General features: G+C 43.7%; 1 protein-coding gene and 1 long non-coding RNA gene across 7 annotated transcripts; one reads left to right on the forward strand and one right to left on the reverse strand.

The window, feature by feature from the left end:
- The first annotated feature begins 27,150 nt into the window (after positions 1-27,150).
- LOC125331426 (contactin-3-like) lies at positions 27,151-123,739 on the forward strand. Of its 2 annotated transcripts, XM_048315387.1 has the most exons (22): positions 27,151-27,282; positions 29,815-29,896; positions 51,877-52,013; positions 75,124-75,219; positions 86,937-87,140; positions 87,437-87,539; positions 88,515-88,699; positions 96,458-96,594; positions 98,733-98,862; positions 99,992-100,142; positions 107,978-108,105; positions 109,462-109,637; positions 112,207-112,324; positions 113,454-113,612; positions 113,699-113,848; positions 114,700-114,770; positions 115,617-115,851; positions 115,995-116,110; positions 116,741-116,927; positions 120,037-120,149; positions 121,072-121,240; positions 121,791-123,739. In XM_048315387.1, exons 3-22 carry the CDS (start codon positions 51,956-51,958, stop codon positions 121,892-121,894), a joined length of 2,790 nt encoding a protein of 929 aa, XP_048171344.1. In that variant the 5' UTR covers positions 27,151-27,282; positions 29,815-29,896; positions 51,877-51,955; the 3' UTR covers positions 121,895-123,739. The 2 variants fall into 2 exon arrangements, with proteins under 2 accessions (XP_048171344.1, XP_048171343.1); XM_048315386.1 differs by lacking the exon at positions 29,815-29,896.
- On the reverse strand, positions 111,526-234,114 carry LOC125331427. Of its 5 annotated transcripts, none has more exons than XR_007206055.1 (8): positions 233,971-234,114; positions 134,536-134,639; positions 127,550-127,645; positions 126,271-126,392; positions 125,870-126,068; positions 124,450-124,506; positions 121,750-121,908; positions 111,526-121,284 (listed from the first exon to the last, which is right to left on the reverse strand). It is a non-coding gene; the product is annotated as an uncharacterized LOC125331427 (long non-coding RNA). The 5 variants fall into 5 exon arrangements; XR_007206053.1 differs by lacking the exon at positions 233,971-234,114 and adding an exon at positions 225,420-225,496; XR_007206054.1 differs by lacking the exon at positions 233,971-234,114 and adding an exon at positions 225,341-225,491 and having other exon boundaries at positions 121,754-121,908.
- Between the last annotated feature and the right edge of the window lie 54,244 nt (positions 234,115-288,358).

Here is a 288,358-nt window from a genome sequence, read left to right on the forward strand (position 1 = left end):
CTTATGAAATGCTGCTGTCCCATCCCACATTGTATTGATCCCAACGCTGCCATGGAAAGCTCTTCACTGTTTTAGTGGTGACACTGGCCCTGGAGGGCTGAGCTGGTGCTCACATGCTGGGCCTTCTCCACCTGCAGCTCAATATTCCAAGAGAATTTGCTTAACAGGAATGTGATCTTTGCTGCCAGAGCAATGCAGAGCTGAAAGGTCCCAGACAGCCCTGCGGAAAGGTCCCTGAATGCGGCCAGGCAGGGGAGAAGAAAAGATATATTCTTCCCTTTCATCCTGAACTTTCCAAGAGGCAGTCAAGCCGAAGTCGAAGCTTTCCACCAGCTCCAGATAATTCATGGCATGAAGGAGGAAAGCGAGATATAACATCTATTTCTTGCTGAATATATTGCTGATGAGCGGTGGCTGAAAAGCTCCAATGCACAATTACAGGGACAGAGTCCTGGAGCCAACTGTAATTAAAGTTCTTTTGACATTACAGTAAATCCTTAGTGGTGGGATCTTATTATTCCAGCCTCCTTTGCCTGGCATGCCTGCAATGCCCACTGGGAATGGGAGAAACCCTCCCTGGAAACTCTCCTGTCTACTCTTCTTTTCTGTAATTAGCCTGAGCCAACAATGCTCACAAAAATCTGTTTGAGCCACTCGATGGATGCTCAGCTCTGCCTGGAGTCCTTTATACACAGGAGATAATCACCCAGAACGTAAATACAGCTACACCTCACCCTGCTGAGCCCTTGCCTCCATTTGGGCACCTCAAAGCTGTGCCCATGGCTGTGTCCATCGGGATAAATGTGGTCATCCTGATGCCTCAGGTTTTAACTTTTATACTTTCAAATCCTGCACTGCCTGGTGTGTAACTCTGAAGTTTCTTGTAGCCTGTCCACTTCTGCTCTCTCGTGGTAGGCAGACATAACAAAGCCTCTCCAGGCCTGCTCTCCAGGGACACCAAGACTGTCCTAGACCCAAAAAGTATAAACCAAAAGCCTCTAAAGGCGGGAGGAAACTTGGGGAAACTACATCATTAATTGAAGCTTTAATTGGAGAATTAACCCTGATATGTAAATGAACCAAACCTATAAAAGTGTGAAGAACTCGTGACCTGGGGTCCACCTTGGGGTCCCTCTTGGCAGTGGCCTCTGGCTGCCCAGGGTACCTTTGAAAGCCTTTCAAATAAACACCTGCCTTATTCCCTTACTCCTGTCTAGCCTCTGTTTCTAGGAGGCCCCTGAGGCATCAACCCTCCCAGTGTGTCCATGAGTTGCCCTCAACAGAGGGCTTCTCCTTGAGCTGCAGAGAGAACCAGCCATGTGTTCTTTGATCAAAGCCAGAAATTTACAGTACTATTAAGAAGGGTGTAATTCCTCCTCTCTAAGTTTCACTTATGCTTAAAATCTGCTGGAAATCTGTGTTTGTGGACATTGCCCAGCCCCACCAGTGCTGTAGCACTTAAAGCTCCTGGTGTGCGCAATATCCTGGGGATTCAGCTGCTTTTGGGGATTTTTTTAGGTGTAAACCGAGGAGAGAAACCCATGAACCTCATTCACTCAGGTAAGAAATGTAGAAATGCAGTCCAGAAAGAGGATCCCACATATAAATAATCACAGGTATGACATTTTCAGTGCTCTCTTCCCTGTGATATCTATTTACCTTGCGATAAATCTTGGTTCTTAAATATTAATGCTGTAAACACTGAAGATCTGCAATATCTCCAAAAGCAAGATGCCCAGTGACATTCAGACGTCACTCTCCCTTCCAGACATGTATTTGACGTATTTGTTTCTCACTATTAAAGCATTTACAAAAATAAGCAAGTAAATATATGTGAAAAAACCCCACGTATTAAGATTAAAAACCATTTAAAAAAACAGAGAATTCAAAAGCAGGAAGGGAGGAAGGAATAGAAAGCAGCTCAAAGTTGCTGGTAATACATTTAGAAACCTTTTTACTTTTGAAGGAAGTTCTCAACTTGTGCCATCATCAGCAGAGTTCAAAATAAGCATCACACCTGGGGCCATGTGGTAAACAAGGGCAAACAGTGTGGGGAATTAGGGTTAATTATCTCTGTTTGAGTAATTGAGATGGCATTTATTTGTATTGCTTTAATTCTTGGATCACCCTTATCCATACAATGTTCTTTGGGATATGTACAATATACACCATCTGTTCTATGGGATATAGACAATGCTTCTATGGAATTAGGAATTTATCCGAAGGTTTCCTGTAATGTCTGGAAGTGCTGTCCCTGATGGGGCAGTTTGTTCTCTAGATTGTTCTAGACCTGGACAAAAAAAAGATCTCAACCTTCTCTTTTGGTTTACTTTTTTGGTTTGGTTTTTCTTCTGGAAGAACATAAAATTGTGCAATCTGTGAAATTATCCTTGAACTTTTGTTTTGTTCAGTTGAGGTCCATTAAAAACAAAAAAAAAGAGATTCAATTAATGGCTGCAGAATAATTCATTTAAATGCAGACAAGCCAAGAATCTCCTGATGAAGGAAAATAAAAGTCAGATTACTGAAGGAACAGGCCGTGCAGGAAGATACAAGTGTGTTAATGCTGTTGCCAACCATCCAACAGCTCATTTTGTGCCTTTTGCTGGGAACAAAACCCTCCAAAGGCGAATCAAAAGGCTGGTGTAGGAGACAATCATCTCATAATTCCCTCCACAGGCCCAGCTAATGGCTGGTGATGACTGCGTGCATTCCCACAGTGCTGAGGGTGTTCCTGTGGGATCCAACACCCCAAACCCCAGCCCCTCTTCCTGGGAACTCAGTGCAGCTCCAAACCCCAAACTCTGATTTGCTGAGCTGGCAAGAGGGATGTCATTTACCAAAAAATCCCTCAGAACCAGCCCCGTGGCTGATGGGCGCTGCTGGGAGTCAGCTCAGGAACAAACAGATGAAGGTATTTGGTGTCACTGACGCATTGGATGGGATTCTGTGAGGCCTAAATGCTGTTACCACTTTGTCATGACGGTATTTCTCTGGAGAAATATAAATAAAGAGGACAATCTGTGATATTTAGCCTGCCAGAGAAAGAGGAATGACTTAGTTAATAAGTAATGTTGGTTATTTCTGAATGTTGTAAGATTATTAAAAATTAAAGCGTCAACAAGATGCTAAAACCATATGTTTTCAATATGCTGTGTCTGAAAACTTTTCAGGGACTGGATGCTTCTAAGTAGATGAAAATCCAGTCATTCTGAGCTCCTCCATGAAGTGAAGACCCTTGAAATGGAAAAAGGCTACCAGCAGGGATGGGTTTCCCAGACAGATTTGGAAGGGAGCAAAAATGGTTCAAATATCTAAATTTCACCAGATTTTTCTGGCCAGCCGTAACCTAATGAGCACGAACAGCTGCACTGATAGGCAAGAACAAATGTACTCTGAAAAACTTCACTTCAATGGGCTCATTTTGGTGGCTAAATGATGAATCTGATAAGAAAAGCATGTGCTCATCCCTTGCTTAAAACTTTGCATTTTTAAAATTAAAGTGTGGCATCATCTTCACACAGGAGCTCTTGTCCTCCCCTCTCCTTTTTTACAAAGCTGTTCTTTAAGTTACTCTCTCTTGCACCATCAGAGTGGAGGCAATGAAATATGTCACAGCCCAACAGGTCCTAACAGAAGCTCTTTTGCCCCACAAAACACGTTAATTACTGAGGAAACTTTCTTTTTATAAAAAAAAATTTAAAAAACCCTTTATTTTATGAAGAGGAGGAGCAGAGGCTCAGAAACCCCTTGATGTTGTCAGAGCTCAATCCCACTGAATGGACCCTACAGACTTCTCTAATTATTCACAAAACATTGGCAGCAGATGTCCACAAAATAAATTATCTGCTGTCTGACAAGAACTACTTCTGGCAGGCAGTACAGCAGGTAAATAAAACGAGAGGTTGGGAACATGAATAAAACATGAACAGAACAGCTTCAGGCATTTTGTTCCTCGTGAATTCAGGAGCACCAGTTGAATCCACGGAGGTGCAGAAGGCAGGGGAGGGCCACCACATGAGAAGGGGTTGGAGGAAAGGCTCTTAACGAGCATTTCCTTTTGTTAGTGGCAGCATCGCTGTGCCAAGTCACAAAAAGCACTTCAGGGCAGCACTTTGCAGCATCTACCACGGGAGACAGAGAATCTGGGCTTGCAGCAGTAGCCTGAGCCCTGGAAGTGCCCTGGGCCACCACCTAGGATTCATATATTTAGCAAAAGTTGCTAAATTTTGCTATTCTGCCGTTGGCAAGGACATCCTTATCTAATTTAGCCTTAGTTTGATAATCCAATGAGAAATATTTAATGTCTTGCCCTTCCTACTAGGAGTGTGCACAACGCTTTCCTAGTGAAGGCAGGAGGTTCTACACCATTGAAATCAGGAAAAAATACCCCTACAACAAGGCTGAACATTGCAATGAGTAAATATGCAAATAGATTTGCTCTTCAAGAGGCAAAATTTAGGTGTTAATCCAGTCAGCCTCATGTTGGCTCATCTCGTTCTGAGATCACCTTTTGTGTGTGGTATCATTTCAGGCAGGTTCACATAGATTCAAACCAAAGAAAATAACAATTATTTGAGAGGAAGGGGCTTCCCAAAGACTTTATATTGACTTAAAGTTTGCTACTCTGTATTCTTTCATTGACTAATAAAAAATTTATAGGGCTTTAGGAGCAGGCATTGTCCTTCATCCATATCAAAATTTCCCTGTGCTGCACAAAATGTGCTGGTTTGTTGTTTTGAAGAGAAAGACCCCATAAAGTGAGGATTTCTAAATATAAAGAAATATGAATGAATCATTTTGCCTTATGGAAAAGGTTGCCACATAAGAGAGAGAGAGAAAGATGAGAGGACAGAGTAATTTGAAAATTGTGATTAAAAGAAATGTATGGGCAGGTAGGTAACTCCATAAATAATGGACCAGATTTATTCACAGTGGGTTCATTAAAAGCAGTGATAAATTAGTGCCAAGCAGAACTCTGCTTCTTTGCAGTGCTTGTGACCTATTCAGTGGAACCATTGTAGTTACTAATTCATACAAGATTATACATAATTGGGATGCCCAATTATTACAGCTGAGTTTCAAAGTGACAGTGTTCCCTTTCCTTCAGGGATCTGTAATTTATTCCATTACCTTGAACCTGCGTTCCACAATCTGCCAAAATAAAATTTGCAAACGTTCTGCTAAATCCTGCTATCTTTGGTTCATACTCTATGTGTGAGGGAAACATGTTGAGAGGATTAAAAATATGGGAAAGAATTACCATTTTAATACATTTGACTTGCCCACCAAGAGACAATAGAAGGTTTTCAGCCTCAGTAAATCCACTTTAATACATGTAAAGGGTTCATAAAAAATTACTCTATCCCATTGTCTTCATGAAAGCTGTAGCTGGTCTGTGCTAGAAAGGCCAGGATTCGTTTACCACAGGGATCTGAAGGTTTTATTTTGTTTTGCACGGACAGCTCCCCTTACCATGTTTTATTCCACTCAAATACTTCCTTGCCGCATTAATTCAGGTGAAATCTTTTATATAAACTGCCAGCAGAAGTATCAACACTTTCAAGAGTGTGGCTGACACCACGTTTCTCTGCACTTTGAAATTTCCAACGTAGAATTTGGCTAATGGCTCTGCTTTCCTCGTGTCAACTCGAAAAGCTGCTGAGATATTAAGATAATAAGTGTTTGAAGAAAAAGATCTGTTCATACAGAATCAATAGAGCATTGCCAGGAGAAACCTGAAGCTCTAAAAAGGAGGTTTCCTAGAAAAAAGTGTTTTCCAGGGAAGAATGGTTTGTACATGTTTGATTCTTTCTGATTGTTGCTGTCTCATTGCTTTTGTTCATGTGGCACTCAACCCTGCCTGCTTCAAAGCAGGAATCCCCCTCAGGAACATCTTCCAGCAGCAGAAAGTGGAAAAATGACTTGCTAGGATCTCCAGTCTGCGTTACAGAGATTGGATGAGAGGGAGATGTGTGAGCAGCATCTCAGCAATGCAAATCATGGGAGAAGAGCTGGGGAGGGGTTGGGCTTTGGGGGACTTTTGGGTGTGCTGGAGCATTTTGGGGAGAGGTGTGAGAGCTCTGGGGTTTTACAGCTTGATTAAAGGGCAGGGATGATGATGATGATGGCGGATGATGGTGATTATGATGACGATGGTTGTGATGATGACGATGATGATTTGGTCAGCTTGCTGGAACTCAGAGGAGAAAGTGCTTTTTCTTATAGCTTTAGTGCCTGGGAAATGCCCTTGGGCACGTGGTGTGGTTCTTGGAGTGCCCTCTGCTGAGCCTGGACTTTGATGACCTTAAGGGTCACCTCCCATCCAGGACATTCTGTGATTTCTGTGATTTACTTGCCGTGGAACAATGCAGACGTTATTTTGTGGGTGTTCAGATGGTGTGAACTATAGAATGTGCACGAAAGTACATTTACAGCTTTTTCCGGGGTTTGAGGAGGATATCAATATCTGTAAGATGTGACAGCATTACCTTCTGTTGCTACAGCAAACAGTTCATCACCAGCCTCCAAAAAAGGGGGATAAATTGGATTCTTTCCTAGGCACTCCTGCAGAGTTTTTCCCATGGGGTCAGCAAGCCTTTAAGCACACACGTGATTCAGTAAGTGGTGCTGTCGTAACCCTGTGTGCCTCCCCATAAAGCCAAAACACCTGGACTGTAAGCCCAGCCCAAAGCCCAGCCCAAAGACAGGGTCTGAGCTGCTGCACATTCCGTGGAACTGAGGGGTTGTTGCTGCCTCGCTGCTTCCTCTGAATTCAGTTTGCAAGGCAATGAATTGGAACAAAGCCAGAGACATCCCTGAATGTCAGAAATGGGATCTTTGAAGTGATTCTGGATGCACAGCCACCTAGGGAAGTCCAGTCCCTCTTCAAAGTCACGATGCAAGTATTGTAATGCAGATTACATCGATTTGCTACCAGTGGCTGACAGCTCACAGGAGTCTTTTCAAGATTCTCCACAGCACCCATGCAATAAAGAGCTCTCTGCATGAAAAGGAAGGTGTATTTTCATGCAGATGACAGCTCGTAAAAATAGTACCAATGTTATCATATATGTAAGGCAAAATTCAGTTTTGTGTAGCGGACTTTATGGCTGTGTCAGGGTTCAGCTTACAGCACAAAGAGAACTTGCATCTGGCACTTGAGGACATGGCTTAATGGTGGTGCTGGTTGATGGTCGGACTTGATGACCTTAAAGGTCTTTTCCAACCTGAATGATTCTCTGATGCTATGATTTAAGCACATAAGAAATGCTGCTGGCTCAAACACCTGTTGATTATTTGTTTTGTAATTAATGTACTGCAGAGAGGCAACAGAAACGCTGACTTGCAATATCCCCACAGCAAGTTTGCTGTGGTTCTGAACTCTCCTTGGGCAGGACCGGTGTGCAGGTATTTGATGAATGAGAGTAGACAAGATTCTACAATAAATACCTGAAATACCAAAGCAGTGACTACTGAAGCATAAAAGGAGTGCTGCACCAGGCCATAATTCAAAGCAGCATTCCATTTACAAATGGAATAAGAGTAATAGAAAAGATTAACTTTCATGGGAATTACAGTTTGGGTGTGTGGAAGTGCCTGTTTTTATGAAGTGCAGTTTCTTACAGGCTTTATGTTGCTGCATCAAAGCTGCCAGAGTGGTTTGAGACTGCAGCTCCGTTCAGTGCTGTTGTGTCACTGTTATCAGTGCTCCCAAGGACTGTGTCCCACTGGGACCGGGTTTTTGCAAAGATCTCTGTGTGTGTTTAAAGCCTGACCACAATACAAGCACTGGAAACTGCGGTGTGTGCTCTTTTATTTTTATTTGCATGTAAAGGCACCTGCAAGCCCTTGAGATTACACCTGAATTATAGCTGGATGCACAGATTTGCAGAGTGGAGGAATGTTCTCCAAAGTCTGCTTCTGTACAGAGGAGGTGGAAGTGTTTTAGATGCATCCAGCACCATAAAATACGCTCTGGCCTCTGCAGCTCCTCATTATGTGAGGCCAAAGGGATGCAATGTGCAGCCTCCCAGTGTGATTCAGTGCTGGGAAGAACTGCCTGAGTGGCAAAAGGTGCTTTATTGTCTGGAGCTACAGATACAAGTTCAAAGGGTGCTTACCACTAGCATCCTCTTTTAGGATCTTTCTTCTTACAATGGATAGAAACGGATTTATGAGTTTAAGAAATTGGCCAGCAATTGCTGCAGAGAATAAACCTTGTGTCTTCTGAGTCACAGAATGGTTTGGGTTGGAGAAGACCTAAAAGATCGTCTTGTCCCACCCCCTGCCATGGACAGGGACACCTTTCACTATCCCAGGCTGCTCCAAGCCCTGTCCAACCTGGCCTTGGACACTTCCAGGGATCCAGGGGCAGCCCCAGCTGCTCTGGGCACCCTGTGCCAGGGCCTGCCCACCCTCACAGGGAACAATTTCTTCCTGATACCTAGTCCAAACTCACCATCCTTCATCTTAAGGCCATTTTCCCTTGTCCTATCACTTCATGCCCTTGTGAAATGTCCAGCTCCAGCCTGGACAACAGTCCCTGGGCAACAACAATCCTGCAGTTCCTGTGGTTTGCCTCCTTCCTGATGAAACCTCCCAGCCTAATAACCCTATTTAAAACAAATAAACAAACAAACTAAACACACGAACCTCAACAAAAAGGAACCTGAACCAAAACATAGGCAGCAAAGAAATCTCATTGCTCAAATGATGTTCACTCAAAAATAAAATAAAAAATCAAATGTGGTTATGCAGGGGAAAGGAAAAAAGCAAAATCATTGCTCTGCTTCTTCTTCCTCTTCAGGAACTTCTGCTCAGTGTCTGAGTCCCACAGAGTTGTTTAAAACACCTGTCCTTTAAAAGTTGCTGTCACATCTCTGACAGCTCTAATTCTTTCGAGTGTGCTCAAGGCCTTTCAAAGCTGGAGCAGAACACGATGAGAATTCTCCTTTGCAGATCCCGGAGCAGAAGGCCTGGCTGGCCCAGCTGTAATTGCTGCCCCGGATTTCAGCTGGCCCTCTGTGGCATTATTCACACGACAGCTTTATTGCATCCTGAGCTCTGATTGTGAGCTGCCAGCGGTGCCGAGGCAGAGCAGTGACATCCCCGAGCTGAGCGTGGAGCAGCTGTCACGGGGAGACAAATGCCACGGACGCTTTGAACGCCTGGCCGGGGACACGCGGGGATGTCACAGGCGTGCCTGGCGCTGAAGTGGCAGCACTGGCAAGGTGGGAGCTGGGGTTTCTCTGTGGAGGTTTAAGCAGCTGTTGGCAGGAGGAGGGGTAGGGCTGTGACGGGAATGCAGGGAATAAAAGGCAGGCCCAGGAGGAAGAGCTCTGCTTAAGTTGTCACCTGTGGCAGTGGGCACTGTCAGCCCTTGCCAGCGATGGGACCGTTGTGCCTTATACCATGTAAGGAGCACGAACATTAGCAGTGCTATGTGCTGAAATAGCTTGGTATCTCCTCACATTTTCAAACTGTTTTGTACAGCTCTGCTCTTTTTCACATAGCAAGAATCACAGAATCCCAGAATGGTTTGGGTTGGAAGGGACCCTAAAGATCATCTCATTCCACCCCCTGCCATGGGCAGGGACAACTTCCACCATCCCAGGCTGCTCCAAGCCCCGTCCAGCCTGGCCTTGGACACTTCCAGGGATCCAGGGGCAGCCACAGCTTCTCAGGGAAAAGATGCCTTTGACTATCCAAACTTCTCTATTTTTTGATGCATCTGCTTTTTTTTTTTTAATTGCATGTAAAACTGATAATTGGGATTTGGCTTAACTCCACTAAAAAGAGTGAGCACAGAAAGAAAATTCCCGTGGACAACTTCAGGCTCTATTCCACATGGAAGGCTTTCTTCAATGTTTGCTCCTTTTTTTCAACAGGCATTCTCTTTTTTCCCCAAATAACTTGTGAGATAATGACCTGGAGAACAATTTTCAACCTTCTGAGTGACAAAGGCATTAAAACAAAACTGGGTTCTCCAGCCTAATTGAATGGAGGAATTAATTTTCCTCTATATTTTGCTACCATTTTGCTCCACTGCAAATTATTCCACGTACTCCAGGTAAGCTCTGTGTTTTCCAAATACACAGTTCTGAGCTGATAAGGCTTGGAATACTGCAGCCTCCAGATGTGCTACTGTGTGCTGAGCACTTGCATGACTTAAAATCCAAACTGGAAGCCCTTAACATGATGGACCACCTCTAAAAATTCTAATTGAGCTGCTCACTGTAATAGATTGGGAGAAATGAGGTAAAACGTTATCACTAATCTTCATGCTAACTGCATTAAATCTCAGGGTATATTTATAAAGGCAAGGGAGGGTATTAGCAAAAAGATTTATCCAACAGTGAAGGGTTTTTTCCCCATTAGCCAACTTCTAAGTTTCAAAGTTCTTGCAGTTTAATTGGGGATAATTGGGGATTGGAATTTAGGAGAAATAATTATAAACATGACTACACAGGCAATGTGCTGCTATTTAGCACAAAATACAACAACTTTTTGGGGCTGGTAATCGAACCAACACAATGGGAGAAAATTCGAGTAAAATTAACTTTCACTGGAAAATGGGAAAACGATAATAAGGAAATTTTGAACAAGCTGTCAGAGGTTTCACCTGAATGCCATTGAGAGGAGCATAAATAAATGGAACAAGAACAGAGAGACAGCTAAAACCAAGTGGCCTTATAGAAGGTTAGGGGTTTTTTTTTCTCAAGGAAAAGAAAGAATTTAATGTCTGAAGTCAAAGTTAGACTCAATCAATACATTCAGGGCTCTTGAGAAATTTTGAAAATAGTTTCCTACTTGTAGTGATTTAGGTCGGTCAGGCATATAAAAAGATTGAATCGGTTGTGAGAAATCAATGCCCTCCCCTCAACATCCCCCCCACAAGATTCCCACTGAAATGAAAACTTGCCAATTACAATGGGAGTTTTGATAAGGCCAGTAGGAGAAGCATGTTACAGACTCGAAGAAATAGCATGTGAAATGTAATATCTGTTATTCTTTGTGTCATTAGGGTGTGAGACAGAGGCCTGCTGAACATCTTAGCTTAAAACTCCAGCCTCTGTCTCCCGTGGCAGATTAGGGGTGGTGATGCAAAGCAAATAAGCAGAGTTTACACCTGCATGGGATAATCATTCCCCATCTTCCAGGGATGTCTGCAGACATCTGCTTCCCCATCCAGCAGGTAACTGAGATGCTCTTTCCTTGCAGCCTTTGGAACCCCCCGTCAGAATTCCCTTGGGCAAAATGTGACAGGAATTACTACAATAGATAAAATAATAGATAATGGATGATTTTCCTTCACCATTTAACACCAGGATCACTGGTTTGTTATCCTTGCACCACAATGGTCAGTCCTGTGTCATGCCAAGCACACAGGTACTGGTGAGGCCCTGTCTCCACCAGTTAATAGGGCAGATCCACTGGTGTGGGGAGCTGCTGTTGGCTGTACAATTCCTGAGGCTTTAAACTGCAGAACAGGGCTGGTCTTGTCCCCTGGGCTGAATTTCCTGAAGGTGTGAATTGGGTGTGCTCCTGTGGGGACATTTTCCAGTTTATTTTCATCTGAGAGGAACCAGTTGGTGCAATGTGAGAGTGTTCCAGAAGTGATGGAAATCATGGATGATGGGGGATTTAATTTGGTGAGTGCAGAAGGGAGGTCCTGGCTTACAGAGCAGAAAGCACCAGGTGCAAACATGGAATGCAGGTCACCATAACACTGCACTGCCCTTTCCCAGCCCTCTCTCCCTTTTCCATACCTCCTTCTTTCCAACTTAGATGTTTCAGTTTGACCAGCATCCTTCCGTGACTTGCTGCTCTGGCCACTTGCCAAAATACCTCTCAGAGGGATCTGAAGAGCAACCAAGCCCTTGGAGATGAACTTACCAAACCTCAACATAAGCAGAGGTAGAGAGGACCCCAAAAACGCCGGGTTGCCATGGCCTCGTGCAAGCACCCAGTGATTCCTCCTAAAGGCAAAGCCCGTTCCCTCTTCTCTTGCCTTCCAAGAGCAATGTTTGAGGGGAAAGCCAAGCAGCTGTGCTTACAGGATCTCCCAGAGATCCCTAAAAGCTGATAATCAGGTTTGACAGTCATGTCATAATTGTTAACAATGGTACTGGAGACATGCCAACAGCCTCACATTCTGCTGCTGCTTCTCTGGCTGAGAGGAATTGCTCCATGAGTGCGAGTCTGCAAACCAAATTTGATATCAAGGGAGCTTCATACAGAGGAAACATAAAGCACTGGATTGTGTTGTTGCCAGATTACACAGCAGCCTCAGAGGGCAAAGTAATGAAAGAGAAGAGGCTGCAGTGACACCACATTAATATTTGGTATTTCTGCTCCCTGTGGATTCACACTTGTGTTATTAAAGCCTTTAGGAGCCCGATGGAAGAGCCTGGGGTGCAGGTTTGGCAGCGGGTGTTGGGCATGCTCTGCTAGGAGAGCCAGCAGTGATGGATTCACATTGGCTGGAGATATTTCAACCCACGAAAGGCAGTGCTGTTCTCTGCTCCTATACACTGCGCCGAGAAAAGTTTCCAAAAGTGTGATTTGGAGCTCCTTGTACTCCCCTCCTGCACAGCCATCTGTCCTGGTTAACATGCACCCAATAATGTACCTGTCAGAATAAATCACAGCAAGTGATACTTCTCCATGTGGGTGTCACGAATTTCAGAGCTCAAGGTTCTGGGATTGTTTCAGGCCGATGGAGGGGACCAGCTCCTTGTGAAATTTGTTGACCCTCAGACAGCTATAACTCTTAGCAACCTTCACTGTGAAAGGAATCAAAATACAAATCAACACCATAAAAAGTGACACCTGAGAACGATGTCCTTTCTGCCCGTGTTTGTAATTCCTTCTCAATGGCTCTATTAGGACTCATATCAGCAAACCCATGCAGATCTCTGTGCGAGCTGTTAATGATTATAGACTGTTGTTTACCTTATCAGGGAGGCTGTCAATAGGCCTAGTTAATGAACTTTTTTTTTCTTGTCATGGGAATTTTATTTAACAGTTTATTAACTCCCAATCCAATTCACTAGAGGTCTCAGCAGAATTCTAGAAGATATATTATGCATATGCTCATGCTTTCTTCTCTATTTAGACAATTTCTGGTCCAGAATTATTACATCAATTTCCCAGCACTGCAGATACAACTCTGACCACTCCAATTATCTGTCTGCTCCACAGTATAGCAGCCGTAACTTTGAGCCATCATAAAGAAGTTTATTAATTTAGCTCCACTGAGTGCCAACCATTTCACTGCAGTGCAACAGAAAGCGACCAGCCCACGGAAGAAACCTTGCCCTGTCTCTTGGCATTTCTAAAAGGACTTTGCAAAATTTGCAAGGATGAACAGTGGCTCCAGTGCAGAATCTGCATGGAAGCTTCCCTAAATCCCTGCAGGAACAAATGAGTACTTCAGGTGAGAAGCTGCTATTTTTTGAGCCTCAGAAGTCAGGTTTGCTGGGGACTGCAGCAGCACTGAGGCTCTTTTTTTCCCCCTAATTTCCAAGGGCTGGAGTTTGTTTGTTTACTCTTATTGGTTTGTGCTGCTTCCCCTTGAGTGAGCTTTTGCTGGTAACTCTGAGAGCAATCGCTGAATATAAACCTCCAACTTCACTCCTAACCATATTCTTCCCAGGATTACTCACAATCTTAATATCCTGAGCATCAGATCCACCTGACCTTCAAGCAAAATTAGGTTGAATTTCAACTGACCATTGTGCCCTGGGGCTGTACAGTCACCTGGGATGTCCAACAGCCTGGCAGGAAGGAGCAAAGCTGCAGAAAAAAAGAGATGTTCAGAATAGATAAAGCTGCAATCTAATGGCCGGTGTATCATGGAGGAGTCATCTGCAGAGCACCTGGGGATCACAGAGCTAGTCCAGGTCTGATATGGGGAAGGAAGGGGAGAAGAAGCCCCTCAACTGGATAAATTTAAGTACCCACCCATGAATGCAAGGAGTGAGGGAGGGACAGCTCTCATAGGGTCATCAGGCAGGGACAGCCTGGGTTTGTAACACCTGGTTGTGTGTAACCTCCAGTATGATCGTCACTCTGCATCCTTCCCATGACAGGAAAACTCACGGGGATTTCCTCAGCCAGAAGATGGGATGCAAAGGGATTGCTTAGCCTGCAGGAAGAATGGTACTTTTTGATGTTTGGAATAGATTCTGTCCTTCCCAAGGTACTGAAGCAAAACAAAATTCTCTGAGCTCATGGCAAGTCCAGGTGCTGCAGCAGACGCAGCCACTGAAGCTGAGCACGTTTCGCAGGTGAAGTTCTGCTGTCTCTTTGAAAATGTTACTTGTCATGGGCGTTATGGTACAATTACAGCCATCTCCTGTCAGCTCGAATTGCTGCTGGTCAAATACCTGTAACCCCAAACTCAGAGCCTGTCTGAATTACAGAAGACAGCTGCCAAAACTGGCAGCTTAAATACCATCACTCCATCGGCTGGGCACCAGCCAAGGGTAAATGCCAAGGAAATGCTGCTGCAGGGCCAGGCAGGAACACTACAGCCAGGGCAGAGCTGTGGGGATCTGTGGGCCTCCTGAATTCATCCCAGTATGGGGAACTTGGACTAACTGGGAGCAGGTTTGGTTTCCTTTACTGCTTTGAGAAGTCATGCACAAACCCTTGACAGTCAGGGGAACCCAGGAACAAAACCTCTGATTAGGTTTTCTGCTGAATGGGAGGAGGAGAAAAAAAGGCAATTCCTTTTTGCAGTGCTCCCGAAACAGCCAAAAGTGACCTTGCAGAGTGCTGTTGCTGCCCAGGGTAAGGGCCACACTCCACTTCACAGGAATATCAAACATGTTTGGCAGTCAGAAGGTCTTTTTCTGAACAGAGGATGAACTGTTGCACTTCACGGGCGGTTACTAGTGCAGATGTCTGGGGTTATGAAAGTGCACAGATAAATTCCTGATCTTTAGGAAAGGCAAAATGGAGAATGGAGGAAAATAGAGCTTTTCTCAAGTGTAATAAGGAACCAATGTGCAGCAACTGTTTGAAAACTGCTTCAAAGCCACTTAAGTCAATGAGTGATTTCCCTCTCATTCCAGTAAGCTTTTAATCAAGCCAATAAAGGGAAGACAGAAACAGACTGATGGAAATTAGAGAGGTGTAATCAAAACACGTGTATCCATTTGGAAATGGGACATAAAATGGACTTTTTTCCTTTACACCATGTTTAATGCTCATGTTTCTGAAGATATTTATTTAGAAAAACAATCAGATTCTCACTGGCAGAGAACATAATAATCTAATAAGTTTTGCAGACTTATATGGAATGGTAACTATAAAAGATGCCACATATAAATTAAGGTTCAAAAGGTGAGACAGAAACGGAATATTAAATAACAGCACCTTTCCCTAAGTTGAGTTAACTGTTCCAGCAAAATTTATTGCCAATCTGGCTACAACATCTGCAGAACTAAAGGAATTGTTAGAGAAAAATGAAACTTGTCTTTCTGCCAAAGTTTGGAGAGGCTTAAACAGAAATTAATATCCATAAGAAATCCTGGAACATTTTTGAAAAATTATCTGTCTGGCAATTCCTGCTGCTTTTCAGAGAAATAAAAGCATTTTAAAAGGCATCTTTCACAGTGCAGCTCAAACTTGCTCCACAGAAACGATGGTGCTTTGATACAACTGCTTTCAAACGCCGTTCCTGTGGTAAGGTAAATTCATGCTAATCACTCTTATTTCTGTCAAAACAAATCTGATGCATTCTCTGCAGAAACAGACACCAGGCTCTCGTATCCCCACAAAACGTGGCACGTGTTGATGCTGAATAGAAGGGGCATGGATGATAATGCAGGAGCCCATCCGTATGAGCAGGTTCAAGGTGACACTGCAGGGTAGTGCTCTCCTCTGGGTCATAAATCATCTCTCTGGAGCAGCACTGCCAGAGCAGCTGAGATGGTCTGCAAAGGCCCAAGAACTAATCAACAGTTGCCCATTTTTGTCCATAAAATATCCAGCTGCTTATAGTTAAACATGCTAATGGCTCTTCCTTTCAAATTCTGGAATCCTCCAGTTCCTTTTAATTACTAGATTGTAAGAGAGAAATGGCACGAAGAATTCGGTCATTTGATGACACCGCTGCTTCTCTTTTATCACTGAAATCTGATGCCTACAGCCTCTACTATTTGTGATAATAGACCATGGAAAAGAAGATAATCTATACTGTTAAAATGTTAAATCTGAATTCCCTCTCCTCTCAGGGCACCTCACAGAGAACTGGGCTCTGTGGGCTGTTCCTCCTTAGCAGGAGGCATTCACTGGATTACCAAGCAACACTACACTTGCTGAGGCAGATTCCCAAATTCCTGGCCCGGGGTGCAATGCCAGCACTGCCTGCACTGTTGGAAGAGCTGGGTTTAAAATGGCAAGGCCCAGAGAAAACAACATCAGTTACAGCAGAGCAGCCTTCGGTACAAACTGAGATCCCAGTGCTGGGCAAGGGTAGGGGCTGAGATGCTGAATTCATGACCTAGAAAAATAAATTTTGATTAACCAGTAATTGGTGAAGAACCAGAAACCAGGATTAAATCAACTCGTGGATGGCAAAAGTTACAGCATTTGGATAGCATGAACTTCTCCAACATCCGGAGCACTCTTCACTCCTGCTCAATCAAACTGGGAGAAATTCTTTCACAGCATTTAAGGATCGTCAGGACTGTGAACAATGATTTCTGTTCATAATGCTTTGGTTGTTATGACACCTTCTGGCTGTGGATTTCAGCTAATTAGCAGTAATTATCCACAGCATCCTTAGCTCTGGTAAAGGTACCCCCATCCCATTACCCAAAAGCACTTCAGCACAGTGCAAGTTCAAGTTCCCTTGTGTCCACAAGGATCAATGTCTTCGGATCTTTTCTTGCCAACACAGCATCAGGGACAGATCCAAGGTGCTTCTTGGTTCTGGGATTTCAAACTTGCACAGTCCTCATGTGTAAATAAGTCCCTCATGCATATTTGATTGCTGCCTTTGGTGGCAATATCCTGCCTTTAATGTATGTGCACATTGTGCAGTTGCTGTGGGAACTGTAACTTTGAGGTTTCACAATTCAAACAAAAAATAGAAAGAATGTATTTATAGCCTTTATTTATTTGGCTTATGAATCAACACGTTAATATTGATGCAATGGAAGAAGAAAGGAAAATAAACTTCTAAACAGAAAGCGCAACATCAAACACTGATCTGTTTATTCTTCTCCTCTGCAAAGTTCCCATAACAGCAGAATCACAGCAGCAGAAGGGGAAAGAATTATAAACCAAGGGCCGGACAAAAGAGGAGAGAGCAAGCTGCAGAGAGATGAGCAGCTGAATGGAGTTCTTAGAGATCAAGCTTTACCAGCCACAGATGACTCCATGCCTGAAGATGCTGTGACACATCCCAGGATTTGCCATCTCCAGGTGTTTCCCCAGGAGCCTCGAAGCTCACCCAAGGCCCAGGCCAGTGCCCCAGGCTGCTCAGGCAATCACAGCACCGGTTTCCACATTCATCTCTGGGGTCTGGGTGGTCACAAAATGTGGGATCTAGGTTTGCTTGTAGATTTAGGCTTATCTGAGCTCCCTCGAGGGGTTTGTGCCCCGAGGAGCTGCCCCAGCAGCTGTGTCACAGCCCAGCACTGCCCTCACTGACCGTGGGAGTGGGACTGGTGTTGGTTCAATTGCAGCTTCACCACAGGGCGAGTTCAAATCACAGATGTGTTATGAAGAAAACAGAAAAGTCACCTCACAGGTGACTTTTACTGGCAGTGAGATGCTCCAGTGGCCAAGACAGAGGAGTAAAGCACCGTGGTTAATTTACTGAGCCAGGGAATTTCAGGGGACGATCCCGCTTGACCCCTCTCTCCCTCTCAGGGCCAGGGCACTTCCATCTCAGATGTCCTTTACCTGCATTCCCACCACAGGAGTTATGGCCACAGAAAATGCCTGATATCAACAAAATGTGGAAGGAAGGGAAAAATCTTTCCACTCTCGCTTCACAGAGGGCTGGGATTGCACCAGAGAGAAGGAGCTGGGCAGAGGAACGGGGAAGCAGCTCTGGTGTGAGGATAAAGCGGAATGATTATCCATGAGATCCTGATTGACCCACATGTAACCAAGGGCTGTCAAGCCCTGGGCACTCTGGCTAATTGTTGTAACCAATTAATAAGCTGGAATTCACTTAGTGAAGCCCCAATTGCCCCATGCAGCTCATGGCAGGAACAAGGAGTGAACTTGGCTGCAACAGCTGCCTGAAGGTCGAGAGTTTGGTGTTCGCAGGCTCGGCCGTGGAGAAGATCATGGACACAGAACTGGGTTTTTTTCTCTGAGATACTCCTGTGATATATAAAAAAAATACTCTGCTTTCCACTGATCCAGCAAAGACACACAGTAGGTTCTTAACTTAGAACATAAAGGGATTTTTTTTTTTTTTTTTTTTTTTTTTTTGGTCCAGGAAAAGGTCTGCCATGAAGCTAAGTATGTTTGGAACACACAGCAGTTCAAAGCAACAGTCATGCCTGAGACACTGATATTTACTTCTATTGTGACAGAGTTCAGCACAGAGAAGTTGGCAGAAAGAATTGTGTTGTAAGCACAAGTCCATCCTCTGCCTTCCTGCGTGATTACAGCTCATTTTGGCCGTGTACTTTTCTCTGGCAATGAAGCACTTAATAGCAGCCTGAGATTTCTGAAGGCTGACCCTGTGGTATTTGTACCCACCTCACTTCCAGATGCAGGTCCTTGTGAATAAAGCCACTTCGAGGGACATTAGAACTTAATTCTGTGATTAATGATTTGGATTCTGCTGGTAAACAAACTCTTCCCACTGCAGAGGGACAATGCTGGAGCCAAAGAAAGGGGCAAGACTACACTGGCCCCATCATCTGCTGATTATTACGTTTTCTGGGATGTAATTATTTTTTTTCTTCTCTGATCCATGTGGCCTGGTATCCATTTCATCTGTAGTCTGTAACTACATTTTACAAAAGGTGAAAAATGAGGGACCTGATAGGTTCCTACAGGCTGGAAGAAAAGCGTGGAGCTGACTCCCCGTGCGGGGCTGTTCCCCACAGCTATTTTAGATATGAACATTATTGCCACTGTGCTGAATGGATTTCATATTGTGGCATAAATCTGTCAATTAGGATTGCAATTAGCATCCGTGACTAATCCTGCCCATGCTGGGAAGTTGCAGCATGCGAGTTCCTCACCAAAGGGGATGGTTTTGTTTCTTTGTTATTCCACTTTAATGCCAGCTGACAACTTCAGCAGTGGGGAAAGGACATAAAATTGTGAGTTTGCTTTTAAATGGGAGGTGAAGGGTTGGTTAGAAGGGTTTCAGCAGAGGGTGAGGTCTTGATTCTCCTGTATTATATGAAATATTATATTCAACTTCACATTATGCATCAACTCCTACAGCTTTCTTTTAAAATGAATGCTCCAAAGTTGCTCTGAACTTTGTAAAGGACTTTGTCGCACAGCTTTGTTCTCATGGTCTCTGATAGCACAGCTCCTTAAAGTATGATAAAAATGAAGTTATTCTGAACTGTGTAAACACACCCTCCACACCATCATATTCTTCTATGGCAAAGCCTTTTAATGCTCTCTTAACAGTGTAAACAGATTTTTTTATTAAAAAATGATACCTGTAAGCAATTAATGTGCTAAGATTTAACGATGAAAATAATCCAGCCTTCAAATGTGACTAAAGCATAATTAAAAAAGCCCCAAGGAACAACAAAAAGTTGCTCTGGGCGCTGTGTTTTGGTACAACATCGGGAAACAAGCGACTTCTTTCTCTTTCTTCATTATTTTCTTTATGCCAGTAGAGGGCACAACTGTTTAAATCACATTTATTTCAGACACAGTGGGCCATAATAAAGGCAATTAAAAAATTCATAGGAAAAAAACCCCATCTATTTCCAATAATGAACATTTTGTGGCATTTTCCTGTATTATCCAGGCACTGCTAATAGCAAAAAGAATGTTATTTAAATGATTTTTGCATTCCAGAACAGCAAGAGTGTTTGAGTGTTTCTGTAGAGTTCACAATCAAAAAGCAAAATTTTGGGCAATGGGATTAAGGGAAGGAAAGATAATGAGATGGAAGTGCATGAATAGAATAAAACCAGTGTTAATTGAAATCCAAACCCCATTAATTTGCTGCTTTTAAATAATAGGAATTGGAAGGTTTGTGACTTTTTAATCAAATTTTGTATAAAATTTCTCTGCAAAAACACTTCTGCAATGGGAAACAAAATCTAGGGGTAATTTTTCATTGTATTATTCCATCTGACATCCATGCAAAGGGAATTAGAGAGGCTTGGGATAAACCATGGGCTTGAAGATGACAAAACAACAGTTCTACTTTTCATGCATAGCTTAGGATCCTTTCATCCCAGAGTTTATTTCTGGAAAGGCTTTGAAAAATCCTCAAGTCAACAGATTAATAGCTTACCTGGAATTGTAAAGGAAAAATTAATTAACAGAAAGAGAATCCAGTGGGACAAAGTTTAATAAAACACAGGGAAAACAGCAACTCATTTTCTTCCACTTTCTGGCCAATGTCTTCAAAATTTTGGAGCCAGCTCCGTGCAGGGTTTCAGTGAGTAGAAAATCTGATACTGGATTGATTCTAATGCTGAAATTAGAGATGTTATCTTCCAGCCAACCAGCACTCTGCTGTAAAGGAAAGTTTGGCAGAATTACTGAAGAACGTGGAAAATTGCCAGCCATGGATGGAATTGGTGTTCGGGAGAGGGGCACAAGAAGGATCCACAGCAGGGACTGGGAAAATAATATATCCTATTATCAGCTTGAATGCTCTTAGAATCTTCCTTTTATTTTAACATTCTCCAAGTATTTTAAAGTCTGCTTTCAATATGTTAAGGTTCACAAGTGCCCCCACGCTGAGCTGCAGGAACATTCTGGCTGGAGGTCACTGACATGCTGTTTTCCTTATTTTTCCTGCTCCAAGACATTTGCACAGGGTCGTTTGTATTCATTACTGATGCACACTGTTCCCATCAGGGTATTTATAGATCTCAAAATTATTAATATTTGATTTAGGGAAGTATCCTTAACCTGGACAGGAATTAAGGCCTGTGTTTTCATGGAGACAAATGTAAATAGTGGCTGAAATCCTTCACCAAATCCAAGCTTCCGGGGCCCTTTTTGCCTTGTTTATCTCTCAGGTAGGCTGGTTTTCATTTTGTTTCTTTCCAGGTCACTGTTATTTATGCTCCTTGTTTTATCTGGCTGCATCTGATCCTGCTGGCAAAGGATTAAATGCATTTACCTTCTCTTCCCCTCAGACATGTTTGGGTTGCCTGAGCTAACTCATGAATGAAACTGCATAATGCTGAAGCCTGAACCTACTTTATTATATTAACATTTAAAGTGTCAGATGATTTTTAAAGTTCCACACACAGAATTACTCCTTGGCTGCATGGAAGGTGCTGTGTAAGAAACAGCTGAAGGCTGAAGGGATGAAGAGAGTTCCTGATGTTTGGGTGTTGGCTGCCATGAATTCCCCAGCTAGAGAGAAAAGCTTTGGGAAAGACTAAAATCCTGCATCACATTTGCAAGCAAATATTGCCCCATTATAGAAATCACTTCAAAAATATGGGTTAAACTCTTTTGAGTAGAGTGAAAAATCCCTGTGAGTCTAAGAAGGGAAGGAGGAATAGCTGCTGTTTCCTCCTCTCCTCCTCAGCATGATGGTGCCAGTGATCACATTTCAGAGCACTCTTAAGGAGTATTTCTTTGCTGGTCGAATATTTCCTAACCACATTTTACTGGCAATGGCTGCCTATGCTTTGCTTTCTGCCTTCACCCCCTGAACAGCAAATTCACAGTCATTTTTTCGATTCATTTATCCTCTGTGGGTTGACCTCCTCAAAAGTCAGTTTGAGCCCAGGAGAGGAGTAATTTCTCCTCCAGAGAGAGCTTCCTGCCCTGTGAGAGCTCCTCAGTACTCTAAACAAAATATCTCATTTCTTTAATAAACTAAGCTGAGCTTTTGATAGAATTAAAACCTCTCATTTAAAAATGTTCCACATGTAGCAAACTTGAATAGTACATCAGGCAATTTGTTGGAACAAAGGATGACAGGGGTGGTGGGAATATAATTTTGTGTTTAATTGTATTTGATTAGGAAAGTTACACAGCCCATCATTCAGCTTCCAGGGCAGCCATAAAATCTCTTTGCCTTCCACTGAATTGCTGGCCAGGCCTCCGGGCATCAGGCTGGTTCCTGCTCAACACTTCAGCTCAAGGTTGCCAGTTATTAGGTAATGATAAGAACTGATCCCTTGCATTTTAATGGATGTGACAAAATCAGGCAGCAGTACTGCAAAAATAACTTGAAATATAGGGGAGTGATCGTATTTTAATGCCTGGTAGCTGCAGATGTTCAAATTACTGTAATACTATTAAAATGAGCAGCTATTAATACACAAATATTTCAGTGACACACAAAAGCAGAGTCAAAAAAAATCCCCCTGAAATCATGACAAAACTAAAATTGCCTGTTTATTGGAATTAGCCTTCAATCACTTCTTTCTAATGGGCAAAAGGCTGCACATCTGACAGCACCCCTCTCATTGCTCTCCCTCCCAGACTTCATAGATTGCTTTTATGCCTCCATCTACCTATACGCGAAATCATTTCCCCATTTTAATTTTCCTTCTCTGTGATTTCAAGATATTGTATATCAGTTTGCACTCGCTGGGCACTTAACCTTCCTATTACCATTTTCTTTCTGTGCGACGCTCTCCAGCACAATTGCACATAATCCACTTTCTTTTATGGGTTTTGGAATAGTCGCTGCGGCCTGCTGCAGGTCCTGCCTGCATTAAGGACATTTGCATCCACAGAACACCAGTGCTGGGGTTATTACAGAGGTGCAAACCCTTAATGCAGGCTCTGTGTCGGGGCAAAGCGAGGTTTCTAGTGCTGCACTTTAATCCAGCCACAGAATTCCTTTCCTTCCTACAGACAGGGCCTCTCACTAGCCTCCCCCTGCCCGCCCTTCCCTCCTCCTGCTCCCAACACCAGTTGCACTCTCCATTTATAAGCACGAGCAGCAGCTCATGGAGGCAATGAAATGGGAATTTCAAAATGCTTGGTGATTTAATCAATTGGGTTTGATGCCAAAAGAAGTGTTACCATTGACTGCAGGGAAATTGGACCAGAGCTGTGCTGGCTGCTACTGAGAAGAGAATTATTTTAAGACAAAGGCTCCCAGGCCTGTGGAGAGCAGGATTATCCAACATGGGGACAAAATACAGCACGAGGAGCGTGGCTGATGTTGGGGTCAGTGTTGGTGACCATGGATGAGGCATGGGAGTAACTGCAGCTTTTCCTGTGGCACCACCACACCAAGGAATGTCCCCGTGCTTTGGGGAACTGGCTTGGCTTGTACATACATTGATACAGCTATTCCAGAAAACCCAAACAAGTTCTTACAGCTGACCTCGATCTTGAGAGAAATGCACAATCTCTTAACTGGGCCTGCAGATCAAGGCCTCAGATTAGTTGGTATCAGTGTCAGCTTAAGGAGGGAAGCGTCTCTTAAAAATCACAAAGATTAAATTTACATTAAGCACTTATCTTTAAATAAGAATCCCCTAAGTATAACCGGAAGGAGTCAATTTCCTACCCAAAGCATTCTATATTTTGTCCATATTATTTTTGCCATTGACACTATTATGCCTGAAAGTGTGATTGGAAAAGGTGGGCTGCTGTAACTTTTACACCTAGAAAGACAGAAAACTAAATTTTCAACTGTTTCTTAATTTACTTTTAATATTCTACTTTCTAGTGGCTGTTTCAGTTAATTGAGAAGAAACTGATAGTGATTGTCAATGTTAAGACCAGACTAATGGTCCATTGAGCCCCATTGACAAGGCCCCACTTTGGCAATGTCCCAGAGGGTGTTTTACAAAACAAGTTCAGCTTAAGCTTGAGGTGAGTTACCTGGTATTTCTGCCAGTGGTAAGAGAAACTCTCCGAAAGCTAAAGCAGCTGAGAGATTTTTTTTCTGGAGGAATTTACGGCATATCTAAGACTGTGGTGGCTAAATTCCTACCTAAAACTTGAAAAACGAGGTTTGTCAAAGCAGGGCACAAAAGTTATGCGGGCAATCCATCTGGTTAAAAGGTGAACATGGAAAAATTGCTTGGCAGTGGATATAGCAACTCTGGCAGAGAGCAGTGAGGGGGTGCAGTTCATAGGAGCAAGTTGGTAATTGTGGTCTACACCAGCTGCCATCAGGATGGACAGGGTTAAGCCGAGTCTTCAAAACAAATTAAGTTTAAATATGATCTTCATGTACCTGCTTACCCCTGTGCTCATAAATTAAAGCCTGGGGTTTTTCCCACTTTGATTCTTAGGAAGCATTAATTAGACAGCACTCAAGTAGAAGCGTTGCTGTTCTTCACATATCATTTCAGAGACCTGTCGACAGTGATGTCTGAATGACAAGTGGAAATGAAAAAAAATCATTAGCTGGAAGGAGCATGAGACTGGCAATTAAGTTGTTATTATTGAATGTGAACATTGCAGTGGGTTCCGAAGCCCCAGATGGCAGAAGGGAAGCACAGGCTCAGGGACTGTGTGAAAACATTCCAGGTAACCTCAGAGAATTCACTGTCTGCAAATTGCTTCCCTCCAGTAAGTACATGGTGATACTGCAGCTTTGCTGTGTTTTCTGAAATGAATACAGGAAAAGCACTTACGAACCCACTATTTCTGCATGCCCGGGTTGCTGGAAAATAGGTGAGAGGAAGAGTGGGTTTTGTCCTTTTTAACTTGTCATCTCCAAGATTAGAGTCTTTCAACCTCACAATCTCATAAAGTGCCTCTCTGACAAACTTAAAATAAAAGCATCTTTTATGTGGCCTAACTTGATACCTATGATAGGAATCTGAAGTCCTTGACTTAACTGAAATTGAAAAAATGTATTAGTTGGCCAAAGGAGTCCAAAGATCGGGCTGGGCTGGAGGTGACAAAAGACACCAAGGAAGGCAAGCTGCAGGATGCATTTTCAAAATTTGAACAGCCTCTGTGGTCGGTCAAGCATAAAAATACAGGCCATCCTTCTCATGCTGGCCTCGCACAGCTACAGCTGATATTTCCATGTGGAGAGCTGTGCCACAGCTCCCTGACCTTGTCAGCTCTCATGAGCCCAAGCGAGTCTGGGTGTTGTGAATACGTGACCAGCAGAGCTCTGAGGAAGCCAAATCTGTATTCGGGGTTTGCTCCTGGGCCTGTGCTCAGTCTCTGCCCCACAGAGGAGTTCACAGCCACCACCATCCTACTTGAGCTGGAGCTTGCTGTGGAACTAAGGCTTGACCCCAGTCCAAGCTAAGGCTTTGTGCAATAAAAACTGAAAGTTAATATTATCTTCTAGGCAAAAGCCCAAAGTGGAGTTTCAGAGATATGGTGGAGTTACCATACTGTGCTACATCAGCTCCAAACAGGCTGAGTGCACCTTCCTGCTCCGTGCCAGGGCTGAGCTGAACCTCACTGGTACAAATCTCAGTGCTCAGTTCATGGGAACTCATTAAATCCCTGTAATTCTATCATCCCTACAAGTCCTATTTGATCACACTCTGCCAATTAAAAATGCATCTTGTTTTCCCGAGATAATTTATTTTTTGACATCCCTTCCTCAGACCAGTGCCACATTTCATTACAGAAGTGGTTACACTTCAGTGCTGGACATTCCTTAATTACGGACTCACACATGCATGGAAAACTAAGGACATCTCTTCAGGTCAGGGCTCCTACACTGAGTCTGGGTCAACAGATGCTGTGTCAAGTCTCTACTATCCCCAGAGGAGATGTCATTGTTTCTCAGCTGGCACATTTCAATAATTCATGACAAAACTGGACAGAAAGGGAAATGGAGGTGGCAGTGACTTAAATCTTACTCGCTGAAGAAGCAAACAGTTTTCCTCATGTCCTTCCTCCTTATGCCATGAGCACAAAGTATCACCACCCTTTCCAAAATTCCTCTGTGTACAAGAGGACAGCCATCAAGTCCTTTCTCCTTTCTGGCGAGGTCCCAGCAAAGGAAGAACCTGGAGCTGTTGGAGCAAGACCAGAGGATGCAGCAGGATGATCAGAGGGATGGAGCAGCTCTGCTGGGAGGAAAGGCTGGGAGAGCTGGGATTGTTCAGCCTGGAGAGGAGAAGCTCTGGGGTGACCTCACTGTGGCCTTCCAGGGCCTGAAGGAGCTGCAGGAAAGATGGAGAGAGACTTGAGACAAGGGATGGAGTGACAGGACAAGGGAATGGCTTCAAACTGATAGAGGGCAGGGTTAGATGGGATATTGGGAAGGAATTCTTCCCAGTTAGGGTGGGGAGGCCCTGGCACAGGGTGCCCAGAGCAGCTGGGGCTGCTCCTGGATCCCTGGCAGTGTCCAAGGCCAGGTTGGACTGGGCTTGGAGCAGCCTGGGATAGTGGAAGGTGTCCCTGTCCATGGCAGGTGTGACACTGGATGAATTTTAAGGTCCCTTTCCACGCAGGCGATTCTGTGGTGCTGATTGACTCTCTTACATCAACACTCCACTGTGGCTCTGAAATCAAAATCATCCTTGGCAAAATTCGGCTTCAACTGAGGCACAGGGAGCTAATGCACACTTCTAATAACACACACTTCACTGTGTTTTGGGATGCTGAAATGATAATAGAGGTTTCAGGAATCTTAGTACTACCTGCTAAAAAAAAAAAAAAAGGGACTTAAAGGAATTCTGCTCAGTCTTAATTACATCACACAGCTCTGATGCTGTGATCAGCCAGAGCCAGATCCAATAAAACCTCCATCCGGCTCCTGCACAGCGACCTACGTGAACCTGACTCTTTCCCTGGGCTTCCAGCCCAGAAACGAGATGGAGTTTTTATTTAAGCCATAACGCCTCAACTTTCCGCAGCAGCCCCGGGAGCGCATCCACCCTCCGCAGGTGGGTCCAGCGGGGCTCCCGGGGGAACCGCCGCCGCCGCCGGCGGAGCATCCCCGGCGCCAGCAGGGCCTGCTGTGCCCGGAGAGGCTGTGCCGGGCTGGGCTGGGCGGGGCTGTACAGCCCCGGGGCGGTGAGGAGCGGTGAGGAGCGGTGGGCGGGAGATCGCGCCGGGCCCGCCCCGCCGCCGGGAGCGAGGCCAGTGCCGCTCCAGAAGAGGCGCCGGGAGCCGCAGGACTACGGCGCTGGCTCCGCGGGGAAGGGCAGCGCTGCGGCGGCTGGAACGGCTCGGTTGCAGGTGGGCAACTTCGGGGAACAAAGTTGGGCAGCGGCAAAGGGGAGCGCTGAGCCCCCCGCATCTCTCGGGAGGGACGGAGCGCTGGAGCCGGGCTGGGGGAGGGCACCGGGGACACGGAGACGGCTCCGGGCGGGTGGCGGCGGTGCCGCGGCAGAGTCCCTGCCGGGCTCGGGGGATGCAGCTCCAAGCACGGGCGCTCGGTACGTGCCGCTGCCCGCCTGCGTGATCCTCGCTGATGGCATTTGCGAGGCTCCTCGCTTGCCTGCACGGAGCTGTTGTTTCCCCCCAGACCGCCCGTCCCCGGGGCGAGGGCTCCCCCGGGGGCTGGGGATGCGCCCCGGGTTCGGCGGCGCCGGAGCGTGCGGCTGCGGACGGCTGAGCGTTTGCACGGGGTCTGGGCTTTTCCACCCCCAGAATTGTTCTAAGTGAGACTGGAGTTGCTCAAGTTCTAAAGCTGGGCGGCTCTGCCTTTAGCTTTTAATTAAGTGCTGATTGTCTCAAATGCGAGAAGGCGCGTACGGGAGCTCGCCCCCAGCTCCAGTGTCGGTGGGGATCTGGCGTGTTGGTTTAAAACAACCCCCGCACCACGCCGGTGAAGCCTTGTTGAAAAGCTTTTTCCTTTTCCTCTCGAATGATAATATCGCTCTTTCTGCACGTCCCTCGCGGCCGCTCAGGTTTGACCAAATCCTGGCGAACGCGGAACTTTCCCTCAGCCCGGGGAGAGCAGACCGAGCTGGCCGCGAAGTTTCAGCGGTGCCTCGGTGTCTGGCACAGCCGCTGCCTCCGCTCTCCGCAGCCGCCTCTGCAGAGTTCGCCTGCTCTGCTGTTCATCCTCTAACCACCGATCTGCCTTCCCTCTTGCAACTTTATTTTCATGGTTCACACCTTGCTGGGTGCGAGCTGCTGATGTCCCCAGTATTGTGATGTGTGACCTTGTTGCCTAGCCAGCGTGGTGCCTGGCTGTGATTGACCTAAATCCAAGCACCATTTTGTTGAATGTGTCGGAAGGAGATCAGCCCGTTCCTGATGGGAAACGATCCAGCAATAGCCTTGGGTGGGAACTGGTTAGTCAGGATTACCTTACTGGTGCCGCTGACACACGCACAGAATCAATACTGATTTTTAGCTGTCCTCAAAGTGCTTGTTTTACGGAAAGAATGTCAGTGTTTTTATTGTGGGTGCAAAAAGAAAAACCAAGACCTTATGAAGGACAAGAAACTCTCCAAAGTATTGACTGCTGTATTTTGCGAGAGAAACTTGAACTGTAGCTTAAGCTGCATGCCACGCTTGTTCAGTGATGTATTTTTAAAATGTGTATGGGAAGTTTTGAACAAAATACTAAAATCAGGAATGGAAGTGCTGAACTTGCAGACACTGGAAGTGTGTTGATACCCCATGTGGAATTGTTCCAGAAAGTTGTTTATTATGCAAGAGACTTTCCATAGTAATCTGGCAAATGCATTTGTGAAAGCATTTGAGGGAAATGCTTTGGTGAAGGTGTTTAGTTCTTGCCAAAATGCTGCCGAGTTGGTGTTGGGGCTGCAGAGTGCTGGGAGCTCCGTCCTGCCACGCTGGCTCTTCCCTGTTTCTCAGGGCTCCCACAGCATGCACGGTACTTCTGCTGTTCTCCCTTACTTTTGGCGCTGCCTTGCACTGCAGGGGATGAGCTGCAGGCTTGGAGCTGGAAGCAGTGGTGTTTTCTGGGAATAAAGCAGTGGGAGCTGCTGCTCGGAGCACAGGATCTGCAAGCTGGCAATGGCAGTGGCTATGGGGTTTTCCCCGAGTGGGTTTTGTGGATGGCACCTCAGTGAGTAGAACAGGTAGAGGTTGTCTAGCTGATCTGAAACTTGGTTTTTTTCTGTGTTAAGGAAGTTAAACCACTGGAATTTTTGTGGTCTGGAGCTGCTGTGGGGTGGTGGCAAGCTCTGGTTCGTGACTCCTGTAGCCCTGGCACTCACTCAGCTCCAGTGCTGGTGACCTAAGTTGGGGTCCTGTCCAGAAATCCGAGCGTGCATCCAGCTGGCTGTGCACCCTGCAAATCCTCGAGCTGGATGTGATATATGGACCTACCTAAACAACGTGTTCTTTAAATTCCTGAAGATCACGTCACCGTAGCTAAGGAGCGATGCCGTATTTTCCTGTCACTTTCCTATTATGCTTCTCTTGGAGTTTCCACCCACAAACAAATGCTTCCAGCCACTTGTGCAGGGGCGGTGGTTTTGGTTGGTTGTTTTTTCTGAGCAAGCCTCGCTGTCTTTGATGTTGTTTATGTTTATGTTCTTGTGGTGTTTCTTGTGGGAATTTTCCCATTGCAATACCACAAGAACATCTTAATGTTGTTGTGATACAGCAACAGGAGGTTTCTGCAAACAGATTCAATCTTTTTACTGTTCTTCCTGGAAGAGGCTGAGTCTTACAAGTGACATAAGCCAGTGGTTTTATATGTATGGAAGTGATTATCAGGATTTACTTTGATACCAGAAGACACAGATTAACAGCAGTCTGCAAACAAGATTTTTTGTGTATTTACAGCGGTGTGAGGCTGTGTCTGAGGAGCCAGCAAGCCTGCAGGGAGAGGGAAGTTATTAGTGATGAGGAATGACTGGGACTGGAGGTGAGTATCCCTCCTGACTTTGGATGACTTGAGAAATAATTACAAGCCTGGTCTTGGTTTACTAGAAAATCAAGGAAAATGGGAAGTTTGTTCATCTGTAATTTTTGTGTGTATCAGTTTTCATCCTCCTTGGGGCTCAGCTTGGGGCTAGGTCAGTCTTGTGCTATCAAATACAGAACCTCCCAGTTCATATTTGGAAACCAGGGAACACTGGATTAGAGTCCCCTGGGATGCATGCACGCATTGAGGTTGAACACTACTGAAGGTGCAAGTGATGAGAAATGATTTTTTCAAGGGACTTGTATGATGAAAGCGTTGCTTGAGCTCATGTTGTGCATGGGTGATGTCAAGATGACTTGAATGGCAACATACTCTGAAATCAACTCTTTGAAGAAGCTTAGGAACTTAATGTTTTGGTTTTTCAAAATGTGCCACAGAAACTGGCTCTGGAAATGCACTTGCCTTGGTGCTCTCTTGCTGCTGTCCTTAAAATTTATCTGCAGTGACAGCAATTCTTTTCTCAGGTATTTTTGTTTATTTTGTTTTGTAACTCTACAGCTGAAGTTTCCCTCTTTCAACCAAACCAGGGATAGTTCAGTCAGTGATTATCCCACTGAAAAACAACTGGAGTGCAGAAGAATGAAATTGGAAGAGCTGTAGTTCTCTCCTGTGCCAACATCTCCACCTTTGATTTAGTGAAGCTATTTAGAATTGTAGCCCAAACTTTTGAGTGGAGATTTGATGATCCACATTTTATAGGATGCGTAGAAAAATGAGCTACAGGAAAAAATTAAATAATTATCAGTGATACCTTGTAATGTGCCTCAGCCAGGAAAGGATTAGGTAAAGGCTGCAGGTTTGCATAAGCTGAGAAGTGCTTTTCTGATTCAGTGCTCAAAAAGCCACACAGAAGTTCTCTTGTCCACTGAGACAGATGAAAACCAGATCAAAGTTGATGGCCTTTTAAACAAAAGTGTATCCAGGAGAGCACTTTTGAGGTAATAAAAGTGGGAAGGGGGGAAAAAAAGCTTTGACTACAGTCAGCTGAAATTTACTATATATAGATTTATTGTTTTAATGTGCTGTCTAATACAAAGAAAAGACTTAATACAAAGTGAGGGGAAGTGGCAGGAGTTCAAAAATCTTATGGATTCTTAGTCTTGTATTTGAAGACTAAAGGTGGTGGGCAGCTGATGAAATAATGGAGCTAGTTGGTATTTTCTTAGTGTAAAGTTAAAATCTGCATGTTGAAATTTGGTCTGAGAAAATACCAGTTGAAATGTGGGTCATAGTGTTTATATATGGCATTGGCTTTATTTTGAAGGAGCAGTTAGTCTTGTACCCCTGAAGTTCCACTTTTTAGATGTAATAAAGTATAATAATATTCCTTAAAACAAGTAATACATTTGGCGGAGCTGATGTGGGAATTTTTCCTAAATTAAAACATCCAGATATCTTTCTCTTGAAAAATATGTGTTGAGCAAGATAAAGAGTAATAAACTGGCAAAGGTGTTGCATTTCAGCTGAGGGAAGCAGCAGTGGGAGCTACTGAAGTTGTGTTTAGCCCTGGACAATGCCACCTGCAGCTCGTGCTCTTCTGGAGAAACTCATTTAATGCAAACAGCCAGGATTTGAAAGCTGGACATGTGTTTTGGTGTTTTCTTAATCCTGGTTGCACACAGGAGGAACTTTATCTGTGTGCTTAAACTTTATCATGAAGTGCTTAAAGCTGGGAGTGCGGAGCTGCCAGGGTGGGGACCCCCAGAAAATGAGTTGTGGGCTGTAAAAGGCTTTGGAGTGAGTGGTAATAGGAAGAGAAAAACGGGGATGACCAGACTTGGCTGGGAGGGTTCTCTTTGTCAGCCAGTTCTTGGTTGCTGGAAAATCCAAATCGTGCATTTCGGAGCTGCAGTTTGAGGGGGAAGACAGACATGATGGCAAGGAGCGAATGAATAGGTGTGAGCAGGAAGGAGCTTAAAAAATCCTTTTGCAAGTGAAATCTGACTTAAAAGACAGCACCACCAACCTCCCTGAGATCCTGGGGAGCCGTGTGCTCCCTGATACGCTGCAATTCCACCAGCTGAGGGTGGAGCAGGGCTGCTGCACTGCCCCTCACCAGGTGTGTGAGCACCTGCCTCTGCTTTGCTGATCCCAGCTTCTTTGCAGAAGGAGTCCAGAATGGCTAAACTGCTTCAGCTGTTACAGATTAGTCCCTCCACACCGGGTTTAAATGAAGAAAACTAAATAAAGCAGTTTTTAACCGTAGTAAGTGACTTGAGTAGTGCTAGGGAAGCTGTGGAGTCTGAACCTGTTCTGCTGGAGCGAGGGATGATGGACACAGCACTGGAAGAGGCACAGGTATGGGCAGGTCTCCTGCTTATTCCTATAGATCCATTCCTATATCCTGTTCCTTTGGTTTTGAGCTATATGGTTGAGGAAAGACACACTTGTACATTCAGCTTTAACAGAGAAGCGAGAAATCCTGAATTTTACTGTAGTTTCAAAGGAGTGGTTTGAGCCTCGTTGAAATTTTATGGTTAAATCCAGATTTCTTTGCCACTAACACTATAAGTAGTAATGAGCTACCCTGGTATTAACTATTCTAAAAATGCTCCTCCCACTATTCCTGTTTTTTGTGTACTGACTCATTAAAAAAAAAATCCTACTGCCTTTCTAGCACTGCTGAAATCACAGTGCCATGTTCCTGATGTGGGAAGCATATTTCACTTGAATAGGCCTTGACAATTCTGAGGAGTAGTACTGCTCAACATGTTCAGGCCTTTTGTGAAATCTAAAATATAATAAATTACAGCTGTTTGGAGCTGTAAACCTCTCGTTGGAGTAAACTGGTGGGGAAAATCAACTGGCTTTCCACAGTCTGGCTTAATGTGAAGCATGTCCAGCATCACTTTTGCTTGTGCTGAGGTCAGGACAGTAATTTCCAGTGTACTCCAGTACTTGACTACATAAGGAGCAATTCCTGTCTAATCCAATTCAGGGTGGATCAGTAAATGATAAATTCTGTTTAGCTTGCAAGCATACAGATTTTCATAGTTCATTTGCAGAAGGATCACGCGTCTCTGCATTTGAAGACATTCCATTTGTTGAAGTTGGCATCTCTTCACGTTCCTGGTAAAATGTGCAAGATGAAAAATACTGTTTTAATGACATATTGCTGTGAGGCGTTTCGTAGGGAGAAACCAGGAAATTCAACCGGTTTGGTTGATGCAGAAACCACCGTTTATTTCCCTGGATATTGCAAAATGTTTTGATTTTATCCTCTCTTCCTAAAGCTCATTGCAGTCACCTGGGTGTGTCTGTCCTGCCTGTCCATCTGTCCTGCTACTTGAGGATAGTTGGTTTCTAAACCCACGAAAACAGGGTCTGGTTTTGCCAGAGTGAGTGGGGGAGATACTTGATTTTTAAGAGATGCTGGAGCAGGTAGGAGCCCTTGGTGGTCCTGGGTGGAGCAGCTTTTACATCAAAAGCTCCTGACTAAAATATCAGCGGTTTCCTGCAATGACTTTTTCTTCGTTTAACAGGAAATTTTTGGTGCCTGCTGCTTCAAGTGTGGTGCAGGTTGTTGTGTGGGCAAAGCAGAGTGGGAGGAAAGCTCTCTGCAGCACCCTGGGTTATTTATTTAACGTCTCAGCCCAGTGTGTTGGTTGGTGTAAGATGTAAATGGCAATAAAAAGAAAAGGCTGTTATGTGCATGTTTGCTTTCCCAGGGTCATTTATAAAGCAGGGGGTAAGTGGTAGCATTGCTGCCAGGTCACTGCTTGACCACCAGGCCCTCTTTACCTCTGAAGTTTGTGTGCTCAAGGATCAGGCTGCTGGACAATGAAACAGTAACAATGACACGTGTTTGTTTCACTTTTTAAAAACAAATGCTCTAAAGAAACAGGGTGAAGAGCCATTAGTATCTACACTGACATGGGTGCATTCCTTTCCATTGTTAAGATCAGTAGAAGACCCAAAATTTCCTTAATCAGTCCTTCATCTGCACAGTTTGGGCATTGAAGTGCATGTTTTTAGCAGTGTGCACCTTCTCTGGATAAAGATTTATTGATGTTACAGAGCTGTTGTGTTTGTGTGTGTGTGTCAGTGGTGTATGAAAAACAGCTGTCTGCACGTTGAGCTTTCTACCCCACAGAAAATGTTTTGTTGTCTTAGACTCAAGATCTCACCATTGATCCTAAAAGAAGGAAGATGTGCTTATGTTTACTTGCCCAAATGTCTCCTTGCTAAAAGTGCTGGAAGTTGGCTGACTAAATTCATGCTGTAAACTTCAGTTTCGTGTGTCAGAGCTGAGTTCCAGTTTACCTGGACCTGTCTTAGCCCAGGGCTGCTGCTCACAGCCCCCAGGAGCTCTGTGCCATCGCTGCCTGGCTGCAGGGGAAATGCACTTGAATGGGTTTTTTTCCTTCTTGACAAGATGAGGAGCAGCAGCTGCTCATGTGTAACCCTTTCCCATTCTTGGGCACTGGCTTGTCTGTTTTCTACTCTTGACTAAACAGGAGTTAGCTTTTGTCTTGGAAGGAGCTAAATTAATCTAAACCAGAGTTATTTTCCTCTTCTGCCCGGTTTTTGAGGGGCTGCATTCTCCCACAGCACTATTCCTCCTCTCATTGATTATCTCGCATCTTTCCTGGTCGAAAAATCCTGTTGAAATTATAGTGGAAAAAGCAATGAAGCCTTACAGAGGACTGGCAAACTATTTGTAGAATCAAATACAGTTCTTGAAGTGGTTGCATACACATGGTAGTTTTCCTTTTAGTTGTGGAGCTTAATCTGTTTATAGATCTTGCAGTTTTTCAATTTCTCACTGTAATTTTTGTAGCTATTTGATTCTGAATCTCACATTGACTATTTTTGTTATTGTATTGCTGAAGAAAATAAAAATTGCTGTGGCCCTGGCAAAGAGCTGTGTTTCTAATGCTTTAAAAGCTGTAGTTTATAGTCTCCTTGAGCATCTCTTTTCCTTGATAAGCTTAAAATGTAAACAGAAGAGGTGTTATATCTCAGAGTGCTGCTCTTCTGCGACTGTTTAATGAAGGATAAGTAGAGTTTCATCCACTCTTCTCCAGGAATAAGAGATTGTGGATTTTGCTTGGCACTTTGTTCTGTAGCAGGTTCTTCCCCCCCACATAAATGTGGTTCACACACTAAAATCCAGAGATGAGAAGGTTCCAGTATTTCATCAGGTGCACTTGGAGACTGGAAAGTTGTTCTGCAGATCTGTCCTCCTACAAAACAGCTGGAATAAGTTGAACCTTGATGAAGAAACACATCATCCTCTTCAGAAGCACAGCCCTCGGAGCCCCCGGCTGGAGAGGGGAGTGGTGCCAGCCCCTGTGGTGTTTGCTGAGCCCTGAGCTGGGTGTTTGACACCACTGGAAGTGGTGATGGCGGCATTTGGGTCCTCTCCAGAAGGCACTGAGATGAAAGAAAGGATTTTTCTGAGCTTTTTTCAAATTTTCTTCAGCAACTGCCAAGAGGACTGGAGTGTCTCTCTCCTGTTTGTTATTCATTCAATTCCCAGCTCCGATGGAACTTAAATCAAGCCTGCTGTAAGCCCTTAAGGCTTTGACCTTGTCCCTATCATGCCCATGATACCCTTGAGTAGGCCCATTGTGGGTGGATGGGTTTATTTTCAGATGGAGAATCTGAACAGCTCTCAGTGGGTCTGTTTGGTGACTGGAATGGCTGTTGTTTATACTCCTCTCTAAAGCTCTTCTGCTTCAGAAGTACCACAAAGCAGCTTCTTCGTAGTCAGGCTCCACTTAGAGATGTGAAATAATCTCTGGCTCAGAAGCTGGGCTCACTGTGCCACTCCCCAAGTCATGCAAGGGAAACATCGAGGAAAACAAACATGGAACATCTCCACTACTAAACTGTACGTGACTTTTCCTGGACAGATGGTTTTTTGGGAGGGGACTTGGGTTTTTTTTTTTTGCTTCTTTCCCCAGTAAGAGGGCAGAATGACTCATGAAGTGCCTGTCCCAAGTGTAAGTTAACCTGAGCACTGTTTGCTGTAACTTGCTGAATGTTCTCCAGGGTTCAGAAAGTTGCATAAGCTCCTTATCTGGAGTTAAGCAGCTTAAGGAAGTTGCAAAGCTCCACCGCCTCATGTTGAGCTGTTTTAACACCGCCCTCTCTTCCCCCAGCATCTGAACATCCTGATGTTACAGATTTTGATAACCTGTGTAGCTAACTGCTCGCGCCTCTGGGCCACCCTGAAAGAACAAAAGGCTCCCAGACCTTTGCATAGCTATGGATATAAAATAAAAACACAGCAGTAAAAGATGTGAAAGTGATAGAAAATAGTGGTAAGGTTTGGGATTAAACCTGAAGTTTTCTCCACTCTGTGCTTGTTCTGAGACGGACTCTTGATTACTTAATGCAGAATAGGCATCAGTTCTGATCTGGGTCTTTGAATCCCTTTAATTCCTCACCTGGTACCTGCTAACTTTTTGGGAACTTAGGGTGTTGTTACAGTAGGTGTTTCCAGCCTGAAAAAAAATCGCATGTAAGTCTTAAACTTAGAAATCCCTAATGACACAGATGTACTCCATTGGTGTCCGAGGACGTTCTCTGTCCAGCAGATAATAGTCTAGAGTGACATTTTTTAGAGAACCAGACTTGGAGTTTTTATCTGGACCATACAACAACATCCAGGATGTAAAAATGACAATTTTTTTGCCTGCAGGTAGCCTAGCAAAATAAGGAGAGAAGGAAAATAGCCTCCTCTGTCCTGATGTTCCTTTACAATATTGTAACAAAGGCCATATTCTCCCAGCTCCTGGCTCCCTGTAGCAGGGAGAGAGGAATCAGCAGTTCCTCTGTATTTTCAGAAAAATGTTGAAGTGCATTATTCCCCAGAATAAGCACTGCAGACAGTTAAGTGCCTGTAGTTCTAATGCAAATTTCTTTTCATTCTAGATTGGTAAAGATCCACATTTTTCCTTTCCAAAAGGCTCAGCAGCTTGTCCAATAAGCCTAATTAAAGGTGTTAATGGACATTCCATTCTCGGATTGATTTATTCCTGTGCTTCCTGGGAAATAGCATTGCAAAGTGATTTGAACTGGTTAAGTGGCACCTGTGAAAAGGGGCTGAGATACAAGCAAGGATGGCAGCAGAGAGCTGATGTGGTTTTCTTACTTTCACAAAAGAAATGTTAATGTTGCACTGATGGAAAACCCATTTACTCTTTACTTTTGTGAAGTTTAACTGGTAATGAACTTAAAGAGAATCCCAGAATGGTTTGGGCTGGAAAGGGCCTTAAAGCTCATCCAGTGCCACCCCTGCCATGGGCAGGGACAACTTCCACCATCCCAGGCTGCTCCAAGCCCCAATGTCCAGCCTGGCCTTGGGCACTGCCAGGGATCCAGGGGCAGCCCCAGCTGCTCTGGGCACCCTGTGCCAGGGCCTCTTTCCAGATGCAGGAAACTGAAGTTTTGGGCACACTTGTTACTTGTAATTTATCTGGTTCCTTGCAAATCCTCCTGAGGGATGCATTATTCTTATAAATTCCATGTATTCTCTCTGCATTGTGTGGAGGATTTCTAAAACATCAGGCCCTTTGTTTCACTGGGATATGTTTTACATACCTGGGGCTTTTCTGGCTAAAAGGGGTTGGTACTTCTAGAAACAAAATCCCAGCAAGGCTTTATCATCAATTGGCAAAGCTCTGTGATTGTGTTCTTCCTCTCCATCATGTCCAGTATTTGGAGATCCATTTAATATTACAGGAAAGTGAAAGAAGTCTTGAAAGTCTCCTTTAATATTAGGCTCTGAAAAATCCTGCTTCCCAGGTTCATTGTGGTCAGGTGAATTTAATGGTCTGCTCAGTCAAGAAAAAAAGGCTCCAAAAGCCTTTGTAGAATTAAAATTCCTTTTTATTAGTCAAAAACACGCATTGCAGGCACAGCTTTGAGTACTCTTGTGCAAGGTTTTTTCGTGGATGTTTATGCTTGGTTTTTGCATTGAAGGCACCACTTCAAGCCAGGCAGAGTGTGTTCTTTAAGGCTCTGTTTCAGCACAAAGCTTTTCACCTTCACTCTGCTGTACAGTGAAGGATGCAGAGGTGTCCCAAATATTTTAGCAGCTGCATCATCTTTTGGGCCATGTGTAACAGATGTGACTACTCAAGTTTTGTGTTCAGCTTAGGATAACTTTTTCCTGTGAGGAAGGTAAGAACCCATCCAGTAGGTGTGTTGACACACAAATATCCAGTCTTCAGAGAGGATCTTTCCTCCTGATGACTCTCCAGAGAAATGAAATGCAGAGGATGTGGAGTTTTGTGGGAGGATCTGGAAAGAGTTAAGGATGCTGCCCTAGATCTGAGGGGTTAGGAAGAAGTATTAGGTAGGACTGTGCTTCAGCACAGAAAAATACAGATTTAGTGGTGGATTGGATTTGTGTAGCACATCTCTAGGCTCTGTTTATAAAGGACCTCTGGTGTCTTCTGGCCTCTTCCTTCCTTTCCTGGCTCAAAACACAGGACTGTTGTTAAACCATATAAACAGTTTTCGCTCTGTGCTTTAAATCAAGGTGGTAGTGGATCTTGCTAAAGGGAGTAAAGCAGCTTTGTGTGCCTGTAGCCCACTGAAGAAGGGCTGAGCTCTCTGGTTCAGTGGGTTTATTGGTTTTTAAAGAATTATGAATTTAGTTTGAGGTCATTTCTGGAAAAGCACTTTCTCTTGGTCTGCAGTACGCGATTAATGGTGAGCGCAATGCCGAGTGCATTAAGACATGAAGTGAACCTTGGAGATCTGAAAGAAAAACAGCATCTTCTCAGGCCTGGGGCTTGTTGCTGCTTTCCTGTTAGACATGGTGCAAAAGAATTGTTACTTTTGAGGGAAAGTGATATTTGGGAAGTGGAGATTTTTGGTTAGTAAAGCTCGCAGTGTAGGTTTTGTGGAGATGGACTTCAAACTCGCTTTGGTGCCATGAATAACCTCACAAGAATATCATCATCATTGTTATTATTATTATGAAATAAAGCTCTTGAACCTCAAAAATCAAATTTGTGTTCGTTTCTCCATCCCCCTCCATGGGCTCTCTGCATCACCTTTCTGCACATTTGTTTTCCTGCCAGGGCTTTTTGGCTCTTGTTACTCTTTAATACTTTACAAACCAGTTAACCTCTCTGCCCATCTTCTTTTCCTTCCATGTTTTTCAGGCCTTTGTCAGACAGAGATTTCCTAATTTGAATTTCGTTCCTAAGTCAAGAAACTGATTTTTTTTTTTTTTTTTTTTTAGTACTTTAGATACTCTTAGGTTCATCACCACTGAATGTTATCTCAGTGCAGCTCTCTGCTCCTTCCACTTTTGTTTGGGTTTTGGGTTTGGTTTTTTTTTTTTAAAACCAAACTTACCCAGCAAAGCCAGTGCATCGCAACTAACCTTGTACTGATATTTAAAGAGATCTTGTTAAGTAATTTAAATACTTGGTTGGGTTTTTTTCTCCCTGAAAGTGAGGCCTCATTACGTGGGGAGGATGAAAGAGATGTTCCACAGTTGTTTGGCTGAAAAATCTGGTTCTTTCTTTACTGCTTGTGGTGGATCAGCCATATTTGCATTCGTTAATCTTGGGATAGACTGTAACATTCATCTTTTAGTGTCAGTGGAAGAAAACTCAGTGGAATTTAACCTCTTAATTTCTGCTTTTTCCAAATTATGGTCTTATGCTGAGACTTGGTGTCCTGGAGATACAAGGAACAAAGATACCCAAATAATAATTAGAAAATCGAGATTGCACAAAACTGAGATTAACTTCCCTTTCCTTTCCATCCCAGGGATCTGGGTACTGTCCTCCTCCAGCAGTGAGTTAATGAAGCAAACATGTATCTAAACTGATGCTGGAATTAAGTGGATTAATGAAGGGGAGCAGGGATGTGGGGAGCCGAACAGAGAGAAAGTGAGGAGCGGAAAGAGGTGGCGAAGTGTTCATTAAAATGAAAATAATAATTTTAAAAAATTATGGTGTTCTGTGGTATTCATAATAACCATAAAGTGGTTTGATTCTCTTGCTCTCCTGTCATGTGCAAGCCACACTCATCCACTGAACATCTCTGATGGTTTTCTCATGGTCTCCAGTGGGCTTTGTTCTGCCTCCTGGCTGGGTGGTTTTTCTCTCAGAGTCTCATTTTTTGATTAGTATCTGTGCTGCTGGTTTGAAATTTGGCTGAAATGCAGTATTTTAAGTTTTCAGGCAATGTCTCATAGTTTCCTTTGTAAAAAGGAAAAGAGACTTTTCCATAAAAATATTTGAGCATTTTACTGCTATTCATAGGAGAGGAAACTCTCTCAGGCTGAAGAACTTTTTCAAGTGAAACTTCACAGACATCAATGCAGATTAAGCTGCCTTGGTCTCAAGTAAGAAGTAGAGGGGGGGAAAAAAGTGCTGAAGTGGGTTCAGCTCTAACCATTCAGCTGTAACTTTGAGCTTTTCTTTCCTTTCACATCAGTGCTCTGTGCTGTAGGGGATTATTTTCCTGCATGTGACTTGGAGGGAGATAATCACAGACAGGATAGATTAAGGGTACCTGTGGCCATATCTCCCAAAGCTCAGTTCCTTGCTGAAATTGGTGAATACTTCTATCAAGCTCCTCCATTCCCAGGTTATATATATATATATATATTTGAAAAGAATAAGAAGAGGCTGAGTGAAGCTGTATACAAAATGTAAATTTCACATTTTTACCTGTATTCCTCTTATTTGCTTCCCCACTTGAAGCATCTATCCCATTTTTGTCTCTTGGTTTATTACTTCTTGGGAAGTAATTGTTCTTTTGGGGTTGCAGAGAGATAAAACATCTCCTTACCTGTTGCATGTTGGGCTGTAAACAAATGGGATGCTGGAGCATCAATTTTATGTCAGGTTTGGTCTGGGAAGTTTCAGTGATATTGGTCAAGAGGAAACAAATGTATAATGTAATAATAAAATACCAAATTCACACCATGTGTAAGTGTACCAGAGGAGCCATGTAGAGGACAATCATCAGCCTTTGAGTCCTGTAATACATTTATTTGTTTGAGTTTTTGATGGATTAGACTCTCTAATGTTAAAAACCTCAAATAAAACCAACCCAGCCATCAGACCTGTGCAGGGTAGCGGGGAAAGGCTGTCCTGTCTCGCTCCAAGTAAATTGGCCAGAAAAGTCTGCATTAAAATGCATTATTAAAGAGTTTAAAATCTGCAATCTTAGAGCCTTTCTCCATTTAAAAGCCAGGTTGAGACCAGGCCTTTGTGGGAAGCCCCAGTGCCGTGGTGGCGTTTGGGTGGGAGAGGTGCAGGTTCTCATCCTCACATCTGTTAGGAATTATTTAATTTCCACTGGAAACAAAGAAGTAACTGTACTGCTTGTTCTGGAAAATTCCTGCCTAGTGCAATGCACAGGTCATGTTTTAAGGCTGGATTGGGTATTTTAAAGGTGTGGTTGTGTATGGGGGTTTCTTCCTGTATTGAGTTGGGCATAGGACAAAAATACCATTTAAATTGAATACATTTTCTTGTAGGCACTTGAGCATTAATGAGTCCTGGAAGGAGGAAAGAGAGGGTGAGAAAGAAGAGATTTTTCTGCAGTTGTCTATTATACATAATTAGACTGCTACAAATACATATATATATTTATGTCTCTGTAAATACCTGTGTATGTATGTGTAGGTAGCAACACCTTTTACTGTTTCACCTCAAAAGTCTCTTGGGTTTTTCAAGCCTAAAGTGTACTGACTGTTTTAATTTGTCAGCTCTAAAGGTATTCAGCGCAGAATGATTTTTCTCGTATGTTGCAGTTTAAATTGTCAGTGTGAGGGAGGTTTAGTGGGTTGGAAATGTTGTTTCTGTCTGCTCTGATTGAGTTTCTGAGTCTCTCCTGTAGTGAGAGGGACCAGGCAGGCGGGAGTGCTCATTTTGATGAGGATTTTTGGGACTAAGAGCAATAATATTTGTTATAGAGAGCTCTGAAATTCAAAGTAACTTCTTCCTTAGGAGAAGTTAAACACAGGGTGCTGCTGATGTAAATTTTGGTGCATTTGGATGTGGAGAGTATTTTTGTGTTGAGTTTTACATTCTTTTAAGTTGAAGAGTAATATTGTCAGCACTTTTTAAGTGGATTGACTGCACTGCTGTTTGTGGCATATAATGGGCTGCCTGTGGTTGGTTTTTTTGTTGTTTCACTTTTAATTTGTTTTAAATCTTCATGTTGGGAGGGAGTTGAGGAGACGCTTCAGATTTGTGTTGGATTTTTTGGTTCTGTTCATTTAGGTGCTTGTTGGCCTGTTGTCACACTGTGGCACTTTGCTCCCTGGATGCTTCAGTTCAGCATCTGCCTGAATTTCACTTCCTGGGGTTTGAAGCCCATCTGAGGGGTAGGATCTTGCTGTCCTATGCTGTGATTTTGAGTAGAGATATGAGGGAGAACGGCACATTCTGAAATGTTTGAGGTAGATGGTTTTACTGTGGGCTGTAGCATCGTTGGAAATTCAGCAGCCTCTAAATTTTTGATGAAGAGGGAACTGCTGACAAATTGCTGTAGGTGACCCTTGGAGCCAGGGCAGCCAGCATGGATCAGCATTCCTGGGGCTCCGTGCAGCGATCCATGCGGGCCGTGGATGTTAATTCCGGCTGGGGCACGGCGAGAGGCACGGATCAACTTTGTTCTGGCAAGGAATATCAAAGTGGAATTATGTATGCAATGGAAAGGGATGAGTTTTTATTGGGGCGACCATGCAGGATGAAAGAGGCTTTTGAAGTTGTGATTTGTAGTGGATGGCACCAAAAGTGCTCTGAAAGAAATGCTGTTATTGGTGCCTCACCAGGGACTGTGTGTGTGGAGAAAGGCTCCGGACATGGCAATGAGAAATGGATCATAAAATATCCTGGGCAGATCCCAGCAGGGTAGGGGAGGATTCTGCCCCTGTGCTCAGGTGAGACCCCACCTGCAGAGCTGCCCCAGCCCTGGGGCCCAGCACAGGGAGGACCTGGAGCTGCTGGAGAGAGCCCAGAGGAGGCACCAGGATGAGCAGAGGGATGGAGAGGAAGGAAAGGCTGGGAGAGCTGGGATTGTTCAGCCTGGAGAGGAGAAGCTCTGGGGTGACCTCATTGTGGCCTTGCTCCTGAAGGAGCTACAAGAAAGATGGAGAGAGACTATTGACAAGGGATGGAGTGACAGGACAAGGGGGATGGCTTCACACTGCCAGAGGGCAGGGTTAGATGGGATATTGGGAAGGAATTGTTCCCTGTGAGGGTGGGCAGGCCCTGGCACAGGGTGCCCAGAGCAGCTGGGGCTGCCCCTGGATCCCTGGCAGTGCCCAAGGCCAGGCTGGACATTGGGGCTTGGAGCAGCCTGGGACAGTGGAAGGTGTCCTTGCCCATGGCAGGGGTGGCACTGGACGAGCTTTAAGATCCCTTCCAACCCAAACCACTCTGATTCCAGTGGTCACCCTTCTTTTCACGGATTAAATACTGACTTGGCAGCAGCAGCTTCTCCATCTCAAGGCTTCCTGTGCTCCTGGCAGTGAGTCCTGGCGGCCCAGGAGAGTTTGTAACACAAATGCAGATGTTGGAGTCATTCCTCTTATGGAAATATAAATCAGGTCTCACCCTTTCCCCCCACTGTGGCTGCACAAGCCAGAGTTCACCCAACTTCATATTTGATTTTTTTTTTTCCCCCCCAACAGCTCTGATTTATTTCGCATAATTCTCAAGCCCTACATTATTTTGAAGTGATTTGTGACATGCTGTCATGTGGGTTCACAGAATTCCTGACCTCTAAAAGTACCTGTCTTGGAAAGCCTGGTTGAAGGTGATGACCCACCTGTGTTATCAAAAGGGTGTCTGGAGTTGGTAGGTTACAGGGGGAGAGCCTCAGGCATGCAAATTGTAGGAACAGGGGCCTGAAAATAACAGAGGAAATACTTGATTTGTGATAGGTCTGGAAAAAAAAAAAATTCTTCAAGTTGATTATTGGCTTGAAATATTGTAATTCCAAGAAAGAAGGAATTAGTGGGCAGAGCACAGGTCGTGTCATCAAGGGTGCATTGCAGTTTTAACATTCTTGTGTTAATCAGCAGGGGTTTAATTGCACGAGGTTGTTTAGCTGTCATGTACCATGGGTTGGGAAGGCATTTAATAATACTGAGGTACAGAGAAATGTATCTGTACAAATGGAAATACTTAAAGTAGCAGCTGAAGTTGGCTTTTGGCAGTGACTGGTGAATAGGAATATCTACTTTTCAATGTTATTAACACTTGCAGGGAATCTCAAACTTTTCTCTGTGCTAAATACACAGAATTCTGGGTTACCACAGGTGAAGAATTCTTCCCAAGACACGGCAGCCTGAAAGTATTTGGTTTTTAACATCCTTCTCTCCTGTATGTTTGGGAAGTACAGTTTTGGCACTGCATGAAGGTTTTGCTTGGAGCCTGGCAGTGACTTTGGTGTTAACCAGGCCACGCAAAGTCTGTGTGCAGATGAGACAAGGCAGATTTCCACAGAAATTCGATGTGTGGATGTTTCACTAAGTAATGTAGAAAAGGGCAATATGATTCTGATTTGATTTAATTTAATAGCTGCATTTTGAATTTGAAAAATTAACCTGCTCTGTCAGTGGAACACCTTCAGTGCACCAACACCAAAAACGGTTTCCAGTGGCAGGAACTAAACATGTCACAGGATTTGAGTCACTGTGGTGGGAATTGGCCTTTTAGTGAATGTTGGATGTGGAGTTGCTGTTGCTTCAAAGACTTACTAATTTTAAATTGTGTCTCATGACTGATTACATGGTGATAGTTTCAAGAGAGTCTGGTAAACATTTCCCAGTAAACTTCGGGAAGAATGCAGAGCTGGTTCTTTGTGAAGTGTTCCCATGGGCATCCCAGGATTGATTGAGCTGAGCTGTCTCCACAGGTGTTGGAAAGTAAAAACCTCTGGCAAGATGTAAAGAGGCTCTCAAGTGGTTGATGCACAGAGTTGTGGAAGGTGATGGTCTTAAAAGAGAGCAGGATTGCTGAGGACTTTAAGATAAACGTCATTCCTCGGTTATTTTCTCTTTGCAACTATGATGCTTTTGTTGAGATGGAATAACTCTCTGGATATAGGCTTGATGCCATGAAGATTTTTTGCCTTTTCTTTTATACCCCTGTTATACCTTTTTTACAACTTCTATATTCTTAGTGCTTTTTCCCTTACATTCTTGGACTTGTTTGTCAAGCTAAGAGACAAAACATTTTAGAAGCTTCGTAGCTGGGGATCAGTGTGCCCCAGACCCCAAAGTCCCCTCCAGAGCACATTCTGTAAACTAAGATAGAACCATCCAGGGGAAGGCTCCTTGGGGAGGGGGGGCTCACTCGAGCCTCTCATTGGGGAATCTTTGATAGATGTGCTAATTAGTAACACCTATAATGTTGTACCAGATCTTTTGGGGTGGGCATTTTGCGGTGTGCATTTCGATGCATGTGACTGGACGTGTGCACCTAAGGATCCTTAAAATAAATACCAAGGTAAAATCCCTTTTCCCCTTCTAACCGTGTATGACTCTTGATTTTAAGACCAGGAAAAGGCATCAGGCTAAGCTGAGCTAAAGGTTTTTTAGTGGTTGTAGCTCTGAGATGGCAGAACTGCAGATACAGAGTTCAGAAAACCCTGCTGGTGGGTTCAGGGGTTGGAATGTCGTGAGGAATGAGACACAAAAAGCAGAGATGCTCTGTGACACCCAGAGTGGAGAGATGAGAATGTGGAGAGACTGGGCATTCAGTCACTACAAATATTCTTTGCTGCAGTGGGAGAAGGAGGGACTGAAATAAGTGCAGGGCCAGGGAGGATGTTCTGCAGAGCAGAACCACCTGTGTGATCCATGTTCCAGGGAGGTTTGGATCAAGTGCAGAGGATGGATGGGCTGGGCAGGCAGGGGACCATGGCTGAGAGTCGACAGATGCAGCCAGACAGGAGAAGCTGTAATAAAACTCTCCACAGAACAGTTGCTGCTTCTTCCATATTAAGCTGTTGTAAATTAATTTTGTATAAAATGATGCTTTTAACTAGGCCTCTGCTAATGGCACACTGGAGAGAACTTTAATCCTGCTCAGTGCTTGGGAATGGAGAAGTTTCTGTGAAAGTTCCTTGCTGGTTTTTGTGCTCGCAGCCCAGCTGGGTCAGGAGGATTTGTCTCCTGTCAGTGCCCCTGCAGGGACAGGAGGCTGACGAAGAGCCACAGGCACCTCACAGGGGCTACCTGGGAAGCAGCTTCCTAATGAGTGGTGCTGCCATGGAGCCAGGATCTAATGAGATCCCAAAGGAGTTGGAGCAATCACATTTTTCCTTGGAGCACCATTTTAAACTTATCTTAGGAACAAGCCCCAGCATTGCTTAGCAGGTTTTTTAACTCTGTCCTTTGTCTTGCTGCTGTAGCTTTTAACTGGTCAATCCTTTTTTATTGACTGCCTTTCAGGTGTAGTAGATGCATTCGTGTTCCTTTCCAAAGTGTGCTGCCATTGCTGCCTCTGTGCTGGTCAATACTGCCTCTGTGTTTTGTTTCCCAAAGCCTTTCTAATCTCTAACATGAGATTACTCTGATATTTTACTCTCTAGACCTGCTTGGTATATGATGTCAAACTGAATTAACTCTCTCCTTCAACTGACAAAAATCCCTTCTAAATTCTCTTCTTAAACTGGCACCATCTCTGCTTCAGTGCAACAAATAACAAATACCAGTTTGATTTTAATAATTAGTGGTCAGCTCTGGCATTGGACAAGCCTAGCCTTGCCTGGATATTTGCAGATACTTCCAGCACTTTTGAGTTGGATTTATCTCAACACAGATCCAGGTAAACTGGGCTGTGTTGGTATTGCAGCAAAATGTGGAGATTACCTGGTATTAGGGAAAAGAGTGGCCTGATAAATCAGGTGCAAATGGAGAACTACCACAGGGCTTTAGTTATTTTTCTTTTGGATTTTCAAAAGCCTGTGTTTGTGACATTTTTCTAATCTTTTTTTTATTGAACACGGAGAGGGAAGTGTGGAGTTTCCATGCAAGGCTGGAATATTTTCATCATGGCACTGGTGCCTTTCAGGTTTGGACTGTAGGAGGCAGAGGCTTGGTTCAGTGATGGGGAAGATTGAACTGTTCATCTCTTTCCTCATTGAAACCAAGTGGATTGGGGGATTTTGCACAACTGCTGATTTCATTTTGAGGGAAATCAGAAGTGGGTATTGCTCCCTCCCTCCCTAAAAAATAAAATGGGCTATTTGAGCTTGTGGAGTGTTCAGCACCTCATCTTTTCATGCTGCCATGTGGAGATGACTGTACCATTAACCAGGATGTAAATCTCATGATTTATCCAGATGAAGCCCTGGCACAGGGTGCCCAGAGAAGCTGGGGCTGCCTTGGAAGTGTCCAAGGTCAGGATGGACATTGGGGCTTGGAGCAGCCTGGGACAGTGGAAGGTGTCCCTGCCCATGGCAGGGGTGGCACTGGATGGGCTTTAAGATCTCTTCCAACCCAAATCATTCCATGATTTTATGAGATTTTAATAATTCCCTCCCTTAGCAAAGATCTGCTGACCTCTAGTGTCAGGACATCACTTGATTTTCTGTGCTGTAGTTTGTGATCGAGACAGAAAAATAAGTTCTGGGTCTCCATAGCTCTCCTGAGTTCCAGGAATTTCTGATTAATTTACACTCGATGACTCCACAAATTCCTCCACCTCAAACTCCAAGTTTAAAATGAACTTGCCAGCCAGCTCTGACAAGTTCCAGTTCTATATATAGAAATAAAAATCCCACCTCTAGGGAACTGCTGCTTTTTATGTTTGACTCTGCATAGTAAGAATTAAGGTCACTGAATGAAATTACTGACTCTTGAACCTTTCCCAAACTTTTTATTTCTTTCAGACATTCCTTGTTTTATTTCTTTCAGACATCACTTGCCATGTTACATGATCTGACAGTTCATAGGTCGTGGAAGGCTAATTTTGTAGGAAGGGAAAGGAAGCTGAATTTTTTTTTTTTTGTCTGTGCTCCCATCCTACTTAAATTTGTTTGTCTGGTAATTGGTTTGGGGTTTTTTTCTTCTGGATAACTGGTTGTTTCCTTCAAAAAAATTGTTGGAGCAACTCATGAGAATTGACTTTCAGAGAAAAGTTAAATAAATATATAATAAAGAAATGAAATCTGTTCATTTTTCCTGGTTTTTTTGCACCACTTCACAGCTTTGCTTTTTTACTGCCTTGAAATAACTTTGGCCTCTGAAAACAGAGCACTACCTAGTAATAGGAAGCTTTCTGATTTAAAAAGTAGATTTCTATTTCTTTCTGCGTATTCTCTGGCTATTACTTTGTTTCTTTAAAATCTTTTCCAACCACAGCAGGTGCTGTTTTTCTTTATTCTTTCTGGCCTTTATGTACAAAGTGCTGAATTTTGGGGGAACCAGTTTAGGTCCTTTTATTTCCAAAAGCCCCCAAGTGGTGCTGTGGATCTGCCCCTTTGCTTTACTTTACAGAGTAAAGGGGGACATAAATTGACTTTTAACATTGAGTCATTTTATTATAATTCATATTTTAATATTAATATTTTAATATTAAATTAAAAATTAATTTGTAAGCTGGGACATTTTGGAAACAAAAGCCAGAGGCAAAGGGCTGGGACCTGAAAATCACCTGGGGTTATGTCAGAGCTGTGAAGGTGACAGAGAGGCTCGGTGTTGTCCTTGGGTTTGGATCCCTGCACTGGCAGTGGATTTCTCTGATGCAGGTTATTTCCACAGGAGAAATAATTGGCATATGTATATTATAAAAGGCAACTCACTGCAGCCTTTCCAATGTGATGTTTTGGGGTTTTTAACCTCTGAAGAGGATCTAACTTTCAGATCCTTGCAATAAGAAGGAAAAGGTCACAGTGGAGCTGAGCTGCTGTGGTGTTCAATATTTGATTTTTTTTTTTGGTTTTTTTGGAGCAGTTTCCAAGCCAGAAGCTTTCTGCAGTGGCAAGCATTGACCAAGGGCCTATGAACAGCCTGAGCCCACCAACTTGGCCAGGGGCAGCTCTGCTTCATAGCCCTTCATGTACCTCTCTGCAGAGGAAAACTGCTTTGGGGTTGTTTCCTTTGTGGGGAAGCAGTGAACTGAGGAGAAGCTTCAGTGAGTTCATACTTTGGGTCTACATCTGGGTTTGCATCTTTTAAAGAACGGATATTACTGATTGTAAGGGTACATTTATCTGGCTCAGAGCTGTAAATTTGAGCACTCCTAAGTGTGATGCTTTTAAAATGAAACAGGGGTATTCAGGAATAGATCCTAGGGTAGCAAAACCTCACAGAACGCAGGGAAAATGAAGTGTTTAAAGTAATTTAAATCTTACAAGGTTAGCTGGTGGCTACTGTTTTCTCTTTAGGTATTAAAATTTATTAAGATACAATGCAGCCAGAGGTTGGGGATGTATTTTTATGATTTTATACTCACAAAGCTTTCCTGTTCTTTTTTTTTTTTTTTTTTTTTAGCTTCTACCAAAGCAGTTTTTGTCTGGCCTGAAATGGATCTGTTATGTTCTGCTTTGCCCAGAGCACTTAGAGAACAAAACCAAATTAATTTAGCTTCTCCATATTTTATTTTTTTTTTCCCCTTGCAAGACTGCAAGAAAGCTGACACACAAGAGTGACCTAGTTTGGTATTCCTGCTTCACCTCCTCCCCTCTCCCCTTCCTGCCCTTCTGGCTGCTCTGGGCAAACGCTGCAGCTGTGGGATCCCTGGATTCCATGGGCTGGGATGGTGGTGGTGGTGCTCCAGCAGGATTCAGCTCTGCAGCCCCAAGCTGGAGTGTCTGGGACCTGCCTCTGGCTGTCTGTGGGTGGCCTTTCTTTGGGAAGGCTGTGCAGGTGCCCCTTGGAAACACAGGGAGAGGAATGGCCAACTCCCAAGTTTTCAGCTTCAACAAGAAGTTTTTTTGTTGTTTGGTTTATTTTTGGTTGTTTTGGTTTGCCTTTTTTGTGGTTTTTTTTTTTTGTTTTTTTTTTTTTTGTTTGTTTTTTTTTTGTTTTTTTTTGTTTTTTTTTTTTTTTTTTTGTTTTTTTTTTTTTTTTTTGTTTTGTTTTGTTTTTTTTTTTTTTGTTGGTTTGGTTTGGTTTTGTTCTGCTGGTTTTGGGTTTCTTTGGGTTTGCTTTGCCAAGGGAAAAAAAGCAAAACCAAAAACTAAACAGAAAACGAGAAAATTAAAGTTCTCTAGAACTGGAGATCTGCTGCAGAACAGGTTCCTCCCCGGCTTGGTGAGACTTGACTTTTTTTTTCTGGCTCAAGGAAAAGTTCGGACAATGCTCTCCGGCACGGGGTGTGACCCTCGGGGTGTCCTGCGCAGGGCTAAGGGTTGGACTTACAATCTTTGTGGGTCCATTCCAACTCAGGATATTCTGTGATTCTGTGAAGAATTACACTGTTGCCAAAGCACTGTTTTGGGGTTTTTAACATGCAAAATTAACAGAATTTCTTGTACTTCCATCGCTCCTTTTGGAAGCCAGTAACATTTTAGTTGCATATCACGAACATTTTTCGATCTGAGATCTGTGAGAACTGGGTGAGGCTCCTAAAACTGTTGTGCCCTGGGGTGGGATATTCCCCTTCCCATTTTAGGTGCCTGAGAATTGCTGTATCCCTGCAGTGAGCCTTCCTCTGTGCCAGCTTTGCTGGCAGCAGGTTCCTGCTGGGGGATCAATAGCTATTACTTGATAGAGATGTGAGGGGTTGGATTTGCTTATTTTCTGGTTTAGAAGCACGTGGGAAAAATGGGAAAGCAGGAACCTCAATGTTACGAGGGAGAGGATGCCACTGCCAGCACTGTGTGGATGTGACAGTGGGTCCCACGTGAGCCAGGGATAGCAGGATGAGGAAAAAATAATCTTCTTGTGGCGAAGGGTGATGTGTTTTGGAGGAGAGTAAATTCTCCTAGCAAATCGCAGGCTGGGGATATATCAGAGACACACTCTGTTTGAATTCGTTTTCTGGGGAGCTTAGCTGGAAATTCAAACACTCGATCTACAGCAATATTAAACCCTTAATTCTAATGTTAAAAAAAAAAAAAAAAAGGCAGTTCACATGGAAACATCAAGTTCAGAGAGCTCAGATTTGGCTCCTCAGAATGAATAGCTGCTTTCTTGACCTTAATGTTGCTGTGCACTGATCTGTAGGCTTATTCCAGAGGGAATCATTTAGTCTGAGCTGTGTCCTGCTTATCTCCCCTTCCTCTGAAGAAAGAGGATGCTGTGGAAGTGGCATCTGGAAAATAAGAAGACCACAGTTGTCCTACAGCTAAAGAAAAAGTATTGTGAAGCTTCTTTAGGGAAAAAATACGACTAAAATAATGTCATACCCAGGTTAGTAGGCCTTGGCACAGGGTTTATCACCTGGCCAGTGACAAAGGTAGAAGTGGCAGTAAATGGGTTTATTGCTTGTCATTGCACCTGGTGCAGAAGTCCAGAGAGGAATTAAAAACTAAAAAAGCCATCAGTGAGCACATCACACTCAAGTGCATCAAAAAAAGGATGGGTTGTACATGGCTTGTACATGTACAAATCAGTTCCTGGTTTGTGTTGTTGCCAGCATGGTTTGGACAAGGCAAGTGCAGCACAAGCTGTTCCTCACAGATGTGTTCAGCTGCTGAACTGTGTATGGCTGCACCTCATGCACTCTCTTCCCTTAAATCCACTGTATCTCACAAATAAATCAGTGCTGGAGCTTGGTGGGAAGTGGGAACTGCAAAATCAACTTACCTGTCAGCTCTGCTCCTGCTGGAGAATAAAATTTCCAGCACCTTACATACATGAAAAAATGTGAAATATGAGTGCACCCTTCTGTTGGGGATTAAGTCCTGTTAAAAAGAGGAACATGAAAGGATCTGTCAGCTTTGTATTTATTTAAAAGTGCATTAACAAGGAAGCCAGTTCTTAAGGACCGTCAAGGGATTCAGTTTTATGTCTGTTCTTTTAACAGGTTAAACCTTGCCACCTGAAAGACTTAAACACACCGTTCCCCTGAGACACCCAGAACTCCTGAAATCAGGCAACTGAAGATGCTGCTGCTGCTGTGGAAGCAGCTGATCCTGGTGTCATTTGTTGGCTGCCTTGCAGGTAACAATAATCTCTGACTTCTTTTAGAACTGTGCATAAGTTCCCAGATTCACAATTTCAACTGCACTTGAGGAGGAGAACCCAGAGGCTTTGAAATGCGGAAGTTCTGTAGAGTTTAGAAACAAAGCATACAATAGATGTGTTAAATAATGCAAGATATTAGAAGAGAGTGAATTAAAAGAACCTTTGCTACGCAGGGATGTGCCTTCCAAGCAAGCAGAAAATACTTGAATGCATGAAGGATGCTCTTGGTAGCAGTGCACTGTAGATGTGCTGATTGAAGAGCTGCAATACGTGTTTGTCTTTAACTGGACACTTCAGATTCTTGCTGAGGCTGATTGCTGCAGCTTTTCTCAAAACTCTGCTTTAGAATGGGGTCTGTGCCTGAGGAGCAGCACTGTGTCATTGCTGAATTGGTGCAGAGGGTTGCTTTTCTTGCTGTGCCAGACAGCTCTCAGTGTTTGGAGCTGCTGTTGAGGTCTCCTCTCTGCTGCCACATCAGCTCTGCAGAGTCATTTTTCTTCACCTGATCGAGCTCAGTGCTCGCTCACAGGAGCACAAGTCTCTGCCTTTCCTTGGTGATCTCTGTGCTCAGCTTGTTCTGCTGCAGCATCCCCAGTGATGCCAGGTGTGTGAGGGGAGGGGAGAGGCTCCTGTCCTGTCCTCAGCGCTTGGCTCTGGTGAATTCTGTGCCCCTTGGCATTGCCAGGCCTGCCAAGAGCAGGGTGGTGCCCAAATCCGCCCTGTGCATCCTCCTCAGAATGGGGAGGAGGGCAGTGCCTGTACTTCAGCTGAAGCATGAAAACCAAATGGTTTATCCCCAGGGTCTGCTGTGGATAGAAGAGTTTGCTTTCCAAGAACTCCACTGCAGGGGGGGATGGAGGGAAATGCTGCGGCTGCCCTGGGCAGTTCCCTGGCTGTGATTCCCTCCTGATCCTGTGCTGTGCCAGCCTCTCCTTCCATCTCCTTCCTCCCATGACCAGTGCTTGTGTCCTGGCTGTCCTCAGGAGGGTTGGAATCCTGCACGCAGCTCCAAGGTAGATGGCTTTAGCTTTTAATGGAGACTCAGAAGGCTGGGATTTGCTTTTGGCTTAGTCAAGAACTTTAAAGAAAGGGAAGTGACATTGTTAAACCAATCTGTGTCCATCCTGCCAGCCCTTCTTTGCACCTGTTTCAGGTCACTCCCTGCAGCTGGGTGCTTGCCAAGTGTCAGTTTAGTGGCCATGGGGAGTTGGTAGATTGGAGGACCAGCAAGAAGTGAAGTGAAAAGCTCTCTTTCCTATTTCCAAAAGCTGGTGTGGTGGGGCAGGACTGCTCAGGAGCCTTGAAGCACCCACCATGGAGGTACAGCCCTGATTTAGTGTGGTTGAATTGCTGTCACTGGGGATGCTGTGTAGAGTCCCAGTCAGCACTTGCAGAGAGAGAGTTGGAACCAGATGCAATTTTCTGAACAGCAGGGGCTGAGCTTTTCCAGCTGCCTGACCCTCAACGCTCTGCAGAAGGGCTCAATCCTGACATAAAAATCTAATATTTGGAGCCTGGGCATGTGTTCAATGCTAACATCACCTGTTTGCTTCAATTGCATGAATATCTTTAGTGGACCTTTGGAACAGCAGGCTGCTAAAATCCACTGGGGAATCCTGGAGCTGAATTGATTTCAAAACAGATTTTAGTAAGAGCACGCTGTAAATGTAAAAACAAGTTGTCAAACCGTTTGGAGAATGTTATTTTAACCTCTTATTAAGATAGATCAGCAGGTATTCTGCTTCCCCATAGAAAACCATTTTTCTTGTGCTTTGCCTATAAGCAAAAAGACAGTTCTTGTAAGACCTGTCTGCAGTTCAGTGTTATGAAATAACATCATAGCTGCAGAAAAGGAGATGATGCTGATCTTGGCTTATAAACCCTGACATTCTCTGTCTTTGCAGATAATGTATTTCAAACCAGGCCCCTTATTGCAGTGTCCTATATTGAATTGCTTTTCCTTTATCTGATGTGAATCTTCGTAGTTCATCAAAGAGGGGAATGTGGGGGGATCTAATGAACAAAACCAGTGGCCCTTGGGTTTTTGTTTGCTGAGGTATGATTACATATGTATGACTAATGATCCCATGGTCTTTTTGTCCATTTACCTTGGAGAGCAAAAAGGTGATTACTGAGCATTAAATATACATATGTGGGGTTTCAAAATGTCTGCCTTGTTAGGAGAGGAACTTCAAAACACACACTTTAGCATTATTATGTTTAAATTACTCTGAAGAGCAACTTCAAAGATAAAAATGAGTAAAATATGCAAAACAACATCAGCAGTGAAGGTGCCAAACTAAGCTGTGGTGAAGTGATGGATTAATTCCAGGTGTAACTTCTGGCAGCTTCTGATTCTTGTAGGGCCTTCACCCCTCCTGAGTGCCCTGATGGCACTTGGTCCTTTGGGGAAGGGGGGTGGCAATTCCTGACTGGGATGTGTGAGGATGAATCCAGTGAACATCTGAGAAAACCGAGGTGAAGCCCCATCAGATGAGTGTGTAAAAACCTCCCTGCTGTTTGTGAGGCAGCTGCATTTTCTGACCACTCTTGGAAATTTTGGCTTCGTTCTCCTGCTCCACTGGAGAGGAGGAGAAGGCTCCTGGGGAGCCCCAGCTGGCACAAAGTGCAGTGCCTGGGCTGCTCCAGCCCTGCCGAGCACAGGCACCGCTTTCTTCACTTGCTCATAATGCTCTGCTGTTTGCTGCTGCTAAAACCAACCACTGTCTCCTCCCCAGGAAGGTGTGGTTTCAAAGGTTCTCCTGAGAATTAATAGGAAAAACAACTTTTGGAGGATGGTTGAAGGGGAAGGAAAGCTGTGAATAAAGAGAGAGTTCAAAGAATTGAAACAAGGAGGACTCTGTGTGAATGTATAAAATTTTTCTCCTTCAGGAGATGAAAAGGCACATTTCAAACATCATGTCCAGGTCCTAAAATTCTGACTCCTTGCCACCACAAACAGTGTATCCTAGCACTGTCTTTGCTGCACTTTATTTAAATATGGAAAACAAAAATAACTATTAAATTTTTTTCCTCCAGCCATTGCAAGCCTTGGCCAAAAAAAAAAAACAAACCAAAAAACAACAAAGCCACAAACAAAAAACACAGCCAAAGCACCAGTGTGATAGACAGAAACTAGTTGGACATTGAAGCCTGGTTCCTGTTCTATCACTTTATGCTAAAATTTGCCAATCGGGAGGTTTTTCTTCTAATTCCTTATTCAGTAGTCCGCTTGAGTTTAAAACTAGATCATATTATATGTATTTCTTTATGTCAATTCAGGTGGTTTTATTGCTTTCATTTTCATTTTTTCATTTCATTTTCTCAGTCTAATACAGAAATAAACTGTTAAGCCCTCAGGCACAGTAATGTCATGTATCAGATTCACAATTCTCCTCTTTTTTAGTATCAAGTTTAGGAGACTTATGAAATTGGAAAGCATGATTCTTTCTTTATTTTCCAAAGAGCATGAAAACAAACCTTCTGTTTTCTTACTGCTCTGCTGTTGTGATTAAATCATGCCACAAGGAAAGCAGAAATATCCTCTTCGGATTTAGTCTTTGGTGAGTGTCTGTGTGGTTAAAAGTCCATTTGTAGGAAAAAAATAAATAGCATCATTTACTACTCTTGTTCAAATTCAGTTTTCATTAAGAGTTCCAGCCTTCAGACTGAGCCAGCCTGGCTCTTGATGCATAATGCTTTTGCATATTAATAGTAATCTCCTTTTTGTGCATTATACATGTCCAGCCATCATGTTCAAGTGCAGCTATGCCAATAGTGACTGTCAGAATTGTTTAGCTGGGACAGCTTGTGCAACACTACCAGGACTCCTGGCATAGGCAGAAAATTTGGGTTGAGTTAGTTACAAAATGAGAAACCGGTCTTAAGAGTTTCTGCTTTGTTTCTGAAGTGTTTGGTGCCCAGTTACCTTGGGGAGTAAAAAGGTGATTATTGAGCATTAAATATATAAATATATATATATATATGGAGTTTCAAAATGTCTGCCTTATGAGGAGAGGAATTTCAAAACACACTTCAGCGTTATTATGTTTAAATTACTCTGAAGAGCAACTTCAAAGATAAAAATGAGGAAAGCATGCAAAACAACAGGAGCGGTGCAAGGGTAGAACTCCTCTGTGAGCTGTGGTGAAGTGATGGATTAATTCCAGATGTAACTTCTGGCAGCTTCTGATTGTTGTAGGGCCTTCACCCCTCCTGAGTGCCCTGATGGCACTTGGTCCTTTGGGGAACTGGAGTAGCAATTCCTGTCTGGAGCTTCAGGACCTGGTAAGAGGGAGCAAAATGGGTGCTGTAAATATGGAAGGACACCGTATTCGATTTCCCTTTGCACTGAACCCCGATGTAATCCCGAGCCAACTCCATTGGGATGGACACAGCTCACAGGACACAGCTCAGTGTCCAGGCTCAGGAAGGGAGGAATTCGTCCTGCTGTGGGTGTGTTTGGGCTGAGAGCTGACAGATGGTGGGAGCTTAGTGCAGACCCAGCTTCACCTCTTGCTGTGTCCCAGGGTAAATCTTGCCTTCCTCTGCAGCTCTTTCAGTCCTCCTGCAGCAGCTTTGGGCACTCATGAGTGAGAAGGTGACCACAGTTTTAATCTATTCACTTGGAATTAGGTGAGGGGGGGGAAAAACAGTCTCCTCCATGAGGACCTGTTCTCTGGTTAGCTAAATATAAACATGGGGCAGTCCAAAGCCCATGAAAAGACCTTCATTGACATCCCAGCCTTTCTCCAAGTTCATGGATTTCCAGGAGTCTGGATGTCCATGGTGTGCATGCTCTTATCAGGTACAATGTTTAATTCCATAGGTGCAGAAAATGCTGTGATACTCGTATTCGTTTTGGAGAGAGACCTTTGATAGCTTTTGAAGAGTCTCCTTGCTTTCTGCTTTATCTTTCAAGCTCCTCTTGAAAAGCAGCTCCCTTGTGCTGCAGATACTGTCTAACCTTAAAGCTGAATCCTCACCTTCAGACAATTAATGCTTCATTTCAACAAGACAAATGCTGCCTTTATCTTCATTAATTAAGCTTATTGCAGGTTTGATGGCATTTGAATGGAGAAATTTTGGCTAGTGGCAATTCTGATTTTTACATAAATTACCAAGAAGGAATTTCCAAGCGGTTTATCTGCAATAAAATTTTGTTACTGCAAATGTTACTGAGCATGAAGGCTGTACATTTGTACTTACTTACATTTGTTCTTCTGCCTACTGCAGTTTAAAGTGCAATACAATAGAGCAAGTAATTCCAATATATTTCCTATAAAAGGTTGTAGGGCTTGGATACATTGGATAGTAATCCCTACTGGAATATTTACTCCAATCCACAAGCTGAATATTTATTTAATAGGAGTTGGGATAACTTCCAGTGCCTTAGGGCTTCTGTTTGCTGAATTTCTTGGTTGATAGATCATTGCTTGGTATTTTGTTTATGGGTACTTATTTGCTGCGTTACTTTGGCCTTTTGTCCCAGACACCTTGGAAAAAGTGACTTCTGAAGATTCCCAGCTTTCCCTGATTTCCCTTAGTATGAAGCCTGCCTGCCTCATGACAAGGACAGGGCAGGAGCCTCTCCTCAGGTGTCTTTTGGGCTTTAGTGTGGGCCAACACTGTCAAAGTTTCAGAAAAAGTGAGGTCCTGGAAGTTGTTGCAAGACCGTTGGCTTCCATCCCTTCCAGCCCTTTACTTGGGAATCTCAGGACACTGGGGAGTTAAAAAAATCAGATTAAAGAGGCTGTGACTGACAGCTGAAAAACAGGGAAGGTACACTGGGTTGAAATCTAAAGCTGGAATAATTTGGCAGATGTTCAGGAAAACAGCAGAACTGAGAATAATTCAGTTTGTATTTAAAAAAAAAAGCTCTTCAGTAGAAACTGTTCTGATTTTTGTTGTTGTTTTTAATGATGATGTTCAAAATGAATGCTTTAGGTTTTTAATTTTTGGTGATTTTAAATATGCGGCTGCCAGTGCCTTGGATAAAAGCTGTGTTTGTGCTGTAATTAACCTCTGAGTTTTTTTGTGTAACAGCAAATGTGTTAATAGTAGCCTTTAGCTTTTCCAATACGGGATGTACGTATTGGCAGTGAGATTTCAGGGATCAGTGTTTGTCAGGGATTAGAACACAATTTACACCCTGTTTTTTCAGTAACAAAATAACACAGCATTGTAAAGTATAAAGCTTAACCTCAACCATATTTACTATACGTGTTTGAAAACCTAAGCGAATAAAAGCTCATTTATATTCTTGTCTGATTAGCACAATCAGAACTTATTGATGCTAAAACGAGCCAAATTTCCATAACTATAAACAGAATATTAAAATACAGTTGACTAGCAGAGCATGATGTTTTTCTCCTCCTTGGATGGAACATGGAGTTATGACTTTCTTGGTGACTTTTTAGGAGTCTTTTAAGAAAGTCAGAGGCATTTCAAAGCCAGGCCTTTGGACAGGGAAGCAGAACTTTTCCTAGGCAAGTGTTTGCTGCCTTGGTGTAGAAGGCACAAGATGGCACATAAATGTGTTTGTGCTTGGCTGTCCTTTATTTCTGCATAGTTGGGGGTCAGATGTTCAGGAACTGAGTGGAGAAACATTTGAGCCTAGAGACCACTTTATTTGAAGCAGCCACTACGAGTATTTGTAGTATTTTACTCAGCGTAGGGGACCAGAAGGCCTTAGTGAAGAAGGGGGGGTGTGGAGTGACCTTGTGCAGTGATACAAATCAAGGAATTCCATACTGAAGCCAACCGGGTGTTTCCCTGTGGTGTAAAATGAGAATGGTTTGGGTTGGAAGAGACCTTAAAGATCGTTTAGTCCCACCTCCTGTCACAGGCAGGGACACAGAAACATGGAACAGCACAATTCCAGGCGTTCTGAGGAGACCCGGCTTTGATTGTGGTGGCTGTGAGCTTGTGCACGTGCCACAGGTTTCCATCTAAATTGCCTGGGAAAAGCCTCATGGCACTTTGGAAATTTTTGTGTGATCCCCAGGGTCTGGGTGAAAAGAGCCCCAAAACTGAGACTTGCCACATTGTCCTAAATACAAAACAGGGTTTGTTCCTATCTCTCAAAAGTGTCATTTTGGTAAAAAGTAACGTGTGAGGAATTAGTATCGCTTTTGTTCAGCAGAGACAGCGGAGTATGTCAGGATCCTGTTTGAAATTAGCAGAAGATTTTGCGACTCCAGAGCTGCCACTCCACCCTCACAGACTGTGCCTCCAGTGAGCTGCAAAGTCACACCTTGCACCTGCTTTGCAAAATAATTTGGTGCAACTCGAGGTGCTCTGCATGCAGCAAGAAGCAAAGGGAAACACAGCGTTCCCTTGCCTTTGGCAGTTGTGGTGCAATGAGAACTTGAAAATGGTTTAAACCTGAATTAAAAATAGCTTTATTTGCATAGTCAAGGGTAATTAGTGTGCATTTTATCCTGATTCCTTGTGCAGCTGTTTATGACTCTGAAAGCAATAAAGAAAATCCTCAGATAGTTTGATGTTTGATTCGGTTAAGGCTTCTGCTGTACCTCAGAGGTGGCACATAAAGATCTCACTGTTGGTAAACACCTGAATGGCAGATTTTGATACTGGAGATAATGGGCATAGCTTGGAAGAGATAAGGTGCAAATAAGAATTCCTTTTCCACACTGTGCTGCATGTTCAAGAAAAGTTTTTAGCTCGTTCATTCCAGATCATATCCAGTCTTTATATTGCCAGAGATCATCCTCTGGTAGACACTTTGTGAATTGGGAATTTTAAGGTTTCATGCTATTTCTCATTTTTAAGTTTTCTGTGTAGGGAGGTTATATGGCTCTGTATTCAGTGAGTCAGGGCAGCTCAGGGGGTGTGGAGTGGAAGGAAAGACATTCTCCCTAACGTTTTTCAAAATGAGAAGAAACATTTATCCTGTATCAACAACTTGAAAATAGGACAGGTTCATTCCTTTCCACGATGTTTTGTGCTGGCTGGGAAGCGATTCCAGCAGGCAGCGATAAGAGACAGTGTTTTCTGAGATAAACTACTGACAGTAATGGTGCCTGGACTTTCTGGGGAGAGGGGGTGTGTGACAGTTCCTTCTGCCTGCAGAATTTGTAAGAATTGCCTTTGATTGCAGCTGTAGAAAAACCCTAAACCTGAATTTGCTTACTAGCCTATGTAAAACTTTACTGTAGGCCATAGACTGTAGTTAAAAGTAAGACAATTACAGGGCTGAATCTATTTTTTTATACATAATTTATATAGAAAATCTAAAGGTTCATTTCCAGTTTCAGATCTCCATCTACATTGCTGCAGAGGGGACAAATTTCAGCTTTTACAAGAGTTTGCCAAGTGAGTGACAGTAGTGAGCAACATATTGGAAAATATTACTTCTAATTCATTTTTTAAAGTTTTTTGAATCTTAATATGAAGTATTGTATTCTGTAAAGAGATTCTGACGAGAAAATGAAATTACATAAAAGCAGAGAGGAAATGAGGGAGAAAAAGCAGTTGTTTCAGATCATAACCTCATTGGTTGGGGTGACAGTTTCAATTCCATCTGAGCTCTCTCCAGTTCCCATCCTTTTTATGTTGGATTAAGTAACAGTTTTTGTCTTCTTATTCCCATAGCAACCTTATCTCTCTTTATTTTCTTGATGTAAATCTGCTTGTCTCTTACTATCTTTCAAAGCTTGTGCATGAATAGCTTGTGAAGGAGAGGCGTGTGGCAAGGAGAGAGCAGAGACTTTCTGGCATAGAATATAAGGGAAAGAATATTTTGAAGCAAGAAATAGAGAGCTAAAAAAATACTTTTTTTTCCTCCCAAAGCTATTTATGACGTAGTTTTTCTGTGTAGTTTCTTCACGAGGTCTGAAACTTAAGTGCTGTTTTAGGATGTTGCATGAGCTTAACTCCTCCAAAAAGTTTAGGCCAACCTACATGCTCATCCAAAAATACAGATGTAATGATCTGTAGCATTATGGTTTCTATAACTTGGGAAAAACACTGCTTTGAGCTGAGGTGAGTCTTGCCTTGCCATGATTTTGCTCTTCACGGAGCTTGGAATCTCTTAGAAGGCTGAGTTTTGGGCAGGAGCTGTGCTGGCTCCCAGCTTTGTGTCCAGCCCTTCTCCCTGTTGGTCCATGGTGCAGAACTGGGAGAATCCTGGTCCTTGAGCCGTCAGTATCCCAGGGATCACAGCACAAAACCTGTTCATACAAGAGGCTGCGCGCCCTCAGTGAGGGGCAGCTGCTGGTTGGCTCAAGGCATTCAATGAGATTGAAAAAAGCAGCTGCTGCTTTATCTCTCTGCGTCTTTTTTCATATGAAATACTTCAGTTGATTTGACTTGATTAATGTAAGACGTTTCTGAAGTACAAGGGACACAATGGATGCCAGTGTGATTTTATATCTTTATATTTTTAGGTGTTATGCCTAAATTCTGAAATATTTTTAACCAGAGCCTTATGAAGTGCTGGCTTCATTTCTGTAAAAAGTATTTATAAATAACTAAAAATTTTGGCATTTCCTGCACAGCTCCCCTCACCTGGTAAAGCTCTAAACTAAAAATACTTTAATTCTTTTTTGTGTGTGCTTGGTTTCTATGTTTAAGAAAAGTAATGATGTTCCTTAGGATTTTTGCGTTGCAGGACTATTCTTAAAACTCTGGAATATGGATTATTTGGGAAAACCAAGCTTATATTCACTGAAAAATCAAAGCAAGTCCTTGCTAAGGAAAGTATTTCAGGCCTTGATTTGTTTGTCAGAATTACCCTAATGGGGTCTTGTTAGCCCATTTAACATGCGACTGATAATATTAAGATAATACTTAAAAATGTTTACATTACATTAATACCCCATTAAGGGCCTGATCTAAAGCCCATTGAAGTTAATAGGAATGTTCAGTAGGAATTGAATGCTTTGATCTTTCAGCTGTAGTTTTGCAACTCAATAAAAGAAAAAATCAAACATGAAAATTGTTCCAGTCAACAGAAACATATCTGTGCTGTGTCCTACCCCACCCTTCATGGCTCATAAAGCCACTGGGTGTGGAGCCTCCTCAATAAATAAAGAAATAAAGATTTAGAAATAAAGATTTAGAAAGCCAATTTGGAATGTGTCTTACAGCACCAAGTTGTGCTGTAGAAAAAAAGGGCATTGCTAAAAGGCGTTTGATGAGGACTTGAGATAAAGGAAAGCTTGGCTGGGTGGCTGAGAGAATTTGACTTCATCACGTAGTAGATGTAGGTTTGTTTTGCTTTTTTTTTTTTTTTTTTTTTTTGGAGATGTAGAGTGCCCTGGCATGGTTTTAGGCAATATTATCTTATTGAAGGTGTTGTTCTTCGAATAATGCAGAGCAGATGTCCTTTCTTTTGAGGTCACCTGAAAGACATGTAGTGGTGGATTTAGGGATGTGGTTCAGTGGGACTCAGCAGTGCTGGGGAATGGCTGGACTCTATGATCTTGGAGGTCTTTTCCAACCTAAGTGCTCCTGTCATTCTGTAACAAGCACAGGTGTCTTGTGATGTACAGAGTTACTCTGATATTGTGGATTTATAAATACACAGTAAACTTTGACTGAATTAACCCATGGCTGCAGCCCAATAAATATGGAGAGATTGCAAATAACAGTTTAAATGTCTTCCCTGGGTATCACCTTACTTTAAATACACTTTTTCAGAGCTCCAGTTTGCCGCCAACATGCGTATTTTGCTTTCTGATGTTTATTGCAGAGCAAAGTAGGCGTCTTAAAACTGAAGCAATGGAACTTAGAGAGCTGCTCCTATTACACTGCATTGCTTGTGTCTATTCTTGTATTGATTATGTATTTATGTCTTGTTCCTCATACAGAGTGGCACTGAGTAGTTACAGAGAGCACAGGCTGGGAGTTGTGGGGAGTCTCATTTAATAACCAAGGAAATTCTCTGTACTTACGAGAAGAGATGCAGTACCTGATTTTATTTTCCTGTTATTGCCTCTCTCAGCCCTGCGCAGCGAGACGTCTTCTCTCTTTTTTTATGAAACTGTATTTTTTCAGCCCATGACTTTTTATTAAATCGTAGTTAACGATACACTTTTGAGGATTACATCACCCTGCAAGGAGCAATTTGGCTTAGGCTGGGGATCAGTCTGCACATGGAGCGTCTGTCATGTAACAGTTCTGCTCAGATACCAACAAAAAGATTTGAGGTCCCCCTGTGTTTTGGGGGGTTTTCTCCTTACATACATGTCTCAATCTATTAAACTCTCCTCAGCAACACTGGGATTGTATTTGTTTCTATAAATGCAGTAGCAGAACTCAGGTATTTCTCCGGAGTTGCTTTTTTTTCCCACTCCTGCAGCCTCTGTTGTTGAATGGTCTGATGCTGAATTTATTAATCTATGCTGTTGCTTGCTCAGGTGTAATCTCTTGTTCAGCCACATTTATTCATCCACTGAAGGATGTGCACATTGGTCCATCATGGCATATTAAAGGTTTGCCTCCTCCTGCCACAGCTGTCATCTCTTTGACCCCTCAGTAAACTAACAGTCTTCCACAATAATTTTGCTTTCATTCAAGTGTAATGCCGTTACTGCGGAGGCAGACAGAATGCAATTCTCTAAAGATCTTGTCTCATTCCCTTCTCTTCCAGGGAGGTTAATGTGCTCAGATGATCCCTGTGTTTTCTTTTTGCTCTCTTGCTTGCAAGAAGAGCAAAAAAAAAAAAAAATAGAGTGCTCCTGGATAATCTGTTTGGACTGGCTTTTGGGGATGGACTGGGAAGATGAACTCACCGGTTGGGTAGAAGCTCTCCTTACCACTTGTGTTTCAAATGCCTTCAGTTGTTTTCTTAGCACTTTTTATTTCTACAGCTTTTTTACAAAAATGTTATACAGATGGTTTTCTGAAATGGAAATAACCGAATCAAAACCTCTTTACCCAAAACGAGCTAAGCCAGGTTTAAATACTAATGATGTGTGGCAATCAACTTAAGTGTGAACCAGTGTTCTGTCCACAGCCATTTGTCATTCACAAGTGGTACCATTTCAGAAAACCCCCAGCCACCCCCTCAGCTTGCTGGGAATGTCTGCAGTGCCAGTGCTTTGTGGACTGTGGTTACAGTGATTCCTGGTTTTGGGAATGAGGGCTGAGAGAGGATGGTCAGAAATGAGCCTGGGGACATCGATTCCAGCCCCAGCAGGAATCATGTCCCTGAGTGCAGGTTCCTTTGATGAACTCACTGTCATTGTCCCATCTAATGACTTGGAATTGCATTGATTGCCTCCACTGTACGTATTGCTATTTTACCCACTAATTAAGTTAAAAAATCAAATGAGCCAGTGATTTATTGGGTGTTGAGGCTGGTTCTGCACTGCCACAGCTTCTCATATGCTGGCTGAACTCTTGTGTGTGATTTGACAGAGGCTTCCCTGGGTATCAAATGAGTGTGTGATATGATGCTTTTGATTTTTAATAATCTGATATTAACAGTAGTATTTTGCGTTTCCTTATGTTGTTAACACTCCTTTGCATTCAGCTGGTTTTGAGCCTCTGATTTCTTACTGCATCTCTCTTCCTGATTTTATTTCAGATTCTTTTCAGAAGATTTTTTTATGCTGCTTTGGCTAGCAAAATGTAGCATTCTTCTCCTTAGTATTTTGTAATTTCAGCTCTTAATAACACATGCTGCTCTTACTTACTCTTTCATCTTTTTGTGTAACTCTTTTTTGCTTCCATTTAAAAGTAACTTTGACATCTCTTTAAGCCAATTGCATCTTATCCATCCCTTATTTTTCTCCTATCTTTCCTGATGGGGATTCAGTGGAATTACTGTCTTATTTCTTCAAGAAACCTTTTTTCCTCATAATAAATCTTTCTTTAGTGGAAAAAAAAAAAAGCCAAAAACCCAAAACCAAAAAACACAGCAACTTGTCTTGTGATTGCAGGTCGGAGCTTTGTTTCTAAACTTGTGGGACCTAAACGTCCTTCCAGACTCTAGTATTTACTGACTCCCTGGCAAGGGTAGAATTGGTTTCTCACATCCCAGTGTCTGGAGAGGCTGGGAAAGGGCTCCCAGCTGAAAGCCAGGCACGTGGGCACAGCGTGGTCCTTGTGTGCCACACACCCTGAGTGCCATTGATCTGTCGCTGTTGACGGTGACCAAGTGGATCCAAGATAGTGAGTTCTTAGCACAAATCATTGCTTTGTGTAATGAATTTAATTTATTCCGAGTCATGCTTGCAAAGGTCTTGTGCTCTTTTCTCCAGACACTATCAGATCCCAATTCAGTCTGAGCCAGGCCAAATGCAATTTTGTCAACTCTTTACCCCTTTGTTTAATTGTGTAACGATTATTGTGCCTGCCTTCATAAAGCAAAACATGGGATTTGTTATCTGCATGGGGATTATACTGATTGGGTTTTAAATGTCTCTCTATTACATCTGGGTCAGAGCAGTGATTAATATTGAAAGAGAGGTTTTGTAACCAGGCTGAAGCTCTAGCACACGTCCTGAAAAGGCTGTTGTGGTTTTAGAGAGGCTGTGAGGGGCAGAAGTGGATGTGTGAGAGCACAAATGGAACTTGGGCTTGACTGCCGCAGGTGGAATTTGTCACCCTGGCTGGGCTGATCAGCCAGGGCTTGTCACTGGCAGGAGAAGCGCTTTGGTAGGATGAAAGGTAGTGCTTACAGTACTTAGATTGGAGAAAATAAGCTGTGCCAGAGGTTATTCATGTCTGTCTCTGATGAGAGATCAGAAGGAGCTGTGAGATCGTCTGTGTTGGTCTCACGGGTATCACAACAGTTTTACTGGGTGACCCTTGTGTTAGCCCTTCCCTGCGTTGCAACTGGCCTCGGTTCATTCTGGTTCTCATTCTGACTTGAGTTTGTCTGGCTGCAGCCTTTGGGTCTGCCCTGCCTCAGAAATGCCACCAGGATCAAGTGCTGTGACGATGTGATGGGCAGACAAGAGAGAGCATCCTGCAAAGAGCCGCTCACGGCGTCTCCTGGAGCTGCTCCAGAATCCCTTCACCCCGCACCAAGGAGCCTTTGCAGGCTGCTGGGAGCTGCTGATGGGAAGTACAAGTGTGAGAAGTTGTTTAGAACAACTGAAGATCAGTGGAACAGCGGCCACAGATCCAGCTCTATGTGTTGGAGCAACTACAGGTGGCCACTGCTCCTCTGGTTTCCCCAAACATCCCTCCAGGAGCACGGAGACAGCACTCAGCCAGAGCTCAGTGCCTGCTGCAGCTCACCCTGGCTGCAGAATAACTTCACACCTTCCACTGAGCACTCAGGCTCTTGAAAACCAATTAAACACACTCAGCAGCACTGAAGAGGTTTCCAGGTAAGTCAAGACAGTGGCTGCTGTAGTAGCAGGAAGCTCTGATATGAGCCATCAGCCATCGGTGCTGAAATCTCACTGAGGGGGCTTTTGGTTTGTTCCTCTGCCAATACTTGTTGTCTCAGGCAACCTTAATAAGGCATTTTCTACCTCAAAATAATTGAGTTTGCAGCCTCAGTGCGTTCTTTTAATTTTATTAGGGACGAGGGAGTAATACATATATTTGCACAGTACTGGATTAGGTTATGCAGTGGTTTTCTGCTTTTCATTAATTAATTAACAGCTCGTGCTTCTGCACAGGTTGGAGATGTGACTTTATTGGGGAACTTCATCATTTGGCTTTCATCTTCAGCACTGAAGAAATGATTCTGCCTCATGGACTCTTCCATGGCCTGTCTCCTAGAGATAAAGTTGTCATTTTCATTTTCGCATTTTTATGTGAACCTGGTAAATCGTTATTGTTTTAAACATCTCCGCTGTCCACATCACAGTAACGCAGGGTTTCTTTCATTTTTTCTGGCTTATCTGCCACAGAAAATACCCATTTTGCTTGTCAGCTGCAAATGACATCAGGGTAAGAAATGCCTTTCACTGCATTCCTGTTCCCTGAAGTCTGTCAGGAAGGAACTTCAGACTATCTACTTTAGCCACTTCTTGCTGCTGTGAAGGAAGTGAGGAAAATCTCCTCTGGTTTGCTTTGATGTGCTCCTGAACATCCATTAAGCCACAACTTCAGTGTTGCTGTACGGTGCTGGGATAGAAATAGATCATTTTTCTTATCTCTGCTGTCCTTCTGATTAATGTAGTCTAATACCAGCGAGTAACCCGAGAGATTTCTAGTCATAAATGTTTGTAGCAGTTTTCCAGAACCTGTTTTTTGCTGTGGTGACATCCTGGTGCTCACTCAGATGCTGCTGGGGTTGGAGTGGAGCACAGGGAAGAGCACATTATATCCCTGATTCAGAAATGGTAGGTTTGAACTTCACAGGAGCAATTAATGTCAGTCCCAAATGCTGTATTCAGGATACTGAGTCTGAGGTACTTTTTCTGTCAAAAATTCGCCCACCTCTTCCTTCAAATTGTGATGTGAATAGTTAATACAGTGAAATAGCTGTTCTTGCTCTGCATGAGCCAGGCAAACGTGCTCTGAAAGTGTATTACTTTTATTTCTGCCTCTGTCTTTTTCATCCTCACTTCAATAATGGAATTAAAAGTTTTAATTTCTTCTAAATTCCTCTGTAAATACTATTTTTGTTACAGTATTAATCTATCCTTGCACCTTACCCTCTCTACAGCTTGCTTCAAGTGGGTTGTTGAATTCAGTTATGTAGAAATAGTCACCTTCTCCAGGTTCCCTTATATCTCTTTTATTAAAGAGTTGAGGCATAACATACGTGAGGCTGAGAAGCAGTAAACAGGAGAATTGTTAAAATAAACACAAAAAATAAAAGTCCATCAGTGTTTAACATGTCCACTTAAAAATACTGGGCAGCAGCTGGAGCTGAAGGTAAAACCCAGCTGATTTTGGAATGGAGAATGGCACAGGTGATTCTGGCAAGGTAAGCAATGGGTTAAGCTTGGATCTCTTATTCTTGGCACGTTATTCCACTGTTGTAGCTCATGGATGGGGGGATGCCTTGTTTCGCTGCACATACAATAAAATACTTCATATTATTTTGCTCAGCCCAGGTAAGGCCGTACATTTTGATGAGAACACAACTATTTTGAAGGCCTGTGAACACTGGATTTTTCTGCTGACTCACAAGTTGGTGGTTTGTAGGTGTGGAGAGCAGCTGGGCTCAGACATCTGTGGGCAGGACATTTCTCCATCTGCTGTATCTGTTATTTGTCACTGTCACATCTGTTCTGGCCCACGTGCTCCCAGTCAAAGCAGGGATCTGTGCCAGGTGCTCCATACCTGCTGAGATGAGGAAATGACAGATCCTGGTTACCCAAATCCCAGGAATCCTTTCTGGTGATGAAATATTTTGTAATACTTGGGGCAGAATCTGTCCATTTCTCTGTGGAAGGTGGCATCTCTGGAAACGTCCAGGACTTGAAGTCAGTGGCAGGGAAAAAAGAATCCCATTGTCACCAGCATGTTCCCAGTGCTTTAAAACCGAGCTGTTGTAGGATGGTTTTCATTGATTTATTTATTCAGGAAAGGCTTTTTGGGAACACTGCTGCATATTTAATAAATAAACAAACCTTCAGATAATTAGAGGTAGATCTGGCGGGGCTTTAGCCATCTGTTTAACTATTAAAATGTGAATAGCCTGGTGTTCCTCAGCACTAAACCTGCTTTGTGCTTACGAGGGCTGGTGCTTAGTAGACTGTCGGGATGTTCTTGGGGTTTGTTTTGGGAAAGTGTTGGGGGGGGGGGGAAATCTGTGTTGCAGCTGAGAAGTCGGCTGTAGGATAATTTCCTTGAGCAAACATCCTTCCCTCCTGAGATATTTCTCAAATTGCCTGAACTGCTTTGTTCAGGGCTGCGTTTGCCTGGAGTTGAGTGGTAATTCCCAGGAAATACAAATTTATGAAAGGCATATTTTTGGAAATACCTATTGGAGAACATTTTTCTTTCAAAACGTGCTTTTCCTTAGTAGTGCTGTTAGGGTTTGGTTTGGTTTTTTTCCCAGTTCTTTCAGTGCATTTTTGCCAGTGAAGAGCGTGTTTAAAAAAAAAAAAATACTCCCTGCTTATGGGCTGTTGACTCAACTTTTATGCTATTAATATTCTTTTGCCACTTTTTTTTTTTTTCCCCCCTCTGTGGTCTCTGGTCTCTTCCCTCTGTTGCGCACACGGCCCACAGATCACCTCATCCCTCTCTGTCCATCTTTCCCCTCATTATTGCAAATTCTTCTACCTCTTCCCATGCTGGCATCTCCTGTTCACCACACCCTGACACATCTGTGCCAATTTATTTTTAGCTTTTCTTAGTTGTGTTTATGTAACAGACTTTTGAATTAGTCTCCTTTAATTGGTATAGGAGCATTTTATTCTTTCCTGTTTCATTTTTTGCTGCACCTCAAGTTGATTCTCAGGGAGGGGAAGAGTTTCAAAGGTTTGTGATGTTTTTATTGGTACTCTTGGCTGCTCGTTCACTGCACCTGGCTCCAGCAGCCTGTTCATCCCAGCAGGACTCACCTGTGAGATATTCAGCATTTCATGGGATGGAAACAACCTGCGGGGTCTGCTCACTGCCCTGCTCGTTCTGCACTGAGGTTTGCTGCATTTTGTTGGCAGCATTTCTGTGGATGCACCAGTGCTCAGGTGGGCTCTGCTGGTGGGGCTGGTGTGAGCAGAGGTGGGGGCAATATGTCAAACTCAAAAGTTGTCCAAGTAGCATTTTGGGTGTAAAATGAGCCTTGAGGGTGGGAGGTTGTTTTGCTTGCCCTGTCCTGGAGCTTTGAGGGCACAAGGAGGATCTTTGGGTGGAGAAGTGATGCTACAGCTCCTGGGGTGCAGAGGGACAGTGATGGGGCCAGAGCTGCTCCTGTTCCTGCAGCGAGGGTTTAAAAACACCCTGCAGAGTGTGTGTGTCACCCCCTGTGCTGGGACCTTCCTGCAGGGAAATGCTGCCCCAGAAAAGGCAAGTTCAGCCCTGCAGCACAGCAGAAAGGGATTTTGTAGAGGTTGTTGTGGAGTTCTCTGACTTCCCTGTAGCACCAGCCTGTGAAACCCTGGAGATGGTTCTCCAGCAGCCTCTGAATCTCTCCTCCAGTGACAAATCACCCCCACTCTTTGCCTGATTTGAGTAATGTTCACTCCTGCACTGTGAATATTTTTATCCTCTCTCTCTGCCCAGCAGAAATTGATTACAGAGATAATTTTTGGTCTCGTGCCTCATTCCTACCTCAGTGTGATTTTTCTCAGGCTCCATCCAGGCCCTGGGATGGGAGCAGAAGGTTTTTCACTTGCTCATGTGCAGCCCTGGTGTGGTGTTATCAAGGTGGTGTGTTGGGGTTAACAGGCCATGTATCCCAAATATCCTGGTGACAATTAATTATGCAAAGTGTACCTTCAGTTTTGAGTGTCTGTCTAAAGAAATACAAGAGTCATTGCTTTGTTTATAAGCAATGCCTTGGTAGAGCAAATTTTGGGGTATAGGGTGGTGGGGAAGAAGGTTTGCTCATGCAGACAGGTGAGTTAGGGGCTGGTGGTGAAGTTTGTTGGGTTGCATTGTTGTTGATGTTTCTTTTTTTCTTTTTAAAGAAACAAATCAGAGTTAGTCTGTTTTCTGCAGAAGTTCTCATTACCAGCATAGCTATTACAGCGTGCTGAGGCTGTTATTTGCCCTTAAGAGCTGAGAGAGTGGAATTTCCGTTCTTTTTAATAATGTGACTTTTACCAGGGCGAGTGGGCTGTGAATTAGTGCTTCATTATGGGCTGACATCAGAGTCCCCACTTCAGAATTACCTACTCAAGAAAACAGCTTAGATTTGGTTGCCTGACTCATTTAGGCACTTGAACATCCTACCAATACAGAATTATACCTAAAGTATATTTAACAAGTTCTGCTCCTTTGAATAACAATGAGTCTGATGAAGCAATACAATAAATATTTTTGTGGCTATTAAGGGACAATTATGTTTGTAGAGCTTGAATCCTTGTTCTGTGGTTTTCAAAACACGGTAGAATTGCTAATAAACATGTGTTGACAATAAGGAGCAATTGATATAAGTGGAATAAGATGCTTGGGTGATGCTAGACTTGGAGTTGGAAACCTGAATTTAAAAAAAAAAAAAAAAAAAATCAGTTGGAAAACTGAATCCTGCTCCTCTCACAGTGAATGTGTTCTGTGTGTTACCTAAAAAAAATAAACAGGATTTGGTGTAATTTTCTAGCAGTGTCTGCAAATCCTATGAAGTTCCTTTGTACAAAATTTGTGTCTGGGAGTGAAGGATCACACAGGTTTGACAAAATACGACATAACTCAGCATTGCCACAAGCCAGCAGTTGTGTGTGTGGAGCAGCTTTGTCATCAGAAATTCTCTGAATTTTTCACGGCATGATGTTCTGTGTCTTTTCAAAGCATGGCTGTAGTATTTGATGTGATCTTGCCCCATCCCTTCTTAAACAGACGAGATCGCAGCAACCAGAAACATCTGGAAGGTGCTGGCAGTGAATGTGCTCAGCACGCTCTGCAGATGAGTTCATTTCTGTTCTTTTATAAAAATGTCACTGTTTTCAGTCTGTTTTACCTTACAGAGGTGCTTCAGGTCATGTTTTCCCCTCATGAATCCACAAATCCATGTCTTTTAATTGTCCTGGGTATCACAGGAGTGTTTAAATGTTGCTGTTCCTGATGCACAGAGCAGCTGTTCCAGGTTTCATACTCACATCACTGTCACTGCACATCTTGGAATCTTTCTCACAACTTCAAGTCTCAGTGCTTGAGACTGAAAACTTGGCTTATTAAACAGGAGAGAAGCCAGTGGAATATGCAGTTTTCATATCGTTGTTTCTATGGGCAGGAACTCGTCGTGTTAATTCTCACTTTGGGCAGAATTAAAGACCTTTCAACAAAGCTGAATTGTGGGGTTTTTTCTCCATTTTATTGCCATGGTACGTGTATTTCAGTTGTATCAACTTTATGTACTTGGTACTAAAGCAATGAGGCAAATACATGTATTAGCAGGGGAAAGGAGAAGAAAATGCTGTTTCAGGAATCAGAAAGCCTTAGTTGCTAATTTTAAATGTTCTTCTATATGGCAAACTATAAAAAGGCAATAAAAGCATTTAATTTGCAAATTACAGTTCTAGATTGGTTTTTATGTTGGATTTTTTTTCCCCTTGTAGTTAGGATTTTTGTAACACTTTTACCAAAATATTTGCAGTGGCAGGATTAGAGCCTTTGCCTGGTAGGGTTAAGTAATTAAGGTGTTCATTTTGTCCATGAATCCTTGCATTTCAGATGAAAGGAGATTAGAAGTGAGGGGTAATAAATACAAGGAAGAGGTGAAAAGATTAAGGCAAGAGAAACTAATGAAAGCACTTCAGTTTGGTGACCAGTTTGAGAGAGTTTTAAAAATCTGACGATGAATAAGCCAGTGTTTAGTCCAGCAGATAAAATGCAGAAATACTTTGTGTTTCTGCCCTTTTCTTTCACTGAACAATGGGATATTGTCATCCCATGGGTGCTGAAAAACGAGTCCTGGTCTGACTCACCGCTCCTCAAAACCATCTTCTGTCCTGATCTCTGGTCTTTGTTTCCAGTTATGTTTTATCTATTGAGACATTTCAGCAGGATAAGAGCCTCTGATTTCAGGGATACAGTTCAAGCTGTACAAATAAACAAGCTTTGCCATTATTAGTCCACCTTTTAAGGTATTTTATTTACCCTGTCAGTTTTCAGAGGACTTAATGTCCCTTCCCAATGAGTTCATGTAATAACTAGTTTTGTTAGAAGATACAGCTCTGCTCCCTGGTGTTATTGTGCTTGGAATTGTGGCTTTATTAAAAAAACCTGACAAAAACCTGACAAAGAAGCCCAAGGATAAACAATCGCTCTTGATACACTTCCAAACATGCCTGGCTTTGACCTTCAGTCCTCTGAATATGCTGCAGAAACACCTGAAAATCAGAGCAGCATTTTGTTTATAAGCAGCCAGTGCTCTCCAAGGTCAGAGATTGGGACTTATTTGTGTAATGCTAATAAAGAACCCTGCTCCTGTTTTGCATGTTGATTTCTCATTGTGTTCAAAGCCGTGCCAGACACTGTGTAAAGAGAATACAGAAGTTTACAGAGAAATTGAGTGATGGTACGTTGCATCTGTGTGATGAGTCTGGTCCTTGAGCTGCTCTATAAGGGGGTGGGGAGCTTCCTGCTCATTTGTGAAAAATGATTCTTTTATTGTAGCATGGCTCATATTCTCCATTTTCAGATGGGTTTGCGTTGCTTCCTGTTTCCCCAAAAGCTGCTTTTCTGTGACGACAGTCTTCACTTGCAATCAGGGATTAATAATTTCAATTTTTACAACATTGCAGAGCTGTGGTGTGTCCTCACCAGGTACCTCTGAGATGATGAGGATGTGCCTTCCCAATCCTTCAGCGTGTCCCACATCCCTTCCCAAGCTGCTCGCGGCCCAATCCCATCCTGCCCAAACAATTTCTTGGACAATACAAAGACAAGGAAGGTTCTGAAGGTTTTCAGTTGCAGTAAATGAACACATGGGCTTAAAAACCAATTTCAGTTATGGAAATTGTATTACTTAAAATTTAAGGTTGTGATGGTTGTGATGTAAGAGGGCAAAATGTGGTCTAAATTAATTCTATATGTAAAATACTAATTCTTCTGGTGATTCATCCTGAAACAGAGCAGTGTGTGTTCTCTGAGGTGCTGTCAGCTGCTGGTTTTTCCTTCCATGGCTCTGGGGAATGGTGTTGGGGCAGCTGGTGAATGTATAATGTTATGGTGGAAAGAGTAAGATGCTTTAAAGGCCTGAAATAATAATTTAAGGCTGTGTTGTTTTGACCTTGGAGTGAAATCAGTTTGGCTGTGGTTGTGTGTGACTTCTACATCATGTCCAGCAAAAGGATCTGAGTTTATTCTGAGGACACCTGCGTGGAAATTCACTTGGAAAGCTGAAAACAGCCCTTCTAAGAAACATTCCTGTGAACTTCGTGTGCACTAACCAAGGATTGTACAACACGCTCTTACTGCAGCATTTTTTTAAAGGAAGCATTGAAATTCTAATGGCTCTTACTCTGTGTTCTCACTGTAACAACTGTTGCTTTGCAGTAACAAAAAATGCTATATTTTGGGGAAATAGCTACTGTTGGTCAACTCACTACTCCTATGATGCTTGGTTATAAAAGACAGCCTTATTTAAAGACTGCCTCAGTTTAGTGTCCTATACAAGGTTATAAACAAATATGGGGTGTTTTTTTAAATTGCCTTCTGTTATGGGAAAATATGTGGTTTATTTATGGAAAAGCCTTTGTTAGTGTAGGAATTCGATCTTGGTTTGTATGGCATGTTATTTTTAGCTTAGTTTAAGGGTGTAATGAGGCTCTGTTTTCTTGGGTCTTGACTCACCAGCTAGAGGGAAAGCCAGTATAAATTTATGATAAAATATTTGCATTTATGGATACTCTGAAGCATTTTTTCCCCCCCAAGAAGTGTCTGGACAATGCTGTGTGTGATTTTTGGGGTATCCTGTGCAAGGCCAGAGATGGACTCCATAATCTTTGTGGATCCCTTCCAACTCAGGGTGTCCTGTGATTCCTTACACAGCTTAAAATAATCCCAAAGTCAAGAGCAGAGCACTGGGTCAGGACACTGAGGTGCAAAGCCGTGGCTTAGGGATGTTCCAGGGGATTCTCCTGCAGGAGAAGGTTCCTTTCCCGTTGGAAAGATCCATGTCTGTTTTCTGAATAGTTGTTATTAATGTTATTTTACAGTTGGGTAGGGGAGCTCAGGAGGATCTTGATGCTGTTTTCATCATAACCTTAATTTCCAGCGAAACAGTGGCTTCAGGACCTATTTTTAAGTCCCCCTCATTGGCTCCTTTTTGGGTATCAAAATCAGGGTAGCAGAAGCCAGGCATAAGAACAAAATTAGCCGTGGGATCTGTTCAGTTATCTCGCTGCAGATTAGTTCCCTTCAGCCCTGATTCTGTCATCCTCCCTCGTGCTGAGCAGCCTTTTCTACTGCAGCCGCTGCACTGAACTTGCTGGGTTTGGTTGCATGCTAAGAGAAGGGCATTTGAGAATGTGAGTGTCCTGTTGATGTTCCCTGTTTGCTGATACCCAGCTCACCTCTGTTTCCCTCGCAGATGGGGAGAACTCCAGGATGAAGATGAGGAGCGCGGTGTCGGTGCGGGAGGGCCAGGGGGTCGTGCTGCTCTGTGGGACACCCCCCCGGGCAGGAGGTAAGGGACCCTCGGGGCTGATGGGGCTGGGCAAGGTCCCTGGAAATGCCAAAGGGCGGAGCAAGAGTGAAATCTGGGTTCTGAAGTAACTGAAAGGAGAAAGGAACCAAAAACAGAGGAGGAGGAGGGAAGTATTTAAGAGGATTTACTTTTATCTTAAATTGCCTTTCTAGTTCCTAGGAATTTCTGTGCGCTTAATGTGTCTGATTTTTATGGTATTTCCTGTAATTAATGGAGTATCTTCTGGAGTTAGATTCTGCCCAATTTCACAACTGCTGAGCCTCAGTGAATCCAGTTCTCCCTGTGAGCAGACAATTGCAGAGAGGAGATTGTTGTCTTTAGCAGTGCTGGTGTCTGCCCGTGTTCTTGCAGTCAAGACGTTCTGTGATGTGATGGAATGATGCTGTGTAATTTAAACCACTGCTGTACTGAGGGGATGAGAAAAGTGGATAGATGGATTCTTGGTGGACCAAAAGTTGCAAGTACATTTCATCCCACATTCTGCATCTTCAGCCTTTGACTAATTGCTATTGAGCCTCAAGTCATATTTGAAAGGAACTGGTTTTATTGTTTGTAATTGATATGGAGTGCCATTATTGAAGGGCTGTGATGTTAAACATTAGATTTGATTGCAAAGACAAGGTAGTAGAAGCTAGACATTATATTCAATAATATAGGTATTGTGGCCTCATAAATTTGGCAGAGTCCAAGCAGACACAGCCATAAAGTGGCAATTTTACAACTGTCTGAGCTTGCAGAATTTTTTTCCCTCTAAACTGATACATACTCTTAAATCATCTTTATAGCCTTACAACAGCTTTGTCTTTCAGCATCTGAGAAAATGGGTCATTCTCCCAGCTATCTGTAAGAATTAGAATGATTAAATTTTGCTTCTAGATGCAGCCCAAAGTCTGCATCTCCCCCAGCTGTTCTTACAGCTGTGTCCTGTGTGTGGGTTTACACCCAGAGGTGATGGCCAAGCTGAGACAGCTCTGCCTGACTCAGGCAAGGTTTAAGTTTGAGGTGTGGAACAGGAGGTGATGCCAAACATGCTCGTGTTGCTGAGAACAGTGGTTGGAAGAGGTGAGAATTCCTTTTGCAGGCAGCAGATGGGAGGTGATTGACACCCCCACACTAATTGTGGTTCATGCAAAAACCAGAGCTGAGCGCTCCCAGAATTACCAAATGGGATTGAGAACTGGTACCAGAATTATTTCAGATCCTTGGCTTTGTCTGAGATTTGGAGGATTAACTGTTAAAGTTTTCAGGACACATGGAGCAAGGTGGAAAAAAATCCCTCTCCTCCTTTCTTCCCTGAAATAAAGCTGTAGCAGGGTGACATCAAACATGCCGGTCCCCTGGGTCTGACAGGGCAGGATGCAGGGCAGGAAGTCTGGGATAAAACATCCAGCCAGAAAGCAGAAGTAGTTTGTTAGGAAGAGCAGGGATGGTTTAGGAACAGCTGACCTGGCCTGAGGGATGTTCAGCCCTTTCCAGATCAGTGATCTGACTTTTTTTTTTTAACTTTGATTCTGTATTTATCGCGCTGAGCTAACAATTCCACACACTGCTAATTCTAAAAGCCTTCTCCACCAGCTTGTTTCCTCTCCCCCTCTAGCCCCCAAAATACTCTGCTTTTGTTTTCTGGCATGTTGTGCAGTTTCTAAGATCTGGCTAACTTAATTGCACTTATTTCTTGCATTCTCTGTAAGGAGTTTGCAAGAAGAGACTTGATTAAATAGTGATTATTCCTCCCTGTACAGCATTCCAGTTACAATAGACACCAGTGTTCATCCCCAAAGTTCTTAGTGTGGAAAAAGAAAATTGCTTCCCTTCTACAATTTATCATATTTTTTTCCTTGCATATCTTAGGCACAGATATTTACATAAGTCATATGAATGTCCCTTTTCAACAGGGAGCAAATTATTCGTGCAGTTAGCAGTGGTTTTGTCCTTTTGGAGTGTGCAGTTCCAGCTCCATGGGGGTGTGCACATCCAGCATTTAAACCAACAATAGAACTCCATTTACGAATCACAAACCACTCCAATACTTTATTTAGAGCTAGCACATTTCCCCTTTGACATTCCCTTTCCAAGCAGCCCTGGTTGGGATTTACTGAATGAAGATTTGGTAAATGATCGGCTTTGAGCGTGAAGACATTCCCTCTCCCAAATATTTTTCTGATCCAGCCTGGTTTTATGTCAGATATTCCAAGTTGTATCATAATTGAGCAGTGATGTTTGGATAATTAAGATGGTCATCTGTCATCGTTCTGCATGGCCATGCTTCTGGATCTTTTAATTCTGTGGCAGGGAACTTGTTAACCTTCTCTGGGCACCCTGTGCCAGGGCCTCCCCACCCTCATGGTAAAGAATTTCATCCTAATATCCCATCTAGTCTGTTAAAATCCCCCTTTTTTGCCACAAAAAAACAGTAAATCATCTGACCCACATACTCAAAAGGTAAAATAACATCAAAAATGGATTTATGTGGGTCTGCTACTTCTCCAGTTGTTACAACCTTTAAATTGCACTGAAATCTCTACAGATATTTTGACTTTTTACTGTGTTACTGTTGCATCTTTAAGGGTTTTAAAGGGCTGTCAATCCAACAAACAGTTCAATACCCAAAACTTAATGTTGGACACAGTTGCTGTGCAGCTGGTTAAAAAACATTCATGTGATGCTAATTTTTGCCCATTCTGCCAAGAATGGAAAAGGCTAGACATATGGAGATCTAAAAATGATTTTTCTCTGCTATTGATTTTGTTCCAGAATTGGTATCTAACAAGTGACAAAGCCCTCAGTAAAGCAAATCTGCAAGTTCCTGTAGGGTTTTACCTCTTGTTACTACCGTACTGTATTGTGATTATTGTGTAGCTTGTCTTCAGCTGTTATTTCTGTTTCTATATATTGGGATTTATATTTGTTTAGTACAGCCAGTTTTCCTCATCTGGCATTGATTTTGGATTTATGAGGTATTTCTGCTCTTCGAGAGAGGAGGAGGCAATGAGGCATAGTCCTTTTGTGTTATCTGGGGTGGTTTAAAGCTGCTTTATATACAGAGAACAGGATGGCTTGTAATGGTACAAGTGAAGATTTGCTTGATGGTTATTTGAACATTTCAACAAATTTTGGTTTGCCTGGAAAAACTCGACATTAGTTTTACATTGCTGTACTTCCTGCTGCGTTATTCCCATGGGGAATGTGACCATAACCCAGGAGAACTTAAATAAATTACAGGAATTTTGTGGAGCTGACGAGCTGTCGGTTGGAAATTGCAAGGAAATTCTGCTTGTCTTAAATTCCTAATTAGCCTTGTGTGCTCTGTGTTCCTGTTTCATGCAATATGGCAGGGATGTTCCCACATGGATAATGCAGCAAGAACATGTCCTCCCTCTTCATACCATTCCCTGATAAATGTGGGCTTAATCCATAAGTGAGACTGGATTTGAAGGACAGGGATCAATTCAGCTCGCAGCATATTGTGTCAGAGTTGTGACATGCTGATAGGAAATAATATTAGATCATGGAAAAATAGATCCCAATTTATTGCTCAGTGTTTGCTGTGACAAATCCTTCGCTGAATAATGTCATGTCTGTTCCAAACGAGTGTTTAGACTTGCAAATTTTTGCTCATGTCTCTTGTATTGCCGTTCGGAGACCTGCAAGTTCCAGCAGGGCTCTCCTTCATGAATAACATGGCATGGGAAGAGTCTCAGATGCCAGAAATATCTGGATGCTCTGATTGCTTCTCTTCTGGAACTCTTGAATAGTAATGTGCTGTTTTTCATTGTTTTTTTAATTTAACTATAAGTTAAATAAATTTTACATATTTGGCTTTGGAAACATTTCATGCCTTTAAAGCAAAGCAAAGTTAAACAGTTGGAACTCCAGAATGTGATGATTTCTTTCCTACTGCACATCAGTGTGGTGTGGAAAGGCTTGGGTTGGAAGAGACCTTAAAGGATCTCATCCCACCCCCAGCCATGGGCAGGGACACCTTCCACTGTCCCAGGTTGCTCCAAGCCCCAATGTCCAGCCTGGCCTTGGACACTGCCAGGGATCCAGGGGCAGCCCCAGCTGCTCTGGGCACCCTGTGCCAGGGCCTGCCCACCCTAAGTAAAGAATTTCTTCCTAATATCCCATCTAAACTCCCCTTTCAGGAGGTGAAAACCACCCTGGGTTTGCACCTTTGCTTTCTGCTTTTGTTGCAGGTTGTGGATGACACACATCTGGGCCTGAGCAATAAATCACGCTTGCAGAGGTTTTTGCACACAAATGTATTTTAGGAAGAGTGGTACCTTGAATATTGGAAGAGCAATGGCCTTAAAAATGGTTCCATAGTGTTCTTGAGCTGTTTCAGTCTGCCAAGGAGAAATGGCATTTTTATTTAAAAACATATTTTTCAATAGTCCTGCTGGTGTCATCATCGTCATCTGCACAAATTTCAGCTGACAGTTTGAAATCAAATGGTACCTGAGAGACGCTTACATTTGTCCATATGAGGGAAAATAATACATGTTCCCAGCTGGATTTTCCAGTGATTTCTATCTGCCAGAGCATTATTTTCACCACCAGTACCAAACCAGTGCTGCAGAGACACTCTGCTATGCACTTTGTCAGATGCAGCCTTTCTGAAGCACTTTTTTCTTTTGATAAAGCTTTGTTCCAGGCTGAGGTAATCCAGGCTGAAATTAATATATCTTATTTATATATTTGTGCATCATCTTCAGTTACTTCATAGTGGATGTTTTTAAGCTGACATGGAAGTGTATAACTGACCTAAGAAGCTTTCAGCAGTTTCTTACCCCAAAATCTGACAGAACTCTTTAACTCCATGTTCTGTTGTGGGGTATCTCTTGGAAGAATGGGGGGGGATGGAAAGAAAGGGAGAGGTAGATTAGGAAGAACCAAATTGCAAGAAAAAAAATTCAGGTTGAACCTTTTCACTTACCCAGTCCCAGGTATCTCAGTTATGCCTTGGGGAAAAGAGGAGGAAATTTGAGAAAATAACTGCATTTGGCTCTCCACCAAGTTTCTTTTTGTCCCTAAGTTGTGACTGTGGGGTATTTCTCCTCCCGCTCTTTATTATCTTCCCTACTAAAATATTTGGGTTTTTTCTCTGGAAACAGGATAATTGATTAGGAAGAGGCAGGAGGGAGATGGCTGCAGTCCCAGCACACAATCCCAGCTGATCCCAGCACTCGGAACAAGAGTGCTGAAAGGAATTTTTGTTTTTCACAAGGACTTATCATGTACCTGCTCCTAAAAGAGTGCAAGAGTACCAAATGAAAGTGTCACTAATTACTGCTTCCATGTATAAATATCGGTGCTTTACTTTGAAAATTGACTCCTGGGTATTTCCATTACTTTCCCTTCATTTATGTGCTTAATATTTAACATTCACAAGAAATCAGATTTATTTTAGTTCAGCAATAAACTAAACTATCACCTTTTTAGCCTCAAAATTATTATAGGCAGGAAGCAATTTAAAATACTTCCAGCAATTGAAAAAGCACAACAGAGTTCTGGAAATGCTCTCAGCAATTAAATGTAAAGTTCTAGGGAGGTGATTAAAAGAACAATTTGTCACTTGCAGTGGATATGGCTAATGGGGATGTATTTACATATTGCTTCCTAAAGCACTTTCTTACTTTTCTGCCTACTTCCAGAGTGGGAACAGTGTGCTGAGAGCCAGGACACTTGGAATGACACAGCAAGTCTGGAGCAATTAGTGCAGAAATGTGATAAAGAGGGACGAACCCATCCCCCTCCCGCACGGCTCCAGGGGAGGCGAAATGGAGTTTTTTATTCAGCACTGGAACCCAACTGCAGCAGAGCCTTTTTGTCAGACTCTCATTAACATCTGGGCTTCCTTGGGAGCACCAAGGAACATTTAACCTGCCAGCTGAGGAGCAGTTTGCTATTAAAAGGTTGTGTTCAGTGTGAAAGCTGCCCCTGGCTAATGGTCCCTTTCCAGCAGGCAGGGCCGTGTGCTGAGCCCTTCTCCAGGGAATGTGCTCGGTGGAGTTGGACTTACCATGAGAGGGTTTGGTGTTAATAAAGAGATCAGCTGCCAGTCTGGAACATCTGCTTCCCAGGGATGAGCTTAGAAATGTGGGTGCTTTAAGTACTGTGGTGAGCGTTGCTTTTGATGCTGCTCTAAGGGCTTGGAAAAGCTCCACCAGTTACTAAGTGTAGGGAACAGGTGACCTTTAGGGCTGTTTGACATCCCTGTGGCACCTGAGCACAGGTGACAGATCTGTGTGTGCAGTCACCTCTTGGCCAGTTCTGTGGCTGTGCTGTAGGCTGGGGGACAGGAGAGGAAAATACAATTTACCACGTTTGAAGAATTGCATCTGTTTTTACATCAAACTGAAGCTCATTCCAAAATCAGAAAAACGAGTGGACTCTTACCCTATTCCATTTAAAAATGAAAATTAGGTTTTAGCCTGAAGTAGGAACCTTGCAACTTCAGCTGAAACATTTCAATATTCTCATTAAATGAGTAGATTGAAATTGCAAGATACTGTGTGTGTCTCAAGCTGCTCTCATTGTTCTGGGCTGTTCCATACACAGAAGTTGCATGCCTGGTTACCTGCACAGCAGGCTGAAAATTGATCTGGTATATTTTAGCCATAAAATAATTCACCTTTTATGCCAAAACAATTAATGTTATACATTAGTTTCAAGTCAGAGTGTTGCCGTTATACTGTGGAATAAAATTAATTTCTTGGGATATGTTCTTCACTTGGGAAGTCACTCTTGGGACTTGTATTCCCATCCTGCAATTTACATTTTGTATAAACAAATTCAGCCAGAAGAGATATTCTGCAGAGTTCAGGTGAAATTTCAGTGGTTGGGAAAATGCTGCACCTATTTTAACCAGATCATCACTGCCTCACCTTACTCCTGGAGGCCACAATTCAAGCCCTGCTGTAGATAGGTTTTGTAATTGTCATTCTTTTTATATAGAGGACATTAACAAAAAGTAAACTACCAACCCACAGTTTGTTCTCTGAAGTGTGGTTGCAGCTAAAGACTTTCATTATCAGTGATAGAATTACTTGAATGCCAACATTCCAGGACCCCCCTGGGAAATGCACAGTTGTGAGCATTGGTTTGGTTTGGTTTTCCCAGCTGGACATACCTAGGATAGTTTTTAGCTTCTGGGCATTGCATGTGTGCAAGAATAGACCCTAAACCCTTGAAGTTACGTACAATTTATCTCAGATGAAATTCTGAACTGTTTTTTCATTGCCCAAATGGTGCCATTCCTGACAGTGGCACCTCATGACGTTTTAAGCTCCAGTTTCCACACACATTTTGGGAGCACATAAACACCCTGTCTTATGCCTCCGGTGCAGAAGATTTTTATTTGGAAAGCAACCTTGAATGTTTACCAGAGGAAATGAGGGAGATGTTACTTGTTTTATGGCACAGAGAAAGGATTACCAAGAGCAGCTGGTGGTGGGGGCTTGCCCAGGGGAGGACAGGGTGAACTAAGGGCAGGAAAGTTGGCCCAAATAAGAAAGGAGAAGTATTAAAGAGAAGTTTGAAGGTAATTTACGTAAAATAAACCAATTATACTCCTGGGGGCACTCACGTTCCAGTATCCCAATCCCACATCAGTGTAATGCAAGGATTTTCCTTCAGGGAGGTGAGGACAGTTTGCACCCAAGAGCATCCTCTGCAACCTTAACACACTTTTACCTCATTAATTAATTTCCTACTTCTGAGTAGTTTGTTTGCCCTTCCCCAGAGGTCCCTGTGCAGAGCTGTAGCAGTGGAGATAAATGAACGTTTTTGTGGGTGGCTGTCCCACAAAACCCAACCTGAATGCTCAGGGTGAGCTCTCAGAGCTCCTCCCTCCCGAGTGATGCTCATCCACAAACAAGAGACTTTGCTCCCTCTTCTGCCATTTCATCACAGTTTGAGCTGAAATTGGGCCAAATCATGAACTAATTGGTTTCTGTCTTAGTTATGGAGTCTGTTATTATCCTCTCAAAATCAGTGTTACTTTTCCATTATTTTTAACTCTGAGGTAGATCATTCAGAAGAGCTGTTTGCTGCAAATTTCCGTGTTTTAATTGCAGTTTCTGTCATTGCTAAATTCTGTCTGATTGCTTTCTTGCAAACGGTTTTCCAGGATCCACGTGCCATCCTGTGGGATCGGCAGAGAGCCAATTGGAGACACAAAATACCAGGATATTTCAGCTTCCCCTTGTGTCTCTGCTACAGAGTATTGTGAAATCAGAACTGGAGAAGTGCATGAAATAATTAGGATTTGGGTATCAGTGATTGGCATGAAACTTCTTTATGTTTTGGTGGTTGTTTTTTTCTGTTTGGTTGGTTTTTTGGATTTTTGGGATTTTTTTTTTTTAACCTCTTAAGTATTGTTTAGTCAGCTCTGTGCCCCCCCAAATCAGGAATTTTCATTTACTACCAGGTTTATTTATGGAAACACCCGCTTGGCTAATTCAAATCCAGTCAGTTTTCAATCTGCTTCAGAAGAATATTGTTCACATCACTTACTTGTGGCTATTTTAGAAGTCTTATTTAGGTGTGAATTATGGGGCGGGCAGGTAAGTATTAAGCAGCTGTAGAGCAGTGATGGCCCAGAAGACGAGGAGCAAGAGCTGACATTATTTATGCAAATAATGGATAAAATGAACTTTACGAATTGTCCTTCTCCTTTCGATCATAGGTCTACGTGCCTTTTTTTGCCCCAAAACTTCCTGAATTTAATTATGATTTTGGATTTTCCCCACTGCTGTTGTCACTTAGATTCTGTTTACAAGAAGTAAGATCACCCTGGTTCTGTTAGTGATTCCCAGTCATGTGTTGCAATCTCCCTTAAAAGAAATATGTAATACAATTTAAAGCCTTATTTTCAAAAGGATGTGCATGAACTTAAGGCTTGGCTTTGAACATAGTTAAAAACCAATAAATGTGTGGGGTTTACCCCATTATGTTCCTTTAGCAACAGTAATTTGGGGTTTTTTAAGGTTCGTAAATGGCAGGAAATGACCCTGGTAAACCTCAAAGGCCACGGTGATTTAATCATTGAACTTCATAAAGAATTCAGGTTTTAAAATGGCAGGTGATTTTACAAGCATTTTTTAATTGAGCACCTAGGTGCACAAAAGGCCTGCAACAGTGTGAACATGCTGAGTGTGTTGGAGACTGCACAGTAAATAATAATCAAATAATGCAAAATAAAGAGAAGCCGCCAACCAAGACGTAGTAAACAAATAAAAATTGAGTAATAACTGTAATTTCCAATACCTTATCCACGTATGGTCACCAAATAAGGAAAAAATGCATTGGAAAGCAAAGGTTTAGAACTCGGAGGAAGCCCAGGAGAGACATATTACTTCCATTTATAACAGAAAATCAACTGAAAACTTGTAATTGACAGAAAGGGAGTGAGTTTGTGTCCCTGGAGGTGCCCTAAGATCAGCAACAGGCAAATGGTGTAAACATAATAAATCACACCACAAGTTGTTTAATATGATCGGTTTCTTTTTTTTTTTTTTACTTTGGAAAATAAGAATACAATTTCATAAAGGAAAATAAATACAAAATGAGGTAGTGGTGGTGGGGCACAGGGAAAGAAAGACCCTGGTCTTTCTCAAGAGTCAGTGAAAATATGTGTTGAATGGGGAATTGGGTTCCCAGGAGTGTTTATTCATAGGCTGTTGGAGGATCCAATTAAACTGGAATATGCTTTGCATGGCTTCCATCATCCCAGGGACTGATTTCAGTGGGTTTGCTCTTGGCTTAACCTCATATCATAGGAATGAAATGCAGCTGCTTATTTTCCAGATCTCTCCATCCCCTTGCACTGTTTTGGACGTGTTTTTTCTTTTTATTTTCTCGGGTTTTTTAAGCATAAAATAATATTTTGAGCAAGGAAACATGAGTAGCTCAATAAGTATCAGAACCAGTACAGCCTGGTGTCACCCACTGCTGTGTCTTGTGGGTGTCTGGGTTTGGTGTAGAGCTGAAAATGGGTATTTTTGGTACCTAACTTGGTGTGCAGCTTCTCCCTCAGCCCTGTGATCACTCTCTCCACCCAGTTCTTCTGCAGAAAGAGTTCTCCTCTCTTTTCTAGCCTTTCCCATGCAGAAAGACCATACACTCCTCACTCTCTAAGAGGTTGTAGTGCCTTTCAAACTCCTCAGGTGTACTCTCTTTTTGCTTTTTTTTAAAATGATTTAGTGCTTCCCACTGCAATAATTCCCCCACTGTTTCCTGGCAAATCCTTCCTGGCCTTCCTTTCCATAAATTAATTGCACTTCTCGAGTTCTGGAGGAAGGAATTAGGGTGAAAGCCATCATTGCTCCTGAGGAGATGCTGCAGGTCCACAGGGGTGATGGTCTTAAAGGTCTTTTCCTCCTTATGGTTCTGTCTGTTTCTGACAATAAATATTACTAAATATGATAGAAGTTCAACTCCTGAGCAGAGTCCTGAGCCTGTTAATGGCTGGCACACGCCACTGCTGCAAAATTATCTTAATGAAAGAGGTTTAAATATTGATAGAAGAAAATTAAAAGCAGTTTAATGATCAGCCGTTTCATTTGATGCCCTTTTTGCATTAGGCAGCCCATAAATTTAATAATTTCATTTACTGAGTGTTTTTCTCACCTGCACAGTCTCTTACCTTGTGTTAAATTGTCCTGTTGGCTTTGGCAGCCTCGGGAGATGTCGAGGGTTCAGGAGGTGTCACCTTTCCATTTCATGATACACCTGAATTTGGGCACCTTCAAATTAGAGCTGGGCAGGAAGGATTGATCTCCATTTCGTGGGGGCAGTGCCAGTGCTGCAGACACTGGAACGCAAAGAGAGGTCAATCAAGCTGTAATCGTCGCTAATTAGCGCTTCCAGAAGCTGTAATCTCTGTATAAGTGGCACGTGGGTGAAAAATTATTCCTTGCCTGGAACACCATTAAAAATGTATTTCCTTTGATCCTGTAGGAAATGAGTGAGACAAACACGTGGCCTCACACAGGAAGGGGCTTTTGCCAATTAAAATTGGACGCAGAGCTCGCAGTGATGCTCAGAAAACAAAACACATTTAGTGGATTTTTTGCCAAATCTCCTGGTTTATCTTTTGAGGGATGGGTTGGTTTTTTTTTTCGTTTCAAATAATCCTAATGAATAGTAGCGAGGGCTACTTTCCCATACCTTACAGAAATTTTTTTATGGATTTTTTAATGAAATAGTAGTTCTACTGTGTGATGAGCCCTACGGGAATTTAGGCTTCTTCTGACATTCTTATCACGTGGATACTCCTGTCCTGTTTCTACCTGCTAAGCATCTGGCTGAGCAGTTAAGTAGCTACTGAGTGAATAATCTTTCCGTTTTAGCAAAGTTTGGTCTTGCTTTTGCTGTCTGCTCCTATTTCCTTGCATATTAAATGTCAGGGATAAAAAAAAAAAGAGAGATTTAAACAAAACACCTGAAATCTGGATTTCTTTCACCTTTTTTTTTCTCCTGGAGGAGATGGGGATTTGGTGAAAAAAATGGGGGAGGGGGGTTGCTAATTTCTGGTACTCTTTAAAATCTGTTTTTCTCAGTCATTGGCTCTGTTACACAATGAGGTATGGTATATAATGTAGTGCTGGAAAATACAGTAATGACCTGATCTTTGAAGAAAAAAAAAAAAGCTGAACAAAACCCCATTGCTTGTGCTTTTTTTCCCAACCCAGACTTGTCGTTTGCTTGGATCTTCAATGAGTATCCATCGTTTGTGCAGGAAGACAGCCGGCGCTTCGTGTCCCAGGAGACGGGACACCTGTACATAGCCAAGGTGGAGCCATCAGATGTGGGCAACTACACCTGTGTGGTGACCAGCACGGCCACCAACAGCCACGTGCTGGGCTCCCCCACGCCCCTGGTGCTGCGCACGGACGGTACGGCCGCCCTGGAGTCAGGGAAACACCGGGAGTCAGGGATAATTCCAGGCGTCACTCAGCGTTTTTGGCTCTTGCACCATAAATTCTCGTGTTTTGTCCAAACACTGGTTGCTTTCTACAAAGATAAATTCTGTTGTGTGCTCCCCTCCCAACTCTGTCCCTGATTTCACTGTGCTCCTCTTTATAAGTGGAGCGTGAGAGAAATAAACTTGATTTTGAATTGCGAAAGAGAGGGGAAAAAAAGCCTTTAAACATCACCTTCAAAAATTGACCTTCTCAATTGTGTCCCATAGGTGTGATGGGAGAATACGAGCCCAAAATAGAGGTTCAGTTCCCTGAGACGCTCCCTGCAGCCAAAGGCTCCACTGTGAAGCTGGAATGCTTTGCCCTAGGAAAGTAAGTTTTCATCCTCATTGAAAATGGAAGCACCTTAGGGTTCACCTGTACGAGAGATGTGGGCTTCTGGCAGTTGTTCTGGTGTTTTCCAAAGACCTGATTTTGGTTATCACAACTCCTGCCCTGAAATAAGGGGGCAAAGAGTCTTGGAGTGTATTTTGATTTTGTTCGGAATTAAGATGTGTATGTTGGCAGCACAGGAATTTACATTTCACTTCAAATTAGCTTGAGTAGATTCAGTGTGGTTTTGCATATGACCTTTGAACTAAGTCTCTTTTCTCTGTGCAAGGAAATGGTGTTCAAGTCTGTGACAAAATTGTCTGAATTTTCCTCTTGAATGTACTTGATGCTTTCATAATATTGTTCTTCCTTTATAGCCAAAATAAAGATTAAAATGCATTTCTCCTCTGAATGATGCTTCACTCACAACTGATATCTTTTCTCTTTCACAGATGATCTGAGAATGCATTTCTGTTTCTGTAAATGTGTTTACTCACCAGTGTGTGCTTTGTTTGCAGGCAGCTTTGTCAGGGGCCCGTATCAGATTGATAATTTGATCACACACTATTGCTTTGGCTCGCTGGTGAGGGGAGGGAAAGTTTGCAAATCAGGGAATAAAGGGCTGCTGGAGGATGGCAGTTTGAAAAGACTTGCCTGGATTCTCCCTCCGTGGAAGCTACTGGTAAATCTCACCTGTCCTCAGGGGAGGCCAGTGCTGATTTACAAGAAATTTTGCAATTATTGGGCATTCACATAGTTAATCCTGACAAATTTGGTACCACAAGTGCAGTGCAGGAATCAGCAGTGAATGCAAATCAGGTGCCAGAGTGTCTGACCATCTGTCAGGTACAGTGTGATTGCTGCTTTTAACACAGCCTGTAAGTCACTGCTGAATTTCGTTTGCTTTAAGTATCTCATTATGACAATCAAGGACTTTAAGCAAAACTGTTTAAAATCTCATTACTCTCTCTTTAGCCCTGTGCCTCAGATTAACTGGAGAAGAACTGACGGGCTGCCATTTCCAAGTAAAATAAAGCTGAGGAAATCCAATGGCATGATTGAAATCCCTAATTTCCAGCAGGAGGACGCAGGGCTGTATGAATGTATCACTGAAAATTCCAGAGGAAAAAACATTGCAAGAGGACGTCTCACTTACTATGGTAGGAAACTTGTGTTCTCCCCCTCTCCCACCTTTCTTTACACGTGAAACACAAGCTGCTCTGGGCTACTCTGGAATTTCCAGCTTCTGCAGTTCCATCAGGCATTTGGGCTTAAAAATCCACGTGGCATTTTAAGTGCTCCTAGAAAATGAGAACTTCTGCACCAGTTTCTTGGTAAGATCTCTGAGAAATGGCTTAAAGCTCACCAGGGTCGCTGAGAGTAAAGCAACGTGTGCTTGTGTCTGGTTTTTTCTGTGATGGAATTTTTTTTTTTTTTTAAACACCACTTCTTGGTCCATTGGTGAAACCTTCAATTTTCAGTCGATTGGATTTATTTGGGGGATCATTGAGGCCTCACATTTATGGCAAGTACAAATTTTGTCTTGCTTTGTGGAAAGATTACTGATGGATATTCTCAATCCTGTGCTTTCAAAACAGCCAATTTTATTCTAAAATGAGTAAATAAATGGGAGGATATAATCCAGTATAGGAAATGAAATAATATGAAATTTTATAGCTGGAAGAAAGGCAGTCTCTTGTGCATTTAAGGCTATAGAGTGGAATGAGTATCAGCAAAGCACACTGGTGCTGGTGTAAAGCGAGAGTGATTTGCAACAAAGTGGTAATTGACAATTTTTGTTAAAGCCAGATCTCAGCAAATATAATTTTCTTTACTTCAGTGGCAATTTAAACAGTGTTTCTGACTCTGCCTTGGAATGTTTCCCTCATGTAGGAGTATTTGAGCAAAGAGATGGGTTTTTAGTTGTATGAAGGCGCAGAGCACAGTCCCTCTGCAGCTGGGAGCAGGTTCTTTACTACTTCTCCGTGGGGAGCTGCTGGTTGGTAGAACACACAGAGATTTTGGTCCATGAAGATTTTAGTTTAAGACACAACAGAGTTTATAAGGAGGAAGGAAAAGAGATTTCTCCAACTTCCAAATAAAGCTTCCCACTGAATGAATGCCCCGTTGTTGGAAATGTTCAAGGTCAGGTTGGACAGGGGACCTGAAGCAACAGGAATTTTCCAAGAACTAATTGTAATTACGACATTTGAGAAATCCTGTGATTAACATCGGGCAGTAGATCCAAGCTACTTCACCTGCCAGAGTCCTCTGCCACTCCAAACTTGGCACTGTGCATTTGGTTCTATTAAGTGACCTTATTTGCTGCTTGAAAGTTCCAAAGTTGTAGTTTGTACATCAGTTTGGCTCAACATTCCTATGCCAGTGTTAAATCGGGGCAGTTGTGAGACACATCAGTGTAAATCACATATAAACTAGAGGAGATTTGTTCATCAGTCCTTGCAGTTCCAACAGTGGCCATTCCTGGGGGTATCTGCCCTGCTTCCCAAGTTCTGCTTTGCTCATTAAGAAGCCACAGAGCTGAAATAAAGAATGTTGCAAATCAATAAAAGCAACCCAGCTGCAGTTCTGTAACAACGGAATCAGTGTGAACGTTTTCATTGCAAATCTAGGCAGGGATTTGAACCCTCAGATGGAGTTCATACTCCAGTAGGAATGTCTGCCCATGTTAGAGTCATCTCTAATATGGATGTTTATCTTCAAAAGAATAATGAGACCTGTAGTGGCAGTAATGGCACTCCAACTGTTTCATTTCATTTGTTCTGCTCCATGGAACCCATTCTGCAGAATTAAATAGATTTAAGTAATCTTTCTTATTTTGGTACTTGTTTTGTTGTTGCAGATAGAATTCCAACAAGCCCGGGTTCAGGATAGGATCATTTTAACTCTTTATGATAATTTGAAGGATTTTAATTCTTTTTTGTAGATTAATGATGTTCTATAACTAAAGATAGTATCTTGTAATGGATTGCTGCCTCATCTGATGGCAAAGCCCAGAAATCTGTCTGGTAAAGAAATCTAACCACGTCCCACTCAGTCTTCCAGTAAAAGATCAATATTTAAGGAAGTTTTTCTGAAAGCAGATGAGGATTTGGAGGAAACTAATGCAATATACTGAAGACATAAAGTAAAAAAATCACTCTTGTGCCAGAAAATACCAATGCTGTCAAAAATCCACAGATCTGGTGTTGTTAGGGAATGTTGGCTGCTGTTAAAACACTCCACTGGTAGAAGTTTAAGGCGTGTCTGCTTATCAAACACAGAAGCATATAGACATTGCAAAAGTACAAATGTCTTTTTCTTTCAATAGTGACAACATTTATTTTCCTCTTGGCAGAAGAAAGCGTGTCTCTGCCTGACCCCAAAAAAAAACAGTGCGAGAGGGATTGGGGTTAATGTTTTGCAAGTTGTCATTGTGAAATAATGTGAAAAGGAAATCTTTAGGAGGAAAAAATATTGACAAAAATCTTTCATGTGCCTAAAAAATAGGTTTTTCTTTCCTTGTAGACTTTAAGGATTCTTTGTAGATGTAACATAAGGTCCTAAAGAGAAGCTTGAAACATTCATTGCTGTGCTGCGAAGTGAAACGCTCCTATTCTGATTTGTTTTATGAGCTGAAACTGGAATGTTTAAAATCTGAAAATCAGATTTTCCAGTGCATGAATTGCTTGGTTAAAACCCCCCCCACGTAAGTTTTCTATGCTATTCTGCCTCTTCATCGAAGAATGAATTAATAGCCTTGAAGCCACAAAGCACCTGAACACAGGATTAACTTTACTCCTGTCCATAGTTAGCTGCTCGAGAATTCATACAAATCTGTTGCATCTGGAACTCTCATCCTGAAAAAAATGAAATGAGTCTGTTTTATTAAAATTGTGGTGTGTTTTAAATACAACTCTCAACCTGTAGTTGACGTTGATAATTAAAATAGATATTCTAAACCAGATATTCTGGGTTCTTTCATTGCAATACTCACAGACTATTAATCTTTTTTTCTCCTCAAGGATTTTATCAAGAAAAGTCTGACGTCAAATGTTCAGTTTTTTGTCCTTTTTACAGTTCCAACATTTGTTAAATGCCAGTTTTCTATTCATGGGAGTTCAGATTGTGCTAAAAATAGGACAAGATTATCCAACTTTGATTGACTGTAGAACCTGAATATATAAATAATTTGCTTTCCCTTTATTAGTGTGTTCGTTTGTCATCACTTTTAGCTTCCCATAAAGAGATAATGGAAAAAAAAAGAATCCATGGAGATGCTTCATGGCAGAGAGGAATGAGAGGCAATGAAACAATTGCATTCTTGTGCTTTAGGATGCAATTAAACATGAAGCATGGTAAAGATACGTAAAGCAATTTATTTAAAGTATAATTGAAGAAAATATATTCTTAATTAGCCCATGCTGATACACCAGAAGTCCTGCTTGACAGTACCAAGGTAAAATGTTTGAGAGGGAGGAGGAAATTCTGCTGCTGTTCTCCTTTTGCTCTGCAGTGCTGGTGTGTGATAACAAAGACAAAATCCCCCCAGAATAAGTAGAATCTACATCTATTTTTTGTTGTATCAAAAGTACTGGTATATTTTGGGGGGCTTTTTTGGAATAATCTACCAGCAAAATTAAACTGAAATTGTGTTATTTGTGTATGAGGAAGAGCCTCTCTGTGTAAAGGTTTTATCTGATAGCCTGACTCTGTCTTGTGCTTAGAGGTGTCTTCAAAACATCGACAACAAAGCTGTAAATGACTAAATAATAATACCAATGAGTTGCTGAGTTTGATCAGCCTAGAGTTTAATTGTTAATGCTGTCTAATAATATCATTTTCTTGCTGCACAGACAAATAGTTTGTCTTCTTTTACATAGTAAAGCTTTCCCCAGGGATTTGGAATTGCCTGTTGTTTGAGCGCATTTTTATTTTTGAATGGGAGTCAAAAAATGGACATTTTCAGGGATGTGTCAGCTGCTTCTCTAGGCCCAGCTGTTTTATCAGAACAAAAGTTATTCATGTGTGAAGTCCCTTGGAGTTTTGAGATGAAATAAGGGTTCATCCCTGCAGCAGGCACCAGTGGGAGTGTCAGAGCCTGACTTCCAGGCAGACTGCTTGGAAAACTGCAGGTTACACTTTCCAGGTGGGTTTTCTCCCCATTTGCTTCACAGTGCTTCCTCTGGGAAGTTTTTTCGCCTCTGATTTCTTGCCCAACTGCTGAGCTCCCCAAAGGTGTTTCAGAGATTTCCAGCCCAGCTTTCCTAGTGGCAATGTCAGAGGAAAGGCAGGAGTGTAAGCAGCAGCCGCTCGTGTGAATCGCAGTCAGGGACTGTTCTGGAGGAGCTTCCCAGAGGCTTTGGGTCCCAGCAGAGCACAGAACTCCCTGGAAGAGTCATGGCCCTGAACTTCTGTCTTCTCTTCATTCTATTCCCCTGGCCTACAGAATCACAACGAGATTTTTATTGAATTCCTTAACTCTGGAGAAAATCATACATAAAAACATGTGTTTTGATGCATCGTGCGTGGTTAGTCCACAAATAATTTACAAATCCCAAAGTGTCACTTCTTCGGCCACTGCTTCCAGGAGCATCGCTGCAGTTGGTCTGCATTCACATCAACTCCCAGAATGTCACAGAGGATTTTGTAGAAGTCTGAAAAAATGGTTCTTCCTTCCCTTTTGGCCTACAGGGAAGGCCTGGAGTGTAATAAAGCAGCAGTTGTTTCCTGCAGGCCCAACTGCCTGGAAGAGAAGGGTCATCATAACCACCAAAAAAAGATGAGAGAAGCCTCTCCCTGGGATACTTTTTTATGAAGTTGCACACTTGTTCTCTCCTTGCCTCTGGGATCGGGAGAACTGCGAGGAATATTTTAGGCTAAAACAACTGAAGCAAAATCCAGGCTGGTGCTTTTCCAAGTAACTGGCCATGGAGCTGACGGCTAACCTGCTTTAGAAAATCACTTACCTTACAAGCATTTCATCCTGGGGGAGCTCCAGATGAATCTTTCATGAAGATTGAACAGCAAGTTCCGAAGAATTCTTAATATTATCCCAAAATATGGATTCCTGTCACAGTCTCAAACCGTGCACTATGAGCTCCATTAAAATTAACTTCCAACCTCTCAGCTTACAGGACAGTGTCTATTTTTATATTGTTTTTTTCATGTCAGCGAGGATGTGCTGCCTGCTTGCCTGTCCCTTGTTTTAGGAGGGAGAAGTGACTCCTTCTTCTTTCCTTAGGAAGATGCAGGTTTCACACCAACTGTGCAGTAGTTCCAGGAGAGAATAATGAGGCTTTGTTACCAAGCCTTCCTTCAGGAGCACAGATGGTGGAATCAGGTATTTTGGGCAGTAAAATTTGCCTGGCAGTGACAAGACCTTGAGAGGAATAAAGCTGTTCATACAGAGTCCTTCAGTGTCCTGAGGCAGAGCTCAACAGAAAGGGGCGGTGCTGGGCTTGGCAGGTCCTGATCCTGCTTTGAGATGGTGTCAAGAGTATCGGAGCAGTATCAGAGCTGCTGATACCTGACCTTCTGTCTGTGCATGAACCACCTTTACCCTGGCCAGAAGTCAGAGTATTCCCAGCTGGAATTGCCCCTGTTGAGCTGTCTTTTCAATTTTGAGCTGGTTGGTTGAATTGTTCTTTTTCAAAGACAGATTGAAAGGGTGTTTTTCTTTCTGCTGAACACCTCCATCAGTAATTGGAAGAGAAAAAGAGCCTTCCTCAAGGAAATCACTGAAGTGTCCATCAACACTCTATTGTGGACAGGCAAGCACCAGGAATTTCTCACACTGTGCCTTGGGAAGCTGTTCTGTGCATTTCTGCTTTATTGTATTGTGTGGGAATTTGGGAAACCTTCCTATGGAGACTGCCTGACACAGAGTCCTAGAACAAGATTTATGGCGTAGACAATGTTTTTCTTATTGGTAGAATTGAATCCAAGATCTTTAAGTCTTGAAAATAGATTATATTTAACCTACTTTGAAGTGGAGATGGGCAGCAGATGTGAAATATTCCACGTGTACGGATCCATCATAATTCAAGCACTGCTGAATGTTGCATAGGTATTTAGGTGTGCAAAGTGCAGGGAGCTCATTACATGGAGCCCTGAGCCTTCATTCCCTTGAAACACGTGGGGTAAATACTCCCAGTAACAATGTGGGATAAAGCAATAGCTCTGTCTTGAACTCCAGTGTTCTGACATGAACTGTGAAGATTTTACCCCAGTTAATACTGGTGAAATTGTACATTCATGTGACACAAAGATCAGGTCATCCTGTCTTTCGCAGCTGACCTCGATAAAGAGGGTGTAAAAAATAAATGATCCCCAAATGGGTGAAAGGTGTTAATCCTCATGGGGATGTGGGGAAAAAAAATGCAGTATCAGAGTATTTCACTGTCAGCAAATATTGGTCGAATTCCAATATTTATTAGTTGTTAATATCTCAATGAATACATTTTAGGAAGTTCTTCTGTAAGAAGTTAACCCTAAGTATGGCTACATAAATCAGTTAATAATTATCATAAAAGCCTGGTGTGTACCTGGTCACGTTGAGGTCTTTTCACTGCATTGCAGAGCCGGTGATGGAGAGGAGATGTTGGTGCTAGGAAACAAGGAACCTTTTAAAAGGAAATCAGTGCCAACCCTCATCCAAAGCTGGCGTGGCTGGTGCTGTGCCTGGGGCAGTGGAAAGGTTCAGCTCTCAGCTGCGCTCACTTCCCTCATGGCCACAGGCAAATCATTAATTTCCTTGGCCTGAGTTAATTGCTGGTGGAACTCCACTGTAGTGGGAAGTTCAACAGGAATTAATTTGACCTTCTGTGCTTCCAAAGCTCTGTATTAAATAATGTTTTCATGCATCACCAGGGACTTGTTTTCTCCTGGTTGTTTTCATGTGAGGGTGTTACAAGACGTTCCTGAATGACTCACTTAAGATAAGCGAATTGACTCTGGAAAGTTCTTTGCCCATAGCTAAGTGTTTGCAGCCAAGTTTCATCCTACTCTTTTATCTTTTCTCTGTAGGCAATGTCCAGAATTTATCTTTTCTTGGAGAAATAGCATAGACTGAGATTGTGAACTTTCTAGTAAATTAAATAAATTCAAAGAAAATTCACAAATTACCTATGAAATAGTGTTGAACTGATGTGTGAAATAGCACTAAAGGAATAAAAGAATAAACTACTGTTGTCTTTCATGCATTGATGTTTATTTGCCAAGTGAGCTTTCTCCTTCCTGTGAAAGCTGTAACAGATGTTTTAAATATATTTACAGTTTTAAGTGTATTTTGGGTAATTCTGAAGGATGTGTGGTATTATTGCATCAAATTTTGGCTTAAAAAATAGTGATTTTTATGGACTTTCTTCTACTGGTTTGCATTACCCAAATTCTGTGCCAAGTCTTCTGCTTTCAAAAACAGTCTCATATACCCATGTTTTCATCCAGTTAAGTGCTGCCTTGCATTAGAAAACAATTTAAATGGTATTTAGCACTAAGGCTGACATACCATTATTTTTTTTTTTTTAGGACTTAAAGGATTCTCTTCAGCATTAATTTGATGATTTAGCCACATCACTTATTTAATTTCAGTCTCACCATTAATGCCTTTCTCTTACATTTGCCTCGATTGCAAAATGATGTTGTTTAATCATTAGTGATTTTAATATTGGTTTCACTAGTCCAGCTTTAGTGATCTGCACTCTCAATTTTCTTCTGGTTTACTGCTCATAATAAAAATGTATAAAAGGAATAATAAGTTATTTGTTTCATTAGGGGCTTGGAGCAGGACCAGTGGGAAGCTCTGTTGGTACAGATGAGTCTGGGCAGAAAATTGATGAGTTCTGTGCCAATTAACCCTTTGATGTGGAGCAATAACTTGTGAGGGTCTTTGTTGCTGATGTGTATTTTATCTGCAGCAAAACCTCACTGGATCCAGCCCATAAAGGATGTGGAAGTCGCTGTGGAGGACACCTTGTACTGGGATTGCAGAGCAAGTGGGAAGCCCAAACCATCCTACAGGTGGTTGAAGAATGGAGAGCAGCTGGCAATAGAGGTAGCATTCTGTTTTGAAAACCTGGTGCTGTGTAAAATTAATAATGTTCATGCGAACAGGAGAATTCATTAAAGCTGTGGAATTAGAGGAGAAATCTTTGATACTGGGTTTGTATTTTTCGAGAGCATCCTGATGAGACTTCTAAAGCTACAAAGACAGATTATGTCGTGCAGAAATATTCCAGCTAAAAGCAGATTCAAAAGCAACAATAGAACCACAGAAAGAAACACGTAGGGAATGACTGGAGAAGGAAGTTTAATAACGTTATACATAAAGAATTATAAATAGGGATGGAGAGCTTGAATTATTTTAATGTATTTGTAGCTGGCATTTCATTAAAGGTAGTAAGGAAATATTTTCCAACTTCTTGACAAAACTCCTAAAGATTCATGGGTTTACCACTGCTTTACTTGATGCAAAGAATGGAACACAAACAGCAAAAGAACATAGGTGTTTGCTTTCATGCAGTTGTTTTAGTAAATTAACAGGAAGTAATGCACTTGGTGACAGGGAAAAGAGGTTGAACTTAGAAGGTGAAAGGTCAGAAATGCAGAACAGGATCTGATACACCTTACTGATTTTAAATCTCACTGCTTCTCTGGAAAACAGCCCCATTCTGGTTACCAGGAATATGAACTACAGGCACTTTTGCAGGAAGGATTTTGCCCTTGGGCCAGTGCCTTGTGCTCAGCGCTGGCATTTGGGCAAGAAAGTGACTGCTTGGGTGAATTCACTGGATGGTTCTGAAAAATGAGCAGAGCATGGGAAAGCATTTCTTACATCCATGCTGGCTAAAGGGCATGGTGGTGTTTTGTGGACAGGTTAAATGAGGGAGCACAAAATCTTCTCTGGGTGATTTAAGAGCATTGTTACTGTGTCATGCAGAGTCACTAAGGTAATGGGCTTTTTTTACCTCAGGAAGTGCAAAAATATCTTGGAATCACTCACTCTCCCCACTTCTCCAGTTTGGGGTGTTGGTGTCCAGCCTTTTGGTGTGATGTCAGGGCAGAAGTGTGACTTCCTCTGGAAATACTGAAGGACCAACTGTTGGAGAACCAGCACTGAGGAGAGCCCAGAGGAGTTCTCTGTGTGCAGTGATCAGGTGTCTTCTGCTCCCTGACTGCAGTAATCCCTCGTGGTGGGTCTCCTTCACAAACATCTGTTGGGGTTGCTCCCCTCAGCTCCCCTTCTCCATAAACAAATCTTCTGTAAGAGCAGCAGCTTGGGATGCTGCAGAGGAGATCAAGCCATGGTGACTCAGGCTTTTTCCTCTTTGGGATTGTTTTCTGTCTCTCTGGATGAACCCCTCGCACTCAGCTGGGACAGGACCTGTCCAGGAAGGAGCTGAGCTGTCCTGGAGTCACCCTGTGCTTGGGCCAGCTGTGGGTGCTGCCCTTGGCAAAAGGCAGGGAGTGAGTGATTGCATTGGGCCTGCTAAGCCGTGTCCAGACCCAAAAAACAGCCCGTAGAAAATACTTTTGGGCAGGTAGTTGGGGTTTTGTCTGTTACTGTGTCTCTGGTTTTCCCCAAAGTTGATGCTCCTGTGGTTTTCTCACTGCTTCCTTTTCTCACCAGTTCTGCCACTCAGATTAGTCACTTCTCACTGTAATTGAGCTTTCTGAGAATAAGCAAGGTGAGAAGACCCAGGCAGATACTTGAGCAGCTTTGCTGCCTCCAGGGCATTTAAGTTTGTGTCTTTCATTTAATGGCTGATGGAATTTTTTTCTGCCCAGTATTAGAGAGAGCTCATTAGCAAGTGCCACATGTGAGATCTCTAAATAGTGTGAAATGCCAGTGCCATCTGCACGGTTTGGATAGTCTGGTCTGTCTGAGGGGGCTGGTAGCATTCTGTCTCTATTTCTGGAGAAATAAAAGGCTATTTGAGATGGCCAAACCTTGGTGGGACTGGGCAAGTTTGAAGAATTATTTTCATACACTGCATTTCCAGGTCTCCATATCTGATCACTATTGCTATACCATGATGCAGTCGTGTCACTTCTTTTAGAAGTGTGTTCATGATTTTGCTTTTGCATTTACCCTATTCATTGTATTTATGCTGTCCTATTTATATTCCTTACTTATTTTAAATTTTTCACAGGAAATAAATCATCAATAAAGATATTTTTCTTAATATTCAGGGAAGGATCCAAATTGAAAATGGTGCACTTACAATATCAAATCTAAATCTGACAGATTCTGGCAGATACCAGTGCATAGCTGAAAATAAACATGGTGTCATCTCTTCGAGTGCAGAGCTCAGGGTTGTAGGTAAGATGTTCCTTTTTTCCCTAAAACACAAACCTCATTATCCCTCTCCACACCCCCTTGGATTGCACCTCAGATTTAACTCACTCAGCTGTTGTCACTGAAATGAAACTTTTTTGTCAACCCGATGTCTGTATCTGCAGAGCTGAGGAGTTGAGTCATCTACTGCCGGAGGATTTGCAGGCCAATCCTTCATCTGAAACAGAACAGCATAAATTATTCACGAGGGGAAGAGCAGGGATGGGGTTTTGGGCTTGGGGCTGAGGTTTAAAACCTCTGGTGTGGTGTGGAGGCGGCGCTGGCTCCATCAGCAGCTCTCACCTCTGTGTGGGGCTCCGAGGCACCTTTGAAAGCCTCTGTGTGCAGCCCTTCTGGGGCTGACAGGCATCGTCCACCCAGCCTGCCTGTGCTGGGGTCTGACACGGTCACAGCTGGGGAGGGGAACACTGGGCTTGGGGCTGACACACACTTGAGCAGTTTCTCCCTCCAACGTGAGGTCAAAAACTAAGCTGTAACACTGCTGTGTTTTGGGGACACAGGTTCCTGTTTCCTTTGTGTGGTTGATCAGCACGTGCTCCTTAGCCTTGGTCTCCTCAAACACTGAATTTCCTTTCAAAGTCAAGTGTTACTATAGGGAGAAGCCACGAGCCTTTTCTAAACTGGTAGTTAATGAAAACTTCCCTCAGAATGAGCTGCAGTTGTCGTTTCATGTCATCTGACATGCACTGTCACGTGGAACTGGAAACCTACTGGTTCCCTGAGGTTTAATGAGACTCTTGGTGTGATATTTATTAGATTTATTAAATAAATCTGCTCCTTTCAGCAGAGCATTCAGTTGGGCAGCTACTGAGCATTCCTTGGATTCATTGAGCTTCAGTCTCTGCAATCTTCTGTGCTTGCCTTGTTGGGTGCTCACCTGCTCACAGCTGAGACCTTTGGTACCAGGATGAGGTACAAAATAATAGGATAAGGAGAAGAAATGCTGAATTGTCCAATAGAAGATCTGTCTGAACTAATGAATGGTGTTAATTATGTCTGGAATCTGAGAAGTGCTCGTGTAAGTGCTAAATAGTAGTATCATTAATACCATTAAAAGTGCTTTATTTCACTATTACTACCTCTTCTGTTTTAGCTTCTGCTCCAGATTTTTCCAAGAGTCCAATGAAGAAACTGATCCAGGTTCAAATAGGCAGCACAGTTGATTTTGAGTGCAAACCCAAAGCTTTCCCTAAGGCCAAATGTTCCTGGAAGAAGGGAGGTGAGCAGCTACACGAAAATGAAAGGTACCATGTTACATTGGTTTATTTGTTTTAATCTTACAAGGAGCTTTTGTGTGTCATTTTATGCAGTAGTGTCAGCTGTAGATCCAAACAGCTGTAAAGTCTCTCTGAAGTCTGGCTGGCCTGGGGTTTTTGCTTGTTTTTTCATTGTGATGGTATCAGAGCACTGAGAGTGCAAGTGTAGTGCTTTCTCTAAGGTCAAGGGCCAGATTTTGTTTCCAGTTTAATGTAGAGTTGGGCCTGATTTAGAGAGAACCAGGTGCTGATAGAAAACTGGGAATGCAAAGCCTGTAAAACAGTACTAAAAGCCTTCAGCAAAATGCTCTGAAAATGTTGGCAGGGAGGCAAACGAGGTGTGTTACAGCCGTGGTGATGATATGGCTGAGAGAAGAAAGAAAAGTTAATTGGGAGGTCAAGAATAGCAGATGAAACACGACAAGAAAAGGAAAATGCACTTCCAGGTTCTTTTCAAGCAGCCGTGATCGTAGCAGGGATAACAGATGTCATCACTGTTTACGTGACAGTGGATGTGTTTGGGAGTTGTAGTTCTCAGGGGAGGGTTTGTGATTCACCCGTGCCCCCAGCTATTGATTTCCAACAACATGTAAATGGTTTTTTTCCAGCAATAACCGTTAAAGCATTACTGAATTAGTCATAAACTGAAACTGCACAAGTGTGCTGGTTAAATTGTGTAAAGAGACAGTACAGGGCTGTACCTCTGCTCTGGAGCAGCTTTTTGGGTTGCATCTCTCCCACACTGGGGATTGCTGACTTCTCTAGGTTTTCTGTTCTACAGTTCAGTATTTACACAGACTGGGAGTTGCAGGGAGTGAATGGGGGCAGCAAAAAAGCTCCTTGGAGGAAAGGTGTGATTAAGATAGTTACAGGTCTGATTTAGCATGAATATAGTCAGTGTGGCACTTTGGGCATTCCAGCTGCAGTCAGGACAGGCTGTGCACACTCAGAGGAGCCAGAATTATTAATTGGGAGTTCACTCTGGCCCCAGGTCAGCCTTTCTGTCTGAGTTAGACACGACTGCACTCACAGCAACAGCCGTGGGAAGTCACAGTGTTTGCTGGGAGCAGTGGGGACAGGATGGCTGTGCATGTGCATCTTGGAACACTCTGGTGTCACACTGTGCTTGGCAGGATAGGGAGGGCCCAGAAGGCCAGACATAGACTGAGGAAACCAAACATGTGGGTTTTGAAGGAGGATTGCCGTGGCAGTGTGGTGTGATTTAAGGAATGTGTCCCTGCTCCTCTGTTGGGTGGCACTGGGAAGCTGCTTCTCAATTAGACAAAATTCTTCTGGTGCTATTCCTGTAAAACACCACACTGGGCTTTTGTTTTGCAATTTTTAAACGCAGAAGTTGCTACCAGATAGATAAACCTTAAAGAGACTGCAGTGGAGACCTTTATTTATTCCATCGTAGGGCTGGAGCTGTCTCCTTGTACCCAGATGCTTTGGGCACTGTCATCTTTGCCCTGGCTCTTTGTTCACAGGGGCCACAGGAGTTTTCATGTGTTCTGGTGTTAAGTGTTGTCAAATGTGACAATTTGGCAGAAGTTGGGGCATCTGTTGTTGCAGAGCTGGACTTGGTACCACAGCCTCATTGGCTGCCTGCCTGCAAGCAGGCGAGCAAAATCCCATTCAAAATAGCACTGCTTGTAGCCACTACTTCTAGCCTTTAATTAAAGAATATTAATGTATTAAATTAAACAACGATACCTAAATTTATGCGAAACCTGTTGCCTTTAGATGGTTCTCGATGGGTTTTAATTTTTGACTGATTTTGTAAAGCACTTGTGAAAAATGCATAGTTCCTGATTTTGTCCATTTAGGAAAATTCCTAGCTTTTGTCCCCATTCCATGTCCATGACAAGTAGAATGGTATCCTTCCCAAATCCGCCTGTCTCTGCTGTTGGAGCCTGTGTAGGTTCAATTCATGAGAGTCAAAGCTGCCAGGCACTGCTGGACCTTGCAGGGCTCCACATCTCCAGGAGAGGAGAGTTTCAGCCACGATTTTCATCTTGCTTTGGGCTTCCTGTCTGCCTGGCCATCAGAGCTGGGCTTACTGGTTGCTTCAGGTTGCCCTTCCAAACCAGTACCTCCCAGTTTCATTGGAGGTGATGGTACCAGGCTAAAGAAAGCAGGGCTCAGTTTCCAGAAATGAGCATACATGATGCTGCCTGCTTAGGTTTATGAACACAAATTACAGCTGTAGCTCCTGCAAAGTGCAGGTAGTTCCAGAATATCACCCAGAGCGTATATTTTTGACAACATATTGTAAATGGCTTCCAGAGGAAGCACAATAACAAGACAGTAATCCTGAATTAATCTAAATGAAGTAAACTCGCCTTCAGAGAAGAGCAGAGTGTGGTTCTTCTCAGAAAACCCTGGAGTTCATTACTGTCTGCTGTGAGTAATTGCAATTCGTGATTTTCTTGCAGTTCTACAATTCCTGCAATTCAGGAAAGGGTTTCAAATTAGCAGTACATTTTTCAGCCATTAACTACATTTCCAGTGAAGTTTGTTGAGGAGGAGGGTTTCCTCTTTTTTAATTGCAGCAAACAGGAGGATGGAGTTCCTCCCACAAGGGTAATTCTGCTCAGAGAAGTCCAGTGTGGACAACACCTGGGAGAGGTGGGGAGGCAGAAGGAGCTTAATTTTAATTACATTTGCAGCAGCATGGATAGAATTTATATATCTTAAGAAAACTCACATATGAATAATAAAAATAAAGCACAAATACTTCAATTTCTTGTCATCAGACAACTTGGGTTTCACCGAGGTGCTGACCACAATGCTTTAGTAAAGCCTGAGAGAGTTTCATTTTGATGGCACTGTTGCTTGTATTCTTAATTTATTTTCAAATACTTCTGCATTTTCAGTAGGTAGAAGATTTGGATAATGACTCAGTAAATTTTAATTAAATGAGCTGAATATGGTATGCGTTGTGGAGGGGAGAAAATATAATACAAAATGGATTCATGAGCTCTGGGCTGAGAAATCACTCAGCATTGAAGAATGCAATCTTGTTTCTTGTTAATTTTGCAAAGTATGTGATTTTTCTTTTTTTTTTTTTTTTTAGAATATCTTGAATAAAGAGAGCTAAACATTAAAGAGCAATGGAGTGCAGAGAGAAGTGAAAGCATAGGATAACATGCAGGAGGAAAGACAGAAAATGGGAATTAAATTTATCAGGTGCCTGAGACACCTCCACCTCCAGAGGGATGAATTTTTGTTGTCCTTTTATCCTCCAGAAAAGGAGGATTAGATGTTTAACCAAGGTTAAACACTCCTGATGCTGGTTTAACTCACCAAAAACAGAATAAATACTAAAACATGCTGCAACCCAGACATAACCCCTTCCAAGAATTCCTTAATGTTTTATGTATGTACATGGGGTTTAATTGTCAGATTGTACTTGACAGTTGCTGCCTGTGGGCTGTCGTGGGTTCTGTGCTCCTGGCTCAAATACCTGACTGGAAGAGGGTTAAAAAAACAGGATTTTGTGAAAATGCACAGCAGTTTTTCACCTTTAAACAAACTCAGCTTTATTCCTAGATGTTTCTAAATTTACCAAGACTAGAATAAGATGAGAAGATGCTGCAAAAACTTCACTGAAAGACTTCCCAGTGCAATTCCCTTAGAAAAACTCCAGTTTTAGCAGCTTCCATTGTGGCCAAGTGATGGCAAATTAAGGGAGGAAAGAAATAATTCCTGACAAAGAATTGCACGATACTTATAAGTATTAGTTAATGATTTTAGCTTCCCTGCAGTTTGAATTAAGTATTTTTATTCATTTTGTGTTACAGTTTGAAGTGCTGTGATGTGAAAAGTAATGCATTTACTTACCAGTACTTGCATAGGAATTTTTTTTGCTGACTTTCCTGTTAATTAATCTGCTTTAATTTACTTGGAATTTGATTGATGCATAAAAGGACAGTTTTGACCCACTTTTCCACTCTTCCTTTGCACTGAAATGTTACTAACTGGAAAGGGATGTGTTTGTGTTTATTACCATATCAGTAAGGATCTAAAACAGTAGCATTTTTTGCTGAATAATCTGACAAATGAAACAGGCAGTGATTCCTGAGTTTGATGATGTCTGTTAGTTCAGTAATAAAGCATTTCCTTGGGAAGATGGACAGGTTTGCAGTCATTACCAGTTGCATTATTGGCACCAAGTTTCAGTGGATCCTGAGGCACCATTCTGTCTTCTCTCTCTAAATTTAAATACATAAATGTATAATTTTACCAACATGAGCCTCTCAAGTCAGTCCTGAAGTTGTTCAATCCTTCTCCGCATCCTGTTGACCTCCGTGTAGGAGTGTGGGTGTGAATTAGAGAAAAAAGGATCTCCTCAAGCATCAATTCCCCCAATTCTGCTCAGGAGTCAGCGAGAGATGATGAGTTTGTCAATGACGCTGTGATCTGATGGCCAAACAGGTCCTCAATCCGTCTCCAGCTGGATCAGGACCACGGGGGGAGCAATGGTCCTGATTCCCAGAAACAGAGGCTAGACAGGAGTAAGGGAATAAAGGCAGGTGTTTATTTGAAAGGCCTTCGAAGGTACCCCTGGGCAGCCAGAGGCCACTGCCAAGAGGGACCCCAAGATGGACCCTAGGTCACGAGTTCTTCACACTTTTATAGGTTTGGTTCATTTACATATCAGGGTTAATTCTCCAATTAAAGCTTCAGTTTTCCCCTCAGCTTGCCCCCCTCTCAGAGGCTCTTTGGTTTATACTTTTGAGCCTAGGACAGTCTTGGTGTCCCTGAAGAGCAGGCCTGGAGAGGCTTTGTTATGTCTGCCCAGCACAGAGAGAAGTGAACAGGCTACAAGAAACTCCAGAGTTACACACCAGGCAGTGCAGGATTTGAAAAATACCGAAGTTAAAACCGAAGGCATCAGTCCCTTGTACAGGGCAAAAGGTTTTGTGCCACTCACCAGGGTATCAGAAGGGTGCAGGTTGTGGAAAGTGGAATTCGCTTGGGAAATGTCTGGCCTTCAGCAAAATGGGTTGGAAAAACACCTGTAGATGCAGGGAATGCCAAAGGCTGTATTGTTATTTTTGAGTCACAGGGCTGAGCCTCTCCCTGGCATTGTTCCAGCACCGAGTGTGAATATTGAATAATTTTAAGTAAACTAAAAGCTTTGTTTTGTCTCACGTTTCAGCAGGAGGGCAGAGCTATTTTTGGGTTTAGGGTTTCCATAGGCTCTGAGCTGCATTTGCTGTTTTGTAATTGGAAAAAGTGGAGCATTTCTCTTTTTCTAATTTACCAATAAAGATTTTATTTAGACTATAATATTTTTCTCAATTTGATTTTTCTTGGTGTATTGTTTGCTTTTTGTTTTTAATTCTAGAAAAAAAATACTATTAATTATATCTGGGTTTTAATAAGCCTACTGCTTAATTATTTTAGGCAAGCTAGGCTTGCAGGTAGCTCAGAGCACTCTAAAAGTGACTGGTTTTAATTAAACAATAGACATTTTCAGGTTTATTCCCTGATCCTGCATTTTCCTTTGTTTGATCTTGGGCTTTGTCAACACTTGGGGTTTCTTTAGTTTTGTATTTTTTTCTATTGGAAATTGCATCAAAGTAGATGAAGGCTCAGCTAGAAAGTTCAACAGCACAGGAGCTTGCAACCATAATTGAGATGTTCTAACACCTTTTTTTGATGTCATTCTAATTACCTATAAAATGTATTACTCATGTCTTTAACACATTTAAAATACCTATAAACCATATGGCACGGTTTAATTAATTTTAAATGTTCCATCTAACATGAAGTGCAGCCAAATATGACTTAGGAATTTTCCAAAACAAGTTAATGAGCCTCAGGGAAGTCACTGCTGAGGCACATCCTCCCTTGAAGAATACCTCAAATGGCACCACATCAGCTGAGGTACCTCAGGATGCTTGGTGGTTATAAATGGATTAAGCTGCCTATTTATAGCTCTCTTTCTCACCCCAATAAGATGCTTTTGTCTGTTGTTCTAACAGGGTGACTTGTTATCTCTTGTAATTTGCATCTGCTGATTTCATTACTGCACCACCTTTGCCTAGAGGAAGAGTATCTTAGCTACAGCACTGAGAGCTGAAATGCCTCTTTTAAGGAAATACAAAATGCAATTTGAAATAATTAAGAAAAAAGCATTTAAAAGCTGTGTATGTTTCTATATTGTAATTCCAAAAATTCTGTTTCATTGTAAGGAGCAGTGCAGCTGTGGCAGGAGTCCAGGTTCCTGCTTTTAGATGTTTAAAACAGCCTCCATGTGGCTTTGAGGATTGGGTGGATTTGCTGTTAAGGGAGAGGGGCAGTGGAACTGCAGAGCCCTGGTGGACTCCCACTGCTGTGGTTTGCACTTAGGGACTGTGGGTTTGGGGTCTGACAAGTTAAGGGTGAAGGATAAGATCACTGAACCCTTGATGACCCTTTCATGAAGAAATTTTCCCCAATATCCAATCTAAACCCCCCTGGCCATTTCCTCTGGTCCCTGTCACTTGTCACCCTCCTCAGCATAACCTCGGATCAGGGACTTGTGGAGAGTTTATCCCATATCCCACCTAACACAGCAGCATTTAACCACAGAACTCAGCCAGGACAAATGATGGGGATCTACTGACGTTATTTTACCTCAAGAGTGTTGAAAATAAAAAGAGCAGCAGAGGTGTGTAATTAATTAATTAATTTTGTACTGAATAAAGCAGCAGGTTAATAGCAAAGCACATACAAGTGAGCAGGCAAAACCCTCGCAGCTCCTCTGAGGGAGGGAGGATGGCAATGTTAAATTTGATGGCATTTGCTGCCTTTTCAGCTGGCACTTCCCCTGGAAACCGAGCAAGACTCCAGCTAATGCAGGCAGAGCTTTGCCTGAAGAGGGTTTTTTTGCTGCTGTGTTCATTCTGTACCAGTGTGGGTGCTGAGGGCATTTCCCAAACACCATCCAGCCAAGGTGCTGTGCTCTGTTTGGTGCCTCTCCGATGGACTGATGGGATGTGAGAGAAAAGCTCTGAAGCTCTTTTGACTTGGGCATCTCAGGAAAATGGGTACCTTTTGTTAACGAGTGTGGACATTTTTATATCTCTTCAGTTATTTTGCTGCTCCAGGTTGTCTTTAGGGTAGAAGTGCCTGCCACTGTGGATAGAACAGATGGGAGGACACGAAACAGGGAAAGAGGGAGTCAAACCAGCCTTACCTGTGCATCCCTCCAGTGCTGCTGCCTGGGATGTCACCTCTGCTGTGGGGATGTTGCTGCTCCTCTGCCCCTACCAGTGCTGTGGGTTTTCTGCTGTCTACATCTTGTATAAGCACCTTCCTGCTTGTTCCATGCTCTCACTGGGGGAGGTTGTGTGGGGTGAAGGGAACTTTCTGTCCTGCAAGTCCTTCACAAAGGAAGTTCATGAACAGTCCTATAGAGTTGTCATGGTAATCACAGTGATTTCAAAGTTGCCGTGCAAGATTGCCTGAGGTAAACAACAAAAGAGCTGAAAATTATTCCAGTTCCAGTTGGTGCAGATGAAAAAGATGGAGTTCATGTGGGATTTCTCTTTCACACACGTACATATGCCCACATCTCTAAAATATTGGTTACTGGTGTCCAAAATAACACGTCCAAAGTAATGTGTGGGTTCAAGTTTGTTGTGTATTGTCAGTGAATGATCACAACGTTTTCAAACCCCAGGTTGGAAATTGTCCTGGTTTCAGCTGGGACAGAGCTCATTTTCTTCTTAATTGCTGATACAGCTTAATAGGTCTGGGATAACAGTAAAGTATTAAAGCCTTCTGTCTAAAAGTGCTGCAACTTTCAAAATCTCCTCATCATTTTTTAGGATCACACTATTAAAGGATGGAGGACTGAGGATAGCCAACGTGACCAAGGGGGATGCTGGCAGCTACACGTGCCTGGCAACAAACCAGTTTGGAACAGCCAGGGGCTCCACCAACTTGATAGTTACAGGTGGGTGAGCTGGGACAGAGGGGGACGGACCTGGAATTGCAGACTCAGGAGTCTGCAGTGATGGGGTAGAATGTAAAAAGTATGAGAAGTTATTTATTTAATGTATAAAGATAAAAGGATGGCTGTTACAGCTCTTTTATTAGTTGAAAGGAGAGACACCGAAGGATTTTTTTGTCTTTGACAAAGATATTTCTCAGATGTGAGGGAGTTCTGAACACTTCCCTCCCTCCTCTCACTTCTCTAAACACTAAATAGTGCAATTATGCTTTTAGGTTTGTGGGGGTTTTTAATTTGTTGTGAAAAAAACATGTCAATCAAAAAAAATCTTGGAGGTAATTTTATATTCCAGTTGAAAATCTGTTTAGCCCAAAGGAGGTTTAAATGGTGTTTGCTTTTGGAAAAAGATGTGGTGGAAACTCCAGCTGCAGGGGAGCATTCAGGGACTCCATGGGCAGTAGAACACAGTCTTGAATTTTATCCAGAAATGTTTTTCAGAGAGATCTTGCCCCTTCCTCCAAGTCATCCATTCCTGGCTGCTGGCTGAGACACTGGATGAAAAGAGACAGGAGTTTGTGAAGTTTATCTGAAAAATGTCTTCTCTCATAATGTTCTTCTTCAAAGATTTTAATATCTGAAAGATTTTCCAATCTCAGAATTATCTAATATCCCACTGCATTACATATCCTATATATCTCATAGGTCCAAACAGAATTACTTTGTTCAGTGGATTAACAGCTTCATGTTTTCAGGCTGTGCTCCTAAATGATTCACATCCCTTTATGTACAGATAACAGAATTATATACAGAGGATTCCTACAATTAAATTTTATTTTTACGGTATTTACGGTAGCTGAAATTTTTCTCTGTTAATGTGATTCTGGAATAACAAACAGCTCTTCTTGATGACACTGTTTATGTTCTGTGTGATGCATGGACCCAAATATCCAGTGTGTTCTTCCTTAAGTGGATTTCCTCCAGGTTCTGGGGTTTTTTTGGTTCTTCCCTTACTCCCACCTCTTCATGTGCCCAGTGGCTGCTGCTGCTTCCTGCTCCAGAACACGAGTGGGATTGCTGAGAGCTCTGGAGTGGCAATTCCTGCCTGTGGATTCAGCTTTGTGGAGTGGATTGGCTGCACCCAGCAGGCTCAAATTCACCTTTCCAGTGTCCAGCAGCTCCTGCTGGGAAATGCAGGGACACAAAGCTCCAGCAAAAGGGGTCAGGCAGCATTCCCAGCCCAGCTGCATCACTGGAAGCCGCTGTCATTGATCACATCCAAGGAACATGGGGAGATATCAGTGGCAGGCAAAGCTCAGCAATGCAGAAAAACCCAATCACCCATATTTGTGCTCCCTGCAGAGCCAACCAGGATCACCTTGGCACCTTCCAACATGGATGTGACTGTGGGGGAGAGCGTTGTGCTGCCCTGCCAGGTGCAGCACGATCCCCTGCTGGACATCAGCTTCACCTGGTACTTCAATGGGACCCTCACGGACTTCCAGAGGGACGCTTCTCACTTCGAGAAGGTTGGAGGGGTGAGCTGCAAACACCTTCTCTTCACTTGCCTTACAGCTCTAGCCAGCACGAACTTCTTTTTTCCTCAGACTAAAAATTAAGATGTTTCTCTTTTGAGAATTCTCTTCTGTGTTGAAAGGAAACCATCCCCTGGCCCAGCTTGCTGCCCATCACTCGTTTTTCTTGTGCCCTGTGTTTTAGACCTGAAGTTTTTAAGTTCTTACCTCTTAGAATCCGTTTCTATGCGAGTTTCCTCAGGATCACATGAAACACAGCAATGATGGGCAAAGGAACCTGACACAAACCAATTTGTCATGAGGGATTTTATAGCCTGTAGACATTCAGGGGCTTTGGTTTTTTAAGCTCTTATTTGTGTGAAGAGGAATTTGAGCTCGTTAGTAGAAAACTTCACACGTTACCAAGAGATCCATGAGAATATTTCCTGGGCTTTGTATCACATTAAGGTCAGTGCAATAATTCCATCTGGAGTTACATGCAGGTCATGGTGAGTAAATAATCCTAAATATGTTCTAAGCCTTCCAGTAGTTACAGTGTGGATTTATTAAATGAAAACACCATTGCAGAAACAACTTCAGCTTTCTTGGTTGGAAGATACTTTTTTTTTTTGATGGATAGATTTCCATGTACTGATGTCTGGGAGGTCCCCGTCACACAGGCCTGAGGTCTCCAGCATCTCTTTGCTATTGGGATGTTCTGGGAGCACCACCTGGTCTTCCAGATGGTTGGAAAACTGTGGGATGTGAGGCTGTCTTTCTGCTTCTTGGGGTGTTTTGTTAGCCAGGTGATTTATACAAAGAGCATGGCAGACCAAGCAGGTGCCCAAATTTCTGAGCAGACTTGCCCCAAAACTGGGGATCGCCAGCGCTGGCTGGGGTTGTTCTGCAGCCAGGACAGGAAAAAGGAATTCCAGCAGCTGTTCCTACTGCATGGAACACTCTGTATTTGTATTCCAGGCAGCAGGGGGAAGGGAAGAAGGTGATTCCACGGTCACCTGGGCTTGTCCACCCTGCCAAAGGCTGGATCTGACCAGGCAGGAATGTGATACCCGATGGAAAGGGAGGGTCTTGCAGGGGGGCTTCCTGCTGCTCCCCCAGTCCCTTGAGAGTCTTCCCAAATCACCACAAATAACTGAAATGCAGTGTTAACACTTTGCTGGGGTTTATTTCAAGTAAAACTGTTCTATTTGAAGCCCCCTCCCCCCTTTGTTGAGTTGTCTCAAATTGAGTTTGCTGAAATAAGTTCGTGTAGGACGTGATTTGCTTGCATTCACTGCTGGTGTTGGGCATTCCCTGAATATCCACTTCCATTCAAGTAGATGGATTTTAGATTGCTTTTGACTCAACTTTTAATTTATTGTAAGCAATCAGCACTGAATTGTCCTGCAAACAACTTCCATCTGTGCTTTCACAGAAGACCAGGCACACACATGGAAGGGAATCAGGCAGAACTGGCTTCAGTTCGTGTTGAATAAAGAATTGAGACATTGTAATGCTGAAACAAAGAAAAACAACCAAATGTTTTGAAAGGTTCATTTTTTTTTTCTAAGACTAAAATAAACCTCAAAGTCATGTCTTTGCCTTTCTCCCAAGCTACTGTTTGCCCCTGAATCAGTGGCCAAAGTAGCTAAAAATACCCACAAATAGGGTTCTGCTCTTGAAGAAAATGCTGCTTCTCCAGAAAATTAAAATTTAAAAATGTATTTTAAAAATTAAAATCTGACTGAGGCATTTTTCACCTGGAAAATTCAATTGGAACAGAGTTAAAGCAGAAATTCAACTGACACAAAGGGGAGATCTGTTTTTTTAAGGGACACTGTCTACCAAAGGTTTAATGTCAAATTCTGTGTTCACTGATGTGGAAAACAAGCAGTACACAAAGAGCCCGAACATCATATGAAGTTACAGTTTCATTCAAGTTTTATTTCTGTTTCCCATGATCCAGGAAATAACCACATGCTGTGATCTGAGAGAGAACAATGGGGGAAAAAGTACTAAAGATTAAATACTCAATGAAAAGCAAAGAACAGAATTTAGGCTTGTAAAATGGGAAATACAGCCTGAACTGTGCAACCTTTAAAGGAAAGTGTGCTCACAATAACCTGTAAAATAGACTGAATTCAACTTTGTCTTTCTACATATTCCAACTCCTTAAAAACCTGTCATAACCTGACTTAAAAATTCCAGATAAAAACCCCATGAATTCTGTCTTGAAATCAAATGGGTAATGGCCACAGAAAGCACATTTCTCTCTTTTTAGGGCTTTGAGACAAATGGTCACAGGAGCCTGAGGTCATTGGGGATTCTGGGCAGGAGATGTGTTCCCAGTGTGAGCTCGCCGTGTTGGAGCTCACTTCTCCCAAAAAAGGGACACTACCTCATGTTTTTTGGGAAAATGCTCCCAGACAACAAACCTGGAGCAGTTGATGGGCAATAATTTGCTGTCCTGGTCACTGCAATGCAGCTTTTGAGCAACTTCACACTTTTGGTGGATTTCTTTTCCCTTTGCAAAGAAAATGTTAGACTGCAAGGGTGGTGCATTTGCATTAATGAATGTTCTGTATTCCCACAGAGTGCATCAGGTGATTTAATGATCAGGAACATCCAGCTGAAGCACAGTGGGAAGTACGTGTGCATGGTGAAGACAGAGGTGGACAGTGTGGCCTCTGCTGCTGACCTCATCGTGCGAGGTACATCCCAGCCCAGCTCCAGGGTCATGTTTTCCACCTTTTTTATATTGTAGGCTGTAGAAACAACTGATGTTGGAGGTTACAGAACCAGTCCATGGCTTGAATGGTGTGATGAATGACTGTGAGTTGAATTATGTCATTCTGACCTGCAGCTAGGGAGAATTACAGCTCAGGCTTTGGGTGAAGCCTGATTTTCCCAGAGGAATGAAGAGCTGGAGGTTATAATAGTGACTTCACATCTTTTTTCACTGCCAGTCCTTGAGGTCACTGACAGGAGGGAACTCACTGGCAGCTCTGAGGCAGTTGCTGCCTCTGCAGACTGAAGTGTTGGGAACTCCAGAATCCTTCCTGGGAAATGGCAGTTCTGCCAGAGGCCAGGAGAGGCTTTGTCCTAAGGTTTAAATCCTATAGTGCAGAATTATTCCTTTTCATTCCAAGCTGGAATGTTCACAGTTGAGCCAGAATTGTGGCTTTCTTTGCTGATGTTACAGCTATGGTCATTGCAAGGTAAAAGCTTTGATCTAGGAAAGCACATTATGTGATCAGCAGTTACTCAATATATTTTAAAATATGTCAGATATTTTCTCATTGTTAATGCACTGTTACTCATTTCAAGCCCCTTTGCTGGTGCAGATGAGACAAAACCCAACATTCTGGCCAGGAAATGGCCAGAAATGAGGATTTTCCAGAAGGCAGCAGGAAGTTTGTGTGACTGAATTGCTGCACGGGGTTCTGGTCAGATGTGCTGAAAAATTGTTCCAGTGCATTGTACGGTAAAGAAGTTGTAGATAAAAAGTTGACAGACTACAGAGATGTATCTGTAGATTAAAGAGGACATTTAGGACTAAAGGAAAAGACATTGGAAAGAGAGAGAGATGTGCTGAACAAAGGTTCTTGGTAAAAAAAACCAAAACCCAGTCATCTGTTCTGCCCTTGAGAGTATTTCAGGTTGAAATAGTCAGAGTTAAGTTTAGTGAATGTAAAACAGTAATTAAAAGTGTTCTTATTCCAGTCTGAATTGTTTTCCTCCTCCCTGAGGAAGGAAAACAGGAATCCATCCTGCTGGTAGTGATTCCCAGGGTGCTTCAGGGCTTCACCAAACACTGCCTGGTTTTCCATCCGATTCCAGGCTCTCCTGGGCCCCCCGAGCACGTGAAGGTGGAGGAGATCACGGACACCACAGCTCAGATCTCCTGGCAGGAGGGCACAGACAACCACAGCCCTGTGACCACCTACACCATCCAGGCAAGGACTCCCTTCTCCGTGGGCTGGCAGCGAGCCACCACAGGTGAGCACAATTCCCGTCCCAGGCTCTGTGGGAACATCCCTGGCACCCTGTGCCTGACTTTCCTTTTCCCTTTCTCTTCTTCGTAGTTCCGGATGTCATCGACGGGAAAACCTTCACAAGCACAGTAGTGGATTTAAATCCTTGGGTTGAATATGAATTTCGTGTAGTTGCCAGTAACAAAATAGGAGGTGGAGAACCTAGTTTGCCCTCAGAAAAAGTAAGAACTGAAGAGGCAGGTTAGTGGGTCCTTCTATTTGTTTTTAATTCAAGAATCTTGAATATTAACAAAGAAAAGGAGTGTTATCTTTGGCTCTTTGCAAACAAGCTTGGAGTTGCCATTGGATATAAAAGCCTGTAACAAGTTTGTTCGTATTTTTCCATTTAGCTGTGAGACAGTTTGTGTTGCATTACTGAACATCACAGAAGCATAACATCTAAATCCATTTAAACTCTGTGCACTGTGCCAAAATCTGCCAGTTCAGGCAGTGCTGCAGAGTCTGAAGGTATAAATGGATGGAAAGAGGTTAATTTTGACAGGGGATTTTCATTGCTGGTGTTTGATCAGTGAAACCCTTCCGTGTTACAAGCACGTGGCTCAGAAGAACCCATCAATTAAAACCCCAGTTCACTTGGAATGAGGCCATTTCCCAATTCATCTGCATAACATCCCTGGAAGTGTTCAAGGACATGGAATTCTGAGCAGCCTGGTCAGTGGAAAGTGTCCTGGAACAAGGTGATCTTTAAGGTCCCTTCCAACCCAGGCCATTCTCTGAGTTAACTCTATTAATTAAAAAATGAAGCTTGTCTCCAGTTTTGAGAAGTTCTTAAACACAGCATACCTGGTGTAATCTGTGAGCTGCTGAAGTTCTCCAGGTGCTCAGAGGAACCCTGGCCTGGCCCAGGCAAAGATGAATGTGGGACAGGGCTGGGGCTTTCCAGGACTGCCCCTCCTACCCCAAAAACATTTTCTCTGGTTGCAAAGGGAGTATGAATATGGGTTAAATTCAGGGCTTGAGGCTGATGTGATGTGTTCTCTTGTGATGCGATGTATTCTCTGTGCAGACGTCTCTGCATTTCCTTTCCACAGTTCCCGAAATTCCCCCATCTGAGGTCAGTGGGGGAGGAGGCAGCAGATCTGAGCTGGTGATAACGTGGGATGTAAGTTTGCTGGCAAGCACTTTCCTTCACAGAACTTTTTTCTTTCTTTTCTTTCTGCTCTCTCTGAATTTCCCTGGCGGCAGCAGCTTCTCCTCTGGGATGTCCGTGTGCTCTGTGCCGCGTGTGGTGTGAGCCCTGGACATTGGCCTTTGTTCTTTCACTGCTACACGTCCCTGTGCTGGATGGAAATCCCCAGGGAATTTAGTTTGGCTGGGATTGCTTCTGTTCTCAAACAAATGTTGATGCTAAAAAGGAGGCAGGGGGGCAGGGGAAGAGGAAGAGGGATGGTTAAGGTGAGAAATGGGGCTTTGCAGTGCAGATTTGCAGTTCTTGCTTTCCCACCATTACCCTTGGATGCATGTGCTAACCAATACAATCTCACACTGCTTTGTATTATGTATCCCTTTTTTAATGATTTGAAGAGCTGTTAATACTCTGTTCCTAGCATTGACTGCTCTGTGTGGTTATCTAATCATGATCACATCAGAGGAAGGTTTAAGCTGCTGTATGAAGGTGGTATTGGATTCTCTAATAGCTGACTGAGCAACTATTCATTTTTTATGAACTGTGGATTGATGAAAGAAAAGTTATATTTACTGAAGAGTGTCTTAAAGCAGAATACTTAGTGGAAAACAAAAATGCTACCTGAAAGTTGTTCTCTTCTTGGAATGCAAACCTTAAAGTGGGTCGAAGGGAGCGCGTTTTGCTGTGCTGTAGCAGAGTTAATTGGCTGAGGGGATGCTGCCAAGTGCAGTGCCAGCACCTGCAGCATGTCCACGAGTCTGCTGGCACTTCCCTCCTGCCACATATCCCCATGGCATCACAGATCTGTGTTCTTCTGTCCAGCCCATCCCCGAGGAGCTGCAGAACGGGGAAGGATTCGGGTATGTGGTCGCCTTCCGCCCCTCGGGCACCACGACGTGGATCCAGACCGTGGTCACCTCTCCTGACATCCCCAAATACGTCTTCAGGAACGAGAGCATCCTGCCCTTCTCGCCCTACGAGGTCAAAGTCGGGGTCTACAACAACAAAGGCGAGGGGCCCTTCAGCGCAGTCACCACGGTGTTCTCGGCTGAGGAAGGTACAGCCTTCAGTTTCCCCAAGCACTTGCATGAGCTGTTCCAGCAGGGGATCCAGCAGCAGCTGGGGGAGATGAGCTTGGTTTGGATAAGGACAGGTTTGTTCCACAGTCACCTCTCCCTTGTTGTTGGTTTCCCAACGCAGAGCCCAGCACAGCCCCCTCGGGAGTGTCTGCCACCAGCCTGTCCTCCTCGGCCATCGAGGTCTCCTGGAGAGCCATTCCCTGGAAGATGAGCAATGGAAGGCTGCTGGGCTATGAGGTGAGTCTATTGAAATCAAAATATTTTAACTAACAAACCCTATTTATTCAGTAAAATCCACTCCTTTTTGCAAAGGGCCATGGGCCAGAAGCGTCGTGCAGGCTGCAGGACAACCACACAGACTGACCCCAAATCTTGCTCTTCCTGCCCCACCTACACCCAGAAGGCGGCTAATTCTTTCTGTCTTGGGAAAAAAACCCCACAGAATGAAGTTGTGTTTTGCTTCTTGTGCTGATAGATAGCCATGTGTCTGACATAACTCCAAACTGACTTTTTTCAGAATTACATTCACTTTCAAAGAAACTTTTTTATAAGGTACATTTTTCTGAGCTTTACTTGCTTCCTTTTTAATGAACTAATGCTTTTCCTCTTGTCCTTCTTTGGTTCAAGCAAGATCTAATATTTCAATTGCCTTTTTCACTAAAAAGAGCAGCAAGTGTGAGAAGCAGCTGGATAGGAATATTTTACTTTTGCACAGTAAACATATTTCTGAAACTTTAATGTATTTCTACCTTTTTCAGCTGAAGGGAAAAAAAAAACCCACTTAAAAGAGTCTGAGTACAACGCTGTGGGTGAGCAGCCCAGCCCGTTCCATGCAAGATTTAAATGGGTTTGGTTTTTATCTCCTAGGTTAGGTACTGGAATAATGGCCAGAAAGAAGAATCTTCAAGCAGGGTAAAAGCTGCAGGGAATGAAACATCAATAAAAATCACAGGCTTGAGGAGCAACTTGGCTTATTACACAGCTGTCCGTGCTTACAACAGCGCTGGAGCAGGGCCCTTCAGTGCCACTGTCAATGCCACCACCAAAAAGCCGCGTGAGTATCTCAGATTAAAGTGGGGAGAGGCAGAATGCTGTGGCAGCACTTGGAGGGGAAAGAAGAATAGTGGCATTCCTGGGAATCACAGTATGAGTGACCTAAATTTCCATATAGGGAAACAAACCAAGCACAGAGCTTCCACCCTCTTCTTCAGCAGGATGAGTAAAACGCAGCTATTCCAGGGGAGCCCAAGGAAGATCTGAAATTCCTGCACAGAACCTTCATTATGCTGCTAATGACTGGAAGAAATTGAAATGAAAAATCTCTGTTATTTAGAAAGGGGGAAAAAAAGGAGACTTGTTGAATTTTTCAGTGTTCTATAACATATTTATAAGTTCTCTAGGGCATGGCTTTTGAAATGCAATGAACCTCCTGGAGTTCATGCAAAACAATCCTTCATGTCCACTGTTCCCCCTTGAACAAATTGCTCAAGAGGCCACTTTGCTGCTGCAAAGGCCAAATTAAGCTGGAGAACAGATTGTCAGAGGCTGCACTAATTCTTCTACAAGTGGAAATATTTTTAGTGTGCTCCTCTGTTGTAGTACAACTCAGAATCAGGGTCATCGGTCTTCAAGTGTTTCTGTCAGAGGCACAGGAACACACAATTAAATCTGGCTGAAAGGTCAAATTCCCTGCAATAGTCATTAACATCCCCCGAGCAGACGGAGTTGTATCATTAATATTATGAAATAAGCTAGTTTATCAGAAATTATTATATGCAAATATGAGTGTCAGTCTGTCACTGAGGACTAAACCAACTCAGATTTCCCAGAGTTTAAATGCATTATATGCACAATTACTATGAACTGGCTGATCTGAAGTGGCTCTCTGCCTGCAGCCTGGACAGGACATGGGAAAAAGAGGTTTTTTTTCTAATTAATCATCTTTGTGGCTGCTCGCTAGAGGTGGTGCCAGGCTGGTCAGCTCAGGGATTTTCAGTCCTTTTTTAGTGTTCCCCCCACTTCTGGGGTGTTTGACTGAGAACTGGGCAAGCCCTGACCCCACTGGTGTAAACAGGATCTGGATCAGTCCCTTGGTCAAGTTGCTGCTGTTTGGAATAATTAAAAAGGAAAATTAATTGCATTATGTCCATGGGTCTTTCTGATGAGTAAAGGGAGCAAAACCATTGCAGTGCAGGGTAATGTCAGTCTGAAGATATTGATAAATTAGTTGAATTGCTAAGAGAAATAATTCTCTGTGCTACTGCAGTAGGAACTGATTTTTCATTCAAATGTGTGATTTTTTAATCAATCCTGATTTCTAATTTAATTTGAATATTTATGATTGGTGTGGTTTTCACTGTGAAGGATTTACATTCCCCCACAGGACCTACCCAGATACATCTCAGAAATTCTTGCCATATCAAGAAATACAAATAGTTCAGTTCCATTGGCAGTGTATTTCAAAGTTGAAAGTGAGCCTTTGACAATTAAAATATCTTTTTTTTATATTTGAAATATGCATGTTTACAGCCCAGAATAACAAGTGGAGGTTTAAATATTGCTGTGTAAAATGCCAGGTGAGTGGGGAAGACTTGCCTAAGTTGTTACAATTATTTCATATTTAGAAAGTCTTCAAATAAACCCCAATGTTCTGTCCATCAGCTCTGAGAACTGCTCCAGTCTGAGAGCAGCTTTCAGCACCTGAGGAGGCTCAGAAATCCCTGCAGCTCCCTGGACATGTCCTGATGTGACTTGAGGATCAGAACCTGCCACAAATGAAGTTCTGAACTCTGATGATTGCTGGAGATTTTGGTGTCTGCAGCAAATTGGAGCCTTCTGAATCCCACAGACAGAGGCTTACAGTTTTATATATAATTGCTCCTCATTTTTTCCACATGTCATCTTAATATTTTGTTGTGGATTTCAAGGATGACTCATTTCTTTTGAAATTCAGCTTTAATATCTCAGTGTGAAAACTACTCATACATGCTGTAACACTTCATTCTCAGGAGTGAAACAATCTCCTCTTACATCTACAAGAAGTGGTTATTATTAGAACACCAGGTTAAATCTTCCTCAGTACATAGAACAAGATAAATAGTGCAAAAAAAATAGCTGTGGGTGGTTGTTTGACTTGGGAATAATTTTTTTAAGTCTCACTCTTACACTTTTTCTTCTGTTTTTTGACTATAATCGGGTGGGGTTTTGATATGTCTGCTTGTGAAAAGAAGGCAGGGAACCTCCTGTGTGAAAGAATTTAAAAGAGAAGGGAAGGAAAGAGGAAAAACCCTATAAGCACATGGTGGATGCAAGTGTTCAAAACCACTCTCAGTGCTTAAACCTGGAACCTCCAGCATCAAAGCACAGCTCAGTCCACCTAAGCAGCAGTTGCCTCCACTAGGTGACAGCAACAGTAAATTGTTTTCCTTAACACACTTAGAAAAGATTTTAATCATTGATTGTGTCACTGCAGGACCCATGTGCTGGGAAACCAACCTGAGGTCTTTTAAGAGGTTTGTGCTTCCCTGAAAGCTTGGCAGCCCCAAGGTACATGAAGGGGCAGAGCCCAGAGCATGCAGCGGCTTTGCAAATGACAGGCTAGGGTTGCTAATGAACAAAAAATCCCAGTAGGTTTCCTCGGCCAAACCCCCTTGAATGGCACAGTTCAGAACCACAACTTGGGTTGGAAGAACCAACAGAAAAACAACTTCCAATATTTTACATAACATCTTAATGTAAATCAAACATAGTGGGTAAATGTGAATATTCACTGAGACTAAATTTGTCTAAAAATCTATTGTGAAGAATTTTCTTATTATTGGCACTGTACTAAAACTAGAAATCCTCTGTTACCATCATTAGAGTTTGTTCTAATTAATCACCCGTGTCCTGAGGCACATGCTTCTGTCTGGCTGTACTGAATGAAGGACCATCAACAGATACTTCAGAAACAGCATTTATGTTTATGTGCCATTCTGGTTTTTCCCTTCCTTCCTTCCTTCTGTTTGTGGAATTTAGCCTCTGAACCATAACGTGCGCAGACAGGAGCCTGCGCTGGAGTTGCTTTTGCATCCGAAATGTAATGACAGCCAATTACCTGAGCTGGTGATTAAATCACTGATGCCAATTAAATTAAAGTTGTGCTTTTTGTTGTGTATTTGAAGCACCCAGCCAACCTCCAGGAAACGTGGTGTGGAATGTCACAGACTCCAGAGTTATCCTGAGCTGGGAGGAGGTCAGAGCGATGGACAACGAGTCTGAGGTCACAGGGTACAAGGTCAGTGGGGACAGAGCTGCGAGCAATCTGGAGCTGATATTTTCTCGTCTGTTTGCACGTTCAGAGGATGCCCAATACCACCCCTGAACCATTTCACTGGGGTCTCCTTTTTAGGGATTTTAAATCATGCTCTTAACCATGTCTCACCGTTAATACCCACTAATCCCTTTGCCTCCCCATGCTGGCATTGCTCAGCTCTTGGGATCCCACCCACACCTGGATCTTAAAACAGTTAAACACTTACCACATCTGTAACACTTATTTTAAATGTGTAACACTTACACAAATGGATAAAACTTGGAAAGAAACTAAAAAGATTCAGCCCGCTGGATGTAGCTTCCATTGCTGGCCAGGTACATTTATTATATATTACCACATGTATATTAAACTGATATTTTTAAACCCCTTCTCCTCTTAACCTGCTGTGGGCCATGCTCATTTCCCTGACAGAGATTACACTGTTGCATCTGCTCTAAATCTGATGAGCACACAAACGGGGAAGTATTTCAATATGTCATAGAAGTGTGTGTAAAAGAATAGCTGAGGCTGTTCCTGATAAGCTCTGTACAGCTGGATCCCAGATGATATATTCCTGCATAAAAGATTCAGGCTGAAGATCTGATTACCCACTGAGTCGTACTGACAAGAAATACATGTTTACAGCTTGTTCCAGTGTCCCACCACCCATTATTTCATATTATTGTAATAAAAATAATATATAATACATATTGTCATTCATCGTGCCATTTTAAATTAAATCTGGAATAAAAGGCCTTGACTGATGTTCCCTTCTTCCTTTACACGTAATTCTGCCCTGGCATATTAACCAAAAATCAGATCTTTTCTTTCATCCCATCACTTGTAAAAGCTGGAGCCTTGTTTGTAAGGGACTGAGAACAGCCAGGGGTGTCCTGTGTTGCAGGTTCTGTACAGGACCAGCAGCCAGGGCAGGGTGAACGTGCTGACCACGGACACGACGACGGCCGAGCTGTGGCTGCAGCTCAAGGACGATTATTTTATAGAGGTCAGAGCAACCACTGAGGGGGGAGATGGCAGCAGCAGCGAGCAGATCCTCATCCCCAGACTAGCCAGTAGGTTGAACCACTTTCCTTTGTTTCAGCTTGTCTTTGCTTCCCTTCATGATGGGGGAAAAAAAATAAAAGTAATGCTTAGACGTCATGTGGTAATAAGGTAATAAAAAGGAAAGCAATTAGAAGTCTTCATGCCCTTATGCATGGCAAATACCATTCTATTGAACTGGTAAATTACCACGTAAATTGGTATTAAAAATGTTAAGTTTTCTACTTTTTCCCTTTTTTTGAAAAAAGAAAATATTACTTTGAAAGTAGAATCACAGAATCATTAAGGTTGGAAAAGACCTCTAAGATCATTGAGTCCAACCTTTGACTAAACACCACCTTGTCAGCTAAACCAGAGCACGAAAGCCATTCATGGTCACAGCATTTTGCAAGGCATTTCTGAAATTTTTAAATATTTACTGTATTTTTTAAAATCTCTATTGCTTGTAAGAACTAAAAACAAAATTACAGTAATTTTTGCTTAGCGTCTAGGAGGGGTGATAATGTGGCACAGCACATACTCACACTTTCCTTTAATCCTGAGCCTTTTCCTTTGTCACAGGTATGGATGCAAGAGGTTCTGCTCCATCAGTCTTGAGTATCTTCAGTGTCTCCAGCTTCTTAGCAACAATATTCTCCTTGACCATTAATTCCGTGTTGTGCTGATACATTTGCATTTGCTGGGAAAAACAGAAAGAATTGGTTACTAAAGTGCTTTTTTTAAAAAAAACCTGCCGTGGTTAATGCATGTTTTTTCTTCTATCCTGATGTGTTTTTAAATTCTTTATATTTCACTGTAAGTTGAAGTAAAAATACCATGTAAAGTTTAGCAAATCCTTTAAAAAGGAATCTAAAATGCCTTAATACTTGAACCAAAGGAGTTTACATGTTACATACTTCAGATACAGTGTGAGAGAGAGGGGGAGGGATGGCGCTGTGAGGTCAGGGCTACGAGGAAGAGCGAGAAACTCCATTTTTGCAGCGTCACTGAATTGTTCTGGGTCTGTTCTGCATTGTTAAAATGACATTTGACATGGAGAAGATGGAGTCAGGGACGTGGCTGTTACCAGTCCGAGGGCAGCACAGCTCCCATGTGGCTGCTCTCAAGGCAGGGCCATCACCCAGGAGGTTTGGATCATTTTCCTGCTGCCCTTTGTGGGAGTTACTCTGAATGGAGCAAGGAATCCCAGCTGGGAGCAGGGCAAAGGCCCTGCTGCTCCTGAGAAATGATCTCCCAGCTGTTTCGAGGAAGCCTCTCAGCAGATGTTTGTGCTCCTTTTCAGCCACCCACCCTTCATCAATAAATTCTGAAGTTCATTTCCTCATCTCCCCACCTTACCTTTCTTAACCAGTTTCTTTGATCATAACCAAGCTCTCCCACCTTCAGGATGGTTTGATCGCCCTCCTGCCAGTGTTTCAGGAGCAGAAGTGCCCAGCTGGCAGCATGGGTGACATGCAGTGGCACCATGGCCTTATGAAGAGGGACAGCCACCCCCTCCCTCCCTCCCTCGTGATGTGGTGCTCCCAGACCTGCAGCCCCAAACTATCTCGCTCCTTTATCTGCCACACTGCACCGTAAACACCCTGAATTCAGAGTTAGAGCCAAACCTCTCCTTCCTGCTGCTCTTTAACCAGTTCTGAACTGTTCCACCTGCTCTGGCTCTCAGCTGCACCCCACCACTGTCACATGATTCTGGGGAGTTCATGGCAATACTGCAGCATACAATAAAAAATGATACAACCACACTTCAGGCTTGCTATTGGAGAGAAATCTGTGCTTTCTTCGGTAGCAGTAAATTAAAGATCCATTAAGCCTGGTCCATTTGACTTCTAGAGTTGTGGCTTTAGTGAAATCAGCCTTTTAGACACCTTTTAGAGAGGTGGCAGCATCCTTGTTCCAGCATGTTCACATGACATAAAGCGTCTCCTCAATGCCTGGGGCTTGTTTTAAGCTTCACAATACTGTCACAACACACAGAGCTGCAAAGGGAGAGCCAGGATTAATGGAATGATGGTGGCACTGTAGAAGGAACACCTTGGTACACATTCAGCTGGCAAATGAGCTGATGAGCTCCAGATGAGACAATGTGCTGCTGAGGTAAGCAAGAGCTGTAAATACTGTACATAGAGAGCTATAAATGACTTTGTTGCTTTTCCATGTGGCTGACCAGTGTTGTTTTCAGACACTTGCAAACAGGGGGGTGGGTGGGACGTGGCAATACGGGTGTTCCTAGTGAGTAAATAGTTACGCTTCATGCAACAAAGGGTGACTCTTGTTTCACAAAATTCTAGTCCAGGTTCCTGTACTGCCCATTTTTTCACACACTCACATTGTATTATTGTTTGATTTCTAGTTCTATATCTCCATGAGATACGTACCCAGTACCTTGTTTCATATTGAAAAGGTTGAAATTTACCCTTGAACTTCCAGTTGTGTGTGTATCCTATGGTTATCTGTATGCATTTTTTTCTATTGGTCTAATAAAATATTTATTACATTGAGGGATAATAGAATATCTCAAAGTGTTATTGCTTGTTCCTGTTACATATTTGTGCATGCTGGGGGTTTAATACATCTAAAAATGGTTTCTGAGCTCAGGCTTCTGAGCTGTACCTCTGCCCACAGGTTTGCAGGAGGATGGACAAAAATCCACCTCCCTTTCCCTGGCTTCATTCCCCATCTATCCAATCAGGCTGTTTCCTCTTCCCTAAAGCAGAAAAAAGCCCCAGTGTAATTATACTGAAGAAGACTTAGTTTTTTATAATCATATATTCAGTGTATTGCTGTTAAGCATTAAATTGCAGCTTCTGTTTGCTGTGCAGTTGCCTTTTCCTTGGGAGCACAGGCACAGCACAACTATGTAAAGTTTTTAAAGTGTGGATTCTACCTGCATAATAGGGAGCTGATCCAGAAGCTGCAATAAGGGTTAATAATGATCCAAGTGTGTACATAAGACTGAAGTAATTTTTCCTGAGTAAATCAGGCTTTTTCCTTTCAGATGGTTGTAGGTGGACAGTCCAGCTTTCCTCTGCCTCCCCCAGCATCTAGATTAGGCTTCCTTGAAACTCATCTCTCTCTCTTCCTCATACCATGTTTATGCAGCTCAGGGTTGTTTGCCTTACTAGAAGTGACTTGGTTCTCCAGTGAATTGATAAAAAACCAGTTGTCATTGGGAAAGTGCAGGAGTACAAGGTGGAGAAGCAGTAAGGGATAAGCCTACCTGTTGCAGGCATTTCCAGAGCAGCTCCTGTGACCATCCAAAATTAGCAACTCAGTCCTGGGGTGAAAAAAAAAAAGGCAAGAAAATAATAATAATAATGAAAAATGAATAGAATCGCTTGTACAATGAGAACTGCAGGTGGTGGGGAAGGTGGGTCTGCCATTCCATTGGAATTGTGCTTCCCTAAAAATAACCAGCACTTTGTCACAACTAATATTTGAAATCTCATAAGGAAGAATGGTAGGCTTCAGTCATAGCTTTAAAAATTGCATTCTTTTCAATTCCCCATCCAAAACCAGAGCTCTTTTCTAAAGCCTGAATTTCTCAGAGGTACTTAGAATAAGAATTTTTTTAAAAGCCCAGCTTTTTCTTTAAACAGTTTACTGTGGGATATGTTACAAACACGCAGGATCCTCTATGAATACAAAACGAGTTAAAAACTCATATCACTTCAGCCCAAAGAAATACTGGAGATCTCCATTTTTGACTTAATTTGCCTTTCAGTGGTGGCAGGCAGACGTGGGCCGTGCCTGTCAGGTTATATATGTTATATCTTAATAACAGGCACTAAAGCAAGCTGTCCAGCACGAGGGAGTGCATTCATCTGACAGCTCTGCCTGAAATAAATAACAGTGGAATATTGTGGAAATAAAATGAGTTTGTAAACAGGCCCTGGCTCTCTTAGGGGAAACAACCACCTCGATTGTTTTATGTTAATGCTGTGAACTCCTGAAAAGCAATAAAAAGGGATGTGTTTAGCAGAGAGACCTGAGTGTCCTTTGCTGCTGCTTTATCAGGGCTTGATGGATAAAAAGAGGCTTTTGGGATCTGGGAGCTGCCACGGGATGGGGGATGTGGTGCATCTTCAGCAGCTCTGGGGATCAGCCTTGGCCTCTGAGAAAAGGGATTTCCTAAAAATCCCACTGGTCACAGCTTGGGTGTCTGAGGAGGAGGGAGGTGCAGCTGAGGAAAGAGGACAGAATTTCTCTGTGTCCAAGCTGAGCTGCTCAGCAGCCTCAGCAAGCTCTGTTCCAGAGTTATTAAAGTCTTACCTTTGGCTTGGCAGTGTTCCCCGAGGTGCCTGAGGATGTGGCCACCTCCCTGGCACCCCTGGGGCATCCCCCCAGGACAGTCCTGTGCCAGCTCTGCCACTGCTCCTTTCTGCTGCTGGCAGGTGGTGCCAGAGCAGGGGGATGTCTCTAGGAGATGCCCTCAGAGGGCACCGGTGTCTGTGCACAGGTACTCTGCCACAAACACAGCCCACTGTCACTCAAACAGCCCTGTCACAGTCTGGGATCTATTGCCCTGTTTTTCTCTTCGTGACGGGGGCTGTGACTGCCAGTCCTCTGTCCTACCTCACACGACATGCACTACAGAGTTGCCCCCCAAAACTTTGTTTTTTCAATACAGAGACACTCACCTTTCCTTCTGTTTGCCCTCTTGCAGAGCCTGAGCTGCCAAGCTGCAGCGTCTGCACTGCCCTCGTTGGAATTCATCCCCTGCTCTTTGTTTGCTCTGGGCTTGAGCTCTGCTTTCAGACTTCACAGTTTGTGCATGAGTGTTTTAGTATTAGAATTTCACAGGACCTTCATGTGCATCGTTCCTTTGCTTTTTCCATCCTGAAGGGTCAAGAAAACTTGATAAACTTGCTTGGAATTAAATTTCTTTTCTTGAGCTCCTCACTGATCTTTTTGAGGTCAAGAAGTGCCTTTGAAAGTCTTTTCTTTTTTTCAAATGCACAAATACAGGAGACGTGCCTGTAACCCCATGCAGCATTACTGAGACACTTTCTTCCCAATGTACCCAAGATTATTTCCTCACCCTTCAAGAGCATAATTAGTCCTGGGAGGCCTGGACCATGCCTGCTCTTTGTGCTGTGCTCTTCATTCCTTCCCAGTGATTAATTCCCTTTGAGGGGGAGAACATCAAGGCACTGGCAGAGCCTGAAAAAGGAAGAATCAAAAGCATCCCGTTAGGATCCTGTGAAAGGATGCAACTACCACATGTTCATTAATTCAGCCCATGATAATTTAAACTCAAAACAGCTCCTAGGACAGGGTAACAGCCAAACTGTCCATCAGGAAAGAGAAACTTTTGATGGAGTCCAGCTCCTTGCTGCCTGCTCAACCCCCATCCTCCCAAATCCTGCACTCCTCGGGATGCAGAACTGCCAGAGGAGGGGCAGGGATTCGCTTCCTCGCTCCATTATGAGCCAAGGGTGCAGGGTTGGAATCCCCCAGCAGCACACAGGGAGGGTTTGGATGGCCTTGGTCAAAGGTGGGACCTAAACCCAGCTGCCAAAGCATGTGGCCATTAATGAAAATGCAAAATAAAAGTGATTCCTTTGAACAAAAGCCATGGGCAGCTCTGGAGGAACTCCCTGCTCGGGGACACAGGGCCTTGGGAGTCACCTGATCCTGCACGGGGAACCTCCAAGCACAGGTGGGGACATTCCCTGAGGCAACCCTGAACCCTGCTCTGCAGCCCCAGAGAGAGCTGCAGGTGGATTTTGTCACCTCCAGGGGAGGTGCTGTGGATGTTCCTCTGAGACTGGAGCACCTAAACGTCCTTCCCGAGCCCATTCCTTCTAAAGATGGGATATGGATAGGCAGGAAAGGTGTCCATTGGGATTGCTCTCCCTGGGGAGATCTCTGTTTTGTGCTTGGAGCACCAGCAATGACCTCTTACATCAGGTAAAGACACAAAAAGAAACAAGTCAGAGAAAACATGGGAAAGTCCTGTCTTTCCTGCCCCTGATGATACAAAGAATAAATCATTCTCCCAGGATCTGCAAAGGAGTCAGTCAGAACAGGACATGTGTTTAACACGAATCTCCCTCATTAGCAATCCAAGGAGGGCCATGCTTAAGGCAGACAAATAACTTAATTTTTGTCACACTTCCTAACATTGCCACCAAACTGAGGCATTTACAGTCACACTTGTCACAACACTAATTATCTATTTGAATAGCAGAGCTCTCTGCTGATTGAATGAGTTCTGCAGTGAGAGCAGATCATTTCAGCAGCAGCATCTGATCATCATTACTTTTTGGATATAGGATGTAAATAGACTGTAATGACTAAAAATATGGCTTTGGTACCTTGACAGCAGCTTCAGACGAGATGGGGGAGCTTCTGCAGCAGCCAAAAGCATTGGTTCATGGTCTGGAAAACAAAGTCTGGGGGGTTTGTGTTGCCTTGGAAACGTGAAAAATAAAGCACCATTAATTACCTATTTTCAAGCAAGCAGAGTATCCAGTGCTGAGGGCCTGATCCCAGGGTAATGAATCCCTCACCCCAATTTCAGCAGACTTGGGCTGATCAATCAGCTCTGCTGAACCAGGGGAGGGCTGAGGCACAACAAAGCCCTGCCAAGTTTTCCTGCTGGCTGTGTCTCCAGAGTGTCACCAGGAGGCTCCAGGCAGACGCTCCCCGTGCAGTGGTTCCTCTTGCCTTCACATCCGTGGCCTCAATAACATCTTCAGCTGATTGGTTTTTTAAATAAATGCACTTTTTCTCAAGGAGGTGCTAGCAGCAGACCTGATAAACATCCAGGCAAACACATATGCAAGCCCTATATAAATCCCACATATATATAGATTTTTTTTTTTTTTTTCTATTTTTTTTTCTCCAAATAGGAAACCATGCTGGTAGTCCTGGCCACTGGCACAGAACCAGGAGTTCAGCCAGACCTTCTACTGTTATTCTACCCAAAATACTGCCAAAATCTTTACTGTTATATCTTCTGTATAAAAACTTTCAAGTGCAATTAAACATTTTTATCTCCAGACTGCGCTTGCTGGTTTTCCTCTCTCTGGTACTGGTGCTTTGGTCCTAATTTTATAATTAGGACATAGAACTCTGTATGATAACTCTGTGAAATAACTCTAGTAATAAATAACGCCGTGAAATCAGTGAAACTGGAATCAACCTCTCCTTGTAGGAGTTTGAAGTTGTCCTAAAAGTTTCTTTTGAGGATGCTGCGCCCTCTCTGCCAGCACAGCCCAAAGCAATCAGCAAAAATTTCAGGCACAAATGGAAGGATAAAAATAACTCCAGTGATTCTGAGATCTTGCCCACAGCACAAGTCTGGGGCACAGCCACCTCCCAGGCTGCTGGAAAAGCACCACTTTCATCTCTTATCACTATTCAAATGCTATTTTTATATTGGTCCCAGCTATTTTAAGCAAAAATTTGCTTAAAGAAACACTGAAAGGCAACCTTTCCCTTTGGTGAGCATGCACATCTAAATGAGCTCTTTGCATCGGTAATTCAGAGTTTTCTTTTCTCTCTCCAGTTTTCCTCAGGACTAATGCCAGTGGCAGTCTCCCTGAATCTCCTGGCTCCTTCTGGAGGTTAAACTGGCTACAAGAAAGCTGGATCAAAGGGAAAGAAAAACTTTGTTTGGGAAGCACAGAAATATTTACATAACACAGGATAAGCCAGAACTCCTCATTTCTGCCGTGTAGACACACTTGTAAAAAGCATGTTAAAAAAACTGGCCATTTTTAGTTCAGCTGGGGAGGAGAGAAGGGATTTTATAGCTCATGTAAGAGAAGAGAGACAAGGCTGGAAATCAGTTTGTAATGGAGCTAATTGAAAAGATCCAGAGTTTCCAGGGTATCCTGCCTCGAGGAGAAGAATCTCTCGGAGCCATTTTGATGCACAAGAGGAAAAGTAAATAAAGTTTCCCACCACAGACAACAGGCTGGGAAATAGCAGCCAGAAACAACTGGACTGGAGCAGGCAGACCTTGGAAAGCAAGAGAACAGCTTTGTTTCAACCTCCTCTGAGCTGCTCTCTGAGCTCCTCAGGTGCAGCCACCAATTTTGGCAGCAGGCTATTAATAGAACTGATGAGAGATAACACAGATTGAATTGGGCTTGGTCATGGCAGTGAAAAATTAGAGACCTTTTTCCACAAGATATTTCTCAAGAGTTCACCTCTTTCTGGCCAGCTCTGGTAAACTCGGGAAAAAAAGGGGAGTTCAATACAATTACTGATATTTATTCTTGGGAGTTCATCATCTGTAGATATAAAAATGCTGCTAGCAAGGATTTTCTTGCTATTTTCTAAGCCATGAGAGACTTTTCTCTCTCACAGAAGAGGCAGCAGAGTATGTAAACAACCAAACACCTGCAGCCTTGAAAAGTCTTGTTTATGGTACAGCAGAAAAATATTCTGACAATGGATGTTTTAGGATTTTAGCCAATCACCCCAAGGGGTGGCTGATCCTTTGTCCAATTAGACTATGAAGAAAAAATTCTATAAAAGAGTTTGTAAAATAATTAAATAAATCAATCTTGCTGCACAATTCCTGCCTGCTGGATCTTCTCTCCTCCCTATGGCTGTGGGACACTGTGATGTACCCTAGGGCCCAGGCCTGCGGTATAATCATCTCTCCTCACTGATGTGCTGGAACCAAACCATAAATGTTTGGATATCAAACACCCACTTGTGCCTGCCCTGGGAGGAGCAGAGCTGTCCCTTCTAAATTTAATTAGCTGTCCCCTGGGAAGAAATGAGAAAGGCCATGCTTTAAATTAGACCCATTTGGGGAAAGCTTTCTTCAAAAGATGAGGGTTCTGTGATGTTTTGGAGGCCATCTGTCCTGGGTAAGTGCTGCCAGAACTCAGGAGTGCTCCATAACGATTGTTTAGACAGAAAAGGTGACTGAGGGGTCAGAGTGCTGCCATCTGAACATGAAATCGTGGTGGAGCCTGAGAAAAGCCCAGATGAGAGCGAGGCATTGCCTCCCAGCACATCCCTTTCCTACGAGGAAGTCATTCCTGCTCTTGGAGCTCAAGAAAAGAGATGCTGCTGCTTGGGGCCACTTCCCTGCTTAATTGGAGTTTGTGCTAGAAAGTGTGGGATAGGGACTTTAACCCAATATTTCTTGATTTTCTTGAAGCCTCGTGGATTACAATCCTCCCTCACACCTGGGGAACACGAACACCCAGCTGCAGGCTTGGGCTGAAAGCCCAGATTTTGGCAACAATTGTTTGATTTCTAGACCTGGATCATGTGCTAATGGGCTCCATTACATACAGCCACAACTTCAAGACTGAATTGCTGAAAATCAGGTTTGAATCTCACTTTTTATCCCATGATATTCCACATGCTTTTTTCTCTGGCCCCAGCCCAGCTGAGGTGCAGCCATATGAGTGCTGCTGTTCCCAGAGCAGCTCCTGACTCACTGCTCTTATCAGGCCAGCACAGGGCTGGGAGCAGCTCCCAAGGAGAGGCATTGCTCATGGAATTCATTGTGGCCAAAATAACCTGACAAGTTTAGAAATATAAGCATATGCTATGAGGGAAAATATGCTTAAAATATTGAATTATATGGTAGTGGCATAGAATGGGAAATAATTGAAATTAGAGGAGAATAAAAAGAGCATCAGAGAAACATCAAACATTTTCTCTTATTTCACCTGTCAATAATGCCTCATGCATTATGAAGAAATGTTCAAGGAAGATATTTGAAGTGCCAAATAAACATTATTTGTTGGCAAGTCCCACCTGCCCAGCAGCTGCTGTACGTGAGCTTGATGGGCATTTTTCATTGGTGATAAGGAAAAAAAGCATTTGAACAGAAAACCACAGAATAATTTAGAACAGAAAAGACTCTTGAGCTCATCAAGTCCAAGTGTTAACCCAGCACTGCCAAGGTCACCACTAAACCACATCCCCAAGCAGCACATCTACACCTCCTTCAAATCCCTCCAGGGATGGTGGCCCTTCCACTGCCCTGGGCAGCCTGTTCCAAGGCTTAACAACCCTTTCAGGGAAGAAATATTTCATAATATCCGATCTAAACCTCCCCTGGGACAACTTGAGGCCATTTTCCCTCTCTTATGGCCCATTACCTGGGACAAGAGACATCTATTTCCCCTCTCTGTGCAGAACAGTGAAGTTGTGTGAGCACAGGAACTTGGACACAGAGCCCAGATGCTCAGCTGAACATGCCAAAGGGCACTGGAGCATCACTGCTCCAAAGGGAAAATCTTCCCCTGCACACCTGTGGCAGGACTGAACTCCTGGCTCCCACATTCAAGACTTCCTCGCTTTAACATGAGGACAAATATATAAAATATACACCCAGCAGCCTGAGGGACTGAGAGGCTGGTTTCTCCAGATGCCAGCAGCAGAGATGCTGCTGATTGCCAGGCTGCAGACGGACACTGCATTTAGAAATTAAACTACAAGTGGTTGGTTGTGGGGGTTTTTTTACCGCATCAGTCGGATTTTGTGTCTGTGGGAAACTTTTCCTCAGAGAGGCTCCTTTCACAGCCACAGCAGGGATGGAGGTAACAGCATGAAATGAGAGAGCTTGAAAAGCAGCGGCGTGCTGCAGGAAGCCCAGCATCTGCATGTTAAGCTACATCTACTCCCTGAACGCCCAGACACATGAAAGCAACCCTGGATTTCTGGTTAGCAGCAGATCTGCTCGCTGCAGCCTGAATTTAAAGGTCAGGGATGTTTAGAGCCGGGGTTTTTTGCACTTAGCTGGAGCAGTGTTCATGGCTCTCCTCGGGAGGAGCGGAGGGGAAAGCGCCGTGCTGGCACAGCGGGTCACGGTCCTGTCTGCAGCAAAGGGTGCCTTGACATCAGTCCCTGCTTCCCAGTGCCAGTGGCCCTGATTCACCAGGATGTTGTAGGAGAGACACTTCTCTGATACCAGTGACCTTAACAAGAGCTTTTCAGCGCTTGTCAGGCTGTGACAGCTGAATCCTTTTAGGCACATAAATGCCGTGTGAGTGGAAAGCAGCTGAATGAAACCTTTTTCCCAAAAACACAGCCCTGAGGGAAGTATGAGACATTCAAACTCAATTTGAACCTGTCTCGTCTTCAGAAATTAAACTGGTTTTTGGCCAGGCTGAAGGTTTCCTACCTGACATGGCAATTCAGCCCTTTGGCTTCTCCCCAGGTGGCTGAAGGGGCTGGCACCCATCATCTCCCTCCCACCTCAGCAGCACCAGGGCTGGGATGCTCAGCTCTGCCTCCCGCTCCTCCTCATCCTCCCGTGGCACCCTGATGAACAGCCAGGCATGGCAGGGCTGTCATCCACACCACCAAGCTCCCCAGGATGCTGTTTCCTGCCTTGCTTTGGCACTCAGGAGCAGGTGAAGCGGGAGATAAAGAATAAAATGATGACCCTTGTCATCGCCTCCCAAACAAGCAGCACTGATGTGGCTCCGTGTTTGAATAGTCAGGGAAGGGGCAGCCACACATGCTGGATTCACTGAGATAAATGTTGGTCTCAGCTGTTGAATTCCTGGTGCTGATGAAGGCTGCAGAGAAACTGTGGGTATGCAGAGTGGATAAGAGATGAGGGCTCGCTGCTGCCTGCCAACAGATAAAGGACTCGAGTGACTGCTGCTTTGTTTGGGTTTGTGATTAGATTGATATGGCTCATGTCTTAGAATAGTGCTGATATCGGTGAGCAATTAAACAGCAATACAAGCCAAGATCCTTGGATGCACCTGAAACGCACTGGGGAGATAGTAGGGAAGGGCCCCTGGAGAGATCCAACCCCAGAAAGCAGTGGATGCCCTCCAGAGGGTTTTTATTTCAGCTCTTCTGGACTGGTCATTTATCTCATGGTGGCCACATGGCACATAGTCCTGTCTCCTCTGGAGAGGGGACACAACTTCTGAAGCCACAAGGGAGGGAGAGGTGGGCACAGGTTTGTCTCACACACCCCCAGTGACACACACACACCAGCACAGGGCAGAGGCAAAACCCCCTCAGACTTCCCCAGCACAACTGCCCATGGTGGGATTTAAAAAGACCTGATTCAAGTTTCTTGCCTTCCCTTCCCTCACCTTCCTCTCACGGTACTGAGATGATTTCCCCCAGAACTGAAGGAAAGCACCAACCTCAGCAGCATCACTTGAAAGATGAGCTTGCCTTTCTCACAAGCCCTCGAGGTACTTGTTCAGCGCTTCGCTGGCGGGCGAGCTCAGGTCTGGCAGCCCTCAGGGGTGCCACCTGCGTCACACGGGCACTGGGGACAGCCAGCTGGCATCACTGAGCCGCCAGCCTTGCTCAGCAAGGCAGAACACCCACCTGGGCTCTGGCAGACTCTGGTTCTGGCCTCCCAGTTCCCTTGCACGAATGCATTTGTGCTTTGCTCTGCTGCCTCCACAAGCACTGCCAGTGCTGAGAGCATCACTTATCCTGGTGAGGAACGTGGCAAATATTGCTGGGGCTTTGTTCTGGGGTTTTTAGCTACTTGCTGTATCCAGATAAGTCCTGTGTCTTATTCTTGGAGTAAATTTTTGTTACTTTCTGCCTGTAAAGCTCCTACCCAAGGGCAGCACCTTCCATTACTGCAGTCCCTGGGACATCCCTTCAGGACAATCAGTACTGGTCACTGTGAAGTCTCAGGGATTTTCTCTGCCACCAACCCCAAAGCACCTTGAGAAATTCCACGTGTCTGCCTGCCAGAGCACCACTGTAACAGAGATAAATGTGTACATCTGCCATACAGCCTGCACAGGCCCTGCTGAAGAGGGAGGAAGAGGAAAACAGATTCTCCTTTTCTCTCTCTGCCTTCAGCAAATCCACATCTGTTTATGGCATCTGATGCAACTTTGCATTTACCTCTTACCTGGTTCTCTTATCTGTTCCTATTCTGGGACTCAAATCCTACCAAGGACAGCTGAACCTCCCCAGAACTCTTCTCTCTTTTCAGCTCTGTCCTCTCTGTGGGGGTTGCATTAAGTTACCCAAACTTTACTGCTCCGTTCAGGGTTCAGAGCAGAAGTCACATAAAGCAGCAGCACCTCTGTGTGTAAAGCAGAACTGATCTCAGAGAGGGGATGAGATCAGCTGCAGCTCTCAATGACCACCTGAAATTGGGTTCTATGAAATTGCAGGTAGTACCAAAAATTTCAAAATAGAGAAAAAATTCTGACATACCTAAAAATGAAAATATTGCCTGTTACTTTTAAATGCATTATTCCATGAAAAATGTGGTCATACTCCATTTAAACGTGCGACTATCTCAGGATTTAGAGCATCTGCTGAAAATTTTCATCACAAAGATAAAACAATTTAAAAGCTTTGAATCAGAGTTGCTCACCTGCAGCATCCTCATCTGGGCTCTGTTCAGGCTCTCAGGCACCAACAGCTCCAAATCCTCTGGCAGGGGAACAGGCAGTCAGAGAAGGTTTCCTTTGGAAGGAGCTGAGAGAAACAAGTTGAATCACAGGTATGGTTGGGTTAGGAACTCTTAATGTCTGCTTGATTTTGGGCACACTTGTAGTTCATGTTTAGAATTCAATTCTTTACACAATTGACAGAAATGTAAAAGCAAAGAAGATGCAGAGTGAAAATATTTGTGGTTTCTTATGACAGTAAAAGACAACTTCAAAACAGCTTTAAAAATGAAGGCCAGCATTATTTCTATATTTACAGCCTTTAATGGTCTCAAAAACACGCTCACTAAATCAATGATAAGCAAGTGCTGGAGGTACAATACATAACATTCTGGACTAACAGATGTGCAAGACCACAGTCTGAACTGGGAATTCTTGTCCTGACACCGCATTGCCTTTGTAGTGTCACAAGGAAGTCAGAAAACCTATCTGACTCCTTTCCCAATACCTGCCATGGGCAATAGAAATCCCAGCCCACACAAAGGGCCCTTCAGTGACCATCCACATGATCCTTCTCTTAAATACAGGTAGAGCAGGGCAAACAAAACACAGAATTGGAGGCTGATGTGAGCTCTGTTTCCTGTTTCAGTATTACCTCAGTCCTCCCACCACACCTGCTCTGGTGAAGGGAGGAGCACGTGGGGCTGAAAATTACCAAGCAGGTGTTTAAAAGACATTGTAAGCAGTTCTTCTATAGTCTAATTAGTGCTCTAATACATATTACAGTGCACAGTCATCATTATTTCCTCTTCATTAGCTGCTGAAATATAATGCATCTTAAAAAAACAACTAACCCCCTTTTCCTTTTTTTTTTTAATTAAAAAAAACCCCAAGAGCCTGTTTCTGCCATTACCATAACAAAGGCAATAGGAATATGATTAATGCATCCATCCAAGCTGCGTGCATTGTACATTAAACACCAAGGCACCATCTCAGCCTAATGTGAGCTCCCACATTCTAAAACACACTTGTCAATATTCACACTTGCACCAAAGGAAATGCTTGGAAAGGAAACAACAGAAGAACAGGTGTTTTCTCCTAGCAGATGCTGAATCCTATTCTTTGGAAAGAGGGAGGCCACAAGCCCAGAAGAATGCACCCAAATTATTCAAGGCATGGTCTGAGAGCAACAGGAGATCTCTGTCTTGCAGTCACTCCTGGGAGCGTGATCCATGTCAGCCCTGCACAGTCTTAGAGCACTTTTGGCTGGTGATGGCTCTCTCTGCCCGAGCAGGCAGCTGCAGGATGCAGAAATTGCTGAAACGTGGCCATTGCTCCCAGCTCCTCAGAGGCACTCTGCAGGATTGCAGGATCCTGACCAGTCCCACACATCCCAACCCCAGCCACGGCAGCACAGACACAGCTCAGGAGCCTGCTCTGCCCAGTGGCCTCAGCAACACCTCCTTCCTTTGGACATTCTGGATACAGCTCCCCACTGGGATCACCTGGGCCAAGGAAAAGGAAAAGGTCTTCTCCAAGCCTGTGGTCCAGGATTTCTTCAGTGGTGCAGCAGATTTGGCTGTTCAAGTCAAACAGCTGGGGTACAGCCTGCCCCCTCCTGCTGGCAGCACATTCCCTGCAGAGCCTTGTGATAATCTGGGGGACTGGGGGGTAGATCAGGAGCCAGCTCCTTTCCTGCATGCCTGTGCAGACTGGACACCCACACCACAGTCACCACAGCATCCCTAAGACAAGACATTCCCTTTTCAGCCTTCAAATTTAATTCTCCACCAAAGGCTGGAAGTTAAGATGAACTCACAGCAGCTGAGGAAGGAACTTTTTTCTGCCTGCTTGGCCTCTGACAGCAGCCCTTTAATTACAGCACATGGCAAGGCTTCAGCAAGTCCCTGATCACGTTCAATCCCCCAAACTCAACTTAAAGCTTCTCTGCAGCTCCACTCTCCACCTTCTCTGACAGAGCAATGACAGATGCTTCACAGACTGATCCCTTATGAAACATAACACCACGTCTATAATGAGGCTTTACTGCAACAACAGATTTTACTCTTCCTCTAGAGATCTCCAGAAATCTGGCCGATTTTTAGGATAATTCAAGCTCTGGAGAGCAAGAAAACCCCAAAGTTGGTGCTTATCATGAAGCTGATGAAGCAGCAGAGACATCGGTGCTGTGGGGCAGTGCCCTCTGAGCTGCTCTGCTCCCAGCAGCCAGGCAGATGGAGATTTACACCTTGAACTAAACCCTGCTGAGGCTCAGGGGTGCCTCACCTGTACCTTGGCACTGTGGTGCCACAGAGGGTGAGCCTGGTCCATATCAACACCATCAACCCACTGGAAATAGCCTCTGGGTTTTCTAGGGTTTCTGGCCTTGGCTTCCAAAAGCCCCCCAAAACACAAACCAACACAGCCAGTGACTGATGCCAGGGCAGGGAAGGCTTAATGTGCCTTCACTTTAAAGACAGGGGAGCAGCAGCAAATAGGTTAAACAATTTAGCCCAGGTTGTTCAGTGAGTGCTTTGCAGAGCCTGGGTTGGGGTCGGGAGATCTTGTCTCCTGATATTGACTTGATTTAACATTGCTGGAAACACCTTAATTATTTTGTTTTGTTGTTCTGAAGAGCTGAGCATAGGAAATAGTCTAAAGCCCTGTGCAATGCTGAAAAGAAAGCTTGATGAGATTTTGTTCCTTTGCTGAGAACACAAAGAGCAAAAGGTTGAAAGTAGATGGGCCTCTGACTTCTCCTGGTTTGCTTTTACAGGTTGTTTTTCCTTATTTTCATTATTAATCAAGACCAGTCTGAAGTTTCCTAAGGAAAAGGGTAATGGTGTCAAGAAAATTTAACGTGTGCTCGAGATGAATTCAACGCAGCTCTATTACCTGTCGGTCAGCTTGTTCCTTCTCTTAGAGACAAGTTTACATCTCAGCTTAAGGAAACGATTCAACCACACACTCCAGGAGCTCTGTGCTGCTCCTGGAGCCACACTGAAGTAGCTGAGGAGCACAGGAGTTTGACAACGTTTGAATGCAGCACGGACATAGCATTTGATTCATATATTGATCACTCTGTGCACAATTAGTGCAGGACGAGCAAGTTTACAGCTGGTACAGCTCCTTCCTCTTGTTTTTGGAACTAATAAAACTGACTGAAGCTGAAGTGAGGGAAGCAATCATGTTCCCTGACCTCAGCAGCGACATCCAGCAGCAGTCACGAAGCACGTGATGACATGTAAAACCATGCAGAAGCCCAGTCCCTTGGAGTTGCGCTGACTGCTCTCTCACCTGTGAATTAAAACGATTTTAAATGGATGCTTAAAGACACATGATTTTAAAATATTTTTTTAAATTGAGGTTAACCTCCAGCTTTAAAAACCTAGAGGAAGAGGGACTACTTGCCAAATTTCATTTTCAGGCACTTTTGTATTTGACAGGTAAAAATTGCAAAAATATTTCATGTATTTAAAGGCTTTTCTTCCCCTTTTTCAGATGAAAAGGTTCAGGTATTTATATTGTATTCTAATTGCTGATTACTCAACAGACAGAAGTAAATGTCTTTCACCCCTGAGACTTTTGAAGACGTTATTTTGACACGTCCACACAAACCAACGCCCACTCAGCACATCAGGATATAACTGCAAAATCAATTAATTCAACAGCTATTTCTGCAGCCCGAAGTGTAATTACCCATGAAATGTTGATGGGTTTCAGGATAGAAGAAATTCATCATTTATGCTTAACCTGGGTTGTTTTTCCCTCCCTCCCTCCCAGAAGCAGTGCTCGGATGTGCAGGGAGAAGTGATGGATGCAGGTGAGCTGGGTCTCACCCACTCTGGACCGATTCCAGCCGTTTTACCCCTCTGGAAGGTGAGGTGGAGCACGGGCAGCTCTTCCAAACCCAGACTGAACCAACACTCAGCTCCCTCCCAGTAAAGACACCTTGGCAATGCCTCCTCCTTTCCCCTCTCCCACCTTTCCTCTGCTTCTCCTGCCACTGCTGGAGGCTGTGCCTGTGGATGAGGAGGTTTCTGATTCCCGTGCAGGTGTGCAGGAGCGCTCCCCTGCCTCGACGAACACATGCTTGCACAGCAGCAGCTCCACCACAGCCACTGGCCACCTGCAGCACTTCAAGGGCACACCCCGGGATGAGGCTTTCAAAAGCCCTCCCCACCCCCTGCACGGAGCTGCAGCGAGCAGTTGGCTCGGGTTATGGATGCTGGATGTTAACAACAACTCTAAACACAATAATTAATTCATTTATCTCCAACTTACAGTAGCCTTTGTGTAAAAAAGTGTTTCACGGTTGAATGATTTTAATTTTTTTTTAGCTCTATGTAAAACAGGCATCATCAGTATAATCCTTAAAATCTAATAATGATTCCATCAGTGTAAAATCATTATCCTTAGGCAAGAAGGAAACCAATTCAATTATGATGTTGGTTGAAAAATCGAGGGTGAAAAGTTGTAGTACATATTAAACTTGAGGCTGGAAAAGTTGTAGTACATAGTAAAATGGTTACTACAAAATTTGTGCATCCAGGCTAACAAATGCTAATATGTTCTTTTGTTACCTTCTAATTTATATGATTCATGTAAGCCTGCAGCAAGAGAAACTTGTTTTAAAATTCATCTACATTAAAAAATAGCAATGCAATGAATTGTAAAGTTATTAGCATTCATGTCTAGTTGTGTTATTAAGCTGTACACATCAAATCGGGTAGTACAAGTACAGAAATGTCATAATGAAGTAGAACAGCATTTAATCAGAAGAATTTCTAAAGGTCATCAGAGCATCATATAAATTCATCCATGCATGACAGCAATATGAAATAAATAAGTGCAAGAACACTGTAAGAATAAACTTCATTCTGGGAGTTTTGTTTCCAATAGTAGGAGAATTAGCTGAATTTCATGCTGAGAGAACAGCTAACAAAAAAACCCTGAATTCTGGAGCTTTAATTAATGAATGACTAATAAGAGGCAGATAAGGAGTTTTACACAAGGGAGCTAACGAGGTGTGCTCCCTGATAGTTTCCTACCACAGCTGATCTCAGACGTCTCCTACAACTCAGAGAAAGTGCTCAGCTCTGTTTTTTCTTCCTCATTAGCCAGATGAGCCCTAAATGATTCCCTTTAAATAACCAATGATTTGTTAATACTTTTGCACTCATAACAACACTTTAACTGCTACAGGATGTGTATCACAGGCCTGGCACTTGGCAGCTCCAAGGACTGGAGCTATTCTGATGTTTCATGGCAATGCAGTGACTGGGATGCTCCAGGTGCTGTGGTCACCCAGAGCCAGGCTCAGGTACCTGAAATCATGTTCAGGTGCACCTTGAACTGCACAAAACCCAACTGATTTCACTGGGAACCTTCCCAGAGTAAAGCCCAGCCCTCAGGGATGAAAGGCACCGGGGTCTGGCTCGGGAGGTGCATTCCCTCTGTCCAGGGAGGTGATTCGGTGCAGTGGCACACAAGTGTGATGAGACAGGCTAAATAACTAATTCATCACAGATTGTTTCTGAGGCCCTGCATGGATCAGTGGCTTGCACCTCATTAGGTGGCCTGGCAGAAAAAGGAACCCTGTGTTTCCAGGTGCTGCTGGTGCCGGAGGGACGTGGGGATGAAGAGCTTCCCTTCTGAGAGTGGCCACTTCTGGGCAGGACCAGGAGCCCTGCACAGGGAACCCAATCCTTTATTCTGTTTGAACAGCATCCCTGGTACCTTTTAAAGACAAGGATTGGGGATTTTGTAATTCTAGTTCTTTGTTAGAGTTCAAGCAAACCCTGTTGCTCCTGCTGCAGCATCTGGGCTGGCAAGGAGAGGAAGCAGATAAAACACTTTTCTACTTCCATGGATTTCAGCTAGACAAAGTCCCAAGCACTGAGCAGCCCTTAAAATGGATCTCTCAGCTTTCCCAGCCTAATTGCAAATGGGAATTTCTGACAAAGCAGCCACTCCTCTCCTGCTGGACCTGCTGGTCCTCCGAGTTCCTGTGCATGCCTGAATCTGTGTTGGCCCTTTCCCTCTGAAAGGAGCACTACAGCCATGGAGGACTCCTGGAATTTGGCACTACAGCAGAGAAAAAAATACAGATACTGTATATTTCTACAGTGACAAACCAGCCAGATTATCTGTGGGATTTTGTGCATCACCAAGAGGAGAAAAGAACATGCTTTTGTACATGTCGAACTAATTTGGAGAATCTCCCACTTTCCCTGCAGAGAAGTTTGTTTATTCCTCAAATCACACAGAATTAGCTTCTTCAGCACTCCCTCCTCTCCACCCTCCTCCCCAGTGCTCTACTGCTGTCCTCAGCTCAGGGCAGTGGTGCTGAACCCACAGCCTCAGATTTGAATTCTCTTCACCAGAGCAATTCCTACCCTGGGCACCAATACCAAAATCTCACACACTGGGTCATAACCTGCTAAGGCAGGGCATGACCCACGGACACACACAGAGGACATTGCATCACCATTTTCCATCTCCTTATTCCATGTGCCCCATCAAGAGAATAATTTCTTTTCTTTCTTCTTTTTTTTTTATTCTAGCGAATGACTGCAAAAAGCAACAGACAACTCCAGAGGCTGAGCACAGGCTCATGCATCATTTTCATATCTTTTTTTAATTCGTTAATGTCTGCACTAAATGAAAGAATTTATAACTGCACTCGGGTTTCCCAAGAAATCATCCTAGCAGCATGTTTACTGAATCAGCAGGAAAAACGAATAAACAAAATGAAATCAGAAAAGAAAAGCAGTATCTAAATGAAAGCCAGAGGAGCTGAAAAGAACCGTGAGATTATAATCTTAAATTAAAACCACAGTGAGGGCAATATAAAAGATATTCTAATCACTACATCCAATTAAATGAAGTAAATCACTAAAGCATGTTAAGTGCCTTAACTATTATAATAATTAAGAATCAAACAGAAATCAAGCATCTTTGAAAGACTGATGATGCACATTAGTGCTCAGGGAATGTTGTTTCCCATTTGAATGCAGAAGCAGAGCAGAAAACAGATTTCCTGGTGCCCCAGGCCACCAAGGGTGACAGGGTGGGACTCCAGTGTGGAAATTCCCAGTGGGAGAGGGGGTGTCCCACCGTGCTCCCGAGGGAAACAGCATCCTGTGCCTGCATCCTGCTCCTGTGCAGGATACATCCCTCCTCCCCATCCCTCCTCCCACATGACACAAGCCAATGGGAACCTGATGAGAAATTCCACAAAAAACATTGTACTGAGGCCTCCAGGCTGCGGGCAAACAGAACTTTTGTCTCACTGTTGGCAGCTCCAAAGTCTGAATCAGAGAATCTTAGAATGGTTTGGGTTGAGAAGGAACTTTAAAGGTCATTTAGTCCAACCCCCCTGCCATGGGCAGGGACAGCTTCAACCAGACCAGGATGCCCTGTCCAAGCTCATCTTCAACGTTTCCAGGGATGGGGCATCTACCACCATTCTGGGAAACTGTTCCAGTGCCTCACAACCCTCCCTGCAAACCCATTCTTCCTGATGCCAAGTTTAAATCCACCCTCTTTGAGTTTAAACCCATCAGCCTTGTCCTGTTGTCATTGGTGACTCCAATGTAGAACAAGACCCTGTGGCTCAGGGATGACATCACCAAACCCTTCCACGAGAACGGGGATTATTGACCAAATCCACCCAGCACACATTTCACATCCTCACCACAGGGATAAATTCCAGCACAGCCATCCAGGCAAGAACCTGAGGATCATGAACAACTCCTCATGAAATTACAGACTCCTGTTTTAAATCCATCTGAGGCCATGCATGGGTGATAGATACTTTAATTAGCAAAATTAGTAACCAAGAAGTACAATTTAGACACGAGATTTATCTGCAAGTGGTAATTCCCCAACTTTTCTGCAATAGCTGGGGCTAAGCCTTCTGAATACAAAATGGAAACACTGAATACACACAAACGTCATTGATGACTTCTCTACTTCCAGAGAGGTTTCATAAATCTTTTTTTTTTATCCAAGTCAGATCATTCCTGCTTAAACAAGAGCCATTTTAACTAAATCACACATAGCTGGGATTTCCCAGCCTTCAAAATGATGTGCTTAATATCGTAGGATAGCTGAAATCGAGTGAAGTCTGGAATTAGAGTCAAAAGTGAGATTTGTCTAGACAAAACTTACTCATATTTGGGCAGAATAGCTAAAGACAGAATTTAGGAAGGAAAACTGGTCCTGATGGAGCTCTCTGCTGCACGGAGAGACCCTGAAGGGCAGCAGGAGGTGTTCAGGAGATGCAGTGAGCACACCTAGGAGGGGTCATTTGTGCTCTGGTTCCTGATGCTTTAGCTCTGATAATTATAAATAATCTGGAGAGTTAATTCAGCCCATTTGCCCTGCACTTCAAGGAGGAGGAACACTATCTGAAGGATGAAGACATGCTGAATTCTATAAGCAGGTCTTTTTAAACAATTCTCCCTCTGCTTTCCCTTTGCACACCCCTTTTGCTTGGCAAAAGCTGGTAGATGAAAAACTCGCTAAGTAAATACAAAACTGAACAACTGCAACATGAATTTTTTCCCCCATTCTTCTTCATATTTGTTTTGTCTGTAAGAAAAACACATTGAGGAGCTCAGTGTGGGATTTCATGTGTTGCAATGCTATCTCAGGGAGGTAATCCCTCCCACACACACTGTATGGAAGGGAAGAGAATCCAGCAGCAGTGGAGGGCTGCTCCTTCCAGTGTATTGCTGGCAAGGATATAACAACTGCACATTGAGCACAACAAGATGTGCTAAAACTATAAAATATCTGCAGTAGATCTTAGCCTGTTTGAGAAAGAGAAGGGAAGCCTGCCAGGGAGGTTTCCAGGATGTTCTGGCAGCAGGGAAGAGTTTGGAGAGGAATGTGAGCAACGTGCAGCCTGCAAAGACCAGGTCACCACTTACTTAGGACCGAAAGTTTAATTAACAGGATGTAGCGCTCCTGACTCTGCAATTGCATCTGCATTATCACTTTTAAGAAGCTCGTTTTCCCCAAGTCCAGCTCATAATCACTTTTGTGTCTTGAACCATAGAACTATTAACATTTCACAGTATTGGACCAAGTGCAGGTAATTTCATCGGCAAAACTGATCCTTGAATTCTTCCTGAACTACACTCCCAAAGCAGAACCTGCTCCAATCCTGGTGCTTAGAGATCCTGGCAGCCTTCAGCTCCCTCAGGAATCAGAAGATTCCCCCCCAAGCTGCTGGCACTGTCCCCCACCACCCCCAAGTCACCATCCCCCCAAAAGCCATCACTCCCAGCCCAGCCAGTGATGCTGAGCCCTGCCCCACCAACAGTTTCTTGGCCGCTGCACAAATAACAGATTGAAAATGCTGTGCAACACATCCAAGAGCACAAGTCAGGTGAGCACTGAACCCCCTCAGATGGCAGGAAAATCCAGCACTGGGCTTTCCTTCAGACATGCAGTGGGGAAGGGGCTTCACTAAGGCCTGCCAGCTAAAACCAGGGAGCAGCAGGCTCCTTTCCCAGTGGACACAGAGGTATTGACACCTTATCAAAATGTACTGACACCTTATCAAACATGTGCTCTGAGCTGGAGCTTCCAGACCAGCCTATAGTCCCACTGAGAGGATTTGCTGGATGATGCTCCATTAAAAAAACTGCAAGTTAAAGACAAAAAGCAACAACAAAAAAGTGCCAACATTAATCCAAAAAGGCTTAGAAGAGGAATCCCTTCAAAACAGATACCCACAATCCAGTTCAGACTTTCTCAGTTTTAACACAAAATATTGCAAACTACAAAGGAGAAGAAATCCCAGAGCCCCTGGAGACAGCCTTGGCCTCCAGTGCTTGTGCCACACCACGAGTGAGACTCCACCTCTTGGGTTTTAGGGCTATTCCTGGGGTTATTGTTCTACAGCTGGGTATTCTCCCAGTTACCTGCTGCTCCTCCAGCTGGCCAGAGCGATGCTCCAGTGCCTCCTGCCCTTCCAGACCCCCTGACCACTGCAGCAGGCGAGCTCAGCCTCCCACAGGCCCCCTTCCAACCCGCCTCCTGCATTATCTGGATCATGTAAGTCTTCAAATGCTCATCCCCAAGGATTTCTCCAACCTCCCAGGCCTTTCAAACACTTCCTCTCTCAAGAGCCTCCACTTATCTGTGAGAATATTTTACCTTTCACCACATAAAGCTTAGATTTTTCTATGTTTGAACTTCAGTCTGCTTTATTTTATCTTTTAATACATCTCGGTGTCTTTTACAGTTCCTGGTTATATTATTATGCATTTGAGCAGGTCTCCCCTAAAGAATGACCTTATCTGTGGGTATTAAAGCCTGACAGCTTTCAGCTGTTCTTTTACTGCTGGATTTGTTCTCTGGGCTGGGGAAGGGGAAGAGCAGGTTCAGTGGAAAACCAGTAAATATCTGCTGAGATCTCCCTGCCCAGGGTTAACCCTTTGCACAGGCTCTGAGTACAAAGCCTTGGATAATTTCTCTGTCTCTTCTTTCCCTAAATTAGTCTGAGAAAGAAAAACTTGCATCTCCAGCAATATTTTGGAAGCCTGGCATTTCAGAAATGAGGATTGCTTGCCCAAAAGCAGAACAGGAGGATTTGCTCAGAGCATGTGTGATTATTGCCTCAGGTCAGACACACCAACCACCACTTCAAATACAGATGCCAGCAGCAATAAGGCAGTACCCAGCCCCTAAATATGCTTCCATTTAAACTATAAAATGTTATTTTACATTAGTTTTTTCAGCTTGTCAAAAATAGATCCCTATTAATGGGATTCTAGGCACCCTCATTGCATATTCTGCTTTTTAAGGCCCGTAAATTGCGATCCTGAACACTGCCTAGTGACGGGGAGTTCTTTAGGGTTCCTGTATACAGCACTGCTCTTCCCATTAAATTTCCAATAAAGCATTTCCATTTTTATATCTGAAATCCCAGAAATGGCACTGGAGAAACCCAGCGTTTAACTCTTAAATTTAATACAAACTATTTCACTCGGCGTGAAAGCATTTCAAAATTACTTCAGTGCAGATTGTGGTTCACTGTTGTACTTGGTGAGCTTAATATGACCATGGCAACTGATGAATATTCCTGCTGCTCCTGCTATAAATAACAAACCTATTTGGCAAAGTCTGAGATGTAAATATTAAATCCAGCACAAAGGCAATTTTCTGTTCCTTCTTTTGCTCCCCTCTGAGTTGGGAGCAGGTTTTTGCCAAGTAGATCACAACACTGCAGAAACCACCCATTTTGATTGACACTGCTTTTAACACCGATCACACCTTTGGGGCCCGGGTGATGCTGTGCAAGGCCGGGCTGGCTGCAGCAGCATTCCCAGAAGCAGGAGTGCTCCCAACCCCAGCACTGAGGTAGCACAATCAGAGCACAGCTTTTGGAGAGCCATCAGAACTTGCGGCTTTGTTTCCAGAAACTTAAAGGCAGAGTCTCGCCTGCAGGAGCATGCGGGAAGCTGGGTCACTATTTGTCACGGGCAAATTAAGCTCGAGGGCATGCAAAAGGCACCGAAACCCTTCCCAACAGGCGGGAGAGTGGAGTGAGAGCCTGCCGGGAGCCGCGGCAGTGGAGGCGGCGCCAGGGGCAGCGCACACGCCCAGGGGAGCGGAGCGCAGCCCCGGTGCCCGCTGCCGACATCCCGGTGCCCGCTGCGGAGATCCCGGTGCCCGCTGCCGACATCCCGGTGCCCGCTGCGCAGATCCCGGTGCCCGCTGCGGAGATCCCGGTGCCCGCTGCGCAGATCCCGGTGCCCGCTGCCGACATCCCGGTGCCCGCTGCCGACATCCCGGTGCCCGCTGCCGACATCCCGGTGCCCGCCGGCTCCTGCTGGCCGCTGGCCCACTCGCGGAGAGCAGCGATGCCGGCAAGGAGCACTGCAGGGCCACGGCATGGTGGCAGCGTGCCACGGTGCCTCCTCGCCAGCCCGGTGCCCGCCCGAGGGGCAGGGACAGCCGGCAGCCCTGTCACCTCCCCTGCCCGGCGTGTCCCCTGCACGGCCGTGGCCAAGCCTGGCCGGGGTACTTTCGAACAGCCACGCCGTGTGAAGGGCTCAGGTGAGCTGAACTCCACGCAGTTCCAGCTCGGTGCCGTCCCTGGCTCCGCCGGGACAGCCGCGGGATGCTGCAGGCTGGAGCATCCCCAGCAGCAGGTCAGGGCGTCGTCCCAGCTGCACCAAGGGGTGCCCAGAAGCAGCTTCCTAAATCCCGTCCCGGTCCCTCTGCACCCCCTGCCCATCAGGCTGGCCTGTCCCCACCCCGGACCTGGCAGCTGTGGAGAGACGCCCCACAGAGCCACCTGTGTGAAATGGGCGTAGAAAATGAGCCTAAACCCACATGCTAAACCTACACCCGCATCAGTAACCACAGCAAAAGCCATGTTCTCATCCCTGACCCTGCTTTCCCTGATGCCACGTTGATTTTTGCCTTTTTTCCTTTTATATATTCTCTGTATTCTTTACACATATATTTGTAGCTCCGTGGTCTATTATTGTAACTTAGCTTCAGTATTTTCCTAGGCAGAAAGACAAAACACATTCCAAGACAGCCGTGCTATCTTGGTTCTCCTTAGAAACCAAGGTTGAGACCAGCTCTTCCAGAGACATTTTTCATGACCAAAGTTTAGTCCTCATCCGAGAGGGGACGATCTAGAAGGTACTGGAACTGGCGGTGGCTTCACCGAGGATGCTCCTAACCGGGGGCTCTTGTCAGATATGCTAATTTGCAAAATCTGTAAGAATTCTACACGCATTGTGCAGCATGTGCACCTTTGGTATTTTCCACCTGGCAAGTTCTGCACCTAAGAATCCTTACATAAAGGATATAACCCCTTTTCATCCCCCTAACTGGGCCTGGCTCATGGTTCTAGGACCAGAGAAAAAGGCATCATCCCCACTAACCCACTCTGCACAGCACTTAAAATGGGATCAGCGTGCTGTGTTCCACCCAGATCTCACCTTCCTGCTGCTCCACCAAGACACCATCAATTCCCTGGGACACTGCAGCCCCTCAGCTCTGCCCCACTGAGCCACTCCAGAGTCCATGCCAAGACAGCAGATACAGCTGTTACTACAATGGTAATTAAATTGCTTGAGAATAAAGTACTTATTTAAAGCCATTTTGAAATATCATTCGACAGAGCATCAGAAAAACCAGGATTGAAACCACTTTACTTAGAAGAAAACCAGCAGCACCAGCACAGCCCTCCCCTCCACCCAGGAATTTGGGTTTAGTCATATTATCCAAATCTCATGTTGTAAGCACGGTGGCCTGAGCTGAGGGGTGCAGCTGTGGGTAAACGAGCTAAACATGAGAGTGGGAGAACTAAATGGGAATATTGGAGAATTGCTGCTCAGAGGCAGTGCTGAACCCTCCAGCATCGAGTGCTACAATCCTTGGTCACAAACACACCAATTACAGCGTTTCTATCAAAGCTCTCCACAGATGATGCCATTAATACAAACCTGACAGTGCAGCTCATACAGCAATGTCACCACTTTGGAGCCTGCCACAAAACCATGGGGCTGGATTCTGCAACACTCAGCTCTGTGCTCAGGCAAACATTGACTACATCCAAGGAAACTCCTCAGCTACATAAATAAACACCTCGGAATGAGTGCCAAAACCACTCTTGTAACACAGTTTAAGGACATCATTCTCAAGCAACTTAACTAGTTCTTAACATCATAATAACAAGTAATTAAACTGTAAAGCAACTGTGGATTTCTGGCTGTAGGTCAGGTAAGATTTACAACAGCAGAATTGCTGGGAACTCCACTGGACCCATCCATAACCTGGATTCAACAGATGAAGCAAAAAAAAAGGGTATTTTTCCACAAAGTAATTGGATGGACAGGGAAAATACCGACTTTTCTTGCAACAATTCATCTGTAAACCGCCTCAGTGGAATGGATGGGATAGTTCAGGAATTCAGACTCTCCTCTGCATGACTGAGGGGTGCGAGGTCTGGGATAATGCTTGGGCAGCTGGCCCTGGGAAATCAAACACAAATGCAGATATTGGGGTGGAGAAGAGGTGAAAGCTTCTGTCCTATGCAAGCGAACAGCAGCTAAAACCCATCAGGAAAATTATATATATGAAAAACTTTTGATTTTGCACATTTTGTTGGTAGTCTCTTTCCTACATAGCCTAAACAAGAATTAAAAAAATATATAATAATTCATCCACATTTAACACCAACTGAATTTCTTACAGAATCTTTTACTGGAATAATTTACTTCCATTTAAGAACTGCATGTAGGAACCTATTGACTACCAAAAGTTGAAAAAAATCTGTTCTTCAGCTTCTTCTCAAGGGAAATCCTCACAGTAATCAGGCATTCTGAGAAAATAAAACTCTGAGCTGAAATTTCCCTCAGGAAAAGCTCCTGCAGGGCTGCTCTCACCAACAGGGGCTGTTTTGAAGGCGAGGTAAACTTGAATAAAATGAATATTTTCATATTCCAGACTCTCTTCCACTGTGGAACTGTGGACGACTGGAGGTGTTCTACAGCACAGCCAAGGAAAACATGAGATCTGCTCATTCATTTAATGACAATTGCAGGTAATTAATCCAAGAGAACTCACACCCCACATCCAGGAGGCAGCTGCAGGCTCAAGGTGAGGATGAGCTTCCTAAATTCTGCTGCACTAAACAAAGCTGCAACACTTAAATCCACCTCTGAATCTTGCCCTGGGCCATCTTAAATGCACAAACAGATGCAGAATGAGCGTTTCCACGGTGGAAACACCTCTCAAGAGCATATCCACCTTCCAAACAGCTTTGCATTTTGTTTACTGAGTTTTATTGTCCCTGCTTCCCAAGTGCCTGCTTTGGAAATCTCTGCTGCTTCCTCTACTGTTGTTAATTTTACCTGTTTGGGCTATTTTAAGTTTCTTTCCGCCAGCAACTGTCTTTGAATTCTCTATTAATGGCAAAATGTTCACATCATTACCCCACAGACGTTCCCAAATCAGGCATTTCCATTCTGCCACATCCACCCTTCCTCCTGGCCCCACCAGGACCCATTCCCACCTACTGGGGCCAGGGATGCAGCTCTACAACTGCTGAGTTATTTCACAAACCTTCTTTCACCCCCAAATTTCTGAGAGCGTAAGAAAGTCTTCCAGAGAAAAGAGATTTTACTGCAACAGACATGAAAGAAAACCAATTTATCTTTGTTCTTATCTACAGCCTTAACCTGCAAGAAAATACCAGTCCAATATTTCAATATACTGCTGCCAGTTCTCACTGCCTGGGTTAAACAGTCCCATTTTCCCCTCAATTGCCAGACTCCCAAATATTTTATCACTTACATTTTAAAAAAAGCCACCCATGCAGTCATTGCTTTATCTAAAACAAGACAGAGAAATTCCCTGTCTGGAGCACCTGAAGCAGAGACCTCAACCCCCAAAAGCCAAACTCAAATCATCTCCATCAGTTCATAATTGATTTTCTCCCCTAAATTACCAGGCCAGGAAGGAACGTGAAAAGACAAGAGCTGCTGCTGCCACCTCTGATTACTGGCGTTCGGTTTTGTTTATCTGGTATTTCCATAGATGCGATTAAGCATTCGAACCCAATTAAAAGCTGCATCATCCACTGGAAAATTCACAACCACTGACCAGGCTGCTCCACTTGGAGCACTGGGAAAGAGATTTAGATCAGATTTTAGGAAGAAATTCTTTACCATAAGGATGGGCAGGCCCTGGCACAGGGTGCCCAGAGCAGCTGTGGCTGCCCCTGGATCCCTGGAAGTGTCCAAGGCCAGGCTGGATGGGGCTTGGAGCAGCCTGGGACAGTGGGAGGTGTCCCTGCCCATGGAAATGGGATAAACTTTAAGGTCCTTCCCAACCCAACCTGTTCTATGATGATTTCAGGACTGTCACTATTTGCCACAACAATTCTGCTTTCAGCTGGGGAAGGGATTGACAGCACAACGCCTCTCCCAGCACAACACTCGTCCATTGCTTTGCATTTCCAAATGCACAACGATGTTTTCTGATCTCTGCACTGTCAGTTCTGAAACTGTTTTACACCCCATAAATTCCACAACGTGCCCAAGTAAAGATCTACAAACCCTCATTATTTAGCACAATACACATTGAATTTCACGCAGTTTTTACAGTGCTTTTCCAAGAAAACAGCCCAGTGTCATTGGAGCAGCGTGGCTCCTGCCTGCAGCTTCCACCTGGCACGGGGTTGGAGCTGGGGTGAAATGTGAGCACAGGAAAGCACAAACTCTGCAAGGCAGTGGAGCCACAGCTGCTCACGCTGAGCCCGGACCTGCACGGGCAGGGCTGGATCCCTGCAGCTCGGGACAGGCTGCCCTGTGGAATAAAGCAAAGTCAGGAAGGTCCAAGGCAAATGGCCAAGCCAGATTATTTTGGTGTGAATGAATTAACGTGCTGACAGCTCACGGTGCAGTCCGAGCCCCGGCTGTCAGCCCGCTCACTGCCTTGTCTGAAGCAAGCGAAAAACTTGGGTACAAGAGATGTTCAGACCTTTCATCTTCACAGCCTGAAAGGTGCTCGCATTCTCCTTTTCCCTGGATGCCTTATTATCATTTCTAGCTGCTGTCCTGACCACCAGTGGGCTCTGCAGGTTTCTGTTCCCCCATGATACAGAGGCTGCAAAGCCTATGCCCTGTGCCAGGGCATGGCAGCGCAGATTGGCGCTGCAGGAAAACCAGACGCACTCCAGCCCTGTGCACTCAAAAGACCCTAAAAGCTTCCCACATCCAGGACCTACACAGGCAACAGATCCTCTGCCTGGATCTTTTCCATGTCCCAGGCTTGCCCTATAAACAACACGGCAGGCAGGAGGAAGGGCTGCAAGCGTGAGTCAAGCTCCTGGTCCAGGCACAAGGAGTGGCACAGAGCTGGGGCCTGGGGCTGCCAGGCCAAGAGCAAACACTGCTATTCATGTTAGACAGGGAAAAATAACAAGTCCAGACCCTGATGGATGAATGCATAACAAAACAAAGCCCCAAATCCACGTCCTCGTGCCCTGCTCCTCCTTCTCCAGCACAGCCATTTCCTGCACTTCCCCTCTGACAAACCTCTCCTTCCAGCACAATTTTATACCTTCCAGGCCTGACTTGCAGTCAAATTTATTTCCATAAATCCACTGAACTGTAGATTACTTTGCAGTTAAATGTTTCCTTTGCCAGCAGACATCTCCCATGTGTTTGAGCATTTAAAGCCACTTCCAAGCACACTTTGCTATCTCTCCTTAGCACGTGCAGCCAAATCCCAACACAGGGTTTGTGGTGGGGAAGAGTCTAGCACAGAATGAGGCTGAGCAGAGAAAAACTGTCACCAAAGAGAGGGGGGGGTTGGGAAACAGGAAAAAAAGAAGAGAAAAGCTGACAAGAAGAAAAACTGACACTGGAAAAATGCCAGCCCGGGACAGTCAATCTTCAGGCTGGCAGCAGAAATGCCATTAAGGGCAAAAAGGAAGAGGGTCTCTGATGACAGCTGTATGCACAGGCTTACACGGGGTTGATTAAAAAACAAACAACAATAAAAAGTCACATTTCTCTCTACTCAGTGTCAGTAACAATTTACTGCAATTCACAGGCACGACTGTGCAAAAGTTCATAGCCTGCAGTCAGAGAGAGCCCTTCTCCTACCCCACAGATCAGAAAAGATGTAAAACCACCCAAGCACCTGTTTTTTTCTCTCAGGGGCAAATCCTCCTCTTGGCACCAAACTCAAAGACACCTTTTTGCAGGAGCAGGTGCCCCCTTGGCAGTGTCAGGGCCCTATGCTGCTCCTCCACCACAAGCATCCCATGGGGTTCATCCCCCTCTTCCCAATGACGGATCCACTGGCACTGGACAGTCCTAAGAGAATTCAAACTTGAACTCCATTCAAATAAATTCAAATTTAGGGTCTTTTCCCAGTGATTAGAATACTTAACCTTTTTGCAAAAAGACCTGTCTGAAATAAGATCGTCAGTTGTTCAAAGCAATGTGGACTCATTAAATTATTTCAAACAAACGGGACTTGAAAATTAAGCTTTTAAATACTAGATATATGGAAGAATTTAAAAGTTTAAGGATGCAGATAGTCACCTAGTAGGATTTTTGCTCTGAGTGCTTCTGTCAGTATTTAAATAGCTATGAAAACTGGCTCGCTGCCGCATTTTAGGAATAAGAATATGAAGCAAGGTCTTTAAACGAGCTCAGATACCCAACTCCCATACATTCTGCCCACAGCTTCTAAATCACTGTGTGGCTGGGAAAGGTTTATCTTCCAGCTAAACAGTATCAGTTGTCTGAAAACCCTAAATGCAACAGCTACCTGCCATGGCAAATTGCCCACCCAGCCCGGCCCGTGCCCAGCCCTGTGATTGAGTTCCAGGGACTAACAAACACCTCCATTTCACTGAGCTGGCTGTACCAATGCTTCAGCCCCATGCAAATGAAGAAAAATGTGCTCCCATAAGTGTATTTCACTGGGGTGAGAGCTTGTATTTGTCACAGGCCATCACTCACTGCAGCTCTGCAGAGCCACAGCACTTCCTGACTTGGCTTGGGAGCTCCAACAACTTTGTCAGTGGGATCCAGAAACCAGAGAGTGGCAAAATTCTTCCAAGTGAGCACAGAAAAGTCATCACTGGTGCTTGATATCAAGCTCTGCAAAAGAGAGATGGGTGATGCTCTTCCCATTTGGCAGCAGCCTGAGCAGGCAGCTCCTCCCAGCAGGTCCAGCCTGCAGAGGGGGAGGAGGGAGTCAATATCACACATTAAATAACCCAAAGCAGCCCGGTAATAACGTGCTAAAAATAACTGAGTAAGCACATTGCCTATAAAACTCCAAACTGCCTGCCAAGCCTTGCAGGACACGCACTCCTCCCCCTTCCCAGGCATCTGAATAGATATTGCAGAGGCTTGAAAAAAACCCAAATGAACAGGTGACACAGAAATTTCCATGTAGGAGGAAAAAAGTATAAATCCCCTATAGATTTCCCTGGTTTTCTCAGAAGTCACTGCTGCTGACCACTGGGAGGGAAGGAAGGTCTTACCTGGCATTGCAATGGGTTTGTTCCTGTTCCTCTGTGTCAATATTTTGTGTTTGATTCATTTATTGCAGCTGGTATAAAACCTAGCTCCTGACCTGAGCAGCACAGGGTGGCTGCTTTATTCTCACCCTGTCTTCTGCACAGATGTTTAGAAATGAGGGACAGAGGCTTTTCTGCAGACAACTCCTTCTCTTGCTTTGTTTCCCTCCTCATCTAAGATAAAAGATGTTCTTGATAAAGTGTATTTGTGCCATAGTTAGAGCTGGCTGGGTGACAAAACCTGGGCTCTGCAAAACATGGGCATATTTTAATGACTGTGATTCTCCACTGGGAAAGGACCTGGTGGTGCTGGTCAGCAATCAACTTTCCTCTCACCCACAACCTTCTTGAAAATTTATTTTAATCCTTACAGTTTGAATCCTGGCCATCCCTTTATCCTCCTCTTTTCCCTACAAGTTTTATCCAAGTGTTTCAGAACAGCTCTGGCTGCATTAGTGGTCCCAAAACACAAAGAAATAGTCAACTCAATGAACTGGTAGAAGAGCTGACAGCACATGTCCCAAGGGGGAAGAGAGTCTCATCCCAAGTTATCCAAGTAGTGCAGGGGCAAAGCCAAAATTTTTATGTCAATCCTCAGCTTGGAAGGACCTCCAAGTACAATTCAGGCAACACAGAATTAAGGAGAACACATTAAAAAAAAAAAAAAAAAAAGAAAAAACAAAAAAGAAAAAACCAGAAGAAAGCTTTCTTTTTGGGAAGGAGAGGGATCTTAAACCAAGAGACACTTCGTTAGTTATGTCCATTCTGGAAACATCTCAATCCTGCCCAGAGGCAAAACAAACAACCCAATTCTTTGCTGGCATTTGGGATGCTTGAATGCTACTTGCCCCAGGTACTTAATTTAATATAAAACAAATCACCCTGGAGCAACAAACAGAAAATTTGCTAGTAAACAAGACAGCTCTAATTATTTAACAGTGGAAGCCAGAATAATTAAGCCACGGTATACAGAGCAGCTAAAAGCTAAATACATAATCAAGTATCCAAAATATTTCAGCTATCTTTTGAAAAACAGAAAAACCAGGTTGTTCCATTTCAAGACTAGAGAGAAGCCAGCATCTCCAAGGACAAGCCTTCAAGGTGATGCATCTTTGCCTTTCCCAGTGGCTGCCTGGGACTTGGACTCCTTCCCTGGAGGCACTGGCTGCCCATTTGAGCAGCTGCTCTCCCTCCAGGCACATTGCTGGCAGCTGGGGGGACTCTGCTCCCAATTCCCTGCCCTCACTTTTTCACGGGGATGCTGCCAGGTCTGCTGCCAGTTCTTCCTCACCACGGCAGCAACCCACTCCCCTGCCCAAATACCTGCCCCACTGCTCGTGTGGGGTCCAGGCTCAAACACAGAGGGATCAGAGCTTTCCCTGCACAGGGTTTGAGGAACCCACAGGGGTTTGGAGTGGAGGGGTCGGGATGGAGGAGTTGGCAGCAGGAGGGACAGCACAGCCTTGAGGCAGACACCTGGGAGCTGGCGACTCCTCTGCATGGCACAGAGCCTGGATGCAGCCTGGTGCCATCAGGCAATCCTGGCAGCTCCAGGGAGAGAGCTGGACACTGCCAGGAACACAGGAGATGCCAGGAAAGGTCGAGGCTGCCATCTGTGGCCCGGGATAAAGGAGCCCTTTCTCCTGGTGCCGGGGAGCGAGGCGACCAAAGGTGCCAGAACCAAGGGCTGGATTTTGGGATTGAGCTCCCTCAGCGCCTCATTGCTCTGCCACCTGAGCAGTGCTGGATGTTGTGTGCTCTTGAGGAAGGGCAGGGAGAGCCCTCAGGAGCTGGGACCCACTGGTACATCAGCTGGGGTCGGCTGCCTGAATCTCTGAGGATGTGGGACTCAGTTCCCCAACTAACACAACACTCCCATCAACTTCAATTTCTGCAGCAATCTCAGCCCTCATCAGCCAGCCACACTGGTTTTGTGCTAATGTCATTCCTGGGACATCCCAAAGTGGTGGGGGGAATGGCAAAGCTCTGAACTGCAGGCACTGGGGGCAAAGCAGCTGCTACTGAGCACATCTGGCTCCAGATCTCCACCTCCTCCTGCATCCTGCTCATCAGCAGCCACCACAGCAGCTCTGCAGATGTTTTTAGGTAGCTGGGCCCGGTGCCAGATCTATGTCCTGACCTTTGGAAACAGCCATTTTTCCCATGACCGTGCTCAGAGCGTCAGCCGCTGCCGAAACCATCAGTCTCAGAAGTGATGATTCAGTCTCTGTTTCCCTTCAGACTTCATCATTACAAGGTCATCAAGCACAGCGTGGTTTAAAACACACATAAAACAGCCACCAGAGTTCTCAGGAATATCAAGCAGCTTCTCTATCTTTCTGCAGTGCTTCAATCTGGCTGCTGATTAACTCTCGCTTTATATTTAAAATTCCACTTGCCAAAAGAGTGTCTGAGGGGGTGTTTGAAAGCTGAATGACATGGCTGTAATTACAGGCAAATGGATGCTGCATGGCTAAAACAGGATGGCTGCAGGAAGACCGAAGGGTGAAATTAAATACTTACAAGAAGGATTTAAAAAAAAATTAATGAAACCCCTGAACTACGAGCATTTTAGCTAAAAGCTTTTCAATGTCTTTTCCTCCTGGCTTTCAACTGCCTCATTCAGGTTTTTGCCTATTAGGAGACTTAGAAGCATGCTTAAAAATGATTCTGAGTTCCTCACCAGATCACAGGAGACAGAGGGCATGGGCAGTGAGAATGTGCAAGGTATCCCATGGCTCAGATTTGCATTATGGAAATTGGCAGCACAACCCTATGGACAACTTGACAGGCGTTCCCCTGCTCCAAAGAGATGTCACCAAGGGCGATCCCCACCTCTCCTCTGTTCACTTCCATCAGTAGCCACACTTCGACCAAATCCACTGACTTTCTGCCAAAAGCCCTCCCTTCTTCCCTCTCCTCCCTTTTAAACCCTTGCTTTAGATCACTGCATCCTCTTTCTGCCACACCTCCTGGCTTTTCATCTCCCCTTGCAGGAACTCATGCTAACAAGAGTAACCAAAGTACTTTTTGTCCTCCTCTTGAATTTGAGACCTTTCTGAGCTGGTTTTAAACCATTTTCATGACACACAGCACGGAGAAGTCAGATGAAGGGGCAGATCCTACATGCCCATGGATTTTCCCTCACCAAACCCAGGGCTGTCTCATCCTTGCACCATATCCCACTCCCACACAGGCCTGGGACCACACCTGCACCGTGAAATGTCTGCAAGGACTTGGCTCTGCACCTCCTGGCTTTGCTCAGGGACCTCCAGCCCTTTCCTTGGACCCTTCTTTAGAGCTCACTCCATTTCCACAGCTTCTGAGCCCACAAAATTCCCATCCCAGGCCTGAGGACCAATGCAAAGCCCAATTCCCAGCAGCTCAGGGGTGGAGGCACTGCTACTCTTGTCTGACTGTTCACGTTGTGCTGAGCTTCTTCCAGCAGCTGCGTTGCTGCTGCAGCCTCCCCCGTTGGAGCTGACGTGCTCATTATTTGAGCTGTTAATTTTACGGTTGCATTAAGTGGCTCTGGATGGGTGCCATGGAAGCACGTGGGGCTCTGGTTGATTGAATGATTGATTTTACACAGTTGTCTTCTTCCTGCACTCCTAAGGGCTTTTACTTGGGATTAACAAACCTCGCCATTTCTCCATTCCACTTCACAGCTCCCCGGCTCCTTTTCAACTTCTCTATCTTACGTGCATTTTATGGGGCAAGGATCCTGCTTAGCCATCTCCAAATAAAAATTCTGAAGAGAAATAGCAAAAAGCAGCAGCCTCTAAGAGATCAGAGGCATCCACGCATTTTTAGGGCCTAGCAAAAAAAACCCCACAAACCTTGAGGCAAGATACCCCAAATTCTTCGTCTCATTTTTAGTAAGAAGGCAACTTAGTTTGGTAATTATTATAAAGCTGTAATTACAGAGCACCAAATCCCAAGACACAGTTTTATATATGTGTATATATACATGATTTAAAGTAGCTTGCTGAAACTAGAAGACGAGGTTCAAGAGCAACCAAAAAATGTTTTTGTTAACCTATTGCTGATATTAAAAAAAAGATCAAGGAAAGTAAAACACACAATAATAATTAATAACATGGTTCTTCAGAAACAAATATCCAAAAGCTGTTCTCGTTCTGTAAGAATTTGACGGTTTTGGATTCTTTCTTCTTAAAATGAGACAAAATTTTTAAAATATTTCAATAACTCAGCTGCAATGTTCCATTTAGATTATTGCTGGGGTGATTATGTTTTCAAGTCTCTTAATAAAAATAAAACAATTCAATAGCTATTGAGTTTTTAAAGACAAAGTTACTTTGATCCCAAAAATTTATGGCAGGAAGATAAGGTCTGCCAAGTCCTGAGCCTGCAGCAAACAAGTTGCAGTTAGGTCTTGGCAAAAAGAAAGTACAGCAGAGAAGCAGCACTCTAAAAATCACTAAAATCAGAGAGGTGCAAGATGACACCCCATAAAGAAGTGAGAGATTGGAGGGCTGCATGATCACCTGTTTGAAGTCTGCAGAAAGCAATCCCAAGTTTTATAGACATTAGAAAACCTTGTACTGCTCTCCCAAAAATAAAGCAGTGCTTTGAAAGGATCTGCCCCCGAGTCCGCTGAGAATTTAAGGGTGGAACAAGCTGGTATCTTGAACAAAGATAAATAAGACACTTTATATTGCTTTTCAATTATTTCAGGCTGAGGATCACAGTGTGGGAAAGAGAAAATGTCAAGTAGAGATAAAAGCAGAGCAGACATCGATAGAGGAATGTGGATTTCCCCCGACCAGGAGCCTCTGCCTTAACACCCAACCCACCCCTGGAATCTGCCTCAGTCCTTAGCAGATTTAAAGGAGTCACAGGGTTTGGTCCTGAGAGGGAAAAGGGACAGTGGCAAAGGGCACAGAGCTACTGTCCCAAGGCTGGGGGTGCAGGGAGAAGCAGAACTGCCATTCCTGAGCAGGGGATGGGGCTGGACAATGGACAGCCTCGGGATGTCCAGCCCAGGGCTTCTTAGGGTTGAGAGCCAGGAGCTGAGACGCAGCAGCCAGTTAACCTGAGGAACATCCCTGCATTGCCAGCAACATCCAACCCCAAATCCACGAGGCTGCAGACAGCACTAAGCCTGCCCTGAAACCAGAACACGAGCTCAGTACAGCATCCTCCCTGGGCTGGATCCAGGACAGAGCCGTGGCCCAGCAGAGACCCTGCCCCCCTGGATGCTCCCCAGGGGACACAAGGGCTGGGCAGACCCAAACCTGTGACCTACAGGAGCTGCTGCTGAGCCAGCAGCCAGCCCTGAGCAGGGAGAGGGGACTAAAGGGTGGCTGCAGAGGGCAGGGAGCTCACTGCTCCGTTTAGGACACGCAGGACTGAGCCAGCTCCTCACATCACGGAGCCAAGACCTTTCCTTAAGACATGAGAAGAGGGAGGGAGATCAGTGGTGTGTTACAGCCGAGCTGCTTTCAGCTAATAGCTCAGCAATTTGGGCTCTGTTCTCTCTGCTGCTGGACTCAAAATATCTCCAGTTTCCCAAAAGACAGCCCTGGCTGCCAGCCTGCAGGCTGTGCTGAAGCTGTTCCACTTTGGAGAGGACAACTAAAGATTTGTTGTGCCATGTAGAGTGAACTTTTTTTACTGTTTTTTTTTATATCATCACCATCTGACCCCTCTTCAGAGCATTCATCCAGGAAAGGGGACACATGGGGTCCCAACCAACGCTCCAGTGATTATTTAAGTACATCAAACGCTCATTAGGTAAGGTAAAATCAACAAATGTTCACCAGGGCATGGACTAGAGAAGAGGAAGGAAATCAAACCATTAATTCAAAGGGCAAGGGGAGCATTTCTGAGCAATGTCTGAAACTTCCATGGGAGAAAAGCAGCAACACTGATGAAGAGGAACAAAAAGGAGGCAGGAGACATGAAAAATTCTAATAATAAAATAGGAAAGAGAAGACTTTGAAGGAAAATAAAAGGGAGAATAAGGAATTTGAGTGTGATGGAGTGGAAAATGAGAAAGCAGAGTCGAGGTGGCAAAGTCAGGCAGAGTGAGAAGCACCTTGGCTGCTCCAGTGAGTGGGACAGGGAGGTGACACTGGGAGTACTCCTGAGAAAGGAGCACTCACCCAAACACAAGGGGAAGAGCAGGCTGCAGAGACATGGCAGGAAGAAAAGAGCAACATCTGGGAGAAACAGCAGCATTTCCATGGACAAACAAGGCATGGAAATGGAAAGGAGCCGAGTTACGAAGCGCAGATGAAGGAGGGCAATAATCACAGGTACAGCAGCACCAGACACTGTGCTGGGATGGTGGGATGCTGCTGCCTCCTCCCTCATCCAACCCCAAATGCACAGTGTGCATCTTCTAACCCACAGAGAGAGGTTCCTCAGCTCCAGAGAGAGTCCAGTGCTGTTAAGTTTTGGCAGTGCTAAGACAGCAAGAGAGAGGCTGTACATGGGATTAGGCTGATTCAGTTCACCCAGGTCCTCACATCTGCTAGACTAATGGTTTGAAGGCAAGCTTGCTGTCCTGCAAACCTTTTAAACCTCTTTTTTTGGCTAATCTTTTTCACACAGAATCCACTTTATCTTCTGATTATACTCCTTACCCTATAAAGACTCTGCACAAGCACAGACCCACTAGTAAGGCATATTAACAGCATGCACAACCTCGCCCAGCACTGAACTGCTCCATCACAGTAATTACTGACACAAAAGTGCTTGATCTAGTTGAATAAAGTCCATGTACATTCACCAGGAACAGAAATCACAGCTGCTAAAAGTCAGATGCATAAAAGCAGCATTAGGGGAAAAAAAATGCAGATTTGTGGAGAGAAAAAAAAATCTATTGTTGCTGATTTACCCATGTACCAATCTATTTTTGCCTCTAAACTGAAACAGGGCTTTGTTTGGTGACTGACACGTATTTGAGTCACATCAGAAGGGAGAGAATAATCCCCACCTGCTGTCATATTGTTCTCCAGCTGATTGTCCTCTTGATCTGTAGTGCTCATATCACAGCAGGGAGCACACAGAGACTGAGAGGAAAAGGGGGTTGGACAGGCAGGAGAGATGTGCTGGAGAGAACAGTCAAAAACACACAGAATGGCCTAATCAGCAAAGAGAAAAATCATGCTGTTGGCAGGAGGGGGAAAGAAAAAAGGAGGAAAAAAAAAAAAACAAAAGAAGAAAATTTTGTTGGGGGAGACGCAATAACCAGAACCCCACAGTCATGGGCACAGACCCAGTGCCCCCCTTGCAACCCACACACCTGATTTCCTTCAAGCAGAACCATTCTCCACCAAAGCCCACAACAGCTCATGGTATAAGACAGCCCAAACAATCAAGGTGTGATAGACACCAAATATATTCGAGGCAGATTTTCCAAGCTCTTAATCCTGCTCTTTGGGCAGCCCTGTCCTGTCCCCAGCACTGGGAGCTCACAGCTGCCCCAGCACTCGGGGCTGCAACCTTTAAGTGCCTTTGTCTCCAAAGCAAGAGATGCCTTTGGACCATGTTTTCACAGATTAGTTATTTGTAGGAGTGAATTACTTTTGGAAATGCCCTGATCCCTCTGGGATCCAGGCTGCTGCTCCACTGACACGGAGCGTGAGCCCAGGTCTGTGCCAAAGCGCTGCAGTCCTGCTGCAGCCCAGAGCCCCAGCCCCACTGCTGCCACACCCAGAGACCCCAGAGCATCAAAAACGCTGAGTTAAAAACCCCAAAATGTAAAATTTGTGTTCTCCCTGGCTGATTCAAGCTGTTTTGACAGAAGTCCAGGCTCCATCACAATGTTTCGTTCATCCTGAGGTCTTTAATGAGGAGGACTCATTAGCATGTAGTCAAACTCATGTTTCCCCACCTCGTGGCACATCTCAACCTTCCGCTGCTCCGTTACCTGTGCACAGCTTCTCATTAAATATGACACAGATTTGTTACATTGCTGAGCTGGCTGTAAATTGAACTTGTCATAGTGAAGTGCATGTTTTCCAGTTCTTCATCTCTTTGGTTCCTGTTGCTATAGTGACCATCAGAAATCAGAGCCTAAAAGGCAAAGAAGGGAGATTCTTTCTCTGTTTAAATAGCACCTTCCATCTCTAACACCAGCAGATTCTCTCGTTTCAGCTTTATTTGTTAAGATAACCACACAAAAGAGCTGAGCTCCTCCAGGTTTCAGGGTCCCATCCAAATCTGCTGAAGCCAAAGGCAGCATTTTCAATGGCTTCAAGGAGCTCTAGATCATGCCTGGATTGCCTCAAAGATGAATTCAGTACAGATTTGCAGCACTTTGCAGTTCATTTTAGCTTAAACCCCTCAGTGTAGGAATATGCTGATGTCCTGCTACAACAGTGACTGATGCTATGAGCAGGATGGGACATCCACCCACCCATCCACCCACGTCATGGACAAAGCCAGTGCTGAACCCACCTTGTTATCACTGCCCTTTTCATCTCCTGGATTTATGTCCCACTTCTTTGTTTAAAAGACAGAATAAGTGCTCCTTGATAGTGGGTGTTAGAGCTAAGAGACGAAAGCAAGCCAAGATTTGGGTGGCGGGCCTAAGGCACTGTCTGACCAGAGACACAAATACCAAAATACAACACAATGAACTCAGCCTGATCAGCACCAGGAGAGTGGAAGGACAGAGGTTTGGTGCAGGGATCTGCTGTTCCTGAGGAAAATGGGGAAGGCACTGGGAAACACATTCTGCATTCACTGGGATGAAAACCTGAAGTAGCTGAAACAAACCCAGTGTTGCCTGTTAACCACAGGTGTGGAACTCCTGAGCAGGTGAGCATTTACCAGTGGTAACTGCTCACGAGCAGCACTAAACTTAAATACTGCCTGTACTCAGACTTCTCGTGCCTGCACAGCAGGGATCTGCACAGGTTACCCCCAAAGCCAGCACTCCCAGCTAAGCCTTCCTTTATTTTAGACAGGTCATCAGTGCTACCTTCTATCACAGCATTGCAGGATATTCTGAGTTGGAAAGGACCTGCTGGCACAGCGGTAGCCAAACAGCAGCTCATAGCAGTAAATGAGTTGGTTTTGGGTGGTACAGGAAGCCAGGCTGGTGCAGAAGTTGCCCTCCCACCTCTACTCAACACGGTACCCCAGCAAAGGGCAGGGAAGCCTCGGTCTGAAGGCAATAAGGACTGTGGCAAGAGATTGCTGTATCCAATAAAAGGGAATACTGCCCACATGAAATGAATTGCCTTGACTGCTGCTACCCCTTGGATAATGTGTGTGGGAACCAGTCAGTCCTACAGGCTGGTGGAAACTTTCAGAGAGTGAGCACTGAAGAAATGAGTTGGAGGATGCAGTTTCCATGGAACCGCAGCTCCATTTGCACCTCCCCATAAAGACCCACTTCCCTCTAGGTAAGAAAAAGGCCCGAGTGTCACTGTGAGCAAGCAGTGCTGGCAGAGTGAGCAGTGCCATGAGCAGGGCACAGCATTCACAGCAGCAGGGCAGGACAGCTGCAATGTCAGCCCGAAAACAATGATTAACAGCAGCATTACACAGAAGGAACGTGCCCAAACGCTGCTAATGCATCCTAACAAAACAAACAGAGAGCAAACAAATCCCCTCCCAGCAGGCAGCTGCCAGCTGCTGATGGAAGCTCATCAGGAAGAGCTGTCCCCTGGGCACCACTGAGGGACAGTGACCCACTGGACAGCCCTCAGCTGGGCAGCAGGCAGGGTCAGCCACGGGTATCAGCCCTACAGGACTTAGGGAAATCATTCAAAAGGGACATCGAAAGGGCAACTCTCAAATGTGAATCATCTGTGAGACTTCCATTAGCTCTGGCACCTCTCTTAAATTGCTCTGGAGCCATCAAGCTCTGAGCCCCCTCTCCTGCTGGGCAACTGAACGTGGGTTCATCAGGGATGCTGAGGAGCTTCTCATGGTATTTGGATCACTGCCAAAAATTACCTAATGTTTATCTAAACACCTTTCCCCCTGTAAGAGAAGCAGAGCTTTCTTGAGTATTTAGCATTGCTTTGTCAGGAAAGTGGGATTTGGTCAGCATTACCTTTCCACAAGAATGGCAGGCAGGGAGAGAAATTCTGACCAGTTCCAACTGAATTTGTGTCTTTCTAGTGATGGACAATAAGGAAACCCAGGGCTTCATCCTTCTGCAGATATACTGTCTTCAGGTGACGATTTCAAAATGACTTCCACACCTGAGGAACGTGACTTCTGCGACTTCTGCTTTCAAACATACGTGAAGCAGGATCCAGCAGGATCTTCATTTTGACATAGCTGGGCTTGGTCTGGGTGTAAAACCATTGCTACTTACCAGTTCTGGTTAGAAAGAGGTGGTTTGTAACCACAAAGAAGTGAAGATATAGCAGAGCTCTAACGTGAGCTCCTTGCAACAGAAGCACTCCCAGTTACAGATTATCCTGGTTCAGGGACCCTGCACCTCCTGGGCAAAGTTTTAGAGCAGCATGAGTGGTCAGAGTGTTGGAGAGGTTTTAGAGTGTATCTATAGTAAGATAACACTCAGCAAGGCCTGTATAAACAGGTAAAATTATTGGGATCGTGTTTGAAAGTGGAACTCAAAGGGCAGTTAACACCCTCTGTATCTGGGAACTCGGGTGCTCTCTGCACCCACCCACACTGACTCGAGGCCTGAAATCAGTGGGATCAGAGCTATTCTTTAGCTCAGATATCAGCTCCATCCTCCTGAAAACATGGCATTATCCACCCCTTGCCACAACAGGAGCTCTTCCTTCTCCCCCACAGGCTCCCCCCCTCTCTCTGCCAATCCTCCAGCCCAAACACAAACTGCAGACAGAAACATTTCTGAGTCATGTTGGAAATGCTCCATTTAAGCCAACATCTGGCTGTCTTAAAGTTGTGTTTAAATGCTTTGGGATACAAAATCATAGACACAAATTCCCTTGCTGATGAGCCCTCCACTTCCACTCATCCCACTGCAATAAATGCAAGCCATCAACATCACACCCTGCAATTTACCCACACTTGCAGTTTATGGAAATATTAAAAATAAAATGCCAAACAGATGTTCAACAGACCTGCTATGATAAGAAAACAAATTAGAAGTTATGAAACGAATGTTTTCTTAAGAGAGGAAATGCAAAGAGTTTGAAATCTGATGATTAGTAAAAATTTGAAAATTAAAAGTTAATTTATAAAAATTAAAAATCAGTCAGAATCAGAGATTCTGCAGGGAAACACCCAATTCCTCATCTGACAGCAGGTGGCAGCAGGATTCCCACCACAAATTCTGGATTTGGGATGACATCCCCTACATGATATTTGAACATTCATCTATGCCCGAAGGTTGTCTGGTGAGTGAGCTGACAGAAATAGACCGGGGCTGAGCCCTTCTGCATTCCCAAAGCTGCAATCCACCTAGCTGCCAATGCAAGTTCACAGTGCAAGAGCTGAAAATTTTGGTGTTTAACAATTATTATAACAACATCACTTTTTGCCCATCAGAAGCCCGCAATTTGCAACAAACTTTCAAAACTCTCTGTTGCTGTTACAACACAGCACTCAGAGTAAGGGGTCCTGAGAAACCTGGTGAATCTGGAGGTGAAATATTTCCATCAAGTATCACACAAGCATCAATAGGAATTCCTAGAAAGTATAGGAAGCTGCATTTTGTAAACCTCAACCCAAAACTACTTTAGGAAATCATTTGGGAAAGGAAAGCAGAGAGAACTGAGATGTCTCTGATAAAGCATCACGTGCTGGTCAGACTAGCTCCCACTAAAGCCTTATTGAATTCAGGACTGCTGAGAAAAAGCAGGAAAAAAAAGACTATTGATGATACAAGGTTTTGAAACATTTAAAGAAAACCTTACTCTTACTTATTACACCACGTTACTCATTGAGCAAGACAGACATAACCGAGAGAGCTGCTTATTCATTTGTTAACTGAAATGCAATTAAAGAAAGCAAGACCAAAATGCTTTAAAATATTGTGGAGGTGGGTTTCTTTTATTATTTTATTTTTCTTTTTGTACTTAGCTTGTTTCTGAAGATTATCCCTCAAAGCTCCTCGAAGTAGGGAGGAATTGTAGTGCTAATGGGAGCAAATGGGACCATCTGGATAGAGGAAGAGGAATTAAAGGACAATAAACACAGAAAAAGAGGGTTGGCAGCCATGGCCAGGACAATCAACTGTGGCACAACTGGCCAAAGGTTGTGAGAGACCCCAAATGATGACCCAAAGCCCACTGTGGCCAAGGTAATCCCAGGGTTTGAATGAAACCCTTGAAGAATAGAAATTCCAAGGAGCAGAAGGCCAGAGAGGACTAGCCCTCACCAGCTTTGACAGAAAATATTCGAAATTACTTAAACCTACGAAGGGTTTTATGTTTTTCTTAAATATTATTTGCAGGCTTAAATAAAAGAAGAATTCCACCAAGGTAAGAAGCAATTCCCTGCTCTGTCCCCCTGTCCCCCGGCTTCTAAAGCATGAGATCCAAGTCATGAATATTACAGTGACTTGGAGATTCATTTACACAGTTTCACTGCTTTGGACAAAACACAGCCACTTTCCAAGCCTGATGAAATATTGTTATCCACATAATTCACTTTGTGCAGCTTCAGCAAGGCATTTGGATTTGTGGCTGTTCCCATTTGAGAGTGAAATTGAATTGGAAATTCATGTGTGAGCCACATGGATGAGGCAAGTCTGAGGACCAGGAAAGCATCAATTAAATTCCCCTTCCAGCCTGAAATAAAATCCCATGGAAAGGCCTGGGAGAGAGTCCCTGTTGCTGTGACAATTGAGGACAACTGAAAGAACTCAAGCCAGAGGTGAACACAAGCTCGTTGCAGGAGATGATAATGAAATTTAGAGCTATTTTATTAATGGTGTGAACGCTGATTGCTGTGCGCTGTAATGGGAGGCAGCAGAGCAATTTATGGTTTAGCCTCTGATAACATGGACTTATTAAGGATGTTATTGATTAAAGGTAAATTAGCAACTCACTGATTAAGTCATCTCTCATCTTCCCATTCCTGTTGCAGCAAAGGCTTAGGAAGCAGTGTCAGGTTGCTGGTACTCAGTTCTGACTCTGACTTTCAATAAATTTGGATTTTTGGACATTTTTAGAAGCTTTGTTTGAGCAAATGTCCAAGTGCACACATTTTTTTCTGGAAGGTGCTATCCCACCTACTCCTTACACAAATGCACACTGGCAACCTGCTGGGAATAATCAGAAAAGCCCAAAAGAATCTCATGAGCTGTTCTGCATAAAATTGTGAGTGAAACAGGCACATCAAATTTCAAGTTTCTCATCTGTTCCACAGGAGTTACTTCATCCCCATTCCAGCACTACCTGTGGCAATACTGAGTAAGGAGGTACCTAAGGAACCAATTCAGAATGTAACTAAAATGCAAATCTGGAAAATGTCAGATTGGATGGGGAGGATGATATGGGGCTCAGGTTTCCAGCAAAGTTTCCATACATTGGCTAAAATAAGGGCTTGATTTGTTCTCAGGGTTCACTTTGCCATAAAGAAAATCCCACACTGGGATAGGGCTGGTGATGCCCCATCCCTAGCAGTGTCCAAGGCCAGGCTGGATGGGATTTGGAGCAATCTGGGAGAGTGGAAGGTGTCCCTGCCCATGGCAGAGGGTGGCACTGGATGGGTTTTAAGGTCACCCCCAACCCAAATCTTCTGGGATTCTGTGAAATGACCAGGACCATCCATCCCCTCCCAAATATTTTGAAAGAAACAGAGGAAGGATGAAGCATGATGAGGACTGGAACCACCACATTCAGGCTTATTCTTACTTTCACTCAGCAAAGTAGATCTGGAAGCCTAAAAATAGCTTAAAATCACATTCCCTCCCTCTGTGATCCCCAGGCAATTCTTCTGAGAGCCACACCTCTAGGTCAGGAATGGCATTTCTCACCAATTGACCCAGGAACTGCAGGGCAGCTGGGCTGACAATAAAAATACTTCAAATCAGTCACTCTTGTATGAGAGGCACAAATCCAAGGATAAGGCTAGCAGCAGCCAGATGGATGAAAAATTACACTTTAAAAAAAAAAAAAAAAAGCAGAACAGGACAACCAAAAACTCCCTGGCAGAATATTTTTGTTGTTGTTGTTGGGTAATTCTGACTAATCAAAACAGAAGTACCAGAAACATGTCAGGATTCACATCTTGTTTAAAAACTGCAAAGAGCCGTTTACTGGTGCTGGAACACAACATTTCAACACATCTGAAACAGAGTGCTGCAATTTTGCAATCTGAAAATGTATTCTCAAGATTTTTACAACACTCTGGGATAATATCAGCTAAAAAGGCAACACTGGGGAAAACATTACAAGTTCATGCATCTTCAGTGGTCTGAAATGAAGGTAGAGCTTGAAGATAATTTGTTTTCCAGGAGGAGAATAGGATTATTTAGGGGAAAACCATGCAAAGTTATAGCTTTTCCCATATTCTTGGAAGGCCAATTTCCACCCAGCACTCCTCAGGACAGGTAAGGATGTAAACACTCATAGAAAGGAGATGCCATGAGCAAGAATGAAATACGTTGTTAAGATTCTTTTTTCTCTTTTGCATTAATGCCTTGAGCAAGCAAAGCATCTTTTCACAGAAATATAGAATTCTTGGGGTTGGAATGGACTTTAATGACCATCCAATTCCAACCCCAAGAATGCTCCTCATGCTGCCCACCCAACCTGGCCTTGCATGGAACCAGCTCCCTCTTGTAGGACAAGCAGGGTACATTCAGATTTTCTGGCATTTGGCCCCATGGCTGGAAAAGGACAAATGTGCTGAAATTAAAGACTGCATCGAAAGAGGGAACAGAATTACAGAACAACCTAAACAGCACCCACCCAATATCAAAACTTGGTGTAAGCATCAAGCTTCTCTGCCTCAAAAAGGACTGAAATCCGTGCATTAAAGCAGCTTACATAATTTGGAGTTACATCCACATCCCTACCTATTTTTATCTCAAACTTACAGGCTTGTTCGCAGCGAGGAACTTTTCTGCAAGATTCTCATTTTGTTGCTTTAACCTGACAAGAAATGCTGATTCCTCTCACCCTCTCAGCACACACACAGTTAGATAATGTCTGTCACATGCCCTGTTTTGCAGCTTCTTCTCCTTTATTTCATTACAAGCATCGTGAATTCCAAACACTGAAGTGTTTTCCCCTTCAGATTAACTCTGTACCTGAGCCATGCCTGCTCAGTAGTAAAATTCCAGCTTTTCAGCCCCACAACCCTTGGCAATATAAATCCTGCAAGATCATTTTGAAGTAAGTTAATTACAGACTTGAATTTTAAATGCCTGCTTCATGTTCTTCTCCTTTGAGTCAATAATTCCTCCGGACTGCACATCATCCTGTCATTCAGCCAGGCTGCTGGATAAAAACACCACACAGCCTCTGTTTGCTGCAAACCTTTTGCCATTCCCTGGCAGTGATTTAATACTTGAATATTCCTGTTAATTTGCACATTTTGACCTGCAGCAATGCAGATATCTGATCATTCCAGCAGCAGCTCTTGTGTAAAGAGTATTTTTTGCTCTGGTTTAACAAATGCTAATAATGATATCTGTGCCAGTGTTTCCCCAAGAGTTTTTAAGAAAGAAACGTCAGATTCATCATCAGCTTTTCCACAACTGGGACGTGCAAACATAAGCACAGGACTTTTTCGACTCTATTTACACTCAAACCAGGCCTCTAGGACCAGGAATGTATTTTTGATTTCAATTCCCTCCACAAATCATGCTGCATTTTGCAATAGGAGAATAAAGATGCAAACGCCATGCATTATCCATTTTTAAAGGACTTGGAAATTTAAATCTGTACTGTATTGTTGGGGGAAAACTTGCTGGTTTTCCCCATGATGGCTGCAATTATTAATTTTTATGTGAAAGCAAAAAAGTCCTTAAAATGTTGCAAAACTCTGCATGGTATATTCAAAAGGAGATGCAATTGAAATCAGTATTCACCACAAACATTAAGATAAAAAACCTTATTCCCTCAAAGGATCTGGGTGCAAAAAATCCCAATTCCATGGCTGCATGTGTTGACTCTCCTTTTTCTCAGGGCTCCTGCCCTTGAATGCAGTTGATATTTATTCTGTGGAAAAATGTTCATAGAAAATAAGAAGTTCTTCCTTTTTTAAACCTTCTATGCAGCACTTCCAGTTTCTCTCCGACCTTTAACACACTTCTACATAATACATATATCAAAAAAAGAAAAAAACCCTCACGTTTAGTGGGGGTGTAGAGAGAGGAATTAAACAACAGGAGTATTTTCTTTTCCTGTAATTCACGACGTGGGCACACGACCGAGTGATGGAGGAAAAGTTAAAAAACTTTCCCAGAAAAACGTGGAGATTGACATGGACTCAGTTACCATGGAAGGCAAAATGAGCCAAGAAGTAGCGAAGTTTTTTTGAAGGCTGCCAAGAAAATAGGTGGCAATTTACATATTCATTTTCACATATATATATGTATATTTTAAGGCAACAAAGCCTAGGGAACGTGGCCAGAACTGTATGGACAATAATGAATCAAAAACTGACAGAAGGAAGGTAAAAGTACCTGGCATTGAGCTAAGCTGTGGTTAAGGACCTTTCTTCCCCCTGCCACAGTGTCACTCACATTAGACATCCTTCAGAAAAACCACGCTTTCAGGTGTGGTTTCAAACTCCAGCTTTCCCTAACGATGCCGTCTATAAATGTCTGTGCAGGTGTGCAGTGCAAAGAGAAATGGAGTTGCTTTAGCAGCAGCACTGTCCTCTCACTGACAGCAGTCTCAAACCCAGCAGATTTCACAGGAAAACTCCCTGGACAATTTACCACAGGGATTGACTCTCAGGATCCCTTTCATGCTGTCACCTCCTTCAAATGATTCTTATCTCTGATCCATTCTGATCCTTAAGATCCCTTCCAACCCTAACCATTCTATGAGTTTACATACCAAAACAACATTTTCTCTTGAAAACTCTAAATAACACCCCTGTATTCCACACATGAATTATTTTTCTTTCTCTCCAACAGCTTACCTCCAGAATTCCACAGAAATGTGTTTGCCAGTAAATAAACACAAGTTTATCTCTGAAACCAACCTATAATTTTAGAGAAAAGATGAATTTTGGCACATTAACTGATGGGCGCAGAGCTTTGTCACTAAAATGATTTGTTTTTATCCTATTCCTCCATCCTAATTATCAACTGCCAAGAGACTGAAGGGAATTACAGCGCTGTGATCAGCAACGCTGACCTTTTTGCCTTTTCAGTACTTCTGTTAAGTCAGTTAACCCAGGCAGCAAAACTGGAAAGAGACTGACACTGGAGTAAACACCAGGAAAGCAGTGAAAATGGTGGGAAATTACCCTTCTCCCTCCCTCCTTGCAGCATTAAGAGCAGAGCCTCAGCTGAAACCTCGGTCTGCTAAATTAGGCAGAGGTTTGGGAAAGAATGTTCTGATTGTTAATCATGAAATGTGCTGTAATCTTCTGCGAGGCAGCTCTAACCTCCTCAATCAGCTGCATTTTCTTACTTAATTACATGATTTTAAGTACTTCTAAGGAGGTGCTGTCAGATTGATCCTGGAGTTCTCTTAGACATTCCCACTGTAGTCATGGTGATGATATATAGAAATGGACAAAATGCCAGAGACCAGGGAAAATGTCAGAGCTACGGAACACCCACACTTGCTCCTTGCCTAGAATTTACTCGGTATTTTTGAGTTAGCTGGAAAGATTCTCTTAGTGCATTAACGGACCAAAATAACAAGATTAACAGTAGATGGATAATCTTATTGCTAAACACACACACTGGGATAATTCCCACCTCTAAGACCGGCTCCCAACTGTTTGGGAGACCCATGGCACAAGACACAGGCGTGGAAAGGGCAGCAGCACGTGCAGGATGTGCCTGGATCTGGATCCCACTGGGATATCATTCCCTCTGCAAACACAGCCCTGCTCTGCAGGAACAATCCCTCCCACGCTGGCTAGCCTGGCCTAGGAGCCAGCTCCCACTATTCTGAGTCCTTCAGGATGCTAATTACTCCATCCTGAGATGCAGGAAATTATTGTTACCTGCATATTCATAACCAGCGGATGGAACATTAGTGGCAGTGGGGAAAACAAATTATAAATATTTGTTTAGCAGCCTCTCACCAAACCTTCATTTTCTCTAAATATTCTGCCTACCAGCATCTACTTTACAACACCTTTACTACTGGTGAGTAGTACACTGTGATACCATTAAACCAATCACCTACTTCAATTCCTAACAGAAAGGTTGAAGTATCATGGTCCATATTTGTTCTCCCAGGAGGCAGCACAGCTCAGCTCCTTGTGGAGCAACCCGCCTGTCATTCAGCCAAATTTCCTCCCAAAGAAACCTCCTTAATTTAGACCAAAGCAAACATGGGGGTTTTTAGGTGAGGCTACATAACAACCAAGCTCCTGATTTTCAGTTCCTAGCCCAGGTAGGAGGTAAACTTCCTTGGTAACTCCACAGCAAGAGCAAACTAAAGACAAGAGGGTTCTCACTTCATGCCAGCTGTAGATCTCATCTTCAGCCCTGGGAATTACCCGAACTAAATAAATGGGTAAATAGCTCCCATCTTGGGTTTATTTGCCTTTTATTACTACTTTCCACCAAGTTTGACGCCTGTTTCTGCAGTTCACACCTGTAAAACAGTGGCTGCTGCTCCAACAGCATCTGAGAGCTCCCAGCAGTGGGCTCGGTGTGAACTGTGTGCTCCCTATTACAGAGATCTGGTTATGAGCACATCATTCCTCACCATCCACAAATGCAGCTGAAGTTCTTATCTTTAAAGAGTGAGGAGGTCAGCATTTACTGCTGCATGCATGGGCAGCACTCAGTACTACAGGCAGAGTTCACCTGTTCATAATTTTTATGGTCTGCAATCCATTTCAGATTGAAACATTGCCATCTTTGCAGGGGTCATGAGGACGGTTTTTCTTACGCTGTTCCAAATAGATTTTTGTTGTGTTTTCTTCCCTCCTTTTGCAGTGAGCAAAGGTGCAGAACACCCCGAGGATGCGTGAAACACGAGGCAATCAGTTCTCACTTTCAAGGAGCAGCAACTCTAATTTGTTTTCTGTTCTCAGAAAAAAAATTAGAGGGTCTGAATCAAGAACAGAGCCAGGAATTAGAAAAGGCCACATCAGCTGGGAAAGAGACACAGGAGCAGTCACTGAGGTAAAGCAGCTGTAGATAATAATGTCCCATCCATCTCCATTTATCACTGCACAGAGATATTCCTGAATAGAAGGTGCCAGAGCCTCCGGAATCACAGCACATGAAGTGTGACACATTCCCAGAGAGGACCTGGTGGGACCAGGGGCTGAAATCCCATTTCCTGCCGGGGGCAAGGCTGTGGGGCCTGAGGTGTCTTTCCCTCGTGCTGCTGATTGCTGATAAGCATTTGCTTGTTCCAGCTCTCCTGCCGCTCCCAAAGGCCATCCCGGTGAGCTGATAAGGCACATCCCGCCGGCTCGGGATCTCCGCTGATCCTCCTGTCCCCGAGCCAGGGAAGGTATGGGAAAGACTGGGCTCACTTCATTCATTTGGGAACGCAGGTGGCTCCCACGGGCTCACTGCAGGGACAATCTGCTGTCATGGACAGACACAGTGAGAAACCGCTGGAGAGCACGACCGCAGCACGAAGACCAGAACAGCTTTGTTCCTGTGGGTGCTGGATTGACAATTAAATCAAAGCAACAATTCCAAATTAACTGGTAATTTCCAGCTTTGTGCATAAACACCGTTTTCATCCCAAAGTGCTTGTGGGAGTCGTGGCTAAATTCTTCCTTTTGTCTGATTTAGCAGCGCTGGTGTGACCAACCCAGCAGCTCCAGGACCGAAGATTTCTGTTCCTATAATGAGCATTGCGTAACCTTACAGGTTATTTTTCCATAGTCCTTTTATTAGTTATTAAAATCTCTCTGGTTTGGGTGGGTTTGGTGCCTATCTAGTAGAGATTATGCTCCAGAAGCAGCAGATTTACTGGGAAATAGTAAAGTCTGGAGTTTGCCGTTTATTCCTACATCAACTCAAAATGAGGACATACTAATGAATATTCATACATGGTTTTTATATTTTCATGGCTCCTGCTATGTCTTGGTTGGTGCTGGTGGGTGGAGAGAACCCCTGCCAGCCCCTTGCCAGCCCCCACTCTGGTCCAACAGCCAATTTTCTTTAAAGAGTGTACATAAGCTCAAAGTTAATTCAGGAATTGCTGAATAGGAAGCTCCTTACCCACACACATGGCCCTGTGAATCTTCAGAGCACCATTAGGTTTTTGAAATTTGGAGCAAAACCGCTGAAAGACAAGAAATGTTGGCAAATAAAGCGGCTGAAGAGTCACCATGAGACAGAATTTAGTCAGAGCACCTCAAAAATTACTCATTCCATCTACAGCTCCATTTCTCAGCACATTCCTCTATTTAAATTTGCATAATTACAGTAAGTTGTCTTTACAACTGACAAAATCCTAATTAAATGTCCCAGGTAAGATTAAAAATAAAAGGCCATTGAGAAACAAAAACCAAAGCTTTCTTCTTTGTTTCTCTGTAATGTATTAAAATACCATTGAAGTATTTCTAATTTGATGGGTTTCATCTTAGAGCAGCCTTAAGACTTTCAAATTTCATCTCTGCTACTTTCCTAGAGGCCTTTTTGGAAGTTTAGAGATCTTTTTACAAGGGATTTTTTTCATCAGAGAGAACAAATTCTTATTTATCCAAGCCAGCTCTTTAGGAAATCATGAATTATCTTTTCCTCTCTCATCTATTTAAGATTCAGACCCATTTGTGATCACAATACTGTAACATCTGCCTTCTGGGGAAAGAAAAGACCAGACATGATTTCTCTGGACAAATGTTTTTGGTTGGTTTTTTTTTTTTCAGTCAAGTTATTTTATGTATCAAGAAGAAAACCAGTAATAAATTCTCTTTTTTTTTTCCATCAAGCTTAGTAACATGGTACTTTCTAATTTATTCTGGTTTACATAAAAATAGTGAAAATGTTTCTTAATTTCTTGATAATCCTACCTATTAAAATTGTGCTCTGATGACAAAAATAGAAATTGGATTTCTGTGGATGGGGAGGGGGAATTGGAAAAATGTTTTAAATCAAAAATGAATGAAATCTTCAAAGATAAAAAGCGGCCACATCCCAGCAATCTGCCACAGTGGCGATAAATTATCTGTTGTTCTATAAAATATAGTTACATTAAAAAGCAAGACTAATAAACTGAATTCTCTAAAAATCCATTTTAAGGAAATTAACTATGCAGTGGGTTTAGTGCATAAACAGTAACCCAGCACTCACAACACCACAGGAAAGATTCTTCTGGAGGAAAGTGCTTGAAACCTCCTCAAATTTAAATATCAGAAGAACTTCGTAATAAAGGAGAAAACTGCAACTGCTGCCGCAAAGCTGAAAACATTGGAAGTCTTATGTTTAATCTTCTAGAAATCTGAAATAAAACCAGAACTGATGGGCTGTAAGCCACCAGTCTACAAAGTCTAGGGTGGAAATGTTTTTATTGAGCTCATCAGGAACAGAAAAGAAATTATAGAGTGTTTGTAGAATTCTCCAACTAAATTACAGCTTTCCAGGGCTCCCTGCTCAATAGGCCACAATCAGCTAACAGTGTGGGATCAATACTTGTTCACCAATCTCATTTAAGAGATTATAATGCAAGACCCCCCTCTAAGTGATCTGTTACTTTCTGCTGCCTCTGGAAACTGATCTCTACCAGAGAGGCACCAAACCAGCCTAAACCAGAGAGATTTTAATGACTAATGCACAGGATTTGGGGAAAACAATCTGTAAAGTTACACAGTGCTCATGAAGTTAACGAAAAACTCAGTTCCTGCAGCCACATTGATCTATATGGCAGGGCTGGGTAAAGGGTTTAGGATTTCTCCTGCCTTCCTCTCTTGTTGCATGTCTCTGATAACCCATCAGAACTCTGCAGCTCTCAACCCTTCTCAGTTCTGATGAAGTTTTATTCAGCAGGAATACGAAAGGAGGTTTGAACAAAGTGATGTGAAATGATTACCAAAAGCAACACCTCTGAATGTTGACATGGCCTGAGCAGGAGAACATTCTGCACCTGAGACACACAGACAGATTTCCTCTTTTTGGGTGTATGCTTATTGTTCTAAAGGCCCCAAATAACCTCATGGTTAATTCAGAAAATGCTGAATGGGAAGCTGTCTGCTCACCCATAAAAAATGGGAGCAATTTGCCAGCACCATCATTCATTCCCATGGTGGAAAGAGCAGGTTCCTTGGGAGGCAATAAAAATCCCACCAAAAAACACAATCTCAGCAGTTTTGCCCTGAGATTGTCAATTTATGAGCAGTAAAGTGTCATCCACACTTAGGCAAGAGGTTTTAGGTCCACTCCCATTAGAGTGCCAGATTTTGGGGGCAAGGTGATCACATATAAAGGTTGTCTTTACAATGTTGACAACTCCCCCTGTGTGAGCCTGGTGGTGAGCTCTGGTTGATCCCACACAGAGAAAGAACAGCCAAAAACTGCTGCCAGATGTTAAATCCCATTTCATAATCTGCTTCTTTTCATTAAACACTTTTATACACTTTTGCGGGTTCTTTCATCCATTTTCAACGGTGCTTGTGTGAGCATGAACAACTGTAGATGTGGAAACTCAAGGCATGTGAAGTCTTTTCTCTCAAACAAGTGGGTACCAGGGCAGGTTAATCAAGTAAATTTTCACAGAATCACGGAATTATTTGGAAAGAAACTTAAAGCTCATCCAGTGCCACTCCCTGCCATGGACAGGGACATCTTCCACTATCCCAGGTTGCTCCAAGCCCTGTCCAACTGAGTCCTTTTCCTGGTCTTAAAATCAAGAGCCAAACACTGTTAGAAGGGAAAAAGGGATTTTACCTCGGTATTTATTTTAAGGATCCTTAGGTGCACCATGCCCAGGTCAAATGCACCTCCATGCACACAGCAATGCCCACCCCAAAAAATCTGGTACAACATTATAGGTGTTACTAATTAGCACATCTATCAAAGATTCCCCAATGAGAGGCTCGAGTGAGCCCCCCTCCCCAAGGAGCCTTCCCCTGGATGGTTCTATCTCAGTTTACAGAATGTGTTCTGGAGAGGACTTTGGGGTCTGGGGCACACTGATCCCCAGCTACGAAGCTTCTGAGATGTTGAGTCTCCTGGCTGAACAAACAAGGCCAGGAATGTAGGCAAAAAGCACTAAGAATACAGGAATTGTAAAAAGGTATAAAAGGGGTTTAAAAGAAAAGGCAAAAAATCATCATGGTATCACAACCTGGCCTTGGACACTGCCAGGGATCCAGGCTCGGCCACAGCTTCTCTGGGCACCCTGTGCCAGGGCCTCCCCACCCTCACAGTAAAGAATTTCTTCCTAATATCCAAGCTAAACCAACCCTTTTTCAGTTTAAAGCCACAAATGAAACTTGCAAATGATATTATCTTCTGTATAAATCAAGAACGTGCGCGTACAAGAATGTCAATGCATTGAGGGAAAATAAAATAAAATTAAATTAAAAACTTCTCTCTCTGTGCATGAAGTTGAAATTACAACCCATCAAGTCTAACTTCCCCTGGTTCATGAGTTCCTGCTTCCCTGCCTTGTCCACATGGAAGCTGTGCCATGAGACTTGTGATGTGTGAACGTGCATTTACACAGTGCTCCGGCTGGAAGGAAGAAACAAATCACTTTGGCATTTTTATATTTTTAAATCTCCTGCCTGCTGATGTTCTCTTCCCTCTCTGCCCGTTTTGTGTTACAGCTTCATTGTTGTTCAGCTAATATTACAGTAATCCGATTACAAAGCAGGAAGAAACAGCATGCAACTGGGGTGGCTAATCACAGCCTGAATGCCAGCTTGCCACTCTGGAATACCTGGAAAAAGGCAGTTTGGGGCTGATCTGGGGACAGCTGACGTCAATGGAAACAGCTCCAGTGTCAGGTAAGCCCATGGCAAGCGATCAGAATCCTGGTGATTAAATGGTTTTCATGGGAATGTGGACACCAGGCATGTTAATGGGTATTTCAGCCACTTGCCAGCAATGAAGAGTTAAGTTCAGCTGCAAAAATGTTTGGTCCCCCCATATGTAAACCAGCAGGTCCCACTGTGCCTGGCTAAGGAGACAGCTTCTGAGCTGGTGTAAACCCAGGTCCCTCTGCAACTTCCAGAGCCCCAATTTGATTTACACCGGCAGGGAGGTGGGGTTGGTCTCAGTTTGAAGGGTCAGGCTGGTGCTCCCCCCGTGGGACCAGAACTGAGCACCTGCTGTACCTGCATGAGACAAACAGGCACCACCACCCCACAGAGACAGGACCCAGCTGGAACTCCCCTCAGCACAAACCCAGGCTTTACCAGACAACCACCTGGGAGGCTGAGGAGGAGCATCCCTGGGAAAGCTCCGTGCTGTTCCAGGATCTGAATTTATTTGCCCAGGTGCGCATGTGGAGCTGATGGGAGGCCCTAAATCAGGGCTCATTTTAGCACAGCACCAAGAAATTACTGGAGAAACCCACACAGAGCCCCAGTGCAGTTTAGCTCATCCTTCCCTTTGTGCCTCAGCTATTCCAGCCCTGAGACAGGGACAGCCACACCCCAGATTTCATTCACCACTCCTTTGGGCCATTTATACGGCATTTTCCTTGGGACAACACAACTCGAGCACCCAGGAGGGGTGTGATAACACAAATATAACATAGCAAAATAGAAAACAAAACGTAGCAGGAAGCCCCATAGGTTGCTCATATCTTTTTCCTAAGCCACCTCTTCTCCCATGTGTTAAAAATGAAGAGCTATAGGATGTTATTTGAACTGCAGACAGTACAAGTACAGGTAAAAAACCCTAGAAATCCTAATTGCTCTGCAATTAGTTCTTCATAAGTAGGTGCAATGATCTCTCTCTCATCATCTGTTGATTGATAGCAGCCAAAGCAGATGTGATTTGGTTTGTAAATACTGCTGGCAGAACTGACAGAGCTGCAGGAACAGTGAGCAGTGAAACAAAGCAGGTCACTCCTGCCTTTAAGAATGATCAGGAATTTTGAGCCATTTAAATGCTGACATGAGAAGAGATGATGCACTGGAGACCTGCACAGAAGCCAAGTCCTTCAGGGATTTTCTGGAGAGTTTTTATATTGCTGGAGCTCATCACCAAAAAAGCAAAATCCAGTGGAGGCCACTGGATTTAGAGACATCTCTGAGCAGAACTGCAGCATCCAGGGGATGCAATACAAGCTTTGAAGTGCTTCAGTCCATTTGGAATTTCATTACCAGATGTAGAAATAGTAAAGTTATCATTTTAAAAGCTGTTTTAAAACAAGATCTGTACTTGCTGGATGCTCCCAAATAATGTTTCTATTAATAAAAACTTCTGATATTTTATGCTCAAGGAAACTATAAAGGTCTTTCAGAACCTGTGCAGGAGAGAAGCACAGAAGCAAAGATTCTCTTTTTAGCCCAAAGACAACCTTCAGAAGAAAGTTCACAGTATGCAAGAGTATAAAGAGGGGCCTACATTTAAAGAATGATTATGCAGCTCCCCTCCTTCTTTAAAGGAAAGGAGTTAATCTCACTTTTTCCTCCCTCAGGACTTTTTCATTATTCTTTAAATTAACTGCATACACATAATTCATCAGCCTCCTCTGAGTGAACGATAATGTGGTGTGGGTAACACCAAACTTGGTTATTTTGTTTGCCTCGGATTTACTTCATTTTGCATTTCTTACAGTTTCAGACATCTTTGGAAGACAGGGAGGAAGCTGCCTATGGACAGGACAGGCTGGGAAGTGCCAAGGAAGACGAACAACCTTCCCAACAAAAGAGGAAAACACAACTCAAAGCCACTGAGCAAAGATATTTACTCAAAACTCTTTTCCTTACAAGCAAACACTTCTCAAACGCAAAGTTCTCTGTTTGGTGGTACCCACTTCCACACACACTAACCCAGGGGGCTGGATTGGGAATTTTTTAAGGAGTTAGTGGGGAGAGACAAGGAATTAGTTTCCATTCCAAATCTCAGCAGCAGTCATATCTCAATCAACACAGCAGCAGCATCCCACATCCAAGCTAAGGACTTGTACACACACATTAGGAATGTGTTTGGATTCTCCTGGGCTCCAGGAGAATTCTGCAATACGAGGAGCTGAATGATGGATGCCTGAGTTTCACCCAGACTCTGTATTTACACGACCCCTGTGCAAAGTCAGCCGCTCCACTCACCCCACAAAACACACAGCGCACTGCCACAGAGAAAGAGATCACCTTTCGCTCGGCAAAGATGCATCTCACAGGGAAAGGGATTTCTGCCAGCTCTACAGACCAAAACAACATCAATAATTTCCTCTATCTGCTCCAGCCAACAGGGACCATTTCACACCACCGCTCCAGCCACCCACGCAGCCACTTTACAACTTCCCCTCTCATTCATGCAAAAAGCAGCCCTTAACAGCCTTCCACTGAATCGGGGCTCCGTGCTCTTGGCTGGGTTATTTTCTTTGTGTTTCTAAGCAATTCCTTGTTGCCAATCAGTTTGTTTTTTCTGCAGCTAAACTTCACTTTCTCATGCCTGCTCCAGTCTCTGTTTGATCTCTCAGCGTGGTTTCCCCGGTCCGCTCGGGCATCTCACTTCCATTTCTTCCCATCCATTTGCATTTTGGCTGCCTTCACTGTCACCTTCCTGACACCTTGAGCTCCTCTCTCTGCTTCTATCTATTGTACACAATTTCTACAAAAAACAGAACAGAGGGACAGTATTTGTGTTCGCCTAAAAAGCAATTCCTTCTGCACCCACAACCTTCACATCCCGACAGCAAGTAATCTACAGCTTTCAGCCCTGAGACAGATAGCAAAACCTTAGTTTAACAAAAAAAAACCCCTTCCAGCAGGGATGGGGAGGGAAGAACAAGAGTGATGTTTTAAAAATGCCCAAAATGCAGCAGTAATCTTAACGGTGGCACAGGGATGATTTAACTTCAATTTTCTCACCCATGTCAGCGGATGTATTTTGAATACAGCACAGAGGCACAAAAGGCAGCTCTGCTGTGGATTTATTAATCTGTTTTGTAAAGAAAAAGCATCTAGGAAATAGTCCTGGAGGAAGAGATTAGAGAGCAAATCCCGGGCTCTTTGGGGAAGAGCCGCAGCAATCCATTGTCTGCTGCAGCTTTATCTGGAGAAGGATCGTGCAGAAAACACTGCGCTCTGCGCTGCTCACCACTGCACATCCTGGTAATTTCAGACACTTTTCCAAGCAGGGGCCATCATTTTTGTCCTAAAGAGCCATTTATAAATAAAGCTGATGTTTGTCAAACCCCTGACTCCCAGTACAAAACTCACAATTCTGGTTGGCTTCCATTAAGCACCCTGAGACTTCCTGCTGGATAAAACTTCTCTGCCTATTGGAAAGGCACTTCCATAAATGTCAATGGAATGGGATGCAAGATAAAATTCGATTTACTGGGAGATGCTCAGGCAGGTTTCTGGCGGTGCAGTCCCCCTTCCCTCCTGCCACATGTAATTTTCACTGAATTTGCTCTCTCTGAGAAATAGCCTATATACTTATTTATACTCTTATTTATTATTAAATATTTCTGAACAGTGTTTTTTCCCCAAAAAAGGTACTATATCATTACCTACAACTTCATTTTCTTTTCTCTATTAAAATTTAATCTTATGATCAGAAAATTACTTTTTTTCCCCCTCTAATAACTCTTGTATGACAGACAGCCAATTTTACTGACACCAGATCCTTGCAGCATGTACTGGAGCCCAAGAGGGAAAAAAAATGACTATGAGGCAAACTATGCATTATGGAATCAATATGACATGCTGTATCCAACCATTTTTTCCTCCTGAAGACAAGAAAGGCCTCCCATCAATTTTATTCTGCAAAAGAAGAAATCTACCATGGGACTGACAGAATAATCACAACCTTAATTACCCTGAGCAAATATAATGAGGAAGGCTGTGATAAATTAAGGAAAATCCTCAAATTCTAATGCATCTTTCAGATCATTCAGAGTCCCAGCAGCTCTGTCACACCTGTAACCTGCCCTTCCTTCCCTCAGCTCCGTGGGCTGAGATTTGAACAGGTGAAATTGAGTGAAATAGATGAGGGATTAAAATTGTTTTGTGTGCATGAGTTTGGGGAGGAGGAACCCAAAGGTTCCCCCAGCCTCATTGGGATGATCACCCCCAGCAGCCCCTGTGTCTGATGGAAACAAGGTTCAGGCAGATGTTTCATCATTTGAAGGAGACAAATCACTGCCTTGGCTCCCTCTCTACTTCATTTGAGCAAGGACAAATAAATGATTGGCACCTGTCAGATAACAGCCAAGGTGATTCATCCCGAACACAGCAGTCATTTTCCAATAATGGGAAACATCCAGCTTCATTTTGTGGGAAGTAAGTCTTGTTGGAAGAAAAATGATTCCCTAAGAATGCGACCATAGACCTTTGATATTGCTTCAGCTCACTGAGGAGAGCAGAGGGGTGAGAGGGGTGGTTACTGTGCCACTGCTCTGTCATCAGGGCTTGAAGCCAGACCTGTGGCTTGCTATGAGGTGCTGCCATCATTCAGAATGACCCACGTGCCACCAAACGAAGGATTTGAGTTTGCTTTGGACCCATGGCCCAAAGCACAAACTCTTCTTTCATGTTCAGTGAGTCACAGAATCGTTTCGGTTCTACAAGACCTCTAAAGCCGAGTCCAACATTAACCCAGCACTGCCAAGCTCACACTAAACCACATCTAATTCATTCTTATATCCTAAACTACTGTTCCCATTGCCTCGAGGAACACTCATTGCTCTGTCACATCCCCCCAAAGCAAAGGGCTCTTTGGAGAGTCCCAGGGGCTGTATCCAGCTCATCCACAGAGAACCAGCTGCTGGGACAGTGCAGTCAGTACCTGATTCCAGTGCAGCTCTACAGCCCAAACGCCTGCTCAGAGTTAAACCTCTTCTGGCTTTGTTTCAAGCACTCCACAGCTTTTGCACTTGCAAACAGCTGTGCAACATGAGCCAAAAGCACAGCACGTGGGGACTATCCCAAGATCTTCACATGGGCTTTCCTGGTCCCTTTTGGACCAGGGCAGAACTTGAACAGCCAAAAAGTACCTCTTGGACACTGCTTGGTTTCCAGGTGGTGATTCCCAGGGTTGTTACAGAGCCAGGCTCCTCACCCACTGCAGAGGTCTGAATTAGGAGCTGCAGAATAAAAGCCAGTAAATCCATTGGCAACCACTGAGAGGGAGCAGAGTGCTAAATCACAGCCATGCTAATTTAGATCTAATTAGGAGTGTCAGGGAGCTGTGTCCTCAGCACTGGCCAATCCAGCCCCATCTAGATGGAAGCACTTCCAACACATGCAGAGAAGCTGAAGTTCAAGAAGAAAGGCTGGAGATTAAAGATCAAAACCAAGGCACCTGTGAAATTTGGCCGCTCCTTTGCACCAAAGCTCTCCAGATAAATGCCAGTGCTGAGTCTGTGTTCCACCCCTGCTCCAGACCTGCCCCTTCTGCTGTCCCTGGGGGAAATGCTGAGTTCAAGCTCAGGCTGAGGGTCCCATTCACTTCTCAGCACAGCTAATTTCCTTTTTAATAATATAAGTTATCATGAAGTAGGTTATGTATGGGGCTTCTCCAAGGTAAAAAACAACCCACACCACCCTCCCTTCCTGCCTGGCTTTCTTGCTGTGAGTGCAGCTCAATGACACATTGAGTCAGCCAGAGGGGAGAGTTACCCGAGGGGCAGAGAAACGTTAGGCTCAAATGAACACCTTCCCAGCTGCCTGAAACCTGGATAAAACAGATTGGGTAAATTGTTTCCACAATCCAGCACTGTCCCTCTGTGCCTAGGTTTCCATGGAGGATGATAATGCACCCTCATCAGCAGGGAACAGGGTGGGAGAGATGCTGCTCACAGCACCTGTAGAACAGAAGCATCATCCTCACCCCTGGTTTTCCCCATCTCTCAAGTTGCTGCTTTTTTCTTTTTTCTTTTTTTTTTTTTAAGCTGGAGCATCTATTTTATCCAGGAGAACTGGACAAACACTTAGAAACCAAATAAAATTCTGTTTGAAACAACCTCTGAGCTGTTGGGTGTTAGTTCTTCCTAATCCAGAAGAAAATAATTGAATTCAAAGGATCTCTAAAGGCCTGGGGAGGCTTGGCTGACAAGAAGTGCTGCCACGACTTGCTTTAAAGAAAGCCAGGTTTGTTAGTTCAGTGAACACGGCTAAAATGCACAGCAGTCCCTCTCTAATAGCACCAAAGAGACTTCAGTGGGATTGTTTGACTGTGAACTCTGCATTTCCTTAAAATACCCTCTCTATTCACATCATTAAAATGTTTTTAGAAACTCTAAATGAACAACACAAAGGACTTTTTTATTGCATGTAACTGGAATACAGGAAAAAACAAGCAAATATCTAAACTACAACAGGAAAAGCATCTTCAGATTTCCATAACAGATGACACAGATAATAGAGGCATTCATAAGGCTTTTTTTTCATCTAAGGCTGAAGAAATGGTGGCAGCACCTTGTTTATGGGCTTGATGAATCAGATGGAGCACTTCCCTGCTTTTGTGTCTCTGCTAATTGCCCTTTAATGGAAACCACTTACTTTATTGGTGAAAAAAAAAAAAAAAAAAAAAAAAAGCCTTGAAGTATGTTTTCTAGGCAAAAAGCCCAGTGCTTTAATTAATACCTCAAAATGATCACTGATTAATGATACCAGTCCGGGGCTGTTGCACAAAGGCTTTTTTGCTCAACTTTTCCCAAAAATGAAGAAGATTAATGATGTTATCATTGGTACAGAAAGCTCCACCCCTGGAAACCCTTTGGGATGGAGAACACACACAACATATAATAACTGCAGTGGAGACTGTGCAGAAGGAGAGGGGGATACCACCAGGGTGTCTCCAGGAGGAAGAGCATCATTAAAATGCTGTGAATCTTTCCCACAGACTTGAAGATCCTAACATTTATTTCCTTCATTTTCTGCCAGCTCTACTTTGCAAGAAATTATCTTTTTTTTCCCCTCCCTAGAGAAGGCTGGAGAACAGATGTATTTTAGGTCTCAAACCCCTGATTTATGTTAGTCAATACTCTTGTTTCTTGAAGTGTGGAAGGAGGCTAATAAAAGTAAAATCTACATTAAACACCAATTTGTTTCTACGGTTTAACGCTGTAGGAAATCACGAACTGCCAGACCCTTCAGGTATATCAGAATCAGCTTTCTGGAGCACAAATCATTATCTGATTACAAAATTTATGCAAAACCCAGGTATAAGTGTTGCAAAGAAGTTATAGGCAGATGAGGTGATGATCACTTGTCCATGGAGCTGTTGTCATCGCATTTATTATGTCATTCTTGTTATATCTGTTCAGCCCAGATCAATAAAAATGCAGCCATAGAATCCCAGAATGGTTTGGCTTGGAAGGCACCTTAAGGACCCCCAGTTCCAACCCCTGCCATGGGCAGGAACACCTTCCACTATCCCAGGTTGCTCCAAGCCCTGTCCAGCCTGGCCTTCTGTAGGATCATTCTGGAAACCTCCTCGTCTGCCAGAAGCAGCAGGACCAGGGGTGTCCCAGGACGAGGATCTCCGTAGGGAAGGCAGCAGGGCCAGGCTGCCTCCCCCCTGCCCTGAGCACACACACCCAGCTCACACACAGTGGTTTGGTAAAAGCTGAGCTGTCTCACAGCCACAGATTGTCCTGAAAGGTGATTTTCCAAGCACCTGCAGCTGGATTCTACCAGGAGAGCAGTACCAAATGCAGCTGTGCTCTCCCCACGCCACCAATTTCAATCCCAGCTCCAGGAACTTTGGCATTTCACACAATGGCGAGATTTGAAGTGTTTGGAGCTACCATAAAACCTTGTTCAATTATTAACACACTAAATTAAAACACGCAGGAGCAACTACTGTGCCTTTGGGTGCTGGGGCCAGAGGAACCTGCAGCATTTGCAGCCTCCCCTCGTGCCCACGTTCCCTGGGATGCTGCACTCCCTGTCCAGACAAAGCTCCTGCCAGACAAAAACCATTTTGCGTGGGAAGGACAAAGACCAGCATCAGTGGTCCAGCCAAACAGTTCCAGCCCAGTTTTCCATCCCCATGATAACATGTCGGGCTTTATTCAGGAGTTTCATGTCCAGCAGTGCTGTTTGTCAGTGTTGCTGCTCAGTCCTACACTTGGTTTTATTGTTGCATGAAAATATGTTCATTGTTTCATGTTTCATACATGAAAAATGTTCATTTTCAACACAACAAGCACCAAGGAGAAGAGCAGATCCTTGGAAAAGGCTGTTGCTAAGTAGTAGGGAGATGCAGGCTGGAGAGAACATCTAACTCACAATTTAATGAATGTGCTGAAGATTTCCTTTAGGTCAGTGCCCCTCTGTAGCCCTGCTGAACACTGAAATGAGAACGAGGGTGTACAATAAAGACAGAATCTTCTCCCTTCAGCCTCTCATCCCTGGCAGGGTTCTCTTCATCAGAGCCACAACCACATGGTGCCCAGGGAAGGAGCTCTGCATTAAACCCCTGGATATCAGTCAACAGTTGGATAAAAACATTCTCTGATAGCACCTGCAGTTTTCCTGATAGCTGGAGTAGCTTTGCCTGCCAAAAGCACACATGGTAGCTGCTCTACCAGAAGGAGAACAGCATCAGATAAGGCACTTCTCTAATGCCATTTAGATAAACGAGTGAAGAATAAATGTAAAATATTATCAGCCCTTGTTCTTTGTTTGCCTTGAAAAATTAAGAAGGGCCAGGGTGAGTACAGCTGAAATCAAACCAGTCCTGAAGGACTTCTCTGCAATTAGCAGCTCTACCTGCAAACAAGGCCAGGGCAGGCACGTTTATGCCACAGAGGATTGTTTGCTGCTAGGACTCAGGACATTCATCCAAGTGAGATAAGCAACACCAAGTGACTCCTGTGCCAGAAGAAACGGGAGCATTACAGGGACTTTGAGGGGCCCCCGTGCCAGAAAGCAATTGGACATGGAGCAGACATGACAGCAGCAGCAGCGAGACACAGGCTGAATTCTCCTGTATGCAAAATGCCGTGTGCTCCATGGCTCTCTCCACAATTCGTTATTGAGAAATTATCAAGAATTAGCAGTAGCTGTTCGTTCTTACCTAAACTTTCATTCCAGTACAAACCCTGGGAGTGGTTTCCTCTTGCACCTCAAGGAGAGATCTGCCTGCTTTGTTTGCACAGTGGTCTCACTCTGCAACATGCAGGGAGGGTAGACAGACACTTGAATTATGCTCTTGGTAAGAGTAGCCCAGTTTTTAGATGGAAAAATAACTGTGAACGCTTCCCTTTCATGCTGGAAAAAGACAGCAACAGATGGCAATGTGAGGAGGGCAATAACAAATCAGTCCTTTGGCCTTCCTGCAGTTCCTTCCTCCTTGGAGACAGTCTCAGAGGAGCACAGAATGCATGAATAGCAGGGTGCTATCAGCATCCTTCTGTTCCCCTCTTTTCCCAGCTTCTTGTTAGACTGCAAAGAGCTCCTGCACCTGGAACCACAGACATCCCAGCATCTTTTCATCCCCAACAGATCTTGGAGCATTGATGCTCTACTGTAAATTTTCAGAAATGCATTTCCCTCACAAAAGGAGAGCTGCAAACCAAAATGCTTAAGTAAGGACTTCATTAGCTCAAAAGCTCCTCAGAATACAGAACCTTTTCTACCCCACTGAGACCAGAGAAGTGCATTCGGGTCAGGCACCCTGGATTGGATGCTGTGACTGGCAGGTTCAATTACCCAGGACATAAGTCAGTAGCTTGCTTCCAGCTAGATCACAATAAAGATCCTCGGAGCTATTCCCTATTCCCACTAAAGTGTAGCAACACATCTGTACTGTGGGGCTCAACTTTTAGTTATTCTTGAGGTTTTAAATTGCTCCTCATAAGAGCATTAGTTCCCCATTGGGATATCTCATCAAAAAACATGAATACTTGAAGACAAATGCTGTGAATAAATAACATCACTATTTTCTTAGGCACCAAAATGACCATACTAACATGGAAAGCTGTAAACAGCTACCAGTTTTGTTCATTTAAGTCTTTTCTTCTCAGAAATAATCCCAAAAAAAGACACTTTGGACCCTGTCTGTTCAGCTTAACTGCAATAACAATGGAAATATGCAGAGCTCTTTTCTCCCACTGTCATTCCATACTCCAGCAAGCATAATAATATTAAAGGTGTTGTATGAGAAATCGATGTCAACATTTTAGCCTTGGACTCTTAATTTATTTGATTTAAACTTTGAATAACTTGGCTCAGATCCCAAGAATCTGCCAAGCCACTCCAAGTCACACAGAAAACAACACATGGAGGCTGGGTACCACCTCGAGCAGATGCTCCCAATAAAAGGAAATGTCATAATGTTGGCTGGTGACTCCAAACAGTTCTGTCCTGCCAAGAGGCACAAGTTCCCTCAAGCCTCCTTTTGTCTCTGTGACACAGCAGCTGCACGTTCAGGAGGGGAGGGTGTTTAGTTTTGTGTTCATTTCTCTGACTGCTCAGTGAAGTTTCATCAGAAAGGAAAGCACTCACAGCCCTTTGCAATCGGTCTCTGTGCAGCTGTACTGCTGACAAAACATTTGGACATTCAATTACTTGTGGTGTAGCAGGGAGAACATGATTCCAAGTTAAGGGAGTTTGCTCTGGGCAAGGTGGGGAATACCATTATTTGCACAAATCACCGCCTTGATGTGATTACAGCTGGGGCTGGCGTTCAGTGAAGTTAAAGCTTTTGCTTTTTCATTTCTGCTATTGGTGCCTAAGTGGATTGATTATGTATGAGATAACAGAGCGTGGAGGAGTATGCTTATGCTGGTGTTAAAGCAGACTTTCATCTTGCAGCATTAAGTGAACGGAGGAAAAATGACAGAGTTGGCTGCTGTGAGCTTAAAGATCCCTTTTTTTTTTTTCCTTTTTGTCAGAGTCATGAAAGTTTGTAACTCGCCACAAACATTCCCAACAGCCAACTCAAACTCGGTGTCCAGGGGACAGCACCAGGGAGCGCTGAGAACTGCCAGCAGCTGCACCATAGACAGGCAAGGTCTGCCTCCCTCTCTTTGCTTTCTCTTTACAGATGGGACAGTATAAATAAGGCACAGTAAAACTGAAAGTCAGGTCCCATTGCTGAGACTACGAACACTCACAAACTCATTTGATTCCAGCTGAGACACCAATTCTCCACATGCTTCCCCATTTACCTCATCAGAGCTAATGGGACTAATCCTAATACACAAAGCCAAATAAACACAGGGGGCATTCATGTGTTTTGTCTGCACTGACCTTTCCATGAGACCTGGGCAATATACTCTCAATTAATTCTTGAATATTTTTGCAAATCATTATCCAATCTCTTCAATTAAAAGGAGGTCTTGGCTTCATGAAAAAAGCACTTCCCATATTCTGAAATAATAGCGGCGCTTCTACTCATAATTTTTAGTTAGAAGGTGCAGTTCCCACCCGCAGCAAATAGCTCTGTACCACAGGAAAACTGAAGGGCAGTCGTTTGGACAAGGTCTGCTGGGAATCCTCCCACCACTTTGTTCTCCTCCAATAATTCGGTCATCATAAAAGCAGGTACGAGGCCATTTATCACCGGGATGGACTTGCCTACATCTTTTTTAAAGTTCAAAGCAGTAAGAACTAACAGAGAATGCAGAGCTTTGTTTTTTGAACGAGCTGTTAGAAGGGTTATATAGGGTGTGGCAGCTTACTTCTGATGGCAGGGGGAGGAGGGCTTCACCTGGAACACAGGAAACTCTCGGAGTCACTCCCAGGGCTGTGCAAGCACAGAGCTGAGGCTGCTGCAGGGCTGAGCCTCCCCCACCTCTGGGTTATGCTCCAGCAGCAGGTGTGGGCTGTTACCCCAGGATAAATATCATAACAATACTTTGCTGAAATTCAGAACCACGAGCTGCATTTGTAATCACATAGAATAGAGATTTGATAAAGCATAACGCAATAGAAACACTTTCTCTCTTGACTAGAGAAATGTTAAGTGCAACCATAAGAAATGAGCTTTTCTTTCAACCTGATACCCCCCCAAAAATTAATGATTTTTTTTTAATCTACCTCACTTCCAAGGAAGGACTCTGGTTTAAGTTGTAAAGAAACAAAAGCCACTCTCTAAGCACAACATATCTGTGTCCATACAAAGCTCTCATTAAAATACTTCACAGCTGTGAGGCTGCAGAGCTCATGCTGACTGGTATTACTTCATGGGGCCTCTTGTGCAATCTGTAATCTGTACAGTCTCCTGTCTTCTGATAAAAAAACTTTAAACTTTCTGAAGCAAGAAGTTCTTTTTTTGGTCTCTCTTTGAAGCTCCTTAGAACACAAGGTCTGTGACTGGAACTCCAAACACCATAGCAATATAAATAAACCCACAAGTGTTAGAAGGAAACCTCTTGTCTTCCAGCATCTCCCAGATTCCGTAAATGAGCTGATTCAGCTGAATTTCAACAAGTTCAGGTTGTGCTGGGAGTGAGGTTTAACACAAAACCAGATATATCCACTCTGCTTATATCTCAGTACCACTTGCAATGCCCAAGTGTTGGCTTTCTGAGAGCATCCTCCAACAAATGTAATATGGACGACAGCAAATGGAATCCCATCCTTGGATTTCAACCCACAGAGAAGCACAAGAAATGCAAAACACACTCACCCTGATGGAAATGCAGGAGTGATATCAGAGCTATGATAGTTATAAGGCTGTAAGAAACCTGCCCAAAGCCATTTGATAAAGGATATAAACTAAGCAAACAATAGGAATATGAAATAGGAATTAAATTTTAGGAAGCAATGCAATTTATTTGGAAAAGCATTCTCCAGTGATGAGATGAATCACTGGAGAATATTTTACCTACAAATAAATCGAGAGGCGATAAATTTGCAAATACTGGTCTCTGCAGACTTATCCCTGACAGTGGAGCTTACAGCAGGGAATCTAATCAGCTGGTGTACACAGAGATACTGGAATTCATCCATTAAAATTCAGGAAGCTACTGTGTAGTGTTAGGTATGGGAAAAAAACCCAAAATAAAAAAACCCAAAAGCTCAGGGAATAATTTCATTGGCTTCATTTGGGTTTGGATTCATGAACATGCATATTCAACTGCAATGAGTGCTTTGCATTCTGTTATTTAGGTTGTATATCTCTCTAAAGCTGTTCTCAGCCATCACTAGAGGCTTTTTTCCTTTGAGTGCAGAATAAATCGAGTGCAGAATCCCTCGCACCCATCTGAAAGCCAAGCAAGTCCTGCAAGAGGCTGAGACTACCATGAGACCTGAAGGCTCTGTTGCTTCTCTCTGATGTTTTTCCTGTTGAATTTCTCTGCCTTGTTCCACTTCCCCAGTCCAGACACCATTAAAGACACAAGGTTTAGATTAAAAGAAACCAAGAAACTGTTCCACATTCCTGCTGACTCCTCTTGCACCAACAGAGCTCTGCCCAAGCCCAGCTCACCAGGCTGAGTTCTTGCTCCTGGGGCCAGCAAAGAATGATTGTGCATTGCACTGTACTTCTAAACATGGACCACCATGCTCCTGTGGTTCAGGAGCTGAACCTTTAAATTCAATCAGTCAATACAATAACTACTAAAATTGGCAGGGATTCGTGCTGTTGGCTTCCAGGAGGGGCAGGGAAATCAGCATCAGCTCCTGGTACAGCCCTTCAGCACACCACAAGCACAAGTTTAAGCCTGTGGCTAATACCTTGTCCTTCAGAAGGTTTTAGCCTTCCAGACATGGGCAGGCTCTGCGTGTCCTTTTCCAGGAGCACCTTCCCCCTCAGTAAGCAGCAGGTTTCATGCACAGTCACTCTCTGGGTGTCTGCTTCTCTTCAGCACCTCTCAGCAAGGGCATCCCAGCTCCTCACCTATTGACCAGCCCTCAAGATGCCCACAGGAACGGCCAAGCTCAGAAAAAAAGCAAAGCTAATCAGCATTTTTATGTCTCAGGAATGAACAAGGCCATGAAAAGAGCTAAAAGCAGAGCAAAGCCCTATGGGAATAGTTAGAGCAGGGCAAAATACCCTGCTCTATGCTGGGGAAAATCACATTAATCTCTCATGTATGAGCCTCTCAGTCCTGGAAAGCAGAGCTGGCTGGGCTCAGGTCATGTCCCACCATCTCGAGGGGGCCCCACCAGCAGTGAGGGTTATTTTTGCAGGGATGGGACATTTTTAAGACAACTCCTTCCCTTGCATTGCCCCAGAGAGAAAACAAATTTGGGCTTTGGTCAACTCAGCCTGCCCCAACAAGAAACCACCACTGAAAATGCTTTGTTTTCTCACCCTCACTGATACAAGTCCCATCAGCTCCTTGGCCCAGGCTCAGGATCCCCTATGCAGGCAAAATAGGCTGAAATCTGCAGCAAAGGTGATTTGGGGGCACATCAGACACCCCAGGGCTCTGTTTCCCAGCCTGCAGCACCCCAGAGGCTGCGGGGCCACAGCCCCATCCCCTGGCAAGGGTTTGTTCCCTCCAACCTCTGTTTCTTACTGCAACTTACTCTGCAAGAATACAAATCATTTCACCAGCCAAAGCACCACGGGTTCTGCTGCTCCTCCTCTGCATTCACTGCTCCCTCCCTCAGCAGGTGCTGAACAGATGAGTTGGTTCTGGCAGGGGCAGCGCCCCAGGCAGCTCTGCACCATCACTGAGGGGTTGTGAATAATAATAATAAAAATAATGCAACTTTCAGAAATAAATCTCCAAGGCCAGTGATTCAGGGCAGTGTAAAACTGCCTGGCCAAAAGGAGCCCCCTGGATATCTAAAAGAAGGGAGATTCGGATGAGATTTAAGGAAGAAATTGCTCAGAATGATGGGGGGGAGGCCCTGGCACAGGGTGCCCAGAGCAGCTGTGGCTGCCCCTGGATCCCTGGCAGTGCCCAAGGCCAGGCTGGACATTGGGGCTTGGAGCAGCCTGGGACAGTGGAAGGTGTCCCTGCCCATGGCTGGGGGTGGCACTGGATGAGCTTTAAGGTCTCTTCCAACCCAAACCATTCTGGGATTTGACCCAGCCAAATCCTTGTCCCTTCTGCCTGTTCACTCTCATCCTGCTCAGGATCCCACATCTCCCCTGTGCTGACATTTCACCTGGCAACCACTCTTAATGCACAGATTTATGATTTTTAATTATAAGGTGATAGCATAATAGAAGCCATTCTTTGCTAGCCATAAACTTATTTCTCTTCTAGGGTCGTTCAGGGTTGTCCTGATTTATTTTAGAGAACGGTGCCCCACTGACTACCAGACAAATGAACCTCCTCAGAGTTGAAACGTGACAGCACAGAAAGCTCACAGAAAACAACAAAAGAAATGCTATTACATTTGTAAAAATGAATAAAATTAGATCATGAAAACGTGGAGCAGCAATACTGTGTGGAGATCAAGAAAATATAGAGAATAAATGAAAAAAAATAATTCTCTTGTATCCAAACACTGCTACAGCATGAAGGTTGTGTCTGTGGAGAATACAATCTAATTCACCTGCTTTCATTCTTGTGATCTTTCACATTTCAAAAGAAAACAACAGATGAAAAATTCAATACTGCATTTATGCTATAAAAGTGAAGAAAAGGTCATTTATTGGCCTTTTTCATTATTAATATCTGTCTAGGCTTCTATTTTAAATACAAAGAATCTTTGCAACAGCCACTTACGTTCAAGGCCCCGAAGTTGTTTTACAAGTGGTCTCAAATACATCTGCTAAGTGGAAATAAACCTCATCCTTTCAAGTTAATCATGCTTGTTTCAGCTTGTTGCAAGGAGAAGGAAAAAAAGAAAGACAAAAGAACACTGTCATAACACAAGACAGCCTTTCCAGAACTCAAGTTGAACTGAGGCAAATGAGATGGCAAATCAATACTGAATCCAACAGAAAGAGAAATTCAGGCAGTGAGCTCCTATTCTAGAGCTTTTGAAAAACTTCATTATCAACGATTTCAATTTGTATTTATTGAATTAAGGCTTTTAACATGAATAAGATGTTACTGAATTTAACAGAAATGGCCCTCACTACCACAAAAAAATTTGGATCAAACTATGCGTTAGGATAAAAGAATAAATTAAAAAAAAAAGGAAAAACAAACCACATTGATTTTCAAACCTAAAACTTTGCATCCCTTTCCCTCCAGCCCCGTCCACCGAGTTTAAACCTTTATCCCACCTCTATAGTCCAAGAAGCACCATCCTGTTGTCATCCCTCAGTGTTTCCTTCCTGCTGGGAGGATTGAAGTCAACTCTGTAGCTGAGGGAAAGCACTCACAACAGGGAGCTTCCTTATGTGTCAGCACATTCCACAGCCTCACCAGCCAGAAAAATCTCATAAAACTGCTCAGAAATCCCTGTGTGTGAGATGGGAAATCCCTCTGCCTCCAGGGGTGGCTGCTCAGTACCATAGAATGTGTCACACAGCTCGGAATGTTGTGATGAACTCCAGTTACAGAGGGAACGACCTGATGTGGGAAATGGAGAGGCAATCACCCTGCTTACAAATAGTCCTCTTATTGGGGCAAATTTAGGGAGAAAACCAGGGAAATGAAAGAGGGAGACCGAGATGGAGAGGTCAGAAGCAGTGGAAATAAAAGTCCCCCTTCCTATATGAATAATTCAGAAGGAAGATTTAGTTTCTAAACCAGCAATTTACATGCATGCATTGAAGGGCACTCGCCCAGCCTCAGATCTGGCTTTTGTTTTAAAGAGACTGCCCAGAAGTTTGCAGGAATATGATTCATCACAACGTTCCCACTGCTGAAATAATTCCTTGTGTAATTCTGCCAAACCCAGCCATAAATCTACAAAGCACAGCGCTCATGTATCCATACCTTCCAAAACAAAACAAATTTTAAAAGAAACAGTGGGCTTCTAGGAGCTGGTTCAATAAAACACTCCTTATTTTTGGATCAGAGAGCAGCCATGCAGCAACCAGTTGAATATTTGTAGGGGTTGGTATAGGTTTGTGCATGGCATTTACATTTATATCCAAATGAATTTTTTTTCTCCAGGATTCCTGAAGACAAAACCAAGGCCCAGCCTTCCATTAACACCCATTAAAGAGTAGGATCTGAAGGATGTGCCATGTTGCTCTAATTTGAGTTGAATGGAAATTTGTGGGTGTTTTCTTTCACTTTTACAAATTCCAAGTGCAGAGAGTAGTTAATTCTCACTCAGCTCTTCCTTACACTAGTATCTTTTTGGGTAATGAAAGGCCAACATGAAAGAAAAAAGTTAAAAAAGCTTTGTGAAAGTCAATTTAAAGGAAACAATGCCTGTTTTTCACTGGCTTTAAAAAAAAAAAAAAACCCAACCAAAAAACAGAACAGGGAAATTTGTGCTTACTCTGTCATGGAGTTGAAGAAAGTGAAAGCTGATCAGAGTAACAACTCTGTGGCTCACCTACACCCAAATAAATTTTTGCATCTGCATTGTAATAATACTCAATGCTTACCTTCACAGAAAATTTCCTGAGGTTGTTAATGAAAGCCAACACCACAAAGAATTACTATCAGTGAAAATTTTGCCTTTGACTTTCACAACCATAAGATTGTATTCTAAAAACATCCAGTAAAGCCACTCCAAGAACATTTCCAGTATTGTGACTACTGGGCCTCTCACAGGGCGTAAGAAATCCCTTTAGCTGGGCTCCAGAGGCAGTCAGATACTTCTGGGGACACTGATATTATTTTCCTCTTAAAACAACTTATTCAAAGTAAGTGGAGCAATCCACAACATAGAACACAGAGTGTTTTGGATAAGGAGTCAAAATCTTGCCCTTTCAGAAATTAAAAGTCTGGTTTGGGTCTGCCTATCTTGTCAGGTAATTTGCTCAGCCAGATAAAATCTGCTGTAGATATGGTTTTTTTGCTCATTGCCTTTCTAGGAAATCAATCCTTGTAATAGTACATAAAACCTAATTATTACCCAGATGAGGCCCTACTTATCAGGTCATTTGATGACATGCTGCCTAAACGAATCTCATTTATAAAGTCTCGTCTTCTCCTCTCCATGCCAAGATTCATGACTAACACGCCTCGGTGTGCAGCATCCATAATTAGCACAACTCCCTACACCAAAACAATTCCTAGACAAACTGAGGAGCAGGGAAATGCACCTTGTGCAATTGGAGCACACATCAGGAATGAAATTGGCGTTGTTTTGCTGCTATTATCGACTCAGACATTTTTATGATACAAGGACATTAATGGCAGAAAGTCATCGCCTTTCATCATCGCCTCTTCAGGGCAGGACCTTCCTCAAGGACAATAATATCAAATACCAAGCAGGGATGAACTCACAACCAGTAATTTCCCCTTTCCTGTTCACAAATTGCCCATGCTCAGGCTGCCACGGTCTCAGTAGGACTCATCATTCAAAATATTTCATTGTTTCAGCAACAATGGGTTTTGATCCATTGGTAATTTTAAATTACAAACGCTTATAGCCAAGGTCTGTTCTATGTTTGTAAGAGCTCAAAAATAATAACACACATGGAGGTCTTTGAATACAATGGGACAGAATCTTCCTACAACCTGAATTAGGCGTGAGCAGAATTCCTTACACATCCCCACTTACACAAACCCCATTTGCACGCTTTTCCTGAAACACTTTGGGTATGAATTCCTTTTTACCAAGGAAAAGGCACTCACAGAATTCTAACCTCAAAGTGGTTTATCTAGCAGATGGTGCCACTCCTTTCCTTGTCCAGTTGTGCAGAACTAATCTACAACACATCCTTGCCTTTACAAAACCAGTTATTCTTTATCCTGGGGACAAAATCTCACTTTTCGAAAACCAAACCTGCTATTAACCAATTCTTCACATCAACAGATATTGCCATGCATGTCTTGTCTTAGATTTGTCATCAAGATGAAGCACCTCTGATAAATATTCCCGAGGGGAGTTGTCTATCTTTATTTTAACGCCTTTTAGCATCGCCTTTAGAGATGCAGAGAAGATGATATTTACTCAGCCTTTTCACCTTTCCCCTTCACTTCTGTGAATGGCTCTGATAAATACTGGTAATTTCAAGATTTAATTTTGAGCCACTCCTTCCCTAACAAAAATGTTAATGTCATCATCTACCCCAGGGAGAACATTTTTGCAACAATATTATCTCTTTCTTTTCGGAGACAGAAAGGCTTCTCGTGCATTGATAGCAAATTTTGTTTAGTGTTTTATTATGCACAATGGAAAAATATTAAATAGATCAATAGGAAAATGAAGCTGTTGCAAGTTGATCTCCACGGAGTGAGGAAAAAATGCTGGGGAAAGAAGAATTATGAGGAAAAAAGAAAATTAAATTTACACATTGGAGATAATAAGGCATGTCGCTTACCCTCAGTGGTTCCTCTAATCTAGCTTTACTTAATTGCATTCTCTGTAAAGACATATTGTTTCATTTCTTCCCCCGATGGATCTTTTTTTGTTGGGGGAGGATATAGTGTAATTACTAGCTCCCAGTATTATCTCCACTTTTATTATAAAATGTCATGATTCTGAAAAGGAAAATTTCATGCACTATATAATGTCAATCATCTGTCTTTATGAGATGGAACAGCATTCACTTTGTTCAGAATGGGTTTTAAGGGGGGAAACAGCCTTTCATGTGTGGTCATTTTTAAAAGCTATATTCCAACCTGCTTAGCATAAGAGCACAGCCCCAGTGCTGATCACCCACTTGAAAGGAGATTTGTGTGTGTCAATAACAGCTTTTAAGTCTGGATGTCCAGACAAAGTCATGCTGGTGAAGAAACAGGAGAACAAATTTTAATATTTCCCTGAAACTTCAAAGCTCTATTTTCATTTGAGAATCTCTGTGATTCAAATCAAAGCCAGTGTTGTTGTGCAGCATCTGAATTTTACTTTTGAAACTGTGACACTTCCTTCCATCATTATTTCACTTGCCATAGGAATCCCAAATAGGAATCGAGTGCCTGTTCACAGCTCTGTAACCTCTAAACCTCCAAACCAGCCAAGACTCAAAATTCTGGGGGTTGGGCTCTTCTCCCAGGTAAAAACTGACAGTATGAGGAGGTGGCCTCAAGTTGTGCCAGGGAGGTTTAGATATCAGGGAAAATTCCTTCCCTGAAAGGGTGATCAAGCATTGGAACAGCTGCCCAGGGAAGTTGTGGAGTCACAATTCCTGGAAGTGTCCAAAAAATATGTGGATTTGACACATGGGGACGTGGTTTAGTGATGAACACGGAGGTGCTGGGGTCATGGTTGGACTCAACATTATCTTGGAGATCTTTTCCAACCTTAACTCTGTAATCCTAAAATCCTATGTTCATTTTCCATGACATGACACTTTTATTTAGCCAAGGGGCAGCACTGACATCCTCCCACGGGGCTGGGCTGCACTCCAGAGGTCTCCATTGTTCAGTAAATATTTCTTGGAATGCTGTTTGGCATTAGTCTGATAATCTGATCCTGTGATCTGTACTCAGCAAACTCCCACTGAAGCCATGGCATTTTGTAACAAAAATGCATCAATCACTGAGAATTCCACGTTTTTGCATCGACTGAAACGGGCCCTGAAATGTCACTGCAAAGACAGAAATGTCCCAAGCCAGAACAGGAGAGCAAAAAGATCATGGATCTTAACAATTGATATCCCAGGAGAAATATTCTGGTCTCAACTCTACTGCCCTTTAAACTGGATAAAATCACCACAATGTAATGAAGGGAATGGAATAGCCAAAACTTCATTAGAATTTCAGGAATTTTCTCAAATGCTTAAAAAAAAAACAAAAAGAAGATAAGTATATATCCCTAACAGCTTTAATTATTTATCCCCTAAATCTATGCTTGCCACATACTTACAAACACGTATTTTGCATAATTTATGTTATTTCCTGTAAATTTATGATATTTGTTGGAATTCATTTACCTGTATTATTTAAATATATTTCTGAATGTATTTGCTGAGGAACACTCTGCAGAGCCCACAACACCCACTGCAAACTGAAGCCAACTGATTATGACTAAAATTCTGCTGCAGTTACTGTTACAGTCCTGTAACAAAACTCTAATAAGTTCTTCTAAAAACAAGTTCTTCCACGCCTGCACTATCATACACTGAACCAGTGAATTTCAATTTTTAGCCATTTTCTTACCAACAAAGTTGTATAAAGGTTATTAAATTATTCCTTATAAACACACTGTTTGTTTACCTGAATGTTTCTGCTAATTTACATCCATGTTCAAAGAGTTTTGGAATAACCAGTATCATTTTATAGATGGATATGCAAATGGAAGGGACAAGGAGTCAGTCCTGTAAGAGCATCTGTTTAAGTACAAAAATTGACTTTTGTTTCACTCAAGATAGATATTACTCTGCTGTTAGAGGGCAGAAGGAGGGAGAGGAAGAAGGGGAAGGAAGAAAGGGAAGGAAGAAGGGGAAGGAACCCAAGTTAACTCCATAGGATGAGGTGGTTTTTTTCAAGAAAACTCTCACTGCAGACACAAGACACAGACCATGTACCTCAGTAATAAATCAGTCCCAGATCAGTACTAAAGGAGTCTCTGGCCTACTGCAGCAGAGTTTGGCAACTTGCAGCCATCAAATATCAGTTTATTCCCCTGAAAATCCTTCCTTTTCTCTGGGGAGGGACAGGGCATTTTGCTTGCCAGTGATAATTTAACTGGTGCAGGGTTAATCTTCTGTTACCAGAGCCTCCTTCCAGGGGAGGAAGCAGAACACCTGAATTCATTGTGCCAGGACAGGCCACAGCACAATATTATTTTCCAGTGAGTGTTGCACTTGTCAGGTAACACAGCACTCACATGCCTTTATGGCCAAAAAGTCCTGTTTGGATTGGGTTGTTTATCTACATCCAAGAAATCACAAACTGGTTTCTTGTCCAAAAGCATCAGTGCCAAAAGAATTAATTTGGTTTTCCCAAAACATTGAAGTGACATCTGAGGTACACAAGGTGTTAGCCTGGTTACATCTTTTCCTTTTTACTGTTTATGAATATTATTCACTGGACTTCTAATTTCTGAATTTCTGTGCAGTGTCTGCAGCTCTGTAAACATCACTGCAATGGTTTATACAGTCCTGTCACTGGTAAAATAACTTCAAACTAGGTTTTAATCACTTATGGTTAGGACATGATTTTTTAACGAGTTTTTTTTTATTACATAAAAAAGGAGTTCTGTTACTTGAAGCATTCATTCTCTTGCAGATTTATGGCATATTTAATTAGTCATTTGGAGAGCAGATCGCTGCATTCACTGAGGATCAATATATAGCAACTGACAGCAAGCTGGTAAGGAAATATGGTTGAGTTTATCAGGGCAGAAAAAGCTCAAATCTAAGCTGAGAGGGTGCAGATGGGAGACATGGGAACATGATCTGCCCCCAGGCATCTGCTGCTGAGGGCTCAGGGTGAGGCCACGGGTCCGGCCCAGCAGCAGGAAGGCTGGGGGTGCTGGGTGAGCCAGCCTGGCCAAGCAGGAACCACATGGTCCCAAGGGGCAGTTTGGCTCTGCTGGCCTTGTCTGTCCCCCCAGAAATGGGGAGCAGCTCTTCCAAAATCTCACCTGTACCAAGAGGATCACAAGCCTCCATTTCCCTTCCTCTACAGCCACCTGCATATTTGGATTTTGGGTGCTGCACTTGTGGTGACACCCGAGCTGAGACCACACAGATCTCGTAGCCACCATCACCATCATAAAAACAAAGCAGCTACTCTATAAAACCCCTTGTATCTTTGACTGTCAGCCTAGATTATCCAAATATAAAATATAACTAGAAAAAAAACATCTCAGCAGAATATTCTCCTTCCAACTGCCTGGAATTCCTTACGCTGCACAAGAAACAAAAGCAAAGCTTAACACCAAGTAAACTTCTGTTTATTAATGCATATATGGGAAGGGTTTTATTAAGGGGCCAGAAGTTAAATTGCATTCTAATGGGTAATAATAAAAGCAATACACTGCAGTTTCTGGTAATATAATCCTACATTCAGACACAGAGCTAAGGTAACCTTCCAATTCTCTTCTTTCATTTGAGAGGCTACTGAGAACACCAGAGAATAAAAGACACTGTTGTTAGTTGTCATACTGTGTCTATAATTACTTACTTTGTTCCTGAAGCCATCACCATGATAAATTTGCAGTTTTTCCCCATCTGCCAGGAGTAGTAATGTGCAATACATTTAACAACTGAATTTGCATATAGAAAGTATCATTGACCTTTGAATTTAAAAGGACAAAGATTTACAAGGACACCCTTTGGAAGCAAAGTGCTTAGTTTAGGAAAAATGAACCAGCGCGAGAGGAATAAAACGCCCGGTCTGCTGTACATAGGAGAAGTGGCAGATTTTACAAGGAAGACGTCTGAAATCCCTAGGAAACAGCTCCCTCGTGAGCAGCCACATAATAAAGGAAACAACTGTCAAGCAGAAGGAAAACACTGGGGCAGGATTTGGAGCGTGTTCAGCAGCGGGGACATGGGTGCTGCGGCGCAGGTGGCTTCGCTGGGAGCCACCTCCGGAGCTGTGACAGGGAAATGCAGGGTGACAGCCCCTGCTCTGCCTTCCAGGGTTTATTCACCACGCTGGCAGTGGCAGAGACTGGCTCTGCTCCCTCGCAGGACCTGCAGCCATGCAGGCAAACAGGGAATCCCAGCAGCGCTTCCTCCCCTGGCAGCTGGCCCTGCCCCTGCCGGGGCTGCACCTGCCTGGTTTGCAGCAGATTTGCACCCAGACAGGGCAGAGAACAGGCAAAGCAAGCCCCTGCCAGCAGGCTCGCTGAAACGAACGTGAAATTGCATTTATAGAGAAAAGAGAGAAAATAGACTCATTTTTTTTCCCCCAATCCTGCACAGTGCCAGGGCCTGGGGAAGCCCTTTCCCTATTCCACCTGTTGCTGGCTGGATCCACAGGTACAGGCAGCTCTCCCAAGTCCAGGGCAGCCCAGGCACAGGCTGCACATTCCATCCCATCCCAATACTTCCAGAGAGCTTTCAGAAAGATTTCAAGTGTCTGTTTTCCTTACTGTCAATAGCTCTTCCAAATAACCCATGTGGAGAAATTGCTGCAGTTCAGTTTACCATATCACCAATGAATTATTCATAAATGCCACTTTGTCCCATAAAAGTTTAAGGTATTAGTTCACAACATAATCATAAATATGATTAACACAGACCACACATCCCTTGACTACCATACTACAATATTTTCACAATAAACTGTGATGATCCAAGATAAAATGACAGTAGCAAGTTAAAAGTCTTAGAGTTGAAGAACTGTTGAATTCTGAATTTCTTAGAGCATGTTTTCTTGGTCATTCTTAAAAGACGTTGCCCAAACTTGTTACTGCATCCCCTCTCTGCTCTCCCTGGAGCACTGTGGGACTTCAAAGCACCCAGATTTATTTGTTCACCCTGTTTGCACCAACAAAGGAAAGAATCAAAGCACAATTTTCTGACAATATATTCCCTTGTGACTCAAACTGCATGTGTGGGGTTTAGCATGTACTTTAATAGTGAGTCAGCAGCCTGGGGAGAAGCATTAGCTGCATTCTAAATCAGGCAGGGATGGAAGATAACGAGAAAAGCAAGGAGTGGCTCCCATCAACTCTGAGACAGTTTCTGTAACACTGCAGATAAAGGGTATTGCCATGGTTTCACTTCCAGTTGTGATAAACTGACCGAGAAAGAGCCTTTCCTACAAAAGGGCAAAGAACTAGAATTTAAAAAGAAAAAAGAGATGGAGGAAAAAGTTGGTTTTTTAAGAAAAAAAAAAGAGAACTCTGAGAAGAGAGAGTGAGTAACAAGAAGGACTCGTTGCCTTCTCTCCAGCACTAAATAAGATGCTGTGAGGAAACAGTTCCTGTAAGGAGAACACGCAGTTGAGAATGATCTGGAGGTATTGAGTTTGGGAAAATTCCATTGTGTTACCTGCAATTGTTTTAACCCACTCTACCTGCAAGCATCAATAGATATGGGAGAGGACATCATTACATGTTGTATCTCACTTGGTTTTCCCATTCTCTTCACAAACTGACCTCGAAAGGCACATGAGTTTTTTACCAATATTCTCCTGTTAAAGATTCATGAATAGTTTCAGCAAAGACTTGCTAGTTTATAAATCTTTTCATCCAGTGGAGCACCTACATGTTTCCTCAATTGCCCATCAGGACATTCCTTGCATTTCCTGTGTCAGGTTTGTGGGCTGACTCTGTGTTGATTCCCTCTTTTTCTTACAGAAAATTCACAGTTAATTTTAAATAGACCTGAAGAGTTTCCCAATTCTAGCAACTTCTTTACTTAATCATCATATTGAATAACTGCACCTGATGTACCTATATATAAAAAAAACATATTGAAATCTACTTTTCACAAGTATTACTCTAACGCTTCCTGCGTTAGCCAACATCTGCTGTGAAGAGTGTTTTCTGGAAGAGGTACAAGCAACAGAAAAAGCCACAGGAGTTTGTGACAAGACAAAAAATCAGGGACACTTGTCAGAGGTACTGGCTTAACTCAGCAAAGCCAAACAGGCCCGTGAAGGGATGCAGGGGCTGAGGAACACGGGGAGGTGCAGCTCCATCCTCCTCTCTCAGCAGATGCGGGGTTGGTGACTGACTGGAAGAGGTGGCTTGGGCTCACTCTGAACATATGGTGGAGCTGGATTCCAAGGAGCCAGAGAAACTCTGTCTCTGCACAGTAACTGTGGTCCATTTCCCCTAAATCTGCCTGCGACTGGCTCGTTAATAAAAACAAAATCAAACACCTGTGCACCGGCTATGGCATGGTTTGAGTGCCAGCACTGATCCATCTGCAGAGCACATTGTTAGCCAACTTCTTTTCTCTGGGTGAGACACAAGGCAGATTCATCAGAGCAAACCCACAGCACCGCTAAAGGAACATTTTGTGTCCCAGCCTACTGCTCCCCACTTCTTTCTTTGCCTTTTCATGCTGCCATAATGGTGATGAATAGTGATAAAATATTCATTTCTCTCCTCATCAGGTAATTCTCCAGGCCCTGGACCAGCACTCTGACCTCATCCCCTCTTCTTTATTAGCCCACCTGGCACTTTATTGGCAGATCCTTCCAGCCTGCCGTTCCCAAATCTGACTTCTCCGCCTGCGCTACAGAGCAGGGAGATTTTCCAGAACTATTTAAGTGCTGCTGGATTGGGTCTGGCTGAGTTGCAGGGGTGGCTCCTGTGAGGAGATGCCAGAAGCATCCTCTCCTTCCCATCCCTCCTCTGACTTCAGGAGCACAATGTCATCCAAGTCATAATACCTCACAGTTCACTATGTGATCTTATTAGGCTGGAATTTGTTCAGGATTTTTGACTGAGACTATTGGAAAGCTTGGAAAGACCTCGGAGAGTGCAGGCACACAGCCCAGCCTGGGCAAGGAGCAGCAGGAGTGAGGTGGCACCGAGGGCTCCCTGGGGCCCTGCAGACGTGCACAGCGCACCGGGGCCATCAGCTGCTCTCTGAAATAGCAGCCACTGGGCACCTCCCCAGCACCAGAGCCAGAGAGCTCCTTGATGGACAGCACCACACTTCACTGAGGTTTTGGTCAGTCCCCAGACGCCACTAAAAACAAACCCTCCCAAGCCAGGGTCACCCACAACTGGTCCAAACCCACCCAGAACCATCTGCAGGGACTGCAATGCCTGGAAGTTGTGATCCCAACCCAACATCTGTCACAGCAGCAGCTCCTGGCACGAGGCATAAGAACTCCAGATGATCTGATCACTGCTCTGCAGGAGGCCAAACACTTCCTGGCCATGCCGTGCTTCCATCTCTTCACATGACAAGGGCTTCCCCTCCTATGAAATTGTGTTGGGAAATGAGTGTGCTCAGGTACCAGTATCCACAGTACTCCAGAGTAGAGCCAGCCATAAATTGGTTTTAGCAGCCTTCATTCCCAATGAACAGACCCAAATTCAGGTGTCTTTATTGCCCATTTGTTTGTCTTTCCCTGTTGTGATCTTGCAGCTGCTGGCCCTAGATTAGCATGGGGTTTTCTTTCATTGGTTTCAAATTTCTCTGCAGTATCCTTCATTTGGTGAAAGTCCTCTCACCATCCTAGCTGAGACAGTGTAGAAAAGGAAGCCTGAGCAATTTCTCTTGCACTTTTCCAAGTCTTAAATGCTTGTTACCTCTCTGAATGCTAAATCAAGGCAGGCAGCAGAGCTGAGTAAGTCTGCTGCATGCTGAGGCCTTTGCCAGGAATTCACTCCACCTCCCAAAGAGAGTTCAGTAGCATCCTCACACACCTCATCATGTCATACCTGCATCCCAAAAATACTATTCAAACTAAAACAGACATATGGAGTTCATCCTGCCTGTATAAGAGAAAGATAAATATCAGTCCAGGTTTGCTAAAACCAAAAAATAAGTTGAGATTCTCCTGGGGGGGGCTTGTTTGTTTGGTTTTTTGTTAAATTTTAAGATTACAGTTGAGTTTATCTTCTGTCCCTCACTCCAAACCTTCCAACAGAAAGATCTGCAGCATCAGAGCTGTCAGGCTGGGGTTAGTTTTGTAATTATCCTGGGATAAAATGTGCAGTTCCTTTGACCAGTGCCTAAATGAATGGCTGGTAGATTTCTTACCTGCTTCCTCCTGTTTACAATAATTCAGTTGTTATAGCAATTTGTAGTGTAAATATCAACAACTCCTGCCTGGGGAAGGATGTTGTTATGCAGGTGGGATACTTTCATCTCTGTGAACAGTGATGCTTCCTGAGGCTGAAGAAGGCCACAGTTAAATGTGAAAGGCAGAATTAAAGTCCCTACAGTCTTTTATTTGCTCACTGCACCATGCAGTGATGTCAGCAGAATTTCTTCCCACCAAGGTAGGGACTGGGTCCAAATCCTGACCTAATCACAGGGACCTGAAACATTTTCTAGCATAGAAAGACAAGGTTGTATTTGCAGATACATCATGAAGCAGAGTCATTGACAAAAATTAAAATTCATCACAACAATTTTCTTGGAATAAGCTAAACTAAGCTGATGTTACTGCTGAAAAGGTCAGTGCTGACACTCCCACTCCAGTAATCCCCATCCCTTCTCCTTTGTCAGACCCTACTTACCACACAGCTTCATATCATACATATAAAAAACCATTTTATTGTTGCTTTATTGCTGTATTTAAACCATTTCCCCCTTTCTGAATGGGAACACAGAAAGTGAACACCATTTTTTGTGCTGCTGTGTCATGGTGACCCTGGGTCTGCTTCAGCTCTCTATTAAATTTCACCCTCATTTGCAGAGATCTTTCACTGCAGCATTCCAGACATGTATGGCATGGAATAGCTCCTTGGAAAAGAGGCAGGAAGAGTAAAGGAATCTCCTGCCAGCACCATCCATCCTCCCTGCTTCTCCCAGTCCCTGAGTGCAAATGAGCCATTGTGCACCACCTGCTTCAGCTCCAGAGTAGCCATCAGGATTCCCTTCTCCACACCCTCCTCAGATGATGCTCTGAAAAAGGTTTTCATTGACTCACTTGACTTAATTGGGAGCAGAGCAAACAGAGCAGAGCCTGGGGTTTTGAGATAGCAGAAGACATTTTGTTCAAAACTGGGATTACTCCATGATAAATCCATTTGCAAGCAGATAAATGCCAGCAAAGAGACTAGAAATTGGAAGTGTCTGTTACATAAAGCAGGTTACTGAGGGGGGGGGGGGAAAAAGGGAGATTTGGGTTTATTCTGAACAAATAAACCAGGTTTAAAGGTTATTGCACTAAAGCAAAGGAAAAGACAAAGCAGACTGTAATCCAATTCGATGTAATAAGCAGTAAATTAAAGAGTTGGAATTCCTACAGCACATATTGATTATTGTATTCTTGTGTACCCTGTTTGGTGCTGGCAAATCTACAAGCATCTTATTACTCTTCACAGGATACAGAGCAGAGCACTCAGATTAATTTCAGGCCTCGTATTTAAACTCTTCCTCCAGCCTGAGAGCTCTGGGTATAAAGGAGTCAGCTCCCACTAAGCTGATTTACCCAGAGAAGCAGAGAAATGACACGAATCTAAACAAAGAGCTTCACCAGTGTTCTGCCAGGTCGCTCAAAGCAAACTGCAAGGAACTCAAAGGAACAGGCCCATGGAGCAACCCCAGCATTTATAAAATGCAGGTGGTGTTTCTGTGTTAAAATCTGGGAAATCAACATGAACCACCAAGGATCATTGTTACTAAAAGAAACATAACTGTTTCCTGATGATCACATCTGTCAGATGTTCTGTGTTTACTCTGGAGATGTTTTTCACTTCCACAGCCATTCCCACCACTTCTCCACCTTTTCCCTGTGACCGCATCTCATCCAGAGAAGCAATCCAACACCTCTTCTTAAAACAGAGAACACTGCTTTGTTGCAGACCCAACATTTATTACCTTTCTTTTGCCCTGTAGAGATGGAAAGAAATACATAATCAAATATGTATGTGCATTTCTGCTGGGTATTTCCAGGCAGCAGGCAACTCCTGCATTATCCTTCCCTTCAAAGGGGTACCTATGATGCACAGCAAAGAAATAGCAGAGGAAGAGAAGAACTGAATCATTCAATTTCCATCCAAAATAAAAACAGGTAGGAAAAAAAAAAAGTTATCCATGAACCAAATTCTGCAAATGGTACAGGGGAAAAAAGCCTTTTTTTACCTTTCTGTTCCTAAATGCTTCTCAACAATGAGTATTAATTTCTTCTGAAATAGGGATGGGATAATTGCATGCAGTCTTTAATATTAATTGCCATGGAAGATGTTCTAAAAAGTTTTGTTATCTCCACTCCCACACAGGTAGGCCTAGTCAAAGCCACCTTGGTGGCCAAGGTAACTCCCCAGTAAAAATGTATTAAAGCAGTGGGCCAGCAGTGAGCCCTCTATTTAAAAAGCCTGGCTCATTGCATGGGGTCAGAGCACAATGAACCAACACTGCCACCTGCAATTAGGGGAGCTTTTAAAAACCCTGGGATAGCACTTGAGTCAATGCATCAGCCACTTGAGTTTCTTTAGCAACCCGATCTGGATAATTCTGCCTAAATTTTAGAAGACAGAAAAATGTACTACAGAAAAAAAAAATAAAACAACCAATTTTCAAGTTCTATTTCATAACCAATAAGAACTCTGAAACAATAATTTTGAAACAACAGATTTAGGCAGATTATGGCACATCTGTCAAAGTATTACATTCTGTAAGATATTAGACCAGCCTAGAACATAAAGTAGTTGTTAGAATTTTACTTTAAAGGAATCAGGACATGTATTTATATTTGATCTTGATTTTTTTATCTTAACTGGTGCTAACGACCACATTATTTTGGTAATTCTCTCTCCCCAATGCCTAAGATAGCACAGCTGGAACTGGAGGCAGAATCCTGTGGATGGAAGGGACAACCTGCAGAGCCTTCGCACATGAGAGGAGTCCTGAAGGGTGGCTGTTGCCCTGACTGACTGGAAGTAAACAGATATTCTCTGTAGCAACAGACACACCCTTTGAGACAAGAGCTGCAGCACAAAATCGGTGTGAAGATGTTTTACCCGTCAGAGGTTCTGAGCTGACTCTTGAGGTGGGAGCTGAAGAAACAGCGCTGGCAACGAGAGGCAAAGGGGGGGCCGGAGATAATTTAAAGAGGAGGGATGAGAGAACCAGACCTCCCCAACACCGACAGATGCTGGATGCACAGAGAGTTCTCAGCGTGGCTCAGAGATCACTTTGCAGTGCAGCCCTGCGCTTCCCAGGCCCTCTGGCTGCAGCTCCATGTGTTTGCTCCCCACGCACCCTGCTCTGCCCCAGCTCTCCCCATCCCCAGCCCCTCTGTGCACGCTCTGCTCTGATGGGTGTAATTACACCAGACAAACGCTTCTGCTTCAGCAAACAAATGATTGCTGCAAAGCACCTGACCAGGTGGGAAGATGCTGTAATTTTAAGTCATCCGTCTGAACCTCATTTGCCATCAACAGCCCCGTGGGTTTTTAATCGCAGACTGGCTATGCTAAAGCTGTCAGGTGGGTTACAAACCCACAGGACACAGCTCTCCAGGTGTCCAGGAGGTTTCCAGCACACAGAATGGAAATAAGAGGCTGCTCCAAAGGGCATCAGATTGCACAGGATGTTCACCAGGAGGGGGAGGACAACAACCAAAAATGCAAAAAAAAAAAAAAAAAACAAAAAACCCCACACAAAACCCAAACAGAAATCCCACCATTTCTTCCTATCAAAAAAAGCACCAAATGGCCATGCAGCCAAGTGACAAAACATTAAATATTTCCTGTGAAGTTACAGAATGGATAAACCTGATCCGTATCAAACTGAAATACAGCAGAGAGCTTGACCTGCACAGCCAAGAATGATCAGCCCTGGTCCAGAAAGGACGGAAGAAGGGAGATGCAAGGATCTTTCCTTCTGTTCACCTCTAATCCCCTTCCCAGTCCTTCCCTGCCTGCCCAGGCTCCATTTTTACACCCCAGGACTGCCACAGCTGAGGCCATTTATTGCTCATTTTGCCCAAAGTACCACTTTATGCCATATTTCAAGTACTACCTGGAATTTCTGTATTAAATACAGAAAACTGGGAAGTCCAGAGATGTTATCTTTTAAAGTATTGACCACCAGCTGTCAGTCATGATGAACAATGTCTAAAAATTATCCTAAAAGCCCCCCGCCCCTTGGAAAATACTTTCCTGGATTGTATCTCCTGTCAGACTGACCTAGCAGTTTTCTATATATCAATTGCTGCTAAAGAATTTTATCTATCAACAAAAAGGATTACAAGAACCATTAAGTTTCTGTTAGTGCTACTTGAGAAAAAAAGAATTTGGAGGCTTTTATGCTAAGACAAGCAGCACTGAAGGTTTCGGTTTTTTTAAATGAAATTTCAGAAAAATGCTAAAAACTTGGTAAGAAACTATCTTTGTTGAGACAAAAAAGGCTTTTAAAATGCAATTTAAACTGCATTTTAATAATTTCTTGGTTCAAATTCTGAAACAGAACCACGCAAAGGAGATCCACTATGGTTAAGAACTGCATTAAAACGCCACGTGAGGATATTATTCATGAGGAGATTGGGGAGAAAAGTAACATTTTACACTCCCTCTCAAACCAATTTCACAATGGAACATTAACTGTGATAGGACGAGTATCTCTGTAATAATTGAATAAAAACAGTCATTAAGAACCTAATTTCTTGTGTAGCCTGTAAGACTTTGAATTTTTAACTAAATGAGGAATCAATGTTGAGCTAAATTGTGAGAAAAATTATTTGATGTTGCTGCACTAAACTCATTAAAAGATAAACTCACACACTAATTTCAGTTCCTACGCTAACAGGTTCAGAGATGCACCCTCCACTACAAGGTAAGTAAAAATTGCAATTGAGTCAGTATTTGTGGAGTAAACCGACTGCTCAACACCCAAAATTTCGTTACTTTGTTTTGGGTGCAGTCAATGACCCTCTCCAGCCCAGTGCAATCCAATGGAGCAGTAAATAAAACCCTGGAATGGTTTGGGTTGGAAGGGACCTTAAAGATCATCTCATTCCAACCCCCTGCCATGGGCAGGGATGCCAAATTGGACAGAATTTGGGAGCCTGCAGCACAATGTGTTGTGTTTAGGGGACTTTGAGAAGCTGTAGCAACCCCTGGAAAACACCCTGGGACTGGAGACCAGCAATGACTTCTAATAACCAGGAAAGGCTCCACGAGAGACAGCAACAGTCTGGTTTTAGGTGGGAAAACACTCATATTTTAGGATTGCAAAATCGAGTCACTTATGAATAATTCAGAGACACTTGCTGTGACAGACATTATGTGCAGTCACTGGCAGTACCTTCAGAAAACGAGAAACTGTGGCGCTGCTAAGCTGAGCACAAGTTAATTCTCCCAAAACTCCTTCTGGCAAACCCCTGGGGCCCTCAGTCACTGGTTTGTTGTAGCCAACAGCTCTTCCCCACCAAGGCTGGATGTGGCTCTTTGAGCTCCCCTTGACCTGGCTGACAATTTGGGGACCTTGTGGGTACACTCAGATCTCTGCCCCCTGTGGCTGCAGCCTCGGGGTAATCAGAGCTGCCAACACACGCTGAATTCTGCTGCTTTTTCCAGTTGCTGCTCATTGATCTATTAATCCAATCTGGGGTAATGAGCAAGCAGCCAGCCAGCCTGCAATAGGTCAGAGACAGCAGCTAAACCATCAGTGACACCTCGTCCCCAGTGCCCAGCCATGCTGTTAAATGGACACAGTCAGTAACGGGAGGATTTCTGGTGCTCCTGGAGCCAAAAATGCTCAGCACTGATTCCTTCACTGCATTGCTGTCCAAACCATGGAATACAACATGATAAAAACATACTTGAAGGAGAGTTTATCCCTCTCATGCAGTGTGATTTGGCCCTGAAACTCTCCATGAGCCTCCTCTCCTGGTGCTAAACTCCACCTGAAAGCAGGACGGGCTGGAAAATGCACACACCAGGTGCCTACACAAACCAGTTCATACAAAACCATGGAAAAAGGAGGTGGGAATTGTGCTCCTGCTTCTACACCATTGTTTAATCTCAGAACTGCACTTCCAGGGCTGGGACAATGAGGTTTGACACATTCCCTCCACCCCAGTCACATTCCTGGAGTCACATTCCAAATCACAGGTGCAGAGTCAGGTACAGAAATCATCTCCATAACAAGTCACTTAAATATTTGTGATGTGTGCAGAGAGCTAATTGCATCTAAAATGATTTTATCAGCAAGAGACTGCCCAAGATGATGAAGGAAGCATCTGGTAGTGCAAGAAATACAGTTTGTGGTTTCCAAGGCCAGCAAGCAGCATTTCATTTGTGCTTCCCCCAGCAGCACATGTGACTGTGGCCACTCACAGCTAAAGATGATGCAGATTATTACCCAAGGAGTTCTGGGGTACAAATGAGTAATGGAGCTATTCCAATCTAAAGTCCCAGATGGAGAATTGCTTACAAGCATCTGAGAGTATGAAAGTTTGACTCTCCCCTCATAGTCCCTGAGGGAAGCCCCATAAATGTTTCTAACTGGAGGTTCTGCTACCAACAGCTCGTTTTCCCTGCTGCCCCCAGAATGGCCATGAATCACAGAGCTTTTAACCAGCAGTTTATATCACATCCTCCTCTAATGGTTCTGGGGGAAAATACCAAATTACAACAGCAAGACATCAACGGCTGCCAGTGATTACAGCTACAATTAACTCACTGTATGGATAAAAATCCCTCATTGGGCCATGAATGGGGGCACTCCCAGGAGCAAGACATGAAGAGCATCAGGGGCTCAGGCAAGTGATGGAAAGATAAAAAGAGAGAGCACGGAAAGAGAGAAATGCCCTTTTTCTGAGCTTCTTGTAACTTTAGTGCTGAACAGGGTAAAAACATCAACCTGCTGCCATAAACTTACAAAAGGCTCCTCTCAGCAGAACTTAAAACATTTCCCATGCACAGTATGTACCAACAAGAAAAAAAAAGTGCTCGAGATTCTCCTCCCGATTCTGCCATGCACCAGTGATTCCTGAAACAGCAGGCAAAGCAGATGTTGCACTAACTTCATGCAATGGCATGTGACAGCCACCTTGATTGTCCTTTTCCAGCCATTTAATTCAGTTACTGGGGGAAACAGTGACACTGACACATCTGCAAATGCCGTGTGTTCCCATAAATCAAGCATTTATATCTTTTTTTTTTTTTCCTAGGAAAACCATAAACCCAATTTGGAAGATACTTAATGGAACATCACAGTACCAGAAGCACCAGCAGATGTGATGTGGCTCCAACACCTCCAGAGAAAAAAAAATACCCAAAACCACTGAGCATTTGAACATGACTGGATTTGCATCATTGTAGGGGAAGTGGGAAATTTAGCCCTATCCAGTTCTAACTTGGGAAGACCCCTGAGGGTCACCCAAGAGGAAATTTGTCAGCTGCAATAAGCTGTCAGTGAATCTGTTCAGCTACAAAACTCCTCAGAGTATCTTTACTTCCTAAAGCCCAAAATCTGATGCCAGTAACAAAAAAAAATTTATTTTTTTTCAGCAGTTGTTTTGTGTTGATATGGGATACCTGCAAGGCAAGAGTTAATATAACATGATTTACTTTTAATCAGAGATAATCTGCATGAATCATAAGGCTGTTCCTGTTCCAAGGACATGGAATAATCCAAGCCAGACAAAGGCTTCCAGGTATTACCTCCACAAAAAGGCCATCACAGACCAAAACAAAACATTGTTAAGAACAAAAGAAAGACGTCAACTTCACAGAGGCAACAGTCTCGCTTTCCAGGTGCCTGAAGAGTGAGCAAAACTTTCACTCCAAGACACCATGGCTCTTCTCAAAAGCCCTTCAGTCTTCCCCTCTCTGTAATTTCCTCAGGGTGAAAGTTGCATAAGGGGAAAAAAAAAAAAAAAGCAGTGCTTTTAAGCAGCCAGAAATAAATGTATTGTGCAATATTGCTGTTGAAGTTCAAGAGTAAGGGAATCCACTTTGTCACAGTCACTTTCAATGAACACTCCATTTTATGATAAGTTTCATAAAAACTGCTTAATTCAACATTTATGAAAGTACTGAAGATAGATGAAAGGTGTAGAAATAGGAATCTTGCCAATCAATCATCCTGTTGAGAACGAGCACCCAAATGATAAGGATGGAGATAGGCTTTTCATGTACATATGGTCGGCGAGATAGAATGATTGAATATTCTTGCATTTTTAATCAAAATGTTCCTACCATTGTACTGACACACTCAAATTATTTTCTTCCCCCACTGAATATTAGAACTCTCTTCCCCTTGGGATTGAGTCACTTGCAATGTTCCCAAAGAGAAAAGGAAACGTCCTGGGTGAAAAGGTGCTCGGTAAAAGATTGAGTGAGGAAAAACTTTAATTCTAACAGATTTTTTTACCAAAACCTGATCAGAAGTGAACACGGAGGCACAGCTTTTAAATGACATTACAAAGGAGAACAAAATGGTTTCATGCCAGATAATACAATTTGCCTCTCAAACTACACATGCTAGAAATGTTTGGGGACAGAGACTACCTTTTAATAAGGAATGTTTATAGCTTTTTGTACAAGGAATCTTTGCTGGAAATTACAGTCCTGGGTATAATCATGCTACAAAGACTATTGATAAAAACCTGAACATGTGGGTGAATCTGTTCTAAAAATACCCAGCCAGGGAAGACTGTGCCTTGTTCCTTCTAACTGTGAGGTTTTCCAGGGAATAACAGCCCAACCTGTGATGGAGCTGGAAACTAAACTTAGCTGGCTCTTCTCTCAGGGCTCCAGTCTATGAGCAATATAGAGAAAAACCTTATTTATTAGCTCCAAATAAAAAAAATGTAAAATCTCTTTTTCTGCCCTTTCTCTACAAAAACACCCATGTGAGGTCAGCCCAGCTTGGTGCAAAAAGCAGCTAAGAGGACTTCTCCTAATCCTTTTACATTTTTGGAGATTCCAAGAAATAGGTTCAGAATTCTAAAAGAAAAGAAAGGAACCCCAAGCACTTCTGATTTCCATATTCACCTAGTTCCCCTTCAATGGAATTGTAAAAGTTACAGTTCAAGTCTTAAGTGATAACATATGGTGCAATAAACACTATTATCAGCTTGATGAGTTATTGTAAGTAACCACCCAAATTACCAAAGCATTTCTGTGGGGTGGAACAAGCTGGAACTGAATACAGATTCCCTGTAATTTCACAAGTGGGAACATTTATCACAGCAAAGTTGTGAATTATTTTTGCGTGTTAATACCCTGTAAGTGCCAATGTTCTCTTTCAACACTTGGAATATCTGGTGGAAAGATAATGATTCCTGTAAAATTGATTGTTCCCCTTTGACCAATAAGACAGGTTCGTAGTTTGTAAATAGGATGAGACAAAGGTGCAGGCACAGTGCTACCACTTAAATCATCTGCTTCAGGTTCTTAAATATTTCTTCCCCCTCTGCTTCTTCAGTTCTGCACTCAAGAGGAAAATTGGAACAGTTGATGCCTTTTCCTGGTCTTAAAATCAAGAGTCAAACACTGTTAGAAGAGAAAGAGGGATTTTACCTTGGTATTTATTTTAAGGATCCTTAGGTGCACACATCTAGGTCAAGTGCACCTCCATGCACACAGCAATGCACACCCCAAAATGTCTGGTATAACATTATAAGTGTTACTAATTAGCACATCTATCAAAGATTCCCCAATGAGAGGCTCGAGTGAGCCCCCCTCCCCAAGGAGCCTTCCCCTGGATGGTTCTATCTCAGTTTACAGAATGTGTTCTGGAGAGGACTTTGGGGTCTGGGCCACACTGATCCCCAGCTACGAAGCTTCTGAGTTGTTGAGTCTCCTGGCTGAACAAACAAGGCCAAGAATGTAGGCAAAAAGCACTAAGAATACAGGAGTTGTAAAAAGGTATAAAAGGGGTATGAAAGAAAAGGCAAAAATCATCATGGCATTACAGTAATGCTGAAATAATCAACCCAAATTGTTACTAGGGATAGCTAAAGTCTTTTATAAACAACTCTACAGAAGGCAACTTCACCTGTTCAAACCCCCACCACCTCATTCCTCGTTTGGTGGAACAGAACAGAGCAACACCATTCATTTCAAAATCTTCCAGCCTCTAACTGGGCCCCTGCTCGCAATAGGGCACACTACAAACCACGTTTAGAAATAACATTTTTTTTGTTTTCACCAACCCCAGCCTCAAGTTCCACTGCGCAGAAGAAGAGGGAGCTGGAAAGAAAGACGCACTTTCTTGGGAATGAAAAAAGAAGAAAACATTCTTTTCACTTCTGGCACTTGAAGAACTTTCCAAACCAACAGAGAACGGGCTACCTATTCATGAAATCTGCAGTAGTTTTCCATGGATTTCAGAAGGTCTTGCCAAGACAGATGAGGCAATCCATCACCTCAGAGTCAGTTGCTGCACTCTGGAATAGATATTACAAAGCAAGGGCATGAATCCCAGAAGCAGCAGTGGGTTTGTGATGTGATGCTGGGCACTCCAAGGCCTAACAAGTCTTGTGATCTTGGGTTTTTCTTTTGGATTGCAGCTCCTGGGACATGTACAGCAACCCCCTCAGCTGTAGATTATCTGCTGTTTAACAGGCTGAGTCGGGGTTCTGCCTGACTGGGATGGGGAAGAGCAGGGAAATCATAAACATTAACAACTTAAAATCCTAATTGTTGAAGAGCTGTAGGAACTTTTGTTGTCCAAGAGCTCCACATCCTGCTCCTGCTGACCAGACCTCACCCATGGACTCAGAGCTGGTCAGGAGCAGAGCACTCCCCCCAGCACAGACTCAGTTGGTCACACATTGTCCATGTCCTCAGGAACCAGTGCTACGCTCCCCAAACAGCCACACTGGGCTGCCTGCCCTGACTGAATCCCTGAAAACAGGGACAGCACAGAGCTGGGACACAGGGCAGAGGGACAGGGCCACCACGTGCCAGGGCGGTGTCACCTCCACCTCTCCTGGGACACCTCACATCCAGGGGTGTAACAGAGCAGGAGCTAAAAGTCACAGTCAGCAGTAAGGGCAACTTTTGGGTTCCTATTTCTTTAAGCAAAAGGCTCCCCCATCCTCCTCGTGTCCAAAAATACCACAAAAAGACAGACTGCTCCTGCAGCTCGCCACATCTGAAAATCATTTCTATTTCATGGAAGGGGGAGAAATAACCAATAAAAGAAATCCAGTCTGATTATTTTGAAAAGGACAGAGACAGCAGAGGTGACAGAGGTGTAATTGTTAGTCAACCTTACAGCTCTTTCCAGTCAAGCTATTTAACATTTGATTCCACTGATAAGAAAAATAATAAACAGAGTTATTATGAAAGCTCTCTGTCAGCCAAAAGTCCAGTGAATCATTTATGAATGTGTACCTAGAGCTTCTTTCCCTTCTATTCTCTTTTCCCATCAGAACCTGAAGCTAGTTACTTTTTTTTAAAGTGTTGTTTTTATTTCTTAAATCAACCTGAAAGGAATAAAATATTGCAATGAGTAAAAATACAAAATAAATGTTTGCAGTTCTGTAATTCCTCGAAATGTCAAATAAAAACATAAAAACGTATGCTCTGTAAGTTTTCAGCTGAACTTGGCATGACAGTCCATCTATTATTTAAAAGATGTTGAAGCTCAATTCATGAATTATTAAATTCTTGTTACATTTAGTTTTCAAGGGAAAAAATTATTTCATTCAATAAAGGAAATTCAATTCGCTCTATAATACTTCCCTAAAAAACATGGAGTTTAAAGTTACCCTGAAAAATTGAAGAAATAACTAGTCCAAGCTCCATAACGTTACTGCCTCATTAAAGGGATGTTCTGAATATTCAAAACCCATCAACAACCCTTCAGCATTCCCACATCCACTGCACAAACATCCCATGTGTGAAACAACCTGCAGTGCAGGAGAGGGGCTGGAGAGAGCTCCTGAGCCGATCCGAGCTGGGATCCTCCAGCCTGCTCCCTTCCCACATTTCTCATGACCGACCTCAAACAACAACTCACATCCTGGGAAAGCACAGGCAGGCCCAACAACCAAAATTCTCTGTTGTGATGTGGGAAATTTGGATTACACATCACATCCAGGAGTCCTCAGAAGGCGTCCCAGAGGTGAAGAGCCCCCCACCAGAGAGACCCCAGGCTGTTCACCTGCTGAAAAGTGAGTCTTTTGAATTTAAAAGGGCATATCCCTCTTCTGAAGGGCATTCCTGGTGATGATCACCTGGATAATTTCAGAAATCTCTTACTGACCCCCTCAGCCCACACCTACTTCTGCAGGCGGCAGTTGATGGTCGCTGTGCCAGGAGCATCAGAGCTGAACAGGAACTCCCTGCATCACTCCAGGACAGCAGACCAGGCTTCACACACAAGGAACCTGATTTTCCCTTAGTTCAGCCAACAGACCTCTGCTTTGGACCTTTGAAACTTCATTTGTACATTCTTGCTAATCCAAGATTGGTTCTGCTCTAGAATGAGACTTAATAGCCACAGGGACTCAAAAGAAAGAGCTAACTGAGCTGATTTAATAAGAGACACAAAACAAACTCAATGGCACTACTTAGACTGCCTAATAAAGTTATTTCACTGTACTCTGGGGGCTGGCTATTCAATTGGCTTCTAAAAATCCATGCTGATATTCCTCAAAGGCTCTGAACAAGAAACTGTCACAGGTGCAGTGGCTTCTTGGTGTGACAGGTATTTCAAAGACAGCTCCTCAAGCATATAATCCCTCAGATAAAAAAAAGTAATGAAATTATATTATGATGGAGCTGCCATAATCATCAACCAAATTTACAATGTCTAACTGATTAGCTTATACAGATAAATTTTCCAACACCCACTGGGGTATTTTTCCCCAGTAAGAAGATAAACTCTGGGTTTGTTTGCTGCATTTTTCAAATAAATGGTTTAAGCCACCAACATTTCAGGAACAAGCCAGAAGAAACATTGCTATTCAACAACAACAAATCCTCCTCTAAAAAAGCAAAGTGTTAAATGGAAGCCTTGTAAAATATTCATTTGTTTAGCCATGAGTTAATAAATTTTCAAAGTAGATTTTGACATGATGTCATCATAAACGCAAACTAGCACTGAACTGTTGGAATTATTTTCCTGAAGTGTTTTATTTGTGTTGGCCTCCTGATATTTCTTCTGTTCTCAAGCCCTAAACGTGACTCACTTCCACAGCCAGGCACAAGGATGTCAGGCAAGACCCCCTCCACGCTCTGTCAGAATGGGTTCAGACAGAAACTTCAAAGAGCTTTGCACTTTCTACCAATTTCTGCACCTCAACAACACTCCTAACACTCCTAAACAAAAAAATATTCACAATCCCCCCAGTGCTGTGTCCTGACTGGGAGCAGGGAAGTCACTGAGAGCAGAGTCAACTGCGGGGTGAAGACCCTAGAACATTCCCAAGGAGCCAAGGATCCTTTAAACATGAGAAGAGCAGAACTGGCTTATTGTCTTCTCTTTCAACACACAAGTTTGTGACCTGTGTCTGAATGTCTTGTTAACTTCACCCAGCTCAATAATAGACCAGCTCCTGCAGGAAAAATCCAGCCTCTCAAATGCAATCTAGGGATGAACACGTCCAGTTTCCCAGAATACATCATTAACTGTCTAGAAAGGGACTTCGTGTTGGACTGTTATTCTTTTTATTATGATATATGATACCACTCTCAAAGAACAGTGATTTAGTCTTCTTTGTAAATAGAATTATTGATTGGAGCCCTGTTAACAGCACTTCTCCCACCCTTGCTGCACTCAGGCTCCATAAAACAAGGAACCATTCCTGCTCTGAGGTCTTCACCAAGATTCTCGGTACAGCCCAGCCTTCCAGCTCAGAAACAAATTGAAAAAGAAATAGAACCACCTATTGAATACAAAGTACAGTTTTTTCTCTTTAGGTATCTTGCATTCTAGGTCCGTGTCCATGACCAAATACAGGATATGCCTGGAGCAGGAGGGATGACCTGTCCCTCTGCATGGTCTGGACAGAGCAGTGTCCAAATGCCCCTGTGCCTGGTGTCCCCTCTGCTGCCACCACCAGAGGGGCAAACCCCATCTCCTCTGTAGGGACAGTGCTGTGCAGACTCTGAATCAATACTACAGCTATAATAGTGGGCACAGGATCACCATCTAAATTGCTTTCAGAGCTCTCTGTGCTTTCTAGGGTAGCTTGGGATGTGTTTTTGCCCTTTAACTGAAGCACTTTGTCAGTTCCTGATTGAGAGTTACATAAATCAAGGTTCACTGCATCTTTACTCCTCTCTGGCTCAAACTACACAGAAGTATTTTTGGTAGCTGTGAAGAACACTGAAACACTAAAATAACTTCCAGGGAAACAGTACTGGCACAAGCAGGAAGCATATTTTAAATAATTGAACCAAAGTAGCTGGTGCTGTTTGAAAGGCAAGATTTGTAAACTAACTGCATGTGTCCCCCTGTGGGACAGTTCCAGCTGTCTGGAACTGAACTCCCAAAATAAACAGAAAAGGGTTATTTCCAGTGAATTTTACGTTGCAAAGTTTCCACATGACTTCCCTACAAAACACTTCCAATCTCAGTGTGCATTGAAGAAATCCAACTTTTCTTCTGCCTGAGGTAAGTGGAGAGAGCAGCAGCAATCACATTCTCTGCCATTGTTAGAGATGCAGAGTCAACCACTTCCAAGTTGGAAATGTCAGAACTGAGACCAGCTGTGCAACCTCAATTTGCCCCCTCGTGCCTGTGCATAATGATGTGGTCTTTAATTACCTGAACACAAACTCCACTTTGAAGATCCTGCCTCGCTCAGCCCAGGGCTGGAGGAGGAGTGAGGTCTGCAGGACTTTATAACAGAAAACATTACCAGAGCAGGAAAATGGATTATCTGCTTGTAACAGATGCTCCACAACCTGAAAAGGGAATTAAAGGAAGAATTCCAGCCTTTTTCACCTCCACTGCTCACTCCATAATCACGAGACTCACACAACAGACATTTCCCTGATAACCCTGACAAAAATCACGCACCTGCATTTCTCAAACTCCCCACAGCAAAGTTTAATGCCAAGGTCAAGCTCTAACAAAGCCCCAAGTCTGGTGGTTATCCAGCTCCACCATTTGGAAATGATCACATTTTAATGTGGGTGATGTTCTGGTGGACACTGCTGAAGATTTTACTCTCAGGCCAGTGTTTTCTGAGACCAGAGGAATTTTTCCAATGATGCAAACTCTTTCCAAGACTTTTACTCCTCACTGTATCTTGGACAGCTGTCCATTCAACCCATGCCCCACAGCACCAGAAGGACTGATTGGTCTGTAACCCATCCCAGGACTAATTGGTCTGTAAGCCCAGCTCTGACCATTATCTACCTCTAGGACAGGATAAATATTTTGGGTTGAGATCTGAAATAACCAACTGGAAAGTCATAAGTAAAATAGGTAATTTCATCTAAGCCACAACAGGCTGGTTTTGCAGTTAGGGCTCCAGTTAAGAGGGTGATGTCTATGGACCTCTCCTGTATCAGTTCTGGGCTCCTGCAAAGGAGGCTGTGCTCTGAAATTTGCTACAATTTAAAATCATTTAATATTTAAAACACTGTTTTTCCCCCCACCATTTATAAAACAAAAATAGGTGCTACTATTCAGCTTTTAATTCAAACTGCAAAAGGAGCAGTGTGATAATACTTTGTATTATGGAGTTTTCAGCACCACAGCAGTATTTATGAATAAACAGAGAGAGTCCCTTAGCAGGGCACAGCTGGCACATGAACCTCGGCTGGAAAAAGTTCCTGGAAATTCTTCTGATTAAGGGAGAATCAGCACTTCTCTACCCTCTCCTGGCCAGAGCCCAAACTCTCCTGTGTTGCTGCTTTCATCTCAGGCTTTGGAAGGCAGGGAACACTCAGCATCCATCCAGCAGGTATTGAAATCCATTCCACTGCAAGCCTGATGAAACTCGGAGCTCTGCCCTCACCTTCCTTCAGCTCCAAAATGGGCTGCAGCCTCAGAGTCATTTTTTCCCCCCCCGTAGATCTTGTAAGAGCCACAAATCCCTGGTTACTTTTGATTTACAATAGAGGCAAGGTCATCCTTATAATGAAAAAAAACAAGGTCTATATTTTCAGACACCAAGATACAATTTATCATCGAGATCAATGACACTTTTCTTCTCTATAGAGATGAAGTATCCATTTTGCAGTAAAATTATCAGAGGAGTTTTCTCCTTTTTCTCTTTTTTAAAAGCCTCTTGCAGGTGCTGCAGCAGTTGAAAACCAGCTTGTAACAGAACATTTTAGCATTAGCATCCAGTTCTCCTGGCTGCCCTTCTAAAATAGATTTCACTTTTTTTCTATTAGTGGCTGGAAAAGAAGGGAACAGTGAAATCTGTGAAACCAGACCTGCTCGGGTGGTGAGAGGTAATACTAATGGTACCCCCTGAGTCAAGAGCTAGTGCTAAGCCCTTTCAATTAAAATAATTGCCCTTCCCAATGTCCTCATGTCTGCATGGTCACACCAGCCCGTGCCAGGCTGAAGCAGCCAGGGTGGATGATCCATGGAGTTACCCAGAATCACCTTTTTTTCCTAATAGGACTTTTAGTTTTTGTTTTATTTGAAGTCCTGTTTGTAACATGTTTTTAGCTCATCTCCTGCAGTGCTTCTGAGCGCCCAGAAACCATTTGGGGCATTTTCATGTGGTAAGACTGGCTAATTGTCACCAGCTTTTGAGTTTATTTAGGGACTGAAGAAACAGAAACGTTCTGTGGGTAGGATATACAGAACTGCCTGTCCCAGCTGTGCTTCTTGCACTGACCCAAGCACCGCCCACCAGGCATCACTGGGACTGAGCTCTCCAGGCTGCTCCATCCTCTCCCAGCTCCTGGACAAAACCCAGACACCCAGCATCAGCTCAGACACTGCACTGTCACCACCCCTGACACAGTCACAGCCGTGTGAAAACACCATTTCTTTACTTCTTTGTCATCTTTGCAAACAGCCTGGGCTGGGCTCTGAAGGCTGTGACAAACAGGTGGCTGTGGTGGCACACGTTGGACCTGCACCAGGGAGATGCATCAGCAGAAGCTCCCCAGCAGACACAGCCTGAATCTGCTGAAAGGCAATAACATGCATTCCCACGCTGCCTGAGTTACAGCCTTTGTCTCCCCTGCCCACTGCATCCCATGGCAAGATAAGCTTATTAAGAGGATTTATTTTTTAAAGTCACTCCTTTAAAGCACATGAAATTCCTGATTTTATTGATGGCTGCCAAGGGTTACAACTTCATTCACATGGATTTCCCTTAAGCTCCATCCTTGCCCTAAGCTAATCCCAATTTTCAGGAAAGAAAGGCATATTAGAGTTTTCCTGGTGTTCAGTTCCATTGGAAACTATTTGCCACACATGTTCAATATTTCCTCCTTACCTGTAGCTCCCAAATTAAGATTTTCTCTTTACTGATCTTAGAGCTGCTGAAGATAAAGTAATTTCCTGCACCCAGGTGTGTCCAGTCCTGCCCTGCTGCTGCATCCATGTCCAATCAAATGGTTATGGACTGGAGCACATCTGGAAGTACTGACATAGGCAGGACAACTCTTGCTCATGGGCATTTCCTTAACTCAATGATTTCCAGTTAATAAGAACTGAAAGACTAAAGGGAACCTTTTTATTCTCTGCTTAGTCCTGTCAAATAACCATAATTACTTCCAAAACAAAACCAAACACAGACCACTGGAGTTTTTAGTAACTTTTAAGGTCTTGCCCAACTGCATTTTTCCAACCACCATCTCCAGGGAGCAAAAACCCCCCAGGTGTTTGTGCTGAGGGGCCATACTTATCCTCAAGGCCATACTTCACCTCTTCCAGGCACATCAAGTGGAACATTTAAGAGAAAAATTTCTTTTCTCATAATTTTTTTTTTTCCACTATCATTACAGTTCATTCATGTTTGCCCTGACTTGTAGGTCAATGCCAGCACGGACCCTCTGGGTGCATTTTTGTGAGGCATTTTGAGGATGAAAAAATGCCACAGGACAATCACAGGGATGTTTCAAATACCTTGAACCCTCCTGAATAAGTCACTGAGCTGTTCCTTACAGGGGTTTTCAGTGATATGATAATACAAAAATACTATTTTTCATCTGATGCACATTAAAAATAAACTCTTCTAATAAAACTTGTTTGAGGCCCCGATTCAGCTCTGCTTTGTGTTCATTTACTGCTGCAAGAAGAGTTCAAAAACAAGCTCAGACCATCAGAACCACCTGCTTGTTCTATTTTGCAATCACTTCACAATCAGCCTACAAGGTATTAAATGACTGCAAAAGTGCATGAAAATGGGGAAACAAGGAAACAGAGACACAGCAAAATCATCTCCTTGATCCAGCTGTGTCCTGAGCACCATCATTTTCCATCTACCAGCACTCGTGTGGGAATGAAAGCCTCAGCTTTTAGAAATGAAAAATTTCAGTGGGTTTTTTCTGGCCTCACAGATCATCAGAGACATTTTAGGACAGTTGCTGCTCTTGGCTGAAGCACTGCCCAGATTGGAAGCACCAATCTCCCCAGAACACTCCAATGCCAGTGAGAGAAATACTGGAGCTGTTCCTCTGCCACCAGCAAAATACTTCCGATTTTTAATTTCATGATTTCAGCCAAACCAAAACCCAAAGCAGAAGCTACTTAATGATCCAAAGCCAGACTGAGATTGGATTTGTACATATATCCCATGGAATTATTCCAGATTCTGTAAAACAAAATGAAGAAGGCAGCAGGGCTTCTGCAAATTGGGATTAGCTAAGGGAATCAAATCTTACAGTTTTAGGGAGGACAATCAGGAAAAACAAAACAATTTTTAAATCTATATATTTACAATAACAACTGGGTTTTTTTTATCTTTTTTTCCTGTACTGGGAGACACTTGGGTTCACCCTCCACTCCAGGAATTTTCCAGTTCATCCTTCCCTCCTCTCAGCCTGGCACCAGGAGCTGGACCAGACACCCATAAAGCAGCAGAGAGCAGATTTTCCTCATCAGCTTGGTTTTGCACTTGTAGGTGAAAGCTCTGCAGTGATTTAAAGGCAAATGGAAAAGTCAGGTCTCTTCACTCAGTATAAACTTTATCATCTGCTTATTGGGCTGCTAAAAAATTGCTTTAAAACAAATTCATACAGGAGAGACATTATTACACAGGCCGGCAGAAAAGGGTTGGGTTGTTTACTGGGTTTGATTTTTTCAGACTATAAATAAACCACGTATCCCTTTTCTTGTTTAACTTCACCAAACCTCTTATTGTTTATATATTTCATCAGCAACCACCCACAAGAAGGGCAGCCTGTGAGATACAAGATCTCCTTGCCCAGCACATGCCAGAACAAAGCATCCCTGTATTCCAGTGTTCAAGAGCCAGCATTAAATTTATCAGAGGTAGCAGCAGATGGGAGATCATCACAGAAAGAATACTTTTTAATTCACCAAACATATGTGCTGATGCAGTGCAGCACGGTTGTGAGGGTTTTGTGCAACTTAGAAAAGGGTTCTGTACAAAAGGAAACACGACTAATTTTTGGTCATGTTTCACAGTAAAACACTTGTTTACAGATTGTATTTAAAGCTAATGTCAAGCTGTGCACCCTGAAGAACACTGTGTGGAATAGAAGGCTGTGTCTTGTCCACAAACCTTCAATGTTTGCCTTTAGATACAACCAAGGGCAAAGCTGGAAAATGGAGTTAAAAAACCTATTGGAAGAAAAAAGACCCACAAACAAAGAAATAAACCTGAGCAAAACCGAGTTCTTTGCTGATTCAGGATACACAAGACAAGCAGGCAGATGGCATTTCACAGCTCCTTTATCTCAGTGCCCACAGAAAAGCCATTCATATTCCTAAAAGCCTAAAGAGCTCTATGGAAAGCTCCTATTGCCATGAAGTTACATTTCTGGGTGCTAGATACCACCAGCAGCAAGCAGCTATTACAGCTACTCCTTTGTTACGCTGTGAACCCCCCCACTCTGGAAATTCAGGCTCTCTGTTGACCCCACACAGCTCCCAGCAGATAGAAACGCCCACCAGCCCAGAACACGCTGTGCTCAGTCCCTGCCTTCCCCACTCCCCATCTGCTGTGAGGAACCGAGGCATTAATTGGTGCAAAGTTACTCACACAGCCCCTCCCGTGCTCCTTGGCCCTGCTGGAGGCTCCCTCTGGTCCTGGGGGAGCTGGAGGATGAACCAGAACCCACCTCAGCCTCCACTCTGCACCAGCCTGGAGCAGCCTCTACCTCGGATGGAGCTGCCAGCCCAGCCCACTTCATCTCAGGCAGCCAGAGGGGTCTTGGTGCCTTTCCCTGCCTGTGTTTTATAGACTCCCTAAAACCTTCAGCAGAAGTTTTGGATTACACTCTATTGATTCCACCAATGATTCACAGTCTACAGATTAAAAAAGGCTTCTCCCATTGCCAGGCTCAAACAGGAACAGTAAAGCTCCTCAGAGAAGAGATGAGCGGGGGCAATAAACAGGCAACAAATGAATCAAATCTTGGCTCACAAAGTTGCCCCAGAGAGGGGAAAATACCTGCTGAGACAACTGAAAAGTAACTCTATTTCTAAGGTAGCACATCGTAAATGGCAGAGGATCCACCAGCGCAGCTAAATAATCAGCTGGACAAGGTAGAAACATCCAGGACAGCTGAAACTACATGTTGGGAATACCCTGAATTAATAAAAGCAAGCAGCAGACCTTCTGTATTTTATTTTTTGTGGTTACATTTGACAGTCCTACAGGAAGCAGAAAAATAAGGATAGATAACGATGCCTAGAAACTTCCTGGCAGGGAATGCAGTACCATGGGAACAGGGAAAGGCTGGCCTTGGAGCAGCACCAGGTGAGCCCAGGGCCTGGAAGCAGCCCCAGCCCAGCTCCCAGTGCCACACTCACACTGCTGCACATCGGATTGTTCTGGAAGCAAGGAGCAGGGGCTCCTCCTCTCCCACACACTCTGCCAGCAATCCTCTTCCCAGCAAAAACACAACCTGGTAACACCCCAGCTGGCAGCTGTGCCAGCAGATACCAAAACTGCCTTTCCCCTGGGAAATCTGCCCTCTAACAGGGGCCAACACCACCATGTGCTTCACCTGCTTTCCCAATTTCAGCTCAGAGTCACACTTCCCTTTATAGCATCACATTTTAATTGGTTCTTGGCTCCTTTTCCTGTTGGAAACGGTTGCCACCATTTCCTCACACGTTGAGATACACAGACAGGAGCTTTGTGCCTTCATCCTCTTTTCCTTCTTTAAATCCTTGTGTTAAGCAAGCAACTCAGTAAAAGAATCAAAGTTCTCATTCTGTGCAGTGAAATTTTTCATTTGTCTTTCTATTCCTCATCATTCATTAATGATGCACAAATTCTTTGCTTTTCTTAATCCTTTACCCTTCTCATCCTTTATACTTTGCCATGAACATGGACTTCTGTGTTACGAATTCTTCAAAGACATCATTCCTCTTTGCATTGATATGCACTGAAATAATCTTTGCAATCTATGATCAAAGACTTGCTCTATCTGGCTGCATTCATTTCCTTTCCTTACCCTTCCTAGTCAGACATCTTTATTCCTATTTAGTTTTGCTGCCAAACAAAGCTGTCAAATCTGGAAGCCAAGGCCACCCCGAATCACGTTGGTCCTGTCCTTTATCTGGATTTCCTTTCACATTCCCGTTAATGCTTGGGCAGAGCTTCCCCCACACAACCCCCAAACTCAAATCCCTTCTCAAAACTCTTCTGCCAGGGAAGGTGATGTTCAGATGCTGAAATTTCTCAGCACACCCAGTATTGCACTGGTGCTTCTTCTCCAGATTTCTAATCAGGGAATTTTGTCCCATAGGTATTTTCCTTTTGGTGGTAATCGAAGGAAAGCCAGAGCACAAATTAACCCTTGGATTAATACATAGAGGTTCAATTATTCCAGACAAGGACTACAGAAAATAATTCTCTGTTGGGATTTTTAGCCAGTAAAATACTGAATTTTCTTTGCAGGACTTTAACCCATACACATTCTTTTCCAGTTTTTAATATTTATGTTCTTCTGTCATTCAATTCTGAGTAGTTTCCCTCTCTTCTTTATTCCCTGAGCCTTCTGTTTTACAAAGCTGAAGCTCCCACATCCCCCACAATTGCCTGAACATTCATGAATTAACCTTGGATGCTGAACTTCGTCAAAACTGCTTCCTGAACCCAAGTTTTCACTCAGGAATGTGCATCTGTGCTCAGAAATATTTTTCAGCTCTTCCAGGTTATATTATCCAGCCATTTGATTTCAGGGAGGAGGTTCCTGTAGTACTTAGATGCCTTCTGTATCAATTTATCTGGTTGAAACAGGGGCTTTGGGGTTTTTTGGTTGGTTTTGGAGGCTTTTTGTTGGTAGGATGTTTGGGCTGGTACTGAAATACAGATTTACAGGTAAACAGCACCATAATGAATGTACCAACATAAATAATTCATTCATAAATAAGGTGGAAGTGCTAAATAAACAATATTAACTTGCAATTTACAACTGTTTTTTAAAGTCCATATATGAAGGGCGCATATTTAATGAATGTCAGGATGCATTATTAAATATCTCAGGGACACCAAAACAAAATATGCCCGAAGAACGAACAGGAACACCAATGGAAACCTGAATCCACATGCTTTCAGCCCAAAAACATGAACCACAGAACTTGTCAATCATGTTCACAACACTGGGAGACACAAGTCCTTTGAAGATTTTTCTATCAGTAACTGGCAGGTTGAGCTTCTAATTTTAGCAGCATTTATTCTACTTTGTTTACTGTTTTGTTGGGTTTAATGTGCTTTCCCACATTCAGCAACAGAGCAGCAGTGAGCAGTAGCTACACTGATATATCTATTTATCTGTGTACTATCCCAATGTATATATATGATATATACACTGCTCTCAGGCACCTGAACCTGCCCTTGAATGCCAGTGAAATGCTATTTCATCCCCAAAAACAAGGGAGAAGCAGCCACAGCACTTATTTACACTTAAATACAGTGCTTATTTACACTTAAATACAGTGCTTATTTACACTTAAATACAGTGCTTATTTACACATATGTAGTACTTATTTACACGCTGGCAGTGAAAGCCACTGAGTAGAAAGTGAGGTAAAATGCTTTGATAAATTTAAGCTACTGCAGGTAGCATTTGTGCAGATTTTATTGGTGTTCCCAGTTCTGCAGACACCTTGCAAATAGCAAGATATTAAGTCTGGCAAGATGACTTTGAAGTGCTGGCCCTGCTGTAGAGGGTCAGGAGTGTGTTGGAGACACCACAGAGATGCTTCACACTGAACAGGAGGAAAACTGATCAATTGTGGGTTGCTGCTGTGAGTCAGCACCTTCTACCAAAATAAGTCCCAGGATCAATATCCCTGGATATTATCCTCGTGCTCATTCAGCTCTTTAAAAACAAAAAGAATCACAAATATATGGGGCAGAATTCTTTCTGTCTGATACAATGCTCTGCATGATCACAACCTAACCCACCTGAGCAAGGCAGAACATGAACAGCTTCCATAAAGTGTAATTTTAGCTTTAAAACTCTAGCATAACACAGAAGTAATTTTATATCCTCAAGAGCATTAAAAAAAAAAAAAAAAAAAAAAAGGCAAATAACTCCTGCAGAGGGGTTAGAAACACATACTGTAGGATTAGAGCACCGAAAGGACTGATTATAAAGTGGACTAATTACAAAGTGGAGAGCAAGAGAATTTAAAATATCAGTATTTGGGGTTAGCAGTCCACAAGGCATATCACGCCCTTGGCCGAGCAAGTTAACTGCAGTGAGAGCACTCCACAGGCTTTTATGGCAAAATTACCTCCCAAGAAAAAGACAAACTCAAGTAGCTGTCATTGATGTTGAGCCAAAAAAGCTTTCTGGCTTTAGTGCTTCTCTCTGCGAGGTCAGAGGTGGCCACAGGACCTTTATTATTGCTCAGAGTTCATTTGACATGAATCATACATGAATGCAATCCAACAAGCTAATTAAAGACATAAAGCTTCTCTTGGATTGGATTAAGGGTTGTCATTTTTTTTCCTTTCCCCTAGGAGGATAACATTTTACAGCCCAGTGAAGTTACATATTTTCACAAGACAATCCAGAACAAAAAAAAAGGCAACAAAGAAATACATGCCTTACCAAAAGCCAATAAAAATGAGACAGATTAGCTTTCAATCACACTGAAACAGGTCAGAGAAGTAAATCTAACTTTGCAGAGCTATAAAGAAAAGATCCATCTTTGTCTCTGTGGTTTAAATAAAAGTTTGACAAGAAAGTTAATAATATGAAAGGGAAGGAAGGATTTATAAAAATCTTTTTTGCAGAGGTAAATAATTGAAACAAGGCACAGAGCTCAGAAATTATTGTAGCTCCAATTCAGCACAAAAAAAGCCCTGCTGAATTCAGCACAGTGTGCAGAATGTCAGGGAAAGCCAATGCTTCACAAAGCCAGCTCGCATAAGGAGAACGCAAATTTGGAAGTTTCACTGTTACAAAAATTAGCCAAAATTTTACCAACTGAAACACCTTCAAAAAGGGGAATAAACACCAGACTGAGCCCAAAGTCCCTCTGCAAACTGTGCCCTCCTTGCCTGCTGTGGAGCATCCAAACTGACCAACACTTCGTAATCCACTCAAACCCCACTCCCCCCTCACAACAGGCCCACGACAGAAGGGCTCTGGTGAGGAAGAGCCAAGCAATGCTCAGAGCTAAAACCTCTCCTAAAAGCTCCTGGCACACATCCTAAAGAACAGAGTTTCTAAGGAAATCACCACGGCTTCAAAAATAAAGCAAGTTTCCCTCAGCTATAACTCAGATTGTTCCTTTTCTCCTGCAATTGTGGTGCAGAAGGGTTTCTCCCTGACTCTGTTACAGAAGCAATTTCCATAAAAACCTTTCAAAAGAGGTGTTCTCTCACCTTAAGCCCAAACCGTTCAACACTTCTTTGCAAGACATGAAAAAAAAAAAAGAAACCTCTATCAGGAGCTCACTTAGCTCACACACTCAGGAGTTAAATGAACTGTTCAGAGAAGGAATTATCCTCCCTGGACAGCCTGGTGGAGGCTTTGAAGTTGGGAAAGCAACTCGTTTCTGAACACCAGCTGGACTTTTTTTAGCTAGCAAATTTGCTGCTAATTCAGTAGCTCAAGGCACCAGCAAGAGTTTCCCATTTCTTGATTTCCCTTTGGCACATCACAATTTTTTCCACTTGTGTGCTGAGGGTCTGCAGTTCATTGCTGTGCCCACATGGGAATGTGGTGAGGCTCACTGGGGGGAGCCAGAGGTTCTGTCTCCTTCTGGACTGGTTTAAAGAGATCAAATTGACTCCTTTGATGCTAAATTTTTACCTACATTGCCATCTCTACCTGTGCACAGCCCTAACTTTGCAGCAGGGTGAGGAATAGATGCACCGCTCAGCTGGGAGTGGCTATTAAATCTCTCCGGCTTCTGCTCTTGCAGCTTTATTCCCCCACCTTGATAACTGAGTCTTATTTCCCAAAGCTGCTTAGGGCAGTATCCAAGTCCCCAGAATCCTAAGTTGCTGCTCAGAAATGAGTGCAGATTATTTGGTCTGTCTGCTTCCCAGCTTCAGAATGCTAAACAAAGATGTGAAGCACTCCTCGCCTTCATGTTGCCTCTTAGCCAAGATTGTAATTTCAAATATCTGATTATATTCCTCCCCTGACGAGTTCAAAGGAAACAAAAGGCAGCAACTAAGATGCAGGATTTAATTGCGGGAGGAAGAAAGGCTCTGAAGAAGTTTCATGTGACAGAATCAGCAACAAGTGTCATCTGCTATTAAATAAATTGTCACATCATGGAATGTGTGCAAATGAGAAGGAGTAACTCCCACAACAAGAGAGATCTAGAACGTGATCTAAGGAATGGAAACACACACAAAAGTGAGTGAAACCCTGGGTATTCAGAGCTGAGCAAACAGGTAAAGAGGGGAGGGAAACATCTGTTTGGAAAGCTGTTTGGGTCCAAATCACCAGGAAAAACACTGAGCTTTGCTACTGCTAAAGCCTGCTTTAGAACACCAATTTCTCCTTAAAATGCATATTTCTTTCCAAACTGATATCTAGGATAATGTTTAGTTTTACCAGGACTACTGTTACTATGGAAGACTGATCCAGTTAGAGGAAATAATATTTCAATAATAGCACTGGCTTACTTTAATCTTGATAGCAAACATATTCCAAACACTGCTACTGAATCAAAAGTGGGTGATGGAGGCCGTTTTAAACACATGAGAAAGGTACTCTAGATCAGGAGAGATACAGCCTGACTGCAGAGGGCACCAGGAACGCAACGAGACTAATCAGAGATTTGCAAACATGACATGATGGAAGATTAAAAACACTATGGGCTGTGTGCCCTGAAGAGCAGACAAGTCATGGGGGACCTCAAAGTCTTCACTCACACAGAGCAGAATATCATCTTTTTCCATACCTAGGACAGATCAGACAAGTCACTCCGTTTTCCTGACTAATTACAAGAAGAAACATGCAGGGTACGTGTCAGGAAAACCTTTCTACCAGCAGGGATGAGGAGACAGAATAGATTAGCTGAGCATCTCTCTACCATTGGAGATCTTTCAGAACACATCAAATAAATATCTGTCAGGATTAATATACAGCTGATCCTGCCCTGGGGCTGATGGATGAGTTACATGACCTCTCCAGCATCCTTCCAGGTTATTCCACTGAGTTTCTCTTTTAACAGTTGTTCACAAAATCAGGAGCTGGATTGGATAACTGAAAACAATTTCCTCAGGAGCACATGAGTAGTACAAGATAAATCTCCTTTTCAGGGAGCACAGAGCTGTTTGTTTCCCTGCTGTTGCAATCACCATCTTTAAGCAGCTGGGAACACACAAAGTTGGGGTAATTTCCATTATCCAGTTCAGAAGTCAGTTCCAAAAAGTGGTAAATTAACTGCACTGCAATTGTGCTAAGGAACATTTCAGCAAAGATACATCTGTTAAAAGCACCCTTGAAAGGCAGAGACCTTTAAATCTTTAAAGTTGTCCCTTTGAAAGACTTAATTTTTGCAGAAGTGATAAAGGTTTAACTAACATAGCTTGATATCCAGCCTGGGAGGTATTGGGGAAACAAATAAAGAGTTTAAACACCATTTTTGAGAATTAAAATGCAAGATCTCCTCCAAGTCATTCACTGGCAAGGCTCCCAAATCATTCTTGCTTAATATAGAATATGTCAAGTTGGAAGGGACCCATTAGGATCAATTAACTTACTAGCTAAGTAAGTTAATTCTCACCTTTAATGCAGCCAGATGGTTCTCAGCAACCAGATGACTGAAAAAATGGAATATTTGGCCTTTCTGAGATCAATTTCAGAGCTGTAAGACAACATAATATCTTTTAAATAAAGATGATCTCCACTTGCAGGAGTCATTTGTCAAAGAAAAGTATTTTACAAAGTGCTGGTGATGACTTTAAAGAATCCATTCTCTAATGATTCTTGTCCTGTGCATAGAACTGACCACCTGAGTCCTGAACAGCTCCAACCTGAACTCCCTCAGTAAATCTCTCAGACATTGGAAAGGAATGGGGTTTTAAGTTTCCTAAATCAATGGCCTCTGTGACCATTGATATATTCCATTTTGTACACCATCGAGATAATTGAGTTTTGTTTGTTAATTGGGGCTAAAATTGACCTACAGCACAGGAAATGGAAGTGGTGCCCAGGCTCCAGAGGCACGTACGGCACGAAAGGAGATTTCTTCATCCAGCGAGACACCTCTGCACCACCTCTGCCCTCAAGCAGAAATACAACAGAGCTGAGCTGTCTGCAGGCTTTCAGAGCTCCTGACTGACAAGCAGGAGATGAAAAGCTGCCAGCATCACTCCCTGCTCGGATCAGGACGAGGCCCTGCCTCCGAGCCCACGGACCGCGCTCCGTTCCCTCGGCATCGCTCCGTTGCTCTCTGAACCTATTTACAGCACCATCCGTTTTGATCACACAGGCCATTAATCTGGAGCCCATGCAAATTAAATTAAAGCCTCAGCTTTCATCAAAGCCATCCTGGTTTGTGTTGCAGGATGCACAGTTTGATCCTGTGGTAGCTCCAGCCTTGAATCCCTAACACCACTCTGCCACGAGCGGTTCCTGGTGCTGCTCACCCGTTTGCAGGCAGCTCCTGAAGCATCACAAAAGAGAATTATTGCACTTTTTTTGGTCTTGGTTGCTACTCCTTGAATCATGTGAAAGAGGGAGTGGGAGATCCCCTGTGCCCTGGGAGTTTTGGAGCAAACCTCTGGAAAAGGAGGTTGGGGGATGCACACAGAGGGGGAACAGCAGGAAGGCACTGCAGCACAGCAGAGATGGAAAGGTTCTGCTTGTTTGCTCATCACCTCTGCCAAAGACTCTTCTAGAAACCAAGGAAATCTCTGACTATGAAAACATATTCCCAGAGGAAAACAAACCTAAACATTTTTATAGAAGCAAACTTGGTCTGTTGGGGAAGTCCCCATTGGGACTTCACACCCTCCTCATTTCCTCTCCCCAGGCCAACAGTCTCTGTTGGTGAGGAGTAACGGCCATGCAAGAATCAAAAACCAATCTGTTTCTTCATGATTACTTGAAATCTTTGCAAAACCAACTTCTTCTTCTCCCCCAGTAAAGTTATTATAAAAACCCAGTGTCAGTAGCTGTTCCAAGAATCAGCAGAAGCAGCAGAGGCAAAAGGTCATGCAAAAAGCTCAGGTCTTACCTCATTATGAGAAACTGCACTGTGAGAAGCATTGGTCAGTGTTGCACAGGGACAGTGACAGCAGTAGGTACAAATCCTGTCCCAAATCCCAGTTTTACACCATATTTTAGCCTGTTTTCCTCACCAGAAGGGAATGGTCACATAAGCTGCTTTCCAGAGCAGCTTGTTGACTAACAGCTGGTTGAGGATAAGGTGATGCTGGGCAGTGGCTTTACGACTTCACCTTGGGCTGCAGATTTCATCTTAGCAATGAATCCCTTTTGGAAAAGTAACAATTTTACCTCCACTAGTTCACTTAGCTCACTAAACTGTATTTTTCATCCTTTATCTCCAAGAGAAGAAAAAAAAAAGTCACAAAATTCAATACATTACACTACCCAAGTACTTTAGAAGCATAATGCAAACTCACACATCCCAAGTTTCGTTCTAGTCAGGGTTTTCAGAGTGGCACAGCACTGTTTTATGCAGCTCATGGCCCAAACTGGTGCTTTTGAAGTTACTCTAGCTTATCAGTTAAATATGCATTGATTTTTTTTTTATGATTTATTCTTTAAAGAGATGTATTATTAATTAGGCAACAGAACAGAGCAGCTTCCCTGGAATTATTCCAGTCTGTGACTGAAAAACATATGCAAGGTGCCATCCAGAATAAAAACTCCCTGGTAGCTCAAGTGAGGATTTCACACAGCAAGCTCAACATCCAGCCCTTCAAATATAATGGATTAGGGTACAACTTCTCTTTCCAGTTTATGCTGGGCACAGTAGCCAATTCAGAGGAAAGATTCTGGACAGGGGACTCTCTACTTTGTCTCTACAAATTAAAAGTAGCACAGGGACTGCTTGTGGGGGTGCCCAAATAAATTCGATCCCCATCTTCTCACATCCAAAACTCAGATTTCCCTTGATGGACTCATGGCCTGCAGTGAAGATGCCAAGTCCCAGCTGACATCACCACACGGCAGAGTAACAATGCTACTGGAAGCACCAAGTCCGTGATCCAAGCCCCTTCAAAGACCAAATGAGTCAGGTGCCCAGACTCAGGATGAAACCGGTCAAATTATCCCCCTTAGGCTTTTCTTTAGAGAGTTGAGCTCTTAAAACCCATCTGTTGTTGTTTCACAAAATTAGGGATTTTTATCCCCCAATTTACCCCCCACATCAGACACCTGTGGTGCAGAGCAGGGAGTGCTCCAGATAAAAACTTCCCTGCACAAACCTCAGACTTGCGTTTCCAGCTGGCCAACCCCCAGAGCACCCAGATGGGCTCCACAAGCACTCTTGGATGTCACATCTCTCTGACAGGTGTTGGAAGTAATTCAGCAAAGCTGCATTAATGCAACTTTAAAGCAAGAGGCCTCCAGGCTAAAGAAAAAAATAATCCATGGGAAATCATAGACAAGCTGACGTGGCTCTTCTGTTGGGCTGGTCATTTCACCTTCCTTCCTTCCTTCCTCTTTGCTTTTCCCTTGCAGAGGGACTCAGGCATTAGGCTGAGTGCTGAACTGTCGCTTCAGATTTTCAGCCTTAAGAGATGAATTCCCCTCCTGACTCGAGCTGTGCCTGCACTCACCCCCTGCAATTGTGTGTGTGTAGTTAATCATATGCAGCTACACTGAACCTGATTGTTAAAAGGCTGAGTAAATATAACTACACCCTCGTTATCTTGTTTAAAGGTAGGAAGATTAATTTGAATTCTGACTGGAAATACTGATTCAATGAATAAGCCTGAAATGTAGCGGTTTTCAATTACACTAAGAAATTGGTCTTTTGAATTTTCAAATTATGCAAGGCAAAGCAAGTTCACCTTAATCTATACGTGGGGATATATTTGCCGTCTTCACGGTGCTGCATGTCAGTGTGTAAGAGCTAAAAGGCAGTGAAAAATCCTAACGTTGGCTGTTGGTGCCCTCCAGGGGCCTGGCCGGGTATAAATTTCAGCCAAAACATAATTTTTGAACATTCAACATATACAATAAATATTGTATATTATTACCCTGCTTTAAAAGGGGGTGAGGGCCATTTTTCATGCTACCCTCAGCAGGCAGTTGCTCTCCACAGTCCCACAGACACTGGGATGCTCGATCAAACAGGGGCAAGGGAGGGATGCATCAATGTTTGACTCTTCCCAGCTTCCCTGCCTGGATTCTCATAAATTCCAATAAAAAACCTGAAGGACAAATAGAGGTGGGGAGAACTCAATCTTGTAACTTCCATCCACGGTGTGAATTCTAGCCAAGTCCATTTTCATTGCAGGCTTACTCCAGGTTTACAAAAAAACGGTACCCTCTAGTGGTTTTACACCCTCTGGAACAAGACAGAAAGCATTCCTCTGCCTCACAGATTGCAGGTGACTCCTCAGAGCAGGGACTATTTTTATTTTCCCTTGCCATCCCATACTAGCTGCCACAAGACCAGACCACAGAGAGGAAAAGGAAAGCAAACCAACCAACCACCAGTGTCCAAAAGCAGTCCGCACAAGCCCAGAAGATAATCTGTGTATAACACACCTCCAGCACAGAGCTACCTGATCCCAGGTTTTTCTGGAATTAATGGAGCTCTTCCTGCCAGTGCACAGGACTCAACAACTGCAGAGAGCGTGTCTGGGAGGAGGTGTCTTATCAGGGCACAGCTCTGTTAGAATTCCTCCCCCTAAACATTCCTATACCTCAGGAAAGCACCATGACAAAATAAGGCTGGAATTATTGTCCAGTCTCACCTGCAAGAGTGGCCACAACTTTACAGATACTTCTTCTTCCAAATTAAAACTCAAAACTTTTGGTGTACTAGAGGTGTCCTCTAATCCGCATCTCCCTTCTTCACCTCACCGCATAAATCATTCAATAAAAGTTGTGGCTGTGGGAAGCTTCTCTTCCATTGAGGTAGGAATGGCACTACTCTGTTTCAGAGGTTGAGTTTTCAGTATCTGCTCACAGTTTTCAGCCCACTATGCATAAATATTTAAATGAATATTTAAATTTCCTGCCAGGCCTCAGTAGGCAGGACTGCACTGGATGCCCAGCAGGGCACTACATGCTCAGCTCTGAGCCCTGTGCTTTCTCCTCCACAAAGTCCACCATCAAGGAGCTCCAGAAAAGTCCAGACCAGGTGCTGCTGACCAAATGCACCTGTGGGATATTTGAAGGTGGTGAAAATTCCAGAGCTGAAGCTGCTGAGGGATGTTCTACCATGCACAAGGTGCACAAGTCAGCTTCTGATAGACCTGCTGAAAGAGTTAGCATCTCCCTCCCCCTACTCCCTGCACAAAGCTCTCTGGTCACGTCAAGAAACGAGACTTCAGAGATGAGGAAAATCCAAAAAGTCTCTGATGTAATTAATATCACATAATTGTCCTGAGTCTTCTTCCATCTGCCAGTTACAAGTAGAAATTGAGTCTGGGGAGCTACTGCAGATCATCTTTATGCAATTACGATTTGCGAGGAACTACCCAGCTCCAGCAGCTCTCCCCAAGCACCAGCACGATCCTAAATGGAAACCCCGGAGCAGCAGCGGCACGGAGTCAATCCCAGTGCTTCACATGCCCACAAGGCAGAGCCGCACTCCTGGATTGCTGCTGGGTGGGACCGCTCAGCTCATGGCTGAAAAACCACTGCCGAAATCGGAATGGCAGGGAATTAGCAACACGTGCTGTCTCCCATCACTTGGGTTTGTTCCCCTTAAATCACTCCCGAGCCGTGCTCGCTCTCTCTCTCTGTTTCCAGGTGTTATTTGGGGGCAGCTGCAGACTGACCAGGAGCTTGGCTCCCAGCAGTGCCACAGTGCTGGTGGTGCTGCCTGGCACGCGTGGGGGTCACACTGAGCCAGGTCCAAACAGCCAAAATTTGACACTGAGCAGTCAGAAATCTGAATGAGCACCAGTTCAGCCTCAACAGCAGCACAGCTCCATCCTGTTAGCCCCCGGACAGACTGTCAGACATCAGGATCTCACTGGAGAGGAACAGCAGCTAATAAAGCAGCCAACACACCGAAGCATCGGGGCTCTGGCCCATGGGGACCCTCAGACCTCGGGCTGTACGAGCTTCTCCTTGGGAATGCGACAGGAAGGAAAACTATCCCCTACCAATCCTGCCCCATCCAAGCCCTTTTCACTCACATTCAGTCAGTATGGGGATTCTGGAACAACAGTTTCCATTATATTCCATGTTTTCTGCTAGCTGGAGCAGGAAGGAAAACGGAGTGTGTTTATTTTGAGCACCTGCAGAGCCGTGCAGGGGCAGCTCAGGCAGCCCTGGACACTGCTGAGAATTGCACCCTCTCCCCAGCACCTGCAGGTGGCACGGCCTTCCTGCACATCTCTAATCCATGCTCCACAATCACATTCCAGGAGCAAAAAAAAACCTAAACCAAAAAAACAAAACACTTTCTAGATGAAGAGAGGTTTCAAAGATCATATACTGATTTATGATTTATTTTGTTCAAAGCCATCAATTTAAACAATTGCTTTATTTTCCTGAGGCTGTGCTGGATTAGATTTAGAAAACATTGACAAGCAAAGATTAATGCTGGAGAACAGAAAAATGAGTTACAGGAGACTGACAATGAAATACACAGCCAGCGCTGTGCTCGGAACAGCAGAATATGAAGACTCATGAAAAGTACAACTCATATTGATCACGATAGCAGCAAGCATCTAAAAATAACAAAGCAGTGCCCATCCTGGCAATTAAAGTTCAGCCAGCAATTTTAGCTTGATAGCCTTTCACTGACAAGTTTCTGCAGTGAATAATCTTTTAACTCCTAAGAAGGGATTTTACCCCCTCTGCCAGGCTGCCACACAGTGCAGGTATAGTTGCTTGTGCCACCCCTCCAGGTGGAACAAACTGAAAATTAGCATTCCAGGGGACTTAAACTGGGTTTGTTCAGCTTGAAACACCTTTTAAAATTACTCATCCACACAGAAAAGATCAGAACTTATATCGTGGCCTTCTGCAGGTACCAGACACAAAAAACATTCAGCCCAGCGTGCAGTGGGCTGTTGTCCCATATCCATGCTGGCAGCATTACTGACTCTTCCACGGCTGCTTTTAACTTTATACACATTGACACACACTCAGCTGACTCCCCTTCTGTGCCTTCAGCCTGTGTGTACATACATAAAAACAGGACAAAACAGAAAGGAGAACTTCTCTCTAATGGCCTTGAAAAGCTACAGCTCAGCCATGAAGGATTTCCACTGGCAATGAAGTTCACCAGCAGCTTTTGCAAGGCACGGTCCAACCCTGTAACATCCATGTCCCGTGGCAAAATCTTTTTGTCCAAAGTTACACAAGTTTGCTTGAGGGGATTAGCAGAGAATCTGTTCTACTGCACTTCTCCTTGAGACAGAGATGCTGCATAAGTTCCCCCACAAATATTTTACGCTCCACAGTGCTGCTCAGCATCCCCTTTCCCAGCCCTACTCTCACTATCCAATACAAAATCTCACTGTCTTGACAGTCAAGCTATCAAGACACTGATTCCAGTAGGAAAAAATGCATCAATATATTTAGACTTGGTTCAGCTGCCAAACTGGCACAAAATGGGAAAGAAACTTTGGGGCCCAACCACGAAAATTGATGGCTTTGCAGCAAGCCTGCGGTACCTCAGCCACAGAACCGAGTGATTCATGGCATGACAGCACTTCAGTAATCATAACTCTTTTGAAAATAAAACTCCAGCTAATCAGGGTGGTCTTGTTTCCCTTAAATACATTAAAAAGTCATTACCTCAAGCAGTCATTACATCAGTACAGCACTTTTTAAAGGGACAGCATCAGACAACGCTGAAGGGCTTTTGAGATGCTGCTGTTCCAGCCTTCTGTCATCTCCATAATGGCCCGATTCTTTCAGTCAACAGCTAGAAACATTAAACTTCTATTTTCTCTGCTCAAAGCTCCTTGCTGCCCTTTACTGGCACAGAGTCTTGCTGAGCTTGGCAAGGAAATCAGACTACTTGTACATATCAGCACTTTTTCTCCCCTGGGTCTAAGTTTAAAGCAGAAAACATGTTTCAGAAATATTAATTTACATGAGATATTTTAAGTGAAGCATAGGAGTTTCCCAGAGTTTGCCTTCTCATGATTCAAGCTTCATTAATCAACTCAGCCCTGCCAAAATATATTGTAGGAAGATGTCTGTAGCCTCTGGTCTAAGGCATAACCACAGCTCAGAGTGGAATAGTTACAAGCCAATGTCTCCACTTTAACCAGGACACAAGAACCCAAACCTCCTGGCAGCTGCACAACGCTGCTGTTAACTCCTCCACACTGGCAGGATTCTCATGCTAAAAAGGGAGCAAAGCAAGAAAAGAGCAGCACAGAAACTGGGGAGAGTCAGTACCTTGAAGTGCAAGGAAAAGGGCAGACCCTGAAAAGAGTGGGAGAAGTCTGGAGTACAAACCATGACTTGCACAGGAGGAGGAGCCAGTCTAGCTCAAGTGCTCATAAAGGAAGGGAAAGCTCCCCTCCACCTTTACAAGCTTTCTATAACTTCTTAGCACATTTCACATGGTGCTTTTGAGGGAGCTCAAAGAGCAAACCCCGCTGAGGGAGCACTGAGGACATCCCTCCCACTGCCCTGACAGGAAAAGGGTTCCCACACTGAAGAGCTGGATGACAAAAGTGCTGTCACAGAGCCACAGGGAGGAAATAACAGAATAACAGCAACAAAGCTGAAAAGTCCTTAAGATCAGCACTGCTCCAGCCAGAGTGAGAGTTGTCACTGCTCTGTTCTCACGGAGCAGTGCACCCGTGACAGCCCCTCACAGCAAGCTCGTGTTTCCAGGAATCCTCTCCCAAACTTCTCCAGAACCCTGACTCCCACACACCAACCTGCTCTCACATGGATGCCACCCACACCAGACACTGCCCTCTGCAAGAGCCTTCCTCCAGCCCAGCTCTTCCTCTGCTGGCCTGGGGAACACCTGAGCTCAGATCACCTCCAGAGCTCAGTCTCAGGCTGAAAACAGGCACAGCTGTCTCCTCCTGAGCTGGACACAGCTAACAAGCACAAGTCTTGTGCCATTCCAGCTGGAAAGGATTCCCTCTCCCTCACCTCCCGTATTCACATTGATGTTGCCCCCAGAAATCCCAGCACAGGGTTTTTCTGTGTAGGACACCCTTTGTTTCTGCAGCAGCAGGATCCCAGCTCCACACGCAGTCTTTAAGCGACAGAATAGCTCATGTGGTCATGCAAAAACACATAAAAATCTAAAACAATCTTAAGTAAGTCCACCCTTCTTCTGCACCAGTCCTTTCCACTTCCATCACCATCCACCTGCATGAGATGAAGTACTACTACAAAGCTGGCCATTATATTTTTACAGAAATTAGATTTTTAAATGCTTTCTGATTTTATTTAGTGCTCAAACACTCCAGTTCAGCTCAGCACAGAAAGGAAATTATTCCTGCTTTCCCTAGAGAAAAATGGTAGTTTATATTACACAGAAAAGGTATTTCCCCCCCAAAAAATGCCTTGGCTCAAGACCAACAACAGCAGCTCTCAGGCCTGTACCAATAAGAGATTCTCAGCTCTAAACTCAGGAATTTCCCCCTTTAAAAACCTCTGAAGGGAAGAGTTCCTATTAGTATTACCCCTAGAGCTGAGAGACCTTCAGACAGCAAATCCTGGAATTACTCAGTTACTCTGTGCTGAAAGAGCAATTTCATACCACTCGTGGAGGAGGGCATTTAAACACTGATCATTGAGCTTCTCTCTCACACCCAGATCCACAAAAATTTATTTTGTGCAACCAGAATCAAAGCTGGGTTTCCAGAAGAATTAGCACTTGTAGGCCTTTGAGGGCTTTTTTTCTCATTAAAAAAAGACACAGCTCAGGTCACACCCACACCTCCACAGCACCCCAGCCTTGTACTCACCCAGACAAGAGAACAAGAACAACACCAGCATCCAGGGAAAAGGGAAATCCTTCCCTAACAGAGGCAGAAATAAGTATTTAACTTTTAGAGCACTCTCCAGCAAGACACAGAAACCTCTGAGCAGCTCAGCCCAGTGCCAGCAAGCCCAGAGGAGCCCCAGGTGCTGCCTGGCCAGCTCTTCATTATTCCCTGCAGCTGTGGGGTTCCTCATCATCCCCTGCAGCTGCAGGAGCCCCAGCTCCACCCCCTCATCCACCCTGGGCCCACCTGGGCCCCATCACACCCTTCCCACTCCCAGGGCATGATCCTCTCACCAGACAGACCCAAATCATGGCATCTCCTGGTAGAAATCATCTCATGGAAACCCCAGTGCACCCCAGAAGCCTCATCCACAGGCACAGTGGTTCCATAGCATGAGGGTGTTGGCTCTTCTAAAGCAGTGACAGCTCAGAACTTTCTGTTCTGTGATAAATGTTACCATTTAAAGTTTGTTCCTGCCTCAGAATCAATTGCTGAAATGTTGTACTCTTCGTTTTTAGCAGTTTGGACACTCCCACTTTTTCCTTTGTAGCAGGAAGAATTCGGAGTGCTTGAACGCACACACCAACAAAGAGGTTCAAGAAGTCTTGCAAAGCTTTACCTACACGGATTTCAAAGTACAAGTGCTCCCTGAGATTGGTAAACACTGAAACTTGGTAAGTGCCACTGGTGTCACTTAAACAGTGGGACAAAAGGCTCAGCTGTCACTCAAATCCAGCAGCTCAGATCCACACACACCCCAGCTTCTGAAGAAAAAATTCCCAATGCCCATTCTATCTCATGCTATAGCAGCTTCCCATTCCTCCTGCTGCCACACGGTATTCCCAACTTCAATTGCTGCAGGAGAAATCATTCTCAAGGCAGGTTGTGATGCTGATCAGTTATTTCTAAGAATTGGTCTGGAATCTTGGCACTCTCCAACTCTTCTACAGGAGAGAAGGCATCTTATGAATATTATTTATTCCCTCTTAAAATTGTTTTAGACTAATTTAAGTTTAAATTTTTCCAGGTTTCCTTCAGAAAATGGGAGACAACAATGCGCATGGAAAAAGTAAGATAAGAATCTGCTAGAAACAGACTCTTTTAGTGCTGCTTGTTCAGAATGAAAACATATAAGGGTCATGATGTAATTCACATCAGTTGGAAATTGCACTGGCTTTAAAAAAAATAAAACTTAAATGGCACTGAGTCCCTGCCTGCCATTTCTTTTTATGAGGGACTTCTGACAGGGGCCTGGGGTGACAGGACAAGGGATAGTGGCTCTAAACTGACACAGAGCAAGACTAAATATTAGGAAGAAATTCTTCCCTGTGAGGGTGCTGAGGCCCTGGCACCCAGAGAAGTTGTGGCTGCCCCTGGATCCCTGGAAGTGTCCAAGGCCAGGTTGGATGGGGCTTGGAGCCACCTGGGATAGTGGAAGGCCTCCCTGCCCAGGGCAGGGGGTGGAATGGGATGAGCTTTAAGGTCCCTTCCAATCCAAACTATTCTGTGATTCCACAATTTCCTGATCTGCTTTGTGAGAAACACAAGAACAGTGAGAGTGGCTACAGTATTAATTATTAAAATTATGAAATTTTCAGACAATATTAGCATGAACAGGGTTTGTTCTTATCTGAAAAGTAGTGCTTGATGAAGTCCTTGAAAAGACACTTTTTTTTTTCAAGGACAAAACAGGCATCAGGAGCTGTTCCTGTTTGTCTGGGAATCTGTTTCTTTGGATATTCTGTGTCCGGTACAAACTGGTTTTACACTGGTGCCAACTTCCTGACCTAAACTAAGCAAAACTGCAGATGGGATCTGAAATACCCTCAAGTTATAAAAGCAAAAGGAACAGAGAGGTTGAGAGCAGCCCCCGAAACCATTTGCCCACATCAGCTAAGGGGTCAGTCTGTAGATTTCAGCAAGAAATGCCATCACCTCCCTTAATCCAGCTGCAAATCGGGGCTGGTTTGTGCTGCTTGCAGCAGCACGAGGCGAGGCGTGTGCTGGGCCCGTGGTGTGTGACGAGGCAGCCACCCCTGCAGGACTGATCAGCATCCACAGGAGTATGACAAATCCCCTCAGTCATGCTTCAGCTTGTGCTGGTTGTTAACACAAAACAGGTGGAAAGCAAAGGAATAAAAAATACCAGCCGTCAGGGCAGATATTGGAGACGAGGGCTGCGAACAAAGGACTCTCCCTGGAGACTGGCCTTCGGCAGAAAAGCCTGGAACACCCTTCCCTGTCTCCAGCAGACAGTCAATCACAGCACAATTCCCTCCAATAGTTTCTCATTTATTGTTCTACACAGACCTGTGCTTCATTAGTCATTAACGAGCTACAAGAAAACTGCCCATGATAAAGTTCTTGTGCCAAAGCAGGATGTGCAATTTTGAAACGCTAAATTTGTACCTTCATTTTTAGGCTCCTGAGTAGCTTTGGAAAACTTGATCTGCAGAGAGACCTACCAAAATCTTTGTTTCAGGCTCAGTCCCACCAATCCAGCTCATACCAGCTACACAGAACAGTAAGATGGAGAAAGTATTGTGTCTCCACTGGAGCTGGCAATCAAAACTTGGGCGTTGTAGCTGGCTGTCTCACTGATGCAACCAGAAAATGGCACTGAGGTACCTTTTGCTGACAGTCAGCTCTGAAATTTCCAGTATTTGATCACACAGTGTTTTGAGTTGGAAAGGTCCCACAAGGATTATGAAGTCCAGCTCTCAAGTGAATGGCCCATACTGGGATCAAACCCACAACCTTGCCATTATTAGCACCAAATCTCACTGAACTAGCAGAATCTGGGAATTATATCCATCTCTCCCATAAATCTTGTTCAGTGCAATCCTGGATTAAAGTTCACCAAGGCTGATAGGAGCCCTTCCTTCACCAAGTTTGTGAACAGATACTCTGTGAATTCCCCGAATTCTACTGAAATCCAGCAGACACAGATCTTGCCTTTAGTTTTCCTTCTTCATGCCTGATCCCTGATCTCTGCTCTTTGGCACATGAGAGCTTATCTGCAGCCACATCTTTCCTATTCTGTCTCTCAGGCATTTGTATAAAATGTTTTCAAATACAGTCCACATGTTTTTTAATATACTGAACTTGAATTTCATTTTATGGACCCCAAGTAACTGTGTTTGGTAATTTCTTTTCCCTTAGATCTCTCCACCCAATTGTATTTTTGGGGGTTTTTTTACACCAGCCATGTACTTACTGTACTTTAACTTTCTGATGTGGCCTCGCTTCACATTTTGACATTTTGCTGAAAAGTTTCTACAGCAATTAGTCAAAACACAGCAACGTTTTGGTTTTCTGTTTAATCCGCACCAGAGCAGAGACCAAAGCAGTTTCCTTCCAGTGAACACAGGCTTTCTAATTACCCCCACTAATCACAGGAGTGGTAAGAGGTTTTAGGGGGCAGGAGTGCCTGGAGAGCTCTGCTGCAGCCTAATCACCGTGATTGGATGCTCCTTCACGCGGAGTGACGGTTTCCACACCAGCAGCTGGGTGCGAGGCTGGGCTCTGGAGAGCAGCCTTGGCTCCGGTTTACAGCCCTCAACAACTCCCCCCCTGCTTTAGACTCCTCTGCTTCCTCTAGAATCAGCTTTGATGATCTCCCAGCACACTCTGGTTTAGGCTTTTGCCATTCCTAAACAATATGCCGGCTGTATCCGATGGAATTAAAACACCCAGAGCTGGCAGCGCTGCTCCCAGTGGTTATGGCACAGCACTGGGGGGCCAGGGACCAAGGCCAGTGCTGTAGGGCTGCATCTCAAATCTCACATCTGAAGAAAAAAGAGGACATTTAACCCTATTCTTAACTGGGTTTGAGTTAATTCCAGGTCCTGAGCCATTTCCAGCCTTCACAGTGCCCCTCTCTTTGTTGGCTCCCAAACTGGAGTGTGAATGATGTTGTACAATTGCTCTTAGTGGCCTAATGGAATCCAGAGCTTTATCCCCCAGCACTTTCACATCCAAAAGGTGCCATATATCCAACGTTCCCCACAGCCAAACTGACCTGTGTTGCTCCAGACACAGCTGCATAGATGCACAGGGCTTGTACCAGCATCCCCAGCGGGCTGCTGGAACATCTGCTGTGTAAAACACCAACCAGGACCCACTGCAGCATTTTGGATAAAGGGATCTATACAGACAAACAATTTCAACAAAAAAGGATCTGAATACAGAAAAATAATCCCAAAGTTTCCAAAGAGAAAAAGAAACAGCGTGAAGCATATTTGATTATTCCCTGATATTATTAGAATTTTCACAAATATTATCACCGTGGCAGCAAGTAATAACTTGGCATTTCTTAGCTTAACATGAAATTGTGCCAAATCTAATCAGTAGAAGTAAAACAATGTACCGTAGTTGCTTTACAAGCTGGAATAAAACATTTCCAGAGAATGAATGTTGGTTTTCTTGTCAATCCAGCAGGCTGATATAAATAGTAAATATTAGAGAACAGGGAAATTTTTCTCACACATACACACATGAAGCAAGGCGGTCATTTCATGCTGATGTGCATGGCCCCAAACAGCCACAGGGACTATCCCAACACCCTTTTGTCTCCTAGGTCACTCAGGACCTTATTAAAATTCTATCCCTATTCCAAACTTGTCCAAATCAGTCCTGAGCTAAAATCAAATTGTGCATCCAGAAGCTTTTACAATTTCCCATCAGAAAACATATTTCTCACTAAGTAGGGAATGAAGGAGAGACAAACATTTAAACCAGCATAAACTGCACTGCAGAGACATGGAAACCCTGCCATGACCAAGCAGGTATCCCACACTGACCTCCAACCCAACACCTTTATCCTGAAAATGCTCTGAGTTTGACAACCCCTGCAGCTGGAACCTGGCTGCTAAACACAGGGAAGGCAGTTCCTGGAACACTGCTCATATCCCCCCATTTGTGAATGCTGCATCTGTGCCGACACACACACAAACACTCCAGACACAACTGCAGCCATCCCAGAAACCCTGGAGCAGGCCAGATTCCCGGGGACAACGCCACCAGCCCAGCCAGGTCCCCTCAGGGTGCACTCCTTGGTTTCCTCATGCTGGGGCAGAGTGGGGGGAGCTGGCAGCCCGTGGTGCCAGCCCTGTGTCGCTGGGGTGGGTGACTCTGTGCCAACCCCAGTGCCAGCAGTGTGTCACTGGGGTGACCCTGTGCCAACCCCCTGCCCACATGGATCCCAGATGCTCCATGCTAGCAGCAGCAACAGGGATGCTGCCCGGGCCAGGAATGTGATCCAAGGCAGTGTGAGCCATGACAGCAGCAAGGCAAGGCGATGGCAGACAGCGAGCTGGCTCACTCAGCAAGCAGTGATCAAATCAAGGGTAATTCCATGAAATTACAGAACTTCTCTCCCCTCTCCATTCATGCACAAAGGGTAACTAACTTCCTGTAAAACCAGCAGGATGATATGGCTTGTAGTCCCCAGACTGCAGCAAATTTATCCATGCCAACATTGTCCTGAAAGCATCACAGGATAGGATAGAAAATCATAGAGTGGATCAGGCTGGAAGTCTGTAAATGATGGATAATGAGGTGGCCTAAAGTTCCTGTCTTTCAAAAAGATTGAAAGCAGGAAAGGATGAGCTCTATAACATAATCACCCATCTGAAAATGAGAATGTAGATCTACACACACACTTTTTAACCAGTTGTGAAGTGCAAGTTCTGCTCAGCTCTCCCTGAAGCCAAGAATTATCCTAAGGTGACTACAACATGATATATGGACAACATCCTGCAGCAGCAAAACCCCTGAGGGCATGGCAGGGACTGGAAAAGTCCTCTAGGGAAACTTTCACCCATGAAATGCAATTCCTGATGCCTTTTATACTCAAAAAATCATGTTCTGCTGGCTCTGATTAGCTGGCAGGGAAGAGCTGAATTAAAACTAAAAGAAAGCAGAATAAATCCATGTTATCAGAAAAGCTCATTGCATCCCAGTCCCAGGATTTTATTCACCATTTAGCTGCTCAGATATTCCAGAATCTCTGGGTATCACTGACAAAACTTTGTGTAACCATTAAAAAGCTTTAAAGCAAGGTAAGAGCTGCCTGCAGTCAAGGGGCCAAGCTTTAGAGCACCGATTCTAAGTGGAGGTGATACATGAATTACAAGCCATAAGCAAATGTTTTAATCATAATACTGACCAAGAGGCTCCCTTCATGTGCTTAATGCTGCTACAAAGAGTCAGCAGCTGCGTAATAGTTAAATGTTTCACATTATTTCATAAATCCCAATTTTTATGCTTTTATAGTACGCTTCCAAAAAACTGAATTACCCCCAAACCAGCAGAATAAGGGAAATGGTCCTGAAAATGTAAAACAAAAGGAGAAAAATCCATGACTTGAAATCCTACTCCTTACTCAATGGAAGTACTTTTAACTGGTTTTCATACTTGGCATAAAATTACATCTCCTGCAATTTATACATGGCTTTAAATTTAAATAAAAACAAACAAACATATACTGTATTTGTGTTACTAGACAACATTTGGCGCAGATCATTGAGAACTTGGCCACCTCTAAGAAAATGAGTGGTCCGAGCATAGTCTCACTGGTGTCCACACCAGATTTATTCCAGACTTTTAGGTGGGCATGGCAGGATGTTTCACAGATGCAGCTGTGAGTGTAGTGGCACTTTACTGTACATGTCCATGTGGATGAAGCACATAAAAGCAGATTTAAAGAACTTATTCATAAAATTTCAAGGGGGTTATCAAAATTCAAATATTAATGTTTTTTAATTTTGACTTTGGAGGGAGTGGAGATGAAGGGAGAGGAAGGCTGAAGGTTTCTGGCTTCTTTTCCTTTTGCTAAAAGCAAAAAACTTTTTGTAAAAGATAAATAATTGGCTAAAACTATCTTTAATGGAAAAAAACCCTTTTTCTTCAAAAGACATGCCAATAGAGGAATTTCGTTCAAGCTGTGTAGTTACACTTCTGATTCCACTCCACAGCTTTGCATTTTGCTCTATCCTGACTGCCTCAGTTATTTGCTAATGTAAGCACAGCAAATTATCCACTATCATCGAGCTGGAGCTATTGGACTGCAGTTAATAATTTACTGCTCAACTCATCTCCATTCTGAACATGCAAATCATTAATTGATTACAGGTTTCCTGTAGTCATCTGTGCAAATGACTGCTCTTACCATTCACTGCTCCCTCCTCTCCCACCTGTCTGTCAGCTCTGCTGGGTGATGCCAAACTCATATTTCAGGCTTGTGCTGTCTGGGGAGTGATAGGGCATCCCCACAAGGGCCCTGTGGCTGCTCAGGGGGAGATGCTGACATTTGGGATGTGGGATCATCCCTGGGCTGTGGCACTTTTGGGAGATGCTATGAAAAGAGTGTAACACAACAAGCAGCTGCTGTGCAAGACTAATGGGGATCGTCAGAAACAAGAACGAATCCCAGCATAGAAAGGACCTGGAGCTGCTGGAGAGAGTCCAGAGGAGGCACGAGGATGAGCAGAGGGATGGAGCAGCTCTGCTTGGAGGAAAGGCTGGGAGAATTGGGATTGTCTGGCCTGGAGAAGACAAGCTTTGGGGAGACCAAATTGTGGCCTTCCCAGGGCCTGAAGGAGCTACAAGAAACATGGAGAGAGACTTGGGACAAGGGTTGGCGTGACAGGACAAGGGGAATGGCTTCTCACTGACAGAGAGTAGGGTTAGATGGGATATTAGGAAAAAATTCATTCCTGTGAGGGTGGGGAAGCCCTGGCACAGGTTTCCCAGAGAAGCTGTGGCTGCCCCATCACTGGGGAGTGTCCAAGGCCAGGCTGGGCATGGCTTGGAGCAACCTGGGATAGTGGAAGGTGTCCCTGCCCACGGCAGGGGGTGGAACAAGATGATCTGTAAAAGGACATGTAAAATAAATCAGTTTGTATAAAAAACAACCCTTATTGCTGATGGAGGAAAAAACAAAGAAGAAAAATAAAATATTGATAAAATACAGTGCCACCCTGAAGATTCAAAAGGAAATGGAGCAGTAGCAGGTGCCTCCTTTGGCAAGATCCAGATGAGTCCAGATGATGTTTTAAGAGTCAGACCTACAGCAGATTTACCTCTATTTCCATCAGGCTCTGAGAATGGGTTCCTAACAATTTCCTGCTATCTGCTAAAACAACAGCTGCTTAGGTCCTGGTAAAAAGCCAGGATATCTGCTGTATTTATTCTGCTAGAAGCTCTGTTTTTAATCTTGTAAGAAATCATGTGATGGTTTTATCTTTAGCTTTAAAAAGATCTAATTCCAGGTCCCTGCCTTGGAGTGACTGTGGTAGAGGAGGTAAGGCAGGAAAAGCCTGGCTCATTTCAGAGCTGGGCTGACAGGACAGCACCAACACATCCCAGCCAACAGCATTTGCACTCTGTTCTGAAATCACAATCAACCACCCAAAAAGAATGACCAGAAATCAGAAGACTTGTTTGTTTGTTTGTTTGTTGTAAGATAATGAATTTGGGGTTTTTTTCTGGTTTGTTTTGTTTTTTCATTACATCTTCAGTATTTTTCCTTCTACTCTGAAGTTTACAAAACCAAAATTTTCCCTTGATGAGCCTCATGTAATATCTTCATCTGAGAAACAGAGACTTTAGGAAAAGTGTAGCAAGGCTCAGACACCCAAAAGTTATTTGAATGACTAATTCCCCTTGGTTTCAAAGTGTGTGAAAAGCCTAAATATGTTTGAGAGCTGGGGACTAAGTATGAGACTCACTAAAACTATGCACCCATTTTCAAAAATCTCTGTGAGTTGCTCTTCTTCCCAGCTCTCCTTGGTACTTGCTGCAGCTCCCAAACCCCAGTTTAAGGTAGCAGTGTATCATCTTTTTTTTCAGAGTGCTCTTTACTTCTGCCAAGAAGAAAAGAGGTTGTTCTTTATGCTGGTTTTCATCCTACCTCTCTGATTTCAGTAAGGATAAGAGATGGGGAGAAAGAAATGCTCACATCTGTGCAGAGGCACATCTGTAGCCAGCCCTCCTGTGTTCAATCCTCTGATTTGGCTGTAGGGAAGAAGCAGGTCTTGATTGCACAGAGCTTTGAAGTTTGATGGTGATTGGAACATGTGCTGAAAGACAGTGTCACTACCATATTTATATGAAAAGCTGATTATCTATTGAAGGGAAGTCTGTTTATATGTTTACTTCCACTTGTGTTAATACATAGGGAAAGGAGAGGGAAATTAGCATATGAAAATGCCAGATGTGACTAACAGCTCTCGAAGTGAGATAGCGCTGGGCTCAGATCAAAGGGCTCTGCTGATCTGGAGTAAGTCTCATACTGTCTCTTCTGTCTCGGAGTTACTTCAAGCCCTCGAGGTTAAAAGATTTATTGGGAACCACAAAAACACATTTGAGATTCTCATTTTACAGACTTTATCTTCCTATTACACAGTTGCAGGATAGCACCAAAAGAACAACATTAATTCCTTCTGGTACCTTTCAGGCCATGTTCAAAGACATGGAGCCTTTGGCAGAGAAGATTTATGCACCAAGGTGATACTCTAACAAATTATGTCCAGCCATCTGAAAGTCATCATTTCCGTGCACATGCATGCATTTTAAAAGAAAATCTACAAGAGGATCAAAACCAAGATTAAACCACATCTGTTTGGGTTTAAACTACATTGTCTGCAGAGTTCAAAGTTGTTTCCTTTCGTCTAAAAAAACTCACCCAGCTGTTTTTTATCTTAAATTCCTGCCACTATCAAAGAAGTGTTTTCATTGGCCAACTGATGTTATTTCTAGAAGTTGAGCTAGTTAGGAATGGAGCTAAGTAAGAAAATATGCTTTATTCATCAAAGGTCTACCCTCTGTGACTCGACTTGGCACACTGAGAAAATTAATAGAGTGGTTTCATCAGGTTCTAATGGGAACAGTGTATCTACTGTGTGTCATCATGCCATAAATTAGGTCCTCAATCTTTTCACGCAAAGTAATTGACTACAACTGACACCAATGAGGAAAACACGAGGCAGAATGAATCGGAAGAGGCACAAATGAAACAATAAATAAATAAACACAGCACAAATTCAATACGTGGGAAAGAGGAATGTTTTGAAAACTGCCATCAATCAATAACCACCCTGCATAAAGGCAGGTGTTGGGCAGTGTGTAAAAAGCAGGGCTTGTTGAGCTACCCCTGACAAATGTACACACCCATGGACATGTGTATGTGTAACTATCCACGTGCACACACACACGGTAACACCACACCACAAACTCTTCGTGCTCAGTGCTAAACAAAGAGAGTAAAAAGACTGCCTCCAGCATAGTGACAGCGTTTTGTGTTAAAATATGAGAGGAGCATGAGCTTAAACCAAAAGGGTGTGACATGATGGTCATATGCCAAGCAATGAATCTCACTTTCGTAGAAGCACTCTGCCTTTTTGGGTAGCTTTAAGTAGTGTGTGAAGGTCTCTTTTACATGCCAGAGCCGCAGCTTCACTCTGGTGGGAACTGGCTGAAGCCTCTCATAAAAGCACAGAATGGTTTGGGTAGGAAGGGACCTTGAACATCTAATTCCACATGGGCAGGGACAATGAACTCATGAACTGGGCTACATCCTAACTCCTGGAGGCAAAGTTCCCCACATCCTACAGACAGTCTGGATTCACAAACCAAGCAGCAAAAAGCTTATCTTGGCCAAGCAGGTCTCAGAGCTGTTCTCTCACCCCTTCCCAACACACCCAGAGTGGGGAGGGAACCAGCACTGATCACCCTTCTGACCAGGAGCCCAGGGCAGGAGAAGCTGCCAAAGCTGGGGCTGTTCAGGTGAGCAGGAGGGTCTGCAGGTGGACTCTTGTTGGTCCCACTCTGGATTTTGCTGCCTAAACCCCAAAAGTTTTCTTTCCTTGGTCCATCTCACCCTGCTCTTTCTGCATTCAGGAATACAACTTGCTTTTATGATGCAGCAAACGGGAAAACTGAGCAGTTGGACACCCTACAGCTGGTCCAGAAATGTCACAATGTTTTCAATATGTTCATTATTCAGTTGTCCCAGATTGATGCATTTGATAGCTCTCAGAGTGCAGATCACTCCTATCATGGCCCAGCAGCTTGCAGCTCATGCCAGAACTCTGTAACTGGGTCCCTGTGATGTATAGAACATATGGGGCTGGCATTGCTCACCAACTGTGTACACATTGTGTGCTCCACAGTCAAATGTAATTTTACACATTTCCAATTTGCATTTAACGTTGGGTGGGATAAACCAGTAAATCGTTTGCCCTGGGAAGAAGAACAATACCAGCTAATTTATATAGCTAATCAGAAGCACATTATTTTTGCTGTGTTTGTTTTCGCTGGAATCTTGAGCTTGAAAAATAGTTTGGGTGGTCTTTGTTCTGAATTTGCTCCCCTTCTCTTTCCAAAATCTAGTGTTTCAGAGTAACCTCTATTTGTCTTATCTGCTCCACACAAATGGAAAAAAACAGTGATTCAATCTCTTGACATATGTTTAGAGACTGCTCATAGAAGGCTGGCTCTGTGTACAGCTCAGGAGGAAAACCTATAACTGGATTCTCCAAAGGGGGAAGTTCAAGAATGGAAATAAATCAAGATGAAGAACAAAAAGAAAATACACTGTCAATTTATTCAAACACCTTCTGGCATACAGCAAGAAAAATAGCCCCAGTGCCCCATCATTATTTAATGCAATTCTCTTTTTCCAGGTCACGGTAATACATGTTCCAACCACCATCAGAAAATTAAATACAAAGCTGGCCAGAAACAGGATTCATACAGCTCCAAGGGAATGTCTTGAACAATTCTCAAGTGCCTTAGAAATTTAAGTCAAATTTTCAAAGTCCCAAAGCAACATTTAGGCCCTATTTCAGCACTTAAGTCTCATGCCTTTAAATATCTTTTTGCATTTGGCTTAGGCCAGCAAGTGCATTGGGCTGTAGCTACACAAACTTCTTAAATTTTTCTTAGGAGAGCTGTGCCTCTCCACAGCAGCTCATCTGATGAGCAACAGGAACCAGGCCTAGGAAATGCAATGCAGCAAAACCCAGTAATTTCAAAAATATGCTGCCTCTGCCTGTGAGTGATGGTCCAGAGCCCTGGATGGGAGGTGAGCTGAGGACAGAGAGGGAGCAGCAAAAATCCTGGCTCTGCCCTCTGCACGTAGCAGCTCCCTTCAGTGCTATTTCAGGGTGTTCTTGTCCCCTTCCCAGACCCAGAGACCCTTCATCATTTCAAGATGGATAGATGCAGATTGGGGGTTTTGAGGTTTGGGGATGAATAACGGCAGTAAGGGCCTTCCAAGAGATTTGAATTTCAAATCCGTGGAGGAGCTGGAGGGCAGCCCTTGGCTGGTGGTTGGGCAGAACTGCCTGCGCTGCAAATATTGTGGTGTGCTTCCTGCTAACTGCACTCACTGGGCAGCAGAGGAGCCTAGCTTAGCAAAGCAGATTAGAGCAGTCTGCACCTTCACTGGGTCCTTAAAAATTCCGCGTGAAGAGAACAAATGTTTGGCTTAGAAAAAAAATATATAAGTGATGTGTAAATATGGAATAATTATTCTTAAGGTTGTGTGCATCTGAGCCCCATAAATATCCTCAGAGACCTGGAAACTCCTGGGAGCTTTTCGGAGTGCTGATGGCAGGAGAAAGAGACACACACACTACCCCGTGCTGCTCTCCCAGTAACCAGCTCCCCTGCGGTGTGGCTGAACCTCGACAGCCAAAAGCAACAGATCTCTCCAGCTGCAGACAGATTTCTGCCATCACTGCCCACTGGGTAGAGACCAGAGCACTCCCTTGTGCTTGGGCAATCCATGGCAGAGAAACCATCAAATAGTCAGCTTAGAATAAACATTTCATCCTCTTGCTGCCACAGTCCTCTTAATACACCCACAGAGTCATTAAGTGCCTATTTCCGAGCATCAGAACACAAGACAATGTGAAAAATTCAGCCCTGACAAGATTATAGTGTTAACATCACATTGGCTTTGCTAATATTGCCTCATGTTATGCAAACTTTGCAGGCTGTATTTATGGGAAGGCACTGCAGCCAGGCTTTGTAGGGTGGGGGGAATGGAGCTGAGCCCTTTTTGAACTACAAGGGTGAACCATTGGCTGTTGTTTAAAACTCAAAGACGAGAGCAGCTCTTCAGCTTCAAGTTTACCTGTAGAGCAGCTCAGGGAGGAGATGGGATGTGTAAGGGCGCTGCTGGGGTAACTGGGCTTGGCACTGCCTTCCTCTGTGGCAAAGCCTGGCCCTAATAGCACAGACTTCAACAAAATCCTTTTCTCTTAATCACTCCCAAACACAGTAAATATTTCCAAAGGATTTAATGATATAAAAGCAAACATGAGACACAAAATCCTGCTGTTCTGAAGACAATTTTAGAGATGTTTTGTGTCCAAAGAGACCCTTTTGAATACTGTCAGACCTCCAGAATGTTCTCATTAATCCTGCTACTGCAGGACCTGTGAGCTCTGGTCAAGTCCTTTGATCTACTGTGCAAAGACATGGAGACACAACGCAGCCTAAGGCAGGCTGCAATTAAACCAAGATGAGAGACAATTTAGGGACACAGGCAAGCCAGCAGGGCAGTCAAGGTAACTCTGATCATCCAGCCAAGCTGTGCCTCAGTATAATCTTCAGATATTAGACTCAACAACAACAGTGGAAAAGACTGGACCAGTTCCTTGTGCAACCAGAGCAGGTCTGGAGCTGACAAAGAGCAGGAAGGGGAGGGGAGGAACCAAAGAGAGGACTCCATGGAAGAGGACTCTCCTCAGGAAGAAAGGAAGCATCATACTTTGAGTTACAGCAAGGAGAAATCTGGGAAGATATCAGTGCAACACAGAGATAACCACTCCCCCTCTCCCCTGTGTCACACACGGATCCCATCTTGCTTGTAATCTTAAGGACTAATTAATGCTGCACTGGCTCTGCTCATCCCAGAAGCCTGATGGTAACAGAAGGTATCAAACAAACTGCTGCTCTTCAAATGGGAAAGCAGTGTTTTCATGGCTTGAGTTTCCATTGTGTGAGCATGAAGTAAACATGCTTATTTTCTTTTGTATGTAGCAGGAAACATATGGAAGTCAAATTACATTTGTCCCAGCCTGCCAGTATTTTAAATTTATAAAGTATATAAATTTATATATCCTTTGAGGAATGTCATAAATTTACACACACTCTCGGAGTGCTAACGCTTGCACTGGGAGCTTTAGGGCAGTGGATCCATGTGCAACAGCACATTTGTGCAGCCAGGCCTCACATGCTTGGAAGCCAGTGCAGGTTAACACTTCTGAGTTAACCCAGTGTTACCCAGGCCAGGCTCAAATCAGAAGCTCCCTACTCCACCCCGTCAGGACTCCTCAGAGATCTGCTCCGAGGCCCTGTCAGCACTGAGTACAAAATCCTTCCCTTATCAGGGTACATCACCTTGGATGCAACAAGAACACTTTCCAGGCTGTTATTACCTATTAGGGCACAAACATTTCTCAGTTGGTCATTTTATCTGATGCTAAAATTCAGCTTAAGAAGTATCAGCCACTGTCCAGTCTGTCCTAGAACAACAGAGCAGTTTATCTCAACAATGTTTTTAAACTGATGAAAACTCCCCACTTCAAACTATTTTACATTTTCATTCGAGTTGTTTTGCTTTTTTCAGTGACTTTCCCATGCAAAACAAACAGATTTGTATGTGGAACTAACTTCTTTTTATCAGCAATATCTCCTGATACAATTAATCAACAGCAACATTACAAGTTACGCCTGTTCCTATCACATTAGAGCTGAAATCTAGTATTTTTCCCTCCAAGTTAACTCCAAATGCCTGCACATACCGACATCCTACTTCGGAAAGGTGGTGTCTGAGCTGAGGAGCTGCAGGAGGACTGAAGTTCTCCCCTAATGTGTGCGGCATGCGAGGGTGACCTCGCGTGTCCCGGCGTAGGATGGATCTGCAGGGTCTGGCGCGGCAGGAGCAGCGGGACCCATCCTCACCTTCCCCACCTTGCCCTGCTTTATCAGAAGGTGGCAGTGTTGGATCCACCATCGCCTCCAGCCCCGGCCCAGCCTCCCCGAACAGCAGCTGCCAGCACAAATGCAGCCTTAATAATGACAAATTACACATCCGCCGCTCAATTAGCCATCATTCATGTCGGGAGCCGTCCCCCGTCAGGTGGCTGCAGCCAAAATCCTTCCCACTGAAATAGCTGCTTTGTTAGAAACACCTCAGTCACTGAGGCAGTGCTGGGGACACACGGCCTTGTGCCAAAGCACATGCCCTGGGCAAAGTGCTGGGCACTGGGTGCTCTGCTGCTCTGCGTGGAGGTGTTCCAGCGTAAAGCTGATGAATTAGAGGACAACAACCCCAGCCCATGTCCAGTGGCACATTTTGAGCCCTGGGACACGCCATGGGAAATGGGAGATGCCGTGTTGGACAGGCACTGACCCCGTGAGTGCCGAGCACCAGCCGGAGAAGGGCTGATGTGCTCAGAGTTACGGAGAATTTCAGTCACAGCAGAAGTGCTGCAGCCTCCCAAGGGCTCAGCCCCAGCTCAGATAAGTTTTGACTGCACTGCAGGGTGCAGACAGATGTGGGTGTGCTCTGCCCATGCTCCAGCTCGAGCCTGGGAAGTTTGTGACTGCACTGAAAAGTGCCTGACCTTAGGGAATTAGCACTGCAGAGGGGGAAATGCATTACTGTGGCCACAACCTAAAATCTACCTGCCCCAGCCTCTTCAGATACCTTTGCACGAGATGAAGGGTGCAATGCCTAAGGCAGCAGATTCAGGAGCACCTGCAGAAAATGAGATACATGTTCCTGAGTGAATTAAAGCCTTGTAACTGCAAACGGAGCCGTGTTTAGGTATTCCCAAACCCCTGAGCCCAGAGATCTCACCACCTGGCACAGTCAGTCCCAAAATCCACACGGGATCCAGGGTTTCCCCAGAACCCTGAGAATTCTCCCTTGCACCCCAGGACACCACATCCAGGTGGGGAACTTCTGCCTCCCAGCACATGGGACAGACCAAAGCGCCGAGGAGCAGCTTGCGAGCGCTCGCTCACCCACTGCTCTCCAGCCCCGTGGAAATCCTGCAGGAAATGTCTGCTCCTGGGTGACAGGCGAACAATCTGCCTCAGAGAGGAAACACAACACCAGCTGATTCAGGGCTTTTTAGCATATGAATGTGTAAATTTGCTGTGACAGGTGGGGCGTTTCAATGACTTTCAATAGAGAGCCAACTGCTCCTCGGTTATCATTAGAAATTTCTCACTGAAATGCCAATGACTGGTGCCCCATGCTGGGTAATGGGTCTCTGAATTAGTTTTTTTAAAAGAGATAGTGAGAGCAACTAAAGGCAATATCCCTGCTGGGGGATTGCCTGATCTGAGCACAATTAGCAAAATATTTGTTCATGCAAATGTTTCCTGCCATGAGCAGCTTAACAATTTCATGCGGGAAAATAAACAACAAATAATGGAAAGCACATGAGGGAAACAGAAATATTTGGAATCATCCTAATTACAGAAATCTTCACTGTATGGGAAGAGCCAGAGAGTCCAGCAGCCCAGCAATGACCTCAGTCTGTACCAGAGCCAGGACAGGAAGTCTTAGGAGGAGATTTCCAAAGCAGCTTAGCTCTTACACGGCTCTGCCAGAGATTCGGGGTGTTCGAAATGAGCAGCTCTTTCAGCAGCAGCTGCTGGGGGCTGAGCCTCGGTAGCAGAGCCTGGGGCACTCTCCCCATGCACTCTGATCCATGCTGCCTCCCCACCTGGACAGCACCACAGCAGCTCCTGTTTGGCCTCAGTGGGGATCAGGCACCCAGCTCTGAGGGCAGGGGGGCTCGGGATGCCGCCCACCACCCCATAGGGACATTCCTGGCTTTAGCAAGCCTCCAAACCACTGCCCAGCTCCCAAAGCCCACGTGCAGATGGACTTCAGCATCATCAGACTGACTTCAGCACCATCAGACTGATTTCAGCATCATCAGACTGATTGCAGCATCACCCACTGCGTGGTTTGACAGGATGAGAGGAAATGGTTGCAACAGGGCAGGTTTAGATCGAATGTTAGGAAAAAATCTCAAATAGGGTGGTAAAGGAATGGAACAGGCTGCCCAGGGAAGTGAGGGAATCACCAACTCAGGAAGTGGTCAGAAAACGTGTGGATGTGGCACCTGGGGACATGGTTTAGTGGTGGTGCTGGATTAGGGTTGGACTTGATGATCTTTGAGGTCTTCTCCAGCCTTAAGGGTTCTGTGATTTGCAAAGATGAGTGCCAAAGGTTGATTTCACTAGATGGGCATCCTGGGAAAATGGGGCCACATTTTAAGGACTTTTTTGGTGGCTCCTGTCCAACAGAAAGCACACAGAACCTGTATATTTTTACTCTCCTGGAATAATACCGAGGAATGTTCCCGTCTGTCTCCTCCAGCTATGTTCCCCTTCCAAGATGAGTAACAACCTATCAACACCTGACTCTGCCCAGCCACAAGAGACAGAACAGTCTCTTGTACAGTCTGAGCAGCAGTTCAGGCTGATTTACATCCTCAGTGGGTCACATACATCTCCTGCAACATCTCCCTCCACCTCAGTCCCCCTCCATTGCCTGCTTCAATCAGTGTTTTGATTTATTAAAATAAACACAGAGGTGCTCAGAAACTGCAATAAAAAATGACTCAACTGCAGACACACGTACTGATGTAGGAGACTTGCAACACAAGCTGGAAGAAAAGCGATTTTTTCCTTCCCCACCAGGCAGAACCTGTATTCCACAGACAGATGGGAATGTTCTTAAAACTAGAAAAACACTGTTTGCTCTGACCCACCAGTCATGCTCACTGAACCACTGTCATGCTCTACATACACTAAGTGCTCCACCAAGGGAAACCAAACAAATGAATTCAGAAAGATTAACAACTCCAAAGCTAAAAGACATGGAGCCTTTCATGTTTTTCTCTCCAGGATATCTGGGACATTTGTTGTGAACACGAGTACACTGCACATGATTACAATTTATTGAATTAAACCCAGAGTAGTTTCTGTTGTATAAAGTAGCACTTTCCTCCCTTATCTAATGCAGATGAAATTTTGAACTTCAATGTCAATCTGCAATACCGTGTTCCGTTACAAATATATTGAGCAAATTAAACTAAGTTCATCTGGATATTTTTTTGAGTTTGGTTTCTGAGGTTATGAGCAGGGCTTCAGGCAGCTGCTGCAATCAGTCTGTGACTGAAATGTTGGTTTCATGGTGGCTGATGACCTAAGAGAAACAGCAAATGCTGAACATGGGGGAACAGAGAGGAATCCTGTTTAATCATCTTACATTTCCTCTTTCTTTGTTTGTTTATTTGGTCTGAAAAAGTTACTTTTCTAAGAAGGGATTAAAACCTGCAGCCATTTTGCTGCAAGAGCCTTTGGTTTCACTCACAAAAAGACATAGTGGGGGGATTAATTTTGCTTAACAATCAGCTTGAAAGGTTTCCTTTAGACAAGACCCAGTGCATTTAGCTTTGAAGTCAGATGTTTGCTCCAGCTGGAATCTAAGGAGAGTTTTGGGGAGCTCATCCCCATCTCAGCTTCGCCTTTGGAGGAGGATTTACAGCAGAGACCCTTCAGCCACAAATCCCTGCGTGCCCCATGGCCCATAAGGAAAATCCCAGTGAATGAGCACAACTTACTGAGACACCCCAAAGCTGCTCTGGGGGTTTGCAGACTGCCAGCATGGCATTTGCTGCTCATGGCTCAGCACGAACAGCACGTTAATTTGGAGTGGAGAGCTCATTAACATGGGCAGGGCTGTGGAGCATTCAACACCCAGCACAGAGGATGCTGCTGCCTGTCTGCCCCAGAGATGCTCATCCAAACCCATCAGGGCTCACAGCACTCACTGGAGAGTCTATTTTATATCCAGTGCTTTACAGAGGCCTTGCAAGGTCTGTCCTTCTTGCTTGGTCCTGCTCACCCAAAGAGCCCCAAAATGTACCAGCTATCAAAACTGTGACTTCAAAGCTGCAGAAAAAAGAGTAAGCAAACATCTAAAAGCCCAAATGGAGGCAGACAACTTCCCCCAGTGCTGCAGGAAGTGTCACTTTACAATACCGAAGTCTGTGGAGGTGATGACATTAACACTCACAGTGGAATTTCACTTCCAGCCCAGCTAAGAAGCAGCTGAGAAGCTCACAGCTCTGCTCCGAGGTGTCTCTTGAAGTCTCCTGCATTTCTTTGCACTTCCCTGACAACAGCTCTCTGTGCCTCTCTCACAACCCCATGCATTGTGAAATCAGAGTTATTAGCTATGTTACCCGAGGCATGGTGCAAAATAACCCTGAGCCCTCTGTCTTAGATCTTGAAAAACTATTTGGTTCAGCTTTATTTCCTTACCAAAAGTATATATATATACATAAAAAAACCCAACATAGCCACTGAAAGAGTTTACAAACCCTTTTCATGCTGCGAGGAGGAGCTGAGTGCCCTTTAATCTCTCACTGCCTCTGTGTGTTAGCAGCAAGCTTGAAGCGTGCCAGCTGATTTGATTTTTGCAAGGGACAGGCAGGGAGCACCAAAATCAAAGAAGACCTGTCCTTGTGAGGAGAGAGCGGCCACAGGAGCCAGGGCAGAGGTGAGCAGGGGATGTAGATGGTCCTGACAGCATCACCTGAGTGGGAGGATCTCTTCTGCAGCCTGAGTCCACATGCACAGGCTGGGTTTGCCCCAGAGCAGGGAGAGGCTTCCCTGTTCACCTCTGCTGATTCCACATCTCCAGCTTGCCAGGAATGGGGAGAGAGGATTCCTGGATAAAGCATGGGTGTCTTTGCAGAGAAAGGTCTCCCCTGCAGGGATGGGGATCAGCCTCAGCCTGTGCTGGCGCCTGACTGGGAAGGCAGAAGGGGAATTGCTCTGTGACAGAAGGGAAATGGGAGAAACCTCCAGGTGAAGGGAAAAGCTAACACTCTGAAAAAACAACACTCTGCTGTTGCAGAGTGACCAGACCCACATTTTAGCCCCTGCTTTACCCCACTCCCTGATTTGAAGTATCCATATTAATAAAACATTTTCTAAGTGCTTTCCAGAGTTTAATGCCATTCTAAATGTCCTGTAAAAGTCCTTGCACGTGCCAATTGGAAAGAACGAGTTGCCCAATGAGCAGTCCCCCAAATAAAGTGGGGCACACACTGCTGTGCCAGGAACACACACTTGGGGTGGATGCAAAGAGCTTTCTGCCTTCAGCTCCCTCCACACAGGGCTCCAATCTTTCAGCTGTGCCTTGCCACAGGCAAGCTGACTGCAGTCAGGAGGGTTTTATTGATGCGAATTTCCTCACATATTAAGGTTCCCCACATTTGGGTTGAAAAATTGGCAGTACTTCCAAGAAAAGTATTAAATAAGGCTAAGGAAACAAGCAATGCCTAATATGAAATCTGCCAAGTAATATGAGATGGAGACGGTGAGAAGTTTTCCAGCAGGACATTCTTCCGGGAGGAAATTTGGTTTCCTTGAATCCAAAATGTTTGCAGAAATGTGTCAGTTTCAGTGACACTGTGTTTTGAAAAATGCTGGAATGGGGCTTAGGTTGAGATTGAACACTCGGACTTCCTTCGAGTGGAACCTTTCTGTTTTGAAATGCGCTTTTTCAATCCTTTTAATCTCATGTTACACAATATAAAACAGAAAAATCCATTTCAGACCAAAATTATATTAAACTGAAAAGTTGCTGTTGTATTAAAATAATACTTACCCCCAAAAGCTCATGCCACAAGAATCCAAAACTGTGTTACATTCTCATTTTGGAATAGAAAGTGATCTGAAAGCACAGTGAACTCCTGTGAAATGGAACCCTCTGTTCCCACACAGCTTCGTGGCTTTGCTTAAATTCACAACTGGAGCAAAAAGTACAGTGGGGAAGAGTCCAGCTGGTCTGAAATCCTTCTAAAACTGTAGGTTTATGGATATGATATCTAGATGGCAATGCTAGAGGGTTAATTATAGGAGATATTCTAAAGCTGCACTAAGATCATGGAGGTCTGGAAGGACCTTTAGATGTTTCCACCCCATTTCTGCTCCTCGTGCTCTGCTAGCTCTGACCTGAGAGAACTGGTGAGCACCAGCAAACAAATGGCTGTGTCCTTGAACTTACCCAGATATTCCATGGGAATATGGGGAACTGAGGGAGCGGAGAAAACAGAGAGAACACAACTGATTTTAACAAGGAGCACTCAAACAGAACAACCTGGGTTAAAGGTACCGACCTAAACAGACCAAATAACTTTTCTCGATATGTCTGAGAGATACTCACACTGCAAAGGGAAGGAACACAGGGAGGAAGACTTTTAAAAGTTATCCAGAAAACAGACCCCTGAACTTTACCTTTAAACTTGCATAATTGAAGGTGGAAGAGGGAAGTGTAAAATCTCTCCCATTGTCAAGCTGGTCAGGTTAAAACTGTCACCAAACCTACCTCAAAAGTGGTTTGCACAGGAGGAATCAGAGACAGCAGCGTGGCTGGTTATCCACACACTCCCTCCCTGGAATGAGATGGGCAGACAAGAGAAATACAGGAAATACCCCCCAGTCTGCAGCTCCTGTTGAGCAGCTCTGCCTGAAAAGCTGAGCCTGAGCAAAACCCCAGGCTGGAACAAAATTGCTTTAATGACCTAATGCCAAGGCAGTGAGCTTTCCCTGCATTCAGCCTCAGCTTCCATTCCTGACAAGAACCTGGGAGCCTACAGACTAAACAACTGAATGCAAGCTGCAAGACCTTTTCTAAGGTGTTTCAGGGCTGATGAAACTTTCTGCAGGCAACAGGAAAAGAAATGTGGTTTCCTAATGTGAGCAACCAGCAGTAAAAGAGATGGATGAAAAATCACAAGGGCAAGCTGCAAAGCTGCCAGGCTGTTGAAGGGCCTGTAGATTTTGGAGGGTGAGCAAGACTTCTATGAAATACCAGCAGCAACTGAGCTGAAATGGCTATCAGAGCTAATCACATCCGTTCTTCTTCCCTAATAATTCACAGCTGAATAGAGGGCTCTGTGGAAGTATTGGATAAGCAACTATTTCATGCAGTGCCACTTTTAACAACTGCCTGGGAGTGATTATTTATGTGCGAGTGCCAAAGAATTTGACATGACAGATTAGAAAGTAAAAACTGCTCTCAAGGAAATCACCCAAAATGTGAAGGAATGTATTGGATTTCAATGGAGCAACTGTGCACTGACATTATTGTTTCACAGGCACCGACCTTTCATGTTTGTTTCTTTTGAAAGAGCCCAAGGTAAGAAAATGAGGTGGGGGAATCGACTGAAATCATAAATGATCAACAAAAGAAGGAGCAGAAATGTCCATGCTCTGCTGTCCAAGCTCTTTTATGTTTGTTGGAAGATTCTTCCCCCACCAAACCAAACTTCTACTAATTTGGAGATCCTGATGTTCATCCAGGCCCAGTTTAGCTATCAAGAAATGAGCTTCAAAGAAAATCAGCCCTTTTTAAGTGGTTTGGGGCTTTTTTTCTCCCAGCATCTTTTATGACATTTTCACTTCCTTCAGCTTTTCAGCTTTTGAATTTAAACAAGCATGAAATCTTTGCTCTGTTGGAGCCAATGGCAATATTCCCACTTATTTGGATCATCCCATAATTTCATGCTATATATTTTGCTCAGGCTCTGCTGCAATCAAAACTCCTTTGTTGCTCCAGTTAGCAGTAGACTGTTTCCAGATTTTGGCACTCCTAAAATGACAATAAAGAGCAACAAAACTGGAGTAATCCTGGGAAGGAAGGTACTGCTTGAGCAGAGGGAATCTCTTTGAAGGATTTGGAGAAGGAAAAGTGATACAGGTGTGCGAACGCTGCGTGGAGGGAGCAGTGGAACTGAGGAGCAGAGGATGTGTAGGGCTGAAAAGCAGCAGGTTTTGAGGAGGAATGTCCTGGTATTTAAGAAGCAAAATGCACCAAGGGATGGGAAAGGGAAGAGTGTGTGCTACCCACTCCCAGAACTGCAGATGCACCCTTGAACAAGGGAAAACTGGACACCACTTGTGATTGAGAGCTACAGCCCATCCCCAGTTTGCTCATGGGGAAGCAGAGTTCCCCTGCAATGAGCTCCTAGCAAAGCACTGAGTGAGTCCTGTGAGAACATCACATCACCTGGATTGTGTGGGCCATGTCTAGACACACCTGCTTATATTCCACATAATCAACTAATTGCTAATAAGAAGTTGTCTAAATAACAGACCCAGCTCTGGCACTTCAATTCAGGTCAAATAATCCTGGATTCTCCCAGCAGTCACCTCTTGGTTTCAGCTGGAATAAGACAGAGCCCAACAGCACAAGCTGAGAGGGTCCAGTCTGAAATGGTTTCAGTTACGTGTTTAAAGTCAAGCACATTCTCATGACCAAAGTACAGTTTAATAAATATATTCCCTTAAATGTCCAGTAAGGCTCATGGTAATCCACTTAAGCATTATTTTCTGGAAGGTTTAAGATTCCTAGAAGCTGAATTACATGTGGAAAGTTACATTAATGTGTCTTCATATAAACTCAAAGTTTATTGTTTTATTATTATAGAAAAACCATAAAAAGATTTGTCTGAAGCCATTGGCTGTTGTGCTACACATCTGGAGGAATGTTAGTTATTACAATAACTCCTTCAGCGCCCTCAAATGAAGCCCTGGGCTAAAAATGAAAATAAGTAATACGATAATACTGTAAAAAGATGTTATGGAATCATACAGAAACACTGAGCCAAATCCAGCTGTCAAGGGGGAAAAGAAGTCCTGGCTGAATTTTAAAAATAGCATTAAGTCATGCAGGAAGAAAGGTCAAAAGCCTCATGACCAAGCCACAGCCTCAGCCAAATCCAGGGTGCTGCTGTAGCACCCTGGCAAGAGGAGCACAAGGATCCTTGGCTGCTCCCAGACTGACACCAGAGCTTCTATTCCCAGAGCTAATGAAAGGCTGCCCAGAAACACTGGCTGAGTTTAATTTAGTGCTGGTCCCAGATCAGGTGTGGGGACAGTAAAGAGGCAGCAGGAGCTGGGAGAGGTGAGGATGGGCAGGAGCAGCTGAGCACTGGGAGGTTCCAGGAGGTTGGGAGAGGAGCAGTGCTGAGGCTGCTCAGCAACACAGGCAGAATTCAGCCCGAGTTCTGGGGTGGGAGATGGGTAGAGAGGCCTTGAGGGGCCAGTCTGGCTGGACTGTGGTTTTCCTGGCGAAGCTAAAGGGGCTAAGAAGGACTGGGAGAGGCCAGTGAGATCTGAAGTAGGTGGAGGCACTGGGGATGTAATGAGGAATTGAGGAGGAAGGGCTGGGAAGGCCATGGGGAGACTGAGGTGCTCCAGGAAGGTTGGGGTGTGAGCACAGGGGACTGTCTGTCCTGTTTGCTCTTTCTTTCCACGCTCCACTTCAGCCCCCACACCATCCCTTGATAGCAGCAGCCCTTCCCACTGCCCAGGAGCCATCCCAGGGCAGCCCCTGGCACAGGGAAAGGCTGGAAAGCAGGAAAGCACAGGCAGGGCCACAGATTTGAGTCTGTAACACCTGATCCTCACCTCCTCAAGCAAAGGCAAAGTCTGCAGCCTGTCATCCCTCCGTCTGCTGCCTTAATCCCCTGTAACCTCTGTCAGAAGCAACATCCATTTTCTGGTGGAAAAGGAACGTAGACAGGACCATACCAGCTGCCTAAACTGTGGTGGCATAACTGGAAGCAGCCTTGAGTGCTTTTGCTTCTGCAAATGGGCCAGACTGGTTCCAGCAACCCATCTCTATATTTATATTTATTGCTATCCTGATCCGGAGCACATTTACCGTGAGAGCTAATGGAGCAATAATTCTTTGCTGATCAGCACGGCGTGCTGTGGATCTGGGTGCTGCTGCACAGCTTTCCTCACCCTCATCTGAAGCAACTTCCAACCCCGAGTTTGCCTCCTCGGAGAAACTAATCTGGGTACAATATATTTGAGGTTATGGCAGGGAATGAACTGAAAATAATTCACTGAGACAACATTCTTCATATATATTAATCTTGTTGCTTTATCTAAATCTTAAAGCTCTTTTATACCGCTCACCTAAACATCCATCTTCCCCAGATGTTTGATTTTTCAGACCAGTGGCACATTTCATCTGTCTCTAATAACACTGCTGAGACTATTTTTTTCCCTGGATAAAGCTCAGTAATATTGTTGGCTTATCAAAATGTCACCCACTAATTAATAATGAAACCAGGCAGAGGAAATAAAATTGATAGTCTTATTCTAAAAATCACTCATCAGTTAAAAAGTGCACTTTAGAAATGTGCTTTGTCTAGTCTAGACTTATCTCTCAAAAAACAAAAATCAGGAGAAGTGGTTAGGGATAAATAAGCTAACCAGGAACATCTGCCTTTAATATTCCATTTTGACGTCAGTGAATCTTTATTGGCCTCTCAAAATAGTCTAAAGTTTTGTGAAACAAGCAGCAAACAAAACATACTGTTTTCCAGCTTTTAAAAGATTTTTCCACTGATGATAAAAGTAGAAATCCTCACTAATTCAGTTTTAAAAATGTCTTTTTACTGCATTCATAGCAAAACTCAGGCCAGGGTTATCCTGGTTCATGTAACCTGAATGCTGCTTGTAGCTGTCATTGAAGCTGCTCACAGCCTTCCAGGGAAATAAAAATCAGTTTTGCTTTGGCTGCTTGGGTGCGTCCAGTGGAGCACCAGCTCCTACCCACACCTGCCAGCTCACCCACAAGCCAGAATCCCTTCTAAATGGAGAAACAGCCTTGTAAAGTGGTTTTTTGGGAAGAAACAAGCAGAATGTGAACGAGCAATGCTGCTGCTGTGAATTTTGGACAGAACAAGCACCAGGCAGTCCCACTCCAACCTGGCCTTTGGAACACATTGCCCAGGGCACAGCCTGATCCAAAGCCTTCCTGCCCCTGGAGCCCAGCAGAGCAGGGGAAGAGGAGTCCCACATCCCACAGCTGGGACTCCAGGCTGGCTCCAGAACAGGCTGGCACAACCTGATGGAGAGGGAAAAGCCACAGGCAGGCCAGAGGCTGTGGCTGCGCAGATCCAGCCCCTCCAAGCCCCTGGAAGCTGCATTCCAGGGCTGTGAGTAATGGGCTGGAGCGCTGGGGCAGAGGAGGAGGAGGGACACAGCAGGAGCGTTCCCTCCAGGATTTCTCCGACACCTCTGCAAGGAAGGCGCTTGCACGTGGCTCGGGTGGGATGGATCCCACCCTGCGGCAACGCTGGCCCTGTCTCAGGGGGACGGGAGGCTCCTGACACCTCCGACGCAGAGAAGCCACTCACCCTGCTTTTCACCTCTGCACGAACATTCCAGCTTGAAAACCTCTTGACATCATTTCGGGCATCCTGTTAATGGGTTCAGGAAAATGCCCCCTCCCCTATGCACTGAGCAGAAAGCAAAATGCATTTTTGCAAGCCACAACAGAAAATTTAATGGCATTCCAAGGCTGATGCACTTCTAGGAGCGATGATGATGTGGCAACAACTGGAAGTGATGTGAAGACGTACCTGCTCTCTAAACAAACCCCTTTTGATCCATTTCCCCCTCGACAGAAGCATTATGTTGTTGTTCTCCTTGGGAATTATGAAATCACTTTCTAAAACTTCAGTTTTCTGTAAACATGGAAAGTGTATTTTCAAGCTAAGGAAACCTCACTTGAAAATACTGGGATTTTTATAACTCTCTCACTCTGCAAATATTAATAACTGTGGCAGTCAGACAAGTCAGTTTTTTTGAGGACAGTTTGACCACCTCAATCTTCTGTTATAAATATTTTGCATAAATCAATTCCATAAATATAAATAATAAATACACAGGTTAAGATCATGGAATCTGAATGAATCCTTTCCAGCAGCCAGCATGGGTTAGTTACAGCAGACTTACCTGGGGTTCACTCTGCTGGAACAAGGAGAACTCCACTGCTGGCAGTCCCCTGCACGGAGCTGACCATCAGTTTTGAACTCACACACACCACCAAACCAAGAGTGGGCACTAGTATCAGTATTTAATATAATGCCAATGTTTAAATAGACACTCCTACATCACCTCACAGTTTCTCTCTTCCTTTACCCACATGCTACCCCTTCTCTGTGAAATCTCTTTAAGTCACATTTATTTTTGGGCTTTCTACCAACGATGCTGTTGAGCATTCAGGGCTCAGAGCTCTCTGCCCTCACCGTGGAGTTTTGATTTGGTTGCTCAGCTTGAGAAATGACAGCCACTCACATCTGCCACAGCCTCAGCTCTGAGAAAAGGACGAAAACCAGTAACACAAATTTTTGGGAAGGGCCTGGGGTTTCTGCCAAGCAGACCTTGTGTGTGGGTGCAGGACACACCTTGAGCTGTGCCAGTCCCAAACCGCCCATCCTCAGCACACAGAGTGAGAACAAACTACACGAACAAGTGCTGGGGTACCTAGAACTGCTTTGTGTGTCCCACTGGTTATCCCACCCTCCTGGAGCAGCCTGGAGCCTCCTGCAGCTCCCACCCAGCTGTGTGAGCCCTGCCCGTCCATTCAGACAAAGTCCTTGGGCCACAATACAGGAATGACCTTCCTTGCTTTGCAATCTAATTTATGTGTTATTTACTGCACCTTATCCGGGGCCTTCTCCCTGAGAGCCACCCCATAAATACAGCCCAGAGCTGCCAGCCAGCTCCTGCTCTGTTAATAACCTATCAGTGCCCATTATATATGGCATAGCACATCACGAAACCCAACAGTACATTAAAATTACATGTACACCCTAATCTTTCACCTTCTAATAGTGCAAACCTTCCCATTTCACACATCCCACATGTCCAGGGCCCAGCACTTCCTCTCCCCTAACTGCAGGTTTATTGCTTTGTCCAGAAAGCAAAAAGATATTCCCTTAACAAATCAGTTCTGTATTTGTTTAAAGCCTACAAGGCCCGTGAATCTCCTTTATCTCACTGAGTCTTTATCTCCCTCAGTCTTCCCTAATGAAAACCATAATAGTCACTGCCTTCCACATGACCTAGCACGGAAAGTCTTGGAATACATCACTTATTTTGCAAACCTGAAGATTAAAAGGCCACTGTATCTTAGGTTGCATTCTCCAGCTGGGATTGCATACCCATCTCCAATTCATCAGGAGTTAATTCCATATTTCAACTCTTCCCTTTGGTGAAAAACATTTATAATAATTCCACCCACAAACAGTGGAGTCAGACAATATATATCCTCTGCTTTGGAGTTTCTCCTTTCCTGTGGAATATTCTAAATTTTTTATGTCATCCTGGGTCTTCCTGATGTTTTTTTAACTTAAATTCTTCCCAAGGAAATGCTGATCCTTTTGAAGTGACAGAATGTTTAGGTTTGGTAATTGCTGAGGATCCTGTGCAAGAGTTCCAATAGCTCAATTCTCACCAAGAGCACAAGGCAGGGTGCAGATTGCTCTGCAAAGAGCAGAATTTATCCCTAAAAATCTCTGTAGATTTTTCACACAAGCAGAGACTGTAAGACAGGAAGAGGGGATGATGAAAGAAAGCTTAAAATGTGTATGAAAAAGCAGTAGAATAAGTGCCCAAGAATAATTTCTGAGAGCTGTCTGTGACAATACAAGGATCAAAGCACAGATGACCAAAGTGGTGAGAAGTGAAATTTTGGTTACACCACATTCCTATGCCTTTATATTCTGGGGAAAAAGAGCATGTGCAATTATCAACACTGTGGGAGAGGTACACGGGAATTCACATTCAGAGTATAACTATTCCTGATAGCAAGTCATTTTATGGACATTGGGTTTTATTAGCTGATTTTGTAATAGACCCAAATTTCACCAGTTCAAAGAAGCTTCTCCTGTTTAAAAAAGACACTGATCAGCTACCCTAATTATCAAACAGTCTTTAAATCATAAGTGCATATATATATTTATATATATACACCTACAAACAGACACTGTAATTAAAAGTTGCCAGGGTTTTTTTCCTCTGAGGTTTTCTTCCCTCATTCCTTTCATGGATATGATTTTGTCTTAATCTTAAAAATGTCTAAAGAACACAGACCAATTCAGTTGGTGTGCCTGCCTGTAGCTAGAGGAGAAAGGGACACTTTTAGGCAGGTGTAACACACTTACACAGATCCAAAGGTGATGCAGTAACAGCTGCTTCATTATAATCTGGCTGAACCTTCATCTGAAGAGATGAGGAAAAGGCCGTGAGGGGTAGATAGTCAGGGAAGAGAAGAGGAGAAGAAAGAAAAAAGGAAGAAATTTGTATTTCCACATCTCAGCAGGTGGGTTTTTTTACAGGTTGCATTCCCTGGATTTGCAGCATTCCCTGGATTTGCAGCATTCCCTTTACAGCAGCATTTCTGCAGTCTGTAAGCTCAGAGCAGGAAATTTATCAGCGAAGTTGTTGGTGTTCAAATGAAGTTCTTGGTGTTTTAACTTCGAGCTAAGCTCTGCCTGCCTCCACCCTGCGCACCTGAGAGCAGCTCCTGGCATTTTCTGCTCTGGCACAGCCAAACTTGATTTAGAGATCCCAGTTATGGCCCCAAACTTCCTGGATTTCCTGCCTTGTAGCCCCAGTCGTGGAAGTTCTGTGATGGTGCCAGGACTCATCATTTTTAGGAAAATCTATTCCTGGCCCTCCTGGTGGTGGGAAAAAGTTTGAAAACATTAAAAAAAAAAAAAAAAAAAAGGACTGAAAAGAAGAAGGTGAAGAGAAGCAAAAGGGCAAGAGGAAAGAAAAAAATTCAGATTAGGAAATAACTCAAACAAATCTTTTCTCCCTGCCTTTGTTATTTTAATTTCTTTTAGACTGGGATAATTTTTAGACTATGCACTGCTTGTCTTACATAAATGGAGGCATCTATGGTCTCTTTGCACTCAGGACATCCAGAAGCTCCTCTAACAAAAGCATTCAATACATATTAATATTATTGGAGAAAATACTAGAGAAAATGTTTGTGCTTCACAGGCACTGGAAATAAAAATATGCTGCTTCTGCATGAGTGGCCAAGCACATCATTCCAGTGCAATGCTGCCGAGAGCTTGCAAAGTGGTGTGGGTTTTGTGTTAGCAGTGAACTGTAATTAAACAAAGTTCATTTTTTACCATCATTTAGTCTCAAAAGAATGAATAAATAGCAATAAGAACTTCAAACCAAAAGATTTGAGGTTAGGCAGGACACTCATGGTTAGAATTTTGATATGTGCTATTCCAGAAATAAATAAGCAATTTCTTTAGTGACGTTAAATCCTTAATTATAACATCTAGTGATTTTAAATCATGAAGCTTAAAAGCTGGGCTTTGAAAATGAAGAGAAACTGAATCTTCTGAAACATTGTCTGGCACCACAGGTAACCCTTTCATTCTCCCCTTTTTTTTCCTTCTTTTCCTTGAAGTAGGTTGTACCTTCCATCATTAAACTTAAGAATTTCTCGCTGGAACATCTAAAGCATGACATTGATGGGGCACAGTTAACCCGCACTCCTGTCTGCTGCAGAGCAGGGGAATAAAAGCTTTCTGGTATGTAAGTTCAAAGAAATGGACCTTTTACCAGATTTGAACAGTTGTCTTGGGAATGCAGATTTATGAAAATTGATCCCCTGTCTTTGTCCACGGGAACAATGTGCCTTTCTTCCCCACATTTGCCCCCTGTCTATTCCACTGAGTCAGAACTTCTTCAGAAAACTTCTTTTAATTAATAGAGGATACCCTTGCAGCCACAAGGTTATAAGATGTCTCTGACAAACCTCTCTTTGGCTACAGTCAAAGAGGGAGATATTTAGACTTCACATTCAATTTAAAGCAGAGGTCAGAGTTCAAAAGTGTAGTTTGCCCTTGTCATGTTCCATTTGGAATTCAAATAGTCAGAAAAACAAAAGGCAAAATGACACATTGCCATCACTGGGATTCTCCAGCCTGCTCCAAAACAGACACAAGGGGAAAAGGAAGGACATTTCTCATGGTATTTATTGGGACGTATTCCATATAATCTCTGCATCTAAAACACCCAAAATAATCACACCAAAAAAGTAGGTGTACACCGACTGTGACTTCAAAACTACATGCACTGGACATAACCTTAAATAAGTTTATTTCTATTCTTCCTTAAACAACCTTAATAGAAACAAATAACTCCAAGTCAGAATTTAGGGAAGGCAGATTTTTTTAAGCGCCCTTACACTGACTGCTGCTGAGTATGAAATTTCCTTGCCATTGTCATTTAGTCTGATTATTCTGTGGGAGCAAGTAGTAACCACTGATTTCTGCCATTTTCCTGAAAATAAACAATGAAAATGAGAAAAGAGTAGATTATGTACATTACCAAAATGCGAAATATTTTAGGATACTTTCCAAATATTTGATCATACAATTTTTGCTCAAAATAATTGCACTCTTGGGAAGCACTCCAGACTTTCCTCCTCATGATGCCCCAGTTGTCTCTAAACACAGTCAGAAAAGAAGACAAGCTACAGAATGCATTAGCAGCAGCTACAGAAACCAAAGAAAGCAGCTGTGATAATAAAAAATAGACAAACCTCACTCCTTTTCCAGCATTCTTACCATGTGGAAACTTCTATTTACACAAGTGCACAACTCCTTTGACCATAAATACTTCTCTATAAAAATACAAGTGCTATACAGAACCTGTAGGACTCATCATCCATCCATTTATTGTTCTTCACAGAGTCCTGCACCTTCAGGCCTATTTCTGATTACACTCTTACCCAGAGCTCCTGCAGGTAACATTTATTTTTTCTCTAACCATGCCAACTTCCGCTGAGCATTCTCCTGAAGTCCACAATTCTGGGCACAGCAGCTCCTTGTAAGCTCTCCTGTTGCACAGTTTGAAGTCTAAACCATGTTGGGTTCTGAGTGTTTATCATTCCCACATCTGCCTCAAGCCCCCACTTTGGCTGCCCTGCAAAGCCCCACCTGTGTGTGCAGATCTCACCCAGCTCCAGCTCCGTGCCTGTGCACAGAGCCCTGCTCCCAAATTATTGTTGATTGATGACTGATCAGGTTTGTTTGGGTAAATCCATGCAGCTCTAAGGGCGTTCCATGTAAATATTGAGAAGGATGGCATGGAGAGCACACTTTTCACTAAGATGGGATGTTTGGGATGAAGCAAGGAGACAAAGCCAGGTTACTTCTTTCTGTTTCTTCTGAGTTGTGTCTGGGCTTGAGCCTGGAAAGGAGCTTGAGGAATACATAGACCCAGCCTAGTTAATCTCAATGGTTCAATCAGCATCTAAAGTGGCAAATATTTCTGAGGCCTGGGACCAAGGCTTATTTTTCTAGGGCCACTAGTCCCTGCTCTAAGCAGAGTATTTGCCTGGTCAGCACACTTTGAGCAGGAAAAGATGATTTTCATTTTACAGATTTCTGCACAACACATGGGCTGTGGATGGACATGGCCATGCACCAAGTATCCTACAGCACGAAAAGAACCAGAAAAATCGCCTTTTTTTTCCTCCATTTATCTTCATTAGATGTTTAATTATAACTGGCCTCTGGGGGATCTCAGTTTGCTTCCACCACAGGACAGCTCCACTCCAGCTGAAGGTTTGAGAGCAGGCAAGGGCAGGCAAACTCATGTTGGTGCTAATACACAGCTGGGCTACATGATAGGAATTCATGAGAGAATGGCCTTTGATGGATATCAGCTCTCTGAGCCTGCCCCCACACCCTCAGCATGTGTGCACTGGAATTCTCTCCATCCTGCCTTCGACGCTGCTGCCACCCACAGAAATTATACTGACTTTTACCTATGAAATCCTAACTTTGGTACCTTAAAGACAGACCCCAAGGTATGAATTACATAGCAGACATGCTAGAAATCCTGTCAGATTATTGCACATATTCCTTCAGACCTAACAATTTCTCTCTCCTTCCTAGATTCATTTAAAACAACTTTAAAATGCAAATATTATTCTCAATAATAGCCTCTCTTTTATTTCCAGGAGTATTTTGTGTTTCAGTGCTTAGAAAATGACAAAATGTAAAAGCTTTTGGCTCTGCAAAATTAATTGTATGTCTGCCTGATAACTTATTCTTAAATTTATTCTCAAACTGCATTTAATTTCAGACATTTATATGCCTTGTCATCTTCACTGCCCAGTGCTGCATTATTAAGCAGCTCCTCAAAAACCCCAGGAATTGTATTTTTTTATAGTATGACATGCTACTGGCTTACACTGAAAAAGCTCTACTGACAAAAAACCAGCCTCTCTCTAGGCCAGTCTGTGAGATGACTAATGATTTATTGGACAAATACAAGGTTTTTAACATAAAGAAGCCTGAGAAGAGCGTGCTGCCTGGCTGTTGGAATCAGATTCCAGGCAGGGATCCCGCTCGGAGCTGTGTTGTACCCTTGGTGTCAGGAAGACGGATGAAAACCTGAAGTTCATCACAACAGTCAGACAGAACTGGGGAAAAATGTCACTTCCCTGACATCAAAGGATCCATAAGCAGCACTTACATTTTAAGTTCAGAGCGATCAAAGCAGACAGCATTTTAATGTTTGTTTCCATTTTTAGAGCACATTTCTAATGGGTTGATGGGGTTCTTGGTTTGTTTTTTTTTTTGTGCCAGACAAAGTAAGTTGCAGATATTTTCTCACAGCACAAGTTAATGTGCTCAATCTGTTTTTCCTTTCTGGGGTCTGCACAGACAAATTCCACAGCAACATGATGATAAGATCAGACAGTAGTAGCAGAGACATTTTTAAATCATATTTACAGTATGTCCCCTTTGGGCCCACCAAAGAGCAATCTTTCTCAGAACAATATATATTGGCAATTTTTTTTTTGCTCCATTTAGAGATAATTTTAGCTCTTCAGTGTCATGCAAATACACAGGGCTTTACTCAGATAAAACTGCTATCAAGGCATTGGGAGCTCTGCCAGGGAAAGAGCAAACAAAGCTCCTAAGAGGAATTCAGCTGGAGAAAGGCTTCAGGATTTGCTCTACTGGGCACAAACTGGTGCATTTTTAAATGCATATTTAAAAGACAATGAATAGATAAAAGGAATAAACAAAAGGCACCAAAATCATTAGTTTCTGAAGTCTAAATTTTCTTTAGACCCACCAAAATTTACATATATTTACATGTAAAATGAGGCTTTATTCAGCTCCTCTGCCTGGCAGCCCAGCAGGGAGTGGGGACCCTCAGCAGCTCCCTCCCCACGTTCCAGGGACCTTCCCCCTCTTCCTTCCCAGTGGGGTGGGGAAGCCACAGGTTGATCCAGCTGGAATTGGTTCTCCTGGGTGGTGTGGTCGGGGAACAGCCCAAATCTCTGCCCTCTTCTTAAAAAGGGTTTGTTTCATAAGAGAAGGAATCTACATAGGCTTGTTACCCCTTGGCCAAGAAAATGAGGTGCTGCTGGACACCAAACAGCAGATATACACAAGAGACAGCAGAATTAGAGATAATAATGTGATTCCAAATCCACAGCTGGATATGGGTGTGGAGAGTGAGAACATCTGCTGCTGCTTGGACAGGTTTAATGCGATCATGTCATACATGCTCCTGCCTTCTGCTGGGTTCTGCAGGACCCAAATGAGGGAGAAGAACATGTCTGGAAGTACATGATCGGATTGCCACTGCTGGATTCCCATCCCTAAAAAGGAAGTAGCATTTTGAACTGCCAGAGGAAGGATATTGGACAAAATGGTCCATAAAGCAAAGAAAGAAATCGATGCAGTGAAGAATTCGCAAGGACGGAGTGGGAAACCTTTCCTAGGGAAGGAAGGAGAAGAATTGGCAACCTGGGCTCAAAATACCTCATACTGAAAATGCACCAAACTGGAGAAAGATCTTCACTGACCCCCTTAAACCTTTCCTAAACATCCCTTTGAGACAGGACAACAGCCCAGCTCTGCCTAGGACCCACCAGACACCAAACACCCACCACAAGTCCCTGAACATGCCACCACTTGTGGGGATCTTGTGGATGAAAGTGAGTAAATATGAGATTATATTATCTGGTATTGTTATTGCAATTTTATGGCCCTGTCTGTATACAGTGACTTAAAACTTTGTAAGCCCTTTAATTGTTTGGCTTTCGCTGCCTTTAAGCATCTTAGTAAATTTATAATCCCTTTTCTTTAGCTTCTTTTTCTATCTCTTTGCTTGAAGACCTGGCATGCAATGAATCAAAAAAGGGATATTTATACCCATACTGTGAGAATGTTTACAATGTAGAGAAAATTCTGTCTGTGGTTTGGTCTTTGTGTATCTTCAGAATAAATGACAGTTTTCCAAACGAACTATATTACTGTTGAGTCCACAGAGTCTGTATTTATGTAACGAAAATGCTTTTATTTAGACCTTTGCAACATGCCAAAATCAAAACTATTTTAATGAATGAATCAAAGTAGTGCAGCAAGGAAATCTGTAATGTATTACTGTTTCAAAATACAGATTTCTGTGAAAAGCCTCTCAGATACAAAGAATATGTTTGTTTTATGAAAAGCAATTTTGTTATTTTCATGCCCATTGTTTTAATAACAAAACTTTGATCTTGGAAATATTTTTGCATGAAACATGAATATGGTAATAGCCAAAGTTTCCATTTAGCTGCTGCTTCATGTTCCAAGAATATTGGGTTCCATTACATGTAGTATTTAATAATTTACATATGGGCTCCAGGCAATCTTCTTGACATCTTGACGCAGACACTGTTTAAGTTTTCCAAATTTTTATGCAGGTACATGGATTTTCAAACTCAGGAATATCAATGGCATCACTAAGGGCCTGAGTTAATTTTCCCCCTGCCATGACCTGCTTTGAAGAACATCAAGGTTACAGGAGAATGTTCCAATCAGTCATGCAGATATTAAATGCTCCATGAGTTCCCCACACTTTATTTGCAGAGCTCCTTAACAGAGGAACTCAATATCTTGTATTAATTTCAGTCCTCTATAAAGTTTTGGAAACAAAAGAAGTGGGTACTAATATTCCATTCCCTTAATTCCCTTCAAAGGAATTTCCAGAAATTACAGCTAAAATCTGTGTTACTCTCATGCATTTCCCTCCTTGGGTTTACTCACAAGTGCAGGATTGTATGAATGAATGAATGAATGAATGAGGCAAATCCCTCCTTCCCACTCACAAATGTTGCTGAGGGAAAAAAGAGGAGGATTTTGTAAGTTTGTCTGGCACTTCCAGATGTTGAGCAGCCCCGCCTGACCACATATGGATCAACTCTGCCATGCACCTGTAAGGAGAGCAGTGCCCCTGGGACTGCCAGGCCATGATGGATGCACGAGGAAACGGATCCTGATGGATTTATGGATCACGTGCAAATCATCTCTGCAGCACACTGTGTATCACAGCCCTAACATTTACAGGAGTATCAGTTCTGGGCTGTGTTCACTCCTGAAATGAACCAGAGAAGTTTCTGGGATACTGCATCCGCTCCCAGGGTGTGAATTAGTCAGGTCAGGGAGGTGGTGGATCACGTTTTGGGAAGAGATCCATCACGGAGAAGTTAAAGATGTGCCACAGGCAGCACTGGGGCTATCCTGAGCCTCCTGGTGGCAACCAAACTTGATTTAAAAGCAGTTGTATAAACACAGCTACATCAGGACCAGAGAGTCTCTGCCTTAGAGGGAGACTGATGTTGGGTAGAATGGTGCCCTGGGCTGATATTTATTCCTCATTAAGGAACAATTCCAATAAGATGAAGCCTTCCCCCCATCCCAAATCAAGTTATGTGTGTGTTCCTCAAGCTTGCACACCTTTCCAGCATCCTTGGAGTGAATAAATAAATCTTACAAACGGTTATGTGCCTCTAATGACACCTCTTGAAAGGAAGCTGAACATAATAAATTCCTGTTAATCTTGATGGACGTGTGGGAAGGAAGGCAGGCAAGAGATAGCCAGGCAAAGCAGGAGCATTAGACACTCCATTAGCACTAAACATGCCAGCCTGCCCTTGAGAGCTGATTAACACCAACTCCTCAGAAGCAGGAACAGAGAACCTCCAGCATCAGGCGTGACCTTGCAGCACTGTGGCAACTGCAGAAGGCAGCGAGGCCTCTAAGAGCACTCCTTAATCTCCAGTCACAACATGAGCACCATTCACATCTTAGAGGGCTCCAAAACTAGGACACTTCTTCTCTCCCACTCCCCATCAGCAGAGAGGACCCACACTTGGATTTGACACGTGCCTGAAAACAATGACATATTTACTTCCCATGTGCAGTCTGCCCTAAGGATCAGAGATCCCTGTACACACTCCAGGCAGGACCTGCCCCTCTGTCCTTCCATGACTCTCACAAGGACATTTGGCACTTGGAGCAATGCTGGCTGAGGGTGGCCCAAAGCAAACAAGGTGGTTATCATCCAGTTCCTAATCCTGGAGGAGTTTGAATCATCTCCTTTTGGCTGTGAATTCCACATAAGCTTCATCATCCTGGCAAACCTGGAAAAATTATGTTGCCTCTGAATAGAAACAGTCTTCTGCAGAACACAGGGCATTTTCATTCAGTAAATATCTGGAATATTTCATCACCGCTCCCTTTACATTTAAACTACCCCTGGCTGGGGCACACACTGCGTCATGCTGTCCCTGCCACATTCCTCCTGCTCCTCCCTGTCCGGAGAGCTGGGGCACCTCTGCCTCCCCAGAACGCTCAGGTCCCCACAGCCTGGATCCACCCAGGAGCAGGGATTTGGGGCAAACCCTCGGGGTCCCCACAGCCTGGAGCCATCCTCAGGGATTTGGGGCAAACCCTCGGGGTCCCCACAGCCTGGATCCACCCAAGAGCAGGGATTTGGGGCAAACGCTCCCTGCACAGGTAGAACCAGCCCTGAGAGCCGTGTCCTGGCTGCACTGCACTCTCTGTTCCAGGAGGAAAACCATCTGGATTGCACAGTTCACAACTGGGGCAGGCATTCCAGGGCAGCCAGGCCCCCACTGACTTTCACTTTGTTTTCTTTCAAACAGGCCCAGTTGCTGTCAGCTTCCCTATGACTTTCTCCTGCTTTAATTTACGTCCCATGCAAACTCCACAAACATTTTCCACTGCAAGGAGCCAAGGACTGACTTTCTCCCCGAAGCATTTGGGGAAAACTGATTCTGAAAACAGTTCTGCAAAGAGGTTTGGATGATTTCTAGTCTGACCATTTTTATTTTCTAATTTTCAATAAAAAGCACACTTCTTTCAGTTTTCAAGTTTTATTTGGGCTGAAACTATTGCTGCCAAGCAACAAAGAAGGATAAAATGAGAAGCTTTTTGAAATTACTGCCACGTTTTTCAGATCTCAGTTAGGCTTCTGGTATTAGACATAGCTTAAGAGGAAATCAGCAGAATATATATAATGTAATATAGATAACATATATAGCCATATTTAATATAGTGATGAGGACACAAACCCTCCTGACTAAAGAGTTTAGCACACATCTGTGTCCACACACATTTAATTTTCTGCTCTGAGGAAAGTTCACTCACAATTTAGTACGTTACTTCTGCAGATCAATTCCATTCAGCATCTTACTATTTTTAAAAATTATGTCCTTAAATATCCCTGTAATTCCAGCTTTTCTCTAACATTACTGGCTTGGGAAATGCTGGCAGCTTTCTGTGACTGGAGTGGTCACAGCAGTATGGCAGATATTTGTCTCAGATTAAAAAAGAAAAGAAAAGCCACAAGAACATTTTCATCGAGGTTCACATTAGGGTTTAACCATTAGAATGAACCTGTGTTATCCCAGACACCTTCAGAGTAACTGTCAGTCCAAAAAAGTTCCAAATTTCTGAAAAGTGCTTGAAAGGATAAAAAAAAAGAGAGAGAGAGATTATTTTTAAGCATCAGACAGGGAATTTTAAAAATTACTGGAAAAAATCAAATTGATCTTTTATGCTACCTCTAACCATCACTAAACACCAGCTCTGGAGCTTGTCACCAGACTCAGCTGAGAGGCACCATATTTGAAAGATCAGGCTTATGGCCAACCACAATTTTCTGTCTTTCTTTTAAGCAGATTAAGTAACTCCCATGATATATATAAAGATAAATCCCTGGATCTTCCCTCCATCCAATTTAAAACTATTCCAATGAAGCTTTGGAGAATTTTACAACAAATCAGATTTAAGTATTATGAAAACGTGGCAAGTAGGACTCCAGGGGTTCCTTTAAAATTCCTCAATGGATAAGACACGTAATGTGAGGTTTTGCAATTCCCAAGTGAACGTTTATGAGTTCAAATTGCAATGTTTCCAAGAGGAGAAGGGAGGCAAGGCCTGTAAGATGCAATAATGTTTAGTAGATTGAATGATACAGTGAAAAAAATACTCAGATTTGGAACAGAGAATTCATTCTTCATGTCACTGAAAAACCCTAAAGAATCCCATAAGATCTTTTAAAAAATGGCTTGAGTGCCAGAAAACTTTGTGTTCTTTCTAACGAAATCAATTGATCTAATAATAGATGGAAAATTGCTCTGCCTTAAAAGATTTTCCACTCCAAACAAATGGCTTATTTGGACAGTGATACAACACTCAATCCAATTACAACTCCCCCACTGCAAAGAGCTCAGGAAGGAGCATGTGTGTATTTACACAATCCTACATGACCACTGATAACCAGATATAACCACAGATAACCACAATCCACGTGGTTTCTGCCTCTTGCTTTTCAACCCATCTAAAATACCCCAGCTGAGGGCAACCCCCATCCAACTGCTGCTATTGTTCCCTGGCAACTGTGCTTTTCTCCATTAAAAAAATCACTCAGAGGAGTTTTTTCTCCTTAGGGCAAGACTAGCCAGTTAATAATTAAGTAACTAAATTGCTTAACTAGTTAGGGGAAGGCTGAGCCATCCCCAGTCATGGTTTGGTTTCCAATGCATTCCTGCCTGACAAGCAGCAAGGAGATACAGCCACAGCTCCTTCCCAGAGGGATGGCACAGGAGGGAATGCCAAGCCCTGGTCCTGACGCCTGCTGCTGAGGAGACAGCAGGATCTGAAATGTACTTCCAGGTGGCATTCTGCCTGGGAGCAGCGGGGACCCCTGGAGAACTCCTGGAGGAGTCCTGGTACCGAAGCTGTTCAGGTGTCCTGCTGCGGGCAAGGCAGGCAGAGCTACCTGGGGCTGAAGGTCCTGCACACCGAGGGTTCTGACTCCTGTGGATTTTGTTGGGATGCCTGCTGAGATTGGAATAGGAGCCTATTCTGGGCAAGGAAGACCCCGCTGTTTACACAAGGATGCCAAACAGCTCCCTAAGGAAGGGCCTGAATGTAAACTCCTTTCTGTGAAATGTGAAAACTAACTGTGAACTCACACAGCTGCCATCTCTCTGCGGCAGCTCAGAACACTTTGTCTTCTTATTTAGGCATCCCAATGTCATCTGCAACCTGGATCTCTCTCTCAGCTCTCTGTTCACAAGGACTAAATTAAAAGTCAAGCCATGCAAACAGCCAACTAAACCAGACTAAATCAACCTTGGAGCAGAAACGCACAGCGACTGCTGCAGAAAGCATCCGGCTTCCTAAAGCCCAGGGACATTCACACTGTCAGCAGCACACAAAGGTGCTTCTTGCCTTGGCTGGTGCTCAGCAGGACACAAATGAGTTTGGATGGGTCACTTCAGCTCATCACAGAGCAAAGACACAAAGGTTCCCTGTGTGCCACCGCGGGTTGCTCATGCACCGGCTCCTGAGCCCAGAGGACCCAGCCCCCTCGCTCTGAACCCCAAGTCTGGTTTATACAAACTCTGAGGGTTTCTTTCCTAAGACTGCTGGTTCCAGAGACCAGTTTGTTCTTGCTAGCGTTAAGCAGATAGCAAAAATAACAAGCTGCACTGCGTGCTGCCAGTCAATTAAAGTGGATCATGGCCTGAATGATAATGGAGATTCTACAGAATATTCTTCAGGTTCCCAGACAATAAATCTTAGAAGTGATGTCTGGGATATTTTTCCAGTCCAATAGCATCTCTCAAACATTTATACAGTGGTGTGTTTATACAGACAGCTTTATTTGGAGCAGTGGTCTCTCTAGATTGATTTAAGGAGCTCAGAAAGCCTTGGAGCATGTCTTAGTTTGGTTCCTCGCTAATTAATCACTGTTGAGAACAAAAAAGCGAATCACCAGGAAAAAAATTGCTAACAGTCATTTTTAAAGTCAACAGAAATTCTCCTTCATACAGATTTTGTATGAGTCTGCAGACAGCACTTACAGCCAGGGATTCCACCCCAACCTCTCACTTGGTGTAAGTGCTGCACTACAGCAACAGCAGTGGGTAATTTTTCAGTCCCTACTAATCAACTCTATTTTCTCTGCCTTTCTCTTGGTGTTCTTGTTTTACAAGTACATACTTTCTACAGTATGGACTTTTCTTCTAACACCTATACACATATTCTTACTAATACTTCTGTGTGTTACTGTTACCCACAATGACCATCCAGGTCCTGTTCCAGAGGTACAGGATGCACGAGAGGTCTAAGGGAGTAACTCAACCTCTGTGTTCACTCGTGTGCTACTGGTGTTGAAAACATTAATTACAGTTTTTAGGGCTAGTTCTTGAAACGGGATGTTTTTTGGGGTTGACTGCAGGAGATACCCAGAAAAGTGCTGTCTACACTACAATTTTAACAACTTCTTTAACAACTTCTGGGTCACCATTTTCTCAATGAAATTAGGGATAAATTAATAAATGGCTAAAGTAAAAAAACTAGACAAGTAATTCGGGCTTCACCAGTGTGTTCTACTAAACAGCCAATTTGTTGCATTAAGACCATATTGAGATCTATCTGGAACATTTTCAAGACACCCATTAGTGCCATAAAAATGGCACAAGTTGATTTATGCCAATTATAATCATGGAAAGTGGATCCCAATACTTTTCAATAGTGTATAAAAATGTTGTTCCTCAGAAGACAACAAGCTTTGCAAACTGCCACATGGGTTTCACCTGCCCTGCTGAAGCATTACTGAGATTTTATCAGTCTAATTAGAGGCTTGATTCTGCATAATGATTATTGTGCTTCCCAAAGCCACATGTTTCACATGAACAGGTCCAGAGCTCCAGAACTGCAGTGCTGTAATTCAGGATTTGACCTCTAATGAACCAATGACCTAAACAAACAATACAAAATTTGTGCTTGTTTGGTTTTGTCAGTCTTTCTTTGGGTCATGTTGTTTAGAAACAACTTAATGGGAAGAAAAGAGAAAAGAGCTGTTGGTGAAATGAGTGCAAAGTGTTCCATGAGATGGGTAGGATTTGTATGACTTCTATTTACATCCATAAAACCTAAATTCCTCCTGCTGCAGACAGCTGGCATAGCCACCTCCTCTTTAGGTATATTGAAAAATACTTCAGGTAATCTGCTGAGGTATTACAGAGACTATTAAGAGCCTGATCCAATGCCAGTAGAAAACCAAAGCGTCACACGCTATGTATTTGGAGTAGATTGAATTGTAACACTAAAAGTACCTTATTTCCTTTGGAGAAGCCACAGACAACCCCAAAAGAGCAGAAGAAACCAAACCCTTAGGCAGCAATCTGGAGCGGCAATTTTTGGTGAGGAGGAACACTGAACACTTATTTTCTTCTGAAAAATCAGAGCAGTCACTTTATTCACACATGGAAACACAACCTCCCCACTATGTTTAATGTCACAAAAATGCTAACTGCTCACAGGGGAAATATTAGATCAATGCTCCAAAACAGCTGGGAAGGACCAGGGGAAACATTGCACAAGCTCTGCAAGCACTTTGTGGAATATTTAGTTGGCACTTTTCTGGAGCATTTGTGAGCATTTTCTGATATTTCTGAAGGCATGCTGGGAAAATGCTACGGGAAAATAGCAGTCAAGCAGGAGTGCCATATGAAAAAGATCAACAACAATAATGGAAGAAGCTGATTTATCCCTCAGATAAATCAATGCTAGAGCAGAAATACACTGTGTGCAGCAGTATTTCTTGCTAGGGAAGCACCAGGCTGAGTTGTGCTGTTTCTATATTCAGTTCTCTTCATTGCTACTCCCACCAAGTTGAGAGACACACCATTGTCTCCACACATTTCAAGAAATCTGCCAGTCTCACACCTTCCTCCCTCTTGGCTTGTCATTAATTTTATCCAGCTTTTGTGAATTTTCAAGAAGGCAGGCACTGTTCTAACAGAAACTGCCTGCTTTGGCTTGTGCAGAACTAAGTGTCACTTCAGCAACTTATATACACTGGAGTTGTAGTTCCCTCCTTAAATATATTTCTTCTTCACCTTCATCTTTTAAGGATTATACCCCTCTCCCTTTGTCCTGCCCCACGTGGAAACCTTTCGAACCAAAGAGAAGCAGCTTCCCCAGCACAGCACCTGCCTCCACCCCTCTCTGCTGTTCTATTCCAAAGCTTTCTCTGGAGTTTCATGCCTTTGAAAGGTATGCACACCATACCTTGCAGCCTGTTCTGCTCGACTTTTTTTAGGTCACTTTGCTGGTGCCCTGCTGTGCAGAAACCTCAGTGTTTGGGAGCAGACAGTGTCCCTGCCCTTGTGACAGAATCACCTCCAAGAGCCAGAACAACTGCAGAATGCCACCAGCAATGTACAGACACAGACTGAGCACTAACATTCACCAGCCAAGGCCCCAGAAGGGTGGATATTCCAGGAAGGAGCCAACCCCTTGAGCAATATAACAGGCCTGCCAAGGACAGCCAAGTAAAACCAGATGCGGCAGCTTGGAAAGATACAGGGTGGGAATTGCACTGGTTGGCAGAGTGAGACGAGAAAACAGAGAGGTGGCAGGGAAATGAGAAATGAAAGAAGAAACAAAAGAAGAGCAACAGGAAGAGCTGACATGGGCAGCATGTTTGGCAAAATAAGAAATTATGAATCACAGTATTTTTTTATGTATACAAAACCACCTATGACCTTACCATTGCTATTTGCAGTGTTACCACTCCTATTTGCAGCTTTACCATTACTTTTGCCATTGCCCTCCTTTTTCAATCTATTTGTCTTCAATAAACTCCTGGTACTTGCACGTGTGCAAACTTCACACAGCAGAGGTCAATGCAGTGCTTTTATGAAATAGCTGGGACTAACACTAAAGGAATGGCAAATGTACAACAAAAACAAATCTCAGCAACTTGAAAGAGCTTTGCATGCCTTCTGACATAATTCCCAACACCAGTTCAGTACACTAACCTTTGCCTTTAGAATAGCTGCAGTCAGATAAATCATTTAACTCTACCGTCAAGGTTGTTACCTTTGGCTTTTTCCATTGCTTTCTATCTTGTTATTCAATGACTTAAATCAGTCACTAGAGCCTACTCCATCAAGCTTCAATAATCTATAAAACAACTATTTTTGCCACCTTTTTTGGATGATTTTTCACTAGTCAGCCCAGTTTTCTTTACAAACATTATTGAATTTGTCTTTGCATTAAGGGGGGAAAAAAGTCCACCACAACTAGCAAAAAAATTTAAAAAAAAAAAATAGTGTTGGAAGGCATGAAGTTATTGCAGAATAAAAAAAATATATCTTCAGGTAATACCTGCCTTCAGAACCAAATCATTTAGTCTTCAGAGGCCGTGTTAAAGGGACAGGCTTTGGAGTTTGAGTTCCTGGGGGCTGCAGCAGCACATCTCCACTCTGACTGCAAATACCAGAGACACAGCAAGCAGGGCCTTCTGTAAACACGTCAGGGGGAGACATAAGCAGCCCTCTCTTCCCACACACCTCGTAGCTACAGCCCCGCTGATCAAACACCCGACTGGGCAGGAAAAGCACCTCCCACCCCCAACATACAGCTGTTGAAATAGCAAACGTCAGGAAGGTCCCGCAGCAAGTCTGTGTCTGTGTGTGTGTGCAGGATGCTGGGCGCAGCCACCGCTGGCTCTGTTGGCTCCAGTGCCAGCAGCGAGGTCTCCCTGACTCCGTGGCACAAAGTCCCTTTACAAAGAGCATTTCTTTTAACTGGAGGATGGAAAAACCTTGCTGCAGCCTTTATATTGATGCTGGCTAATGGGAAATGAATGAGCAGGACAGGAGGGGTAGGTGTGGGGGCAATCTCCTCATTGTTATAAAGCAGTACACAAACAGCCAGCCCGAGCCATTATCCTGAACCTATCCTAAGATAGCCTGCAGCAGCAAGAGCTAGGAAAGGGATCTGCTCCCAAACACTAACACCCTGGACTGCTTACTGCTCTGATCTCCTCCTGATGTTCAGCAGGATTTTCTGCACTTTGGGAGGCAGCCCCCATCCTAATTTCATGGCTAAACTTTCAGCCCTCTGGTTTAACAGCAAAAAACACGACCTGCAGTGAAAGAGAAGTAATACCCATGGAATTGCTATTCAGGCCATTTTCAAAGTTTTATTCCCATTGCAATGGAAATTTTCACAGGGAGGTGTCAAACCAGAGCAGTTCTGATTCATTCTAGATCCAGTCATATCAATACAGTTTTTAGGAAAAAAAAGATCCCTGCCCCCCTCCCGACACTTTCCCACTTGAAATATAGCATTAACTGCATTATTATCATTACTTTGCTAATTTTCCAGATATTTTTCTTGCATTTTTATGTGGCATCCTGGTTAACAAACTGATTTCTTTTTCATAACTGGTTATTTCAGAAAAAAAAAGTCAATATCTATTTCAATAAAACTTTAAGGAAAAAAATGTACGGAAAATTTACATTTTGCACTTAGAAATTCTAAAAAAACCCATGGAGAATATTTCCTCATAATGATCTGTTTCTAATTTGTTACAGTGACAACGAACTTGACATTTCAGGGAGTTCTCAGAAAATTCAGCTTTTATTTTTTCAGTCAGATCTAGTATTTATATTAAAAACTGTTTTCCCAAGAGGCTCACATTCTGTCACTGACAAATGGAGCAGGGCCTGCCAAAATAGAAAGATACAATTTTCCCTCCTTTTGGAACTTTTGTCAAAGTGAAGAAGAGATCTTAGAAACACCAAGCAGACTTTTAAAGTAAACGTCTAAGATGTTAGTGAAATTTCAGGGCATACTTAATATTGCAAAACCACAAAGGGGGAAAAAAATCAGAAAGAAAAAAAAGAAGAAGAAAGGAGCTAGAAGCTGCCTAGATCAAGACATTTGAAACACACAAAAAAAAAAAAAAAGGCTAAAAGGGAAAGAGTTATGAGAGCTGCACAAAATGTTTTTCATTAGAGGGAGATAGCTCTGGAGATGAATATTTAAGGATGTGATGGGGATGGATGTGGGGCAGTGTCCTGTGCACTTCTGTGCCCTCAGCTCTGTGCTGCTCACAGCACACACTCAGATTTAAAAGCCCCTGACACTCCACACTATCACACAAACAGGACGTTACATAAAACAGCCCTTGTGGGAAGGCCTTGGGGGTCTCTGAACCCACTCAGCCACGACCCCTAAAGAAATTCAGAGCTTCCCGAGGACTCTGCTCATGCAAAGAGTCTTTGTACCTTCAGGTGTGGTCGGGAGTGTTCTTAAAGAGAAGAAACCACGAAACTTCCTCATGTTTTAAAAAAAAGCACCTTTTGTCTCTGAACAGGAACCCCGAAGATGTTTAACATCTGGGATG

Source organism: Corvus hawaiiensis, chromosome 11 (genome assembly GCF_020740725.1).
Source record: "Corvus hawaiiensis isolate bCorHaw1 chromosome 11, bCorHaw1.pri.cur, whole genome shotgun sequence".
Taxonomy (NCBI): Eukaryota; Metazoa; Chordata; class Aves; order Passeriformes; family Corvidae; genus Corvus; species Corvus hawaiiensis.

Bases quoted from the DNA above. Each gene is read 5' to 3' on its own strand.
- LOC125331426 (XM_048315387.1), top strand. From the start codon at position 51,956: ATGCTGCTGCTGCTGTGGAAGCAGCTGATCCTGGTGTCATTTGTTGGC. The intron at 87,141-87,436 runs GTACGGCCGCCC...TGTGTCCCATAG, and splicing joins CCTGGTGCTGCGCACGGACG to GTGTGATGGGAGAATACGAG. The intron at 116,111-116,740 runs GTGAGTCTATTG...TTTATCTCCTAG, and splicing joins GAAGGCTGCTGGGCTATGAG to GTTAGGTACTGGAATAATGG.